The following is a 288,358-nucleotide window of genomic DNA, read 5'->3' on the forward strand; positions in this document are numbered from 1 at the left end:
TTTCTTATAGATAATCTGGTGGGTATTTTCCTGTCGGCCAACTGCATCATTTATGGATTGACAGTATGTTTCTGTTGCTTGCTACATTGATTGATACTGAGCCTTTTTTCAAAAAGTGATTTAAGCTATCAATCAACAATAAATTTCATCACATTTTTTCCTGAAATTTTTTTAGACAAAAATCCCAAGGAGTTTATGCAGAAGCCTAAACTGAAGGTAGTGAACAGCAGTGTAGAGGTCCTAAATGAATGGCCCAATGTACCTCTTGCCACGTACTACAATCCGCGCCTCTGGGAGAAGGGAGCGTTCTCCGTGGTCATAAGATGATGGCTACCCTGTCGTCAAGGAGATTTCAGTCCAAAGAGACAGCCTCAATCCCAGTCATGTCAAGACTAATGGCAACAGGAGGCCTAAGAGTCCAAAAAATTATTATTTTTCATTCCAATATAATTTTTAAAAAATAAAACGAATCAAATTAGAAAAAGGAAGAAGCTGACATGAAGTGTAAAATTAAGCACAAAAGTTACGACATTTGTAATAAAAATATTCTTTATGAACTAATCAGAGAATGACCAAGTGCAAGCTGAAAAAAAAAAATAAAGATTTACAAAACAATGCAGTTAACAAAACGGGGTATAACTATTAATGCACAGCTAATTACTATTCTAAAAGAAAAATCATTAAGACATCAAAAAAGATTACAAACCAGAGGCCAAAGCAATGAGGACAGGGACAGAGCAGGACTAGGGCCAAGGCAAGTGAGGCACCCGGCCAGGGCAAGGGCCTTATCATGAATCAATGTCTCCAAGGTCAGGCAGGCAAATACGGAACAGTGAGGAGAGCCAGGTGGGGACAGGGCCAAGCTGTCATTTTGTCAGGTCCAAGTCCACTGCAGAACCATCTCTCAGTTTCTCAAGAGAAGCAAAAAAAAAAAAAGAAAGAAAACGAAAAAAAAAAAGCCATTCTTTATTTGAAATGTTATGGTTTTTAAAGTATGACAAGTTTAATTCACATTTTTAAGAAACACTGAACAAAAAGACAAAACACTACAATGAACCATCTGCGGCCCAAGTCTGGCCCACAGCCCACCAATTGGCAGCTTCTGTTTTGGAACAAAAGCCAGGCTTTCCGCAGAGAAAGCCTCGCTAGCATCAGGCTCTGATTCACCTTCTAAGCCAGTGGTTCTCAACCTGTGGGTCGCGACCCCTTTGGGGGTTGAACGACCCTTTCACAGGGGTCGCCTAAGATCATTGGAAAAACACATATATAATTACATATTGTTGTTGTGATTCATCACTATGTTTTAATTATGTTCAATTTGTAACAATGAAAATACATCCTGCAAATCAGATATTTACATGACGATTCATAACAGTAGCAACATTACAGTTGTGAAGTAGCAACGAAAATAATTTTGTGGTTGGGGGTCACCACCACATGAGGAACTGTATTAAAGGGTCGCGGCATGAGGAAGGTTGAGAACCACTGCTCTAAGCAGTCGATCTTCCAGACCCTAGAGGTCATAAAGCCGTGGCCCTTGAGGGTCACGCGTGCCTGGAATAGCTTACAGCGTGTGCTCTAAGTGTGAGGTGCTCCGCCAGAAGCCAACCGCTGCTCCTGCAGTAGCGGTGAACTCGCTGTGAAGCTGAAGAAACTGCAGCTTGCAGGAGCCCTGAAGCTTGTTTTATATTTTATATTCTCTTTCTTAACGAGTCTCCCCCAAGCTGTAAGCTTGGGGCTCCCCAAAGGTGAATTTGCCCATGCCCTGTTGATACTGCTGGTTTTTTTAGGCCAAACTCACAGCAAAATCAGATGACCTAACTGCTGAGGAGTTTGGAATTAACAGAGATTTCTTTGTCAGACAACCATAGGGCCAGACAGGATGCCTGTGAAATCACCAGCGTGCTTTCCAAGTCTTAAAATAGTCAGGGTCCCACGTCTAATGGTAAGTTCTGCATTGTGTTTAGTTCATTTAAGGCACCAGATAAATGTGTGGAGATTATGATTATAACTAGCTGTAGTCATAATAGCTGTCGTTGTAAACATTTGGGTATAAACAAGGGAGCCACATCCTACAATTAAACCGGCCCCTGCTTGGGCATTTGTGGCATATCACCCAGGCAGCTCGGTGACCCGGGACCCCATGAAAGCCGGCGTCCGTCCCACCGCCATGACCAGGGGAGCTGGCCACCACAAAAGAGAGCCGTGTCTGTTTTGAAGAGTTTGATGAGATCTTTTCTGATGAAATTGTCTCTTACAGAGTGATTTCACCTGGAAGAAGCTGGGAATCTTTTGAGCAACAGAGTAACCTTGACTTTCTTTCTGAGGTGGCAGGCAAATTCTCTAAAACCCTAACAAGTTTGTGCAAAAGGAAATGAACCCCTCTCCCCCTCTGTGATTTTGTCCCAGGTCCGCTGCCTTCACGCTGAGAGACAGCCATTCCTATGGTACCCAGAGACTTTGTAGGGACCACGCAGACAGGGACAGCCCAACCGGAATCCATTTCTAGAACTATAACTTCCGTTTTTATGCATTTCAAACCTGGGGACTGCCAGTTTTCCATCCCCGCCTGCCCTATACAAGTACAGTACCCTGGACAATAGAGAAGAAAGACAGGCCTATCACCTGTCCTGCTTTTTACTCTGGTACATCACCTCAAGGTGGAGAAATCTTTAGGGCATTGAGCAAAGAGGCAATTAGAGAAGATAGCCATCCTGAGGGAGAATCGAGAGAGCAAAGTAGAGCGCACCAGTGAGAAGCATCTGAGTGGGCAATGCCTGCTTCCGTCCAGGAGCACCGGTAGGGGTCGTAGCTAAGAATTAGCGCCCACATTTATTTGAATTTTAAAATAAAGTAAGATTTTTTTCTGATTCAGTGTGTAATTTGGCTATTTGTCTAGCTATACCAACTTAGATAGTGTCTTTGCCAGTTCGATTATATGGCAGGTATCTAACAAATTAAATGAGTTAAATGTGCAACTACAAAGTTTAAATAATATATATAAATCATGCATACAAGAGAAAAGACATCCTTTGAAATACTTAAATCTGTGCTAAAAATTGGAAGATGTCAAGTTAGCAATGAAATCCAGAGTTTTATAAAATTATTGTAGGGGCTACCTGAGCTAAAAGGAGCACTCACTAGGATAAGCCTACTTAACTCCGCTTAATAAAAGTTTAAAGAGAGTGGTGAGTGTCTACTATATACAGCATTACAGGTGAACAGAGCACAGCCCCTATTCTCAAGTGGCCTATAAGCTAGTTAGGAGCCTGAGACAATTCACGCAAGAAAGAATGCAGAATGCGGAAAGTGTGGCAGAGGAATCGGGATGCTGTAGGAGTGGAAATGGTTGGATCCAGGCAGTTAGAAGTCATCCTGAAGAAGCGGCATCGTAGCTGGGGTTTGCAGGTTGGGCAGGATTTCGGAGGCAGCGGAGGGATAAGGAGAGAACAGCAGGGGTAAGGCCGGGGTTAGGGGACTTGAAGGGATGTCAGAGACACAGCACATTGTTTCTTTTGACCAAGACTGTATTGGGAGGCGGTGGATTAAACAACGGGTAGGTTCAAGCACATTACAAATGCCGTTAGCGAGCAGCGGAGAGTCATTAAAGGATTCTGAGCAGAGAAAAGATAAAACCAGCACTTGGCTGTGGGAGGAAGTCCTGGCGGTCCGGTCCAGAGGGAAGCGGCGGTGACGTGGCCGGTGCTCACATCAGTCGCGGTGAGAGGTAAGGAGACCTGAGCCCCTGGGATGGAGGGGAGAGAATGAGGGTTCTCGAGGAGGCCAAACAAACAGACCTCAGGCTGACGGGAGGCAGAGCCAGGGACCACCACGGCTTCAAGCCTGAGTGGAAAGGGAGAAATGGGAGGAGGACCAGCTCCGCAAGGACCAGGTCACTACGTTTTCTGACATGGAAAGTGTGAGGGGCTCTCAGGTCTCCCAGATGGAAATATTCATCCAGCCAATAATCATAGACTAAAGACGGAAGTGCTCCCGACAGAATGAAGCTCGGGTGAGAAACTGAGTCTATCCCTTGAGCCCTTCTGGGTCTCACTCCGGAGATTCTGATATCCTTGGTTGAGGTGGGGCCTTTTGGGAGGAGGAGGAACAGCACAGAAGAACAGCATTAGCATACAAAGGGTGCTTTGTTTCAGAAAGCAGGGATTCTGGAAAAATTTAACTTCTCTCTAAAGTCCAGGTGCCACCAGGAAAGACATGAGCCAATTTATTTTCCCAGTCCTTAACAAGAAATAAAGGTGAGCTGCCGTGGTTCAAACGCAATGGAACAGAGAAATTCACAGACAGACTACTTCAAAACAGACAATCATGTACACCATCCTCTTCAAATTTTAAAGATTAGCAGAGGTCATAAGATTTGCTGACACACCTTCCAATTATTTTTGTATTATCTGGTCATACTGGGAACACCTCGATTCTTGCTTCTTGATCTGGATTTCCAACTCCGAAAAGCACAACTTGCTTTGTACCTCAAAGCAAGCTAATGGGCTAATGGGAGCAAACGAGTAGCTATAGGATAAACACTAGGAATTATATATATGTACACACACACACACACACACACACACAGATTTGCACAGGAACACATAGATACACAGACATACCCAGAACTTCAATTTTATATTTTTTGTTGTGAAAAAATAACTTATATACTTAAAAAGTACATAAAGACATATGGATAGCTTACTCAATTTCAAAGCAGGCACATATACAATTATCATCTAGGCTGAAAACAGTGAGGAACTCATTTAAGTCTGGCACAGATTAAATGTCTGCTATATATGCATTTTAATTATTGTTGTTATTACTATTAATTGAGGGATATATAAACATTTTCAGTGGTGCTCTGGAATTCTCATTCAACAAATATTTATTAGGTGTTAGCCATTTGCCAGGCATGGTGCAAAGTGCTGAGACCATAACGGTGAACACCCCACAGAGAGCTTACAGTCTTCTAGCCATCAGGAAGCTAACTCCACAACTAGCCACACAGTTGCAGTGGTAATAAGAGCTACACGGGAGAAGTGAAGAAGCCCGAGGTGGGTCCAGCTGGGGCCGGATGGGGAGGGAGGCACAGATGGGAAAGCTTTGCCTAAGCACCTGGCTGCTGGGCTGAGAGCCGAACGAACGTGGGCAGGTGTCAGGTGGGGGAGTCTGGGCCTCAGGGAACAAGGTGACCAACCCACCCCAGTTTGCCACGGACTGGCCTTGTTTGAAAACTTGGAGTTGGTGTCCCAGCAAGCCCTCGGTCCTGAGCAAATCGGGCTGGCTTGGCCACCCTAGAGGGAAGGGCTGTGGACCAGGCTGGCAAATCTGAGGGCCGGGCAGATGCTGGTCGCCTGGAGGGCAGAGGCTGATGAGAACTTGCCAGCAGGAACCTGGTGATGCGGGGTCCAGACCTCCCAGGGCCTAATAGGGCCTCCATTTGAGAGGCAGCAGGGGCCACTGGCAGGTTTTCACTGGGCAGAACGACCTGAGGTGGTGTGGGATTCCTGCACACAACACTCCCGCCTGCAGGGGGGACCTTTATGCTCCCCACCCCCTGCCCCTCTCCCTGGACCTTTAGTCCCTCTCTCCCTTCCTCTCCATCCTCTGCAGGAGGTGGCAGCCCTCCCAGGCTCAGTTTTCCCCAAGTTCTGTCTCGGGCAGACGCCAGCCTCCCTGGGAGGACTCAGGAGGCCTTGCGGGTGAGTTGGCAACGATGCAAAAACGTTCCTGGGCAGGTGTCTGATCGGTTTGAGCCTCTTCCCAGAGCCGGGGGGGGGGGGGGGCGGGGGAGAGAGAAGGCAGGGGGGCTGAGTGGAGGCCTGAGCGGGGCTTGGCTCTGGCTCATATTTAGGGAAGGGAAGGGCAGGGTTGGAGCAATGGGGACAGAGCAGGCCTTCTGGTCCCAGCCTTCCTTGCTCAAACCCAGGAGAGACTCTCCACTGGTATCCATGGCTGAATTCTAGCTCTCTGGGTCCAGCTGGTCGGAGTTTCTTAGATTAACTTGGCATCCTCACCATAAATGTTTGCTGGAAGCATCCAAAGGCCTCTGTGGGTTTTGAACTTGGACTAGTCCAGACTCCCTCTGCCTCTCTGCTCTAATTGCGCGCGTGCACGTGCACACACACACACACACACACACACACACACGCACCACGCATCCCATTTGACCTCCTGCCCAGGCTCCTGTCAAGCAGTCATTAAGTGCCGTACTCTTGGCTGTGCTGCTCCAGTCAACCTCAGCCCCGCAGCCAGGGCCCTGACACCCAGCCCCTGGCCACTTGGATGAAGAGACTGAGCTCCCTGCAGTGGCCTCCGTGACCAAAGGCCCTCGTGGTCTGCTCTCCACCAACCTTCCCTCCAGATGAGGCAGGTCATGCACAACCAACCCAAAACGTGTTTTCGCTGTTTTTAACCTGAGTCAACAAATGCAAGCCAAGCATTTTTCTCTTTGCCATTGTCAAGGAGTTAATGGTATGAGGGCTTGGTGGGGTTTTAAGGTATAGTTGAGGATAGATCTCTTCAAACATGAGGAGTCATCTGGATGGAACACATTAAGGCTGGGCAGCCAGGGGTGATTTTGTCCTGATTACTCTGCCCGCACACGCTATTTTCTTTCTTTTTTTTATTGCAGAGAGGAAGGGAGAGGGAGAGAAATAGAAACATCAATGATGAGAGAGAATCATCATTGGCTGCCTCCTGCACGCCCCCTCCTGGGGATCAAGCCGCAACCTGTGCATGTGCCCTTGACCAGAATCGAACCCGGGACCCTTCAGTCCACAGGCCGGTGCTCTACCCACTGAGCCAAACCGGCTAGGGCTGCCAGCACACTTTCCAACAGAAGCAGTGACTTGTCGGAACCACTCCCAGAAGACTGGCTGCTGTAACAAGTAAGCCCTCCCTCAGCCCGCAGAAGGCTTACTTATCACTCAGCAGAGTTCAGCTGTTGCTGGTTGAAGACGAGCTTTTCTCTTTAGTGGTTCAGAGGCCCATGTTCTTTTCCTTCTGTGGCTCCCTCTAGCCTTGTTTCTGAAAGAGTGGTCTGGGTGCCACCCGCACTGGCACCTGAGGGAGCACGTTAGAAACGCAAGATCTCCGACCCCACCCTGGACCTCCTGACCAGCCCTGCATTGTAAGATCCCCAGGATACGGGTGACCCAGGTGCATAGAAGCTGAGGAGCTCTGCCCTAGACCCTCAGAACCCTCTGCATTCAGACAGCAAGACAGGCAAGAGGGGTGGAATGAGCACGGCCCTCTCTCTGCTTCATTAAGTCCCACCTACAAATGACAGGTCACTCCCAAGCCCTCTCCATTCGTGAGAACTAGTCCTGTGGCCACAACTGGACATAGCGGACACCGGACACGTTGTTCCTGACTGGGCAGCTGCCTGGCAGCTACCACTGGGTCCAGCTGGTATGCAACTGAGAGGACAGACTTCGGTGGACAAGCAGACATTTCCGACTCACAATAGTTTTTGTACTTTTTCCATGGGAAGAAAGATTTCCCCCCTCTCCCCTAGAAACCGCCTGGGGGTAAGATGACAGGGCAATCTTTCCAGTTTCCTTTGGAGTTTTTCTGTGGGTTCCCGCCCCCAGCGTTACTGGGGAATAATTGACAAATAAATTATGTATATTTACAGTGTACAATGTGATGATTTGATGTTCATATCCTTTGTGAAAGGATTCAGGCTAATGAACACATCTATCGCCTCACGTACTTAACTGTTCGTGTGCGTGGTGAGGACTGCTTCCAGCAAATTTCAAGGATACACAGGGTATTATGAACCACAGCCACCAGCAGCTCCCTTTGTGAAGCTGGCCCGCCTTCTCCACCTTCACAAAGGAGGCCGCAGGGTCACTGTAGTTAATAATACGGTATCGGATCCCTGAAGTTTGCTCGGAGAAGATCTGTGTCCTCACCACACACACCTCCTCAGAGAGCAAGCAGTTAAAGGGAGACACTGTTTTGACAGCAAACACCAGGCCCTATCCCAAGGCCAGCACCAGGCCCTGCACCACATGTGTGGGCAGAGGAGAAATAAGCAGGACTCTATTAACAGAAAACTTTTTAAAAAATACATTTTTATTGATTTCAGACAGGAAGGGAGAGGGAGAGATCGAGAGAAACATCAGTGATGAGAGAGAATCATTGATCTGCTGCCTCCTGCACGCCCCACACCGGGGATCGAGCCCACAACCCAGGCATGTGCCCTGACCGGGAATCGAACAGTGACCTCCTGGTTCACAGGTGGACGCGCAGCCACTGAGCCACGCCGGCTGGGCTAACAGGAAACTTTTGATGGTGAGACTCCCGAAGTCAAATATGCAGGCTCTGAACAAGTGCAGAAGTCGCACTGAAGGGATTGTAAGAGGAGAACATTTGGTCCCGGTCAGCAGCAGTAACAAATAGTGAGGAAATCAGCATTTGATTAGCATGAGCTGTGTGTCCAACACTTTCACATAGGCTGTCCAGTTTTACCCTCCAAAACACTGCTTTGGTTAAGGTCGCGCTATCTCATTCCAAGACGTATTGTAAAGCTACACAGAATGCCTCATCCTTGGCACAATTACCATTTTTGACTGGAGAATTCTTTGCTGTGGGAGACCGTCCTGCGCATGGTAGGATGCCACCTACCAATTATGACGATCAAAACCATCTCCAGACATTGGCAGATACCCCGCAGGGTGGGAGGAGACAACATTGTCTCCAGCTGAAAACCACTGAGCTGTGAGGTATTGGCAAATGACAGAGACATAGATCAATGGAACAGAATAGACAGCAACAATTCCATACATATACAGTCAATTCATTTTCAACAAAGGCTCAATGGCAATTCCAAGGAGACAGAATAGTCCTTTTAACAATTGGATAATCACATGCAAAAAAATAAAATAAAGTACCTTCATGCATACCTCACATTGTGCATGCATGCCTCAGAGATGTCGCAAGTTTGGTACCAGGCCACTGCCATAAAATGAATATTGCAATAAGGCAAGTCACATGAATTACTTGGTTTCCCGGTGCATATAAAAGTTATGTTTATACTATAATGTATTGTGTACAATAGCATTCCGTCTAATTAAAAATACTTTATTGCTAAAAAAAAATATTATCGATCATCTGAGCCTTCAGCAAGTCATCATCTTTTGCTGGTAGAGAGTCTTATCTTCCATTTGTGAAAAACACAATATCTGCAAAACACAACAAAGCAAAGCACAGTAGGAGGGGGTGTGCCTGATCCCGTTGTCAGATTCCACTGACTGATCGTGCTGATCCGTTCAACTCAGTTCAGCTCTGTCCTTCTGACTTCCTGCCTTCTGGACCTGGCCTGGCTTAAATCCACGACCACATTCCCTCCTTTGCACCTTGCCCCTCTCTGCTCTATGCATTCACTTCCCTAAACCACAACCCTGGTTCCATCCAGCTCTCTGCCTATGCCTCCCTGCCTCCACACGTGTTGACTCTGCTCAGAAAAGAACACCCAACCATGCCGACTGATCTCTTTGAATTCATGACCCCTGACCTCAGGTGGGCCTTGCATGTGCCCAGCAAACAGACAGGCATTTTCTGGTCCGTTCCCGGGGATCAATCCATTCCCATCCCATTCTCATGGGTGATTATTTCATGCCTTCTCATTACCCCTCTCATCACTAACACCTCCTCACTAGCCCCCACTCATCTTCGCTCCCAGCAGATGACTTCGCTTCTGCTTCCCTGACAGTGTGGGAATTCCCACCACCATAGTTTCCAAGGCCTTGACTCGCATTAAAAAATGCATCCCTGCCCGGCAGCATGGCTCGGCGGTTGAGCGTCGACCTGTGAACCAAGGTTTTCTCTCATCAGCTGATCAATGGATTTCTCTCCTCGTCATGTTTCTATCTCTCTCTTCCTCTCCCTACCTCTCTGAAACCAATAAAAATATCTTCAATGCATTCCGCATTATGTCTCAGCACACACACATGCACCCACATACATAATTTAAACAAAGGTTTCACAAAATAGCACGTATCCTTTAACATGCTCTGATGGTTTTCCGTTCTGCAGTATTCCATTTTCTAAGATGGGGATAAGACCCACGGATGAGTATAGCGATCCCCTGCCCCCACCCCTGACCCCGGGCAGTTCGCCTCGAAGACCAGTCCTCTCCACGGTCGGGCACCTTCCAGGCTTGGATTGCTGTGCGTTTGCCGTTGTTCTTCTAGGTGAGGCTGCTGAGGGCATCTTCCGTGCTGCCTGGAAAGAGAACCGTCCGCCTTAGCAGCTAGGAGAGCTGCGGCCCGGCTGGCGTGTTCTTGTGAAAGCGAAGTGGCTGGCGGTGAGTGTGCCTGACTGGGAGCCAGCGCCCGGCTCGCAGCTGAGCCACAGCCACACCATGGGGCTGATGTCACCGTTTTCCGCAGGAGGGTTCGTACGCCTCAAAGACTCTACAACAGCGGTTCCCAAACTTATTTGGCCTACCGCCCCCTTTCCAGAAAAAATATTACTCAGCGCCCCCTGGAAATTAATTTTTTTTACATTTTAATAGCAATTAAACAGAAAGATATATGTATTAATGTTTCTACCTTTTTCGTAAAATATAGTAAAGAAAGGTGTAAATTAGAAACATTGAAGTTTGAAATTATGAAACTATTTACTGAACTCAGAATAGAAAGGTAAATGCAAAAAAAGTTAAAACAAATGCACGCCTGGATCCGCCCCCCTGGATCGTGCAGCGCCCACCAGGGGGCGGTAGCGCCCACTTTGGGAATCACTGCTCTACAATAGCCCAACACCTGCTGCCGCTAATCTTTCATTATGGTCATCGCTCAGATGTCTAAATGGTCTCTGAGACGCTGGCATTCGGTGCTTGAATCTCTGATTGTAAAGTGTTTCCCAAAAAAATCACTAAAACATTAGCCAACTTACATGGTTCCAAATGGCATAATTCGTGAAGCTAATGAAAAATTACGGCAAAGCACTGTTCCTAGAGTGCAAACTAATCAGCGAAGCCCAGAAAAGCCGATGTTGATGAAGTGCCATTAGGTTTCGGCATGAAATGCCACCTGCGGGAAAATCTGGGTCTCATTTGCCACTTTGCAAGTAGTTTTCTATTTATTTGAACGTGAAATGAATCCAAAGGGTGGTAGAGGATAAAGATGCTGCCCCTTCAAAATTGATTTTATTTTAAATGTATTTGCCCTTTTTTAAATCATGTGGTTCAAGAGAAATCTTTTTTTTTCACCAATAAACCCTTCTTTTTAAAAAAACAACAACATTTTTTAAATGTATTTTTATTGATTTCAGAAAGGAAGGGAGAGAGAAGAGAGAGAGGGAGAGAGAGAGAGAGAGAGAGATCAATGATGAGAGAGAATCATTGATCAGCTGCCTCCTGGGGATCGAGCCCACAACCCAGGCATGTGCCCTTGACCAGAATCGAACCTGGGACCCTTCAGTCCACAGGCCAATGCTCTATCCACTGAGCCAAACCAGCTAGGGCTCAATAAACCCTTCTTAAGTTTTCTCTCAGAAATGCAACCTGAAGGGGGGAAATGCCCAGCAACCTTGCTGCCTCCACCCCACCACTCTGCCTGGGGTTTAAGGTGCCAGGAAAGGAAGGTGCTGGGAGACAAAGAACTCAGAGAGAGACCAAGAGTGACGAAGGGTTCCAGAGCTTTCTTTTTCTCTCTCCTCTCCTTTTTGGCCCCCATTCTCCTCACCTTCCCTGTGGGCTGTGCCCTCTTTATGTGATTTTTCCTAAGGTCAGGTGACCTCCTCTCTCTTCCCTTTTGTGTCCATTAAAACATTCCTGCCTTGGGTCTCCCTCTGGTAGGATAATAGGTAAGTTTAGTGGATTTCTCTATTCAGGTAACACTTTTTGTCACCACGAGGAAGCAACAGCCAAGTCCATCGTGTAGGAAATTCTACAGGACAAATGGCCGTTTTTTTTGCCACCACGTGAGTAGCATGGCTGTGGGGGGAGTAAAGGTGTGTTGGGGAGAGAGGAGGAGGAGCTTATAAAATAAGAGACAAAGGACACGTTCATCAGATACTTTCAAAGTAAAATGGATCTCCAATTACCCATCACCCAGCTTCAACATTTATCAATATTTTGTTCTTTGGCTTCAATTATCCACTCCACTGATGTTTGTTTGTTTGTTTGTTTTGTGAAGAATTTTGAAACAAATCCCAGCGTTCACATTATTTCATCTATAACTAGTTCAGTATGTATCTCTTACAGAAACATACTTTGGCAAGAAGACTTCACCTTCAGCGAGGGTCTCCACTGGGGTATCTCTGTGACTGAAGGAGGGTTTGCTCTAAGGACATTATTGACATTTATAAAAAGCATGTTGCTCCTCTATACAAACCCACAGGATAAATTCCTTCTGGGCTTGGCTTAGGAAAAACACAATCTCAACAAAATCCTGAAAATTCAGTGCATAATTATTATTTTTTTCATACAAGATGTGCTAGGAGCTCGGAGACAAACCCCAAGGCCAATCATGGCACATGTCTGCACACTACAATATGAAGGTTTGTATTAACGTCATTTCCAACCCTAATCTGTCCCTCTCCTTGTTCCTTTCTCTTTCTCATCTACTTTAAATCCGTGTTACCTTATTGTATTTGTGTATCCCTGTCAGCAGAGATGTGCTGGTGAATGATTCATAACTGGTTCTCTGAAAAAATGCATATACATAGATAGACAGATACATACATATAATTATTACAAATTTTGCTATTGTGAATGTTTAATGTACAATAAGCAAATATCAATAAAATACACAATGCTCGTTATTATAAATTTTATGCAGCCAATTAATTCTCATAGAATGTTTTTGTTGATTTTTGCCCAACTCTTTATCCATAGCTAACCTATGGTTGAAATCAACAATCAAGAATAGTTCAGCCCAGCCAGTGTGGCTCAGTGGTTGAACTTCAACCTATGAACCAGGAGGTAATGGTTCAATTCCCAGTCAGGGCACATACCTGGGTTGTGAGCTCGATCCCCAGCATGGGGCATACAGGGGGCAGTCATCAATGATTCTCTCTCATCACTGATGTTTCTAACTCTCCTTTCCTCTCTTAAATCAATAAAAATTTAAAAAAGAATAGATCAGACATGAATGTTGGTTATTTTTATTTACTTTAACAAGGAAGGTGAAAGTGAAACAACAAAGACCTATGTCATATGTTAGAACTTCACTCATTCCTCAGTGATGTGAGCACATTCTTTGCCAAATTGGTTAATTGTTTTCAAGTCCTGGAAGTATATTTCCTCATTCTTTGCGCTATTCAAAACATAACTGCTATATACATCACATATTTTTAAGTTTATTCTGCACTGTTAACGTTCTATTTATCATTTCATAAAGTCTAGAGACAATCGATAAAGCAATAAATACGGCCTTGATTTGTAGTGTTTGCATATTTGCATGATGTAAATATTCCCACTAGGGCCAATTTCAAGATACCAACATGAGGCTGCTCAAAGTGGGTTTAGGAAAATGTGCAGTAAGAATCATTCTGTAGCATTTTCCCACACAGATACAACAGGTATAAATGACCTCAACAGAAAAAATAATAGCGAAGCCCTGTCTGGCATGCTCAGTGGTTAGAGCGTCAGCCTGAGAACCTGAGAAGGTCTTGAGTTCGATTTGGTCAGGCGCAGGTACCTGAGTTGCAGGTTCCCTGCTCCAGTTGGGGCACGTGAGGGAGGCAACCAATTGATGTGTTTCTCTCGCATTGATGTTTTCCTCTCTCTTTCCTCTCTCCTCCTTCCCCCTCCGTTCCAATCTCTGTAAAATCAATAGAAGGGGGGAAATCCTCCAGTGAGGATTAACAAAAGATAATAATAATAGTAAAACATAATTAGGAAGTGATGAATATGAGTATTTATTACCTTTGTTTTTAATATACTTTATTTAATTGTAAGTTAATATAATTTAATTTTTAATAATGGCTGTATTTAACCAATGACTTACAAGATTCCTGGAAGTTTAACAATAAATGTCTTATAAAGCTGTACAAAATAACTCCAGCAAACCCCTGGAGCCCCCTAAAATAATTTCAGAATCCGTTGGGGTATGAAAACTGAATAGATCAACACACTTGTGGGGATTTCTCTTCTGCTAGGATTATGGATGGCTATTATGAAAATCCCTCCCTGAGAATACTAGATCCTGGATTCCTTATGACACATATACTTTTTAAAGTACAGCTGAATCATTTACAGTAGCCAAGACATGTAAATAACCCAAGTGTCCATCAATGGATGAATGGGTAAAGAAAATGTCACACACACACACACACACACACACACACACACACACACACACGGGAATATTACTCAGCTACATAAAAGAAGGAAATCCTGATGGAACTTGAAGGCATTATGCTAAGGGAAATAAGTCAGACAGGTAAAGACAAATACTGCATGATCCCATTTATATGTGGAATCTAACAATGACCAAACTCATAGAAACAGAGATGAGCTTGTGGTTGCCAGGGGCAGGGGAAAGGGGACTTGTACTCCAAGAAGACAGAGGAAACAACCAAGACGAGGGAGCTCTGCACCCACAGGACCTGCACAAAGGGAGGCTATGCTTCAGAAGACAAGACAGAGCGAGGAAGGACTGTGAGCAAAGACACTGGTAAACATGGAAGTAAATATAAACACTAACTGTACAAAATAACAACAGTTTCTAATTTTTAAGATTAAAAAAGGCTTTGAAACACTTAACAATGGCTTGGAAAGAAGGAGAGGGGGCTCTGAGTTAAAGAATCAAATGTCCTGCCCTAACCGGTTTGGCTCAGTGGATAGAGCGTCGGCCTGCGGACTCAAGGGTCCCAGGTTTGATTCTGGTCAAGGGCATGTACCTTGGTTGCGGGCACATCCCCAGTAGGAGGTGTGCAGGAGGCAACTGATCGATGTTTCTCTCTCATCGATGTTTCTAACTCTCTAGCCCTCTCCCTTCATCTCTGTAAAAAATCAATAAAATATATATTTTTTTAAAAAAGAATCAAATGTCCTTAATGTCTTATAAAAAAAGGAATTAAGATATGATTAGGGAGAAACCAAGATGGTGGCATAGGTAAACACCGGAGATTGCTGCCTCGCACAACCACTTCAAAAATACAGCTAAAAGACGGAACGGACATCACCCAGAACCACAGGAAGGCTGTCTGAGGGGAAATTCTACAACTAAAAGGAAAGAGAAAAGCATACCGAGACTCAGAGGAGGCGCGGTGCGGAAGTAAAATACAAAGGTGTGGAGGTGCATGCGGAGTGGGCTGGCGGCTGAGGGCGAGGTTGTCTATTTCAATCGGGAGGGAGTCTCAGGCTCTGAGCTCCAGTTCTGGGCGAGTCTCTGGGGACCCAGACTCAAACGGGAGAAGCGGGACTGTCTGGCAGCGGTCGGAACTTGAGGGAAGCTTTCTCTCCGAGGTACTTGCAGCGGTTACTGGGACACTGAGAGGCAGAGGCTCTGGAGACGGGACTGAGAGCAGCCATAACTGCTCACTCCGCCCGCCCTGTAGATCCCCTGGGACCCGCCTCGCCCAAGCCTTGCACAGAGGCATTTGCTGGATAGCCTCAGGCAAAGGCTAGATTAGCACCTCCCTAGAGATCAGGACAGAAGTTCTCCCACTGCAGACACAGCTGATTCTCAAAGCCAATTGGACTGGAGGTCAAATCCCCCCCAGTGTTACCTACAACAATCAAGGCTTAACTACAACAAGACTGCGCACAAAGACCACTAGGGGGTGCACCAAGAAAGCATAAAAAATGCGGAGACAAAGAAACAGGACACAAATGACAGAAATGGAGGAAAGCAAAATGCTGGATATAGAGTTCAAAACCACACTTTTAAGGTCTCTCAAGAACTGTCTAGAAGCCACTGATAAATTTAGTAAGGACCTCGAAAAGACTGGTGAGACCGCCAATAAATATAGTGAGATCCTAAAGAAATCTAATGAGACCCTCAATGTTGTGATAAAGAACCAACTAGAAATTAAGCATACACTGACTGAAATAAAGAATATTATACAGACTCCCAACAGCAGACCAGAGGGTCGCAAGAATCAAGTCAACGATTTGAAATACGAAGAAGCAAAAAACACCCAACCAGAAAGGCAAAATGAAAAAAGAATCCAAAAATCTGAAGATCGCCGAAACCGGTTTGGCTCAGTGGGTAGAGCGTCGGCCTGTGGACTGAAAGGTCCCAGGTTCGATTCCGGTCAAGGGCACGTACCTGGGTTGCGGGCACATCCCCAATAGGAGATGTGCAGGAGGCAGCTGATCGATGTTTCTCTCTCATGGATGTTTCTAACTCTATATCTCTCTCCCTTCCTCTCCGTAAAAAATCAATAAAAAAATATATTAACAAAAATCTGAAGATAGTGTAAGGAGCCTCTGGGACAGCTTCAAGCATACCAACATCCGAATTATAAGGGTGCCAGAAGATGAGAGAGAGCAAGATATTGAAAACCTATTTGAAGAAATAATGACAGAAAACTTCCCCTACCTGGTGAAAGAAATAGACTTACAAGTCCAGGAAGCACAGAGAACCCCAAACAAAAGGAATCCAAAGAGGACCACACCAAGACACATCATAATTAAAATGCCAAGAGCAAAAGACAAAGAGAGAACCTTAAAAGCAGCAAGAGAAAGAAACTCAGTTACCTACAAGGGAGTACCCATACGACTGTCAGCTGATTTCTCAACAGAAACTTTGCAGGCCAGAAGGGAGTGGCAAGAAAAATTCAAAGTGATGAATGCCAAGAACCTACAACCAAGATTACTTTATCCAGCAAAGCTATCATTCAGAATCAAAGGTCAGATAAAGAGCTTCACAGATAAGGAAAAGCTAAAGGAGTTCATCACCACCAAACCAGTATTATATGAAATGCTGAAAGGTATCCTTTAAGAAGAGGAAGAAGAAGAAAAAGGTAAAGATACAAATTATGAACAACAAATATGCATCTATCAACAAGTGAATCTAAGAATCAAGTGAATAAATAATCTGATGAACAGAATGAACTGGTGATTATAATAGAATCAGGAACATAGAAAGGGAATGGACTGACTATTCTTGGCGGGGAAACGGGTGTGGGAGATACAGGAAGAGACTGGACAAAAATCGTGCACCTATGGATGAGGACAGTGGGTGGGGAGTGAGGGCGGAGGGTGGGGTGGGAACTGGGAGAAGGGGAGCTATGGGGGGAAAAAGAGGAACAAATGTAATAATCTGAACAATAAAGATTTAATTTAAAAAGATATGATTAAATCTATACTTTGATAAGTTAAGTATACGTGTTAAAGTATCAAGACCAACACTAAAAAAATAGAAATAGAGGGTATAACCTCCCAACCAGGAAAGAGGGAGAAATGAAACAAATAAAGTAAGCAAGCCAGCAAAGAAAGGAAATCCACTCACAAGATGGGAAGGGAGATGAGGAAAAGTACCTGTGTGTTAAATGGTGAAACTGAGGACAGTCACCAGGAGGAAGAGACTGACTTGGGGTATCTGATACTCATGGACACCCATCCCTCTGCCCCCTTAAGGCAGGCTGTCTCCATGCTCTTTAGCCACCTGGTAGGTGGGGGGGCAGGTGGGAGCGAAGGGGGGCAGACAGAGGGCCTAAGCTCTCTAGACACTCTTCCTCTGAGAAGAGGGAGGCTCTGCCCTGTGAGTTCCAAATCCATAGACGTCCAGGATCTCCTGAGCAGCTGTGGCTCAGTCCGATGCGCCCTCTCCCAGCTGCCTCCCCGAAGTCTTTGTGGAGTCACAGCACAGTGACTGAAGTGTCTGTCCACAGCCCAGGCTCCTGGGGCGCCATAACGATGAAGTGGATGGGCTAGACAGAGTTGCGTGGCCCGAAGGCCAATCCCTGCCCACACCTTTATGCAAACTCAGGACACAGCTATCACCTCTGCATTGATTTTCCTCATCTGTGCGAACGAGGAGGTTGAACCAGACAATTGGCCCGGTCCTCTATATCTCTAATATCCCTTGATTATGCTCTTCATTAAATATGCATCAGATACATTCCATTGTAAGCTTTATTTGCTGGTAATAGTAAACTCTGTGCTTTGTGCGTAGCCCTTATAACCTGCTTGTAGAACATGTTCATACAGAACACGATAGCAATATTCTCTCTAATAGCCTTGAATTCAGTTATTGCCTGTCTTCATATCTCTCTTCCAGGACCTCAAGTGAGATCTTTAAAAAATAAAAAAATAAAAACCAAAGAGTGAAAAACCCACAGCGACTCTGCTTTACTTTGATCTGCCTCCTTGTGCCTTTCCTCATGTGTTCAGGTGCATCCGAACTGTTGAGTTGGCTCAAATCTCTTTTAAAAAATATGTTTTTATTGATTTGAGAGAGAGAGAGAGGAGGGGATAGGGAGAGAGGAATGTCTATGAGAGAGAAACATCAATTGGCTGCCTCCTGCAAGCCCCCTACTGGGGATTGAGCACAACCCAGGCATGTGCCCTGAGAATTGAACTGGTGACCTCTCAATGCATAGGACGATGCTCAACCAACTGAGCCACACTGACCAGGGCTGGTTGGCTCAAACCTTAAGTCCTCCTCTCCAGGGACTTAATGGACCTTTATCTGCCTGGATTTAGAAGCCAAGTCCTACTGACAATGCACTATTAAGAGTTCCAAAAATGACCTTTAAGTAGCTAAATTAAATGGTCGCTGTCCACCAGGATTCTCCTTGATTTAAGTGATGCTTTGGATGCGATCTATCACAGAAAATTGCTTCACTAACTGTCCTCATTAAACTTTCAAGGTTCTGCACTCTGGTCTCTGATGTGTTCATTCCTGTCCATACCTTTCCCTCAGACAGGTTTAGGGCCCATCATTCTCGTGCGGAGGGCACCCCAAAGCCTAATACTCCTAGTTATTCTCTTTCCTTAATACTTCTCAGGCCCAAATGTATCCACCGGCTTCATTAGAACAACAGTTGAGAAATGGAGCCTCCTCCTGAATGACCATCCACACCTCCACCCATCACCACCAGCCCCTTCCTTGTCTCCAACGTTGTGTTCAGGTGGATGGTCCAGATGCCACAACGTCAGAGTCCAAGACCAGGATGCCAACTTCTTGCCCCCACCATATTGGATTTATTCCCCAAATCTGCAAGAATATTCTCTCTCCTTTAAGGTCTTAGTGGTTCACAAAATTCTCACCTCAGTCTGACCACTGCCACCTTGTGTAATCTCAGTGAAACCACTCAGTGGTCAGGCCTATCATGGTACCCCTGGCCACTTCACATCACTATGCCAAGCCCATTTCATTCTTGTAATACTTCCAAGAGGGTCTATATTCAGCTGGTTAGCACCAGTAAGTTTTAATGAGCAAGTTACTATCTATATCAATTCTCCTTGATCTAGGCCTATACCACACCAGTTGTGAAATGTATTAAATATGGTCTGGAGGTAGCTGCCACTCACAATTTATAAATGAAGAGACTGAGGCTCTGAGTTACTTGGGAAGAGAGTAGGGCTCGAGGCATCCATTCTGCTGGTGCAGACCGTGGCAGAGGTGGGGTCCTAGAGCCAGAGGGGTGCAGCAGCTTCCTGGTCGTGGTCAAGACAGCAACTCTTTGGCAGCCCTGTTCTGTAATGTGGTCAGGAGGGTTGTTCCTGGAAGCCTGACCTAGAGTCTATTTCTTCAAAGCCTCCTAATTCTATAAAATCCCTTAATAAATGTCTTTGTGCATAAAGTAGTGCTGATGGATTCTGTTACCTGCAACTAGAAACCTGGACAGTATACCTAGTCACTATGTTTTGGGCGTCAGAACTGAATTACAACCTGGCATTAGAGGGCTAGCACAGAAGATGGCGAAAAGTAGGACTAGTAGCAGGATGAAGGGAAATTGGAGATAAGACTAAAGGGCACTGTGGGGTTTCTTCTATTAACCTCCCGATAATAAAATAAAATAACAGATCATGAAGTATTTTGTGGTCATTAAGGAGAACAGAAAGCCCATTCTTGATTACGTTGCCTATGTCAGGATTAATGACCTGTCCTTACTATAGTTGTTAGACAACCTCATACATAGGCTCCTTGTCTATTCAACTTGGCATCTGGAAACTTTATTTTGTCCTCCTTAGGATCCCCTGATCTCTAGAACTACAGTGGCTTTGTGGTGGGAACTTAATAAATATTTGTGGGTGAATGAATGATAGAATCCACCACAATGCCAGATGCAGAGCAGTTAATCAGTGTTATTGAAGATATGAATGATACTTATATTACCACCTCTAAATACTTAGAGAACCCTGTCAGAAAAACGTCTTCATCCTGGGGGGAAAAAAGATTAGAAAGAGAATCAGGAATAATGAAGCCCTGAATGAGGGCCAGAGTGGGCAGGAAGTTGATATAATAAGATCAGGAGACAGCAGGCAGGGAAGAGATGGTCAGATTAGGGAGGGATGCTTTCAAAATGTGGTCTTCAGCTATCCTGCACCACAATTAACTGGGAAGCTATTCAACATGCAGACTCCTATGCCCCCATCCAAGACACACATGATCACATTCCCTATTTAAGAGCCACCCCCCAAACCTTGTCCCTGTGATTCTTACCCATTCCAACTTGAGAACCTGAACATTATTTGCTGGAGGTGAAGATAATGGTTCGGCTATAGAGCTAACCGGAAGGGGTGAGAGGAGGGCCAAAACAATGTATTTTGAGTCTAGATATTGATCTTGTCTCTCCTGAGATGGAACTTTAGGGACTTAAGGGAGAACTGGAAACAGAGGTAGCAGGAGGTATGTCAGTGAGGTTGTTTTAGGCTTCAAATATCAGAAAGCCCACCCCAAACTGCCTTGTTCGATAGCAAACGCGTAGTCTTCCAAAACTAAAACCAAAGGAGGGTCAAGTTTCAGAACTGGCTCCAGATCCTTTCTGCTGCCGTTCTCTTTTAGGGCCCATTGCTGATTTGGGTCGTACTTTCTAAGCAAAGAGTCTTAGGAACCCTCCTGGCATCAGATGCTAGGGCTTCCCTGCCAAACACTTTCCCCATAACAAACTCTGTTCTCCATTCAAAGGTCTTCGCTGGTTGGCTCCAGACCACTCTTCTCATCTTACTCCAAGGGGTCCTCATCTGAAAGGAATATTGCTGGAATCTCCCAGATATCTATCATCCCCATTCTCCCCAAGTGCCACCGCCCTGCCCATTTCCACCTATCAAAATCCTTCTTACCCTTGGAAACCCAGTTCAAATCACTGCTCTCCATGAATTCATCCTTGATCACTCCAACAGGAAGCAGGAGTTCTCCTTTGAAATTCAAAGGGAGTCACTGGTAAACATCTTCTATCATCATCTGATGAAGAACACATATGACAAGGTACTCCTCTCTTAAACATTGACGGAGACTGAAGCTCTGAAGGGTAGAGCTCTGCTATTGTGTTACTATCCCCCTCAGTAACAAGCACAGAAAAAGGGGCTTCATAAATGAATAAATGAGTGAGTAAATGAACAAATGAATGAACAAATAAAAGAAAGGAATCTCTGAACGTTATGTCCCATCTTCTGACGTCAAGAAATTGTCAGCCCCTTAAAATGAAATAACTCTCCTCTTCATGATAATTTCAGCCATCTGCAGCTCAAACAATATGCTGATGGACCAGAGAAAAGGTCATCAAAAATGTGAAGCACTTTGTCATTGACACTAAGTATAAGTAACTTTATTATTTCTATTTCCCTTCCTTTTTAATGATGAAATAAATCCCCGTTCCAAAATGGAAAATCTCTATTCTTAAAGTGCACTTGGATTTTACTAATTTACTTTGCTTATACATAATTCCAAGGGAGATTTTATTTCAGTGCTTTATTGGTGCCTTTTAGTTGTTATTCCTTCTGGAAATGCCCTTCGCATAGGTTTCCGGGTGTCTCTGTGTGTTTTTAACTACATTCTCTCAAGCCTGGGAAGTGGAAGAATCCGTTTGGGTGATTGCTTCATGGTGATCTTCAGTTTCTAGGACAATATAAACCCTTATGAGGAGTGAGGGAAAGAAGAGGCATGAAATGTTGAAATATCAGAATATAGGCTTATGGTTTCTCGGAAAAGATCTGGTTTGAGCCAAAAGTCTCTAATTGCAGAGGAAATGGCCTTATTCTGAGTTTAATAGGCATGTCTCTGAAATGCCAGGAACTAGGTACCCCAGTGCCTGGATAAACATGATATTTTGAGGAAGGAAGAATGAAATCCATCTTACCCAGGCACTGTGATATAGGGAACTCTCTATACTGTGGGGAAACTACAATAAGAATTTCAGGGGCTTAAGAGAAAAGCATGAAACCCCCAAGAGAGACAGGCCAAGAAGAGAGCCGCCCCATGCATCCGGCTTCCCAGGCTGCCTCCTGCCAAGTTGGGTGAAATTATTGTGCTGTCAGTTTCCTGCACCTCTGTGGGAGCAGAGATAACCCATAAGAAGCTTACATAAAACTTGATTTTAAATATAGTATTTAATTGCATGCCCAGGGCATCAGAAAGGGTTTATGGACAGAGGGAGAAGGGATCAGAGAAAAGAGGCAGATGGTCAGACTAGGGGTGTGGACTATCTAGCAGACTCTTCGAGAGGAGCCTTCTAAGCCGGCAGAAGACCTGACAAGGCCGCTCCAGGTGTCCTCCCAGCTGCTTCACCCAGCAGTGCCCCCCAGACCCCTCTATGCTTGGGCCTTATCTCAGCTTTCCAGAGTTCAGTACAGATCTGCCCTTGACAGAGATCAGGAGTCAGACTTAGTGGCAGAGATTGGGAAGTCATGGAGACCAAGGAGAGCTTTTTTTTCTTTAAATATATTTTATTGATTTTTTACAGAGAGGAAGGGAGAGGGATAGAGCGTTAGAAACATCGATGAGAGAGAAACATCCATCAGCTGCCTCCTGCACACCTCCTACTGGAGATGTGCCCGCAACCAAGGTACACGCCCCCGGCCACGCCCCCGGCCGGAATCGAACCCGGGAGCCTTCGGTCCGCAGGCCGACGCTCTATCCACTGAACCGAACCGGCCAGGGCCCAAGGACAGCTAATGGGAGCCTGTGGACGGTGAGGAGGCTCCCCGAGGGGCAGGAGCAAAGGCAGGCCACGCAGTGAGAGCCTCCAGGCCGTCTGGCCGGAATGCTGCGTGGGGTGCCGATGAGGCTGCCTCAGAAAGCGCCACCTCGCCCGTGTCTCCATGTCTGTGCCTCTGCTTGGCTGAGCCCTGGCATGTGCCCACTCTCTGGCTAGCTGGTGCTCCACCTAATTTGGACTTGTCCATAGGAATGGTGTTTAGAGACCTGCAGCCAAAACAGCAGTCACGGGAACCACTTTGCAAGGCCCGGGAACCCAACGGGTGAGGTCCCCGTGCCAAGCGGACGCCAGGAGTCCTTGGCGCCCTGGCAGTTGCTCAGTCCTAACCTCCTTCCAGGGGAGCTGACCCAAGGCTGGCTCTGCCCTGGGTCATTCAGCAATGGCCTCTCGCTAGACCACAGCACTACCGACTGAAGGGGGCTGGGGGACCCTCAGTCTAACAGCCGGAGGCTTCCAGAGACCAAGCCCCTGCCTCCCACTCTCTGACTCCTGAAGGCAGAGCCCAAACTCCTCGCCTCTCAGTGGGAGGGTGCACCCTAAGGCTTTAACGTGCATGGTCATTGGCTATGAACTCGAATGCATTCAACTAGAATGGTTTTACTGCCCTCAACATAGAAACCCAATTTCTCTCCTGACATTTTCTATCTACCATTCTCCTTGCTGAGTTTTCCCTTAGCCTTCTGCCACATCTCTTGCTGAAACAATTCTGGCTGTTATACTCCTGAAGAATGTGCTACATGGTGTGAATTCATTAATATTAGCCTAACTCCAAAGCTCTTCTGCGACTGGTTTGGGGCGGCGGTGGGGAGATCTAGTATTATCCCAAAGCGTGGTTTGGAACAAATGCTCAAGAAGGTAAGAATAATACAAAATGACATTTCCATTTACAAATCCTTTGAACGCCGTAAGGCTCCGCCGGTACTCTTTGGTGTTGTCTGTCATGATCTGCTTAATGCGGAGCCCTTGTTTTATGTAATCAATTCAAAAAACATGAACTAACTTCATTTCATTAGTGTTTAAAATGCTATTAAGATTCAGGCATTGAGCGGTGAATGGTTGTGTTTGTGTTGTATAAAGTGAAACATCTATTTTAATTGTGATTAATGCTCTCAAACTAGTCAACTAATGTCTTTAAATATTAATGGGAGGGAGGAGACACAAAGGATGTGAAAATGAGCTCATCAAACACAGCAGGATACACCACCTTAGACTGACTTCAAGACTCGCTTTTTCCCATTGAACATCTTTCAATCGAGACAGTGCTTTTTCTCTCTCAGGAACATACAGAATAATTATATATTTTATAGTCGATGGCACCTTAGATTCCCTAAAACATTTTCTGACAAGCTACTTGTTCATATGTATGTATAATGTTGGGGGAAATAGAATGTAGCCACTTCCTTCAACTAACATTTGCATGTGGAAAATAAAATTGTCCATAACATGTCTATGATGTGATGAGCACTCTAAGGCTGTTTTCCTTTGCTCCATTCCACGATGGCCCACTTTACATTCAGTGTTCGGTAAGGCCAGCTGCCCGAGGGCTTCCATCTTCTCTAACATCTTTTATTCTATCAGAGAAACAAATTCAGTGACCACGAGTGTCAAAGATGGTTTAAAAAAACAACCAGAGAAAAGTGAAGTATAAAAGTTAACCTAGTTATAGTGGAATACACAAAAAATGGAGGCCCTAACTTCCGCTACAGGATTAGTGCTAGTAGACTCAGAAGGTTTTTTTCTTTTCTTTTCTTAAAAATACAAACAAAAAACACCACCACTCTGGTACTTTTATTTTTAATCCTCACCTGAGGATATTTTTTCCATTGATTTTTAGAGAGTGGAAGGCAGGGGTGGGGGTTGTGTGTGGGGGGGTGGGGGGCACACATTGATGTGAGACAAATTGATAGGTTGTTTGGTTTCCTCCCGCACACACACCCCCTTGATACATTTTAATTTCAATAATAGTGATGATGATCTGCCCTGTTAATGGCACTTGCTATGCGTAAACATGCTTAACCTCCCACGGTGATAAAAGTCATCTCTAGTATCCAAAAGATGGGTGGGTGCCAAATCGACTTTTTCTGCTGATATGTTGTAGCTGAAGCATGAAACAGACAAGTGACAGCTGGTTCAGACATGAGCAACAAACAGTTGTACTAACAGGTTCGATGGGAAATTTAAAGAACAGGATTTTGTGCTAGAATAAGGTTCTGAGTGCCAACATTTCATCCCCATTTTATTTCTGGTAACCTTTCTAAATAAACTATTCACTTATACACAAGAGGAAATGAAGTCTCGGGGTGGGGGGGTGGGGGGAGGGGGTGCTTCCCCCAGATCTCACCACCGCAGAGTGAAAGCCGGCCTCGCACCAGGCCTACCTCCAAGGCCACTGGCCCTTTTAACGTCATGCTGCAGTGGGTGGTGGCTGCTACTTGTGACTTTGTTCTTGAACAAGTGGACTGCAGTCACGGAGAGCAGGCCCACAGGCTGGGCCAGGGGAGATTTCAGGGCTGGCACACCGCACCGTCCTCAGGAGCCCTCTCCATTGACAGGGCTCTGGGTGCCGGGCAGACCCTATCCCATCCTGATACCTGAGCTACCGCCCTGGGAAGCGGTTGAGGAGGGGGGCGTCCTGCAGGGGGTGTGGTCCTGCTACCTAAATCAGTAGTTCTCAACCTTCCTAATGCCGCGACCGTTTAATACAGTTCCTCATGTTGTGGTGACCCCCAATTTCATTGTTACAAATTGAACATAATTAAAGCATAGCGATTAATCACAAAAACAATATGCAATATATATGTTTTCCGATGGTCTTAGGCGACCCTGTGAAAGGGTCGTTCGACCCCCAAAGGGGTCGCGACCCGCAGGTTGAGAACCGCTGACCTAAATGCTTGAGGAGAGAGTGTGGGAGTGAAGGGTCTGCTTTCCGGGCAGGTGCCTGTGGCTCTCCCTCCCCACTTACACAGAGACATGCTCCCCTCCCCCACCCCACCTCTCACTCGAGTTTGAAGGAAATTTTCTTCTTTTTGACACAGTCTGAAACCTTGGGAACTGGAGACCTGAACTCAAGCTCCAGCGTGCTCTCTTGATTTGTCCTAAGAGGCCTGACAGTGTTGTGGAGACAGGTCTCCTATAGCCCAATGGCACAGCCAAGGGTCCCGAGGTGGGTACATGTGCCAGACCCCCTTGGGGCCCTGCCTACAGAGTCAAGACAAAATCAGACGCCCAGAATGGGGTCAAGCCAAGGAGCTTTCTGGATGTCAGTCAGTTTCACTCAGTAGGTGTATTTTACTCAAACTTAATTTGGTGTACACCAAGCACTTTTACAATTCAGCATCGATGGCCTCTAGCTACACCGCAGGTAACTCTCACAGCACCCAGCTTGATTTTTTTAAAAGCTATTTTTTTTAAAAAATATTTTTTTATTGATTTCAGAGAGGAAGGGAGAGGGAGAGGGAGAGGGAGATAGAAACATTGATGATAAGAGAGAATCATTGATCGGCTGCCTCCTGCATGCCCCACACTGGGGATTGAGCCCACAACTGTGCCTGTGCCCTGACCGGGAATCGAATCATGACCTCCTCGTTCATAAGTCAATGCTCAACCACTGGGTCACGTTGGCCAGGCTTAAAATCTATTTTTATTATAAAAGTGGCATGTGCTCATTGCAGAAAATTTGGACAGCAGAGACAAGTAGAGAAAGAAAATTAACATCACACATATTTTCATCTCCAGGGACAACTTCTGCTAATTTTTGCAGTATTTCTCTCCATTTACAGGCACACAACAGCTGAACATCAGATTCTTGTCTCTCCCAGAACCGGGAGCTTTAGCAGGATCTATGAACGGTCAATGTCCTTATATTTAGCATCAAATGCAAATTCGTAGCTAGAATGTAACCACCTGGCATGTTGCTTTTCATTTTGATAGTACCAACCTAAATGTAACATGGTAAGCTACATTCTGAACCTATATCCAAAATGACACTACAGATCCTAGTTTTCCAAGTAAACAAATTCAGACTCTGTTTTCGCTCAGTTTTACTGGGTAAAAGGGAAAAACACAGGAACGAGACTCCAAAGCGAACTGGTGGAGCGAGGTTTCTACCGGAGGCTGGGAGGGAAAGCGCGCTTGTCTTGCACACCAAGCATCTCGGTGCAGTGAGTCCTTCGCCCACGTGCTCACTCTACTTCGCACCTCCAGAGAGGCCGCAGGTGATCGCTCACCTGAATTATTAATTATTAAATCCGACGAGGACGCCTTTTGTAGTCTTTTGATATCAACCCCGACTCTACCTCTGATAGTATCAGGTGAAAGAAAAGATTTCGTAGAAAGAAACTGGACTTGAAAGGAAACACGCGTGCGCCGCGGAATTGTTATCACTGACTGGGAGTGCTCAGGGCGGCGGACTCTATCCTTGACATAACAGAAGCTGGTAAAAGGCCTCAGAACAAAGACAAAATCAAGCCATGCAGATGAAATACCTGAACAGCACTCGGGAAAGGTGAAACTGTTCCTCAGAAGAGAACTGGGGGACTAAGAAGGAAAGGCCAGGCTCCCGACAATGCTGCAACAGGCACAGGGCTGCCTTTCTTTTTAAACCACAAACACATACCAGGCCGTTGGCTTCACGTCATGGCCCTTCCAGGGGGCAGCCTGCCCAACACCTCTCTGCCCGTCTCCTGCTGCGTGGCTCTGATGGGGCTGCCAATCCAATTTGTCTTCCACTTCCTGCCGAAGGAGGGCACATCGCCCAGCCGGCCAGTCGGTTCCCCAGGGCTCTGTGTAAAGTCAGTGGTTCCGGGGACGGGCGTGTGACCCAAGTGCAGCGGATGAAAACGTCTTCAAGGGGCTGGGCCTGTGGGTGCGGGAAGAGCGCATCTTTGTTTCTACCTCTGGGCTCATGAGCTCAAGATCCCTGTGCGCTCAGAGCTTCGGGGGCCTATTCTGTGGCTGAGTGGAGGACAAAGCAAACGGAAGTAGGCAGGAAGGGGAAGGGGGAGAAAATGGGAAGAAATCAAAGGAGGGCCCTGACCGGTTTGGCTCAGTGGATAGAGCATCAGCCTGCGGACTCAGGGTCCCAGGTTCGATTCCGGTCAAGGGCATGTACCTGGGTTGCGGGCACATCCCCAGTAGGGAGTGTGCAGGAGGCAGCTGATGGATGTTCCTCTCTCATCGATGTTTCTAACTCTCGATCCCTCTCCCTTCCTCTCTGTAAAAAATCAATAAAATATATCTTTAAAAAAAAAATCAAAGGAGGGAAGAGAAAATGGAGTGAAGCCATGAGACACTGTTTGAACGCCTGGTTTACATTATATGTCTACCTAACCTTCTAATTAAGATGCTTGAAGAGGATAGAAAAAGTAAGCTGTCAACAGAAGGTCTAACTACACAATGCAGTGAGAGCCAGTGCAGAGGTTGTCACTACCCGGCAAGGTGGCATTCAGAGTCTGGTACCCGGTGAGGAGTGGAGCACGGATGGAGGAATGACATGCAATCAGTCAACGCTTCCATCTCCCAATCCTGGGATTCGCCTGTTTGGAATGAGGCAAGCCTGGAGAAAATAAGAAAAAAGTTGCTATCAAAGTTTTAGATATCGGTGGCAGATCCACGGGAGAAAAAACTTCTGTCCCCATAGTTTTTAATAAGGGCACACTAATAAGATGTGGTCTGAGTAACTCCATGGTCAGATGGTAAAATGCCTGAATTAGGACATGATTTCAAGGGATTAGGAACACATGAAACTGAAGAGTGTCTTGCCTGAACACCAAGACTCTGTTTTATAGTGTGATTGCTGCCTGGCTGGTGTGTCTCAGTGGTTGAGCATCAACCCCTGAACCAGGAGGTCACAGTTTGATTCCTGGTCAGGGCACATGTCCGGGTTGCGGGCTTGGTCCCCAGGGTGGGGCAATCCCCAGGGTGGGAGGCAGCCGATCAATGGTTTCCTTTCACTATTAATGTTTCTATCTCTCCCTCTCCCTTCCTCTCTCTAAAATCAATTAAAGCATATTTTAAAAAATGAAAAGTGTAATTGTTTAATCCCAGCAACCTAAAACAAATGAAAGCTCACTTGGGAGTAGTGAAAAAGTCTAATTCACTAAAGAGATGGGCCATGGTAAGAGACAAAAGTGTCTTTTCTGTCCCAGGAAAAATAGATTTCCTCAAATTAGAACAATTGATTAAAATTAGAACAATTGATTAAAGTTAGAACAACTGATTAAAACAGACTTCTGTTAGAATAATAGAATAGCTAAAGTTCCCCACAGAAAACCTTTTAATTTCCTTTTAGAAACCAGATGCTTGTAAATTGAGTATTTATATTAGAAAATTACAACTGCAGTCTACTCTCTGAGCATAAAAGAAATCTTAATTCTGCTGCTCATTAACAGCAGAGAAAGGGGATGTGAAGAAAACAGTCTCCGAATGGTAAAGCTGAATGGGACTAGATCAGGTAAAGTCTAATTCCATCCCATCTGTGTTCAGATAGAGGGTCAAGGGCAGCTACAGGTCACCTAGGAAATTCGTCTAAAAGCCAAGATCAGACCTAGGTTCCTGATCCTCAGAGCAGACCTTCCTTTTGGCCACAGCTCATTGTGCATTCCATCGAGATGGAAGCCATGCCATTGTAGATGAGACGATACATCAGATCACCCACTAAGTGACAAAAGCACTTGTAGAATCATAATGCTGAGGAGGACCCAATGCATCAAATAGCCAGTCCTTGTCTCCAAGAAGGTGAACTCCACAGTTGCCTAAAGCATCTCTAGTGTGGGGACAGACACAACTTCTGTAACGTTCTGTGCGGAGAAAGTGCTTGGTACTTTGTGCGTGTGTCAAACCAGAAGTTCACAGAGCAATTCGTCTGTTGCTTCACTTCCTGGAGCTGATAGAGAACCGCGATCCGGGCCCTGGCTGAAAGCTGTCACGCCCTCGAAGACAAAAACGCAAGCCTTCTGTTTTCCTTTTCATTTCCGTAGAGTAATCCAGTGTTTGCCCCCAAAGCCTCGCTTTTCACCCCTTTACCGAGCCCATGCCCGTTACAGACCTCTAATTTCATACTCACAAGAAGCGCACAGGCTCCAGCATTCGCAGCGCTCAGCTTCATCTTACAGGTGAGGATCAGGCGGCTAAGTGACTTCCCGCGGCCGTGCTCATGCAGCAAAGAACCCCAGCGCTCCCTGATTCCAGAACCCCTGATTCTTAGCACAGTGCAGATGACTTGGGTTATTCGGTCATTTTTTTTTCTAAGAAAATGACTTAACTTTGCAAATAATTATAATTTAAGTCCACCACCCGAATGTGGAGAAACTTGAGCTCAATTTTATGTATATTGGGTACACATTTGTGCTACGTCAGCTTTTTATTAATTACACAAAAATTCTAGCTTAGAGTCCTTAACACGCACTAAAATTTTAAGTTAAAAAAATTAATTATCAGACTAGAGCTGTTCGTAAGTGCCCTAGTGAAGAACGTGACACTCAGTTTAATATTCACTGAGCAGCTCTGACATGCCGTTACTAGGCTGTCCTAATCTGTGAGGATAAAAGTGAAACGCCGCGGCTTCCCCAAGTCATTCCCCGGCATTATCTCCTATCCCTTGCCTGTACACGTCCCTTTGCCCAGCCTAACTGCTGGCATGGACACTGACACTGGCAACTCCATTACAGCTCGTACCCTCCACAAACTGTGATTTGTTTTCATTGCTGCATCCCCCTCTAGCCTCAAGTTGAATGAAAGGAGGGCTATATTTTAATTTCTATATCCCTAGTACCTAGCTCAGTGCCTAGCACATAATATTAAAAAACTATTCATGGAATGGATGATAGAAACACTGAATAAAATTGAAATCTTAAAAGTACTTGGTGTGTTTCTCATACTTCCTAGGCTAACCTCTCACCTACTGTCTTCCCCTGCACAGCCAAAACCATGTTATGAGAATCTTTCAGCATTGCTAATCTGACCTGACAATTTGGACAGAGAGTAAAAAGGGTACAAACAGAGAGCAGGACAACTTCCCACTCAGTCTGCATTTCCAGTCAAAAACAAGTAAATGCATTTGCAAACATTGGGTATATAAGCAAAGGAATGCAAATTGGCTATAGCCTTGGGCAACAAGACTATTTTGCCTTAATGCACATCTCTTATACTAAGGTTAGGAAAACCAGAAATTCCCATATATGAATAATTGATGAAAACCTGTAAGAGATTTGACTGAGACAATCCCAAATGCCTAAAAACCTCTTAAAATTATTAAACGACTACAGAAAAGGCAATGATTAAATTTAGCAGTAGGAGTTGAATTTAGCTTTGAAAGACAAAAAAAAAAGCTACTAATTTAAATTTCAGATCATTGTTGAGTACAAAGAATTGAATAACATGATAAAAAAAGGACAAGCAAAACTCTTAGCACTGAGATTGATAACTATTTTGTAGACATAGGAGCCTAAATATGTTGAAAGGGTACATGGCATGGATAGCTAAGTACTACACTTAATAGATACTAGTAGAAAGATATAGAGGGAGAGCCAGTGAGAGAAGAAAAAACAGGCATAAATGAAACAGCCAGACACATGTGTGAGGCTTGTTGAGGCTGAAAGTCATCCTTTGAGCAGGTTGTTTTCCTGAGCAGGATGCAAGGGTGATGTCTTTCCTGGATCCTTGTCCAGATGGATTCGAAGAATGAAGATGCGGACAAAAGGTGGCAAATGAAAGGGTGGAAATTTATTGGAAGCAAGTACAGAATCCCATGTAGGGAGAGGGTTTCAAGGGGGTAACCCACCAAGCTCCTTTTTTCTAAGGTTTATAAAGGCTGCGGTTCTTTCTCTCTTTTTAAAAATTTCTTTATTGATTAAGTTATTACATATGTGTACTTATCCCCACATTACCCCCCCATCCCCCCGCCCCCACTCATGCCCTCACCCCCCTGTTGTCTATGTCCATTGGTTAGGCCTATATGCTTGCCTAAGTCCTTTGGTTGATCTCTCCCCCTTACCCCCACCCTCCCCTACCTTCCCTCTGAGGTTTGATGGTCTGATTGATGCTTCTCTGTCTCTGGATCTGTTTTTGTTCATCAGTTTATGTTGTTCATTATATTCCACAAGTGAGTGAGATCATGTTGTATTTATCTTTCTCTGACTGGCTTATTTCACTTAGCATAATGCTCTCCAGTTCCATCCATACTGTTGCAAATGGTAAGAACTCCTTTTTTACCGCAGCATAGCATTCCACTGTGTAGATGTACCACAGGTTTTTAATCCACTCATCTACTGATGGGCACTTAGGCTGTTTCCAAATCTTAGCTATGGTGAATTGTGCTGCTATGAACATAGGGGTGCATATATCCTTTCTAATTGGTGTTTCTGGTTTCTTGGGATATATTCCTAGAAGTGGGATCACTGGGTCAAATGGGAGTTCCATTTTTAGTTTTACGAGGAAACTCCATACTGGTTTTCACAGTAGTTGTACCAGTCTGCATTCCCACCAGCAATGCACGAGGGTTCTTTTTTCTCCACATCCTCTCCAGCACTTTTCATTTGTTGATTTATTGATGATAGCCATTTTGACAGGTGTGAGATGATACCGCATTGTCGTTTTGATTTGCATCTCTTGGATGATTAGTGACTTGGAGCATGTTTTCATATGTCTCTTGGCCTTTCTTCTGCCTTCTTTTGAAAAGTATCTATTTAGGTCTGCTGCCCATTTTTTGATTGGGTTATCTTTCTTTTGTTAAGTTGTATGAGTTCCCTGTAAATGTTGGAGATTAAACCCTTATTGGTGATAACATTTGCAAATATGTTCTCCCATGCAGTGGGCTTTCTTATTGTTGATGGTTTCCTTTGCTATGCAAAAGCTTTTTATTTTGATATAGTCCCATTTATTCATTTTCTCTTTAGTTTCCATTGCCCTAGGAGCAGTATCAGTGAAGAAATTGCTTTGGGAATGTAGCAGGATACAAAATTAACACCAAGAAATCTATGGCGTTTCTATATACCAATAATGAACTTACAGGAAGAGAGACTAAAAAAGCAATCCCATTTACCATCGCACCAAAAAAATTAAGATACCTAGGAATAAACTTGACTAAGGAGGTAAAAGACCTGTACGTGGAAAACTACAGGACACTGAAAAAGGAGATAGAGGAAGACATAAACAGATGGAAGAACATACTGTGTTCATGGATTGGTAGAATCAACATCATCAAGATGTCCATACTACATAAAGCAATCTATAGATTCAATGCACTCCCCATTAAAATACCAACGGCGTATTTCACAGACCTAGAACGAACTTTCCAAAAATTCATCTGGAATAAAAAAAGACCCCGAATATCTGCAGCAATCCTGAGAAAGAAGAACAAAGTAGGTGGGATCTCAATACCAGATATCAAGCTGTATTACAAAGCCACTGTTCTCAAAACAGCCTCGTACTGGCACAAGAACAGACATATAGACCAATGGAATAGAATAGAGAACCCAGAAATCGACCCAAACCACTATGCTCAATTAATATTCGACAAAGGAGGCATGAACATACAATGGAGTCAAGACAGCTTCTTCAATAAATGGTGTTGGGAAATTTGGACAGATAGATGCAAAAAAATGAAACTAGACCACCAACTTACACCATACACAAAAATAAACTCAAAATGATAAAGGACTTAAACGTAAGACGGGAAACCATAAAAATACTAGAGGAATCCACAGGTTCTGTGTTTCTTGATAGTCCCTTCTCATGGGTCACTCTTTTGCAGAACATCAGCTTCAAAGTCTACACCCCATGTGGTCCCTCTTTCTCTCCCCCTTTAGTGGTAGAATTCTGTCTCCTGCGGAAATCTGTTTTCCTCTTTCTCCCATTTGTCCGCATTTCTCTATCCTCTGTGAAAGTTTGTTTCCTTTTTCTCCCCATACCCTGTGGCTTTTCCCTATTTTCTGTGAGTGGATTCTTCCTCTCCCTTTATCCTGTGGCACCTTTTTCCCCCCTCTCTGTGAATGTATGCCTTTTGGCAGCTCCAAGCCCTCACCTATGCCTTCCTCCCCTGTGGACCCTCTTTGTTCCTAAATCTCCTTAAAGCTGTCTATTTATCCCTAAAACTCCTTTCATTTTGGTTACTTCAGTTTATCACAAGGACATCTGGCCTCTCAATTCAGGACACAAGAGGAAGCTACCACAGTCTGAGACCAGCTCGAATGAACCAACAGCACACGGCCACGCTATCAACACTCCGCCTCTGCCAGCTTTGGGCAGTTTCTATTTGTTTCACCTCCCTTCTCCACCATTACTACCTCTTCGCTAGGACTTTTTTGCTTTGCTTAATGCGAAGGTTTCTTTGGGGGCCTCTGCTTTTTCTAGCAACTTTCCCTGCTTAACACTGTGTCCTGACTCAAACTTGCAATAACAGATTGAGTGTGTCCGCCGGTCACTGTCAAGGAGAGTGAATACCTCTATTGGGCAAAGCTATTGCCAGCAGGTTCACAGGTTAATCACAGGCCCATACAATGGCTGACCGCTGTAGGGCCAGGCACCAACCACTGACCCATTCAGCTGTGGCTGACAGATGGTGATACAATCCAATAAAATTTGAACACGGGCCCAGCCGGTGTGGCTCAGTGGTTGAGCATCAACCCTTGAACCAGGAGGTCACAGTTTGATTCCTGGTCAGGGCACATGCCTGAGTTGTGGGCTCAATCCCCAGGGGGGGGTGGGGGGGGGCGTTCAAAAGGCAGCCATCCAATAAATCTCTCTCATCATTGATGTTCCTATCTCTCCCTCTCCCTTCCTCTCTGAAACCAATACAAACATTTTTTTAAAATAAATTTTAAAAAAACACAACAAAACACAGATACAAAACTTGCACATGTTCAGACAAGGCCAGAGTACGGAAGCCTTTGCAGTGCCATCCAGGATACAATGTTTCCATCCAACCTACAAACCTTAAATAACGCTCATACCCTCAATCCAAGCACCTCTCATTGAAATCTAAGTGGCTGGTAACATAAAACCAGTAAAGGAAAAGATTAATGGTGGCGGGGGAAAACTGAGGAGGTGTCAAATAGCAGGACAGGGACCGAATCCTAAGCACTGGTGGGGAGCTGGCCTCAGAGAGCATCATCTATCTCTTCCCCCAGCTGAAGAAGAGAGCAGACAGAATTCATGGGTGATGATTTTTATCTTTTCAGTAAAGTGAGAGAAGAAAAATGCTGACAGCTATAGAATAAGAGGAATTAGGAGCTTGAGGATGATAAAGAAGGTTAGAACTGTTATAGGGAGCATATAAATGGACAAGAGATTGGTTTTAAAAACATCAAATAGCCCTAGATGGTTTGGCTCAATGGATAGAGCGTCAGCCTGTGGACTGAAGGGTCCCAGTTCGATTCCGGCCAAGGACACATGCCTGGGTTGCAGGCTCGATCCCCAGTAGGGGGCGTGCAGGAGGCAGCCGATCAATGATTCTCTCTCATCATTGATGTTTCTATCTCTTTCTCCCTTCCTCTCTAAAAACAATAAAATATATTAAAAAAACAAAACATCAAATATAGGACCAGAAGTTCCAGGGATATGTATTTTTTTAACGTTTTATTGATTTTTTACAGAGAGGAAGGGAGAGGGATAGAGAGTTACAAACATCGATGAGAGAGAAACATCGATCAGCTGCCTCCTGCACACTCCCTACTGGGCATGTGCCCGCAACTAAGGTACATGACCTTGACCAGAATCGAACCTGGGACCCTTGAGTCCTCAGGCCGACGCTCTATCCACTGAGCTAAACCAGTTAGGGTCCAGGGATATCTTGATAAGCATGATTTGTAGAAAGTCAACTCAGATGTTCTCCACCAACTCACAACAGACAACTTAAGTCTGATGGTTGACCAGGCAGAAGACAAGACGACTCTGGGGTATTTATTAGTGAGGAAATCCACATATAAATGGAGACAAAGATCTAATAATAAAGACATAAATGAAATGTGCACCTGAGAGTTTAGGGAAATTACTCATAATTGGATATTATATGTAGGCTTACAAAAGAGTAAGAAAACTTCCCTTCTACATTTTAGTGTGCTTGTTTATAAAGAAAATTAAGTGTCCACTCCTACCCTGGCCAGTTGATTTAAGTGTTGTCCATGCACTCAGGCCATTGGCTCCATTCCAGGTCAGGGGACATATCCTGGTTATAGGCTTGATCCCCAGTAAGGGATGTGCAGTAAGCAGCCAATCAATGTTACCCTCTCACATAGATATTTCTCTCTCCTTTCTCTAAAATCAGTAATAAAAACATTTTTAGCCCTAGCTGGTTTGGCTCAATACATAGAGCATCAGCCTGCAGACTGAAAGGTCCCAGGTTCAATTCTGGTCAAGGGCACATGCACGGGTCACAGGCTCAACCCCCCAGTGAGGGGCGTGTAGGAGGCAGCCGATCAATGATTCTCTCTCATCATTGATTTTTCTCTCTCTCCCTTCCTCTCTGAAATCAATAAAAATATTTATTATATATATGTATAGTTTGTATGAGGGGTGATTCTTAATTATGTCTCATATTTGGCAGGGATGCAGATGATATCTTATGTAATATGAATGGTTTTGCTTGGAAATTTTTGTGACTTGTTTTGGGTGATTACTTATTTGAAGGGGCAAGAGAACCAATATTCCTGTACATCAATACATGTCAGTTACTGTGATAGGTGCTTTACATGTTATCTCATTAATCCTCCTAATAGTCCTGTAAGATAGGTATTACTCTCAGTAATTTATAGTAGAGAAAACCAAAGCTCACAGAGATTAAGCAACTTACCCAAGATTGTAAAACAAGTCTGGCCCTAACCGGTTTGGCTCAGTGGATAGAGCGTCAGCCTGCGGACTGAAAGGTCCCAGGTTCGATTCGGGTCAAGGGCATGTACCTTGGTTGCGGGCACATCCCCAGTAGGGGGTGTGCAGGAGGCAGCTGATTGATGTTTCTCTCTCATTGATGCTTCTAACTCTCTATCCCTCTCCCTTCCTCTCCGTAAAAAATCAATAAAAAAACAAAAAACAAGTCTGACTCCAAAGCATGTAACTCGGGCCACACTGCAGAGTTAAATAGGGAGATAGCACATGAATTCTGACTTTTCCTATTGCCAAGGCTTCTTAGTTTATATATAACCACTACAAATACGGGCAGATAATTTATCAATATTTTTGTTCTCCCCAGAATTTGCCTCTGATTAAGTATTTTGATCAGTCAGGAGGTATTACACATGTACCATTACAGAATATACCTTCAAAGGGAATAAAGGAGAGTGTAGGCTCTATCATTAACTAACTAGTTGTGCAACCTAAGGCAAGCTTTTTAACTTTTTTGTGGCCTCAGATTTTTTATTTAGAGAAATTAGGCCTTTGGACTAGGTGGTGTTTAAGGTCCTAGGTGACTTCATCCATCCATCCATCCATCCGTCCGTCCGTCCGTCCATCCATCCACTCTTTCATTCAGTGGGATTTTTCTATGTAGCAGGCACTATATTATTGTCTGGGAATACAGCAGTGAATACAATTAAAACCTAATAAAATTTACATTCTATAAAATTCATGATCTTAAGAAAGTAATCCTCAATCATGTGGGAATACTCTTTTGAAAGTATACCTGTACCTCCTCGACCTGCAGTCTACTCCCCAGGAAGTAAGCACTGTGGGGAGTCAGTGCTGTTGATAAACACTGGTGGTATCCTTCATATAGGCTTGGCAGGAAAAATGATAATGTCATAACATCATTAATAAAAGGCCTGTGTATGTATTATGCTCTCATGTTCTGAGAATAACAAAATCTGAAATGTTAGTAAGTTTTAAAAAATTTATTTCCACTCCCTTCAAACCAAAAAGCTACAACTAAAGATTATGCTATAGTCAAACAAAATTACCATAGAAATGTATATGACTTGAAAATAAAAAAAAAACACCTCTAGTTTAACTGTCAGTCATACAATGTTTTATTAAACCTGCTGTTCAAACTTTCAAAAACAACTCACGTGGCAAAGAAATAGTTAACACAGAATATCTGCCACAATTCTATCTTTGAACTGCCTTTTTTGTATTATGTGATATTATAATTTCTTTTACTTTCTTACATTCATGGTATTCTAAAAGGCAGCAAAGTCAATTTTTCTTTTTTGAAAACAGTTCATTAATGTTCTGAAATTGCTTAAAATGACAACTCTTTCCCTTTAGTATTTTACTGTAGCCCACATTAATGAAATAACTCAACATATTATTAATAAGTTGTTGAGAGGTATATGGTACACAGTTAAGTCAACTCCCAACTCCAAGTTAAAATGAACTTCAATCCAAAACAAGTACTTCCCTAAATCAGTATAGTCAGCTACTTTTCTCAAAAATATTTCCATTCTGAAATAAGTTTTCTTGTGAGATATAATAGTTTCCTCTTTTATTCTGAACAGAACTCATGCTGTACTTTTTTTCTCAAAATATATTTGACATATTCTGTGCAAAATGTTAAGTTCTGAATAGCTTTGTACCTTATTTTGAAAAAGTTTATAAAATATAATTCCTAAAAACAACTTCAACATTAGACAATAGAGGAAGGAGAAACATATCAGACAAAGCCTAATTTTCCACATGAGAAAGTAAGTATGTTCTTAAAGCTCCAGTAATACATTCCTTGAAAAAACTCAGAATGCACTTTGGTCATTATTAAACATATTAGAACATAGGCAAATAAAACACAATTGCTTTTGTTGTTTTCTACAGAAAGAAAATATACTACAGAGGCTGAATTGAGGCTGATCAGAAGGAATGGTAAGAGCAAAGTGACATCACGACATGGCTCTGTTCTCTACACATTCCTGATCTTAAGGTGATGATTCAGGGGTTAAAACTGCACCAATCAAATAAACCACTTACAAGTATTTTAAATTCCCTAAAATGTTTAAAAATGTGAAGATATTCAACATGACACACCTTGCACCAAGAAAACAGATTGTTTCAAATAAACTGTTTTAAAAACTAGATGCCCAGTTTTAAAAAATTGCAAATACATTTCATGTTATAATTATTTCCTAAAATATTCTTGATTGTACAAATATAACAACTTAAAATCAAGGCCCAACAAGATACTATCATATTTGCCCTATTTACCTAAGGTGCCAATACAATAAGTTCTCATTTGGACACTTGGCAAATTATTTAGGGGGTGGGGTGGGCAGTGGGGTGGTGGGTTAACTTTCCAGGTTAAAAACATCTAAAATAGCCCTTATATAATTAATTGGGTGGTGATGAGGAAGGGGAGATGTACCAGATTAAGTTTAGAGGATAGAATTTGCAAGCTGAAGCTGTCTTTTCTGAAAATTTGGGTATACAGTACTTTTATAACTATCAATCAGAGGAGTATTTTATTGGTTCTTAAGTTGTTCATTTGAGTGTGGTATGAACAGCATACACTACAGTGTACCATGGGGAGAAAATTATTTTACTTGAGTAAACATAATGTACTTTAGTAATATCAATAGGCACTTCACCTGTGAGATGAGTATATACCTCACTCAAAAGGATACCATATCATGCCCTAGTACACTATAACATATCCCATATAAAGATATGCATTAAAAGTAACAATTTTAAAAAGTGCACATTTTGAGCATGCACAGAGCTGTGCAAACAGCCCAGTGTTTCAAATAAATACTATTACTACTAAATTTTTATCAAAATATCTTACAGTATGGTAACCATTTACAATTATTGCTCTATTAAGAGTTTTATCATCAAAAAGAGCACTTTGTTGACCTGTTACGTAATACTATATATATTAATACTGAAGGGTGCTTAACTGCAGCTTAATCAGTTTAGATCCTGGCATTGATCCAAAATAATTCAAGAGAAACCCTGACTGGATTTTGATTTACTGAAGAAAATGCTTTATGGGTTTAGCTGAGTCCACTGCAATATTTCAAAGTTAAAGAAGTTTTCCTCAAGTAAGGCAAGTTCATGGCATTGATGGAGAAACAGTGCTTAGCAATGGCTTCTATTCTCACGATTTGTTGTTTTGTCAATTATTTATGAGCAATTACCAGGATCTCAAGTATCTGGATATCAGTTTTATCACCCTTTTCATCAACAATTAAGTACACTCGATGCTAAAAATAAAATATAAAGACTGAAGTAAATGTAAAAAAACAGTGAACACGTAAAATAAATATAAGAATTGCACAAGACAGTGGGATGTAAACACTTCCGTTTCCCAGCTGAGACGCCTGCAGCAGAGTCAGGGCTGCTTCCAGGCCGCTCAGCTGGTTCTCTTATTCTGGAAAAGAGGCTACATCTTCTTTCCTCTGCATTGTCATGATTTGATCTTCCACAACTGGTGAAAAAATAATAGAAGCAGTGACCATTAGAGCCAGTTTTAATATCCTAATTTATTAAGTTACATCACACAACACTATTTTTATCTAAATTTCATTCGTAAGTATTCATTTTACTTTTTAAAGCTCCTTTATTTTCAAGAAGAATTCACCCTAAACAAGTAAAGTGAAAATCAGGTTTCTCTTGCTTTCTTTTACAGGGAAGTGTACACAATACACATATACAACTAGTTTAATATGAATAGTTTACACCTTATTCACTAACCGCTGAACATATGTTGAAGGGTGTGTGCACTGCTATCCTATAAAATAAAAGCCTAATATGCTAAGTGTCTGGTCATCCGTTCAACCAATCAAAGCATAAAATGCTAATGATATGCTAAGGCTGTTCAACCACTCGCTATGACGTGCACTGACCACCAGGGGGCAGATGCTCCAACTGGTAGGTTAGCTTGCTGCTGGGGTCCAGCCAATCGGGACTGAGCAACAGGCAAGACATGCCCTGGAGCCCTCCTGCAGTCCCTCCCCAGCTGGCTAACCTCCTGCATCCCTCCCCGGACCTGATGGTGCACCGGTAGGGTCCCTCAGCTTGGCCGGCACCCTCTTGTAATCCGGGACCCCTCAGGGGTTGTCGGAGAGCTGGTTTTGGCTTGAACCTGCAGGCCAGACCGAGGGACCCCACTGGTGCACGAATTCGTGCACCCGACCTCTAGTTATAGGTAAGTAATATAACTTTTGGCCCCCAAAAAGAAATCGGGCTCTTCTTTTTCTTTCTTATCACTTAAATTAGATTCAGATTATATGAGTAAAAATAAATACCTCCACTTACTCTACACCAAAGTTCTATTTGTAACTAATACTGTTCCAAACTAGGAGTTCCAACAATATTATAAACCAAGAATGTTTATCATTCTGTGAAATTATTTTTATTAATTGTATACAATATTATCAAAATGATTCCATTATTGTGCAGGTGAGATTTCAAAAGAGAGCTAGGGTAAAATAAATGCCACAAAAATGTAACAGTGCACTAAGTAATAAAAAAATACCTGTAAATTCTTACCTTTAAATTAAATCCAAGCAAGTCACTGATAACACCAGACACGGCTGACAGGATGACAACCTGGGTGATGTTATAAAGCAACGGATTCATTGTAAGCCCATATAACCTAAAGGGACTGTCCAATTCCTAGAAGAAAACAAAATCAAGAGCCAGATTAAGAATTGTCAGTTAAACTAATTCAGGGCAATATATAATGAGGATTAAAAAAAATAGTTACAAGTTATGAATAGTTTTAGAAAGAATAAACACTTGAAATAAGTAACTATACATTAAGGGTTTTTTTTATTGTTTTGTTCTTTAAAGAAGGTGACTTCCTTTCAAATAACTCTATAACTAATTGATGGGAAGGAAGTGGGAGATGAGTGAAAAATGAAGGGATTAAGAAGTAGAAATTGGCAGTTACAAATAGTCATAGGTTGTAAGGTATAGTATAGGGCAGGGGTCCTCAAACTTTTTAAACAGGGGGCCATTTCACTGTCTCTCAGACTGTTGGAGGGCCAGACTATAGTTTAAAAAAAAACTATGAACAAATTCGTATGCACACTGCACATATCTTATTTTGAAGTAAAAAAACAAAACGGGAACAAATACAATATTTGTATTTGCATGTGGCCCGCGGGCCGTAGTTTGAGGACCCCTGGTATAGGGTATATAGTCAATAATATTGTAATAACTATGTATGGTCTCAAGTAGGTACTAGATTTATCAAGGCATCACCTCATAAGTTATATAAATGTCTAATCATACACCTAAAACTAATATAAACTAATATAAACTAATGTCAAATGTAACTGGGGGAAAAAACACTATATAATAATCTAAATTTGAAACTCCAAGTTCTCTCCCAAATGAATGACTAGGAAAGTGTTGGCCTAATAGCTACCAAGTTTGAGAACATTTCTTAGTGTAAGAATATAAACTTAAACAATATCTTTTTGCAGAAGAATTAGAAATTTAGCCAATATTCTGCCAATACTAATACATATATTAAAATTCCTTTGAGAAAATTAATTTTTGGATGAATAAATGAATGAATTGGCTGATTCAAACATTTAAAGTCCCAGGCCCTGTGCTAGGCTCTGGGAAATTAAGATTCAGTTCTTGTGCTGAAGGACCTTACAGTCTAATAGACCCTACAAATAAATAATTTAATTATTACAGTTCCACAAAAGAAGTATGTATAAAAGGCAGTGGGGCTGAAACTTAGAGGGCAGGGAGAGTAGGAATGCCATCAAGACAACTGACAACATGGCGCCTGTGAACTGCTGGATGTTGCTCAGCACTGTTAGAGCCCAAGAACAAGGAAAGAATTACTTCAAATTTATAAAGCTGGCTATGTATGTGAGGGTCATTCTTTAGGCTGATTGTACTGACAGACTGGCACCAAAGAAATTTAATTAGGGGAGAAGCATATCAGCTGTGCATGTGGGAAAGCTCACCAGTCGGCAAGGTGGAAGATGGATGAGAGAGTAGTGAGACCAGAAGCAGGAATACCTTAAGAGTTCAGTGTATCTAAAGCTTAAGTGAAAGATGATGAGGGTCTCACTTAGGGCAGTATTGACAGGGAAGAGGGAATGAATTGAAAGATATATGAGAGGTTGAATCAATGTGCCAGAGAATTTCTTGGCTGTGCAATGAGAGAGAAGGAGCAATTTATATTAAGTCCCAGGTTTCCGACTAGAAGACTGTATGATAAAAAAACAATCATGCTGTTGTGCATTGTATTTTAGTTATTTTTATATTTCTCTCTACTCTGAGAAATGGCAGCTGCTCTTAAATCTCATCTTTATAGCTTCCTCCTGTCCAGCACAGTGCCTACACTCTGAAGATATTTAATATGTATGTATCAAAGCCACACTCCTCTTCTGAACCCTTTCCTTGCCTAGTATACTGTCAGGCACAGTCTATAGCAAATTAATGCTTTTTAGTTGAGTGAAGAATTAACCATAACACTGAGGCCCAACTAATTTCATACTGTATTCTGAACATTTATAAACAACTCTAAGAATATTTCATTTGCTATAGAAATTGAGAATTTAAAAAATATTTTCCTTTGAAGAAAAGCATCACTGCCGAAACCGGTTTGGCTCAGTGGATAGAGCGTCGGCCTGCGGACTAAAAGGTCCTGGGTTCGATTCCGGTCAAGGGCATGTACCTGGGTTGCGTGCACATCCCCAGCGGGAGATGTGCAGGAGGCAGCTGATTGATGTTTCTCTCTCATCGATGTTTCTAACTCTCTATTTCACTCCCTTCCTCTCTGTAAAAAATCAATAAAATATATTTTTTTAAAAAAAGAAAAGAAAAGCATCACTAACACTGCAATGCAGTGATAAAAATATTTTATTAAATTACTTCCAAAGAGGTATTATGAGATCAGATATACTGAAATTATATTCTTTTTTTTTTAAATATATTTTATTGATTTTTTACAAAGAGGAAGGGAGAGAGATAGAGAGTCAGAAACATCGATCAGCTGCCTCCTGCACATCTCCCACTGGGGATGTGCCCACAACCCAGGTACATGCCCTTGACTGGACTCGAACCTGGGACCCTTCAGTCCGCAGGCCAACGCTCTATCCACTGAGCCAAACCGGTTTCGGCTATATTCTTTTTTATCACCAAAAATGACTTAAAAATACGTTTATTGTTAATATATCCTATATAATAAAACCCTAATATGCAAATCAACCGAACGGTGGAACAACTGGTATATATTACCAATATATCCTATGACATGCACTGACCACCTGGGGGCAGACGCTCAATGCAGGAGCTCCCTCCTGGTGGTCAGTGCGCTTCCACAGGGGGAGCGCCACTCAGCCAGAAGCTGGGCTCACGACTGGTGAGTGCAGCAGTGGTGGGGGGAGCCTCTCCCGCCTCCGTGGCAGGTGGACATCCCTCGAGGGGTCCCAAATAGTGAGAGGGTGCAGGCCAGGCTGAGGGACCCCCTCCCCAGTGCATGAATGTCATGCACTGGGCCTCTAGTATTATAATGATTATGTATTACCACTTTTTAAGCTAACGCACGCAGGCCAAGCAGAAGACTGCTGTGAGAAATACAAAATAAAAAATATTTTCCAAATTGACATCAAATCTCCTTTTGTGAAATCTATTTTAAGCTATAGGAGGCAAAAATTTCCAAAGATGCCAATGCCTAAAAAATTCTAACCATTATTAAAAGTCTTAAAATTTCAAGTTATCAAAATTTCAAAATGAAATGATTTGGATTACTTTGGTTTTGCAATGAGAAAATATAAATAGTGTGAATATGCTTAAATATAACTTGGAAACAAGGTGGATAGTCATGAAAACCAAATACAAGGTAGGATCTACAAAGGACTCAAATATGTCAAGCAGCATATTCTACATTATACCCATTTTTAATTTTATTTTTACCTTTAGCAGTTTAGTAGCCAGTTTTAAAACATTATTCACTATTGTCAGTTCCTCTTTTTTGTTAGGTTTCTTCTCCATTTTCAAGTACAGGTTTATCTTTTATAAAAAAAAATGTAAACAATTAAAAATACTTAAAATTATAACAAATACTCATTTTTAAAAGATATTGACAGACATCACTAAAATATTAATGGTAGTTCTCTGGTTATTGAGATTATAGGTGATATTAATATTCTTCACACTTTACTGTATATTCCAAATTTCCTACAATAAACTTATAAGAAAATAATTTTTAAATATAATTAAAAGCTGCAACAAGGAAGGAAATCTAAATGTCTTTATTTAAAAGATGAAACACTTTAATCCCAGAGTCAAATCAACCTAAGAATATAACAACTAAAGTAAATCAATTGGATCCTCACCTGTTCAGTAAGTAATATTGAGGTATTGCTATATTTTTTACTTGTTTCTGATCCAAGGGTAACAAATCTTAGCAGAAAAAGTGTTAATGAGATACACCAGATCACCAGTTCCCAATTGTAGTGACAATCAAGGAAGATCTCATGCACATGAAGCAACTGAAAGTGTTTGAAAAAGACAACATGAAGAAGCGATGTCATTCACACAATTTCTTCTTAAGAAAAAACAACGTACTTTACTTCGTACAGATTGACCATGAATATAGTATTACATTTAAAAAAAACATTTCACATTTATTAACATTTCAAGCACCTAAAAATATAATGTAATCAAAACCAATGGGGCCTCTACTCATTTTTGTCAAATTTTAGTATTTTGCAATATTTCTTTCAGATTATTGAAAAGTAAGGTAAAAGATTCAATTGAAGCCCCTTTAAACTTTTCCTTAATCATTATTTCTTCTTCCCTATCCTTTCTGTAAGGATAATAAGTTTTGTGTTTATCTTTTCCATGCAGTTCATAGTTCAGCTACATAAATATTTCTAAACTATATTATTTTATATATTTTTTAGAATTTATAACAATGTTATCACATTGTCCACACCATTCTTTAATTTGGTTTTTTATTCCACTGAGCTTTGTTTTCAAGATTTATCCATGCTGATACATGAAGCTCAAATTCATTCATTCCAACTTCAATAAGGTGTTACAGTGAAAGAATCAAGCACAGTGTACTGGTCTCTTCTCTCCATTAACATTTATTTTGTTGTCAATTCTCCTTATTACACACAATGCTTACATTCTTTTATGCATCTCTTTGTGCACATACGTAGAGCATTCTTTAGGAGTTAATATATGGGAGTAAAATTGCCGGGTCCTTGGATATTATTCACATATCAACTTTATTAGGTATTACGAATTTGTTTCTGAACAGTTGTAACAATTTATACTCTCAGCAGTGTTATCAGTTTCCTTTGCCGATTTTTGCCCACACTTGGTATTATCCAACTTCTTAACACCTGCCAATCTGATGAGTGTAAATTGTTTTCTTATTGTTTTGGTTTTACTTTTCCTGATTCTTAGGGCAGATAAATATGTCTCATATGCTTATTAGTCATTGGATTTCCTCTTCTGTAAGTTAACTTTTTCTATTCCATATCCACTTCTATTTTTCTTACTGATTTTAAAAGTTATTTATATATTCTGAATAACAAAGCCATTTAAGTCACATATTTTGCCAATATCTTTCCTCAGGCTCCATTTTTTCAGTATGGTGTCTTTAGTAGTACTGAAAACTTTAAGGGAGGGGTGACGGAGAATATATGAAACTGCATGAGTCAGGCAAAATTCTAAAATATTTACTATCTGGCCCTTTGCAGAGGAAATTTGCTGCTCCCTGGCTTCTAGGACAAAAATTAATTTTTTTTTATGTTGATGTAACCATTTTTGATGTTCTTGATCATCTAAAAATGTATCATATTTTTAATAAATTGTCTATGGGGTCACTTGGATGTTCTATGTAGATAGTCATATAGCATGTGATTTTGGTTTTTCCTTTTCAATCTTTATACCATTTATTTCTTTTTCCTGTCTTCATTGGTTAATACCCTCTATCAAAATGCTCACTAGAAGTGGTAGAGAGGGTAAGCGTCTTATTTCTGTTTTTAAAATGCACATGAGGTAATAAATACTTATGTACAATGTTTATTCCAACTTTTGAAAGATATACTTTATCAGATTAAGGACAGTACTTTCCAGTCATTGCATTATAAATCTCCAATAAAATTTACCAATTTGTTTTCTGCATCTATTGAGATGATCAGATGTTTCTTGATCCTTTAATCAACTAAAGGAGCTCAAACTAGATTAGTGGATTTTCTAAAGTTGAAAATCCTTGCATTCCTGCTATCTTGGTCATGGCATGTTTATATTTATTAAACTCTGGTTTCATCTTCCTAGTATTTTGCATCTCAGTTATTAATAAGGGAAATAAACTCATGGTTTCCCACTTTCATACTGTCTTTCTGGTGTTGGTATCAAGGTCATATTAGCTGCAAAAAATGAATTGGGGAATATGCTGTTTTTCTATCCTATATAATAAAAGGGTAATATGCAAATTGTCCTATTGACCAGGAGTTCGACCAAAGTTCGACTAGGGGGCGGGAGGACCAGCCCACCAACCTCCTTGACCAGCCTGGCCTGATCACCCCCCCACCCCCACCCCGCTTCGGGGGCAAGGCAGGCCGGCCAACCTCCCATGTCCCCTCACCTGGTCGGCCTGGCCCAGTTGGCCCTGATTGGGGCAGGCTGGCCGACCACCGCCCCCCCCCCCGTGCACTAATTAGTGCACCAGGCCTCTAGTATTTGTATAAGATTAGGACTACCTGTCTATTTGAATATTTGGCAAAATTCACCACTAAAAACAGATGCATCTGGAGGTTTTTGTTGGTGGCAGATTTTTAAATTATTGAATCAATACTGCTTTATGGTTATAGACCTCCTCAGTTTTTCAATTAGTTTTGAGTCAGTTAAGTTTACTTTCTGTCAGTAAAGCTTTCAACTTTACTGGCAGAAAGTAACTTATACTAGTATTCTTTTTTAAAAAATCCTCAACTCTGCCAGTACTTCAGTTTAATACTTTGCCTTTTATTTTTAAACATTTGTTATTTATGTTTTAAATTTTCCAAATGTATGAGGTCTTTTGTTGCTGTCACTATTTTCTAACTGCATTACAGCTAGATCAAGTGGCCTGGATAGTATCAGTTGAAAATTACTTTGTGGCCTAGAAAATGGGAGTTTTATAACTGTCCTTAGGCCTGAAAAGAATATGTATTCTCCAATTTTAGAATAAAATTCTGACTATCTTGTTTAGATCCATATTTTCACTTCATTTTTTTGTCTGCTTAACCTAGCAATTACTAAAAGAAATATGTTGAAACCTCCCAATGTGGTATTTTACTACTGACTTTGGTTATATATAGATATATTTAAAGTTATACGATCACATGCATACAAATTGGTCTTCTTAATGAATTAATTTTTAAATTTTTCTCAGACTTCTTGGGTCATAGTCTATTTCTTTTGATATTAATGAAAATTGCCAGCTTTCTGTTGGCTAGTATTTGCCTACAGTATCTTTTTCTACTCTTCTACATTCAAAAACCTTCAATGTTATTATGTCTCACGTGTCTTTTGTTGCTAGCAATAAATAGGTTTTATGTGTTTTTGAAAGAAAGAAGAATTATAAGATGTACTTCAGGAATATGGAAATTAAACCCTGAAGAAAGGACTGAGGTGTAATTAGAAATTTTGAGTAGAAATTAGAAATCAAGTCATTTTCTTTTGGTTGCTCTTAAGAGTTTTCTCTTTGTTTTTGGTGTTCTGCAGTTTCTCCAAAATGTGTCTAAGTGTGGTAAAAATTAACGTCTTTCATCAATTCAGAAAAACCCCTAGCATTTTCTCTCCAAATATTGCTCTCCCTCTTCCTTCCATCTGCAATTCGTTAGATAGATGTATGTTGAATATCCTATCTGTCTCAATTGCTTTTTGTATATCAATCTGTTAGACACTCTCTTATATTCTGGGTAATTTTTTTCCCTTCTACCAATTCACTATCTTTACCTGTTTTCAATCTGCTATTTTTTTCTGTTTTTAATATCAATGCCATATTTTTTATTTCTCTTAAGTACTATTTTGTTCTTTTTTAAAGCTATCTCTTTTTTTGTAGTGTTAACCTATGTCTTTAATCATTTTAAGCAAGGTAACCTTATAGTTTCTATCTGATCAGTCTATTATCTGAAGTAGCTAGAGATCTATTCCTGCTGTTTATTGATCTGTTGATGCACTCATATTCTATTGTTTCTTCACGTGTTTTGAAATCTGAAGAGGCTTCATCTGTGAAAATCTTGTGAGTCCTAAGATGAAGTCACATAACCCAGAACAGTCTCGGCTTTGCTTCCACTGGGTATCTAAGAGCTTACGACCACTTTTTATATAATTTTTTGACAAAGGGGTTACAGGACAAGACCTGTAATGTACATTTGAACCCCGAACCTGTGATTAAGTGTAGACCTACAGTTCTTAGGGGAGACTTTTCCCCAACTCCTTGCCAGAGTCTAGGCAGAGTTAGAGACAAGATTCCTTATTGTCTTCCTGTGCTGCAGGGCAGACTGCTTTTCTTATTGCATCTTTTCATGGAGACTGCAGCCCTTTGAGGGTTCTGGCTTTTGTGTAAGCATGTGTAAGAATGTGTGCATGCAGGTCGAGGCCTCATCTTCTGTCCTCCTGTGGGCATAAAATCTCAAGTCTCTAGGATACTAAGAGTGCCAATGTGCCTCACTTTCTTATCCTAGGGCTGCCATGCATTAACACGTATACTGAACTGCTCTGTTGTTCAATGCTATCTTCACTTTGGTCCCTTACTGTTTTATAAACTCAGATATATAAAATGCTGGATTTTATTTTGCCAGCATTGTATGATGCTTTAAAGCAGAAGAATTTTCAGTAGGTAATATTACTTGAAATAGAAGTTTAAACTTTATAGCACAAAACATATCCTGAGATACTTCTGTTTCCTGACTAATCTTGGTCAACAAGAATTCTTTTACAGAGCATGAGGCAGTCAAGCTACAGTAACAAATCTACACTAATAAAAGAGAAAAATGGTAATTGGCGTACGACGATACCCTTTTCATTGGCTAATCAGGGCTATATGCAAATTAACTGCCAACTATGATTGGCAGTTAACTGCCAACTAAGATTGGCAGTTAACTGCCAACAAGATGGTCGTTAATTTGCATACGTAGGCACAATGCAGGGAGGCGAAAGGGAAAGCAGGAAGAAGCCCCCTGCCACTGACAGTGATCGGAAACCCAGGGGGGAGCTAAGAGCTGGGGGGCAGGGCAAAGGCGGCCCTGGGCCCTGGCCCCCCAGCCATGATCGGAGAATCAGGTGCCTTTTCCGCCCTGGCCAGTAATAGCAGGAAGTAGGGGGGGAGCCAGCGATGGGAGCTGGACATGGTCGAAGCTGGCAGTCCCGGGAGCTAGGGGTCCCTGGCCTGGGCCTAAAGCGGAGCCCACGATCGCGGGGCCGCTGCAGCTGCGGGTCCCCGCTGCCCGAGCCGACGCCTCAGCCAGAGGTGTTAGGCCTGGGCAGGGGCGGAGCCTGCAACCGCGGGGAGCTGGGGGTCCCCTGCCCAGGCCTGACACCTCTGCCGGAGGCCTCAGGCCTGGTCAAGGGGCCGATCCGGTGATTGGTGATCGGAGGGTGATGAGGGTCAACTCCTCTGGCCGAGGCATCAGGCCTGGGCGGGGGGCTGAGCCGGGGATTGTGGGGAGATGATGGTCCCCTTGCCCAGGCCTGAAGCCTGGGTCGGAAGCGTCAGGCTTGGGCGGGGGGTGGAGCAAGCGATCATAGGGAGATGGGGGTCCCCTGCCCAGGCATGATTCCTGGGCCAGAGGCCTCAGGCCTGGGCGGGGGCCAGAGCCAGTGATCGGGGGGAGATGGGGGTCCCCTGTCCAAGCCTGACACCTCTGGCGGAGGCGTCAGGCCTGGGCAAGGGGCCGATCAGGTGATCAGAGGGTGATGGGGGTCTACGCCTCTGGCTGAGGCATCAGGCCTGGGCAAGGGGCAGAGCCAGCAATCGGAGGGGTCTAAGGGTCCCCTGTCCAGGCCTGATGCCTGGGCCAGAGGCAACAGGCCTGGGCTGGGAGCAGAACGAGTGATGGGGGGTAATGAGGGTCCCCTGCCCAGGCCTGACACCTCTGTCAGAGGCGTCAGGCCTGGGCAAGGGGCCGATCCTGCGATTGGAGGGTGATGGGGTCAACGCCTGAGGGCTCCCAGTATGTGAGAGGGGGCAGGCTGGGCTGAGGGACCCCCCCCCACCCAGTGCACGAATTTCGTGCACCGGGCCCCTAGTAAGGTATAAAATAATAAATGCTAAATGTGAGTAAAGCAGGGATTCATGTAAAACAGTATGAAACATGCCCTAATTGGTTTGGCTCAGTGGATAGAGCGTTGGCCTGTGGACTGAAGGGTCCCAGGTTCGATTCTGGCCAAGGGCATGTACCTTGGTGCAGGCACATCCTCAGTAGGGGGTGTGCAGGAGGCAGCTGTTCAATGTTTCTCTCTCATCGATATTTCTAACTCTCTATCCCTCTCCCTTCCTCTCTGTAAAAAAATCAATAAACTATATGTTTAAACAACAACAACAACAAAAACCCAGTATGAAACAATTGATAACTATAGTCACTCATAAGTTTGTTTTGGGAAATAAATATAACCAGGTGAATTAATGGCAAAAACTAATTATCATATGTCCAATCAATACACATCTGAGAAAATGCCAGCCACTAGTGTGACACATAAATGAATAACTTCCAAATATTCCCTTTATTTATTCTATTGAAAAAATAATAAACTGCAAAAAGCCAATTTCAAAATTGTGTGACTAGGTTTACTTATATTATTGTTTTCATTATTTTTTATTAGAAAACGTTTGAAGCTGAATATTTGTAGGTCTGATTATCTAATTTCTACACAGAACAAGGTAACTCACCTGGGCACAACAGATAAATACAACTGAGATAGTCAACAAGAAAGCAGAGGAAACTATTACATCAACTGATCGCTGAGGACCTCGACGCTGGGGGAAAAAAGGGAAAACACTTTTAAATACATTTACTAATTAGCAGTCAATTTCATGCTTTCAATTAAGGTGCTTATCCATCCCTATAGGTTGATCATCCTATATAATAAAAGGCTAATATGCAAATGGTCCCCTACACCAAGAGTTTGACTGGGAGTTCGATCAGGGGGCAGGGCAGGCCGGCCAGCCAGCCAACCACCCACAGCCCTTCCCCCCACCAGCCTCAACCCCGATCAGCCAACCTCCACATCCCCTCGCCCAGGCCGGCTGGACTTCACCCGTGCACGAATTCATGCACCAGGCCTCTAGTAACTTATAATGTTGAAAATACACCTAATTTGTTAGATGAGTTTTTATTTAAGTGTTACTATTTCCTAAGGATTTGCAACACAGTGGAAATGGTGAATATATAGCCTACAATTCTTAGCATAACTTCCAAATATTTCACTTTACAAACACTATTCATTCAACAAATGTTTCTTAAGCACCTGCTCAGAATGAAATACTGTGCTAGGGGTAGAAACACAGCAGAGAACAAAACAGACACAGTCCCTACCTTCATTATTAGGGAGTCAGGCATCAATTTCAAAATCACAGATATATGTGTAAGTTGTGATAAGTGCTATGAAAGAAAAGTATAGGATGCGTTGAGAAAATTGGGAGTTTTATGTAAATATCACTTCCTTAGAGAGATCTTTCCAGGCCCACCCTTCTAACCCCCAAATACAAGATTGTGTGAGCCTGGGAAGATTTCCCTAAGAAAGTGATATTTATACCAAACTAAGATGGCACATGACAATGGTTTGGTGGAAGGAAGAGCACAGAACAGGAATGATCATAGTGCATTCAAAGAACTGAAGCAGTTTTGTGTGGCTGGAATGTAGGAAGAAAGAAAGACAGATTAATGGCAAGAGCTGGGTCATTAAGGGTATTATAAGCCCTGTCAGATTTTATTCTTTATCCTAAGGGCAATGGAGAATCTCCAAAAAATTTTAAGAAGTATATGGTCAAATCTACATTTTTAAAAAAGATCTCTGTTGACAGAATGAAGAAAGTATTGGAACGAGGAACTCTGAATGCTGGAAGGCCAGTTAAGAGGCAACTCCAGTAGCCCAAATTGTTTTCAATTAAGGTGATGGAAAAGGAAACAAATGTAAGTAAATAAACTCAAGTTATATTTTGGAAGCAAAATGGGTGGAAATTGGTGACAAATTGGATGTTGGAAATGCAAGAGAAGAAAGTAAATTTCAAAGATAATTCATAGGTCTGGGGTTAAATGTCACTGAAGTGCAAGCTCATGAGGGTAGAGAATTTCATCTCATGGGTAGTGGATGGCACATGGTTAACATTAAATAAATGTTTACTGAATAAAGTAATCAACGTAGAAAAGAATGTAATACCTACGTAGCGTTGATAAAGAAGGGAAATTTGGTGTGGCTTCTCACTAAGCCATGCAACAAAGACATATTCATCCCTCTTTACAACAGAAATGTCACAGTGACAAAAAATAATCTACGCCAATTTGTAACATTTTCCAATGGAGATTAAGTTAGTTGAATTTAATAAGTTAAATAAGCAGAATAATGAATATTTTAAATAGAAAGCTAGATAAACAGTGCAAAAAAATTTTCACTTCTTTCATTGTTGCTTCAAAATAAAAAGTGTTAGCTGCCTCAAACAGATTGTCGAGCTGCAGCGGGAAGGCCGGGGAGGGTTGGGGGGCAGGAGGTAGGGGGGTAAGAGATCAACTAAAGGACTTGTATGCATGCATATAAGCATAACCAATGGACATAAGACACTGGGTGATAGGGGAGGCTAGGGGACTGTCTAGGGCGGGGGGATAAAATGGATACATATGTAATACCCTTTGTAATACTTTAAGCAATAAAAAAAAAAAAGTGTTATGGGGGAAATAAGGGGACATATAATACTTTTAACAATAAAGATTTTTTTAAAAAGAACAAAATAAGCATTAAAGATCTAGGTATGTTAGAGGATATTTGGTCTTTAGGTAACTTCATATATAATGAAATTCATTGCTACTTAATGCAACAAATAAATAATCCTTAGTGTTTTCCTAAAATTTATTAAGATGTTTCCCAAATGCCGAAACCGGTTTGGCTCAGTGTATAGAGCGTCAGCCTGCGGACTGAAAGGTCCCAGGTTCGATTCCGGTCAAGGGCATGTACCTGGGTTGCAGGCACATCCCCAGTAGGAGATGTGCAGGAGGCGGCTGATCGATGTTTCTCTCTCATCGATGTTTCTAACTCTCTATCTCTCTCCTTTCCTCTCTGTAAAAAATCAATAAAATATTAAAAAAAAAAAAAAGATGTTTCCCAAACACATTGAGATGTGTTTTTTAAATCTACTTCTATAATTAGAAAGGTTATTTAACAAGATTAAAGAAAAGAACAGCATGAAAAGAATGGCTTAGAATTGTAAGCTAGTATTTTTAAATAGCAATAGGCCACTTCACTGAGGTGATTCTGATTACAGAGTTTTTAAAAACTCTTTTCTAAGCAGTGGGCTCCCTCTACTGGCTTTTGACAACCATTTTAGGTAGAAACCAAATCTTTAATCTAGCTTTTGAATGAGTAGAAGTTGGTGAGATTTATGAACAAAGATAAATTAAGGACAACTTGATCTTGAATTATCTACCTCAAATACATTTAAGCCTTTTAGACTTCAGGTGCTTTACTATAAAGAACCAGTTAAACATTTATCTTGGATTTCTGCATACGGAGCATAAAGAACACACAGCACTGTGTGAGGACTTATGTGAATACACATCTAGACATACCTACATATTGACAAAGAAAAGGAAACCTGAGAGGAAGCCAGCACATTTAAGAGTACTTTTGTCACTACCACTCTACCTTAAGATAGGACCGAAGTGATAGCCACATTTTTATATTTTGTACTTTCTTCAACCGGAAATGAGGAACCTCAGATTTTCGAGCCCTCCTTGCCGATGTTAAATGTCCAAAGAGCTTTGCAAAAAGTAAGCGCTAAAAAAGACAAAAGGCAAGCATTAATTTCAAGTATATTACCATGAAAAAACAAAAATCAACAAAATATGGACTGTTAGAATTTTATTTAGTTAAGTACTATTAAAAACAAAACGAGAAAAGAATTAGCAGCTCAGATTGATTTAATGAAATACTGAAATACTTCAAGAATACTTTGAACAAGGAAAAGGATAAGATGTTCTCTCTTCAGAAGTCTATATATACTCACCTGTTTATAAGTTCTTTCTGCTACACAGAGCAAAAAAAAGAAAATCCACACAAGAGACACACGAACCACAAAACTTATAATAACCATAGAAAGCACTATGGCATCTTCATTAGAACCGAATGCAATCGCGTAAAGTTCAGAAGCCGAATGTGTAGTGAGCTGTTCCAAGTCTGTAGCTTGGGAGAGTCGGAAAACAAACGGAGTTAAACCCAGGATAAGAGAGATTGCATTTCCAAAAATCTGGTATCCTATTCCTGGTATATGGCTATTCACCTTTATAGAGAGAAAAAAGAAAGAGAAAAAAAACTTACACAAATTTTACCTACAGTACAATGAATTTCTATTAAGCATGATTTTATTTATAGCAATATATAATCAGTTTGTTAAAATGTATTAGTTTTACTAAATGAATAATAAAAATTAAATTTACTCAAAGTTGAAGAGCCTATAATGTGTAAAAAGTAAATCATTATTTCTTCAGTGTTCAAAAATAGTTCATTATCAGATCTCTAATTCACTAAGTAGATGCAAAAAGGATTAACTATCTTGGTCTTACCCAGATCTTAAAAATAAATTATATGTATCTCATTATTTCAAAAGTTAGAAATATTCACAAATACTGCAATATTAAAAAGAATGAGATCTCACATCCACTTAAATTTAGTTCATTAAAGAAAAAAATCTAGAATTATATTTAATTATTCAATAAATTTGTGATTTGTATTTTCTTCAAAGAGCTCAATATACAAATGGATATCTCTCTCTTTAAATTCTAAAACCATTTAGAAGAGAGAAAATGTTAGAGCGGGTACAATTAAATAAGAAAAGGGGCCAAAACCGGTTTGGCTCAGTGGATAGAGCGTCGGCCTGCGGACTGAAAGGTCCCAGGTTCGATTCCGGTCAAGGGCATGTACCTGGGTTGCGGGCACATCCCCAGTGGGAGATGTGCAGGAGGCAGCTGATCAATGTTTCTCTCTCAGTGATGTTTCTAGCTCTCTATCTCTCTCCCTTCCTCTCTGTAAAAAATCAATAATATATATATATATATATATATATATATATATATATATATATATATATATATATATATATATATAAAAGAAAGAAAGAAAAGGGAAAAGATGGTAGGGTAATTATAAAAAAGGAAACTAAAATTTAAGTAATGGGAAAATATAAGAATGGTAGAACTGGGAGAAACCTTAAATATCACTTAGGTAACTTTTTATCATTCCATAATCTGCTAGCTCACAGACAGTTAAAATATAGAACACCAACTAGATATTCCTTGTTGATAGCATTTCATTGCTCACACTGAGACATGAAAGAGGAAGTAGATCAATTTCTATACCCAGTTATTTTAATTCCTGTCCCACATGAAGTGTGTACAAAGGTTCTAGCATAGCAATGCACAAGAAATTTAGAACTGCAAGTTAAATCATGACTAGACGTCCAGAGGAATCACGTAAAACTTTAAAAGTAGCAATGATCTGATTTTTTAAAAAAAGTAATAAAGACTAAAATTGAAATCCACAGTATTCTCATCTAACTCTACTTCCAACTACTCAAGATGTTTACCCCTAGCTGCATTACTTCTATACATTTAATTAGGCAAGGAAGTATCAACACAAATCTTCTGTTTGAATTGTTTAATGTTCTGGGTACTAATAAATAAATGAGCCAAGATGGGTGATAAAGAAAAATAAATATCATCAAAACTGTATATATCTAGCAGCTCCTCAATTTGATCCACGGAAAACAAAAGAAAGAATAACATAAAAGAAGAAAATTTTAGATTGTATCTATTCTTGGTTGCAAGAATGAAAACAATAAAAGGTGAGAGTGATATCACTGTTTAAATCAATGACAAAGAAAAATACAAATAACTTTTTTTCAGGTTGAAAAGTGAGGTGAGTAGGTTATAAACATAACATTGCAGTAATTATTTAATACTAGAGGCCCGGTGCACAGATTCATGCACCAGTGGGGTCCCTCGACCTGGCCTGTGCGCTCTTGCAATCTGGGGCCCCTCGGGGTGTGTCGGAGAGTCGGTTTCAGCCCGATCCCTTCAGGCCAGGCCAAGGGACCCCACCGGTGCACAATCAGGACCAGGGAGGGACCGAGGGAGGGCTCCAGGGCGTGTCTGGCCATCTTGCCCAGTCCCAATCAACCAGACCCCAGCAGCAAGCTAACCTACCGGTTGGAGTGTCTGTCCCCTGGTGGTCAGTATGCATCACAGCGACTGGTTGAACAGTCAAACAGTTGGACACTTAGCATATTAGGCTTTTATTATATAGGATATTAATAATCACTGTTTTATCCTTGAACTAAAAGAATAAAATTTGAAAACTTACTCTGTTCATAATCATTCCACTGATTTCAAGTACAGACATATCTGCTTTCTTACAGTCATTTCCTTCCCATACTATAGCACTTATTTTTTCTAATCCTGGGTGGGAACTGTGGAGCCAGGGCAAATGACTCTATAAAAAAATAAAAAGAAATTGGTAAATACAGTTATCTCATTTCATAAATAAAACAAACATATATACATACATATGCATATATATGTATACACACACACAAACTTTAACTACATTACAAGTAAAAAGTAGAAATAGGTGAATGCATTTATCTTTTATAAATAGAATGTACATTTATGTGCATAGCTATATCGGTATTTATACACACAGAATTTCAATGACACTAAAATTCTTAAAATTAGCATATACATTAAACAGAAGCCATAAGATATTACAGTTATAAAAATGCATAAGTTAAAAACTTTCTGTAACAGATATTAGGCAATATATTGTTCAAAAATACTCTAAAATATGTCAGCAAAAGCACTTAGTTGTCAACCTATCTATATAGCTAATAATATACATAGACAAACAGATATCACATTGTTCATATTACTAATTGTCCAACTTATGATCATTCAATAAAAAACAATGACAGCTGAGATTTGAACCTCTTTGATAGATTAAATAGTGATACAATCTCATGCTGAAAGAGGCCCTTCCTCACACACCTACCGTTAATACTTGACTTTTCTGATACTTTAATCTAGCATTTCTCCAAAGGATCAATTTAAGTTTCTGTTCCTCAGAGCAAATATTGCAAAGCACAAATAACTAGAAGTACTCTCCCAAGTATTTCTCAATGTTTCAAGAAATAAAAAAAGGTAAAAAGAAAAATTGAAAGCTTAATAAAAAGAATCACAGGCTTATGTTTGTTTGCTTTAGATCTATAATTAAAGAAATAAAATTTCAAAATAGGATAGTTGGGAGTTAAAGATAGCAACAAAATTGATGAAACAATAATTTTTGTAGTACCAGATATTGCTAGGAGAAATAACACTGAAAGATTAGACCCAGAATGGATTGGATGAATTTCTTTGTTGACATAATCCAGTGATGGTGAACCTATGACACGCGTGTCAGAGGTGACACGCAAACTCATTTTTTTGGTTGATTTTTCTTTGTTAAATGGCATTTAAATATATAAAATAAATATCAAAAATGTAAGTCTTTGTTTTACTATGGTTGCAAATATCAAAAAATTTCTATATGTGACACGGCACCAGAGTTAAGTTAGGGTTTTTCAAAATGCTGACACTCCAATCTCAAAAGGTTCGCCATCACTGACATAGTCTTTCTAACTTATTTTTATAACATATTTCATTAAAATAACTTCTAACAATGAACAGAATAATCTACTCTAGTTATATTTATTCTTTGGAGGACAAAATATGATTCAAATAGGATAAAGACATGTTTCTGTAAATGTAAGGAATATATTTTCCTCTAGGGCAGCGGTTCTCAACCTGTGGGTCGCAACCCCTTTGGGGGTCAAACGACCCTTTCACAGGGGTCGCCTAAGACCATCCTGCATATCAGATATTTACATTACGATTCATAACAGTAGCAACATTACAGTTAATGAAGTAGCAACGAAAATAATTTTATGCTAATGAAGTAGCAATGTGACCCTCACGTTGGGTCACAACGTGAAGAACTGTATTTAAAGGGCCAGAAGGTTGAGAACTACTGCTCTGGGGGGAGTAAAGTTGCATTGATTAATTTCAATTAAAGGTATAAAATAGTAAGTCAACAATATGTAAGAAAAGAGATAAGGAAATTATTCTACCTCATACACTAATTTTCTTTATGTCAAGCTATATATACCATGTTTACTATAAACAGCATAAAAACTGGTGAATAATTACAGGCAAACCATAATGCCAGTAGTCATGCTATTGACAAAGCTCTTTCCATGTAGTTATTTGACTATCAAGAGGTTGCCTCTAAATATTTATCTTTCCCAAATACATAGTATTTTAATATACATTAACCTTCATAGCATATATTTTACTACTGAAACATATAAGAGCTATGTTTCATCATAGCTCTTAAGTTATGAGATACTGGTAATTAACTATTTTCATCAGATGATGTTCCATAATTTATCTTCAAACAAAATATTCTAGTCTGGGATAGAAATAATTTGCATTGAAATATGTATCAAACTTTTCTTGGAAGTTTAATAATTATGAAACAATGAAACTAAAAAGCTAGGAACAACTGCAAGAAGCTGAATGGAAAGTGTTAAGCCTGAGAGGCAACAGATTTCAACCACTGACACACAGGCATTTTAACTTATTTCTTAACTCTCAGTCTGTAACAGTGAATTAAAGGTTTTCCGACTACATGAAGCAAGGCATTTCAATATGATGCAGGTCCAGAAACAGAAATCAAGCAGTTCTTCACTCTCCTTCCCAAAGTACTCATTTTGCCCAGCTACCTTCCCAGTTACTCTAAGTAGATTTATCACTGTCTTATTTCTAGAAAGGCAAAACAGAAGAGAAAAAGTTACTTAAAAAGCCCTATACCTGTGTATGTGTTTGTCAAATGTATGTATTCTGAAAAACATTCTTGTTGAAACATGTACTGCCTAAATGTATGGAGAGCAGCATTACATGAAACACTTTTTTAAAAAGGTTCAGCCCTAACCGGTTTGGCTCAGTGGATAGAGCATCAGCCTGCGGACTGAAGGGTCCCAGGTTTGATTCCGGTCAAGGGCATGTACCTTGGTTGTGGGCACATCCCCAGTAGGGAGTGTGTAGGAGGCAGCTGATCAATGTTTCTCTCTCATCGATGTTTCTAACTCTCTATCCCTCTCCCTTCCTCTCTGTAAAAATATCAATAAAATATATTTTAAAAAATAAAAATAAATTAAAAGGTTCAGGGAAAACATGGAAGTAAATAATTCCATTGTATAATGTTATCACATAGGTTCTTCTTTGTATGCTTTTCAAATTTAAATTTGGAACTCTTTTAGTGATTGTTTTTTATCCTCATTCTAATTCTTAACTGCTCCTTGTTCATTCAAAATTGCCTAAAATCATAAAAAATGGTGGCAGGTTTTGTTTCAAATAAATTCACCATGACAACTGCTTTACTGGAGTTTCCACCTGTGGGAACTGTATCTATTAAAATCTGGCTTTCCCTACTGAAAGATGAATTTCACTTGAATATGGCTTTATATTTTATTATACACTCAGCCATGACTAGAGGAAGAAAATTTTCTCCTATAGAAATGTTTGTTACTATTTACAAAGAAAATAAAACAAAAACAGATTTGGTCATCCCGACAAGAACATACTGATTCAAATGCTCAATGTTTCTTCATAAGAGATTTTTGAGTCTTAAGTAGGCAGAAAAGGGTCCTCCAAACCAAATACAGTAGGTCCTCGGGTTACGTCGGAGATCCGTTCCTAAGGTGCGACGTAACGCATCCGCAGTAAGTCAGAACCCACCTACATAAGCACCTACGTCACTCACATGGAGCACAGACACAGCAGTAATGAAGTAAAACAGTAAAAAAATTTAAAAGAAAGATAACAATTCCTGACCTTTACTTGTGGTAAATAAATTATAAAAAACATAATGCACATATGTACATATGTCGAAATGATGGAACTTTTTTTTAATAAATAATGGGAGATGGCGACATAAGCACGAAACGATGTACGTCGCGTCTGACATAGCCCAAGGACTGCCTGTACAAGAAAAAAACTGGTAGCTTTTCACTAAAGGGAGCCAATTTCAATTACATGGCTATTAGTAAAACTGAAAACTTGAGCTTATTTTTCAGAAATCTGAGAATAAGAAATGTATGTAAAATCAAGTTTTTCACCCAAAAGCAAAACCAATGGAAACCTAGAATACTATTAGACATGCAGAGTAGAAAATTTAAAAAATCTTCATCTTATCAAAAAAAGAGCAGAATGATGTGAAACATTTTGGGCAATTTTATTCTGTATAGCATTCATTAAAAATAATTTTTTAATCATTTAAGAAAGGCCTAATCAGCATGCTTTGAAAAATGTTTATTTCATTTAACTCATTCACTCAACTTATATTTATTAAACACCTACTATGTACCAGGCACTGTGTGACACAACAATGAGCAAAAGAACACATGGTCCCTGCTTCTATGCAGCTGGTATCTCTGGGGAAATAGTTCACAGCCATTTTCTTACAGGTCAATTCTAGTTATCATCTCGGTGACTTAGATGAATATGCAAATGACACATGGATCAACCCCATTCTCAAGGATTAACTGTTCATTGCTTTTTTCACTTAATCTTGGGGAACTATAGCTATTTCCCATGGCCACATCCTGGATCTTGTCACCACACAGAATTGCTCTACTTCTAATATGAGTCTTGAACCACACCTCTCATCTTGCCAGGACTCAAAAACCTTCAATTCTAAAACACTTGCCGAAACCAGTTTGGCTCAGTGGATAGAGCGTCGGCCTGCGGACTGAAAGGTCCCGGGTTCGATTCCGGTCAAGGGCATGTACCTGGGTTGCGGGCACATCCCCAGTAGGAGATGTGCAGGAGGCAGCTGATCGATGTTTCTCTCTCATCGATGTTTCCAACTCTCTATCTCTCTCCCTTCCTCTCTGTAAAAAATCAATAAAATATATTTAAAAATAAAAATAAAAATAAAACACTTGTTTCCTTGAACACACCTATCTTCTAATCTATCAGTCTCTTCTTGGTTTCATTTCCTTCTCAATCCAACATGGCTAGACTCTTACCACATCCATTCTTTCAATCAGTATACCATCCCCTCTCCTGTCTCTTGAATAGCAATTATTTAGTGAACACCTATGCTGTGTGACTTTGGGTATGTTATTTAATTCTGGGACTAAATTTTCTCAGCTATAAAATAAAAATAAACCCTACTGCTTATAGGTTGAGAGGATTACATGAGATAATACATCTAGATTACATTGCAGTGCCTAGCTTTTAGTAAATGCTTATTAAATGCTTGCTATTGTTATGATTATTACAACTATATTCCAGAGAATATCACACAACTGTCTGGAACGAGCAACTACAAATTCATGGTTTCAGATTCTAGCTGGATCCTCAACAATGTGACAGTTCGACTTTTTTAATTGGTTTGAATAGATGCATACATATACTCTCTCTCCACTACCCCCATTTCCTGCAAATGATAACTTCAAGCCTTCACCACCATCCACAAGTCCCCTATCCCATCATCTCACTTCTTATTGTTAACAGACTCCCTAACCTCCAGCACTCACAGAATAGAGATTATCAGGCAGCAACTCTCTCATCATCTTACTTGTTTCAGGCACTCTTCTTCCTCCTATTTCAACAAAAGATGTATTCTCTTCCTGTCAAGGAGGAATTTAAGCTTCCTAACTAGGCTTTTCCCACTAGAATTATAAGACACATTATTTAACTTTCTCCTGTACCTCTTTAATTCTTCCCTACTGGTTTTCTCCTATGCACATATGTGCTTAAACATTTCACATCTCTGGGAGAGGGGGTGGGGCCCAAAGCTCCACCCTCATGCCTAATTACCTCCCAGAGGCCCACCTCCAAATGCGATCTTATTTTGATGGGGACACATTCAGTCTATAGCATATACCTATACCATACTACCTTAACTACTATATTTTAAAAAATACATTTTTATATCCAATATGGAAAGTTCCCTGTAGTTCTTCAAAATTGCTTCTGCTATTGACATTTTGTTCTTTAATGTGAACTTTAAATCTGTCTAAGTCCAACTGAAAACAGAGACATACAAACATACTGTAGAATTTTAATAGAAAAAGCAGTGATGATGGGCATCTCTTGTTCCTGCTTTTAATAAAAATGCTCCTAAAATTTCAACATTAAATATATAGGTTTTTAGAAGGTTCTTTGATAGCTACCTTTTATCAGATTAAGGAAGTTCCCTTCTACCTCTAGTTTTCTAAGTTTACTTGTTGGTTTCATTGTTAGGATTTCATGAGGACTTGGGATAAGAGAGAGAAGAAAGTAAGAACAGTGAGGATTTTAAATGACTACCAGGTTTCTGGACAGTGAGCAGATGAATGAAGATGTAATTCACCAAGATTTTATATGCCATAAGAAAAATAAATTTATGAGGGAAGGTGGTGTATTTGGTTAAAGCTGAGGCAATGGTGAAACATTCAAATGAAGATGTCCCACAGACCTGTGTTGTCCGATATAGTACACCCTACTCACATGTGGCTACTGAGCACTTGAAATGTGACTAGTCCAAATCAGATGTGCTGTGATAGATTTTGAAGACATTTCGTATTAAAAATATATGTATTTCATTATTTTTCATATTAGTTATATGTTGAAGTGATATTTTGAATATAGGGTTAAATAAAAGATACTAAAATTAATTTCACCTTTTAAAACATTTTTAATGCAGCTACCAGAAATTTTTAAATTACATATGTGACTCTCATTATATTTCTATTCGACAGCACTACTATAGGCACTTGGAGATACAAATCTGATATTCATGAAATATATGTGAATTACAATCTTACAGTGGAGTTAAGACCACAGGTATAAATAAATCTGACCATGAAGTCTGTTGAATGAGAAAAAGACTATTGCATCTAAAACACAAATTGACTTATAAAACTCCATTTATCAACAACTTCTCAGAAACATGTTTGCAAGGTCAGAAACATAACCATAACATAAATGATGAGATTCTATGTTCCAATGAAGCCAGACCACAGCTCACATTAAAAATTTTTTTTTACCAGAATATTTTAATTGAGTGTAAGCTTTTTCTTCACCTCTGTAAAATTTGTACATTCAAAGGAGAAAAACCTGTAGAAACCACCAGTGGCTTAAATTTACTACTAGAAATTAAAATCATCCTAGAGACTTAAGGGACAAATTAGCCCATGACAACTGTAAACCGACCTGGTGAAAAGGATCATCTCTATATTCTTTTTTCACACATGGATTAACATGAGGATTTTCCACATCTGTCTCACTGGTACAAGATGATCGGCATTCTGCACAATGTAACAAGTCTTCCCATAATACATCTTCTGTTTCAGACTCTGGCCTTGTGCTCTCAGAATCCTGTCTGGAACTTGAACAGCGAGAGCTGCAACTAGTACCCGATTTAGGGGCATCCTGAAATCAAGATATTCTTTGACATTAATACAATTTATGTACCCTTTCCAATTCAAAGGATTCTATTAGAACCAAATATTGCTACTTTTTGCTAAAACAATAAACACACTGTCAAATAACAGTGAAATAGATAGTAAAACATTAAAAATACATATTAATTTTTAAGGAGTAACAAAATTTCCTCATATCAAAATTTGTTTCACATTTCAGCTCAAGTGTTACTTTGCATGCAAAGATTATGACTTTTTTTTTTACTTCTTTCTCTTTGTTTTTATTCACTCATTGTCTAAAGTTTTACATATGTTTCCTGCCCCCCCCCCCTCCCCCCCCCCCTTGGCCCTCCTCTCCCCCATCCGCCCCCCGCCAATGACTTCTTTCTCTTAAACTTTATACAAAGTTCAGAATTCAGGCAGGCAAAGACTAGTCTACATTCACATGGACTGCATAGTCACCCACTTTAATTGATGGTTTAATGGAGTTTTCTTAGTCTATTTTAGCAACAATAGATTCCATGTATCTATTGTCTTTGTTTCTCAAACAAGTTCAATAAATTGAAAAAATGAACAAATAATCATAGATTATCTCAAGCACATGAATAGCTACAAAGTGTCAATTTATGTGTTTGAGATAATCTATGATATGAAAGTAAAAGCTAAAAGAAAGAAGTTAAATAATTTCTAATAAATTTACTATTTTCCTAGTTTTTAATATACAAAATAAATAGCTTTGAGTAAAATGTTAATTTAAATGAATTCAAAATAACTTTTACTGAATAAAGAATAACAGCCATCCTTATAGCAAAGCATGCTGAAATTTTTAGATTTTATTTTAGCAATCCTGGCACTAAGATTTGTCAATTCTACCTTTAAAATGTTTTATATTTATCTCTTTTCTATGCTATCACCAGATATCATTCATTCTTTGTTTGCTATAAGAGCCTCCTAATTGACCCCTACCTAAAAGCCTCCCTCTTTACAGATTAATTTTCCCAAAGTACAACTGTTCTTTCACTCCTCTGACCAAAATCCTTCTGTGGCTTCCCACTGCTGCTCTCCTGGATAAAGTTCAAATTCCTTCACCTACCACCCTTCTCTTCAAATGGCTATTTTTTGGACCTTGTTTTCCACTTCTCAGTACCACAGCCTTCTTTTCCAGTGACAATGGGCTATTCCTTAACTCCTAAACACACCTTGTTCGTTGCCACTCCAGCCTCTCATTATATTCCTACCTCTCATTATAAATCCTTCTCTCCTTTAAAGCCTACTCAACAAAGTGTCAGGAAATTACCATCTCTACCCCTTTCTAGCTGGCTTACCTTAGAGACTTAAGGGAAAAATTAGCCCATGACAATGGGAAATAAAACTACCTACCTTAAAGAGATAATAAAAATTAAATGAGCACTATCGTTTTTAATACAAACCTGTACAAAGCAGAGGTCCAACAAATGTTAGTTTAAAATCTTCCATTTACAGTGAATACTTTGTCCCTGCAGCGAGTTATTATTATATTCATTTGACAATAAATTTTGTCTTGCTATCTAGCATCTACATTATATGTGTTAATTAAATGTTCATGTATTTCGTATATTCAAATAAAGCAAAACTCTCAAATACACTGTAAGTCTACCAAAGACAAAAATCATCTTTACCACAGGTAACACAATATCTTGAATGAGTTATATTATTGACAATTATCTTGTGTATATTAGAATGGGACACCATGTATATTTAGTGTGTGACAGAGCATTTGTGACAGGATTGTTTGAGAGAAAAGTAAAAAAAAAAAAAAAATTTTAAATTGAATAGAAAAACAAGTAGAAAAATAAAAGAGAAAAAAATTTACAAAAAAAGGGTAAAAATCAGTCTGCGTTTTTGTTTTGTTTTGTTTTTTTTACAAAAAGCACTCCAAAAATATTTCAGATTCACTGTCAAGCAGAATACTTGAAACATAAGTAGTTTTCATCATAACAATTTTCATTAGATAATAAGGACAGAAGTAATAAGCAATCAGTAATTGCCAATTTAAATTTTTTCACAAAGCTAGCTTATTATCTATAACTAATTCTGATGCAGACTTGCTGATCAGATACAGAAATAAGTATCAGATTAAATGGCCAATGTTTAACTGAAACTAATGCATGATTTCAAGAATAAGGAAATATCTATAATTCCTGATATAAGTATTTTGCCAAATACTGATTAATAAATAGGACATTTTACAAATGCATAATGTAAAAATTATTGCCTAGAATTGCTTACATTTCAAACACTATTTTATCTGCAATATTTAAGTGATTAATGGCCACTTTGAATTTCATTACAAATTGCTGATTACAGACTAAAAATAGGAAATTTTAGAACTGAGGAAAAACAGCTCAACTTAATAGCTCATTTAATTTGATTTGCTCTGCTTATTTCAAATCTTTAGATAGCTAAAACAGCATCTAGTCAAATGAAAAGGAGAGGATTACTTATTTAAAAAGAACAAGCATTTATAATATGAGTGCTTTGTGTCAGGCAATTATGCATGATCTTATTTAATCCTAACAATCTGATGGCGCTGTTCTCCTCCCCCCCCCCCCCCCCCCCGCCCATTACACAGGCAGAACCTGAGATTCAGAGAAGTTAAATAATTTTTCCAAAGTCATTTAAATAGTTTGATTGGAAGCCCATAGTTTCTGCATTGTGCTTTCCATCAAATACTATCTTTATTAGATGACAATCTTATCTACAATAGGAAAGAAAAATTGAAAGATAGTTGTAGAGTCAACAAAGCAGGACAGAGAAGAAAATAAGGCAAATGCTTAAACGAAGCTATCAATTAATTCCCCAGGATACCTTCTATGTCCCAGATAATCAAGTAATCCATCATCTTCCCAACAGGTGAATGAAAGAAGCCAACCAGGTATAGTATATCACAGAAAAAGGTAAGAAAGTGGGTTGGGGGTAAAAAGTGGAGGAGTATGGAAAGGGGGCTTAAAGTAAAAGTCTACACACTGAATGACACATCACCACTGCATTCCCAACCCCTTTGGTACCAAACACCATGACAGCCTAATATAGTATTGGCCCTCCAATGGACCAAAGACTGGGTAACTTTTCTTGAAAAACAAAATGCCCGTGAGGAGAATCAAGATGGTGACATAGGTAAACACGGGTACTTGTTGCCTTCCATACATCAAAATTACAACTAAAATTTAGAACAACCATCATTCAGAGCCACCTGAAATCTGGCTGAATGGAAGTCCTACAATTAGAGATGTAAAGAAAGTACACTGAGACTGACTGGTAGGAGGGGCGGAGGCGTAGGAGACATCTACTTGTGGTGTGTTTTTCAATTGAGAGGAATATCTCCACTGTGGAGGCTTCCTGTGAGAAGCAATTGATTCATTTGCCTTGAAGGGAGATAATAAAATGTTCTTAGTTCTTTAGAATAAACACTGAAAATACAGTTGAATGAAACTCTTTTACTATTTAATGAGCTTCAAGAGATGTGATAAATTAGAAAAGGGTTTAGAAAAAAACAAACGTTAATAAAGAAAAATAGAATCAAAGGAGAAAAAAGATTGAATTTAATAGTATGGGCAACTTAATAACTGGTGACAAGAACATAAAGTCACTTAGAATAATAACTTTGCAATAATCAGTTAGTCATAAAGCCATTCAAATTGTGGGAAAGACTAACACAGGAGTTCACAGATTGCCTCTCCAGGATGGGCTTCTTTAAAGGTAAACAACAAACTGAATGTATGAATCTTCAGAGAAAATCCTCAAAATGAGTACAAATGTATGGCTATTTATCATATATGCAACACATAAATCTAAAACTGCTACTCTATAAATCCAGATCATATAACAATCAGATATTGATACTGAGGGCAAATATGTTCTTTTCATAATTATTGTTAATTGTTAATTCAATTGTTAAAATAAGTTATAAATTAGTAACATATAAAAAAAGATATGGCCCTAGCTGGTTTGGCTCAGTGGATAGAGCGTCAGCCTGCAGACTGAAGGGTCCCAGGTTCAATTCTGGTCAAGGGCACATGCTTGGGTTGCGGGCTCAATCCCCAGTAGGGGGCATGCAGGAGGCAGCCGATCAATGATTCTCTCTCATCACTGATGTTTCTCTCTCTCCCTCTCCCTTCCCTTCTGAAATCAATAAAATATATATATATACTTTTAAAAAAGATGTGTATATATATATACATGTAAAGCCAAAGTATATACCTCATTAGGGTAATGTTTCTTATAATGGTGTGACTTTCTATTCCGAAGAATGCTCTCAGAAGTCCTGTCCACATTACGGCGTATTGGGTATCCTGTTTCAGGACCTTCCTCGCTGGAGACTTCATCAGAGACATTTGTTACCGTCCTTTGGGTATCCTAAAATGGGAGTACACAAAGAGGATTATGGTAATTTCTAACTTAACTTGCAGTTTTGAAAGTGCGAAACTTTCAATTATACACACATATGCACATATTGCTTTAAATACCTTCAAAACCCTCAAAGTGATTAGTGCTACTTAATTTTCTGAAAAAATACCTTACATCAGTGACTATAACTGGTATTTTAATGTTAATAGTAATTCCACAGGCATCTGTCAAATTGTTCTATAATGTTTCTGTTCCACAAAAAGATTTGAAATAGCTTACAAAATATAAAATAGGATAAAAGAAGCTGAGATACCTGAGATGAACTAATTATACTATTTTCACAAACTGAAAATGTGATCAATTATAAGACCACCACTGATTAAATAATGGCTTATGAGGCAGAAGGAGGTGACTAGTAGTTGAATGGGTGCATATATCAGACATTATCTACATATAAATTTGTAAGACACATCCAGATTTCAGAAATTCTGAAACTGAGAGACTCAAAACATGAGTTTTATTGACACTTTCATGATTCTTTCATATAGCCTTAGTAGGTAATACATACCAGAAAGTGTGTTTGAAAGTTGAATGATTGAGAACTTATTTGTTCAGTGTTGAAAGTAATGTGAGGTTCACATTATCCGAGAGCCAAATGTGTCAACAATCTAAAATCAAGTAATGTACTATATTTCATTGCAGTCCCAAACTATTTATTATACAGCTACTGGTCCTAAAAATACACATACTGTCAAGTAGTAACACATACTTCATTCAGAATTAGAGAGTCTTCTTTTCTTCTATTTATTTTCCTCAACACAAATGTTCAGGCTTATATTGCTAAATTTAACAGTTAACATCTTTTAATTTGACCATATTATTTTATTATACCAGCTTTTAAAGAATAAATTATTTGACTAAGAAAAATTCAGTGAAATAAAGAGACAGAAGATCTACATTACGCTTTGCTACAATAGCCCAGGGTAGCTTTATTATTTTGGAAAACTAAACAAAAAACTGTTAGTGAATATGTGCTCAATAAGAATTTTTTTATAGCTAACAACAAAACAAATGTGCTGACACCAAAGGTAATAAAGGTAGGAAAAACAAGGTAATATTTTCTTATGGAAAACATGAATGGAAAATCAGGTTTCTAGTTTTGTTTCTAGAATAATTTAATGTCCAATTTAAAAGAAATTCTTATACACATGGAAATGGGGCAAGAAAAGGTAAGGTTTAATAAGCACCAACTATGAAATTATTAAAGTGCTTTAACATTTTGAAAAAATTTGAGTCATTAATCAATTCAAGAAGGCACTAATTATATTGACAATAAAGTTTATTCATATTACTTTATTAGATTTTCAGCTTCATCAGTGTGATTTGTAAAGGTTCAGAGAATAAATTCGGAATAAAAAATATAGTTCAAGAAAAACCACTATGTCTAAGTTACTTCCCATTAGTTAATGTAAAACCACACAAACAAACTATTTTTTAAAAACCACACTTACACCAATGGACATGGACAACAGGGGGATGGGAGCATGAGTGTGCGGGGAGGGGCGGGGGGGAGGTTGGGGGTTAACGGGGGGGATGAGGACACATTTGTAATACCTTAACTAATAAAAACACACACACACACACACACACACACACACACACACACACACAAACAAACAAAAAAAAAAACCCCACACTTACTTTACTGGGAATGTTCCTCATTGTTCCTTTGTTCCAGGTTGTCTCTTCTGATTGAATAGTTTCACATTGAGGTTCATGGCTTTGTACTCCACCTTCACTGCTTTTAACAGTCTTTTTCCCATCAAGGGATACATAGCCATTGTCAGTCTCAGTTGATTTATCAATTGAATTCTTTGTTTTCTTTGATCTAAAAAAAAAAAAAATTAAGAAGCATGTTAAATGGACTTACCTTATTTTGGATGGGTTACTGATAGAGATTATGATCTGTTAATAATAAAATCCGGTAGTTACTTCTCAGAATTTTAATGGCCACCTCATTTTTTACAACAAATAATTTAGAAATATAGTATCCATCATATAAAATAAAAATGTAAATCAATGTCATAGTTCAGCTTATTTTATAGGTTCTGAGATCTTACAAATATAGCAATTCTAAGAGACATGTCTTAGCTTATCAAACAATTCTTGGTCAAAATTACTTGGTCTTTAAGCAAAATCTAGGATAAAAATTTTGCCCATTTTATTATGATTAATAATATGTTTTTAAAGTTTTATTTTTAAGAAATATATCAGTAATTATCAGGCTAAGTTGCAGTTAGTGGTTTAAATTAGTTTTAACATTCTCATTTACCAAAATACTTTACCATTAGTATATATACTTAAATATCTCAGATAAATTTATTTTAATATACAATGGAGACATAGAACCTTTGTTACATAAATATATATGAAAAAAGGAAAAACTTTATATAAGGTTCTAAATAATGGAAGAAGTAGAAATAAAGAACACAAAGAAAACAAAGTAACCTCTTTCACCAACTGAAATACTCTGAAAAAATATCAGTAATCGTGTAGCTACAATTGAGGTTCTTCATTTATAGGAATTAAATTTTTCTCAGTACATAAGATACGACATAGAAAATAATAAACAAGACATTTTTGATTAATAGGCAAATGCTTGAAGAGTCCTCTTCAGAGTCTCTAGCGGGTGAAATAATGGCTATCCAAAGGTAATGTTTAGTAGAAATATAATGTAAGTCCGACATAAAATTAGAATGTGCTCAGTGCAGATTAATCATAGAACATTATTAAAAGTAATTATATTTAATTATATTTAAATAAACCCCCTTGAATTTTCTCCAGAGTATCAATTTTGCAAGAAAGAAACTAGTATATTGCCTTCATGTGGGTCAACAACAAAAGTTTTTTTTAATGTACCAAAAAAGTTATTTTTAACACTATAGTTACTCAATTTTATTAGAACTCCCCTGTTTGAAATGGTAAATTTGGAAATAAGGAATCAGAAGTATAAAAAGGTCTAAATGATTTATTTAAGAGGCAAACATAGCACTAGATTATAGACCTTCTAATTATGAGGCTAATTTAATTCTCCATATTACCTCCAACTACACTCTTTGGGAAACTTCCTGTTAGGATTTCTTGTTAACACACTCATCAAAGCCTAGAAAGTTTCTGTCTTATACAAACAAGTCCCTTTCCTTCCTGATCTTCTCCTGCCAGATTACTAAAAGGGATAGACAGACCATACTTCTCACGTGCTCTACAGAGCTCCAAGGCTTTCTCCCCAACCTCCTTTTTAAAAAATTGCTTTTTAGAGAGAGGAAAGGAGAGGGAGAGGGACAGGGAGAGACAGAAACATCAATGTGTGAGATCCCCAACCGGGAACTGAATCTGCAACCTGAGTATGTGCCCTGACCATGAACTGAATCCACGACCTTTCAGTGTACTGGATGATGTTCCAACCATCTGAGGCACACCAGTCAGGGCACTCTGATGCTTTCTAGTCATTCAGAACACATCTCTACAGAGTTGCCAAGACTCATAAGTCCAGTCTTCTGACCGTTCTCTTTCTACATGATCCTGAGACATGAAAAGGCCAAGGGAATGAACCACAGGACAAAGACCATTTAAGAGTGGCAGAGGGAGGGAGAAAAATGGACTCTAGTGGAGAGGAAAGGGGCAAAAAGAGAAAATAAAAGGTGCAGTGTAAACTTGTGACCTTCCCTGACTGGGGAAGAAAGTGATAGAAACAGTTATCAATTGCTCCCTTTACCTCTCCTTTGAACATGGAGATGTGGAAAAAGACCAAGGGAGGTAAAGTTACTTGATATCTTGAAAATGTGAGAACTCAAAGAGAGAGAAGGAGTTTTCTGAAACGGTATTTATAAAAGTTCATGGAAATGACACTGGGCTGGAAAGGGAGAGGGAAAAGGTGGTAAAGGAAAACTGGAAAGTTGGTAGAACCATTAATCAGACAGGATATGCAAGAGGAGAAATTTAATTGGGAAGAAAGATGGAAATGGTAGACCTACAGTGCCCTCCTAAGATCAGTAGGCAGTTTAAAACATAGGTCTGGAGGCCAGTAGTCAAAGTAGAAAAAATGGTTGAAAATGTGCAGAGTGAACCAGAACTCGAGAGGGCAAAAGTTAAGAGCCCAGTGAAAAAACTTTGAAGGATGATTCCTTCCTTACCAGACAGGGTAAAGACTATATTATTCCTTCCTTACCAGGACAGGGTAAAAACTGTATTATGCCAAGGGAAAGAGTATCAATAGCATCCATGCCATATGACTGACACCTCTCAGCAATCTCCCACTTCCTCCTTTCCTTATCTCTGCATCCTCCTAATCTTCTCTGGGTTATTTCTCTCCCCACTATTTCCTCAAAGTCTGAGTAACACTATCAGAGACATGAACACTAAGTTACTAAACTATGGTAGCTACCTGAGGTTTCTCATGAACTAAATGCAGATAAGTTCCAAACCAAGCTGAAATGACAAAGAAAATAAAAAATGTAAATACTACAAAGGATTAGGAAAAAAAGCCTATGAACAACTCTATTCCAACAAACTGGACAACCTAGATGAAATGGACATATTCTTAGAAAAACACAAGCTTCCAAAACTCAATCAGGAAGAATTTAAAAAAAACTGAATAGGCCGCCGAAACCGGTTTGGCTCAGTGGATAGAGCGTCGGCCTGCAGACTGAAAGGTCCCAGGTTCGATTCCGGTCAAGGGCATGTACCTGGGTTGCGGGCACATCCCCAGTGGGAGATGTGCAGGAGGCAGCTGATCGATGTTTCTCTCTCATCGATGTTTCTAACTCTCTATCTCTCTCCCTTCCTCTCTGTAAAATATCAATAAAAATATATTTAAAAAAAAAAAACTGAATAGGCCAATAACTACCAAAGAAATTGAAGTAGTAATCAAAAATCTTCCAGCAAACAAAAGCCCTGGTCCAGACGACTTCACAGGGGAGTTCTACCAAGCATTCAATGAAGAGCTAAAACCTATCCTCCTCAGACTATTCCAAAAAATTCAAGAGGAAGGCACACTTCCAAGCTCTTTCTATGAAGCCAGCATTACCCTAATCCCAATACCAGATAAAGATACCACAAAGAAAGAGAACTACTGGCCAATATCCTTGATGAACATAGATGCTAAAATCCTCAACAAAATTCTAGCAAATTCGATCCAATACTGTATTAGAAAGATCATACACCATGACCAAGTGGGATTTATTCTGGGGATGCAAGGATGGTACAATATCTGCAAATCAATAAATGTGATACATCACATAAACAAACTGGGACAAAATCACATAATCATATCAATCGATGCAGAAAAAGCATTTGACAAAATCCAACACCCTTTCTTGATAAAAACTCTAAGCAAAATGGGAATAGAGGGATCATACCTCAACATAATAAAAGCCTTATATGACAAACCTGCAGCCAACATCATACTCAATGGGCAAAAACTAAAACCATTTCCCCTAAAAACAGGAACAAGACAGGGATGCCTACTGTCACCTCTCCTGTTTGATATAGTACTGGAAGTGCTAGCCATAGTGATCAGACAAGAAGAAATAAAAGGCATCCAAATTGGAAAAGAAGAAGTAAAACTGTCATTATTCACAGATGACATGATATTGTACATAGAAAACCCCAAAGACTCCATCACAAACTACTAGACTTAATAAATGAATTCAGCAATGTAGCAAGATACAAAATTAACACCCAGAAATCTATCGCTTTTTTATACACCAATAATGAACTCACAGAAAGAGAAACTAAAAAAACAATCCTATTTACCATTGCACCAAAAAAATTAAGATACCTAGGAATAAACTTAACTAACCAGGTAAAAGACCTTTACTCAGAAACCTACAGGACATAGAAAAAATAGATAGAGGAAGACATAAATAAATGGAAGAACATACCATGTTCATGGATTGGTAGAATCAACATCATTAAAATGTCCATAGTATCCAAAGCAATTTATAGATTCAATACAATATCCATTAAAATACTAACAGCATATTTCACAGACCTAGAACAAACTCTCCAAAAATTCATCTGGAATAAAAAAAAAAGACCCCTAATAGCCACAGCAATCCTGAGAAAGAAGAACAAAGTTGGAGGGATCACAATACCAGATATCAAGCTATATTACAAAGCCAGGTTCTCAAAACTGGCTCTTGTGGTACTGGCACAAGAACAGACATAGAAACCAGTGGCACAGAACAGAGAACCCAGAAATAGACCCAAGCCATTATGCTCAATTAATATTTGACAAAGGAGGTAAGAGCGTACACTGGAGTCTCTACAATACATGGTGCTGGGAAATGTGGTCAGATACATGCAAAAAAATGAAGCTAGATCACCAACTTACACCATACACAAAAACAAACTCAAAATGGTTAAAGGACTTAAATATAAGATGAGAAACCATAAATATCTTAGAAGACACATGTCGTAGCAATATCTTTACTGATAAAGCTCCTAGGGCAATGGAAACTAAGGAGAAAATAAACAAATGGGACTTCATCAAAATAAAAAGCTTATACACAGCAAAAGAAACAAACCAGCCGAAACCGGTTTGGCTCAGTGGATAGAGCGTCGGCCTGTGGACTGAGAGGTCCCGGGTTCGATTCCGGTCAAGGGCATGTACCTGGGTTGCGGGCACATCCCCAGTAGGAGGTGTGCAGGAGGCGGCTGATCGATGTTTCTCTCTCATCGATGTTTCTAACTCTCTATCTCTCTCCCTTCCTCTCTGTAAAAAATCAATAAAATATATTAAAAAAAAAAAAAAGAAAGAAAGAAACCATCAACAAAACAACAAGAAAGCCCACTGCATGGGAGAACATATTTGCCAATGCTATTTCAGATAAGGGTTTAATCTCCAGGGAACTCATACAACTTAATAAAAGGAAGATAAACAATCCAATCAAAAAATGGCAAAGGACTTAAATAGACACTTTTCGAAAAAGGACATACAGAAAGCCGAGAGACATATGAAAACATGCTCGATGTCACTAATCATCAAAGAGATGCAAATCAAAACAACAATGAGGTATCATCTCACACCTGTCAAAATGGCTATCATCAACAAATCAACAAATGAAAAGTGCTGGTGAGGATGCGGAGAAAAAGGAACCCTCGTGCACTGCTGGTGGGAATGCAGACTGGTGCAGTCACTGTGGAGAACAGTATGGAGTTTACTCAAAAAACTAAAAATGGAACTCCCATTTGACCCAGTGATCCCACTGCTAGGAATATATCCCAAGAAACTAGAAACACCAATCAGAAAGGATATATGCACCCCTATGTTCATAGCGGCACAATTTATCATAGCTAAGATTTGGAAACAGCCTAAGTGCTCATCAGATGAGTGGATTAAAAACCTGTGGTACATCTACACAATGGAATACTATGCTGTGGTAAAAAAGAAGGAATTCTTACCATTTGCAACAGCATGGATGGAACTGGAGAACATTATGGTAAGTGAAATAAGCCAGTCAGAGAAAAATAAATATCACATGATCTCACTCATTTATAGAACACAATGAACAACATAAACTGATGAACAAAAACAGATCCAGAGACAGAGACAAATTGATCAGACCATCAAACCTCAGAGGGGAGGTAGGGGAAAGTGGGGGTAAGGGGGAGAGGTCAGCCAAAGGACTTGTATGCATGCATATAAGCCTAGCCAATGGACAGAGACACCAGGGGGGTGAGGGCATGAGTGGGGGGTGGGGGGACAATGGGGTGATAAGGACACATATGTAATACCTTAATCAATAAAGAAAAAAATAAAATTACCCCCCAAAAAGCATAATTTCTTTTCACTGTCTGCTTGTAATAATATTGTGAATCTTAGACATGAAAGAAAACTTAGGATCTATCTGAATTCTGAAACAGGCATTATACTGAAGAGATTTATAACCTAGATGTAATTCTTTCTGTTCAGTATTTTGAGTAGAAATTATAATTATGCTAATTTAACACTATAGTACAGTGAAATTATAGTACTAAACCCTTAGAAAAAATGGTTGATTTCTACATCTTTTAAAATTGATACTTTCTTTAGCATTGTTTTCTTAGGTTCATAGAGTTCTTTTATAATAATTCCTAATTTTTTTATGAGAAATACTATGTATGTTTTGCTTTAAAAAGAATTGTTTTATCTTGAGAAGAAATGTACTCAGAGATGATAAGTAGGGCCTTTCCATCTTATAAATACAGGATGTAAGAATTGCAGATTTCATCCTAACATCTAGAAAACCAACAAGATGCCATACACAAAGTTTAAATCCTTGTGTGGTTATGCATTTATTTTCCCATCCATTATGTTAATTCAGACACCTTAATGGAAGTATCCAGTTTTTCAATTTTTTATCACCAGAAACAATTTTAAGTCCCAAGCTGATATTTCAGTTTAAAGCCTTTCTTATTAAAGACTGAAAGAACAAAACATCAAGATTTGAAAACTCAAGATTAGAACTTCTGAAATTAACATTTTTCTTAAGATCTTCTTGTACTTAATATTTAAAACAGTCTTATTCATAAGCTGGCAAACGAGTCCCAGAATGAGTTAGTTAAAAAACAGTGCATCTTTAAAAACATGTAGATTATAGTTGCCATGATTACAGAGAATAAACCCAAAGGGATTTAGTCATTATTTTACCAACTGGCAGTCAAGGTTATGCTACAATCCCAAAGGAAGGAAACTGAAGTCTGAATCTAATTTGAGAAACACAGAATTCCAAAGGCACCAACCTACTACATTAGGGGGATTCTGAATACTAAGTTATAAAATATCAGTTCTGGACAACCAAAACAACTAAATGATTCCCCAAAAGGAAAACATATCCATATGCTTTTTTATAATTGCTTATTAAAAGTTATTGAGAAATGTTTAAGAAACTGGCTTTGCAGTGATAAAACCATTACATCCTACTGTTAGAAAAGAGAGCTATTTATTTAAAAATAAATAAATAAAAACAGACTAAGAGAGATACAGATAGAATCCAATGTAAGTTAAAAACCAAACCGAACCTGTATCTTCTCTGTAGGAAGCAACTTTACGCAATGTTATTGCAAACTATTAAAATTTTGGAGAACTTTCCCCAAAATTACAATCAATGAAAATATGCCCAGGATATAATTCCTTTAGTATGTAATGCATGATAAACTTTATCATAAGAGCACAATCACATATTGATGAAACAGTATTAGTAGAGGAGTTAACAAAAGTGACCAAATTAGTTATTTGTAGTATCTCTTTTCTTGATTTATTTAGCAACTTTTATCAGTTATACTATTTTGATCATAGCTTTCAAATTTATTATGTGTATATGTGCACTAGTACTATAACCCTTAAGTGTTTTGAATTAATTATTCAAAATAATTATACAACATTGAATTAGTTTTAATTTACTTTTGAAATTTGCTATAATCACATTTCCTTATTTGGTAAACATTCATTGTGGTACAAACTATACAAAAACCCAATACACAAAAATAGAATTTCATCCTATAGTATATAACTTATTCTTTCAAATACAAATGCCTACATGGTTTTTTTTTGTTTGTTTTTTTTAAAATATATTTTATTGATTTTTTACAGAGAGGAAGGAAGAGAGATAGAGAGCTAGAAACATCAATGAGAGAGAAACATCGATCAGCTGCCTCCTGCACATCTCCCACTGGGGATATGCCCGCAACCCAGGCACATGCCCCCGACCGGAATCGAACCGGGGACCCTTCAGTCCGCAGGCCGACGCTCCATCCACTGAGCCAAACCGGTTTCGGCGCCTACATGTTTTATATCAGACAATTTTAGATAACCGAGGCAGGGATTAAATTTAAAATATCATGCAATTCTCATGACATACCAGTAAAGCCAATTTGACCTATAGTACTAATAAAAAGAACCAATTTAATAGAAGTAGGACCTGAGAAATCACAAAAGAAATTAAAATTTAGAAACCCAACTAAATATACTTTATGGTGTATAATCATTTAGAAATATTTACATATATCCCAAAACAAACTTTATGGTCTCCATTTTTCATTATCTATAGCATTATAATTGATCAAAACAAAATCTGTAATAGGTCTGTCATATGTAAAGTCATTAATATTCATTACCTGAGACTGAAGTGCCAGAAAAGGGACAGTGCTCTATGCCATATAAAATCTTGAATAAATACAAACCCTGATAAAAAGAAAGCAGCATGCCAAAGATCTCTGAAGACAGCGCCAACGCTGTATGAGGTGCTTGTACAGTGGCTCTGAACTGTTCCCTCCTGTGAATTATCTGTGGTACTAGAACCATCTCCTTCTCTGTGTACTTCCAAATGGGCTGCTTTTCTTAATTTCCTTCATTAGAAGAGATTAAGAACGGAAAGTAACTTTAAAATTTTAACAACCATTTTCTCGCTAGTATGTTCAAAATGTTTGTAAACACAAACACAAGAATTTTAATGCACAATAAAATTCAAATTTACTTGATGAAAGTTAACCCAAACATAAAGTACATGTTTAAGACCAATTTCTATAAATGGTAAGGTACTGTTCTTTGCTTAGACTGCCAGTCAGTGAATATTAGGTTGTAAGGTCACATTAGATAGGTATTTACAAAAATATTTCTTCCCATTTGAATGCCACTTATTTGCAGGTGAGGAAGAAAATTTGAATAAAAGAACTATAATCTAACTGACTAGCAGTGCTATTATCTATTTATCTTTTCAAAATGAAAAGGGCTTAAATTTTAACACCTCCAATCTGCATATATCATAATCTCTTAGCAACAATATTCAAAAGAGGAATTGTTCCAAAAGACCCTTCAAACAGAACTCCATTGCACAAAGTGGCCAGTGAGACTTGCTATGTTTACTTAACCTAGGGGCAATATTAAATAGTTTCAAATAGCACATATTCATTCATTCATTCATTATCCTCACCGAGGACATGTTTATTGATTTATTATTTTATTTTTTAGAGAAAGAGAGAGACATCAATTGGTTGCCTCCGGCACATGCCCTGACCAGGAATTGCAAACTTTATTACATAGGATGAAGCTCTAACCAACTGAGCTGCCCAGCCAGGGCTCAAATAGCATTTAATAAATAAAATTTAGCTGAAGTTTTTTCTTGGTTCTTGTTTTTGGCAAAGCCTCTTATAAGTACAAACTTTTTTTAAACAGGGGGAGTTATTAGCAACTCCAACTAACATATATTCCCTACATTGTTATTAGGTGCCTAGAAATTAGCGTTAAGAAAGAAAATAAAAACAAAGCAGGTGTGTGGTCTCAAAATGACCTTGAAGCAAATACAGAAAACAAAATTGTATTTGGTAGCTGATTCTGAAGCTCACTGCTTTATTTGAAAGAGTAACTTTACAAGACAGCATTTTATTGAAGCCAAGAATAATTATAGATTCAAATTATAGAAATCTACAAAAAAGATAATTTTTAAATAGGCAGTACCTTCTTCTTTTCCCCCCTGTACTCAGAGGCGGCTTGGGTGTTCTTGTGGAAACAATCTGGCAGTGCACAGTTCCCAGGAGCAGCATCAGCCATATCGGCCCAATCACTTCTGTCAGAGGTATGTTATGTGGACTGGAAGCGGAACAGAACAATACTATTGCGGCAACTACAAAAAGAGAAAGAAAACACGTTATAGATCTGATAGTCACTCTTTAAAATCTTTAAAAATTGTTTTAACATTGCTTCTTGCCAGATTATTTTTCTAAATTTAAATAAGTTGAAATGTTTCTCCAGACAAGCTCTTTCAGACTGACTAACCAAGCTTGCTGTTCAGTAATAAACTCTTGGAACAAGATAACACCCAACATGGTCTTTAAAATACACACTTTAAAACTACAGTGAAAACTAGATGCATATGAATCTCATGCCACTCCTGTTAAAATCCCAGAGAGGCAATAGAGCCATACTAACCTCAAGTGCACTTATTTCTTTGTTTAATAAACACAGAAGTCTATGATAAGGCATAAAGAGCTTCTTTTCAATAGAGGTCTATCTACTCAAAATTAGTAACATATATTTACTTGGACATATTTTTCAGGGAAACCACTGAACACCCATTATTGCTAATCATTTCCACATGAAGAAGAAATCTTGTTTTTGTTTGCTCAGCATCCCTTAAGCCTTCTAGACATAAACTCTTTACCTTTTGAGAATTTGCTTCCTTTATCTGTCAATCGAATGGTCTTATTTCTTCTACCTCAGGGATAGACCTGTAATCTAGGCTTTGTCACAATCTTAACTTTGGGCACAGTAATTAATAAAAAGATGGGCATGTGATTTAAGCAGGGCCAATCAGAATCTTTTACAGGGAGTAACAGAGGTGCTTGAAGGCCTTTCTCCTAGATAAAACCCTAAGGACTATGAAAGTAAGAAATTGCCAGGGGCACCTCAGCCATCACTCAAAAAAAGCCTTCCTAAGAATGAGACCAGTTTAAGACAAGTTTTGGGGACTGCATAAAAAGTGAAGACATCATCTAAGCCTCTAGATCCAGTAATACTTGAGTCAAGAGCCTAGGAATACCTAACTCTTTTTAGGGACAATTGGAGAATTTGAGTATTAGATTTCTCTTCATTTTGTTAGGTGTAATAATTATAATGTAATTGTGTAATATTTAGAAAAGATTCATACTAATGCATTCAGGGGTAAAATTCCATGATGTACATAATTTACTTTGATAAAATAGATTAAGTAAATATGCCAAAATGTTAATTATTTAATCAAAGAGATGGACATATGGGTGTTTAAAGTGACTATGTATCTTATCATCTAAATCAGGACTCTTTTGAGAGTGAGATGAGAGCTGTTAATAAAAGTGTAAGGAGGAGAACCAAGATGGCGGCGATATAGGCAGACGTGTCCCAGGTCGTGTCCCGGAGCAAATGGAAGCTGAAGCTAGTAACACTCACACCGAATTGGCGAAATTGCTCAGCTGGTGAGAGGGTTTGCAGCCGGGAAGAGCAGAACTCCCCTGGTAAGGTAAAAAAAAACCAGGGATTTGGGCAGGAAAGTTTGCCAGACCTCTGAGCCCAGAGAGTCGGAGGGAGACCGCGTGGCAGACAGCCGCGTGCCCTGGGACAGGCACAGCCCCTGACGGGGGAAAGGAGAACCGCGGGATTCCTGGCGCCGCCAGGGAAATTGAGAGCTGGGTTCTGTGATCACGGAGGACTGAGCCTAAAGGGGGCAGCCTGAAGAGCTGACCTGACCATGCAGTCCCGGTAAGAGAAGAAGCTTACAGAAACCAAGCCTTCCCCGTTTCCGCGGCCGGCATTTGTTTGTTTGTTTACACTGAATCCTGTTCATGGGACATTTCGGATACAGACACTCACCTGTGCTGAAGAGAGGGAGAGTGTGCTGAGGAGTGGAATCTGGGGAGAGACTGGGGAAAGAGGGGGAGCCGGGAGAGGTGGTAGTGAATTGAGTGCTGAGACACCCCTGAGGCCAGGACTGGGGCAGCCACCCGCTCCTGAGGGTGAGTCTCCTCCCCCCAGCCCCCAGGCAAGGAGCACAGCCACACCCAGATTCCACCCTGAACGAGATCAAGGATTAAGATAACCTGATCAGTCCCTGGGAGTTAACAGGGTCTGGCCTATAGGGGGATTTTCAATCCCAGCAACAACATAGCGCCGGTACCTAACTACTACGAAGTCAGCTCTGGGCAGTGAACTTCCACTCGACAGAGAGGCCCTATAGCCTCAGAGGCCAACCCCAGAACACTGCCACCCAGAGGCTGACCCACAAACTGACTCTTTGCTAAACACAAAATAAGGCAGTCTGGGAAATAAATGCGGCATGCTTTAAAATAAGGACTGTGGTTTACAACACAGAGGAACAGTATATCGCAGGGAATCTCAACACTCTCCTCAATACCTGGAAGGTCTAAGACGAGCCACACTGAAGAATAGAAGAAACGAAGGACATTCACTACTACAATTTTTTTTCTTTTTTCACTTTTTAACTAAGAAACCAATTTTTTTTTATTTTTTTTTTCTGTTCTTTTTTTTTTTTTCTTCTTTTTCCATCACCTGATTTTACCCTTTTAATTACTACCTTCTTATTTTTAACCAGTATTATTACTGCTACCATTTTACCATTTTTTAAAGGGCCATTTTATTTTTTCTTTATTTTATTTTGGGATTAGTGTTCACCATTCTATTTTCATCGTCATATTATTGGTTGTTTCTAGTTTGTATTCACATCCAGGGAGCTGTTGCTGGAATTTGTTGGGATTAATGGCTGTTCTATAGGAGTATTCTCCTCATATAAAAAGTCTCTTCCCCTCTTCCACTTCATTCTCTCTTTTCGCTCTTTTTCTTTTCTTTTCTTTTCTCGCTTTTATTTTCCCCCTTCCTTTTTCCCAATTTCATTTTTGCACTCCCTTTTTTTGGTCCCTACTTTTCTTTTCCTTTCTCTCTTTTATCTTTTTCTCTTCCTTCTTCCTTATCCCCTAATTCTCTTAATTCAGGTGGTCACCTTTATTTGGAGTTATTAATATCGTGAATATATTTGTGTATAGTGCCTGGTACGTGGTGCCTTGTTGTGTTGTATTTTGTGCCTTTAAATCAACGCAGCAGATCCAAGCAACAGCAACCTCCTGAGCACCACATCCTCTGCTGAGGAACAGCAGCTGTACGTGAAACCTCGCCCCACCAGCCAGAAGAGCCACCACAGCTGTGAACAGCACCCACCAGAGGAGCTGCTGACAACTGAAGAGCAGCTGCTACCGCAACCGCCCGAAGAGCAACCACAGACCAAGGAGTCACTGCCACCAAGGGAGCAACCACTGAACAACTCAACGTCTAGATATGTCATTGAGATCAAACATGGGTAGACAAAGAAACCCCCAAAGGAAAGAGAAGGAGGACTCTCCAGAAAAGCAGCTAAGTAATACAGAGGCATGCAACATGACAGATAAAGAATTCAGAATAAGGATCCTAGAGTGCATAAACCGGATGGAGGAAAAAATCGACAACCTCTTCAAGAAGCAAGAAGAAACAGATGAAAAAATCGATAACATATGGAAGAAGCTAGAAGAAACAGATGAAAAAATCGATAACATATGGAAGAAGCTAGAAGAAACAGATGAAAAAATCAACAACCTAAGTAAGACCCAAGAGGAAATGAAGAGTGATATAGCTGCAATGAAAAACTCCATTGAAAGTATCAACAGTAGACTAGGAGAAGCAGAGGACCGAATAAGTGAATTAGAAGACAAGGAAGCAAAACACACCCAAAATGTACTGCAATTGGAGAAAAAAATTAAAAGACAGGAGGAGAGCCTAAGGGAGCTTTGGGACAACTTGAAACGAAACAACATACGAATAATAGGAGTACCAGAACAACAGAAGGATGAACAAGGATTAGAAAACCTACTCGAAGAAATAATATCAGAAAACTTTCCTGAGATGGGGAAGAAAAAAGTCACACAAGCCCAGAGAGTCCCAAACAAGGTGAACCCGAAAAGACCCACACCAAGACACATCATAATCACCATGGCAAATGTTCAGGACAAAGAGAGAATCTTACAGGCTGCAAGAGAGAGACGGAAAGTTACATACAAGGGATCTCCCATTAGATTGTCAAATGACTTCTCAACAGAAACACATCAGGCAAGAAAAGAATGGACTGAAATTTACAAAGTTATGCAAAGCAAAGGACTGAATCCAAGAATACTCTATCCAGCAAGGCTATCATTCAAACTTGAAGGGGAAATAAGAAGCTTCACAGACAAAAAAAGGCTAAGGGAGTTTGTCACCACCAAGCCAGCATTGCAAGGAATGCTAAAGGGACTGATATAAAAATAAGAAATAAAAAGCTCAGAAAGAAAACAGCCACACAAAAAAAGAAATGGCTACAAACAAGTACCTTTCAATAATAACTTTAAACGTAAACGGACTAAATGCTCCAACCAAAAGACATCGAGTGGCTGAATGGATAAAAAAACATGACCCATACATCTGCTGTCTACAAGAAACCCACCTCATTAGAAGGGACTCACACAGACTGAAAGTGAAAGGATGGAAAAATATCTTTCAGGCAAATGGAAAGGAAAAGAAAGCTGGGGTAGCAATACTTATATCGGACAAAATAGACCTCAAAGTGAAGGCCTTAACAAGAGATAAGGAAGGCCACTTCATAATACTAAAGGGATCAATACAACAAGAAGATATAACCCTGGTAAACATATATGCACCCAATGTAGGAGCACCCAAATTCATAAAAAAACTCCTGGAAAATATCAAAGGAGAGATCGACAACAATACAATCATAGTAGGGGACTTTAATACACCATTGACAGCACTGGATAAGTCCTATAGACAAACAACCAGCAAAGATATAGCAATCCTAAATGATTCACTAGATCAGATGGACTTAATAGACATCTTCAGAACACTTCACCCCAAAGCCAGAGAATATACGTTCTTCTCAGGTGCTCATGGGACATATTCAAAAATAGACCACATACTGGGTCACAAGCAAAGTATCCCCAAATTCAAGAAGATTGAAATCATAAAAAGCGTCTTCGCAGACCACGATGGCATAATATTAGAAATAAACTACAATAAAAACAACCCAAAATACTCAAACACCTGGAAGCTGAATAGCATGCTATTAAATATTGATTGGGTTACCAATGAGATCAAAGAAGAAATTAAAAACATCCTGGAAACTAATGACAATGAAAACACAACAATCCAAAACCTATGGGACACATTGAAAGCAGTCCTGAGAGGGAAGTTTATAGCTCTACAGGCCTATCTCAAAAAACAAGAAAAAATGGTAGTAAATCATCTAACTCTACAACTCAAAGAATTAGAAAGAGAGCAACAAGAAAACCCCAGAGTGAGCAGAAGGAAGGAGATAATAAAGATTAGAGCAGAAATAAATGACATAGAGACCAAAAAAACAATACAGAAAATCAATGAAACCAAGAGCTGGTTCTTTGAAAGGATAAACAAGATTGATAAACCTCTAGCCAGACTCACCAAGAAGCAGAGAGAGAGGACCCAAATAAATAAAATCAGAAACGATAGAGGCGAAATAACAACAGACCCCACAGAAATACAAATGATTGTTAAAAAATACTATGGACAGCTTTACTCCAACAAATTAGATAACCTGGAGGAAATGGACAAATTCCTAGAAAAATACAGCATTCCAAAACTCAATCAGGAAGAATCTAAAAATCTCAACAGGCCAATAACTATGGAAGAAATTGAAGCAGTCATCAAAAAGCTTCCATCAAACAAAAGCCCAGGACCAGATGGCTTCACAGGGGAGTTTTACCAAACATTCAAGGAAGAACTAAAACCTATCCTCCTCAGACTACTACAAAAAATTCAAGAGGAAGGAACACTTCCAAGCTCATTCTATGAAGCCAGCATCACCCTAATACCAAAACCAGGTAAAGACAACACAATGAAAGAGAATTACAGGCCAATATCCCTCATGAACATAGATGCCAAAATCCTCAACAAAATCTTAGCAAATCGGATCCAGCAGTACATCAGAAAGATCATACACCATGACCAAGTAGGATTTATCCCAGGGATGCAAGGATGGTACAATATCCGCAAATCAATAAACGTGATACATCACATAAACAAATTGAAAGAAAAAAACCACATGGTCATATCAATTGATGCAGAAAAAGCATTTGACAAAATTCAACACCCATTTTTGATAAAAACTCTCAGCAAGGTGGGAGTAGAAGGATCATACCTCAACATAATAAAAGCCATATATGACAGGCCCACAGCCAACATCATACTCAATGGACAAAAACTAACACCATTTCCCCTAAGAACAGGAACAAGACAGGGATGCCCCCTCTCACCACTCCTGTTCAACATAGTACTGGAAGTGTTAGCCATTGCAATTCGGCAAGAAGAAGAAATAAAAGGCATCCAAATTGGAAAAGAGGAAGTAAAACTGTCCTTATTTGCAGACGACATGATATTATACATACAAAACCCTAGAGATTCCATCAAAAAGCTACTAGACTTAATACATGAATTTGGCAATGTAGCAGGATACAAAATTAACCCCAAGAAATCTGAGGCATTTCTATATACCAATAGTGAACTTTCAGAAAGAGAGATTATAAAAACAATCCCGTTTACCATTGCACCAAAAAAATTAAGCTACCTAGGAATAAACTTAACTAAAGAGGTAAAAGACCTCTACTCAGAAAACTACAGGACGTTGAAAAAAGACATAGAGGAAGACATAAACAGATGGAAGAACATACCGTGTTCATGGATTGGTAGAATCAACATCATTAAAATGTCCATACTACCCAAAGCAATCTATAAATTCAACGCACTTCCCATTAAAATACCAACAGCATACTTCAGAGATCTAGAACGAACTTTCCAAAAATTCATCTGGAATAAAAGAAGACCCCGAATAGCTGCAGCAATCCTGAAAAAGAACAAAGTAGGTGGGATCTCAATACCAGATATCAAGTTGTATTACAAAGCCACTGTTCTCAAAACTGCCTGGTACTGGCACAAGAATAGGCATATAGATCAATGGAATAGAATAGAGAGCCCAGAAATCGGCCCGAACCAATATGCTCAATTAATATTTGACAAAGGAGGCAAGAACATACAATGGAGCCAAGATAGTCTCTTCAATAAATGGTGTTGGGAAAATTGGACAGATATATGCAAGAAAATGAAACTAGACCACCAACTTACACCATACACAAAAATAAACTCAAAATGGATAAAGGACTTAAATGTACGACAGGATACCATAAAAATTCTAGAAGAATCCAAAGGCAAGAAAATCTCAGACATATGCCGAAGCAATTTCTTCACTGATACAGCTCCTAGGGCACTTGAAACTAAAGAAAAAATGAACAAATGGGACTACATCAAAATAAAAAGCTTCTGCACAGCAAAAGAAACCATCAACAAAACAACGAGAAAACCCACTGTGTGGGAAAACATATTTGCCAATGACATATCTGATAAGGGCCTAATCTCCAAAATTTATAGGGAACTCATACAACTTAACAAAAGAAAGATAAACAATCCAATCAAAAAATGGGCAAAGGACCTAAATAGACACCTTTCAAAAGAGGACATCCAGAAAGCCAAGAGACATATGAAAACATGCTCAAAGTCACTAATCATCCGAGAGATGCAAATCAAAACAGCAATGAGGTACCATCTCACACCTGTCAGACTGGCTATCATCAACAAATCAACAAACGACAAGTGCTGGAGAGGATGTGGAGAAAAAGGAACACTTGTGCACTGCTGGTGGGAATGCAGACTGGTGCAGCCACTATGGAAGACAGTATGGAGTTTCCTTAAAAAACTGAAAATGGAACTCCCATTTGACCCTGTGATCCCACTTCTAGGAATATATCCCAAGAAACCAGAAACACCAATCAGAAAGGATATATGCACCCCTATGTTCATAGCAGCACAATTCACCATAGCTAAGATCTGGAAACAGCCTAAGTGCCCATCAGTAGATGAATGGATTAGAAAACTGTGGTACATCTACACGATGGAATACTATGCTGCTGTAAAAAGGAAGGAACTCTTACCATTTGCAACGTCATGGATGGAACTGGAGAGCATTATGCTAAGTGAAATAAGCCAGTCAATAAAGGAAAAATACCACATGATCTCACTCATTCGTGGACAATAGAGACCATTCTAAACTTTTGAACAACTATAGATACAGAGGCAGAGCTGCCTCAAACAGATTGTCGAGCTGCAGCGGGAAGGCCGGGGAGGGTTGGGGGGCAGGAGGTAGGGGGGTAAGAGACCAACTAAAGGACTTGTATGCATGCATATAAGCATAACCAATGGACATAAGACACTGGGTGATAGGGGAGGCTAGGGGACTGTCTAGGGCGGGGGGATAAAATGGATACATATGTAATACCCTTTGTAATACTTTAAGCAATAAAAATTAAAAAAAAAAAAAAAAAAAAAAAAAAAAAAAAAAAAAAAAAAAAAAAAAAAAAAAAAAAAAAAAGTGTAAGGACAACACAAGTCAACTTTGATAGTTAGATAGTCCCAAGCAAATTGGAACATATGGTCACTCTGGGTTTTGCACAGGTCTATCTAGTTTCCTGGGTTTTTTTTCTGAAAACTTTTATGATAAACAGTAAAGACAAAAAACACGTTTTACAAAAGCTAGTTTGCATTTGGTTTCTGTCATCTGCAACTGAAAGAATCCTGGCCTAGCATACCAAGATTTAAGCTTAAAACACCACTTTATCGTTTAAGATGTTTAAGAAGTGTCATACAACAAAATTTCAGCTTTACATTCTCCTGAGTAGTAAAATTCTTTGAAAAGGAAAAAAACTTAAATTTTTAAAAATGTCAATCATCTTTATGAATTACCCTGGAATTTAACTGAAGTTCTCTAGTTGTTTTATAATAGAGTCTGGAATTTGGAAAAATATAGAGTTTTTGTTGTTTTTAATATGAACTCTAATGTGTCCTTTATCCAGTTTTAACATTTTTGAGCCTTGTTCATTCCTCTATACAAAAACAGTATATAGCTACATAGGTTTCAAATGAAGTAATATATGTAAAATACTTTGAAAAGTGTAACTACCATCGATAAGCAGTACTTTTATTAGCTATTATTAACTATCTTTAAAATGGGGGGGGGGGGTGTAAATACTCCTTAAAAGTATTTTAATTTCAGAATTTTAGGCACAAAGAATAACATCTTAAAGAACTTCAGATTTGATATAACTTCTTGGTTATTTATGTCTCAGTCCTATGACCATTTTCTGTAATGCCAGGGCTGGGAACCTAAAAACTGTATTTTCTATCTCAACAGGATCTTGTTATATACTGTTAAATCCTGCCAATAAAAAAAACATTAGAAAAGGAGAAGGGGGCCCTGGCTGGTATGGCTCAGTTGGTTGGGCATCGTATCATATACTGAAAGGTTGCTGATTCAATTACCAGTCAGGGCACATGCCTGGGTTGCAGGCTCGATCCCTGGTAGCGGGCGTGCAGGAGGCAGCCAATTGATGTTTCCCTCTCACACTGATGTTTCTCTCTCTCTCTCCCTTCCTCTTTCTCAAAGTAGTCATGTCCCTCCCATGGTCTCAGTTCCTGAGGCAGTGGCTCTGGTATCATCTCCTTCCTTTTGTTCCTCCTTCAGTTAAGGGTTTGAAGATAGAAGGAGAAAACATTCACTTCTCTGTTGTACTTTCTGATCATTTAATAAAGTACTATGAACCAGACCGTGCTGTTGAAGACTTCTAGAGATTTCTTCAAAAGATCGACTGAGACAAAATGTTCTTTATCGGGCACAAGTAGTTCCAAGGCAGGGGATCATCTACTGGCCAAGCAGAACTCCAGGGACAATCATCAGGAGTGTAAAATTCTAAGGTTCAGTTTTTAGGTCTGTCACTCCAGGATTTAGTGGCTAGTGTTAGACATTGAGAGTAGAAAGACAAGTAAAACACAGTCTATATTCCCTGTTCCTCCTCCGTTTAGAGGGGAAGAGGTGGGACATATAAAGAAACAATTAAAACACCTATAATGAACTGAATTTTGTACCCACCCTCATAATTCATATGTTGAAACCCTAACCTCTCAATGTGACTATATTTGCAGACAGGACCTATAAGCATAAAATAAAAGGTTGAATGAAGTCATAAGGTTGGGGCCTTAATCCAGTAGGACTGATATCCTTATAAGAGGAAGAGATACCAGAGATCTCTCTCCATTCACACACACAAGAAAGGCCCTCTGAGAAGGCAGCCATGTAAAAGTCAGGAAGAGAAACCTCACTAGACCCCAACCCTGATGGCGCCTAACCTTGGACTTCCAGCCTCCCGAACTGTGAGAAATAAAAATCTGTTGTTACCACCCAGTCTGTGGTATTTTTGTTATGGGAGCCCGAGCAAACTAATAGAATACCTATGATAAATTCTACAATATACATAGGAAAGAGATATAACTAAATTGGGAGGTTATGAAAGGATTCTGAAAGAAGGTCCTAATCTAACTTTGAGAGAACAAACAGGAGTTGAGTAGGTAAATAAAAAGAGCTACACAAGCAAAGAAGAGTTGCATGTCCAAGGTATATTGGCCGGGGGGGGAGGGGGGGGGAGCACAAAATATTTAAGAAACAACAAAAAGCTAATTTAGTTTGATTAAAGTTGTGGAGAGATACTACAAGAGATTGATTGAAAAACTTGTCTTATATCTTGAAGTCGATAATAACTAGGAAACAATTTAAACCTTAAGTGGCTAGTTTGGATTTGTAATTTAAAAGGTAAATGGACAGAAGGTAGAAGGGCTCGTGGCAGTAATCTGGGCAAGAAATTATATAAGCAAAAATTAGGAATGGAGCTGACAATATAAAGTTGAGATACTTAAAAGGCATGTAATTAAAGTAAAAATACTATATGTAGTTATATAAAACCAAATCTGATTGCACATGATTCTACCTTTGGGAAGATAAGGGTTAGACAAAGAATGAAGATGTAACTCAGAGTATTGCACCCTAATTTTATTTATTTTTATTTATTTATTTTGTTAATCCTTACCTGAGGATATTGTTTCCATTGATTTTTTTTTTTTTGAGAGAGAGAGAGTGAAAGGGAAGGAGGGAAGATGGGGAGAGAGGGAAAGAGAGAAAAAGAACCATCAATGTGAGAGAGACCCATCAATTGGTTGCTCCTGCAACCCAGGTATGTGCCTTTGACCAGAAATCGAACCAGTGACCCTTTAGTGCCCAGGCTGACACTCCAACCACTGAGCAACACCACCCAGGCTGCATCCTACTTTTATATGCATGGAAATGGAGGCACAGGGTTTTCTAAAGGTACCAGCAAACTGCTGAGGGTCATTAGGGTCATAGCAAGACTTTGTCACTGGCTGTGTGATTTGGATCAGGTTAAGTCACTTCTTTAAGCTATACTAAGAGAATGTTCAGTAATCATGATTTATGAACACATAATGTTAAACTTAAGTTCTGAACTAAAAAATATCTTTTTCATGCCTGATCTGACCTGTGTTTCCTATTTAGCTTAGAAAAGCCAGTGAGTAAATTTCAGACACAATATTTTGTGAAAAACTAGTTACACTGAAAACTAGAAACCAACGGTATTAAAAAAAGGATGATGCACAGTAATTACAATTAATGGTACTGATTTATTATTACTCTAATAAGTAATTGCACTTTCTGACTGCTTTAGAATAAAGCTTTCTCCTTTAGGTAAGCTAGAAAGCATTAGAAGATTACGCTCTCTTAAATCCTTTTGTGAGCAAAGCAAACACAAGAAAGTAACTCTATAAAAATTAAGATAAAAATACATTTAGAAGAACTGGCATATAGTGTAATGGTATTATACTTAGCAACAACAAAGGTCAACTTCTTGAAAGCAGTGACAAGCTATATGAAAATCCTATACTTAATTGCAGGCATTCTAGGAATTTGTCATAAAAAAATAATTCAAAGTATAAAAAAAACTTCACAAACTGTATGTTCACTTCAGCATAAATTATAATAACAAAAGACAGCAAAAAGCTTAAATGCCCAATATTGTAGGGTATTGCTAGGGTATTTTCTAATAATTTAAAATTATATTTATAAAGCCTCTGATACTTGTTATGACAAAAGGAGAAAATAAAAATACAATCATTTACACAGAATAATCTCAATTATATAAAAAACGTTGCAAAGTAAGCTTAAAGGCAAGATTATAGATGGCTTTTCTCTTCAGTTTTTCCTACATTTTCCAATTTTCTGTAATGAATATGTATAATTTCTTTAATCAGAAACACACACACAATCTTAACAATCAAAAAATCTTCAGAGTTCACTCTCTTTTATGTATATAAGATGTCTACCCTGTCTTAAGGAAACAGCTTTACCTAAGTAAAAATCTGTAGTTTTTATTATATTTTCATTTACTTAAAAAAATTTATCTTCTACTTAGAGTTTGTGAGTAAAAACATGTTTAAATAATCATTTTAGGATTAAAATCGTGCTTTTTAAAAAAGACATTAAAAAGACTGAAAGAGTACCAACCAAATTATAATCATTGCTTTGTTAGAGTGATGGAATGTGAGCGGTTTCTTTTTTAAGACTCCAAATGCTTTCGAGTGTTGTATAGTATGCATTGTATAGTATGCAGTCTATGAGTGCACATTAGAATGCTGCTGTGGTGAGAGGCAGTGCAACACAGTTGTTAAGCATGTGGCTCTAAGTCAGATAGTTTAAACTTGAAACCTGGGCTCTACCACAGTTGGATGATTGTGTGACTTTGGGTCCTCAGGTTCTTCAGAACCCCATGTCTATAATCTAGGCATAGTAATAGAACCTATACTTCACTGGGTGGTTGTGATAAATAAGAATTCGTGAAAAGCAATTACAATAATGCATGGTATGCACAATTTCAGTACAGAATGAGGACAGTTTCAGATTACTGGCTGAGGCAGGAAAAATGAACTTGTATAAAAAAAAAACAACAAACACGACCGTGTGGTATGTATATGTGGGAGGTGCATTTTGAAGAGACTTTCTAATTTTTAAAAATCTTCTCAACTTTTTTTTTTCTTTAGCCAACCACAGATTCAAATTTTCACAAAATTATATTGAAAAATAATTGCTTTGTTTTCTCAAGCATTTTAAATATAAACCAGTGTCTTATTAAGTGAAATATTACAATAAATATTTACCTTTATACTCAGTAGTACTGTATGTTTTTTTAAAAGCTTTTGGTAATCCTAAAAATATAATATCCTGAAAGTTAAAAGCAAAATGCATTTCTATCATTTAATTGTACCTTGAAGAAGATAAAGGACAAGAAGCCAGAAAAAGATGACTTTTGATGTTACTTGTAACCACCAACGGAAGAAAAAGGGAAAAAACACAACTCGAACAATCCCCTTTCTAGTCAGAGAAGTCCAAGGACTTTCAGGTTTTGCCTTAGCAAATGCAGACCCTGAGAAAAGTAAAATAAGACAACAGAGTATACTTATTAGTCTTTAATTTCCTTAGAGAAAAACTTCAACATTTGAAGAAAAACAAAATAAAATGCATTATTTTATTTTATACTATGCTAAGAAATGTCCAATTTTGGGTAACACAACTTTAAAAAACATTCTTCATGCTATCATATTAACTCAGGTACTTTGAAAACAAGTTTTAACTGAAATAACAGAATTTCTCCTACATATTTTATAAATATAAGACAATATTCAAATGTCAATTACACTTTAACCCCTAAACTAATATAGTATTTGTATGTCAACTATAATCCTATATAATAAAAGGCTAACATGCAAATTGTCCCCTGGACCAGGAGTTCAACCAGGGGGCGGGGCCAGCCAGCCAATTGCCTGCGGCCCCTCCCCTGGCCAGCCCCACCCACTCCAATCGGGGCGGGCCGGCCAGACCCCACCCATGCACAAATTCATGCACCAGGCCTCTAGTTTAAATAAAATTTTTTTAAATCTTACTACTTTAATTTTTATAACCAGGCCTTATAGCCTGCTAAGCAAACATGAGATGTTTTTCTTTTGTATGTACTTCTTGTATTGATCTTTAGCAGGAGGAAAAACTAGTCAATGGTATTTAAATGCTTCCATTTTCTGCTTTTTATGGATTTTCTGCCTTCATTTAAGCTCACATTACTTTTATTTCTACAAACATATATATCTAACCCATTTGAATTGTTTCTACAAGGTCAATTTCTAATTGTATTAAGCACTTATTTATCCAAGGCTCACCTCTTACAAGATCAACATCTATGAGGTCTGGTTTCACATGCGCTGTTTTCTTTGGTTTATTCCTTAGTCCCTATAATATATTAAAAGTAGTATTGGTGAGACTGTAGATCCTAAAAGTCCTCATCACAAGAAAAAAGTTTTGTAACTATGTATGGGGACAAATGTTAACTGGACTTATTGTGGTGATCATTTCATCAAATTACTATGTTGTACACCTAAAACTAAAATAACATTATGTCATTATGTTCTAATAAAAATAGTATTAGAATTCTATATGTGTATTTAAATCCAGAAAAGCAGAAAAAAATCATCTTTCCATGAAGATAAATTTAGAAAAAGTAAAAAAGATAAAGTAAAATTCTAAAACAAAGACGATTGCTACCAATCAATTTGGATGTACAGCCTGAGATAGCCTGCATTGGCCCAGATTTGCACAGGCGAGTATTGAAGCTGGCTGGGGGAGCAGTGGCTCTGAAGGACCTTCAAGGTGTGAAGCTGCAGGTGTTGCTGCAGAAAGCAGTGAACCACAGAGCTGAGGACAGGGAAGCAGACTTCTCAGCAGATGCCAGCATGTAGGAGTGGTATCAGCTAAGACCCAGAGAGAACAATGCATATCTCAGGGATGCCACTATGTTCACATGCATAACCAGACCACAATGCCACCTAATCAAATCAAAACTTAGAGGCCATGCCCAGTTGGTGGAAGAAGGGAAAGCAGGACTCACAAATTGAATTAGTTTTAAAACTTGAAATTACTAAACACTAAGATTAAGTTTTTGCCATCAGTGTACAGAAATGGAAGTAAGGTTGGAGATCAAAATTACTGGGCGGGGGGACTATGAAAAAATAAATTTATAACTTAAGTCTAGGATATTAAGATTGGAAGAGCTTAGGTTAAATTCCTCAGGAGCCAAGTGCTAATAGATGACATAGTGTTTAGACGATTTGTTGATTACTCATTCAATTAACCAAGTAATAACTATTCAGTGCTTTGTTTGGCCCTTCCTAATCCAAGTAATTAACAATGACCACTTAAAGTAAGAATTTGATTAAGTACTGTTTGCATCTAAAGTAGCGATTCTCAACCTGTGGGTCGCGACCCCTTTGGGGGTCGAACGACCATTTCACAGGGGTCGCCTAAGACCACCGGAAAACACATATATAATTACAAATTGTTTTTATGATTAATCACTATGCTTTAATTATGTTCAATTTGTAACAATGAAATTGGGGGTCACTACAACATGAGGAACTGTATTAAAGGGTCAAGGCATTAGGAAGGTTGAGAACCACTGATAAAGCAAAGAAGAAGACAGCATTTGAGCTCAAAATTAACTGAGATGTTTAAACAAAGTACCCTGAATTCAAGATGCAATTAACCTTTGAACTCCTGCAAATAGTCTGTTCATCTGAAATTACAAACAACCCAGAGATACAAAGATACAAAAACAAAAGAGAAAGGGTCAGGATTAAAGATATATTCATTATAATTTTACATACAGTTGACCTTCATATTCAGTTTCAAAATTTGCAGTGTGTGTACGTGCGCACGCACACGTGCTTTATATTGATAATTTTGTTTAAAATGGCCCCCAAGCATAGTACTGAAGTACCTGTCTAGTGCTTCTAAGTGCAAGAAGGCTGTGATGTGCCTCTGAGAAAATGTGTGTAAGATAAGCTCTGTTCAGGCATAGCTATAGTGTTGTTGGGCATGAGTTTAATGTTAATGAAATCAACAATACATATTAAATAAGGATTTTTTCAACAGAAAAATATATAAAACAAGATTATGTATTAGTTGATGAAAGGTTGTGACTAGAGGCTTGTAGAAACTTAACTCTATATTTTCCCTAGGAGCAATGATCAGTATTCGCTAATTCAGTGTTCATGGTGACTTTACAGAAAATAACTACTGTGAATAATGAGAATCGATTCATCGGTACTTCATTTCCCATTTTAATGTCATGAAAAAGTGGCTGACTGAAACTATGAAACATTACTGATATTTTATAAACTGGAAAGGAATTCTAATAATACATACACTTAACAAAATTTCATTTATATTTAGATTTGGTATGATGTTTATTATGAGACTTTACCTTTATTACTGCCAACAAATTTGAAAACAGTAACATTTAAATTTACTTGTTTTTATACATTCTTTTAAAAATACAGTAAAACCTCGATATAATGGACTAATTCGGGTGAGGGAATAGCCATTAAAGCCGAAAGCCTGTTCTATACTAACACAGATAATGTTGGGCCAAAAAGCTACAAAAGACTGTTTAAGTTTAGAAAATAATCCTGTTTAATGATTTAGACTCCCATGCATGGAACTATCATAACACTTAACATTCCATTAAAGAATGTAACCATCAGTTTCTCTTTCTGGATATCCTGCTTAGTTCCTTCCATGCCATTTTTCCTCTATAATGACGTTAAAATGAAATAGCCTAGTTCTTTCTGCTGAAACTTTAAAAATCTATTAAGTCTAAACCAAGGGGAAATGCCATATTCAATTTTAAATTTGGGTCAAGGTGATCAGGAAGTAAAAGCTTTCAGTTACATGTTCTAAATGTTTAAGAAAAAATAATTTGCAACTAACAAAAGACTTACCACTCTTGGCCTTTAATTTTAAAAAATAAACATTTCCAAGAAATATAATTTCATGGCTTTGATTTCTTTAGTTGTTGCTCACTGCTTTGATATATATGCAAATCAATAACAGTGTTCTCTACATCACAGGTACAATGTTTTGTTTTAAATCAAATATCAAGATTAATAGTAATACACTAGTTATACACTTGTCCAACTTTCTTAGAATAAATGCAACACTATATCTAACACTATAAACAATATGCCTCCACTAGAATGTTCAGCAAGAATGGTTTTACACCCTGGCTGGTGTGGCTCAGTTGGTTGGAGCATCATCTGGAACACCAAAAGGTCTCAGGTTGGATTCCCTGTTAGGAAAGATACCCAAGCCGTGGGTTAGATCCACAGGATGCATGCAGGAGGCAACCAATTGATGTTTCACTCTAACATAGATCTTTCTTTCTCTCTCACCCTCTCTCTCTAAAAATCAGTAAAAGCATATACTTTGGTGAGAATTAAAAAAAAAAAAAGTGGTTTTGGGCTTGTCAACACAGTGACCCTTTTAATTAAAAATAACAAGAGTAAATTTTAATACTATTTTAATTCTTCAATTACCATTTTAAAGTATTATCTTTAAAGGTAGACATATTTGAGAAACAAGTCACAGGTCTTAGCCTTCCCTAAATTCATCCTGTCAGCACACTAAGAAACAACTAATATAATCCTTCCTTATTTTAATCTCTATATATAGGCATTAAAACCGTTTCTTAAAAATGAGTAAATTAGAGAAACCAAGATGGCGGCATAGGTAAACACCTGAAATTGATACCTTGCACAACCACTTAAAAAATACAACTAAAAGACAAAACGGGCCCTAACCGGTTTGGCTCAGTGGATAGAGCATCGGCCTGCGGACTGAAAGGTCCCGGGTTCGATTCTGATCAAGGGCATGTACCTTGGTTGTGGGCACATCCCCAGTAATGGGTGTGCAGGAGGCAGCTGATCGATGTTTCTCTCTCATCGATGTTTCTAACTCTCTATCCCTCTCCCTTCCTCTCTGTAAAAAAAAAAAAATCAATAAAATATATTAAAAAAAAAAAAAAAAGACAAAATGGACATCATCCAGAACCACAGGAAGGCTGGCTAAGTGGAAATTCTACAACTAGAAGGAAAGAGAAAAGCGCACTGAGACTCAGAGGAGGTGCAGAAGTGCAGAGGTACAGAGGCACACACGGAAAGGGCTGGCAACTGAGGATGTGGTTGTTTTTTTTTCAATTGGGAGGGAGACACAAGCTCCCGACTGCTCTGAACTCCAATTCCGGGTGAGTCTCTGGGGACCCAGACTCATACTGGGAGAAGCTGGACTGTCTGGCATCGGGCAATCTCGAAAGCGGCTTTCTCTCAGAGGTGCTTGCAGCGATTAGCTCGGGACACGAGACCCCAGTGTCCTGGGGCCTGGGCAGGGCTGAGGATCAGCCAAAGCTGTTTGCTCCACACTGTTGATTCCCTGAAACCCTGCCCCACCCAAGCTGTGCACAGAGGCTTTTGCATATGAATGGCCTGGACCTTTGCAATCTAAAATTACCTAACAAACTGCTGCTGATCAGAGAGACCAAGAACATCCAAAAGGAGGCCCAAGGCCCCATAGCAGCTTGCATTGCTTCACAGCTGGGCTTCATCTGGGCATCTCCAAACCCCAAATAAAAAAGAGGAATCTTCAGATCTCTCCGTAGGTGCTGCTGGGTAGCCTCAGGCAGAGGCTAAATTAACACCTCCTTAGAGATCCAAGAGCCAGTGTACCCAGTGGTCAGAGTGCGACCATCCAGATTACAACTCCTCAGATCCATAAGGGACACACTCAGGGGGCAGACTCAGTGAGCACCAAAGCCCCACTGAAGCAAGTCTTGCCTCATAAGGGTGTCTCCAGCACAGTTCTCCCACCGTAGACACAGCTGATTCTCACAGCCAATTGACCTGGAGGTCAACTCCTCCCAGTGATACCAACAACAATCAAGGCTTAACTACAACAAGACTGTGCACAAAGCCCACAAAGAGGTGCACCAAGAGTGTCTTCCTCAGGTAAATGGGGAGGCTGAGCCACTGGGCCCTATGGGACACCTAGCACACAAAGCCACTCTATCAACACAGGGAAGCAGCCAAAATGCGGAGACAAAGAAACAGGAGACAAATGACAGAAATGGAGGAAAGCAAACTACTAGATATAGAGTTCAAAACCACGGTTATAAAGTTTTTCAAGAATTTTCTAGAAACCGCCGATAAATTTAGTGAGACCCTCAAGAAATCTAGTGAGACCCTTGAGGATATGAAAAAGGAACAACTAGAAATTAACCATACACTGACTGAAATAAAGAATATTATACAGAGATCCAACAGCAGACTAGAGGATCGCAAGAATCAAGTCAAAGATTTGAAATACGAAGAAGCAAAAAACACCCAACCGGAAAAACAAAATCAAAAAAGAATCAAAATGTATGAAGATAGTGTAAGGAGCCTCTGGGACAATGTCAGGCGTACCAACATCTGAATTATAGGGGTGCAAGAAGAAGAGAGAGAGCAAGATATTGAAAACCTATTTGAAGAAATAATGACAGAAAACTTCCCCCACCTGGTGAAGAAATAGACTTACAAGTCCAGGAAGCGCAGAGAACCCCAAACAAAAGGAATCCAAAGAGGACCACACCAAGACACATCATAATTAAAATGCCAAGAGCAAAAGACAAAGAGAGAATCTTAAAAGTGGCAAGAGAAAAAAAAGTCAGTTACCTACAAGGGAGTACCCATACGACTGTCAGCCGATTTCTCAACAGAAACTATGCAGGCCAGAAGGGAGTGGCAAGAAATATTCAAAGTGATGAATAGCAAGAACCTATAGCCAAGATTACTTTACCTAGCAAGGCTATCATTCAGAATTGAAGGTCAGATAAAAAGCTTCACAGATAAGAAAAAGCTAAAGGAGTTCATCACCACCAAACCAGTATTATATGAAATGCTGAAAGGTATCCTTTAAGAAGAGGAAGAAGAAGAAAAAGGTAAAGATACAAATTATGAACAACAAATACACATCAACAAGTGAATCTAAAAATCAAGTGAATAAATAATCTGATGAACAGAATACATCAGTGAATATAATAGAATCAGGGGCATAGAAAGGGAGTCGACTGACTATTCTCTGGGGGTGGGGGGTGGAGTGTGGGGGGTGCAGGAAGAGACTAGACAAAAATCATACACCTACGGATGAGGACAGTGGGGGGGGGGGTAAGGGCAGAGGGTGAGGTGGGAACCAGGTGGAGGGAAGCTATGGGGGAAAAAAGAGTAACAACTGTAATACTCTGAACAATAAAGATTTAATAAAATAAAAAAAAGTATTAAGCCTCAAGCTCAATAAAATTATGTACTGAAGCAATCTATAAGTCTGTACCTATTGATCTAATAAAACATAGGAAGTTCTATTTATCAAAATAAATAAATAAATAAAAATGAGGAAATTACATAACACGTAATTTGTGATGAGCAGCTTAAAACTAAAAAAATTTTTATAGACTTTTTTTCTTAGATTTTCAAATTTCATAAATCATCCAAATGTACCAACTGGTAACACAACTTCTCAAAATACTTAATATTCCCAGTCCAACAAGTTAAAGACTGTCAAAAGGATAAAAGATTTTAAGGAATCTTACTAGAACTCTCTACTGCTCTTTATTTGCTTGACTCTTCCAACTCCTGACTACTTCAATTTACCAGACTACAGACTACTGTATCATGGATATCTTACTTCTCTTCCTCCTTCTTTACATTTCTTCTTCCTTTACCCGCCCATTACATATTTCTTTCCCAATATTCCATTCATAGTTTTCTTCTTTCATCATTCAATGTAAATCCAGTCACTCCTATAGCTGTATTTATATAATGTGTAGAATATATAATTTACACACACACAGACACACACACGCACACACACACACATACACACACACACTTACTTTACATAGTGAGGACTCCCAAATCTTTCACCAATGTATCATCTGGATATTTCTAAAACAGAATTCTTTATCTGCTTCTCTTCTAGTATTTGCCATCACACTTAGCAAAGTTGTTAAAATATAAATTTAATCGAGGAAACTTTTCTACTTAAAATCCTTCAATGTTTTCCATAATTGTTTTCCAGATTTTTTCTAGACTCTTGTAAGGCAGTGTGATGTGACTTCCTTTGTGATGTGACTTCCATTTTCATTTCTAGTTTTACTTCTAACTACCCTAATCTTCCTCCTCCACCCAACCTATTACCAATCAAGCTCCTTCAAGAGTCATGCTCCTTCATTCCTTTATGTATATTTTCTTATGCTCTTCACCTTGTCTGGAATGATTTCCTCATTCTCCCTAAGATCTCTCAAACTTAGCTCATGAGTCACCACCTTTGTGAAATCTTTCCTAACCTTCACAGAGCTGCTTCCCCCTGAGCTCCCCAAAAGAGACCTACACATCTTTCTCTTAACTGGATTAGTATCATCTGTAATTATGCATTTTGTCTACAAAATTATAATCTATTTCATTATTTTGTTCCTATAATTTAACCCTATGTTTAACACATAGTAGGAACTTATTGAATTTTTGTTAACTATTAATTCCTCATGAAAATAGTTTAAAAATTAAAATTAACTAATGGTAAAGAATCTTGCACTTTATTACAAATGTGCAAATTGTCTAAACACAGATTGTTTGGATAGATTTTTAAGTTAATGAGAGACATTGGTTTTCAATCCCATGTAAGCCTTTATGTACAAAACAGAAAATGTCAAGCAACTCAAGTAACATTCTCTGGGCCCAGATTAAATTTAGCTCGTGCAGGACCACACTGATTAGTATTACCTATGCAAATGAAAAATATAAATCTTATCACAAAAAAGGAGTGACTGCTGAGAAACAATAAATTTAGTTAAACAATAGTTTTCATGCTAGCAAGGTAGCCTATGAGAATCTCATCAGCCTAAGTGATTACATGTCCAAGAAGGAACTACCTACTACAAAAACATTTTAATTAATGCTTTATTTTCCTCAATTCTTTTTTAAAATGACCAAATTTTCAGCAGCTCTGTTTGCGTCCAAGTCATTCTGTTAGTAGCACAAAAAAAGCAGTTCTCTATTAAAAAGAGCAGCATTTGCGCAGGATCACTCAGGTGGGAAAAGTCCTGAAACACTTACCAGTTTAATAAACTGTATAGAGCAATGACAGCATCAAAAGGGAAGAAAAGCAAACTAGAAGTATAAGGTGACAAGTGAAAGGGGAAAAGAGCTGACAAAAAAGTAATTATTAAAATTAAAATTTAAAAGAATAGAAATATGCTAAAAAGAAAAGAAAATCAGAGGTAAAGACAGAACTAAGCTATCATAAAAGAGTTTAGCATCTTCATTTAAAAGCTTGGATAGAATAATATTAATTTATACCTTAAAAGTATATGGAAAGATATTATATAAAGTATGGTTAATAATCAATCTAAAGAACTTTGTTTCAGAATATACAAAATGAAATAAACACATTACCTTGATTTCTCTTTGTTCAACAGATTTTTCCCATATTTGTTGATCATATGCTCCAATCTATGAAAATAAATAAAAAACAACACTACATTAAATGACCATTGTGGGTACCCATCCTATGGATATAACTCTGCTTGCATTACAAGCAACTCAGCAGTCATTCGGCACAGGTTAGCTTCAGTTCTGTCTCAGACTTCTGTGATCAATACTGTACTACCGTGGTTCTCAAAGTATGGTTTCTGGACCAGCAGTTTCAGCATCACCTGGGAACTTGTTAGAAATGCATACTCTCTTCCTAGAAACATACAATCTTCCAAAACTGAATCAAAAAGAATCAGAAAATCTAAACAGACCTAATACAATTAATGAAATTAAAGCAGTAATAAAAACACCCACAATAAACAAAAGTCCTGGGTCGGATAGCTTCACAGGTGAATTTTATCAAATATTCAAAGATGAACTAACATATCCTTCTCAAACTAGCTAAACAATCCAAGAGGAGGGAAGACTCCCAAGCTCATTGTACAAGGCCAGCATCATTCTAATTTAAAAACCAGAGAAACTCACTATAAAATAAGAAAATTATAGGCATAGACACAAAAATCCTCAACAAAATACTAGCAAACGAAATCCAGCATTACATTAAAAAGATGATACATCACGATTCCTGGGATGCCAGTTGTGCAAATCAACTAACTTGTTACACCACATTAACACAATAAAGGATAACAATCATATGATCATATCAACAGATAAGAAAAAGCGTTTGACAAAATCCAGCACCCATCTATGATGAAAACTGTCAGCAAAGTGGGAACATACCTCCACATAATAAAGGCCATATATGACAAACCCATTGCCAAGATCATACTTGATGGGCAGAAACTACAAGCATATCACTTAAGATCAGGAACAGGATAGGGATGCCCACTTTCACCACTCTTATTCAACTGGAAGTCCTAGTCACAGCACTCAGACAAGATGAAATAAAAGGCATCCGAATTGGAAAGGAAGAAGTAAAACTGTCATTATTTGCAGATGACATGATACTATGTACAGAGAACACTAAAGATTCCAGCAAATAACTACTAGAACTGACAAATGAATTCAGTACAGTAGCAGGATACAAAATTAACATTCAAAAATTGATTGCACTTTTATTCACCAATAGTGAACTAGAAAGGGAAACTAAGAAAACAATCTCATTTACAATTACATTTTTAAAAAATACCTAGGAATAAATTTAACCAAGGGTGTAAAATACCTATACTCAGGAAATTATGAGACTTGAAGAACAAATTAAATAAGATAATAGTCAATAGAACATATACTGTGCTCATAGAATTAACATCATTAAGATGTCAATACTACCCAAATAAATCTAGATTCAACACAATTCCTATCAAAATATCAATGGCGTATTTCACAGATCTGAAACAAATAATTCAAAAATGTGTATGGAAGCACAAAAGACCCCAAATAGCATCAGATAGCTTGAAAAAGAAGAACAAAATGGAATGTATCACACTACCTAATATTAAACTATACTTAAGGTCATAGTAATCAAAAGAACGTGGTACTGACATAAAGAAAAGACATATAGGTCAATAGGACAAAACAGAGCCCCAAATAAACCTAGGCCTCTAAGGTCAATTAAACTATTACAAAGAACAAAAACATACAATAGGGTCAAGACAGTCTATTCAATAAATGGTGTTGTGAAAACTAGACAGATACATGAAAAAAACAAAACAAAAAAACTAGACCACCTTCTTACACTACAGACAAGAATAAACTCAAAATGAATTAAAGACTTAAATATAAGCTATGAAACCATAAAACTTCTAGAAGAAAACATAGGCACTAAACTCTTTGACATCAATCTTAGAACAATATATATTTTGGAAATATCTTAAGCAAAGGCAACAAAAGCAAAAATAAACAAATGGGGTTATAGCAAATTGCAAAGCTTTTGCACAGCAAGGAGAACCATCATCAAAATGAAAAAGCAACCCACTAAATGGAAGAAGATATTTGAAAATAATAATCCAGTAATGGCTAATATTAAAAATACATTAAGAACTCATTAAAAAAAGCCCCAGAAATAATCCAATTAAAAAAGTGGGCAGAAGACCTGAATAGACACTTCTTCAAGGAAGACATACAAATGGTCAATAGACATATGAAAAGTTGCTTGATATCACTAATTATCAGAGATGCAAAACCACAATGAAATAGCATCTCACATCTGTCAGAATAGGCTATCATCAATAAATCAACAAATAACAAGTGTTGGCGAGGATATGGAGAAAAGGGAACCCTAGCATACTGTTTATGGAAGTACATACTGAAAAAACAGAGTGGAGTTTCCTAAAAAAAAATTTTAAATGAAATTGCCTTAAGACCCAGTGAACCCACTTCTGGGGATTATCCAAAGAAACCCAAAACACTAATTCAAAAGAATATATGCACCCCTATGCTCCTTGCAGCATTATTTACAACTAATGGCCTGGTGCACGAAATTCATGCACATTAAAAGGGAATTAATTAGAAGAAATATTTTAATATTGCTATTTGCCCTTTCTCTATAATAGAAGTGTCAGAGATGAAAGAAAATTAGTAAAATGTATATGAAAATCCCCCTCCTGCCAGAGTCTGGGGTGCACCGCGGGACCCAGAGTCAAGTCCCCGCCAACCCATGCGCACCTTGAAATCGCGTAAGACCCAGATCCAGCCGGCCCCACCCCGTCAAGCCCCCTGGGGCGCAGCCTCATGTCCCCTGGCTCAGCGCCGGGTGGGGGCACAGCCTCAGGTCCCCTGGCCTGGCACCAGGCGGGGGGGCAGCCTCAGGTCCTCGTTCAAGCCCTGCCGGGCGGGGAGGGGGGTGTGCAGCCTCAGGTCCCCCGTCAAGCCCTGCTGGGCAGGGGGCACAGCCTCAGGTCCCCCAGCCCAGCGTCAGGGCATAGGGCGCAGCTTCAGGTCCCCCGGCCCCAGTGTGAGGGTGCGAGGGCATGACAACTATTTGCATATTAGCTCTTTATTATATAGGACAGCTAAGATCTGGAAGCAATCCAAGTGCCCATCAATAGACAAGTGGATAAAAAAAAGCTGTGGTACATACATACAATGGAACACTCATTACTCACCCATAAAAAAGGAATGAAATTATACCATTTGAGACAGGATGGATAGTAAAATACTAGTAAGTCAGTCAGAAAAAGGCAAATGTCATATGATTTCACTTACATGTGGAATCTAAAGAGCAAAAAAAAATTGAAATAGACACAAAGAACAAGAGGGGAGAGGAGTTGGGTGACTACATAAAAGAGGTAAAGGGATTAAGAAGCACAAATTGGTGCTTCAAATTGAAATTGAACACACAATACAATATATAGATGATGTATTACAGAATTGTATATCTGAAGTCTAAATTTTATTAATTAATGTCACAGCCCAGCCGGTGTGGCTCAGTGGTTGCGGGTCAACCTATGAATCAGGAAGTTAAGGTTTGATTCCTATCAGGGCACATGCCCAGGTTTCGGGTTTGATCCCCCAGGAGGAGGCGTGCAGGAGGCAGCCCATCGATGAGTCTCTCTCATCATTGATATTTTTATTCCTTTCCTTCTGCCTTCCTCTCTGAAATCAATAAAAATACATACACTTTCTAAAAGCACAGCCATAGCCAGGCTGGCTCAGTGGATAAGTGTCCGCCTGGTGACTGAAGGGTCCCAGGTTCGATTCTGATCAAGGGCACATGCCCGGGTTGTGGGCTTGATCCCCAGTAGGGGGCGTGCAGGAGGCAGCCAATCAATGATTCTCATCATTGATGTTTCTATCTCTCTCTCCTTCTCCCTTCCTCTCTGAAATCAATAAAAAAATATATATTTTTTTAAAAAGCACAAATTGGTAGTTATAAAACAGTCACAGGGACGTAAATAAAGCACAGGGTATATAGTCAATACTATTGTGGTAAGTATGTATGGTATCAGTTGGGGTACTGGAAATATCAAAGGGAATACTATTTAAGAATATATGATTATCTAACCACTATGCTGAATATTTGAAACCAATACAAAATGAAATTGAAAGAAAAAAATAGGTCTCTTCTGCAGATACTAAATAATAATAGCTAAATCCATTTAAAATCTTCCCATATATTCTGTCAGGTTATGCATCAACTAAAACCACGCCCTTTCCTGCATTAACCCTAAGAATAGTGTATTACAAGGCCACATACATATAATCAAATCATGAATCATGACCAAGTTCCTATTGCTTAAGGAAAGCTAGTTAATGATATAGTAAAACACTGACTCAAGTTTAGAAAAAAGCCTTGAAGAATATTCTTTAATTCAACAGAGAGATGGTTATGATAGAATCTGCCTTTAAGAAGTTTCAAATCCAAAGAGAGTTAGTTATAATTCAAAGCAGAATAAAATAAGCATTATCTATATATATAAGAGCCAAGCGACCAATATGCCAGAACGACCGGTCGCTATGACATGCACTGTGGTGGCCAACTGGCCCAACTGGGGTCCCGATCAGCTCCCGACCCTGATTGGGGCGGGGCCAGCCCAGCCCTGATCGGCCCCCATCGGGGTAGGCTGGCCGGACCCTCCCGTGCATGAATTCATGCACCAGGCCTCTAGTTACACTATACATTAGTGAGAGATGGTCTGAAAAAGAACAGTACCTTACTAGATATGGGGGCATGGGAAAAAGATAAAAATGACAATTTTTGGCTTAAGTATCTGGGGCTGCACTAATATCATTAACTACAGCAGAGAATAAAAACAGGTTTAGAAAGGGTTGTTGGAACTACACAACAGCTAGAAATTATGGCTAGAATTCTAGAAAGTTAAGAAGGTACAAAATTTGGAACTTGGCGGCATAAACTAGGTACTTGGACGTTATGTGGACAACCTGATAATCTAGGGAAATAGAATAGCTTAATGAAATCAAGAACAAACTATTAAGAGAAATAAACATTTAACTGGAAAGAAGTATTAAAGTCGGGTAAGAAGACTTAGAAAAATTAGAGAGGTAGGAAAAAAACTGGAACAATATACTATAGTAATAGCTAAACAAGGAAAGCATTTCAAGAAAGAAGGTAAAGTTAGGAAAGCTAAAAATATTGAAATATTTTGAGGTGGTCAGGTAGTTAAACACAATTGTGTCAAATACTCTTGATCTTATTTAAATAGTAGGCAAAGCCATTAGCTGAGATATGGAAGCTAGAGAGTTTGGAGGATAGGGGACAACAGGGAAGGTAAGAAAAATGACTCAGGGACTCAGAATACAGAGCTAACTAGATTGCTAGATTAGGGACACCAGGAAGAACAGACATATCTGAATTGGTATTAGAAGCAGTCAGCTGAGTTATGTTTATATTTTTCCTTTTACCACCGTGTCTCTCAAAAGCCCAGGACAAGACAGGAAGACTTAAATACACACATACACACACACCCTGCCACTTAATACATGAATGCTATATGTAAGCAGAGGGTTTAATAAATTATGGCATTCCTATACAATAGAATATTATACTCATTAAAAATTTATGTTTTAAAGGGATGTTTAGTGATGTGAGAAAGTACTTTTGGTATGTTACACAAAAATAGGGCAATAAAAAAACTAAATACAATATGATCCTAATTTGGGGTGGAAAAATTCACAATGTTACCAATAGGGTAACAATGTGATTTGACTATCCTTACCTACATTTACTTTTCCTATGATAGACATGTATTACTTTTACATTATGATTTAAAAAAACATCATTTACAAAATTCAAGATAAAATGGAAGCTAATATTATCTGAGTAGCATCAAGTGTTAGGCACTGAGCTAAGTGCTTTTGAATACATTTTCTCATGGAGGGGGCAAGTTGTTAGGAAACCAACTGCCACTGCTCAAAATCAATTTAATTAAGTCCCATTATGAAAATAAATAAGGTTTTTCCTATGAGTTATAAAATAAAAATTTTCAGCTAAGAAGTTATATCTAAATAACAAAAGTGTGAGAAACTAGTCTTATAAAAGAGCAGATAGCTACCTACATCCTAGGATATTAAGGGGGGAAATGAGTTAAAGAACCAAAATGGTAAATACCAAGTGCTCAAGAAAAGAACAGCATTCTGTATGGGACTCTTGCATCAGATGGCAATGGAAGGAATTCAGTTGGTTAACACAGGAAAGGGAGGGAATGAAAGGAAAAGAGCCTGGCAAACAGCTTCGTGGTGGAACTGAGAGAACTTCAAGTTCTGGAAGAAGCCAATGAGAGAGGGCCATCACCAGCAACCATAAAAGAGAAAGCAGTAGCCATCACTGTCTCACTTGATTCCTCTCTTCTGTTCCCCTTTAATGAAGAGATTAAAAAGACCTGGCCAGTGTGGCTCAGTTGGTTGGAGCATTGTGCCATATGCTGAAGGGTGGCAGGTTCGATTTCTGGTCAGGGCACATATTCAGGTTCAGGGTTTGATCCCCAATCTAAGCATGTGCAGGAGGCAACTGATATTTCTCTCTCTCTCTCTCTCTCTCTCTCTCTCTCTCTCTCTCTCCCCCCCCCTTCCTCTCTCTCTTAAAAATCAATTTACATTTTTTTAAAAACAAGAGAGATTAAAAAGATTCTCAGAGCTAGTAAAACATTAGATATAGTGTGATTTCAGGGATCCCACAATAACCCCCCAAAATGCCCAAGGCCCTATCTTTAATCTTTAAGATTGAAAAGCAAGTATCTAGGTGATTCAATACCTATCTCTCATTTATACTTAAGTAAAATAATTAAACTACTAAGCATAAAGGCCCTGCTTTATTCTGAGGGGACTACCGAGGACCATGTCTCTACTATATTTGATCGTGAACATGTCCCTCCCTCTCACACTGATCCAAAGCTAGATAGCTGACTCAAGAGAGTCAATCAGATTCTCTCACCATTCTAAATGTTAGATAAATGAGAGAAACAGATGGCTAATAGTGGGGATTAAAATTAACAACAGACTCTATAGAGAAGTTTCTAGAAATTCTGCTGCCGAGAGGCCCAATACAGCCATGGTTTGTCTTTCTTTACCAGGTCTTGGCTGTGTGCTGTTGGCACAATTTATGTGTAGTGAAAAGGAGAAGCAGAATACACTGGTGTTTTTTCCTAAGTCCAAACTTTAATGAGAACATTGCTGTTGAGGCAAACCAATACTACTCTGCATAATTTACGAAGTTTGTTTATTTTCCAACTTGCAGGTACATGGCTGTATGTTCTCAGTACATTTATTAATAAAGGTACTGCCGATTAGGAGCCTTTCCCAAGAAGTCATCTTTTCTACTTAACCTAACCTTGTTTCATAAATTGTGAAGACCTTGCTAATGAGGAAAAAAAAAATCATTAGTTTCTTTTATTAATCATGTGAAATAATTCAAATTTGCCTTACTATTTCAATCGATCAGATGTTCAAAAAATTATCCACAGTATACAAAAGTTCTATTTAACAAACCTATAACATTAATTCCCACATGTTAACGCTCTTACAGCCAAACCCATAACATTTAACATTACTCAATAATTATTTGGAGTTTTCAATAACTGTTATTTCAACAATTAGAGTGGAAATCATTTTTTAAACAGTCAAAATAGGTATTAAACTATTTAAAATAGCTTTTAGAAAGTTATTTATTACTTAAATAATTTAGTTTTTTAAAAAATGAAGAGTTCACTATTTAAGCTTCTAAATAATTGAAACACAAAGCCTGGCCAGGTAGCTTAGAGCACCGTCCCTATATGCCAAAGTTGTGGGTTTGATCTCTGATCAGGGCACATACAAGAAGCAACCAATGAATGCATAAATAAGTGGAACAACAAATCAATGTTTCTCTCTCTTTCCCTCTCTCTCCCCTCTTCCCGTTCCCCCCTCTCTAAAATCAATAAATTATTTTTTAAAATAAATAATCAAAACAGTAAAAGACCAAATATAAACTTTACTTTAGCTTCATTTTACCACTAATAGTGCTGCTCACATTTTACATATCAAACTTAAGAAAAAAACCTCCAAAAGAGGAAAGGGGGGAGGGAGGGCGGAAAGAGATTAAATGCATATATGCATTACTTATGGACACAGACAACAGGGTGGTGAAGGCCTGGGGCCAAAGGGGGGAAAAAGAGGGGACATCTGTAATACTTTCAACAATAAATATTTAATATATAAATATTTACTTTATTATGCCTTTTATGGCCCAATCGAAAATGATGGAATAATGAAAGCTCTCAGATATTCCTTGCCAACTGGCATCTATTATTTAATAACTAGATGCCCGGGTGCACAAAATTTGTGCGGGGGGGGGGGGCGGTTCCCTCAGCCCAGCCTGCACCCTCTTCAATCGGACATCCCTCTCGCAATCTGGGACCACTGTCCTAACCACTTACCTTCCTGCCTGCCTAATCACCCCTAACTGCCTTTGCCTGCCTGCCTGATTGCCCTTAACCTCTCTGCCTGCCTGCCTGATCACCCCTAACTGCCTCTGCCTGCCTGATTGCCCTAACTGCCCTCTTCTGCCGTCTTGATCTCGCCCCCAACTGCCCTCCCCTGACAGCCTGATCCGCCCCCAACTGCCCTCTTCTGCCTGCCTAATCTTGCACCCAACTGCCCTCCCCTGCCAGCCTGGTTGCCCCCAACAGCCCTCCCCTGCAGGCCTGATCTTGCCCCCAATTGCCCTCCCCTGCTGGCCTGATCACCCCTAACTGCCTCTGCCTCAGCCCCCACCACCATGGCTTTGTCTGGAAAGAAGACAGACATCCGGAAGATGGCCTGTCGACCTGGTCTAATTAGCATATTGCCCTTTTATTAGTATAGATAGATTATATAGGATAGGATTGCTTAAATGGGGGGGGGGGCTTTTTCAGCAGGAGGGGATGCTCTTGGCAGACAAAAATACAGAATCCCTATATCTGGACTGATAGCCAGCCATATGCACTATACTGCCAAACCAGTCATTAAAAAATTAAACCGCTTTCTTACACCTTACACCAAACAGCTGTTGCCCTTAAAACCCCTCCTCAGCCCCCACCTTAGGTTCTGCCTTCGCAGTTCACCCAGATTTGGTTCTGACTGGTTGGTTTCTATGCCAGTCAGCGTCAAAAGCTCCTCTTCCTAGGCAGCCATTAGCTACTTGCAGTTCACCCAGATTTGGTTCTGATTGGTCCGTTTCTATGCAAGTCAGCATCAAAAGCTCCACCTCCTAAGCAGCCACTGGCTCCTCACAGTTCACCCAGATTTGGCTCTGATTGGTCAGTTTCTATGCCAGTCAGTGTCTCCAGCCCTGACCAGAGAGGTGGGGCTGATCAGCAGCTGCCCCAGACTGCTGGCAAGGAGGTTGAACTGCTGACCTCTTGGAGAGAGACAATGAGGTGCAGCTGCTGGCGAGGCCCAGAGAAAGAGGCAAAGGCTGATCAGCAGCTGCCACAGAGGCTGCGGATCAGACCCTGCTTCTCTCTCTGGGCCTCGTCAGCAGCCACGGCAGGGGCTGATCAGCTCCGCCCCTCTCTCTCTCTCTCTCTCTCTCTCTCTCTCTCTCTCTCTCTCTCTCTCCGAAAGGTCAGCAGTTCAACCCGATCGCCAGTCCATGCCCACCTGAGCCTGCTGCGTGCGCAGCCTGGAGTTCAGTCATCCCTTCAGTCATTTTGGATGTTATGGACCCTGGCTCTTTTTATATATATATAAACTAGAGGCCCGGTGCACAAAAATTTGTGCACTCGGGGGGGAAGGGGGGGTCCCTCTGCCTGGCCTGTGCTCTCTAGAAGTCTGGGACCCCTTGGGAGATAACGACCTGCTGGCTTAGGCCTGCTCCCGGGTGGCAGAGGGAAGGCCCAATCCCTAGGTGCAGCCCCTGGTCGGGCTCAGAGCAGGGCCGATTGGGGAGTTGGGGTACCACCCCCTGTCATGCACAGAGCAGGGCGGATTGGGAGGTTGCGATGCCACCCTCAGTCACGCTCAGGGTAGGGCCGATTGGGGGGTTGGGGCACCGCCCCGTCACACTCAAGGCAGGGTCGATAGGGAGGTTGCGGCGCCACCCCGTCATGCACAGAGCAGGGTCGATCAGGGGGTTGGGGAGCTCCCCCCTGTCACTCACAGAGTAGGGCCGATAGAGGAGTTGGGGCACTGCCCCCTGTCACACACAGAGCAGGGCGGATCAGGGGGTTGGGGCGCCGCCCTCTATCACCCACAGAACAGGGCCGATCAGGGGTTTGGGGCACTGGCACTCACACTCAGGGCAGGGCCGATGGGGAGGTTATGGCTCTACCCCATAACACACAGAGCAGGGCCCGGGGGGGGGGGGGGTGGGATTGGGGCACCGCCCTCTATCACCCACAGAGCAGGGTCGATCAGGAGGTTAGGGCGCCGCCACTCTCACACTCAGGGCAGGGCCGATGGGGAGGTTATGGCTCTACCCTGTCACACACAGAGCAGGGCCTGTGGGGGGGGAAGGGGGTTGGGGTGCCGCACCCTGTCACACACAGAGCAGGGCCGATCAAGGGGTTGGGGCACTGCAACCTGTCACACACAGAGCCACAGGGCAATCAGGGGGTTGGGGAGCTCCCCCGTATCAGGCACAGAGCAGGGCGGATAGGGAGGTTGTGGCCCTGCCCCCTGTCACACACAGAGCTGCAGGGCTATCAGGGGGTTTGGGCATTGCCCCCTGTCACGCTGATCCAGGTGCCGGGAGGCCTCTCGGCTCCGCTGATCCCGGTGCTGGGAGACCTCGTGGCTCCGCTGATCCTGGTGCTGGGAGGCATATTACCCTTTTACTATATAGGATAGAGGCCTGGTGCATGGGTGGGGCTGGCTGGTTTGCCCTGAAGGGTGTCCTGGATCAGGGTGGGGGTCCCCACTGGGGTGCCTGGCCAGTCTGGGTGAGGGGCTGAGGGCTGTTTTCAGGTTGGTGGGTGACTGAAGCTCCCAACTGCTCCTTTTTTTCTTTTTTTTTTATTCTGGGCCAGCTTTAGCTCTGGCCCCAGCTCTGAGGCCTCTTCTGCTGAAAGCAGGTATCTGGTTTGTTTGGGTTCTATAATCGAAACAATGTATAACTCCAGCTCTGAGATCCCAGGCCAGCTGAAAGCAGGTTTCTGGGGTTTTCTTTAGCTTCTATATTTGTTACAATGTTTCAAACTGCAAGCTCAGAGGCTGGCAAGTCAGGCGGGGAATGTTGGAGTCCTCCATCACTGAAGCAAGCAAGCCTCATGTTCGCTTCCAGCTGCCTGGCTGCTGGCCGCCATCTTGGCTGGCAGTTAATTTGCATATCTCCCTGATTAGCCAATGGAAAGGGTAGCAGTCGTACGCTAATTACCATGTTTCTCTTTTATTAGATAGGATATGGAGAGAGAGAGAGGGAGGGAGGGAGGGAGATTATTTTCTTGGCTATACCAGAAGGGGAAAGGGGAATTACATGATCAATTACTTCATCAATTATCATCACACTTTCAGGAGACTGGAATAATAATTAATTATAATAGATTAAGAACAAGACAAAAAAAAAAAAAAACCAACTGTGCCTGGCCATTGTGTCTCAGAGGTTGAGTGACTCGTGGACCAGGAGGTCACGGTTTGATTCCCAGCCATTGCAGGCTCAATCCCCAGTAGGGGGCGTGCAGGAGGCAGCCACTGGATGATTCTCTCTCATCATTGATGTTGCTTTCTCTCCCTCTCCCTTCCTCTCTCTGAAACCAATAAAATATATTAGAAAACAAACAAACCCGACAATGTAAGCTAAAGCAGGAAATGATCAGTAACATGTCAAATGACTAGGATTGATTATTGTTTTTGTGACAAGTAAATAATTTCTTTCCCTTTTGATTTTACCTGAAAAGACCTAAATGTTAAATCACAACAATTCAAAGACTTTCTCAGACCCCACAGGACAGAGTCAGAATCTCCTGGGAAATCAATACTTAGCATGGCAAAGAAATTCATGCCAGTTTAAGCCTTACACGATTTCAAAACTACAGTAAATTCAAACTAAAATTGTAATACTCAAAGTAAAAAACAACTAAAAGAAACAGTTATGCAAATTAAGCCACAAAAGGATACCACTTCATACACCCTAGAATGGCTATAATAAAAAAAGACAGACAATAACAAGTGTTGGCAAGGATATGGAGAAACTAAAATCCTCATACACTGCTCGTAGGAATGTAAAGTGAAGCAGCCACTTTGGAAAACAGTTTGGCAGTTATGACCTGGTAATTCCACTCCTAGTTATCTACCCAAAAGAAATGAAAACATATGTCCATACAAAGATGTGTACATGAATGTTTATACCTGCATTATTCATAATAGTCAAAAAGTAAAAACAATCCAAATGTCCATTAATTGTGAATAGATAAAATATAACTCTATAAAATAAGATTCTACTCAGCAATAAAAAGGAATGAAGCATTCACACATACTATAACATGAGTGAAAGTCAGAAACATGTTAAAGCAAAGAAGCCAGACACAAAAGGCCACATATTGTATGATTCCATTTATATGAAATGTATAGAAAAGGCAAAACTTACAGAAACAAAAGGTAGATTAGTGGCTGCCTAGTGGTGGGGATGGGAATAAGGAGTGACTACAAATGAGCAAGAAGTTTCTTTTGGGGATGATGGAAATATTCTGAATGAGATTTAGTAAGAATTATTAAATTGTATACTTAAACAAGTGAATTTTATGGCATGTAAGTTATACATCAATAAAACTTTTGTAAAAAATAGCTATATTTTTATATGATTTCTTTAAACAAAATATCATTACAAGCATTTATAGGAAATATATATATACATTATATTTATATAATATTTAGAAGGCCTTAGATCCTAGGAGTTTTGGAATGAAAAAAAAAAAAATTTCCACCAAGTTCTGAATCCAGAAGCCTGCTTCTATTTTTATTTTTTGTTGTATTTGCTAGATAATCATTAATTAATGTAAATATTGGCCTAACATTAACTTGCATATTTATAGACTCTACTTTCCAAAGAATTTTGAGATAGTTAAACATTATTAGTGCAAATTACAACTCACTGTAACCGAGAAAAGGAATGTTAATATAAAGAAATTATACATGCAGTATAAATAGTTGCTAAATTTGCATTATCTGCAATTTTAGGATTTATTTGAAAATAAACTTTTGAAATTATTAAATAGATAATTTTTGCTTTGCATAACCAGATAATTGCTATGACAGCAAATGGTGATGAGATTTTTTAATAAAAGGCAGGGCTTCATAGACAGAAGATCTGGGCAGATCAAGGTTCTGCCACTTAGTGACTGGAACACTTTAAACAAAACAAGACAAATAAAATAACCTCTAAGACTGTTTCCTCAGTGCCATTTTAAAAATTGGACAGTGGTTGTAAACCATTTAGCATAGCGCTTAGTATATAGTAGTCATTTACGTTTAGTTTTTATGTCTAGCATTACACAAAAATGTCATCATATACAATTAGAGAAAATCTGTATGACTTCACTTCATCAATATAATCTCTTTTGAATTTTTCAATCAACACTAAAAGAAAAGTATGATTTCTTGATTCCATGATACAATATTTTGAATACAATGGAAAGCTAAGTAAACTTCTGATTTTTAGATAAAATGAACTATGGCATGAACTTGTAAATAGAGATGACAAATAAATATTCAAAACAACAGTTTAAGCTTTGAAGAAATTTAAGCTCATAGTACATTACTTAGACAATAAGCAATTCATTTTTTTTTCACTTAGAGTTTACATTCAACACTATTTTTATTAGTTTCAGCTTTATAGCACACTGGCCAGACCATCACATACCTACAAAGTGATGCTCCCCTCCCCATACCTAGCACCACACACAGTCACCACAGTATCACGGACTGTATTATCCATGCTGTACTCCACATCTCTGTGACTATTAATTTGTACTTCTTAATCCCTTCACCCTTTCACCCAGCCCTCCAAGACCCCTCCCCTACAACAAGCAATTCTTAAATTGAAGTATTTACTGGAAAACCTAGCTCTTTTAGCCTTCAATTTTTGATATGTTCAACAAGTCAAAGCAGCCCTAGCCTGTGGACTGAAGGGTCCCAGGTTTGATTCTGGTCAAGGGCATGTGCATGGGTGGAGGGCTCCGGTCAAGGGCACATGCCTGGGTTGCAGGCTTGATCCCCAGTAAGGGATGTGCAGGAGACAACCAATCAATGATTCTCTCTCATCACTGAAGTTTCTATCTCTCTTTCCCTCTTCCTTCCTCTCTGAAATCAATAAAGATATGTTTTAAAACAAAAATAAGTCAAAGCATATCAGAGTATTTCTCTAAACATATGTCTCAAATAACCACCTAAACACTGTAACATGGATTGACTGGGATCCCAACGTGAATGGTGTTAGGTCTGATGAAATAATCGAATTGATATCCTCTCCCCTGGGAAACTGACCTATAAATCATTTCCCAACTGACTTTCCCTTTCACTTAGACCACATTCCGAACTTGCCCTTCCAGACTTGCCCAGGATCTGACCCACCCAGAGCATTCCCCGCCTAAAAGGATTTTAGAAGAACAGAGGGCAGGTTCTCTGAAATAACAGAATGAAAGAGAATTGGTTCAAAGCATTGTACACATCAAAATACATAATGTTTTGAGAATGGATATTTTTTGACCTTTTTTCTTGCCCTAGTTCTATAAGCTGTCTTGTTTCTTTTTTCCCCAACATTCTTTGGAATTTAAGTTGGTACAGTTTCTAGTGGGCAGTTTAGCAGCATAAACAACAAAAGGTTAGACGTTTTCATGTTATTTGATAATGAAATTCTACTTCAATGCTATGTCATCAACACTAATAAAAGAGAAAAATGGTAATTGGCGTACGAGCTACCTTTTTCATTGGCTAATCAGGGCTATATGCAAATTAACTGCCAACTAAGATTGGCAGTTAACTGCCAACAAGATGGTGGTTAATTTGCACATGTAGGCACAATGCAGGGAGGCGAAAGGGAAAGCAGGAAGAAGCCCCCTGCCACTGACAGTGATCGGAAACCCAGGGGGGAGCTAAGAGCTGGGGAGCAGGGCAAAGGCGGCCCCGGGGCCGCCTTTGCCCTGCCCCCCAGCCATGATCGGAGAATCAGGCGCCTTTGCTGCCCTGGCCAGTGATAGCAGGAAGTAGGGGTGGAGCCAGCGATGGGAGCTGGGCATGGTTGAAGCTGGCAGTCCCGGGAGCTAGGGGTCTCTTGCCTGGGCCTAAAGCGGAGCTCACGATCGCGGGGCCGCTGCAGCTGCGGGTCCCCGCTGCCCGGGCCGGACGCCTCAGCCAGAGGCTTTAGGCCTGGGCAGGGGCGGAGCCTGCAACCGCGGGGAGCTGGGGGTCCCCTGCCCAGGCCTGACACCTCTGCCGGAGGCCTCAGGCCTGGTCAAGGGGCCGATCCGGTGATTGGTGATCGGAGGGTGATGAGGGTCAACTCCTCTGGCCGAGGCATCAGGCCTGGGTGGGGGGCTGAGCCGGGGATTGTGGGGAGATGATGGTCCCCTTGCCCAGGCCTGAAGCCTGGGTCAGAGGCGTCAGGCTTGGGCGGGGGGTGGAGCAAGCGATCAGAGGGAGATGGGGGTCCCCTGCCCAGGCATGATTCCTGGGCCAGAGGCCTCAGGCCTGGGCGGGGGCCAGACCCAGTGATCGGGGGGAGATGGGGGTCCCCTGTCCAAGCCTGACACCTCTGGCGGAGGCGTCAGGCCTGGGCAAGGGGCCGATCAGGTGATCAGAGGGTGATGGGGGTCTACGCCTCTGGCTGAGGCATCAGGCCTGGGCAAGGGGCAGAGCCAGCAATCGGAGGGGTCTGGGGGTCCCCTGCCCAGGCCTGATGCCTGGGCCAGAGGCATCAGGCCTGGGCTGGGGGCAGAACCAGTGATGGGGGGGTAATGAGGGTCCCCTGCCCAGGCCTGACACCTCTGTCAGAGGCGTCAGGCCTGGGCAAGGGGCCGATCCTGCGATTGGAGGGTGATGGGGGTCAACGCCTGAGGGCTCCCAGTATGTGAGAGGGGGCAGGCTGGGCTGAGGGACACTCCCCCCCCCCACACACACACACCCAGTGCACGAATTTCGTGCACCAGGCCCCTAGTAAGGAACTAATTGTACATGTTTGTAAAGATATATTCAGGATAATAATCACTGTAAAATTATTCCACTAGTGAAAAATTGGCAACAACCCTAATGACAATTAACAAGTACTTGAGTAAAAATTGACAAACCCACATATTAAAATCCTATGTGTTATTGAGAATAAAAACTTAAATATATGTTAAAAAGGGATGGAATTGTATTCATGATAGAATATAATGACTTTTTCACAATAAAATGATAGTTATCTGAAAGCAGACTTTGTTCCAATTTCCAATTAACATATGCATATATTCTGTAGTTATGAATGTATAAGAAGTATGAAGGTTACAAAACAGTCACAGGGATGTAAGGTAAAGCATAGGGAATATAATCAACAATATTGTAATAACTATCTACAGTGACAGGTGGGCACTTGAATTATTGGAGAAATAACTTTGTAACCAATATAAATGTCTACCCGCTGTGCTGTAAACATGAAACTAAGACAAAATAGTATTGAAGGCAAACTGTAATAAAAAAATTAAAAAAAAAAAAACACAGCCAATAAGGAAGGAATATGCTAATTGACTGCCCTGCCCTCAAAGATGGAGGCGCCCACAGCCAATAAGGAGGGAATATGCTAATTGACTGACATACCCTCAAAGGTGGTGGCGCCAACAGCCAATAAGGAGGGAATATGCTAATTGACTGCCCCGCCCCTCTAAGATGGCAGCACCCACAGCCAATAAGGAGGGAATATGCTAATTGACTGTCACATCCTCAAGGATGGCAGTGCCCACAGCTACAAGATGGAGGCGCCCAGTCCCTTCAGCTCCACCAGGGTAGCAGGCGCGCAGCAAGGCCGGGCCCTGCCTCCAGAGTCCCCAAGTCCCCTTAGCCCCCCAGCCACTCAGGGCTGGCCCGAGGCACAGGCAAGCCATGGATGGCGGCTGCCCAGTAGTGGCAGCACCAGAGGTGTGATGGGGGCATCGCCTTCCTCTGATCGCCAGGTCACCTTCCACCCAAGGGCTCCCGGACTGCGAGAGGGGGCAGGCCGGGCTGAGGGATTTTCATGCACCGGGCCTCTAGTCTATAATAATCTATAATAATAAAAGGGTAATATGCTAATTAGAACAGATAGCCAAACGACCTTCCAGACATCATTCTGGATGAAGCCATGGCGACGGGGGGCGAGGCAGGGGAAGTTAGGGGCAATCAGGTAGGCAGGCAAGTGGTTAGGGGCAATCAGGCAGGCAGGTGAGTGGTTAGGGACAATAAGGCAGGCAAGTGGCTAGGGTAGATTAGGCAGGCAGGTGAGTGGTTAGGGGCGATCAGGCAGGCAGGCAAGTGGTTAGGGACGATCAGGCAGGCAAGTGGTTAGGGACGATCAGGCAGGCAGGCAGAGGCAGTTAGAGGCAATCAGGTAGGCAGGCAGGCAGGTAAGCGGTTAGGAGCCAGTGGTCCCGGATTGTGAGAGGGATGTCTGACTGCCGGTTGAGCCCCATTGGGCCTAAACCGGCAGTCAGACATCCCCGAGGGGTCCCAGATTGAAAGAGAGTGCAGCCAGGCTGAGGGACCGCCCCCCCCCCCGCCCTTGCATGATTTTCGTGCACCAGGCCTCTAGTAAATTCATAATTCTTTACCCCTTTCGGCTTCGTTCATACCTCCTTCGGCAACCCTAACTGATGGAAGGCCTCACCTGGTCTCTGGTTTCTACTCCCTTGTCAATTGAGGCAGTTAATGCTGCTAATAGTAATAACAGCAGCCGTAGCCAGTTTGGCTCAGTGGATAGAGCATCAGCCTGCAGACTGAAGAGTCTCTGGTTCAATTCCAGTCATGGGCACATGCCCAGGCTGCAGGCTCGGTCCCCAGCCAGGGGCATGGAGGAGGCAGCCGATCAATGATCCACTCTCATCATTGATGTTTCTATCTCTCTCCCTCTCCCTTACTCTCTGAAATCAATAAAAATATATATTTATAATAATAACAGCAAATAGCATTTACTATTTATCAAGTGTCAGACACACTTTTCAAGTATTAACTCATTTAATCTTCACAACTCTATGATGTAGATATTACTACTATCCCTAAAAACTTAAGTTGTATAAAGTTAAAGAGTAAGTAGTAGAGTACAGGAATTTAAATCCAGATACACTGGCTCCACAGTTGAGCCCTTACCAAACAGTAATTTCACTCACATCCTTACACAAAAACCACCCTTACACAAAAACCTTGGCTATGATCACTAAGAGAAAGGGTAACACTTAACTGCTAATCATTACCAGATACTTCTACTCTACTAACTCTCTATGGCTACCTTGCCAGGAGGGAAGCTATCAGGCCCTGTTAAGAAAGCAAGTAAGAACATACAAAAACTCATCATGAAGTTCAACGTAGCCCTAAAAATATGTAAACCAGTTAATAATATCAGTAATCATAGGGTAACTACAAGGATTAAATGTGTTAGTGAGCTAACAAGATGTGACAGACACATAAGAGCTCAATAAAGGTCATTTCAATTAATTACCTCATGCTTCCTTTTCCTTTGTATTGCAGCATAAGGAAGGAATATATATGCTTTATTTGCATTCTTTTAGTATTTATCACAGGATATACTCTGGTTTGTTATTCTAAGACACAATCCTGATTAAACCATGTGTACGTAATATGACTCAAGACTATACAGCACCTTCCTTGTTTACATATTTCTAACCATTTACTATAAATAGCATAAAAAGTTGTATTATATTTTTAAAGTAATTTAAATGCCAAAAGTATTAAAATATCTTGGTTATTTAAATGTCTTTGTATTTTAGGAAATACCTAACAGATTACTGCTGTTCATTCAATCATTTAAAATAAAAACTAAGACTATAGAACAGACCACAATTATTCAAAATCAAATGTGTTGCTTGATTTCCACTTATCTATACAGAGTAAAATTAAAATGGAAAAATAATTAAGATAAATTTCTCCTGGGTGTTTTGTCCAGATTCCCCAGAATTAGAATCTAAGGGACTTGGACCATTGCCATCACTGGTCAAGAAAAGGTTGGCTATAATTGCAAGAATCCAAATGGCAACAAAATTGCTACTAAGAATGCCTACTGAAGTTATAGCTTTAATCTTTGGTATAGGATCAGGAAAAGCTATGCAGAGGAAGAATTTGTTAAATGTAGAATGAACTATTTATCTGGATAAATAAGTCTGTGCTAAAATACTAATCTTTGTCAAGTGCTTCGTAAAGAATCTGCAATCTTATGCTGTACAGACCAGTATTAACTTCTTGTACTAATGAGACAACTGAGGCTTTAAGAGGTGTCAGGAGGTTCTACATCTAGTATTTGGGGGCAGAAACCCAAGTTATGTCTTCCAACTCCATGCCCTTTTCCCTCGCAACACATTTGCTTATATAACTTGGCCAGCATTTTCCTAAGTATGTTCCATGGATACTCACGGGAAAAAAAATTAAGGCCCTAACCGGTTTGGCTCAGTGGATAGAGTGTCGGCCTGCGGACTGAAGGGTCCCAGGTTTGATTCCAGTCAAGGACATGTACCTTGGTTGTGGGCACATCCCCAGTGGGGAGTGTGCAGGAAGCAGCTGATGAATGTTTCTCTCTTATCGATGTTTCTAACTCTCTCTCCCTCTCCCTCTCCCTTCCTCTCTGTAAAAAAAACAATAAAATATTTAAAAAAAATTTTAAGACAAATAAATTGAGAAATGAAGTATTCTCTGTTAGGCAACCAGTAACACTGTGTGTTATTCACACTATAAAATCCTGTGGGGCAACTGGTGGGGCGATCAGGGACCCCAATTGCACCCACCTTGGCCTGGTGCCACCTGCTCACCTACTGCACCATCCCACTATGGTCCTGTTCTCGTCGGGCCCATCGGGGCCAGCAGCGCCTCAATTGCCGCCTGCTGCCAGCACCACATCACCGACACCTGCCAAGCTCTGCGCTGCCTCCTGGTGGTCAGCGCACGTTTAACTCCCAGTGGGGCGAACTTCCACCCATGGGGATAATTTGCATATTAGCCTTTTACTATTTAGGAGAAGCCCTGAATACTGACTTAACCAAAATTTATAGCCACTGGGAGGATGGAAGAGCAGGAAATGAGGGGATCTCATAAAAAAGCTAAATCTTTATGATACAGTCAGAAATCAACAAAAATCTACAATAAGGTAATCAATTAAAGGCAAGGTAACCATGTTTAAAACATAAAAATACCATTAAAATACCCAAACAGTGTTATTTAACAGGTCACTAATGCATTTTGAACAGGGTAATTACTTCTTATATGGGGCTGACTTAGAGCACAGGTCAGCAAACCGAGGCCCAAAGGCCAAATCTAGCCCACTGCCTGTTGTTGTAAATTGTTTTATTGGAATGCCACCATGCCTGTTCATTTCATTCATTTATGTATTGTCTATGACTGTCTTGCATTATGACATTAATGAGCGGTTGCCACAGAGACCTTATGGCCCTCAAAGCCTAAAATATTTACAATCTAGCCCTCTACAGAAAAAGTTGGTCAATTCTTGTTTACTGATGTGCATATTAGAATTCCACCAAAAGTAATTATGAAAAGCAAAGCTTCACATCCCATATTTTCAACCCATCCTCCCCAACTCCCTACTAGTAATAGGAAGTAGAACTTTGGTTTGAGAACCACTGAGCTATAAAAAATTTAAAATGATTTTAAGAAAAATAAATTTTAAAGCAAAAAGAAAAATATAGAGGCATTAAATCTCGTTAATGATCCTGATGATTCTCTAACATAAAATGTGTGATTATACTTGCTAGATATAAATTGTGACATCAGTTACATTTACTCTGGAGAATATTTTGATTGCACACATCCAAAGCTGCTAAGTAAATGACCCTTAGATAAGAAAGATGTCGCTGTGCTAACTGAATGTGAATATAATATTTCAAACCCCTCAGGTCCCAAGAAAAGTCAGTCATGATAGTACATTCTACAAATGATCTTCGTTAAAGTTTGAAATGTTTAACGCCAAATAGATAAAATGTTTAATAAACATTCCCAACTCTCATAAGTAGAAATGAGGAGAAAAGCTTTCAAAGATCAATATAGCAAATTACAAAAATTTTAATTTGAGAGAAACCAAGATGGCGGCATAGGTAAACACCGGAGATTGCTGCCTCGCACAACCACTTCAAAAATACAACTAAAATACTGAATGGACATCATCCAGAACCACAGGAAGGCTGGCTGAGTGGAAATTCTACAACTAGAACAGCCGTGGGCAAACTATGGCCCGCGGGCCGTATCCGGCCCGTTTGAAATGAATAAAACTAAAAAAAAAAAAAAAAAAAGACCGTATCCTTTTATGTAATGATGTTTACTTTGAATTTATATTAGTTCACACAAACACTCCATCCATGCTTTTGTTCTGGCCCTCCGGTCCAGTTTAAGAACCCATTGTGGCCCTCGAGTAAAAAGTTTGCCCAACCCTGAACTAGAAGGAAAGAAAAAAGCATACAGAGACTCAGAGGAGGTGTGGTGCGGAAGTAAAATACAGAGATACAGAGGCGCATGCGGAGAGGGCTGGCGGCTGAGGACACGGTTGTCTTTTTCAATCAGGAGGGAGTCTCAAGCTCTGAGCTCCAGTTCCAGGCGAGTCTCTGGGGATCCAGACTCATACAGGAGAAACTGGACTGTCTGGCATCGGTTGGAACTCGAGGGCAGCTTTCTCTCGGGGGGTGCTTGCAGCGATTGCCAGGACACTGAGAAGCAGGGCCTCTGAGGGCAGGACTGAGAGCAGCCATAACTGCTCGCTCCACCCTGTTGATCCCATGGGACCCCACCCCCGCCCAAGCCTTGCATGGAGGCTTTTGCATATGAAAGGCCTGGCCCTTTGCAATCTGATAATTACCTAACAAACTGCAGCTGACCCAAGGCCCCAGGGCAACTTGCATTGCATCACAGCTGGCTCCTCCTGGATAGCCTCAGGCAGAGGCTAGATTAGCACCTCCTTAGAGATCCAGGATCCAGTGTGCCCAGTGGTCAGAGTGGTACCATCCAGATTACAGCTCCTCGGATCCATAGAGGACACACTCAGGGGGCAGACTCAGTGAGCACCAAAGCCCCATTGAAGCAAGTCTTGCCCTGGAAGGGTGTCTCCAGCACAGAAATTCCCCCACTGCAGACACAGCTGATTCTCACAGCCAATTGGCCTGGAGGTCAATCCTTCCCAGTGTTACCTACAACAATCAAGGCTTAACTACAACAAGACTGTGCACAAAGCCCACAAGGGGGAGCATCAAGAGTGTCCACCTCAGGTAACTGGGGAGGCTGAGCCACTGGGCCCTATAGGACACCTAGCACAGAAAGCCAATCTATCGACACAGGGAAGCATTAAAAAAATGCGGAGACAAAGAAACAGGACACAAAGGACAGAAATGGAGGAAAGCAAACTACTGGATATAGAGTTCAAAACCACACTTTTAAGGTTTTTCAAGAATTTTCTGGAAACCGCTGATAAACTTAATGAGACTCTCAAGAAATCTAGTGAGACCCTCGAGGTTGTGATAAAGGACCAACTAGAAATTAAGCATACACTAACTGAAATAAAGAATATTATACAGACTCCCAACAGCAGACTAGAGGATCGCAAGAATCAAGTCAAAGATTTGAAATACGAAGAAGCAAAAAACACCCAACTGGAAAAGCAAAATTAAAAAAGAATCCAAAAATACGAAGATAGTGTAAGAAGCCTTTGGGACAGCTTCAAGCGTACCAACATCCGAATTATAGGGGTGCCAGAAGATGAGAGAGAGCAAGATATTGAAAACCTAGTTGAAGAAATAATGACAGAAAACTTCCCCCACCTGGTGAAAGAAATAGACTTACAAGTCCAGGAAGCACAGAGAACCCCAAACAAAAGGAATCCAAAGAGGACCACACCAAGACACATCATAATTAAAATGCCAAGAGCAAAAGACAAAGAGAGAATCTTAAAAGCGGCAAGAGAAAGACAGCCAGTTACCTACAAGGGAGTGCCCATATGACTGTCAGCTGATTTCTCAACAGAAATCATGCAGGCCAGAAGAGAGTGGCAAGAAATATTCAAAGTGATGAATAGCAAGAACCTACAACCAAGATTACTTTACCCAGCAAAGCTATCATTCAGAATTGAAAGTCAGATAAAGAGCTTCACAGATAAGAAAAAGCTAAAGGAGTTCATCACCACCAAACCAGTATCATATGAAATGCTGAAAGGTATCCTTTAAGAAGAGGAGGAAGAAGAAAAAGGTAAAGATACAAATTATGAACAACAAATACACATCTATCAACAAGTGAATCTAAAAATCAAGTGAATAGCCCTAACCGGTTTGGCTCAGTGGATAGAGCGTCGGCCTGCGGACTGAAAGGTCCCAGGTTCGATTCTGGTCAAGGGCATGTACCTTGGTTGCGGGCACATCCCCAGTAGGAGGTGTGCAGGAGGCAGCTGATCGATGTTTCTCTCTCATCGATGTTTCTAACTCTCTATCCCTCTCCCTTCCTCTCTGTATAAAATCAATAAAATACATTTAAAAAAATAAAAATAAAAAAAAATAAAAATCAAGTGAATAAATAATCTGATGAACAGAATAAACTGGTGATTATAACAGAATAAGGGGCATAGAAAGAGAATGGACTGACTATTCTTGGGGGAGAAAGGGGTGTGGGGGATGCGGGAAGAGACTGAACAAAAACCGTGCACCTATGGATGAGGACAGTGGTGGGGGGTGAGGGCGGAGGGTCGGGTGAAAACCGGGTGGAGGGGAGCTATGAGGGGAAAAAGAGTAACAACTGTAATAATCTGAACAATAAAGATTTAATTTTTTTTTAAAAAAAAAAACAAAACAAAAATTAAAAAATTATTTAAAAATATTTTAATTTTCTTGAATTCAGTTTTCTCTTAAATTGATTGGAAGTTTAAAAATAAAATGACACTAAAATAAAACCATAAAATATTGAATTAACAGTATGATCAACACTTCCATTTAGTACTTTCAATTTAGTACCTCATATAAAAAAATGTGATAGTGTATATCTGTGGTATGTTCCACCCAGAAAAGAAATAAGACATCCAAAAAGTAGACAGTATCCTTAGGGTTGACTAATCTCTAAAGTTTTCTAATTACCACTTATTTCTAATTCAACTAAATTTTAAAACTGTCTGATCTTCCCACACATAGGAAAGCTTTAAATATATATTTTGTTAATAGGGACCTGAAGAATAAGAATCAAAAATGTTTTAAAATGTGAAAATAAACACAATTCACTACATACACTAAAAATATAAGATACTGCATGTAACCATATGCACTTTAGGAAGTGTAAACAACACTCTTTTGGCATAAACAATACTATTTTCAAAAAAAGGCATTTATTCTCTTGAACTTTATAAAAGAATACATCAGTAAAGTGTATTTTGAAATGTGTAGTACGATAACACAGCTAGTTAAGTAGTTATAATAATAATCCTAAAATACCAAAATAAACATTTTAATGTTTCAGTTTAGAAAATACTGAAGGTTTATTTTACTGAAAAGGTTCAGCTACTGAATTGTGAACGTATAAGAAAAGGATCAAAACTGCAGTTCCTCTTGATATAAAAGTTATAAAATTTTACAACAGCTCTGCTAACCTAGCTTTCTTTTAAAAGAAATACAAGAAAAAGTTTAATGATTTTATAAAATGCTAATTATATTCATAATCCTGGACATTATAACTGAAAATAATTAATCTAGCTATTTGGAAATTGTGGATTAAAAATGGAGAAAAAAATATTTTTAGGCATCATCCTTCTCATTTATTTAGAAGTAAAACTGGCACAGAAGTAAAATATTATTCCCCTTTCCATTCAAAATGTCCTGAAATCTATTTGTCATTACTTTAGGTAATATTTGACATAAATCCATAGCTCGCTCTCTCTCTTTCTCTCTCTCTCTCTCTCTCTCTCTCTCTCTCTCTCTCACACACACACACACACAAGCATTTTTAAAATAAAAGCATTTAAAAGATTAAAAGCTTTCATTACCAACTTACTTTTTTTTGATACCAGACTATAGCATCAGTGACTTTGGACGCCATTTATTCCACTGAAATCACACGTTCGTCATTTTAAGCTGTTCAAGAGAGAAAAACATACAAACGACTTTACTTCCACCTTCCAAAAGGAAACTGAGCAACATGCACATCTAGTACTCTGGTTACTTGTACAGCAAAGGGTGTATGACTACACTTATATTACACTCTTCCTCATTACTATTTTAGCAACGGGTTCTCTTAAGTAAACAAAATCAGTTGCCATAATAAAAGAAGGATCTTTCTATGTGATTATAACACTTGAATTTTCTTACAAAATAGTTATATTGTGGGGTTTTTAAAATCATTTTTTAAATAAATTTCAGAATTTCTAAGGTTATACTGGAGATTTTTCATTTATAAATTCACATATCATAGGAATTCACTCAGTAACAGATGATTTGGGGTATAGCTTCTATCTAGGAACTAATGTAAATTACTGTTGCTAAAGCATGGCTTGATAGAGACACCAAAATTTATAATCATATTTAATTTTCTCTAATACCCAGTAAACATAAAATTGAACTAAAATAAACCTAACATTTATATTAAATACTAAGCCAGTATTAGAATAAGTTACATAGGAATAATTAATATGAAGGCCTTCCAAGATATCACAGTTTGCTAATATTTAGAAATTTACCACAGACCATTTCATAAGCATCTTTTTTGGCTAAACAATTTTCAGAGAAGAACTAATTCCTAGAGAGAATTAATTCCAGGCTGATCCTAGTAATACTCCTCTAGTTTTAAGACCCGGCTGGACGGAGGGCACCTCTGGTATGGTGATAAGAATAAGCCTAAAAGGTTCAAACACAGATACTTGCCCCTGAACTCATTACAAACCAGGATCATTCAAGGCCACCAGATCGCAAGGAAATCCTGACGTAAAGCACCCAGCTGAGCTGATCCTAGCACATGCAGATCTGCAACTGGAGCCAGTTGCTAGCACTACACAATTTGCCCAGTCAACAAAATACCAGTTTATTTATCATTGCTAGGTGTATTAAAAGATTCAAATGTAGTAATCATTATCATAAAGTTCAAATGTTCAGATGATCAACCTCTAAAATTTAAGGCAGAATTTACTTAATGCCTACATTTTTTTACAGTACTATAGAGCAGATTATTTTATTACCTTTCCTAAGATACTGATTCCATCTTTTTTAAAAAAATGTTTTTACTGATTTCAGAGAAAGGAAGAGGAAGAGATAGAAACATCTCATCCATTGGCTGCTTCCTGCACACCCCCTGCTGGGAATTAAGCCTGCAACCCAGGCATGTGCCTTCAGCTGGAATAGAACTAGCAACTCTTTCCTGGTGCATGAGATGACGCTCAGCAAACTGAGTCACACCAGCCAGACCTGATTCCAACTTTAATTGATCCAATTTAAGCAAACTATGCTTTGAAATTCCTGACAGATGCTCTGGCATTTGTTATAGAAGGAGCAGAGTCAAAAGACCTGGATTCAGATATTGTCTTTCTCTACCTAATATGTAATACTAGAGGCCTGGTGCACGAAATTCGTGCACTGGGGGGGGGGGGGTCCCCCTCACAGTCTGGGAGCCCTCTCACAGTCCGGGAGCCCTTGGGGGATGTCTGACTGACAGGCCCATGGGGAACAGGCCTAAGCCAGCAGTCGGACATCCCTAGCGCTGCCGCGGAGGTGGGAGAGGCTCCTACCACTGCCACTGTGCTCACCAACCATGAGCCCAGCTTCTAGCTGAGCGGCACTCCCCCTGTGGGAGTGCACTGACCATCAGGGGGCAGCTCCTGTGTTGAGCGTCTGCCCTCTGGTGGTCAGTGGGCATCATTGCAACCAGTCGTTCTGCTGGTTGGTCGATTTGCATAGTAGACTTTTATTATACAGGATTGAAGGAGTCAATCTCTTGGAGGTCAGTTTCTTTCACTAGTACAGTAGGAATAACTGTAACCTATTCATCCCTTGACAAGAAAAAAAATCTGAGATGTTCTAAAAGAAACTTATAACTGCAGAACTGCCAGGGTTGACCAGCAGCCCCTGAACGACAGATGAACAGCTTACTCTGACACAGTTTCACTGTGGGGGAGAGTGCTAAAGGACAGTCTGGCCAAAGGAGCCAGGACACCTAGATTGCCTGGCTCATTAGCCTTTTATTGCAGTTTTTATCTTTAGATACAATCAGTAGGGTGAGTAATCTTGGGAGGACACATGTTTACATTGTCCTCTAGGCAAGGGCATCCAGAGATTAAGCATAAGGATTCCAGTAAACACCCCAGGGTCTGCATATGCACAGACTTGTTTGGAAAGGTCAAGGAATAATTCGGGGCGCCGCCTTCAACACTCCCCTAAGGTCGGAATTCCAATAAATGGGGCAGGCGGCCTTCCACACACTTTCCTTTTACCAGAACGTCCTCCTTATAAACTTTCCAACCAAGTCTCGTGTGCTCCCCAACACAGAACAATGAGAGAGAGTGACGGAAAAGTTAGCCTGTTAAGAGCTGTGGACCAGCTCTACAAAAGACTGCTCATTCCTGTTTATCAGTTGGGACTTAGGATTAATTTCCATGTGGCTATTTCCTCCATTATTCAAAAGGGAGAAGAGCCAGACACCACAGAACCCCAGGAGCCTCTGGTTTTTTATTTACACACGCACAAACTTTCCAATCTGCTGTTCACAGCTAATCCACAGGAGCGGGCAGGACACTTGCTTGCAGACTCTACTGCAACTCTCCAAGAACTAGCCCCACTTCTCTCATCCTCTTTGTCTATATATAGCTAAATCCTTTCAAACAGCTAACATCTTTCGTCCCCCTACTTGATGCCTAAAAACTCTTGCAAAGCTCCAGGATGCTGAACATGACTTATCTTTCCTACCTAGCCATTCTGGTGGTGGTTTAGACTCCGTGCCCAAACCGGTGTTCTTCCCTTTTTTTTCTTTTTGCGACCAATGGCCTAATAAACACTTTCTTTTAAAAAGAATTTCAGCCGTGGAAGTTAAAACTCTTTGTTTAACATCCTTACAGGGGTTTTGTGACTGATATGATAACATACAATAAATGCCTACCACATTTTTATAATATTTTTATTATTAATGATTTATTTTTTAAATCATGCAATCCAGGAACTGGCAAGTATTTATATTTCCTTTTTTAAACATGGCAAACAGTTTAGGGAAGGAATACATGCAATCATTTTTTGTTGACCTTTAAAATAAAAATAGCTACCTGATTATCATAAAATCATAATGTCAATTCTCAACTACATACACATGGATTATTTAGATTTCAAAGGTCACCTCCACTGAAGTTTCTCAGTCAGGTATGGCTACTTCCATTTCTCTCACCAAGGCTTTTTGGGGAAGCTTTTTCTTACTGACTTTAATCTCCCATTCTCGTTTTTCTGTCCTGAAGGCTTCTGGGGGTGTTTCATTTAGCTTTAGCCATATTTCATCCTATAGGTTCTCTCCACTGCTTCAGCACATATTACACCTCCATTATATAGGTGGGCAAAAGTAGGTTTACAGTTGTTCATATAGAAAATTCAAATTAATAAACAATAATACAAGAATAAAGTCTGTATTTCGTGTACTCCCAACTGTAAACCTACTTCTGCCCACCCGTCTTTGTTAAGGCTATCATGTATGTTTCCCAAACTGGTTATAACTCTCCCTCTCTTACCACTCCTGGCCACCAGGTCGCCAAAAGCAAACTACAAAAAGCCGTACAAAAAGTATGGGAATATCAACTTATCACTCTACACCCCCTTTCACTTTACCCAATTTTTAGGATTATTCCAGATTACATACCAAAATAAAGATCCTCTCTCCTAATACCTCAGAAGTGTAAATAACATGCATCTTATATGTAAAATGTGAAAGGACATTTTATTAACCCAATCTATTAAATGTACAAAATATTTTAATATATTCAGGGAATACTTAAATGGTGACATATAAATACTAACAATTTCTTAAAAGCTTCAATAAGAGTGTGGAAAACGTTGCCTGCTTCATTTAATAAATGACATGAAAGATAATTTATATACTTTAGTTTACAGTAAGCTACACTCAGAATAATTTTTTTAATTCAACTATAATAGTATACTGGATATACAAAATTTTGAAATGTTTCAATTATGTTTATTTGGATTTACAGAAATAAAAATTCAGTCAATTTTGTTTTTAAAAAAGAAAAACACCTTTCTTTAGTAATGGTAAAGTTTGCTCTGCAAACTCATTTGATAATTTTTGCATTGTGTCAACAAGACTTCTGTGACACCAAGTGGCTCATACCTATTTTTAAAACAGGTTTTACAGCATACTGGGATAGATTTCTGAATCAGACAAAGTATACTCAAAGACACAAATTTCAATGAGTATAAAAAAAAGTAATAAATTAAATAATTTTATGAATAAAGATTATTTCTAAAGTTTCTCCAACTTCTTTGATCCTGACAATCCAGGAATACCAGTTTAAAGTCTCAATTATGTTAGTTCATGTTATATAACTTTTAATGCTAAATTATGCCATTAAAGTTAATTTACAGAAAAAAAAACAGCATAGAAAGTTTACAGAGTATCTTGAAAAGAGAATCTTAATCTTTTTCAATCAACTAATCTGAGAGACGGCTGGATATTAAGATATAAAAATAACTCAATTATAAAACCACAGGGTTAACTGCAGATATAACATTTCAATCTTACTTTAGACAGTTACTCTAAGTTATTTCTCTCTCTCTCTGATTTTGTTTGAAAGTGATTATGATTATGTGGGGTTTTTTTCCTTTTATTTTATTAAATTTATTCAGGTGATATTGGTTAATAAAATTATATAGGTTTCAGCTGTACCATTCTATAATACATCATCTGTATATTGTATTGGGTGTTCACCACCCCAAGTCAAGTCTCCTTCCATCATCATTTATCCCACTATACTCTCTTCTACCTCCCATACCTCCCTTTCCCTCTGATAATCACCACACTGTTGTCTATGTCTGAGTTTTTTGTTTTTTATTTTATTTTTTTGCTTAATTCCTTCATCTTTTCCGCAACCATGCAACCCCTCTCCCTCTGGCAGCTGTCAGTCTGTTCTCTATGAGTCTGTTTCTATTTTGTTAGTTGATTTTGTTCATTAGATTCCACATAATGAGTCAAATCATATGGTACTTGTCTTTCTCTGATTGGCTTATTTCACTTAGAATAGTGCTCTCCAGATCCATCCATGCTGTCACAAAGGGTAAGATTTCCTTAGTTTTTACAGCTGAGTAGTATCCCATTATGTAAATAAATGTATCACTTTTTTATCCACTCATTTACTGATGAACACTTGGGCTGCTTCCAAATCTTGGCTAGGGTGCATACATTCTTTTGAATTAGTGTTTTGGGTTTCTTAAGATATATTACCAGAAGTGGAATCACTGGGTCATAAGACAGTCCCATTTTTAATTTGAGGTAACTCCATACTGCTTTCTACAGTGGCTGCACCAATCTGTATTCACACCAAAAGGGTATTCTAGCGTGCACTAGAATACCCTTTTTTTCCACATTCTTGTCAACACTTCTTGTTTGTTGATTTAAAGATGACGGCCATTCTGACAGGTGTGCGGTGCTATCTCATTGTGGTTTTAATTTGCATTTCTTTGATGATTAGTGACGTTGAGCATCTTTTCATATGTCTGTTGGCCATCTGTATGTCCTTTTTGGAGAAGTGTCTATTCAGGTCCATTGCCCGTTTTTTAATTGGAGTGTTTGATTTTTGGTGTTGAATTTTATAAATTTTTTATAAATTCTGGATATTAACCCCTTATCAGATGTATCACTGGCAAATGTTCTCCCATTCAATGGGTTTTTATTTTGTTGATAGTTTCCTTTGCTGTTCAGAAACGTTTTAGTTTGATGTAGTCCCATTTATTTTTAATTTTGTTTCCCTTGTCTGAAGAGATATATCAGAAAGTATATTGCTACGAGAAATATCCTAGATTTTACTGCCTATGTTTTCTTCTAGGATGTCTATGGTTTTGAATTTAACATTTAAGTCTTTAATCCATTTTGAGTTTATTCTTGTTTATGTATAAGGTGGTCTAGCTTCATTTTTTTTGCACATACCTGTCCAATTTTCCCAACACCATTTACCCTATTGTATATTTTTATCCCCTTGATCAAATATTAATTGACCATAAAGACATGGGTTTATTTCTAGGCTCTCTATTTTGTTCCATTGATCTATGTCTGTTTTTAATCCAGCACTACGCTGTTTTGATTACTATGGCCCTGTAGTATAGTTTGATATCAGGTAGTGTGATTCCTCCAACTTGGTTTTTTCTCAATATTGCTGTGGCTATTTGGGCTGTTTTGTGGTTCCATATAAATTTTTGGAATATCTGTTCTAGTTTTTTGAAATACGCTATTGGTATCTTGATAGCAACTGCATTAATTTATAGATAGCTTTGGGTAGTATGGACATTTTAATTATGTTAAGTCTTCCTATCTATGTACACAGCTATTTGTATCTTCTTCACTATCTTTCTCAGTATCTTATAATTTTCTGTGTACAGATCTTTACATCTTTGGTTAAATTTATGCCTAAGTTTTGGGGGTGGGGGGTTTGTGTGTGTTTTTTAAGCAATTGTGAATGGGATTGTTTTCTTAGTTTCCCTTTCTGATAGTTCATTATTGATGTATAAAACTGCAACTGAATTCTGGATACTTATTTTATATCCTGCTACTTTAGTCAATTCATTTATCACTTCTAGTACTTTTATGCTGGAATCTTTAGGGTTCTCTATATAAAGCATCATGTCATCTGCAAATAATGACAGTTCTACTTCTTCCTTTCCAATTTGGATGCCTTTTATTTCTTCTTCTTGTCTGAGTGCTGTGACTAAAACTTCCAGTACTATGTTGAATAAGAGTGGTGAAAGTGGACATCCCTATTTTGTTCCCGATATAAGTGTAATGGGAACACAGAACAGGATGAGAAGTCTTTACAGGGTCTAAAAACAGGTCTCAAGGGTAGAATATAAATATGATTCTAAGGATAGCAGGAAGTGCTATAACGCTTTTAGTTTTTGCCCATCGAGTATGACGTTGGTAGTGGGTTTGTCATATGTGGCCTTTATTCATCCAGTAGCTGATCACTTAATAAAAATATTTACGAAAAAAAATTTATTTATGAACACTTACTAATATCATATTGTTCTAGGCACCAAAGATACAACAATAAACAAGAAACAAAGTCCCTACCCTGATGAAACTTACATTGTAAGAAAGAATATAGAAAATGAATATCAAGTAAGATAATTTTCAGTACCATGAAGGAAATAAACAGAGAGATGTGATTGGGTGGGATAGGGACTTTTGGAAAGGATGGTCAAAGAAGTCCCTTATGAGACATAGCAAACAATCTTATCATAAAGATAGGAACTCACTAAATTGATTCCAGTAAAACAGTGATGATCTAATTTGCAAAAACCACTCTGACAGCTGTGCAGGGAACAGACTGGACCAAAGAGTTCAGAGTGGAAGTGGTAAGGCTAGTTAAGAAAGTCTTATGCCCGTTGAGCATACCTACTAAACATAAAAATAAAGAAGTCAAACAGGTATTTATATACATGTGTCTGAAGCTGAAAATAAAGATAAAGATGGTTATGTATGTATATGCATTTGTCACAACTGAATATTTATTTAAGATGTGTGACTTTCACAGATCATTTCAATAAAATGTGACTGACTTAAGAAGAGTATAATTAAAGAAAAAAAGGTCCAGCCCCAAGTCTACTACTTTTCAGAGGAAGTGGAGTAAGAAAGGCCAAGAACAGAAAAGAAGTAGAAAGAATGGTGATGTAATGTCACAGAATCCAAGAGAGAAGAATCTTTCACAAAAGATTAATTAAGCTGCTAAAAGATTATTGGATTTAACAAAATAAAGGTTTAGAAATTACTCTGGCAGGAATAATTTCAATGGAATAGAGAAGGAAGTCAGAGTGGAATGAGAAGAGGTTGATTGAGATGACATGTGTAAAAAAATTACCATAGATTGTTATTTGACTACCCTTATTCTATCGTCCTCTTCCTTTTGCAAAAATGTTTGCCCAAAAGAAAGATTTTTCCTATCCTTTCTTGCATCTAAGAGTGGCTGTGACTATATTCTGGTCCAGACACAAACAAGCATTAGATGGAACTTCTAGTTAGGCCCTTTTAGGAAATCTGATTCAGTTGGAGAAATCCCTTTTGTTCTTCCCAACCTTCCCATTTTCTGCTCCCTGGAATGCTATTTTAATGGTTGAAGCTCAGTAGCCACCATGGACAGTGACATTGAGACCAGAAGCCAGGTGAATTCACCATGCCAGTTCTGGCCTGCCTACCTCATTACTTCTCATATCAAAGACTATAAATCTTTCTACTTTTAGTCACTATTATTAACAGCCAAACCAAATCTAACGGAGACTGATGGGTATATGTAGGAGTTCAGAACGAGTGATCCCTCCAAAATGTGCCTCTATGGTATGCAGACTGTTTTGAGCTAAAGGCAACAATGACCCTGTAAGCTCAAGAGAAACACCTTTGCCTCTCAACTACCTAGAAGACTATGACCTATTTATATGGCAGGGCAAACCTTTAATTACTGAGCAACTGTTCTTCTCACCTTCCTGCAATGACCTTCTTCTCCTCTGAAGTCCCAAGGTGATCCTTAGCTCAGAATGTCATATATACCACATTTTTCCCTTTCTGTCTTTGAATCTCTCATGTATGTGGGGTCTCTGACTCCCTCATGTATCCCGGGTCCCCATACACATGCATGTAATTAAATTTGGTCATTTTCTCTTGTTAATCTGTCTCAGGTTTATTTATTAGCTCCTGAAAGAATCTTGAAGGTAGAGGAAAGTTCCTTCCTCCCTGTGAAAAGAGCTATGTAGTAAATCTGACAAGTTCAGGGGCTACATGTCAGGCCTGACAAGCTCAGTAACCCAAAAGTAAGCTCCAAGAATGATCTGATCATAAATTCCTAACTGGGCAGGTCACGGTGGGCAGTCATGTAGTAGGCCTATAATTTTCTTAGTGAAAGCTCAATCTTTGCCTTAAGCAAGTCCATTGTTCTTATGGATGTTATATAACACACCTTTGAAATGTAAGAGTAAGTTCTTTTCCCTACCCCTTTAGAGGTGAGTCATAACCACTCTCGTGGGAACACATGATCTTGTTGCCACCATCCCTATTTACTGTAAATGTTAAATATCTTGTAACCCCCAATGTAAAAGATGTATCTCTTCATTTTAGTTTTTATCCAGTCATAGAGACTTCCCTACCTTGCCTTCTCCTGCCTCTTTAATCTAACACCAAGGGATTTCATGTTACCTTCCTTAATCTCTCCTGATTCCAAATGCATAAATAGAACTACAAACTGCATTCTCTGGAGCATTTTCCAGTCCTTTGAGATCTTGCTTCCTGGCATGTCCTCAGTTTAGCTCAAATAATGTTTATAAATTTTTTATAGGTCTGGACATTCTTACACTAACATCCTCCACGCATAATACTTTTTTCCCATCAAAACTTTGTAAGCATTGTTCTACTATCTTCTGGAATGGACCACAATAAGAAGTTTGCAGCTGGCAAGATTACCACCCCTCTCTTTATCCCGCCAAAGGTCAGGTTCTCTTTTTGGCCAGGGTGCCAAAAGAATTCTCTCCTTAGTTTTTAAATTAGTAACTACTAGAATATAGTCCATTTTAATCATTTCACAGTTTTCCCTCCCTGGTATTTAGTGACTTTCAACCAGCAAATGTACCTTTTTATTTCAGAAACTTACTATATGTAAGTTTAGTACTGTCTGTACTATATTTCTGAATACTATTTCTGTTCCATTTGTTGGAGTCTCTATTCCAGGGGATAGTCTTTTCATGGTCACTTTGTCATTTTTTTTCCTGTAGCATATTTGTAAAAGTTGCCATGACTTTTTTTTTTTTTTTAAAGGTTTGATCAAGTTTAACATGAGAAGTGCTAAACTGAGCTCCTACTTACTCTGATATCCAAATGTTCTTCCTGACAACCTCAACACCCTTCTCACATTAGCTGGGGCCATTTTTATTTCTGTACATAAATGTGCACACACACTCACATACACACACACATGCATCAGTATGAGAACTGAATACTGATTTTAATCTTTTTCTATAACCTGGAAATGAGAGAAGGGAGAGCTTAATGTTTTTAGGTCTAATCTTTCCTTAATCTGGCTTCTGAGATGTGGGGCTAGAATGACAAGCCTTGTCATGTATACCCTGTATCTACTCATTCTTTCCTTGGCCTCCACTTTTTGAAGTATTTGGCATACAGTTTGTACATATTCCTTTTTTGTCCACTTCTATTCCATTTTTGCTCTCTCTTCTGCCACCTACTTTTCCTTCTTTCAGATGGTTTTAGTGAAGGAAAATTCTGTGATCCTACTTTATTTTCATTTATAAATCCCTACATTTATGTTTTTTGCCATTATTTTATAAGTAGCAAATGCATTCTTTTAAGTACCAAGAGTTGCACTTTTACTTATTATTTCTAACAGATGGGAGACAGCCAGTTTCAATTCTTTTCAAAAATTCAAGATACTAAACAGAATATACAGTGCCACAGATAAAGCTTTTCTGTGAAACTGTTATAAATATCTTCAAGAAAAAATAAAATTAGATTCATTTTCCCTCCTCAAAACTACTCTTTTACTAATTACTCAATTTGCTACTCAAGTTATGAATCCTAGAATCCATCTTATCTCTTTCCCTTTCCCGCCACCACCAATTCTACACCTGGCAAAGAGGAACCATTCGCAAATACAAAGGAATAAATTAATATAATCTATTTGTCATACTACCAAAAACCACCACCACAGATTTGGTACAAGACCATATCATCCATTACCAGGACTACTCTTAGTCTCTAATCATTTCTTTGCTTTCACCATTTACCTTCCTAAAATACTGACTTCGTCGTGTTTCTCTCCTCAAAAATCTCTTATTTCCCACTGCCTAAGAAAAGGGTTTAATCAGCACAGTATACAAAAACCCTTCTTTTACAAACTGACCATAGCTTACTTTTACAATCAGTAGTGCCCATCAGCTCTGCCTTCCACACATGACCTCATACTTACCCTCTCCAATCTGCCATTCACTTACATATCCAATAATCCTAAATATACCATATACTCTCATGCTTGCTCTCTAGTCCTGGTGATATTTCATCTACTGGAAATAACTTTCTCCCTGTCCTAACCTATTTGACAAGTTACTTTGGATTTGTCTAAGCCCATATTATTACAGGAAATTAAATTGTGAGAACATCCAAGCAATGGTGTTCAAATTATTTAATTACTTAAAGACTAATTTATGATTTAAATATTTCAAACTACCAGGAAAAAAAAAAGTTAGACTAAGACACAGTCATCTAACTTCACTCCTTTACAAAGTGCAATTGAAACTACAGCAAAGGCATACATAAAAACCCAAAAGGACAAGGTCTGGAGACTTTCTGCGTTGGGGCATGATTCCAAGATAGTAGCATGGAAGCTCCACCCTTCCCACATAGCTTGCCCTATGTATCTCTTCCCATCTGACAGTTCCTGAGTTGTATCCTTTTGTAATAAACTGGTAATCTAATAAGTAAAATGTTTCTCTGAGTTCTGTGAGCTGCTCTAGATTTTAATGGAACCAAAGGAGGGGGTTGTGGGAATCTCTAATCTACAGAATTGGCATTCGATGGGGGTAAGGGGCAATCTTATGGGACTAAGCCCTTAACCTGTGGGATGTGATATGTCAGAAGAGAGTTGAATTGTACAGGACACCCAGCTAGTGTTGGAGACTTGCTTGGTTTTGGTACCAATGGTTGGAATTGGTACCAGAATTGTACTCTTAAAACATGTATCTGTAGCCCTAGCTGGTTTGGCTCAGTGGATGGAGCATTGGCCTAGGGGCTGAAGGGTCCTGGGTTCGATTCCAGTCAAGGGCACATGCAGGGTTGCAAGCTCGATCCCCAATGGGGGGCATGCAGGTGGCAGCCAATCAATGATTCTCTCTCATCATTGATGTTTCTGTCTCTCCCTCTCCCTTCCTCTGAAATCAATAAAAATATATCTAAAAAAACCCAAATAACCATGTATCTGTAGAACTTTGCTAAAGATTACAATGTGAAACAAGTTTTAGCCTTCAATTTCCAAATAGTTATAGCTTCAGTAAAATGGAATCCTAATATTTATAAATATGATTCAATTATCTGAATATATTCCAAAATATTCATTTAACATATTGGACCTCTTACCTAAAAGAGTCCACTTTCATTATTTGCAGACTCTGTTATTGGTAAATTTGCTACTAGCAAATCTTTACTTGTAAGCTTGAAATAAATACTCACAGTACTTTCCTGATTATTTGCAGACATGCACAGAGTACCAAAAAATTCGAGTTGCCTAATGTGCATGTTTCCAGCTAAGGATCAACAAGGTGATGCACTGTCTTTTTAAAACAATTCTCAAACTGTAAACAAGTGTTCTTTTTGTGGTCTGCTTAGTGATGCTATTTTTGTTTTTGTTCACTTTCTGTTTAAAATACTGCCCAAGAATAGTGCTGAAGTGCTGTTTAGTGTTCCTAAGTGGATCACAGCAGTATTTTTAGTCACTGATGCAATATTTTCCCATGATAATAAAAAACGAATTATAACACTCTCGAGAAATAAACACTTCTCATTAATTTCCTCAAGTAATAATCTAGTCATATTTTTCAAACTCACTCTTTCTGTTGATGAAAGTCCTATATAATAAAAGCATAATATGCAAATCGACCAAACAGCAGAATGACCATTAGGCGGGAGGGCGGGGTTGGCAAGCAGGTGGCGGCACCAGGCCAGCCAAGGCGCATGCCAGCAGGCAGAGGAAAGGGACGGTGATGAGGTGGATGGGGGGAGGAGGGGGTGGCGACCAGTGGCGGGGCGATGAGAGCTGGTGCCATCCCCTGATCACCCGCCCGGTTGCCTCCTGCAGAGGGAGGCCACCGGCGACCACGGCGGGGCTATTCGGGGCAGGGCTGGCCGCTCGAAATCCCCTGATCAGCCTGCCAGGGTCACCTCCCGCAGAGGGAGGGCAGACTGCGGCTTAGGCCTGCTCCCTGCAGGAAGTGGGCCTAAGCCATCAGTTAGACATCCCCTGAGGACTCCCTCCTGTAAGAGGGTGCAGGCTGGGCTGAGGAGCCCTCCCCGCCCCCCCCGAGTGCACGAGTTTTGTGCACCGGGCTTCTAGTTTGTTTATGAAAGAAGAAAATGTGCCCTAGCCAGTTTGGCTTAATGGATAGAGCATTGGCCTGTGGACTTTAGTCCCAGGTTCGATTCTGGTCAAGGGCTCATGGCTGGGCTGCAGGTTCAATCCCCAGTGGGGGCATCCAGGAGGCAGCCAATCAATGATTCTCTCTCATCATTGATGTTTCTCTCTCTCTCTCTCCCTCTCCCTTTCTCTCTGAAATCAATAAAAAAAAAGAAGACAATGCAATTAGTTGCTTACCTTTTAACACCTCATACATTCCTACATTTGTTTCAAAGGAAACAGGAATGTCCAGGAAGACAAACAATCACATTCATCCAATCAAACTATACAGAATATTTTGGTTATGGCTATGCAATGGCATACATTCCTTTTTTTAAAAATATATTTTTATTGATTTCAGAGAGGAAGGGAGAGGGAGAGAGAGATTGAAACATCAATGAGAATCATTGATTGGCTGCTCCTGCATACTCCCTACTGGGGATCAAGCCTGCAACCAGGGAATGTGCCCTTGACTGGAATCAAACCTAGGACCCTTTAGTTTACAGGCCGATGCTCTATCCACTGAGCCAGCTAGGGCCAAAGGTATACATTCTAAAAGCTTGGTATTTGCCCAGATGGCATGGCTCAGTGGTTGAACGTCTACCTATGAACCAGGAGGTCACGGTTTAATTTCCAGTCAGGGAACATGTCCAGATTGCAGACTCAATCCCCAGGAGGCAGCTGATCAATGATTCTCTCTCATCATTGATGATTTTTTTTAAAGCTTGGTATTTAAAAATACATTAAAATACTACTTTATGTGTTTTCTATTTATCATTTTAAAACTTAATATACAAGATCTTCCACTACTAGCCATGATAAAGTATCAGGGACCCCTTTAATCCTCCCACCTTAGAAACAAAAATAATGGACAAAATCTGTGAAATGTTTTAAGACATCTGGCAACAGGCAATGCAAAGCAGTAATCTCTGAAAGAGGAAACAAAAAAAGTGTGCCCTGTGACTTCCCAAGAGTACTGCATGTACCGTTTCCATGATGCAGTGCTAGGACGGGAAAATCAGAGTCTGCTTGAGAAGCCCAAGCTGAGAAGACAAATTTGATTGTTCAGGGAAACTAAGGCAGCCAAAGTTCCTAGGGCAAAGTACCAGAGAAGAGAAAGTAGCATAAAGAGAGTCTGGAGCTCTGCAGAGGAACCCCTAAGTCTTCATCTGAGTATTGATCAGCATGCGTATGTAGGAAAACCCGCTCAGCCAGGAATAGAACCACCAGAAAAAAGCAGGTAGGACAATTAACCAAAGTTCACAGAGAAATGGTAAGAGTTCACAGCCAGAGTAGAGAAATCCTATAATAATGGGCAGTAGCTAAAATACTCTGAGTGGTACTGCCCCAGTAGTAAAACCAAATTAGCCTTATACTGATTTGTTAGGTCTCACCTAACAAAACTTCAAAAGCAAACTGGGGAGGGTTAAATTGTTTCTAAGTAACTCAACTATGTCCCAGAACAAAGCTCAAACATTTAAAAGAATACAAAGAAAAGCCAGCTCCAAACAACAAAATTCACAATGTCTGATATCCAAACAAAAATCAGTAGGCATGCAAAAAAAACACACCACAAACAAACAGGAAAATATGATTCATATGGAGAAAAATCAGTTATTTGAACTGAATTCAGAAATGACAAAGGTGTTAGGATTAGTAAGCAAGGACATAAAAACATCTGTTACATACAAAACATTACTGAAAGAAATTAAGGAGACAAAATAAATGAAAAGAAAGCTTATGTTCACGATTTTTATATTATATTATTACTACATTAATATTATTTAGTGTGCATAGTACCTAAAGAGATTCAATGCAATCCCCATTAAAATTCCAATGGCATTTTTTTTTTTTTTTTGCAGAAATAAAAAAACCTATCCTAAAACTTATATGGAATCTTAAGGGACCCCAAACAGCCAAAATAATTTTGAAAAAGAACAAAGTTGGAGGACTCACATTTTCTGATTTCAAAACATATTATAAAGCTATAGTAATCAAAATAGTGTACTACTAGCATAAAGGCAAATACATTGATAAAATAAAATAGAGACCAGAAATAAACCCTTACGGTCAAATGATCTTTGACAAGAATGCCAAAACCACTCAATTGGGAAAGGACAGTCTCATCAACTAGTGGTGCTGGGAAAATTGGATATCCACATGCAAAAGAATAATGGTGCATCCTTTTCTTTTATACCATATACAAATAACTCAAAATGGATTAAAGACCTGTCCAGCCAGTGTAGCTCAGAAGTTGAGCATTGGCCCATGAACCAGGATCTTCAAAATTTCTGTAGATATACTTTTCACATATTTATTTATTTGTTTATTTGTTTATTTATTATTGATTTCAGAGAGGAAGGGAGAGAGAGGGAGAGAGAGATAGAAACATCAATGATGAGAATCATTGATCGGCTGCCTCCTGCATGCCCTCCACTGGGGATCGAACTTGCAACATGAGAATGTGCCCTTGACCAGAATCAAACCCGGGACCCTTGAGCTCACAGGACAACGCTCTATCTATCCACTGAGCCAAACCAGCTAGGGCTGTAGATATACTTTTAACAGCTCCTTTCCTGTACTGTTTCTGAAACTGGAAAGCTGCATATAGTGCACTTTTCCCTTTTACTTCCTCTCATTAAATGTCAAAATTAATCATGTTGTGATTATTATCAGTTAGTGGTTCAGCCACAGCCATTTCCTGTCCCAGTTTCTGTTCACTATTCAAAATAAGGTCCAGTATATTTTCCTTCCTACTGCTCTAAAACTACCTGTTCTAGGAAGCAGTTGGTTTTTCTCATCTGAAAACTCACCTATATCTTTTGTGTCATTTTAGCAATTTGTATGAGACTAACAATTTGGACTAAAAATGCAGCTTTCCTAAATGTTATTTAACATTTTCAATTTAAGTCATGATTCTGGTCAACAAATGAATCACCTTTATAAATGTGAATGTATTTATGGTTCTGCGCTATCCTGAAGCATGAGACATTTTCTTGCATTTTCAAGGACAGTCCCAATTTAAAACACTGTCCTACTGTCACATCTCAAGTTTGGATTTGGAAAAGACAGTCAACATATATGCAAAGGGTACTTTGCAACACTGATTCTATGTGGCTACAGCCTAGGTAAAGGGTTTGTTAAAGGAAGGCAACAGTCATTTTAAGATTCTTCTTCTATTTAAAATAATCCCAAAATACATTCCACAAATTAAGTGCAAATGCCTCCAGTGGTATTAGTCTTCTTTAACAGCTTAGAATGAAATATCACAATAAGATAATGAAATAGTTGCTTAGATGGACAGGTTTGAAAATGAAGTTTTCCTTGCCCGGATAGCTCAGGTGGTTAGAGCATCGTCCTGATACACCAAGGCTGTGGGTTTGATCCCGAGTTAGGACACATACAAGAATCAACCAATGAATGCATAAATAAGTGGAACAAATTGATCTCCCTCTTTCTCTCAAATCAATAAATTAAGAAAAAAAGGAAATGGATGATTTAATTGACACTGGGGAAAAGAAATATTAAAGGTAAATATTAAATAAAAATATAACACTGCACAATCTGTTGAGGTTTTCCTATAATTTTAGTACCTATGTATGCAATTCCAATTAGCAAAATTGGGTAGTAAATGAAAGGCGCACCACCCGCCTCTCCGGGCGGTGCGGGGGGAGGAGTCTGGCCGCCCGGCTCTGGAATCCCTCCTCGCCCGCCGTAGGGCCTGGCCTCCCCGGAGCGGATCCGAGTGTCCGGACCGGCTGCGTGGTGGCTGGCGGCGGGCCGAGGGGTGAGGCCGGGCGGCGACCGACCACGGGGGAGGTCATAGGAGCGGAAGGCCTCACCGCCTCGCTCTTTCCTCCCTTCCCCCGTGGTCGGCTCCCCGCTTGCCCCCGCTGGGGGCCGGGGGTCCGTGCGGCCCTCGGGGCCCGGTCGGGGGGGCCGGGGCCTGCGTGGGCTGGCCGCCGGGCCCCATGGGGGGAGGGCATTGGCTCCCCGGCCCACGGCGGGAGCCCGGCACGGGCTGCCACCCGCCCGCTGCCCCCCGGACCGGGCCCAGTGCAGCAGCGGCGGCAGTGGAGTGGGGCGCGTGCCCTAGCCCGGGGAGGCCGCCATGCTGCAGTGCACCGGCCCGATGGGCCGGGCCTGCTCCGAGCGGATGCCGCTCCTCCAGAGCTGGGCCGCTCCACCGGCCACACCCCGTTTGCTGGGCCTGTGCCTCCCAGACGCGCTGGAGTCCCAGTCTGCCCGCAGGCCAGCTGCGGGTGCTGTGCGGGGGGGCCATCCTGCCTTGTGGCGAGTTTGAGCGGCAGCAGCAGGAGCCGGGCAGGGACTGCGCCCTCCATCTTGCCTTGGGTCCTCCATTTTGGGACGGTGCCATGTGCTTCCTCACGGGAAGAAGCCGCTGCTAGCCACACCCAGGATTTCTCTGGATTGACCAATGATGATCAAGGGAAGTGCACGCCATCACTGTGACCACATCCTGTACCAACTCGCGCCTGGCCAATCGGCGGGGCCCACAGTCCCCTCTCCTGCCCTCACTCCACCCCCCTTTAAAACCCCCTGTCCCATCAGGCCTCGCTCTCTCTCAGCCACTGGAGCTTACCGTTGCATCGGTGAGTGTGGCAGGGGAGCCAAACCTAGGTTTGAAATAAATGACTCTTTGCTTTTGCATCAGACTGACTGGCTCCCTGGGGGTCTTGGGAACTTAGAAATCTGGGCACAACAGTAATCACTTTTCCCAGCCACATTTATATACAATTACAATTTAAATTAGGCCTTCACAAATAGTTTTGTGTTTTTTTAATTCCTCACCTGAAGATATGGTTTTATTGATTTAAGAAAGAGGGGAGAATGCCAAAACCACTCAATTGGGAAGGGACAGTCTTATCAACTAGTGGTGCTGGGAAAACTGAATATCCAACTGACCAGGTGACTCAGTTGGTTGGAATGCACCAAAAGGTTGTGGGTTCAGTTCCTGGTCAGGGCACATCCCTAGGTTATAGGTTTGATCTCCAGTCGGGGCATGTATGGGAGGCAACTGATCGATGTTCCTCTCTCTCCCTTCCCCTCTCTCTAAAGAAATTCAATGAAAAAGCATATCCTCGGGTGCAAATGAAAAAATAAAAATTAGCCCTGGCCAGCGTGGCTCGGTTGGGCGATATTCCTGCACGGAAAGATTGCTGGTTTGATTTTCAGTCAGGGCACATGCCCGGGTTTCAGATTGGATCCCTGGTAAGGGGTGTGGCAGGAGGCAGCCAATGGATGTTTCACTTTCCTATTGATGTTCTCTCTCCCTAAAAATCCACTTTAATATATTTAAAAAATAAAAATTTGAGAGAAAAAAACAACAACATGGACATGAGAAACATCTATCGGTTGCCTCCCATATATGCCCCGACCCCTAGGATCAAACCCACAACTTTTTGGTGCACTGAACCACTGAGCAACCCAGCCAGGGCCACAGATAGTTTTTATACAAAGCCACAATTACTTGCCATTCTGTCAACAATCCATATTCCTGTTCAGTTCTATCTGTGTCAAATGCCCTCCTTCCCCAGCAGTGGAAACTACCACGCACCCTTTAAGGCTCCAGTGACAGCCCCTGCTAAACCTCAACACCTCTTCTACTCGGTCTCTTAAAATTATTTGTTCATTGTTCTTTATTCAGGGCTTACTAATGTGCCAGTACCTTACATATTTTGTTTAATGCTTAATACTCCCCTCTGAAATATTATCATCTTCACTTAACAGATAAGGAAACTGAAGCTAAAAAAGGTCTGGTATCATGTTTAGCGTCACAAAGCCAAATAGGAATTCAACTGCTGAACTGTCTCAACTTTAACTGCATTCTCTTTCCACGAAACCAGGCTTGACAGCACTCTTACAGTGTATATCGTCGTTTTTTGTTCAAATACCTATCTCTCCCACTACACAAAGTTCCTCAAAGACAGGGAAGGTGACTCCATCATTATAGCCCCAGCAACACCCAACAGTGCCTATCCTACAACGATCTTAAAGTATTAATGAGTATCTACCATACTCTTATTCAGTGTATGGTCTGCAGCATTATCCACCACTGGTCTCCTTCCACCACGTCTCTAAGAAGCCACTTTACTGCGGTGAGAAAGCCTCACCACCACCGAGGCTTGGTAAGCAGACTGCTGGGAGTGACTCACCGCCACCAACGTGTTAGCTGAGAAGTCTTGAACAAGTAAGTTAATCTAAGTTTTGGTCCAATTCATTTGTAAAAGGGGAGTGATACAGAACTTACAACATAGGATTATAAGGATTAAATGACATAACATATAAGCAATCCAACTATTTTTTGATCCTCATTTTTTTGGCATGCCACCCTGAATTTTATTAGCCTCAGTCTAGTAAAGTTTTTATCCCAACTTCTTTGCACTTTTGCATGAAATGGATTAGCCAAAAAGGTTCATGGTTTTAAAACTGCTTAGGCCATCTACTTGATTTTTAGGACTCTGTCCAGTGTGTTTGGACTCTAGCTTGCTCGTGGAGGCTTGACTGGGCAGGAGTGCTGCCATTGTACACGATAGTTCGTTTGCTTACCACATTTCTAAGCCCTCGCAGAAAGTGGTGACAATGAGAACACAGAGACCTCCTACCTTACGAACACCTATCTTAATACTCTCCGAGGCATGCTGACAACTAACCTGTTTGGGAGGCAGGCTATTTCCCCGGCAAGAAATTTCCCTGTAAGCAGCTTGTGTTTGGCCTCAGGCATGGCTCATTCTCCCCAAAACTCACATTCCTTCCGAATCTAGAGTCTAGAGTAGACACTGAGCCACTACAACTAACAGTGGATACCCATTTCCTTCTCTTAGCAACCCTTACTCCAAAAAGTTAGCGTTTCAAACGGTTATGCTATTTTAAGGCTCTCTAGGCTAAAGTACATAGTTTCCAAATTCTCAGAATTCCCCCTTCCAACTTAAAAAATGTTATGAGAAAGTCCAGTTTGAAAGAAAACAAATTTTTTAAAAATACATAATCCCTAACAGCAAGAGTAAATACTAAGGCTATAGTTAAAGTATCGGGGGGGGGGGGGGGAATCTTAAGATGTCTAGTGGGCTAAAGCTAAGCAAAAACTATAAAATCAAAGTATCACAAGTACCCCCCCCCCCAAAGTAAGCAGGATATACCACCATTAACAAAAGGATCAAGTGTAAATTACAAAATATTTAATACATTCACAATGAATTTAAAAATTACTTCTTGCTACGCAGACACTTAGATTAATAAATTGTTCCACATTCTGTACTTCCCTACTCAGTATATGTTGATATAAAGCAGTTCCTTTTTTTTTTTTTCTTGCCAGGCTAAAAATAAAATGGGTGATAGGTCAGTGGCAGAATGAACCCCGAAATTACACAGGCGGTTCTGGGTGGGAAAAGCCACGACCTGACCAGACAATAGCAGAACACTGCCTGCCAGCATCAGGCAGATGAGAAGGAGACGAACGGACCGCGGAACCGTTTCCAGGCAGGAAACATGCCTTCAGGGCGAAGGACTTCAGCACCCGCTCGGTCGTGAGCGCCGGAGCCAGAAAAGCAAACTGCTGCCTGCTCAGCGGGTGCCGGGCAGCGACCCTCCCGCAGCCCGCTCCCCGCGCGCGCAGAGGCGCCCCCTCCTCCCGAGCCCGCTCTCCGGCCGCTCCCGGCCCGCCCGGGCTCCGCCACCCGGTGCCCCTGCACGCCCTCCAGGACCCGACGCAGCCCCAGCGCCGCGCAAGTGGAAGGAATCACAGGAGAGAGGCCGCGGGAGGGAGGGAGGGAGGGAGGGAAGGCGGCGCGGGGCTTCGGCCCCATCGAGGATCAAAGACGGCGATGGCTCGGGAGGAGGGCGGCTGCGCCTCCACCACTCGCCAAAAGATGGCACGAGGCCGCAGCGGACCCCGGCGCGCAGGTGCCGGCGGCCGCTGGGGAAGTCACCGGCGGGAGAGGGCGATGCGTTGACCCGGGAGCCCCCACCTCCATCCCGCCCGCGGCTCGCCTCGCCGCTTCTGCTCCATCCTCGGGATTCTGTCAGCACCCAACGACCTACACACGGTGCCAGCCCAAACGCGAAGGTGATGCCGGATCTCACCTTAGGAGCGGGCGCCACGCCGCTAGGAGGCAGCTGGGGTGCTGGGAGACTCCGAGGCGAGCACCGCCACCGCCGCGAGAGACCTGGGACTCACAGCGAGGCTGCCGGCGGGCGCGCTGCCTCCACAGCCGTCGCCCCACCCCCTTTCCCCGCAGGATTTTGCGCCGGAGCCTGCAGTCTCCGCGCGCAGGCAGGGAGGGCGCCGGGAGGGGCGGAGCGCCCCGCGGGGGCGTATCCGAGCGCTTGTTAGTTTGATTGGCATCTACCTGTCCAATGGGACTACGAACACTCCAAGCTGCACTTTGACTGACTTATCTTCCAGCCAGTAGTAATAGAGAGGCGGGGCAAGTGAGTGTGCTTTTTAATTGCCGCCCTTCTGGCAAACCGGAACACAAGGAAAGGTCGGTGGTTTGCACTGGCGGCCAAATGGTCCAATTACCGCCGGCAAAGGGGCCTCTGCACGCAGATTGGCGTCCTCTCTACCTATAGGGAGCCCCAGGGGCGGTGAGAACCGGCCCCGGATGTGGGCGCGGCCCCGAGTTAATAGTGAGGGATCCTCTACCGCGGCCGTTTGGCGAGCGGAACTGGGATCTTTTTCGTGATTATCATGTGACGGGTTCTGGATTTAATGGGGGGAAAAGGGTGGACTAGGCCAAGGATCCAAACTGGCGAATTCCCTGATCTTCCCGTCCCTCTTCGGTCTCCGGCTAGCGGCGCAGCCAGGTGAGTCTGGGGCTCCGACGCGCTGGCGTCCGGCACGGGCCTCCAGATGCCTGGGTGGGCTGTGCCTCCGTCCCCTTCCCCCACCGTCACCCCCTCCCACTCCCAACCCCCAACACAGAAACTTGCTTGGCACCAGGCTCCTGTCTTGCAAGAACCGCATTCAACTCTGTAATGTACTTGGGCCACCGCGCAAAATGGTGGGTGGAGGGGGAGAGTCTGGATGGGGCCCCACGGGCTGTGACACCCCCCCGCCCTTGGAAGACGGAGGACAAGGGTAATTTAGGGGCGTCCTGCAGTTCTAGGGACAGGAGGCGCGAAGAGCAGATGAGTTGGCCAGCAGAGCGCTGCTCCTCTGAAGGATGGTTAAGCTGGCCAAGGCTGCAGCAGCAAGGCCTTCCGAAAGCGACTCGTTCTTTGAAGAGTTCTGTGCTGTGGGCTCGTTGAGCGCAGCTGCCTTTGGCAGGAGGCAGCGTCACCTGGAAGAGCCATGGCAGTGGCGAGAGCAGGGAAACGGGGGTGGTGTGGGAAGCGCCATGGACAACACATGAGACCGCACACAACTGACCCCGAGACACGGGAGCTGTGGGCAGGGCCCTTTATTTTTCCATGGGGGGGGGGGCAACACAAAGTTTTAACCATAGATAAGGAAGCATATGAACGAATACTTACCTCTCCTCAGCGTACCAGAAATCACTGCCTCAAATGGTAAATATTTAAGTTGAGCAAATTTTTGTTTTGGAATACGCAAACCCCTCCCTTTGAGGAGAAAGAAGAGTAACAGGAAACAAATACGACTGCCTAAATCAATGATTTTTTAATAAATTAGTAATAAGATTGGGGTCGTATGTAATCATTGTAGCTCAGCAAACATTTAAGTATCAGCAGAGTGCTTCCCGGCCGAGGGCATTTTAGTACAAGTACGTACAGAACTTTGTTGCCTCCCACATTGTAAAACTTGCAGCCACAAGACTTTGCATCCTTTCCACCTTCCGTCCTAAAGTACCTGTATTGAGTGCCGGTTCCCTTCTTATGACTAGTTGCCTCTCAGTCCTATATGGGGGGAAAAAAAAAAATGAAGCTTGACTCATCCAATGGCGGAAAGACGAGTTACATATAAGCAACTGTATTATGGACTTTTGAAGGTTCACAAAAGGGCCAGATAGACTCGAGATCGGGATTGAGCAAATTTAATACACCCCATCCATAGTTATCAATCAATACATAGCCCTCCACCTTTTCATCCAAGCTCCGCCCCACGTCCCACTGTGACATCCTTTGGCCAGGAAAGGAGACCAGCACAGAAGAGAAAAAGCATCTGCTTTTCATACTGCAGAATGAAGCACCTGCCAGCTACATAAACAAGTTGAGTGCAAGCAGATGGGTATGGGGGGGAAGGGGAATTAGGTGACTCATGGTACTATTGAGGTAAAACAGGCACTGTTGAAAGTAGTAGAGATATAACTGAAAACATCCAAGTTCTAAAATATAATTTACTAAACACACTAGTCTAGGGCATTTGATTCATCTTCTAGCCAGTTTCTTCACCTTTTCCTTGTTTGTTTTTCTGCATTTTTACTCTTACCACCCATGCTGTTGTTACCATCACAACCACCATCTGATCTTTTCCTCTTTCCATCAGGTATCTATCCTCTCTCATCTATCACTCCCCTGTGGGTTATATCCCTGAGTTCATACTCATACTTAGTTTTCTCCTTTACTGAAAATTTCTTCTTGAATCTCAGTCTCATTATATGTCTTACCTTTCATCTTCTCCAAATGTTTCAAGGGGAACTAAATGTTGTCAGCTAGTATTATCTTCTGTTGACTCCTCATCCACTGCATGTAATCTGTCTTCTGACTTCCCATTCTACTTACCTTTTTTCCAAATGGTCACAAGACTGATATAAAAAACTCAAATAGTATAGCGCATACTGTAAACCAATGGTTCTCAACCTGTGGGTAGTGACCCTTTCACAGGGGTCGCATAAGACCATCGGAAAACACATATATAATTACATATTGTTTTTGTGATTAATCACTATGTTTTAATTATGTTCAATTTGTAACAATGAAATTGGGGGTCACCACAACATGAGGAACTGTATTAAAGGGTCGCGGCATTAGGAAGGTTGAGAACCACTGCATGTGAATATTAAATAAATACTTAGATCTAAGTATTATAGATTAATGGCCTCCCAATCAAAATTCCAAGCTTTTAAGAATTAGTGAAGCCGAAACCGGTTTGGCTCAGTGGATAGAGCGTCGGCCTGCGGACTGAAAGGTCCCAGGTTCGATTCCGGTCAAGGGCATGTACCTGGGTTGCGGGCATATCTCCAGTAGGAGATGTGCAGGAGGCAGCTGATCGATGTTTCTCTCTCATCGATGTTTCTAACTCTCTATCTCTCTCCCTTCCTCTCTGTAAAAAATCAATAAAATATATTTAAAAAAAAAAAAAGAATTAGCGAAAAAATGAAAGGACTAAAAATGGTAGAAAATATTCTGGAAAAGAAAACAGTGAGTAGGTACTAGGCCTTCCAGATATTAGAATGTATCCTAGAACATATCCACTAACAGTCATAGTACTAGTGCAAAACAAATATAGAACAGTAAGACAGAATAGGGATGTAAGAAACAGCCCCATCTGTTGAATAATTTAGCATCTAATAATTACAAAATGTCAAATTTTAAGTGATTGAAAAGTAATGAAAAAAGTATCTATATCCCAAAGCAAAAAAAAAAGAATTATAAGAAAGAAGTAGACTAAAATAGGTATTTATAAGAATTTAAATGAGAACGTTTAACTTAAAAATATAAGACCTATCGATTAGACTGTGAAAATAGTTTTATCTATGTGTTCTATATTATTTAGTCCAATGACCTATTTATAATCTTATACTTAATGTCTTAATTTTTATTAACCATTCCCTCCTTAGTCCTCTCTTAGCTTAATATCATCTCCTTTTTTTTCACTGCTTTGATTTTGGATGCTTTTTCTTAGTACTCCTTGAAATTGAATGAAAATCTGTAGGTGTGCCAACGTTAAGGACAAGTTAAGAACATCCCTAAGGTATAGGAATCATGTCATGAGTGCCTGGACTTGAGTGATAGCAATGAAAAGCAACAGACTGTTCTTGAGACATTGAATAGCTTATATGCAGGGGGTATACTAAATATTTTATTGTATTTTCTCATGGGGTAAAAGGAATAATGGATGTAATGCTGTCAAAGATAGCTACAAATTTTATAGATTTTGAAAGGAAGAATGATAGAATGTTTTCAAAATTAGGAAATCTGAGTGGGAAAGATCCAGCTTTGTTCACCAGAAAGAAGTGATTTTTTTTTTTTTTCTGGTATCAAAACCATCTTGACTTTCTTCCCTTCTCTTAGGGTATATTTCCCATTTTTCGACGCTGCAACCGCCTCTTTAAAGTGTTTAAATGAGAATGTCCTTGGCCCAGAGAGTACTGCTCACCTGGCTTTTCACATTACTCTTCTTGATCATGTTGGTGTTGAAACTGGATGAGAAGGCACCTTGGAACTGGTTCCTCATATTTATTCCAGTCTGGATATTTGATACTATTCTTCTGGTTATGCTTATTGTGAAAATGGCTGGACGATGTAAGTCGGGCTTTGACCCTCGACACGGATCACACAATATTAAAAAAAAAACCTGGTACCTCATTGCAATGTTACTTAAATTAGCCTTCTGCCTTGCACTCTGTGCTAAACTGGAACAGTTCACTACCATGAACCTCTCCTATGTCTTCATTCCTCTGTGGACCTTACTGGCTGGGGCTTTAATAGAGCTTGGCTATAACGTCTTTTTTGTGAGAGACTGACTTCTGAGGACATTGTCTTACTGCTGTTCAACAAGCTGTCATTAAAGTGTTCTGAATCTTTGCAAGCTTGAAGAATACCAGAAAACTGAAGAAAATACCAAATGTAGTTTTATACTGCTTCCATAAAATAGTCTTGGTGAATCATGGACTTCCAGTCAATCCAAAGCTTAATTATTCAATATTTGAGTTGTTAATATCTTTATTATCCCTATTTAAATAAAGTTTGTTTTGGACCTTATATTTCTACTTGACGTTTAAATCTGTTGCAGGGATGGATCAATATTCAAAGTAAGTAAATACATGCCTTCTAACCTACATATTTGGGGAGAAGTTTAATATATCATGGCCCCATTACAATCAATGTAATGGTCATTTGTGCCTCTAAAAAATAATGAAGGGAAAAAAATTAGTTACTGATATAATTAGAGGGTGCTACTTCATGTTTACATTAGAAAGAATCTGAGAGTTTGACTGATTTTTGTCTAGGCAAAGTACTTTGTTACTTCTACCTTCTGTTTAGGACAGAAGCAGAAACTTGCCAGACAGGAGGATTTTGTAGTTCAGTAAAAACTATGCATGCATGTATTATCTAAATGTAATCTCTCACAGGGCAAAGGAAAGAAGGGACAGCCCACATGCAAACAGTCCAATTTTTCTGTAAAGGGTTATATATTAAATACTTGTAAGCTTTCCGTTGCAACTACTCAATTTAGGTTTTATGTCAAGAAAGCAACCATAAACCATGGCTAAAAATTTCATATAATTTCTTGCCGGAACCGGTTTGGCTCAGTGGATGGAGCGTCGGCCTGCGGACTGAAAGGCCCTGGGTTCGATTCCGGTCAAGGGCATGTACCTGGGTTGCGGGCACATCCCCAGTGGGAGATGTGCAGGAGGCAGCTGATCGATGTTTCTCTCTCATCGATGTTTCTAACTCTATCTCTCTCCCTTCCTCTCTGTAAAAAATCAATAAAATATATTTTTAAAAAAATTTCATATAATTTCCACATTTGACAAATTATTCTTTTGATTTTTGTCTCAACCATTTAAAACTCACAGTCCATAGAAAAGAAAAAGATGGCCCATGGGCATTATTTGCTGACCTCTGAACTAGGTCATAAAACAAGAGTAGAAGATCTATATAAGATAGCTGAAAGGAAAGGTATAACAGATCTCTGAGGAAGTTGGTGTAAAAGCAACATCATAAGTGTTTTCTTTAATTTGGTACACTGCCACATTAAATACACAACTTGAAGCAGTGTGTGCCTTTCCAGTTCTGACACCAATTCAAATCTGTGTTTCCCCCCCACACACACCACCAAGGAACTAATTCTGACACTACCTGGAGATGGCATCACATTTACAGATTAAGGGTTCAGTCCCAGAAGACTAATTCCTCAAACTTAAGAGGCCAGCCCTGGCCCATGTGGCTCAGTTGGTTGGAGCATTCTGTCCTACACCAAAAGGGTGGATTCCCAGTCAGCGCACATACCCAGGTTGTGGGTTCAATCCCTAGTCAGGATGCATGCAGGAGACAATGTTTCTATCTCTTGATGTTTCTCTCCCTCTCCCCGACCGCCCCCCCCACCCCCCCACACACTCTAGAATCAGTAGAACAAAACCAAAAATAACCAGAAGCCAATCCAACATCCTGGTTGCGCTTCTGACAGGCTATGCTAGTAATTGGAGGTGCCCATGACCCCTTCCTCAAGTTAAATTAATTTGCTTATGCAGTTCACAAAACTAAGAGGAACATTTTATTAACTAGATTACCAGTTTATTATAAAAGGTTATAGCTCAGGAACAGCCACATGGAAGAGATGCATGGGGCAAAGTATAGGGAAGGGGCACAGAGCTTGCCTGCTATCTAGGTGACCACTCTTCATCTGTTCACCAACTTGAAAGCTCTCTAAACCTGGTCCTTTTGGGATTTTATAGAGGCTTGATAACATAGTCATTAGTTAAATCATTGGCCATTGGTTACTGAACCCAATCTCCAACCCCTCTACCCTGGAGGTGAAGGGAGTACTGAAAAGTTACAACCCTTTAATCACAGGGTTGGTTCCCCTGGCAACCAGCCCCCATCCTTAGGTTACCTAGGAGTTATCCAAGTCACCTCATTTACTCCAAAGACATTTTTATCACACTTATCACTCAGGAAATTCCAAGTGCATTAAATTCCTGTGCCAGGAATGGAAATGAAGACCAGATATATTTTTTAAATGTTTTTTATTGATTTTTTAGAGAGAGAGGAAGGGAGAGGGATAGAAGCATTGATGAGAAACACCATCAATTGACTGCATCTTGCACGCCCCCTACTGGGGATTCAGCCCTGACGAGGAATCGAACCTTGATGTCTTGATTCCTGGATGGACGACACTCAGCCACTGACTGAGCCACACTGGCTGGACCAGCTATATTTCTTATTAGAGATCACAGGTTCACAGCCTTAGTAATTAAGTACTGAAAAACAAAAAAGATAGAAATTGCCCGACCGGTGTTGCTCAGTGGTTGAGTATCAACCCAGGAGGTCACAGTTGGATACCTGGTCAGGGCACATGTCCAGTTTTCTGGCTCAGTCCCAGTGGGGAGTGAGCAGGAGGCAGCCGATCAATGGATTCTCTCATCACTGATGTTTCTCATTCTCCCTCTCCTTTCGTCTCTGAAATCAATAACAATATATATATATATATATATATATATATATATATATATACACATACATACATACATATATTTTAAATTATGCTCACAGATGGAAAAAGCAAAACCAATGAAATAATACATAAAAACAATTAGTATTGCAGAAAAATTCCTTCATACATTTGTTTTTAGTTATAGCATACCTCCTATATAACAGATGTTTATTAACAGTGCTTATAAAAATAACATTCTGCCCTAGCTGGTTTGGCTCAGCAGATTGAGTGTTGGCCTGCAGACTGAAGGGTCCCAGGTTCGATTTCGGTCAAGGGCATGTACCTGGGTTGCGGGCACATCCCCAGTAGGGGGCGTGCAAGAGGCAGCTGAATCGATGTTTCTCTCATGGATGTTTCTAACTCTCTATCCCTCTCCCTCTCCCTTCCTCTCTGTAAAAAATCAATAAAATATATTTTTTAAAAAAATAACATTCTGCCTTAAGAAACTTGAAAAATGAAAGGTTCTTAGTGAAGCCATTATTTAGCAGGTCAGCATGGACCAGAAATAATTTAATCTGTTTGGGCAAAAAAATTGTCCAAAATTCTAAGTAAAAGCAACTTGTAAACAAATAACTTGTTATAAGTCTTGAAACTATGAAAACTAGAAAACATCAAATGGAGAGATAAACAGGTATTTAGTAAATAGAGATCTAAAGCTTCCTATAGTTTTAAGTTATTAATCTTACAAATCAAGGTCATTTCAGTATCATATTACAAAACAAGACACAAATTACCAAAGGAGTTTCCTGCCTTGGCTGGTGTGGCTCATTAGTTGGTTGGTCGTCCCATACACCAAAAGATAGCAGGTTCAGTTCCTGGTCAGGGAACATACCCAGGTTGCAGTCGGGGTGCGTGCAGAAGGCAACAGATCAATGTTTCTCTCTCCCTCCCTTCCTCTCTCTAAAGAACAAAAAACAAAAAAAAGAAAACACTCTTCTTCAAAGTATTACTGTTATTTCTGTAATTCATGACATAGACAGTAAAGGTACACAGCAATTACAGAATATTAGAACCAAGAAGAAAAAAACTCATTATAATTATGAAAAAACTAAAGGTAAATGAAATCAGCCCATGGTCCTTGATAAAGGGAGACATTTAACTCCAAATGCTGTTTCCACAAATAGGTTTCAAATGCTAAAGACAACACTTGATTGAAAACTTTTATGAAAGGTACCTACCTACTAGTAACCCAGTTTTACTCTCATTTTGCTTGTTCTGTATTCAAATCAGCTAAATCATACTGGTCATCTTATACCACAAAGCAAATTATCACTATCATCCACTACAAACAAATTTGTAATTCACTTATACCAGGAAAAGGCAGTCTGTGACAAGGCATGATTTTGTATTTCCAGCTCAGGGCAAATAATGAAGTAGGAAGAAGTTTGTTTTTGATGTATACCTACCTCCACCATACCCTTGATGAAACTTTCTCTTCCCAGATGCCCAAAATTTGAGAGAACAAATTTGTTATTTCCAGGATCATTTGTAGTGTTTATGTTATGCCGAGCAATGGGCTAAGTAAGCATTTGGCATGTTCTGTCATTGAATTTTCACCACCTATTAACAGAATAAGTATTACCCCCACTTTACATGCAGACTAAGTGAAGTAATTCCTCAACAGTATACAAGTGTATCATTGCCCTTAAATGACCCACAGCTGTACTGCTACAAATGTCCTCAGCATAATATCCCAGTAAAACGGTTTTACAGAAGGTTGCTTGTGAAAATGTGCCACCTTTATGTCCTTGTCCCACTCCTGCAACAGGATACTGTAAACTAAAACAACTACTGCATGTTATCTTGCTTCAATATTTTCAACTTCTGTTCACTTATATCAGTATGATGAACCACAAAAGCTTATTCAGAATACCTGTTAACCAGATAGCCAGATTTTATTTTGCCAAGTAAAACTCAGGAATAGTTAAATTCTGCTTCAGGTTATGAAATATTAAGGTGCTTCTTACATATTTCCCATTTAATCACTTTAGATATAATTAAATTTAAACCTTAATTTGTAATAATTTTCTGTGTTATCTCTGGTTGAAGGAAATAAGAGTTGGGTAAATTTTATTCGTTTAATTATCAATACAATTATTTACTATCTCCACACTGCCCAACAGGACTAGATAGCAAGTAGCTATCTTCTTAAACTTTTCCTATAAGTACGCAGTAAGTACAAAATAGAAATTTAGTTTCTTTTAGTATCTGCTGATCTAATTTTCTCCACTTTTCCTTCTGTTGCAATTCTAGAACTACATTATGAATTAATGTCAGAGGTAGACTTTTTAAATTATAGAAACCTACATAATTTGTTTTTCTCACGCCCAATAAAATTAGGGTTTAACTTCTGTTTCTTGAAATATTTATTAAACATCAAGTGTACTTACTATATATTATGTGTTGGAAATACAAAGGGATGTAAAGAAAATTCGTAAATCTAGCTCATGGTTTAGCTAGAGCCCAACATGTACATAACTAATACATATATTAAATGATGTGAATAGAGGCACAAGAAGCAGAGGAAAGAATCAGTTCAATACCAGTTGTGGGGTAGGGTCAGTTGAAGATGAGGTCAGTAAAAAACACACAGATATCTAACTGGAATTTTTTAAAAAAGAGATTTCCCTATGTTGTATTTCAGGCAGAGATTTCCCCCAGCAAAGACAAGTAATTTCAAAAGTACACAAAGGGAAGTACTGCCATCTGTTAAAGCTGAAAATTAGGCACATTAAGTGTAAGAGATTGTAGTAGATGAGGCTGGAAAGGAAGGGCCATATCATGAAGGCTCCTCAGTGCTATGCTGCGCATCTGGCCTTTATTCTTCAGGGAAGGACCTACCGCGTATTTCTAAGCAGAAGTGTAATAATCGTATCTTAGGAAGTTTAATCTAGTGGTAACATAAAGAATGGATTGAGGCTGTCACCGGTTTGGCTCAGTGGATAGCGCGTTAGCCTGCAGACTGAAGGGTCCCATGCTCAATTCCGGTCAAGGGCATATGCCTTGGTTGTGGGCACATCTCCAATAGGGGGTGTGCAGGAGGCAGCTGATCGATGTTTCTCTCTCATCGATGTTTCTAACTCTCCCTCTCCCTTCCTCTCTGTAAAAAAATCAATAAAAATTTTTTTTTAAAAAAATGGATTGAGGTTACAGATGGTTACTAGACCAGTTTGTAAAGTATAGAAATGATAAATCAATGTTTTACATCCGAAATTAATATATATCAACTATAATTTTGTTTAATATATATCAACTATAATTTTGTTGGGGATAGGGGCTGAAGACTGCAAGCAGCATTTTAGGCGACCTTAAAAGTCCAGGTGAGATGAACATCTACAATTATTCTGAATATCTATAATAAGAATAGACCAATTATAAACATTCCTGGAGTCAACTCAAGAAAATCTCATAATGCATTGTACAGAGGAAATGCTAGAGAAATCAGATTACTATGAGATGACTGTGTTCTCCATATTAGGAGAAAAAAAGAACAGCTAATGCTTGGGGGCAAGAGAGGCGTTTGGATTTGATTACAAGGTATATTAGAACTTAAGTGAGAACCAATGCTAAGTAAAGTCATGAAGACGGTTCAAGGACCCAGTGTATAGACCTAAGAGAAATAATCATGGAGACTAGGTTAAATATTGGAGAGGCTAAAGAAGCCATCCAAAGAAACAGAACAAAACAAAACAGACGGGTCATACAGAGTTTTAAGGAGTAAATGACTAATAAGTGCCACAGGATTAAACAGAATTTAGAAATTCAGCCACTACCCTAGCTGACAAGCTCAGTGGTTAGAGCATCGGCCTGCATACTGGATGGTCTCAGGTTCGATTCCCAGTCAAGGGCACCTACCTGGGTTGCAAGTTTGATAACCACTCTGGATCAGGCTGCGTGTGGGAGGCAACCAATCAATGTTTCTCACATCCATGTTTCTCTCTTTTTATCCCCATTCACTATTTATTCCCCCTCCCTTCCACTCTCTAAATCAATGGGAAAAATATCTTCACTCTCCTCAGGTGAGGATTAAAAAAGAAAAATGCAGCTACTGCATTTGGCAAATGATGTCCTTTGAGAGAACCATTTCAGCTGAGTGATTAAATTTGAGGATTACAATTGTAGTGATATGAGAAAGAAGTAAAGGCAGACATATTTTTAAAAACTATCAATCAGGAATAGAGATGGAACAGGAGCATAAACAGAAGCCAAATACAAGAGGTGTTTTTTTATTGATTTTAGAGAGAGAGAGAAACATCAATGTAAGAAACATCCATCAGCATGACACCCCCAACTGGAGGTCAAGCCTGCAATCAGGGCATGTGCTCTGATCCAGAATGGAACCAGCAACCTCTTGGTGCATGGGATTACACTCAACCAACTGTGCCACACCTGTCAGGGTGAGAAGTTGTTTTTTTAAAGATGACAGACCTGAGACTTTTCATATAAAAATTTCAAATAAAAACTTGAGGGGCAGCCCTAACCCATTTGGCTCAATGGATAGAGCACTGACCTATGGACCGAAGGGTCCTGGGTTCAATTCCTGTCAAGGGCCCATACCTCCCTCAGTTACAGGTTCTTCCCTGGCCTTGGCCTTGGCCCTGGTCAGGGCGCATGCAGGAGGCAACCAATCAATGTGTTTCTTTCATATCGGTATTTCTGTCTTTCCCTCTCTCTCCCACTCTTTCTGAAAAATCAATGGAAAAATATACTTGGGTGAGGATTAAAAAATTAAATAAACAAACAAACAAACAAACAAACAAACAAATAAATAAAAGCAAGCTTGAGGGGCAGATAAAACTACCCAAATAAAATTATAAATATTGTATTACTCAAAATATTTGCAACTATACTGATTTGACTGGAGTCTGCATACTTAGTAGTCTTCAATAGTATAACAACAGTGAACTTGATAGAAAAGTGTAAAGACATTTTAAAAACATGGATGCATAAATCCTAAATTCAAAAAAGTATTGAATGTCTCATTTTAGTGCAGTTCTTGGAAAGCAAGATAATAGCAGTAAAATATACAACTAATACATTTTATGTATTTACTTATTTTAATCCTCACCCGAGGATATTTTTTCCATTGATTTTTTAGAGAGTGAAAGGGTGTGAGTAAAGGGAGAGAGAAATATCGGAATGTGAGAGATACATCAATTAGTTGCCTCCCACACCAGCCCCAACCAGGGCCAGGGAATGAACCCACAGCTAAGCATATGTCCTTGCCCAGTAATCAAACCTTCAACCCTTGAGTCAGTGGGCCAACACTCTAACCACTGAGCAACTGGCCCGGGGCTAGTACATTTTATTTTTAATTTCTAGTTAACATAAATTCTGTTTCCCCACATTTTGTTCTCAGCTCATTCACATTCCCTGATTGGCTCTGAAGTCCTGGAAAGGAAGATTAACTGAAATGCAAAATGTTTTCCTCTCCTTACCCTGCCCTCCCAATATATTGTATATGATATATAATGTCTATAAACTTAGAAAGGAAAGGTATCTCTGCTTTTCAGCTCCTTGTACTTGACATTCTAAAACGGGTGGAGAACCTTTTTTCTGCCAAGGGCCATTTGGGTATTTATATCATTCTCGGGCCATACAAAATAACTTAAAAAATTAGCTGCTATATTTGGTCAAACATTTAATTAACTCCTAATGCCTTACGAGGGCCAGACCAAATGATTTCGAGGGCCTTATACAGCCCAAGGGCTGGATGTTCCCCACCCCTGTTCTAAAAAGTGATCATTTCCATCTGTAGTAGGCAGGTTAGAGGAAGAACTGAACAGAACAGAGATGAAGGAATTTATACCTCTCCTGAGTTGTCCTCTTAACTATCTATATCAGAGTTATACTGTCTCTGCAAAATACATCAAATATAACTCTTCCATGAAACAGACAACACATTCTAAAACCAGTAAAATTTTGTTTATATATCAAAGCAGTTATATCAGGTGGAAGAAAGATTAAGAACTGTTCTACCACTTTGAAGACATAAAATTCTTCATGTCACTTATCAGCTTAAAAGTATTTAGAAAACAATTCGACTTTTGTCCTCCCCTCCTGAGATTGAAATGGTCATGTCTAAAGGGAAAGGAGGCAATTTACCATGCCATCCCAGCACCCATACCTAAGTAGTTTAGAGAATTTGTTTAAGTTAATCTTCAATATTTTCTTTTGGCATAAATTAATTTATGGTAACCAGTTAAGAGGGGAAAAAAAACTTTCATATTGGAATCACTTTCTAGACCTTATGGCTTCTGTTGAAGAAAGAGAAACAAGAACTTTTAGACGACGAGATGAAAATAAAAATCGAATGTAAAAAAAAATAATTACAAAAACAAAGGTAAAAAGATTATGGTTATCAATTTTAATATTTATTGAAAGGTGGAAGACAAGGAAAATCCTCTCAAACTCCAAAAACAAATCTTGCACCTTTGCTAAGTGTAAAATGAATGTTGAGATACTTGCTTTACATGACAATGAACTTGTCAAAAAAAAACGCCAAAAAAACCCAAACTGAATGCAATTTAGCAAAATAGTGCTAACCTGTTATTTACAAAAGTGATCTCACCTGCCATGTGTGTTTGAGAAAAAAAACTGTTACACTCGGGAACACTAATGAAATACTTTGAAGACTTAACCCAATAAATCTTTCCTACCTTCCAAGACCCACCACCCAAAGTTATAGAGTGTACTGAAAATGAATATATGTGGAAGCAAACATAAGTATTTCCAATAATCTTACACACATGCACACACACACATAGATGTGCGACATTAACCTAAGCTTTATTGAAGGTCAACAGCCTTAGTGACAAGAAAGATAATGAATATGGCTTTTGTAAAGTTTTCAACTAATTATCATAAATGCTTAATTCTTTTGCTAGCTAGCCAGCTAACCTGAGTATTGAATATGTATTACTTAGATAGTTAAAAGGGTATAAACAAAAGTAATTTTTAAAAAAGTACTGTCATAGATACCACTGAGGTACTTTAGTTTTTTTCTAACGGTCTATGTATCAATTTAATAATTTACATAACTATTCTATATAGTATAAGATCATATAGAAGCTGTATCTTAAATGTGTTATTGTGCTGGTCCAAGACATTTGAAATAACAGCAAAAAACCTGTGTTCTGATAAAGAACTGGAATGTACTGACTAGGAGACCATCGATACGCTGCAATATTGAAATAGAAATTGTGTGTAACAATAGTAGTCAAAAAATTCTCAGATTGCATCTGAAGAGGATTTTAAAACCATAATCCATACAAGGAACTTTAAGCATTATTCAATGTAACAAGGCTATATCTTGAAATCTGAATTTGAAATTGATTTATATTTCACGTCCACAGAGATGTATGTATTTTACAAAACAAATTTTCAAAAGATAGAGAAGTTTGACTTTAGGCTATATAGGAAACAAAAGGAAACCACTGTTTTGTTAGATACATCTTTAAATTTAAATTAAAAGTTTCATTTCATTCCGGCCAGTGTGGGTCAGTGGTTGAGTGTTGACCTATGAACCAGGAGGTCTTGGTTCGATTCCCAGGCAGGGTACATGCCCAGGTTGTTGGCTAGATCCCCAATAGGAGGCATGTAGGAGTCAGCCAATCAGTAATTCTCTCTCATCATTGATATTTCTATCTGCCTAACCCTTCATCTCTGAAAGCAATAAAAGTATATTTTAAAAAAATAAATGTTTAATTAAGGCTCGTATATTTTGGAGAGATACCCAAGATATTTTATTACAGTATGATCTTATCTATCTATGTGTATGCTACTGGAAAATTGGAACTAAAATCCTGTTAAATATATTACCCTTCAATTAAAACCAGAAAACCAGAAAAATATCCCCTATTTCTTAATACTGGTTTGTTACGAACTTTTCTCTCCTGAAATGGTAGGTGCAAATACATAAATTTAGCTTTAAGAGGAGATTAAAGTGAGGGATAGGATAAGACAGTATATATAAAAGAAAGTCCTTATTTACATTATCATGATTTATATCTTCTTTATTCCATGAAGATTCCTATGTTGTAAATATATTGATTTCCCACAAACCATTGAGATTTTCAACAATACTTGCCTACTCTTTTCAACTAGGGGCCAGAAATGATATAATTGCTATAGTTTATATTTTTCTGATGAAATGCCTCTTTCTAAATGGCTTCTTCCTAACCAGAAAAATAAGCAGTTTTATGGGTATCACAAATGAAGCGGGGGCGGAAAACACTGAAATGAGAATAGCAACTCTAGCCCAATGGCAGCACAAAGAACCCCAGTTGAAAGTCAACAACCAAAGTATAAGCCCAGAAAAATAACAAAGACAAAATAGATTTGTAATAAGCAGAGTTGCTGAAATCCATCACTGAAGACAATTATTTTAATAATCTTTAGCTAGGCACTGGCAATCCTGTTTCCTACCCCAATTTTGCTTTCTAGAGCTTCTTTTGAAAAACAAATTCAGTTGACCCTTGAACAAGAGTTTGAACTGCGTGGATCCACTTAAACACAGAATTTTTTCAATTGACCTGTGCAATTCCAACCTATGTTATTCAAGAGTCAGCTATACTCTGTTATTTACCTTGCTAGGGTAGGCAGAGGGATCCTTAGAAAGAAGAGAGAACACTTTTTGTTAGCTACATCTCTGTATGAATCGTGTCCTTATTTTAAGATTTTATATTTGCCATATTTTCTACCTGCTTTGCAAGAAAAATGTAAAAGGATTTTAACTGCCACAATTAAACTTTCTGTAAATATGTTTTACTCAACTACTGTGAGGTATAGCAAAGGTGCCTATTAATAAGAAAGTCATCTCAACTTATCATTCCATACACTACAAATAAAATTTATGTTAGGGCTATGTAATCTGGCCACAAAACTTCATTAATTAGAAGGGTTAGATATCACTAACAGACTTGTTTTGCCCAACTTTACAAAATTATTTCTGTTACCTAAACTGCTTTCTTAATGTTGAATATAAATATTTTAAAATGAATTCCTGGGAGTAGGGCTACAAAGTTTCACACATTCATCTTATTCAGCAATTTAAGAAGTTATGTAAAATGATATATATATATTCCCATACATACACACACATAAATATGCTTTCATAACTGAATCTTGGTTTTAAAAATGCTTACACAATGTGGGGAATTTAAATATTCACTAGATTTGAATATGTACATTTGCTCTCCTTTACCATTCTAAATGGATACACCGACACATGATAGATTAAATAAATGATTTAACTGAATTATCAGTTTGTCTTTTGCACACCCGACAGAAAACATATTTATTATGAACCTTTATTAAGTGGCTCACATTTCAATATAAATCACACTAAAAAAAAATTTAAAGCTATTTACACTACAGTGCTGACACATTTAAAATGAAAAAAAAAAAATTGGTATAAATAAGCTCTATGGAAAAGCCTTAAATTGTTGAAAAAGAATTCTGGCTCATATTACTATATATATATATCTATATATATATATACACACACATATATATAGATATATATATATATATATGTCAGCTCTATTCTAAAATCTACAACTCCAACACAAATGACTTTTTAAAGACTCCATTTGTTTAAACCTGCAATGTTTACAGTGCATCTGGCCCTAAGTGCTTTGATACTTCACAGTTATGGACAGGCACTGAGGAATGTTACAAAGCTACATAAACTATATTTCGTAACAGACTTGAGAGCAAGTCCTTGGCTTGCTTTCATAATTCATGAATCTTTATTACATTATTAAGTTGTTTTTTTAAAAAAGATTTTAAATGGTATGTACATATTTAGCACAAAATGTCATCATCTTTTCTATTTTGATGTGAATGTACTGAACTATGTTGCCTTGTATGAACTAGACTTAAGAGACTTTCAGGGCACAATTCCTCCTTTAAGTCTTTGTTGCTATTTTCAAATGTGGAGTCCACTTCAATCTTAAATTCTGTAAATTGAACATGATCCAATTTTGCTTTAACATTCTTGCCATCCATATTATTCGGTGTTCTAGTCTCTTCAGAAACATAAACATTCACAGATTCTTCATTGATTCTTACAGATGCAACAGGTTCCTGTTTAATCTGCTGTACTTCATATTTAGAATGAAGTGTATCTGAAAAAATAGACTCCAAAGAGGTTTTGCTTACAGCACAAATCCTATTGTCACTGTGAGGTCCAAGAACTGATGATATAGAATCTGGTGATGTGCCCATTTCATGAGTATCTGTATTCTGAGCAGTGTCCTCCTCTGAGTGATATAATTTGAGCCGAACGTGCCATGCTAAACTACACACAGCTGAAACTGTCTTGAACTGATGAACAACATTCCTTGGAATAAAATAAATGTCATTATCATACAGTTGAATCCTGGCATATCGAATGCCTTCTCTCCTCAGTTGATTAAGTTTTGCATCATCAACCCACTGGACACACTAAAAAAAGAAACAAGGAATAGCAGTAAGTCTTTTTCACAATAAAAATTCAACTGAAGACAATAATGGTTTTAAATATACCTGGGACAGTGGAGGTTCATGTAAATCTAACTGCATTCGTTGAACTACTTCTAAGAAATCTTCAGCATGAAAACAAATGACATCTTTGGTTATTCGGGGTTGATCAAGCCTAAGAAAGAATATGAGATAAGGAAGAATGTGCCATTAATGTTTCATTCTGTTAAGACCTTATTAAATTCAAATTAAAAATCGTTTACAGTAAAAACCAAAGTACTGTTTTAGAAATAAAGTTAAATTATAATTAACAGACCACTTTACATATTTAAACAAAGGGATAATACCATGGATTTCAACCTAAATAGATAAAAAAACAACAACTAACTTCAATTTATTATAGCTATGTGTAACCACAGTTTGAAAAATTAAAACTATCTGAACTGGTTAATTATGTAAATAAAAAACTAAGTATTTTGTATTAAGTTAAGGTCAATATTTCAACAAATTAAGTGAGAGAGTTGAAAATAATATATAAAAATTAGAGTTAAATATGGGGGAAGGGAATATTTTCTTTCAATAAAGACATATATAACTATAATGATACTTAAAACCCCTAAATAACTCTTAATGAAAGGACTAATAAACTGTTACCACTCTATTTTCTTTTAATATCTATCTATCTATCTATCTATCTATCTATCTATCTATCTATCTACCTACCTACCTACTTACCCTATCTATCTATCGTTCATCTCACCTAAGGATATTTTTACATTGATTTTTAAAGAGAGTGGAAGGGAGAGACAAAGAGAGAGAAACATCAATGTGAGAGAGACAGTGTTTGGTTGCTTCTGCATACACCTCAACCAGGACTGGGGATTGAGCCTGCAACTGAGGTATGTGCTCCTGATCAGAACTGAACCTGGGACCCTTCAGTCCGAGGGTGACACTCTATCCACTGAGCCAAACCAGTTAGGGCTATCTGCTTGTCTTTAAATATAACCTTAGAAAAATTCCCAAATTCTTTAATTAATTAGGATTATACAAATACATCTTCACAAAAAATGCAGAGGGGAAATTTTTTTTTTTAATGAAATTACAAGCAACTAAATACAAAAACAAAAAATTATACCAAGCAAATTATAAACAATTTTTTCAAAATAGTGATAAGGAGAAAATCTAAAACTCATACATCACATTAATATATTGGGAAAGAAGGATGAGGATGATTGCAGGCTTCTCATGAAAGACAATGCACACCAGAAGACAACAGATTATCTTTTAAATATTGAAAGAAAAAGTCAATCTAGAATTCTATAGCTACAAAAAATATCTTTCAAAATGTGAAATAAAAACATTTTCAGACAAACAAAAGCTGAAAGAATCTGTCACCAGAAGACCAGCACAACAGAAAATGTTAAAGGAATTTCTTCAGACTGAAGGAAAATGATACTTAGATGAAAATATGAAATCTATTCAAAGGAATGCAGAGCACAAGTAATAGTAAATATAAAAGGTATTGTAATCTCATTTTTAAAATCTCTTTGGGAACACTTCCTTATAGCTAAAGTAGCATATTGGGCATTTACAGCATATGTAAAATACAAATGTATAACAATAATTAGCAAAAAGTCCAGAAATTGGGGGAGGGGAGTTAATAAGTGGCAGTATGGTATATATTTGAAGCTAGATTCTCATAATTTAGAGCAGTGATGGCGAACCTTTTGAGCTCGGCGTGTCAGCATTTTCAAAAACCCTAACTTAACTCTGGTGCCGTGTCACATAGAGAAATTTTTTGATATTTGCAACCATAGTAAAACAAAGACTTATATTTTTGATATTTATTTTATATATTTAAATGCCATTTAACAAGGAAAAATCAACCAAAAAAATGAGTTCGCGTGTCACCTCTGACATGCGTGTCATAGGTTCGCCATCACTGATTTAGAGCAACCACTAATAAGCAAATAGTGAAGGTATAAGGAATGCTAATAAATACAAGAAAAGGGGGAAAGGGAATAAACAAGAGTCAAATGGGAAAAAGATGATAAATTTAAGTCTACATTTACTGATACATTATAAGTAAATGGTCTAAATCAGAGGTTCTCAACTTATGGGTTGCGACCCCTTTGGGGGTCGATCAACCCTTTCACAGGGGTCGCCTAAGACCATTGGAAAACATATATATAATTACATATTGTTTTTGTGATTAATCACTATGCTTTAATTATGTTCAATTTGTAACAATGAAATTGGGGGTCACCACAACATGAGGAACTGTATTAAAGGGTCGCAGCATTAGGAAGGTTGAGAACCACTGGTCTAAATACTCCAACTAAAAGACAGTTTATCACTGAATTTTTAAAAAAGCAAAATAGCCGAGACCAGTTTGGCTCAGTGGATAGAGCGTCGGCCTGAGGACTGAAAGGTCCCAGGTTCGATTCCGGTCAAGGGCATGTACCTGGGTTGCGGGCACGTCCCCAGTGGGGGATGTGCAGGAGGCGGTTGATCGATGTTTCTCTATCATCGATGTTTCTGGCTCTCTATCTCTCTCCCTTCCTCTCTGTAAAAAATAAATAAAATATATTTAAAAAAAATAAAAAAGCAAAATATACGGTATCTACATGAAACAATATAGGCACACAAATGAAAAAATAAAGAATGGACAAAGACTAATCATGAGAAAGCTGGACTGGATGTATTAACATCAAAGTAGATTTCAAGACAAGGAATATTACCAAGGATAAAAAGGACAGTTTATAATGATAAAGAGGTCAATTTGAAAAGAAATAATAATTCTAAATGTGTAGTCACCTATTACCAGAGCTTCAAAAACTATAAACCTTGAAAACATGCTTAATTAAAGAAGCTAATCACAAAAGACGACATATTATGTCACTGCATTTATATGAAACTAGAGGCCCGGTACACAACATTTGTGCACTAGGAAGGGGGGTTGCTCAGCCCGGCCTGCACCCTTTTGCAGTCTAGGAGCCCTCGAGGGATGTCCAACTGATGAACATCCTTAGCGCTGCCGTGGAGGCGGGTCACTGCACTCGCCATCCGTGAGCCTGGCTTCTGGCTGAGCAGCGCTCCCCCTGTAGGAGCGCACTGACCACCAGGGGCAGCTCCTGCATTTAGCATCTGCCCCCTGGTGGTCAGTGCGCATCATAGCGACCAGTCCTTCCTCCATTTGGTTGATTTGCATATTACCCTTTTATTATATAGGAGGATATCTAGAATAGACAACTACAGAGAGAAGAAAGCAGACTAATGGTTGCCTAGAGCTGAAGAGGATGTAATAGCTAAAAAGTCCAATCCATAAACAAGTGATATCTCTTTTTGAGTTAATAAAAATATTCTATAATTGTAGTAATAGCTGCACAACTCTGGGTACACTAAAAACCACTGAATTATATATACTTTAAATGGGTGAACTGTATGTCAATAAAGCTGATGTCAAAGAAAAATACCTACAAGGGAAAAAACCCTATCAAAGCTAAAAGGAGAAATAATCAAGTTAAATGTTACAGTTGGAGATTAATAACACAAAAGTGAGTAAGAATACAGAAAACTTGTACCACACTATCAACAAAGTTAACTTAGTTGTGCTTAATAAAGCATTATACCCCCAATAACAGCAGAATATACATTCTTGTAGGTGCACATAGAACATTCATCAAGGTAGTCCATAAAACAAACCCCAGTAAATTAAGGACAAATTATACAGAGTATGTTCTCTGACCACAAGGGACTTAAGTTAGAAATCAAAACACCCCCAAAAAAATCTAGAAAAATATTCTCAAATATTGAAAAGGAAGCAACAGTTTTCTAAATAATTCATGATTTTTTTAAAAAAAAGACATCAAACAGAAAACTTAAAAAATTCTGAACTGTCTATATATATAAAAAGCCAGCGACTGAAACACCATAACGACCGGATGCCATGATGCCCACTGCAGCCATCGAACAGGCCCTATCTGGGGGCGGGGCCGGCTGCAACCTCCCTCAGCCCCTCCCCTCAGCCGGCCCCACCCCTGATCCGCCTCTCCCACCCCGATGGAGGGTGGGGCGGCCAGCCAAAGCCCCCACAGCCCTTCCCCCCGGCTGCCCCACCCCATGGGCCCGCACCACCCTGATCGGCCTGCAGCCCCTCCCCACCGATCAGCCCCCACGACTCCAATCAGTCTGTGCACCCTCCCCCCAGCCTGCTCCCCAGACCAATCAGGGGTGGCGCTGGCCAGCCAACCTCCCCTGGCACCGTTCAGGGGCAGGGCTGGCTGGCCCACTGCCCCTCCCTATGGCTGGCCCTGCACCCAATCACCCCCCCACCCCAATCAGGAGTGGGGCCCACCGGCCAATCACCCGTGGCCCCTCCCCCCAGGCGGCCCCCCACCATCTCCTCCTCCTGACTGGCCCGGCCCTGAACCGCTGACTGGGGCCAGGCCAGCCGGACCCCACCATGCACGAATTCATGCACTGGGCCTCTAGTATAATAATTAAAACACAACATCAGTATATGTGGAATATAGCTAACATAGTGTTTAGAAATTTTTAAATACTTATATTAAAAAAGAACAAGTTCTTTCCTTAAAAAATAAATAAATAAAGAGCATTTGTGTATCTTTTGTAAAATGCCAGTTCAAATATTTGTCCAATTTTATTTTATTTTATTTATTTATTTTTTTAATATATTTTATTGATTTTTTACAGAGAGGAAGGGAGAGAGATAGAGAGTTAGAAACATCGATGAGAGAGAAACATCGATCAGCTGCCTCCTGCACACTTCCCACTGGGGATGTGCCCGCAACCCAGGTACATGCCCTTGACCGGAATCGAACCTGGGACCCCTCAGTCCGCAGGCCGACGCTCTATCCGCTGAGCCAAACCGGTTTTGGCTATTTGTCCAATTTTAATTGAATTGTGTTATTTTTGAATTGTAAGAATTCTTTATATATTTGGATACATGTCATTCACACATATGCACACACACACACACACTTCAAATATTTTCCGCTAGTCTGTAGCCCACTTTTCATAATCTTAATGATATCGTTTTCTCTTATGTTTCATGAAATTTTTGCCTAGTGCAAAATTTTCTCCAATGTTTTATTCTACAAGTTTTATAGTTTTAATGGTTACATTTATTTCTATGATCCATTTTAATATTTTTGTATTGTGTGAGATAAAAGTCAAGGCTCATTATTTTTTAATATTTGTTTTTGTGTATGGATACCCTGTTGTTCCAGCATCATTTCTTGAAAAGACTCTTTTTCCCCAGTGAATTATTTTGGCCTCTTCACTAAAAATGAATGAACACTGGACACTATTCTGTTCCATTAATCTTAAAGTTTATCTTTATACCAATACCACCCTCTCTTATTTACTGTTGCTTCAAAGTAAGCTTTACTAGTAAAATGACAGGCAGTGTAGTGTAAATCCTCCAACATTATTCTCCCTCCATCTCTCCAAGACTGTTTTGCCAAGGTTCTTTCTATTTAAATAAGAAAACCGTATTAGCCCTAGCTGGTTGGGCTCAGTGGATAGAGCTTTGGCCTACCGACTCAAAAGTCCCAGGTTCGATTCCTGTCAAGGGCGCATGACCAGGTTTCGAGCTTGATCCCCAGTAGGGGGCCTGCAGGAGGCAGCCAATCAATGATTCTGTCTAATCACTGATGTTTCTATCTCTCTCCCTCTCCCTTTCTCTATGAAATCAATAAAAAAAAATATTTTTTTAAATAATTTTATTGATTTTTTACAGAGAGAAAGGGAGAGGGATAGAGAGTTAGAAACATCGATGAGAGAGAAGCATCGATCAGCTGCCTCCTGCACACCCCCTATTGGGGATGTGCCTGCAACCAAGGTACATGCCCTTGACCGGAATCGAACCTGGGACCCTTCAGTCCCCAGGCCGATGCTCTATCCAGTGAGCCAAACCAGCTAGGGCTAAAAAAATATCTTCTAAAAAAACGTGTTAGATTTTATTAGGAATAAGTTGATCTATAGATCATTTGGGAAGGAACTGACACAATATAGAGTCTTCCAATCTATAAAGAAGGTATATCACTACATATATGTAAGTCCTTAATTTTTCTCATTAGTGTCTTATAGTTTTTAGCATCTATCTTATATTTTTAAAATTTATCTCTATTTCAGGTTTTTATACTATTATTGTGTGGTATTATTTTTCTATTACATTTTCCAAATGTTTATTGCTGATATATAGAAATGCAATTGACTTTCAATATTGTCTTATCCCAAGACTGATACATTTGCTTATTAATTCTAGTACTTCTTTTGTAGACTTGAGGAATGAACTACTAATACATGTAACAACTTAGCTGAACCTCAAAAACATTATGCTAAGTGAAAGAAATCAGGCATCATGTATGATTCTATTTACGGAGGCAATACTAACCTTTGAAGACCAAAACAAACAAACAAACAAACAAAAAGATTAAAGAATGTCTGGCCCTAACTGGTTTGGCTCGGTGGATAGAGCGTCGGCCTGCGGACTGAAGGGTCCCAGGTTCGATTCCGGTCAAGGGCATATACCTTGGTTGCAGGCACATCCTTTCTGGGGAGTGTGCGGGAGGTAGCTGAATTGATGTTTCTCTCTCATCAATTTTTCTGACTCTCTATCCCTCTCCCTTTCTCTCTGTATAAAATCAATAAAATATATTAAAAAAAAAAAAAAAAAAGAATGTCTGGAGCTGAGGTAAGGACGGGGGAGATTAACTGCCAAGGGATATGAAGGAAACAAAATGTTCTATTATCTTAGTCGTGGTAGTGGTAACATGCCTATATACATTTCTCAAATGTACATCAAACTCTGTATTTATAATGAATGTGTGTATATGTTATTCAATGTAAATTATACTTCAAGTAGAGGCCCGATGCACGAAAATTTGTGCAATAGTAGGCCTTCCTTCCCCCAGCTGCTGGCACTGGCTTCCCTCCAGCTGTCGGCAAGGCACCCGGGACCCAGGGGGCTTCCCTCCAGCCCCGGCTTTGTCCAGAAAGATGTCCGGTCTAATTAGCATATTACCCTTTTATTATTATAGATAGATGCTTGGATTTTTAAAAAATTGGATTTCAAAGAAGCAACCTCAAATATATAAATCTACCAGGTGGCCAGGTGGTGTGGCTCAGAGCATCGACCTATGAACCAGGTCATCACAGTTGGATTCCAGGTCAGGGCATAAGCCCAGGTTGAGGGCTCAATCCCGAGTGTGGGGTGTGCAGGAGGCAGGCAATCAGTGATTCTCTCTCATCATTGATGTTTCTATATCTCTCTCCCTCTCTTTCCTCTCTGAAATCAATAAAAATATATTTTTTAAAAATAAATCTACAGGGTAGAGCAAATGTAATTTTACAGTTATAAGTACACAAAACAGAGTTTATTCTGTATTACCATTTTTTATTAATTATGGAATTACTTTCCATACAAACCGTAAACCTACTTTTGCTTCACCCTGTATATGAATCCTTCATAATACCTAGAGTGGTATAATTTGATCAATACTTCATAAGCCTATCTAGCTGATGATTTCTATAAAGTCTAAATCAATACTGGTCTTTTATTTCAAATTGGTATTAAGCCTGGCTGTAAGATAAAGTCAAGAATCTAAGACTCTAATACCTCATGTCTTCTTGAGAAACATCAATCAGCTGCCTCCTGTACACACCCTACTGGGGATATGCCCACAACCAAGGTACATGTCCCTAACCGGAATCAAACCTGGGACCCTTTAGTCCGCAGGCCGATGCTCTATCCACTATGCCAAACCGGTTAGGGCAAGCCATGCTTGCATCAGAGCCAAGAAGCCCTCTTATAGCACCAACAAAATTATTTTCTTGCCATCTTTAATATAGGAAGCAAACTGTATTTTACAATAGTGGGAAAACTCAAAGCTAGTAATATCTCATTCCAAAATCTGTCTCAAGCATATTCTTAAATCTGGCCACCTAACTTATTAGTCAAGTTTGGCAATAGTCTCTATACTATGAAATTGCTAGCCACAAAAGTGTTTTTTATTCAATAGATATTTATTGGGAACTATGATGGGCCCATGAAGGATAGAACACAATCTCTAACCTCAAATCAAATACATAGTGAAGGAGAGCACATATACCAACAATAACTTAAAGAAGCTTAAAAGAGATTTTACCAAAGTGCTAAGGCCATGAAACAGGAATATTTATCTTTGAAAGAAAGTGTAAATATGTAGCTAACTTTACTGAACACTAGATTTCACTCTAAATAATTCTTGATGCCATTCTTAAATCCTTTTTCCCAAACATTCAAGAGAAATTTCATTAATTTGAAATAGGAGTTTGTTAGGATTTCCAGATTACAGGAAGAGCATAGAAGCTATATGGAAATAACCACAAATATTTGAAAATTAACATTTAAGTTAAACACAATTCAATTATTATTGAATTATTAACTATTAATACTGTTTTCTTAAGGATCTCTTAGGGTTAATTCAGTACTAGCTACTTTGTTGAGAAAATAACATATTCCAACTTAGGTTTCATACTTAAAAAGTACTCAGTTTGAAAACAAAAACTTAAGAGAGCAAACATATCTTACAATATCAAGAGCTTTGCTCTATGTTTTTTATCAATAAATGGAAATTTTCTTAATTATGGGATGATACCTTAAGTATATTAAAGAGACTTATCCATTTTCTTAATCTATAAAAAGATTCAAAGTGAAATTTGTAAAAATTATTATGCTAAATCTTAGCAGGGAGCAGCAAGGTAGAATAGTATAAAGAGAAAACATAAGAGTTTGGCTGGAGTCAGATCTGAAATCAGTCTCAGCTCTACCATTTATTAACTCTATAACTATGATAATGTTATTTCACAGCCTTGAGCCTCAGTTTCCTTGTGTGATAAATATGGGCCTAGAAGTAGGTAATAAAAATCAAATCAACATTTGTAAATAGGCATATAGTAAGCACTAAGTGAATCTTAATTTTTCCTTTTACCTTAGATAGGATCATTGTTTTCACCTATAGTTACTTGGAAAATAAAATTACTTCAGTCAAACCCAAAAGACTAAATAAAACTAGGTTCTAGTCATTGAAAATCTTTCTCAGTGCAGTTAAAATATCCAACTTTAGGGAAAATAAAATTTTCCCCCCCAAAGAAAGGAGAATGATCGAGAAACTTCCCAAGAAAAAATTTAGAAGCCAAGAAAACATTTCATTAAAATAGCAGTAGTTAATATATACCACTCTCCACAGTGCACAGCCTTCAACACTCCAACTGCAGCTGTAGTCTGTCGTTCAAAACCTTGTCCTATATGATCTGCATGAGCTCTTGTCCTGTCTTCAAAGAGCATCTCACGGGGCTCACTAGTTCGAGGTAGGTACTGCAGGTTTTTTATTTCATTGGTAGTTCTGTTTAAAAAAAAAAAATTACACTTATATTTTATATAGATGGGGGTAGGCTTATGTGTTAAGGATTAATTGCCCTCAAATATCTGTATTGATGTACTAAGGCTTAACTGCCAACAAGCATTGAGTAATCACATAATTCAGAGAAAGGAAATTTCATCTGCTCCAAAATTAAGTTTTATTTTTCAAATGAACACATATAAACAAGAACACATATATAATCCACTCCTTTTCTTAACACATCCTTCATAACTGGAAGTTCTTTTTGTTTTTATTCCTCACCAAAGGATATGTTTTTACTGATTTTGAGAGAGAGAGAGGTAGGGAGAGGAAGGGAAAGAGAGAGAGGGAAACAGTGATGTGAGAAACATCAATCAGTTGCCTCCTGTACACGCTCCTACTGGAGATCAAACCAAAAACCTAGGTATGTGCCCTGACTGGCAATCGAACTCACAACCTTTTGGTGTACCAGACAATGCTCCAACCAACTGAATCCTTCGGCCAGGGCCATAAGTGGAAGTTTTAAGGCAACACACACTAAGAAACCAAATTACGGGTGGTGTGGTTTACCCAGGTTTCCCTATGCAGAATCTTTACCTGAAGTTTGGGTCTAACCTGGGGAAGCATGTTCCCAATCAGGGCACATGGCAAACATAATGTATATATCTGGAACAAACAAGTAACTTTAAAGATGCATTAATATTTATAGAACACCTACGATATGTCAGGTATTATTTAGGCACTGAAGCTAGTGAACAAGACAATAGTGAATAAAATAAATTCCCTACTCTGGTGGAAGTTTATATTCTGGTGAAAGGAAGACCAAAAAAAAAATAAATACCAAGAAAACAACAAGCATATAAGTACTTCCACAAAACACGCATGGTTTATTGGGGATAGAAAGGAATACCTTAGCTCCCTCTTACATTGGCCCTCTTCTCTACTGCTCACACCTAGAATCCACATGCACAAAGAAGCTGCTGACTACTTGGCCTCACTCACTGCAGAAACCCTCTCCGATTTTGCTGTAGAAGAGGAAAAGACTGAAAAGAATTTCTTTGATTGGGAACCATTGTCTTATTTATCTTTCTGTATGCTTTTTCTGTTACTTCCAAAAACAAATCCAGATTGTCCCATAATTTTCTCCTCTCATCCTAGCCCAGTGATGGCGAACCTATGACATGCGTGTCAGAGGTGACACGCGAACTCATTTTTTTGGTTGATTTTTCTTTGTTAAATGGCATTTGAATATATAAAATAAATATCAAAAATACTAGGGGCCCGGTGCACGAAATTCGTGCACTTGGTGTGGGGCGGGGGGGAGTGTCCCTCAGCCCAGCCTGCCCCCTCTCACATACTGGGAGCCCTCAGGCGTTGACCCCCATCACCCTCCAATCGCAGGATCGGCCCCTTGCCCAGGCCTGACGCCTCTGGCTGAGGCGTCCGGCCCGGGCAGTGGGGACCCGCAGCTGCAGCGGCCCCACGATCGTGGGCTTCGCTTTAGGCCCAGGCAAGGGACCCCTAGCTCCTGGGACTGCCAGCTTCGACCATGCCCAGCTCCCATCGCTGGCTCCACCCCTACTTCCTGCTATCACTGGCCAGGGCGGCAAAGGCACCTGATTCTCTGATCATGGCTGGGGGGCAGGGCAAAGGCGGCCCCAGGGCCGCCTTTGCCCTGCCCCCCAGCTCTTAGCTCCCCCCTGGGTTTCTTTTTTTTTTTTTAATTAAATCTTTATTGTTCAGATTATTACATTTGTTCCTCTTTTTCCCCCCCATAACTCCCCTCCTCCCAGTTCCCGCCCCACCCTCCGCCCTCACTCCCCACCCACTGTCCTCATCCATAGGTGCACGATTTTTGTCCAGTCTCTTCCCACATCTCCCACACCCCTTTCCCCCCCAAGAATAGTCAGTCCATTCCCTTTCTATGTCCCTGATTCTATTATAATCAACAGTTCATTCTGTTCATCAGATTATTTATTCACTTGATTCTTAGATTCACTTGTTGATAGATGCATATTTGTTGTTCATAATTTGTATCTTTACCTTTTTCTTCCTCTTCCTCTTCTTAAAGCCCCCTGGGTTTCTGATCACTGTCAGTGGCAGGGGGCTTCTTCCTGCTTTCCCTTTTGCCTCCCTGCATTGTGCCTACATATGCAAATTAACCGCCATCTTGTTGGCAGTTAACTGCCAATCTTGTTGGCAGTTAACTGCCAATCATAGTTGGCAGTTAACTGCCAATCATAGTTGGCAGTTAATTTGCATATAGCCCTGATTAGCCAATGAAAAGGGTATCGTCGTACGCCAATTACCATTTTTCTCTTTTATTAGTGTAGATAAGTCTTTGTTTTACTATGGTTGCAAATATCAAAAACTTTCTATATGTGACACGGCACCAGAGTTAAGTTAGGGTTTTTGAAAATGCTGACACGCTGAGCTCAAAAGGTTCACCATCACTGTCCTAGCCTATCCCTTAGGGCAATGACGGCGAACCTTTTGAGCTCAGCGTGTCAGCATTTTCAAAAACCCTAACTTAACTCTGGTGCCGTGTCACATATAGAAAGTTTTTGATATTTGCAACCATAGTAAAACAAAGACTTATATTTTTGATATTTATTTTATATATTCAAATGCCATTTAACAAAGAAAAATCAACCAAAAAAATGAGTTCGCGTGTCACCTCTGACACGCGTGTCATAGGTTCGCCATCACTGCCTTAGGGTCTCTTCCTTACTAGTTCTCTAATTTACCATCAATCTCTACTCCTTAACGACTCTTTTTTATTATTATTATTATTATTAGTTAAGGTATTACAAATGTGTCCTCATCCCCCCCATTAATCCCCAACCTCCCCCCCACACACAAACTCATGCTCCCATCCCCCTGTTGTCCATGTCCATTGGTTTCTTAACTACTCTGTGTAATCCTGCATTAGTCTTTTTACAAACTTACACACAAATACCGATGATGCTATTACATACTTTTTTGCTCTTTAAGGTTAATGTTATATAGGTATCAGAAAGCTAATTACATAATAATGTTGCTTACTGTGGGAAGTTAACAGGCTTTCAAGCCCACAAGTTTGGGGGTAGGCTTATGTGTTAAGGATTAATTGCCCTCAAATATTTGTATTGATGTACTAAGGCTTAACTGCCAACAAGCATTGAGTAATCACATAATTCAGAGAAAGGAAATCTTAAGTCATCTGCTCCAAAATTTCTCACTACTATTGCCATTATAAGTTTTTATCTTGCTGAAAAAGGTTTCTTCTAGGCTTCAAACTTTTATTCTATCCACTGAGCCAAACCGGTTAGGGCCCAAACTTTTATTCTATTATTTTATTTTTTACCTTATGTTTAAATATCAAACTTCTTAATGAGGTAGGAGCTATGGCTTTTCCTTTCAGGTGGACTGCCAATTATGTCATCATTACACATGAATAAATATTTCCTATCCCAATATACAGTGGGGCCTTGACTTACAAGTGTCCCAACTAACGAGTTTTTTTTGAGATACCAGCTGTCTCTCGGCCGATTTTTTGCAATGAGTTGACAGAGTAATTTGAGTTAACGAGCTCCTTAACGAGCTCGGTCTCGGAACGAATTAAACTCGTAAGTCAAGGCCCCACTGTACTTTTATCTATTTGTGTGCTCTATCCTATTCTAATGATCTTTTTGAACTTTATAGTAATTTTTATTATCTAGTAACACAAGGACCCCTCACTTATCTTCTCTTTCTCAATTGTCTTGGCTATTTGCTGGCTTTATTTATTCTTCTTTATAAAGTTTTAAATCATTTATCCAATGCTAGAAATATCAGTCCAATTGAAATACTAAGTTTCAAAGAAATAATTTTTATCCAATCCAAAATACAGTACTGTTTTCCATTTGTTTAGATCTTATTTTATATCCTCTATAAGATGTTTTAGTTTTTTTTAATATGGGTTCTAAATATTTATTAAATTTATTCCAAATAGTTTATGTCTCTACTGTGAATGATATTTTTCCCATTTCTAATTACAAATTATTGTCATCTGCCTTCATTTCTCATGTTTTATTTATATTTGGTACATTTTTAAAAATTATATCAGCATATATAGCCATTCTTAAATTTACATTCCAGTTATGTCCTAAACCTTCCCCTCCTTCTCCCTCCAATTTTCAACACATACACACACCCAAACATATCAACACCCATCCTCAGCAATACAAATTTGTATATCCAACATACCTTTTCCTTTTGAAAGGTGACTTTGGCATATCAGCCACAGGGATCATTTGTTCTCCTGGGCGTACCCACATGATAGGACCATCATCACTATCTTTTCGACTCTCTAATTTTAGACTAGACAGCGTCCCCCATGGCAGTGTACACTAGAGGCAAATAATTACATAAAAATGAATTATTTTCAAAATATATCTTTAACTATGCATTAAAGAATACTGCCCCCTTTAAAACTTTCATATATACTTTTATACTTATGCCCTTTGAAAGATATACCTATATTGAATATATTCCTACATATGCATAATTTTCCATCAAAAATTCTATCCCAAACACACAAAGAGAATAATTATTTTAGTGTGATTTCCTCCCCCAACCCTGTCATGAACATGATTCACTATACTCATCATTTGTTATTCTTCCTTCTACCAAATATGTTAATAAGTTGCCAAAATATGCAAGTATTGTCCATGAGAATCTATGAAAATAAACAGATACCTCTTTGATTAGTTATAATCAAAGTCTAGTACAAAGAGGAAAACCAAAACACAATCAAAATTTATTTGTTTGGTAGTTGCTTGAAAAAATTATTGGATTAAAAAGCAGAGATTAAAATCTTTGAGAAAAAAAGAGAAATGACAAAGAGTCCATGGAATGGTGACAATGGCATTAAAAAAAAAAAATCATCCCATACCCCTTTTCAAAAAGGGGAGAACTGTCAAATTAAATTTCTCCAGAAAGAATGCATTTGTTTTTAATTTTAAAATCTCAAAAAAATATTTAAATAATAGTATTTTTAAAATACCATTCAATACAAATGCAACCAAATTCCATGATATCACTAGTTGGGAGAAATAGAAAAGAAATATAAAGTTCAAAAGAATAAAAAAGGAACTGAAAGGGAAATAAAATGTGGTGAAAAAATATATATATATACACACACACATACATATAGACTAAAAAATTGAGCAAGCACAAGTAAAAAAAGAAGCGATGTTCAACAGATTAAGAGGCAGCAGTAGTGATAAACTGATACTTTTTTTAAAAATCTTTATTGCTAAAAGTATTACGTATGTCCCCTTTTCCCCCCTTTGATCCCTTCTAGCCCATTCCTGCTCCCATCTCTGCACCCCTGCCCCAGGCCTTCACCACCCTATTGTCTGTGATAAACTAATCTTGTCACATTTTAACCTTTGAGTTACTAATTAAATAATCTAGCTCAGAGATTCTCTAGCTAGAAATCATTTAAAGACTTTAAAGGGACCTTAAGCTACATATTTTATTATTTATTTATTTATTTATTATTTATTTATTTATTATATCTTTATTGATTTCAGAGAGGAAAGGAGTAGGAAAGAGAGATAGAAACATCAATGATGAGAGAGAATCATTGATCAGCTGCCTCCTGCATGTTCCCCACTGGGGATCAAGCCTGCAATGCAGACATGTGCCCTTGATAGAAATCGAACCTGGGACCCTTCAGTCCACAGGCTTGACGCTTTATCCACTGAGCCAAACTGTTTAGGGCTAAGCTACATATTTTAAATGCCTATTTTATGGATGAGGAAAATGAAGTCCAAAAATGGCTTGCCCAACTCAGTTAGGTATAGCCAAAAATGAAATGCAGCCTGGCCGGTGTGGCTCAATGGTTGAGCATCGACCCAGGAACCAGAGGTCACCAGTTCGATTCCTGGTCAGGGCACATGCCCCAGTTGTGGTCTTGGTCCCCAGTAGGGGGCGTGCAGGAGGCAGCCAATCAGTGATTCTCTCTCATCACTGATGTTTCTCTCTCTCTCTCTCTCCCCTTTCCTCTCCCTCTCAAATCAATAAACGCCTATTTAAAAAAAAAAAAAAAATGAAATGCAGATGTACAATTTCCCAGGCCAGTTTTTCCACAATGCCAAATGGCCATTCCCTTTTCCTAAGCACTTATACATCCTTCCTGTACTTCTTAAATCCCCTAATATTCTGTCTATAGCTAATAAACAGATGAAACTTAATTTCCTAAAGTGGCAGTAACAGGTAAGTGTTATTTTCTGGTCCCCCACTTAGCTCTGCCATTACAATTAGTACCAGAGAAGTCATAAACATACACTACACTAGAATTTAATTTCTCATCTCTTCCTTTCCTTCCCTCCAATTCAAATAAAATAAAAAATGTTAGAATTCTGAAACAACCATCTGTATCACCTGTAGCATAAAAGTAACAACCACAATTTAGATTGCTTGATATATTTTTTTTCTCTTACCTTTAAAAACGGTGAATCTTCCAACATATCAAGGAACTCAGGGAAATAATCTCCCACTTCTTCATCAACTGCTCCTACCAAACTGATTTGTCGCATTGGGCCAGCTCTGTAAGTACCGTGAGAATATGTTCTTTTTACCTGAAGGATATGGAATTAATTAAAAGTTATACATAAGATAATATTTGCTCTCACTGTGTAACACTAAATTATATTGTCCAAAAATATCTGAACATAATGTGAGGCAAGCAAAACAAAACAAAAAACCTTTACAAACAGTAAAAAAATAAATAACTAAAAAAAATAAACATCTGCACTAAATCAAGCTATTTTACCTTTCTTTACTAATGCCTATGCATAGCTTACAAAAACAGCTGAGATAAACAGCATATTTTATTTTTTAAAAAATATATTTTATTGATTTTTTACAGAGAGGAAGTGGGAGGGATAGAAACATCAATGAGAGAGAAACATCGATCAGCTGCCTCCTGCACACTCCCCACCAGGGATGTGCCCGCAACCAAGGTACATGCCCTTGACCGGAACTGAACATGGGACCCTTGAGTCCGCAGGCCGACGCTCTATCCACTAAACCAAACCTGTCAGGGCTAAACAGCATACTTTTAGACAACTGAGCATAACTTCTTATAATACATGAGTTCATTATTTGCTCAATGATGCCACTGTAATTATATTCAAAAGTTTATATATCTAAATTTTTCTAAATGGCTCATATTGTTTTTATCAGAATTTTCAAAAGTACATACTGTGAAAACACTACATTTAACCATCACCAGTGTTGATTTGTCTAAAAGGCCACAGGGAATGATCTTTCCTCCTAGATCTTATCATATTAATTAGGATCTAATTTATAATTCTAACTCTGATGAAAAACTACTAGAGATTAAGAACCCGGAGTTCTAGGTCCCAAATCTACCTTTGCTATCTACCAGCAATATGACCTTCAGAAATCACTTAAATTCCCCGAGTTTTAGTTTCACTAAATGGAACCGTTTACTTTATATAATTATTAAGGAGACTTAATAATTATATAAAGGTACCTGCAGAGTGTTAGCAAATGGGTATTACTCAATATCAACCAAACTAAAACAGCCTACAGCTCAAGAATCATTGGTAAATGAATTTTCACAAGTACATTTAAGTCCTGAAAAGAGACCTATGCCTTTTCATATGCTAACACTAGTAACAAGTCTTTTTTTTTTTAATATATATTTTTATTGATTTCAGAGAGCAAGGGAGAGGGAGAGAGAGAAACATCAATGATGAGAGAGAATCACTGATCAGCTGCCTCCTGCACGCCCCCCACTGGGAATCAAGCCCGCAACCTGGGCATATGCCCTGACCAGGAATCAAACCAGTGACCTCTTGGTTCCTGGGTCGATGCTCAACCGCTGAGCTACACCCGGCTGGGCACAAGTCTTTTTTAAGTAAAACAAAATCCGTACATAAACAAACATTAACACATTGTATGTGGGAAACGTATTTATACATTTTACGTATTTATACGTTCTACCAGTGTAGTAGAGTGCGGGACATGTATTAATACGTTTTCTATAGACTAGCGGTAGAATGCCGATAACGTATAAATACATAAACTAAAGTTATCGTAATTTTACTGAACATTGCCATTTGCGCAAAAAATTAGCAAAAATGGCCCGCGCCACCTGTTAGCGCGATAAAAACTACCCGCAAACTATGTGTTAAGCTAAATCCCAAGTATCTTTTACTCTGGATTAGCCTTTGTGGCCACATATTTAGGGAGATAAAATTGTCTTCTTTTGCCTGGGTCTATCCCAGTTTAAAAAATAAAACAAAAACCTTACTATAATATTATTAAACTACTAGAAGCCCAGTGCGCAAAATTTGTGCATGGGTAGGGTCCCTAGGTCTGGCTGGAGATCAGGGCCGATCTGTGGGGCAATCAGGGGGCCCTTACTGGCACCTGCCTTGGCCGGCCTGGGGCCTGCAGGCAGCTCCTGCATTGAACATCTGCCCCCTGGTGGTCAGTGCGTGTCATAGCGACTGGTCGTTCTGACATTCGGCCAATTTACATATTAGACTTTTATTATATAGGATAGAGAAGGGATAAATACAATAAATAATCAAAAAACAAGAACTGATTACTACCAAATTTAACATTCAGCTCTGTTAGTTTTCTGTGTTAAAACCTTAAGTAAAAACCTGTATCATTTAGTAACCTACAAGTGGGTTAAGCTTCTTGAGTAGCAATATTAAAGACAAATTGCACGTTTTATCTTATACCTTAAGTACTTCACTATCTTGGATTTAACCAGATGTTGTTATCTTGTAATCATTTTGTTGACTGAAGCCTGGTCACTTCATTCAATTTACACCTTTACATTAATTTCCAAGTTTACAAATGTTCTTTGTTTAAAAATAAAATGAAGCCGAAACCGGTTTGGCTCAGTGGATAGAGTGTCGGCCTGCGGACTGAAAGGTCCCAGGTTTGATTCCGGTCAGGGGCATGTACCTTGGTTGCGGGCACATCCCCAGTGGAGGGTGTGCAGGAGGCAGCTGATCGATGTTTCTCTCTCATCAATGTTTCTGGCTCTCTGTCTCTCTCCCTTCCTCTCTGTGGAAAATCAATAAAAAAAAAATATATATATATAAAAAATAAAATGAAACACATGTCTAGTACAGACCTGTATATAAAAAACTTTATCATAAAATAAAGTAGGACAAACTTGATCTCCCCTCTGCCCATGTCTATTTTGGGGTTACCCAAGAAGAGGCTATGCCTTTTGAAGATTTTTTAAAAGTATGATCCTATTAAAATTCATAAATATTTCAAATGATATTTTAAAAAGTAAAATAACATAGACTCTACTTTGATTATAATCTTGTATATTGTATTTGAATGGTTATAGTTAATTCTTGTCACCTCATGGCAAAATACATATATATTTAAAATTCATTTACATACATAATTTGCTCAATGAAAGTACAGATCCCTCTCCTTTCTTCACCAAACTGTGCTAAAATTATAAAGTACATTCTGTTTGTCTACGAGTGAAACCACAGGTAAATTCCACTAGAACCGTGGACAGCAAACTGCAGCTCGCGAGCCACATGCGGCTCTTTGGCCCCTTAAGTGTGGCTCTTCCTAAGCCTTAGGAGTACCCTAATTAAGTTAATAACAATGTACCTACTGATATAGTTTAAATTTAAAAAATTTGGCTCTCAAAAGAAATTTCAATCGTTGTACTGTTGATAGTTGGCTCAGTTGACTAATGAGTTTGCCGACCACTGCATTAGAAAGTATGATCTTTTCAAAAACTATTAATACTTAGCTATCATGTTTAAAACAAAATAGCAATTATCTTCTAAAACATTTATTCTCTAAACATTCAATGTACTACTCTAATAACCTAATAGGATGTCTACAGCCATACCACCCAGAATGGGCTCAATCTCATCTGATTTTGTAAGCTAAGCAGGGTCTGGCCTGGTTAGTACTTGATAACCTAATAGAATTTATATATTTAAATTTAAAGCTAAATTTTGCAAATTAAATTAAAGTCATCAAAATGTTAGTTTGTGAAACTAATTTAAATATTAAAATACATTGTAATATAACTTTTAATTATATACCATTCAAAACTTTCTAGCTTAATAACCCAATACTTCAAACATATACTAAATCAATTGGAACCAATTATTTAATATTTTAAGCATGGAAAATTACATATAACAATGTATTCAAATTCAAAAAGTATATACCTCTTAATAAAATATATAAATGGCACTTAAGCTGCTAAAACAAAATATAAAAATATAATCCCTTGATTTACATGGCAAAACTATATATTTGCTATATATATATATATATATAGCAAATAACAGTTTCCCCTATTACATGGAATAAAAGTAAATCTATAATATCATAAGAAATTTTTAAAAAAGCTCAATTCTCCATAACTCATCCATCCAACAATTAAAACTAAAGAGAAGTGGGGTGGAGGAGGAAACAGGTAAGGTCTGAAAGACTTTCTAAAGAGCCAAAATATATACCAACAAACACCATGACTCTTAAAAGGGTATTCTTATTACATATATATGTTTCTACATTTAGCATTTTTCTAACTAATCTTTAAAATAATAAAAATTAAAAAACACAAATTTACAAAGGGGAGGGGGGCAAGAGGCAAGCACAGCTACAGCTCTCGCAAGACATCATGACAAACCAAGACAGAAAATAATTAAATTTAGCTGCATATGCTCAATAAACAGGCTATCTTCATTGAAATCTTAGTACTTAAAATTATATGCTGTATTGTCTAAAAAATCATCTGAAAACCTCACACCCTGATGACACTGGACATGAGCTCACTATATTTCTATTCACTTAGGTAAAAATTAATCTACCCATGAGCTTTCTGATAGTTAAAAAAATTAACCTGAAAACTTGAAAACATGTCATTGCTTTAAAACGTATTGTATATGCTTCCTAAAAGAGAAATGTAGTTATAGAATATACATACATACTCCCAATTTAGGTATAGCATTCTCAAAAGATAACAATAAAAGGTAGTAATGATATTTATATAGTATTTGCAAGCACTTAATTTAAATAGTAAGTTTATATTTAATTAGTGTTTTTGAACAGATGTTTTATCTAAATCTCTCTACAGTCCCTGTACCCCCCAAAAAACCTACCACCATTATAAAACTGCTTTTTAGCGTTCCCCCTCATATTTATTCTACAAATGTTATAAAGGGAAAAGAAAAAAGCAGAAAATGGGAGACTTCTTATGCCCAATGCCAGTGTGTCCATAAAAAAAATCTCAGAAGTTTTAGTTAACGGGAAATGAACTATTTAATTAAATTATGTTTAAACTAAAATCTTATTTATTATTTCTCATATAAAATAATCTTAAAAAACAATCTATGATTCTGAGGTTGGCTTGTTACAAGAAGAAAAAAGGAGCTTTACCAAAAGGAAATATATTGAGAAATATAAATCTCTAATCTTTAATATTGCTTTCTCTTATTTAACTTATAAAAATTGCTGCAAAAAGGGAATAAACAAATATGGTAATACATAATTAAAAAGCCATGAAGAATGACTCATTGAAACAATGTATTGTTTCCCTAAATGTGTTCCCTAATGTGTCAGTCTCTGAAGAGGATTCTATAGTCAAATAAGTTTGGAAAACTCTTCCTGTCTAGGAAGTTCACCACCCACATTGGCTATTAAAGTTTCTGAGAAGTCACAGTAAATAAACATAACTTATTTGGCCCAGCATTACACAATTTATTTTGACTTTAAATTCTGTTTTTCTTAAAGTTGCTTTAGTACACTTAGCTGTACCCAAGATATTAAAAGTTACAAAGAATAATTTAATAGTGATCCACAAGTCACTCAATATTGATAACTCCCTTTCTTCCCCCAGAAGTTATAGATGTTTCTAGCTAGTATAAGCACCAATGTGAAAAAAATACAAAAGTAGGATAGTTATTAGAGCCAAAAATTTAAGGGGGTGAGGGAAGAAGAGGCTGTTGGTTCAATTTCTTCTGGTTGGTTTCATAGTGGTGGTGAGGGTGAGATGGGGAAAGGAAGATGAGAGAGCAGAGTCTAAAAAACAAGGTCAGCTCATAACACTCTTTGGAGGCAATCCAAACATCTAACATAAATGAATGTGCCACAAGGGGGAGACATTCCCCTTAACACCTGGCATAGCTTTTCAAAAAAAAATAGGTAATAACATTGAATCAACACTTTATTTTTAAAATATCCACACAACTTCAACTAAAATAACAATGAAAATGTTATTACTCATTTTAAAATTCATACAATAAAGGAAAAAGAAAAAGGCTCTCTTTCTCAATTAGATTATCCAGTACCTGCCATAATATTCAAAAATGTGACAGGCACAATTGGTCAAAAAAAAATTTAGTACAAAAGCAGGCAATGGTTCAAAGACAGCATAGCAAATCATCTTTATTGGCCTAGCACAGCATGAATTCAACAAATATTCCTTCTCTCTCACAGATCAGATTAGGTCTAATAATTGTTTCACTATTAGAAAATTGACCATTTAATCATGAATTAACACCCTGACTTAAGTTATTTGGTACAAACAACTTAGAACCAGGATAAAATATAAAACAAGATTTTAAAGAGTTTGGGGCAGGGGGAATGGAAAATTAGAATTAAATTGCTTCAGTTTTCACAGGGTTCAGGACTGTGTGCTGATTAAATACTGAAATTTCAATATTTAGATAGAAATGTCATATATTCCTTAACAGATAAAATTCCTGATTTACTTGCCTTTTTGCTTTCCTACCATCAAAGAAACAGAACAATAAGTGTCCAAATGAATATTTGAACAAAATAAAGATGTTCAAAATATTAGGATGGATGTGGCAAAATTATTGGCCAAAAATTTTTTCCAAGTATATATATATGCTCACTTCTGAATAATATGACTATGCCATTTCTATCATTAAGAAATGACTCTAGTTTTGGCCATGTGACTCTAGCCAATGAGACATTAGCAAACACAACACAAGCAAAAGCTTGAGCACCAGGGATTACCCTCTTTTCTGCTTTATGGAACCCTGCAACTACTACCATGTGTATGAGCCCAGGCTAGTCTGCTAGATGATGAGAAAAACCTGATCATCACCCCAGCTGACACTGCACCAACCACCAGGCATGTAAAAATGAGATCTTCTGCCCAGCCCACATGGGTCAGTAGTTGATCATCGACCTATGAACCAGGAGGTCAAGGTTCAATTCTGGTTCAATTCCCAGTCAGGGAACATCCCAGGGTTGCAGTCTTGATCCCCAGTGGGGGGTATGCAGAAGGCAGCCAATCAATGATTTTCTCTCATCATTGGTACTTCTTTTTTTTTTTTTAAATATATTTTATTGATTTTTTTACAGAGAGGAAGGGAGAGAGAGAGTTAGAAACATCGATGAGAGAGAAACATCGATCAGCTGCCTCCCGCACATCTCCCACTGGGGATATGCCCGCAACCCAGGTACATGCCCCTGACCGGAATCGAACCCGGGACCTTTCAGTCCGCAGGCTGACGCTCTATCCACTGAGCCAAACCGGTTTCGGCTGATATTTCTATTTCTCTCTCTCTCCCTTCCTCTCTGAAATATACATACATACATATATATATACATATATATGTATATATATATATATATATATATTTTTTAAAGTGAGGTCTCCTAAGACAAATTGATCTGCCAACCACGAGACATCTGAATTAAGCCATCAAGACCCAGCAGAGCTGACAAAGGTAAGAACTTGAAAAATAATTTTAAACCATTAAGCTTTGAGGGCTTTTCTTTTCTGCAGCAAAAGAAGTGATATAGATAGTTTACAAACTTTCAGCAAAAATCTGTATGTGTTTCTATTCTCAAATAGATTTTTATTATAGTTGATTGATATTACACCACTCACCTCAAAGCCGCATTAGAGAAATAACATGAATTATTAACACAACTAGTGGCCTGGCGCATGAAATTCGTGCACATTAAAAGGGAATTAATTAGAGGAAATATTTTAATATTGCTATTTACCCTTTCTCTATAATAGAAGTGTCAGAGATGAAAAAAAACTAGTAAAATGTATATGAAAATCTCCCTCCTGTCAGCGTCTGGGGTGTGCCACAGGACCCAGAGTCAAGTCCCCGCCCACCTTCACATGCCTCGAAATTGCACGAGACCCAGACCCTGCTGGCCTCACCCCTGTCAAGCTCCACAGGGCAGGGGGCGCGGCCTCAGGTCCTGCAGACCGGCCTCAGGTTCCCCCGCCCTGGCATGAGGGCGTGATGGCCATTTGCATATTAGCTCTTTATTATATAGGATATATAATTACACATGTTCTTCAAACTTTTCAAGCAACTTGTAAGAATATAGGTGAAGATGGAAAACCAAAGAACAGGATGACTTGATCCTTAGTCAGTGCCGTGTGTGTGTGTGTGTGTGTGTGTGTGTGTGTGTACACATATATAAATATACACAAAAACCTCAAATTAATTTTAGGTGTCTCAAGGATAAAGGCTGAACAGATACAAATGAATGTTTCTGAAAACTGCATACAGAGTATAGTACAGAGATAAATACCATCACTATAAAGATCATAGAAATTACTCATAAACTGTCATCTTTTTGTTTCCACAGAATTTATGGCAAATTAGTTTGATTGCTCTGATTTTACTATTTAAAATAAAGGGAGGGGGGGACCAGTCTCTTCAGGATACAAACCCAGTATGAATATTTTTGGTTTAGGTTCCACAAGCTACTGGCAGTCAGGACCATCAGATTACACAATCTGGGGAATGATATTCACATTACTGTGAATGGTTGCAGTGACAATTTATGCCATCATACAGTACAGTGGCCATGCTGGTAGTATTTATTCTTTTGGTCTGATCTAAACCCAGAACTGAAATGATGGAAACCTGTCTGAAAATTCAAACTAATGGGTTTCTATTTTTTTAATATATTTTTATTGATTTCAGAGAGGAAGGGAGAAGGAAAAATAGACACATCAATGATGAGAGAGAATCATTGATTGGCTGCCTCCATGCTCCCTACTGGGGACTGAGCCGCAACCCAGGCATATGCCCTGACCAGGAATCGAACCATGACCTCCTAGTTTATAGGTCGATGCTCAACCACCGAGACACCCCAACCGGGCATTAATGCGTTTTTATTTACAGTCCAAGCTCCACCATTTGCACAGGTTACAATATTAAAATACAAAAAATAGAAAATACATATTTTAACATTATATGCAATCTATTTGATCTATTAAAAATAATGTTAATTACATATACTCATTACCATTATAATGAAATTTCTGTCTTTGACACTGCTAATGTATTTTCCAAAGTAAGATTAAATGAAAAGAATAAAGGTCAGATTCCCAATCTTCTCTATCAACTCACTCTTTTCTCTCTTCTCATACATTAATGAGAAAAGATTCTACTGAACCTAAACTATTGAACTTAGTTAATGAAAAGTCATCAATGACCAAACCATCAAGCTTTATTTCTGAGCAACCACTGGAACATGAATTGGCTTTATTACCCACAACTTATCTTTGTTATGACTGATATTAAGTGAAACTCAATAGCTAATATTGATAACTCCCTTCCCCTAAAATACTAATACACATTAACTCGATTAATATTATCATTTCAACTAATTCTTTTGAAGACAAGTTTTCATGTCAGTATGTAGGCTAATTCACATGACCTCATCAAAATATATAGCTTCACTATGTGATTCTACTAAAAAGCAGGCATGATAATGCCATAGATAAGAAAGGGGATACTGGAAGAGAAATGAAATACAAGATACATTTTTAATTTCTGAAGATGAGTGTTAACATCACACTCTAAAAGGCGCTCAGAACTTCCAGAAAGAGTGATTAATAAAATGAAGTCCATAAACACCTAGGAGTAGGTCTAACAAAGATGTGCAAGATTTGTAGGCTGAAAACCAAAATATATTGAGAAAAAAAATGAAGGGAAATACCATCATCACAAACCGGAAGATTCAATATTATGAAGACATCAATTCTACCGTTTCACTGTAATCACAATCAATATCCAGCAGATTTCTCTGTGGAATCTGATATGCTAACTTTAAAGTTTATGGAAATATAAAGAATCAAGAAAATCTTGAAGAACAGCAAAATTGATACTTATTCTACTAGATATCAAGAAAGTAATATAAAGTAACACCAATTCAGACAAACAAAATAATGAAATTAAAGTGAGCCCAGAAACCCACACCTATGTGATCAATTAATTTTTAACTAAGGTAACAATGCACTTTAATGGAGAGTAATGACTTTTTAGAAAATGGTTGAGGCCACCGAATACCTTATGGAAATATATGAACCTTGGTCTTTATCTCATATCATATACAAAAATTAATCCCAAAAGAACTATATAGATTTAAACATGAAAGGTAAAACAATAATAGCTTCCAGAAAAAAACTAAGGAGAATATATTAAGCAAAGATTTTTTAATAGGATACAAAAAGCACTAATCATAAGTGGGGTGAAAAACCTTATAAATTTTAGTTTACATTAAAAAAACTTCTAATAATTGAAAGACATTCTTAAGAGTGAAAAAATAAGCTACCAAGAGAAAGGAAGTATTTGCAACACATGTAGCTGATACAATTCTAATCAACACTAATAAAAGAGAAAAATGGTAATTGGCGTACGAGCTACCCTTTTCATTGGCTAATCAGGGCTATATGCAAATTAACTGCCAACTAAGATTGGCAGTTAACTGCCAACAAGATGGCAGTTAATTTGCATATGTAGGCACAATGCAGGGAGGCGAAAGGGAAAGCAGGAAGAAGCCTCCTGCCACTGACAGTGATCGGAAACCCAGGGGGGAGCTAAGAGCTGGGGGGCAGGGCAAAGGCGGCCCTGGGGCCACCTTTGCCCTGCCCCCCAGCCATGATTGGAGAATCAGGCGCCTTTGCCGCCCTGGCCAGTGATAGCAGGAAGTAGGGGTGGAGCCAGCGATGGGAGCTGGGCATGGTCGAAGCTGGCAGTCCCAGGAGCTAGGGGTCCCTTGCCTGGGCCTAAAGCGAAGCCCACGATCGCGGGGCCGCTGCAGCTGCGGGTCCCCGCTGCCCGGGCCTGACGCCTAGGCCAGAGGCGTCAGGCCTGGGCAAGGGGCCAATCCTGCGATTGGAGAGTGATGGGGGTCAACGCCTGAGGGCTCCCAGTATATGAGAGGGGGCAGGCTGGGCTGAGGGACACTCCCCCCCCCCACACACACACCCAGTGCACGAATTTCGTGCACCGGGCCCCTAGTCCATAATAATATATAAAAACTCCAACAAATCAATTAGAGAAAAAAAAAAGCCAATCGGAAAATGGGCCAAAGAGTAGACCAAGTACTTTTATAAAAAGAAGATAGCCAACTGAACTACCTATATATATAAAACCCTAATATGCAAACAGACCGAACGGCGGGACAACCAAACAACTGGCTGCTATGATGTGTACTGACCACCGGGGGGTGTGAGCGGAACATGGCAGGCGTTGGCAGCAGGTGACAGAGCGTGGAACATGGTGGGCATTGGTCACGGTGGGATGGTGAAGCAGGTGAGCGGGGGCACCAGACCAAGGCAGGGGGGCGCTGGTTGCTGTCATCAGGGCGTGCCTCTGGTGAAAATTCTTTGCTCCCGTGCACTGCGATCCCACCCAGGGATCGCACCTGCTACCGGCACCGGCCCCGTCAGCTGGTGTGAGTGCTGGCTGCTGGCCCTAATCACCCCTCAGGGCTTCTCCACCTCCCCCTGCTCCTGAGGGGCAAATGGGGCTGGCAACTGCCACTCGCACTCGCTGCCAAGGACGGCCCCACTCGCACCCGCTGCCAGGGCAGTATAACAGGTGCTGTATAACAGCACCAGTCCCAATCACTCCAAGCCGTCAATGGGTGCAAGCAATGGCTGATGGCCCAGATCGCTCTTGAGGGCTTCTCCACCTCCCCCTGCCCCTGAGGGGCGATGGGGCAGCAGCTGCCGCTCCTACCCACTGACAGCGCTGGCCCCACTCGCACCCACTGCTGGTGCTGGCGGACCCCAATCGCTCCGTGCCATCAGTGGGTGTGAGTGGGGCCGGCGCTGTCAGCATGTGGGAGAGGCAGGAGTGGGGCTGCCAGCAGAGAAGGGACTGGGGGCCGTGGCAGGAGGGGTCGTGAGGGGCTGGGCGGGAGCGGGGAGGATAGGCCGAGATCCACCCCTGTGCCCACAGCAGCCTCACGGCCCACAGTTCCTTTTAAGGTGCATGAATTTGTGCACCAGGACCCTAGTCATTTTATAAAAAGGTGCTTGACTGCCTTAGTCCTCAGGGAAATGTAAATTAAATCCACAATAAGATACTATTACACAGCCACCAGAAAGCTAAAATGAAAAAGATAGGTACTACTAAGTGTAACCAAGAATGTGGAACACTGCTGATAGGAATGTTAATTACTACAGTAACACTAGAAAACCTGCACTATCTGGTAAAGCTCAACATCTGCATACCTTTTGACCCTGAAATTCCAACATTACATTTATATCCAACAGAAACAAATACATATGTTCACCAAAACACATGTACAAAAATATTCATAGCTGCTACAATTATAACAGCCCCAACTGGGAAGAACTCAAATAGCCACCCATAATAAACAAGGATAAATAAAACATGGCATCTTCATACAATGGAATACCTTACAGCAATGGGAAAACAAACTGTTGCTACACACAAGATGAATGAATCTCACAAATATAATGCTGAAGGTAAGAAGCCACACATGACAATGTACATATTATTTGATTCTATTATATCAAAGTTCAGAAAAGGCACAATTTATTTTTGGTGTTCAAAGTTAGAAGAGCGATAACCCGGGTGTTTATGTATGTGGTGGTAGGGGGCAGGGGTGGGGCAGAATGGTGATAAAGAGGGGTTGGGGAGGGCTCTGGATACTAATGATACTCTTCTTTTAAAAATCATGAATGTGTTCACTTTGTAAAGATTCATCAAGTTATACATTTGTGTGCATTCTGTGTACATATTATACTTCAATAAAAAGGTTATTTTTAAAAATCGGTTTTTAAAATCTTTAAAATGTTATTTTAGTTTAAATGAAAAATAGAACTACCATATGATCCTGCAATTCCACTTCTGGGTATTTATCCAAAGAAAACAAAGTCACTGCCTTGAAAAGATATATGCAACTGCCATGTAGACTGAAGCATTATTTACAATAGCCAAGACATAGAAACAGAAACAACCCAATCATCAGCTGATGAATGAATGGAGAAAACACACACACACACACACATACATACACACACAGAAAGGGAGGGAGGGCAATATTATTTAGCCATAAATAATAAGTTCTTTTTGCAAGAACATGGATGGACCTCAAGGGCATTACACTAAGTTGAAAAAGTCAGAGAGCCCTAGCCAGTTTGGCTCAATGGATAAAGCATAGGCCTTTGGACTGAAAGGTCCCAGGTTCGATTCCGGTCAAGGGCACATGCCTGGGTTGTGGGCTTGATCCCCAATAGGGGGTGTGCAGGAGGCAGTCAATCCATGATTCTCTATCATCACTCATGTTTCTATCTCTCTCTCCCTCTCCCTTCCTCTCTGAAAACAATAATAAATATACTTTCTTTAAAAAGTCAGAGAAAGAGAAATACTACATGACCTCACTTATATGTAGAATCTTCAAAAAAAAAAAACTGAACTCACAGATCCAGAGAACTGATGTTTGTCAGAAGGGGGAGTGAAAAGGGTAAAGGCAGTCAAGGGTACAAACTTCTTTTTATATATATATATATATATATATATATTTTATTGATTTTTTACAGAGAGGAAGGGAGAGAGATAGAGAGTTAGAAACATCGATGAGAGAGGAACATTGATCAGCTGCCTCCTGCACACTCCCCACTGGGGATGTGCCCGCAACCCAGGTACATGCCCTTGACCGGAATCGAACCTGGGACCCTTCAGTCGCAGGCCGACGCTCTGTCCACTGAGCCAAACCAGTTTCGGCACAAACTTCTTATTAGATAAATAAGTCACAGGGATATCTTGTTCAACATGGTGACTACTAACAACACTGTATTGTATCTAAGAAAGTTGCTAAGAGATCAGAGATTAAAATTTCTCATCACAAGAAAAAAAGTTTGTAACTATGTGTGGTGATATGTATTAACTAAACTTTGTGGTAATCATTTTACAACATATACATGTATCAAATCATTATGTTGCAACTTAAAATTAATATAATGTTATATCAACCATCTCAATTAAAAAAACCCCACAAAACTCACACCCATTAAGCAGTTACTCCCCTTTCCCCCCTTCCCAATCACCAATTTACTTTCTGGTTCTAATTTACCTATTGTGGACGTTTCATATAAATGGAATCATACAACATGTGACATTCTGTGACTGGTTTCTTTCACATAATGTTTCAAGGTTCATCCACACAGCAGCAGTAGCAGTATTGTAATCCTTTTTATGGATGGATATTTCATTGTGTGTACATACCACAATTTAATCAACTTTGTATCTGCATATGAAGTATTTTATGGTAATTTTTTATCATGAGTACCTGTTGAACTCCCTACCGTCAATTAACATACTCTTAAAGAGTCTTCGGTCAGAAACTAGTCATCACCTATTCAACAAAATGGTAAGCTGCTGTAATATTGCACTAAGTCAATATAACAACTCTTTGTAAAAACCTGCTTTATTCTATAGAACATTTCTAACCACAACTCTTTCAATTGAGTAATATCATCATTAGCACTATTTTATAGGTGAGGAAACTGAGACGTAAGGACTTTAAGTAGCTATTCAAAGTCATGGGTGATAAACAGCGTAACCAGGACTATACTCCTTCCATTTCCATCCACATCATAACAGAGTTCATTCAGCTACCCACACTAATCCAGACACAACTCACTACACTGACTATAAAATAATTCTATAAATTATATTTGGAAGCCAGGTTCTCAAATTCAGGACAAGAAAGTCCTCAAGTTATAAACTGGTTTAGCTCTAAATATATGGCTGTACGTTAGTCCTGTAATTCATAAAGCAATTTCCCAAATAGAAAATTGTATAAATGGTTTTCAAAAATCATTTCCTGGAGGGATAACACAAAAATAGGTTAAGAGATAGAGCTTTTAGTGAAAGAGTCAAAGAAATTTTAAATAAAACTACACCAAAAATAAATAAAGAATTTAAAAGATAACAAAAAAATAAAATAAATAAAACTATACCACAATAAGTATGGCTCATTTTGTTCTACTGCTCTCTTCTGGATCCCATTCAGTTTCATAAAGCCAGTGCATATGAACAAACCCAAAGCTACCTCCCAGTCTACAGAAAACACTTCCATGGTCTCCTAATTTTAAAAACAACAAACAAACAAACAAAAAAAAAACAAGCAAACTAAGAATCCAGTATGGAGGAAATATCAAATGAGCAGTTCAGGGTAGCTTTTCACTAGATATTCTCCCTTATACCATAGAAATGACTGGATCTGGAGGGTCTTATAATGAAGGCACATGGACCTTGTACAGGTATCTTCCTAACACTGTCTAAAGCTAAAGAGGTAAAAGCAGTCCTTGCAGCTGACAGATCACATAGATATGGGCCACAGCTGGTAATGAAGATGTATCTGCCTAGAGTTTCCTCTGTGTAATATGTATTAGCCACACACCCTGAAGAGGTGATGGCACCAGGGTAGGCAGCTCTTTAAAGGACTCGAGACCTACAACCATGTATTGGCACGATTAACGAGTCTTACTATGTCCTTTCATTCAACAGCAAAGGCACAGTTTTTGCCCTGGCCTGTGTTTTCAATGGTTAGAACGTCAGCCTACTCACCAATGGGTCTCGGATCCAATTCCCAGTCAAGAGCACATACCTGGGTTGCAGGTTCAATCCACGGCCTCAGGCACGTGCAGGAGGCAACCAATCAATGTGTCTCTCTGACATCAATGTCTGTCTGTCTGTCTATCTCTATCTCTATCTGTATCTCTTTTTCTCCCTCCTCCCTCTCCCGCCCTCGTTCCCTTCCACTCTCTCTAAAAATCAATGGAAAAAATAACCTCAGGTAAGAATTAACAAAACAAAACAAAAAAGGAAAAAAATCAGTTTTTATACTGTACTTACTACATAGTTAAGATGAATATTCTTATCATTTAATGAAAATATAATAATTCCTAACCTTGAAAGAGAATTTGGGAAGCAAATCTAAGAATTATGACATTTAGCCTGGCCGGTGTGCCTCAGTGGTTGGGTGTTTACCTATGAACCAGGAGGTCATGGTTCAATTCCTGGTCAGGGCACATGCCCGGGTTGCGGGCTCAATTCTAAGTGTGGCATGTGCCAATCAATGATTCTCTCTCACCACTGATGTTTCTCTCTCTCTCCCTTCCTCTTTGAAATCAATAAAATATATTTTTACAAATAATAATCATGACATTTAAAAGATGACTAAAATAAACTTGCATAGTATGACAGAAAGTTTGTAATATGGTGGAAACAAATGGGACTGGAAGTCAAAAGGCCTCGTATAAAAGCTGACAAAACCCTAACAGACATATAATAAATGAGAGAGTACTGAAGGACTTTGGACAAGTTATTTCTTCTCTCAGTGTATCTGTCTCCTATTGCTAAAATTAGATTGTAATCAAGATTGAGTAAATTATTATACATGAAGTGCTACAGCAGTTCTTGACACAGTCAATACTCCAGAAATAGTAGATGCTATTACTAGATGCCAGTCTGGTTTTACCAATAAACTTTAATATAATCTCAGACAAGTTACTAGTTGTTCTGGAATTCTATAAAATTATAGGGCTCTAAAAATATATATAAACTCTCATTCTCAAACATATTATATTAGTAATTCCCATACATTAAAACTTTAAATATTACCATATTTTCCAGAATATACACCAAATATACTGTGGGAGCAGGAGGTTTGGTAGGTGTGAAGTGGACATCTGGACTATCACAGACTATCCAGGCTATCACAGGTGGAGACTATAACATGAACACATATCAAATATATATTTATACTCAGAATAAGGAAAAGAGTCCTGGATGAAGACTAAGGAGGTTTTTATCTATTCCTGGCACTGCTGCCAACCTTGAGAGTAAGTTACGCCTATCTATGTTTGTTTCTTCATGTAAGTTGAGAAAGGTTGGGATAGATGATCACTGAGATCCTGTTGAAATTTTTTTTATTTTTCCTCCTTCCAAACTAGAATGATGTCAATTATTACTTAGAAAATCAGACATTTTAGCACCAATAAATGTGAAAAATGGCTGATTTCCTTGACCTAAGCAGTCCCTGATCTGAGTGAGAGAATACAGCACCGGCCTTCTTTTTAAAATTATTTTATTGATTTAAGAGAGAGAGGAAGGGAGAGGAAGAAAGAGAGAGAGAGAAACATTGATGAGAGCGAGCAAAATTGGGAGATCGAGCCTGGAACACGTGCACGTGCTCTGACTGGGGATCGAACTGGCTACCTCTCGGCTCACGTTACAATGCTCAACCAACTGAGCCACAATGGCCAGGGCAGCACTGGCCTTTTAAATGGGCCCACATTCTCTTTCAAAAGCCAGCAAACTTCATTCTGCCTCTGCTTTCTAAAATAATATATAGGCCCTCGCTGGTTGGCTCAATGGATAGAGCGTCAGCCTGCGGACTGAAGAGTCCCAGGTTCGATTCTGGCCAAGGGCACATGCCTGGGTTGCGGGTTTGATCGCGAGGGGGCGTGCAGGAGGCATCCAATCAATGATTCTCTCTCATCATTGATGTTTCTCTCTCTCTCTCCCCCTCCCTTCCTCTCTAAAATCAATAAAATATATATTTTTTTAAAAAATAAATAAAATAATATATAGGGTATCCCCCAAAAAAGTATACACAGACTTCGAATATTATAAAGGTAGTGTTTATTAAAATACATTTCATTTTCAGTGTCTATGAAAATTTCATTTCATTTCAACAGCTATCAGCTAAAGTCTGTATATATTTTGGGGGGAACAGCCTGTATAATCACCTTAGAGAAGGGTAGGAAATGAAAATTAGCTCAATATATACAAATATTCTCACATAATCACACAATTAACTAATGATCCTCTTGTTCCACAATATATTTAATAGTCAAAATTTATTCAGTATCTACTATGTGATGGATCCAATACTAAGTACTTTTAAGGCATTGTCACATAAACCAAGAAGATAATTTTAGGTGATTTTCAGATAAGAAAACTGTTTGTTGTAAGGAATGGAAAATACATGGCTGAATTCATTTCATTTCCAAGGTAAATCCTTGCAAAAGAAAACAACAGAATCTTAATTATTTCGTAAATTACCTTAAGAAAAAAAAAATAAGTAGAAACCAATTTAAATTCTGATGTTCACATTTGAGAACACATTTTATTCTTAACATTCCCAAGAGGTTCCATTTCAGATATAGTCTTACCTTTTTATTTCAAACCTATAGCGAAATGAGAAACAAAGAACAGAAACTTGCCTAAAACATAATTAAAAGTTTCTTTTTTAAAAAAAACAACTAAAAACCTCTTACCTGAGCATGAAAATTGGACATAGTTGTTGTCTCTATATCCTTCTTTCCCAAAATCTCCATTTTCACTGGCGAATTGGGAAAATTAAATGAAAAGTAGTCTAAAAAGTCAGGTAAATAAGCAGCTGCCCCATGAACAATACCCATTACATAGAAAGCTGCAGAGTTTTCATTTTCACTGAATACTAGATCCACAAACTCTTCTGCAAACCTCGCCATCTCCACAGGAGACAGGTGCGTGAGTTCATTACTGTAGGCATGGATAACTGATGCACCTCCATTGGGCTGGTGCTCAATATGAATGAGCTGTTTGAACTCCAAAGTGTCCAACCTTCTAAGATTATTCTGAACCCGTGGCTCCTTTAATGAGACAAATGGAAACTCACTGTTCTCTGGAAGTTTGGAACCATAATTCTTGGTATCCAAATTCTTTCCACCATAATCCTTTATGTTATCATTTAGGATACCTTTGGCTTCTTGATCTTCATCAGATAGCAATCCTGAGCAGATGGTTTGAATAGATTTGCTATACATTTTTGGATGCTTCCGTTTTTCATTCTCTTTGTGTTTCTTTTTCTTTTTCTTCTTTACCTTTTTAATTTGTAAGTCTTCTACATTTGTTTTTGGTTTCTCCTTCCCACCTGTTGGGAAAAATTTTTTTTTGAAACTCCATATTTTAGTTTCTTAAAAAACCATGCTTTCGGAACTGTTTTAAAAATAATAAGCAAAGTTTACTCAAAATTATCTTTGGGACACATTTTACACAGTATTCATACTCATAATTTATCAGTGTCTTTGCTTCTCTCTCTTTCTCTCTCTCTACACACGGGTGTGCGCGCGCACACACACACACATACACACATGCACGCACTAAGGCTTAAGACAAAGTTACACCTTCTGACATGAAACAGATACTCAATCAGTGTTTTTACTGAAGTAATGAAATAAATGAATGTTTTAGAAAGCATAATCTTCAAATTTTAAATGTAGAAAATCAGAAATGAAAAGTTGAATGAAGGTCAATATAAACAATGCCCTCCAGACATTTCCCAATAATATATATAAAAATATATGATGATATATACAGGGCATTCCAAAAAATATATACACACTTTAACTGCTGATAGCTCATTTTTGAAAATGAAATGTATTTTAATAAACACTGCCTTTATAATTATTCAAAGTGTGTATGATGAATTATACAGATATATAGGTCATCATATTTACTTTATCTAAGTTCTTAAAACTGCATATAGGTATCAAGATTTATGAATCATGCCCAGCCAGGTGTAGCTCAGCGATTGAGCGTCAATCCAGAAACCAAGAGGTTGCCGGTTCGATTCCTGGTCAGGGCATATGCCCAGGTTGCGGGCTTGATATCCAGTGGGGGGCATGCAGGAGGCAGCCAATCAATGATTCTCATCATTGATGTTTCTATCTCTCTTTCCCTCTCCCTTCCTCTCTAACATTAATAAAAATATATTTTAAAAAAAGGTTTATGAATCATAAAAGGAGAAAAATACTTGCTTAGTATAAAAGCAACATAATTTCTTAGCTTTTTAGCATATTTCCTCCTTAAAAAACTACTCTTGCAGCTAAAACGGGCTGTTTAAGGTCCACCAGAGTTTACAAAGTTCCCAGTGAAGACCCCAGAAGATACAATAGAGGAGATGACAAAACAAGAATAATTTCTCATGTCTTAACACAAATGATACCCATGTACCAAATAAAGAGCCAGTGGGGGAGGGGGGGCATGACAGAGGCAGCCGATGGATGATGTTTCTCTCTCATTGATGTTTCTATCTCTCTATACCTCCCCCTTCCAGGTCAATTCTGGTCAAGGGCACATAACCTGGGGTGTGGGCTCGATCCCCAGTAGAGGGTGCACAGAAGGCAGCCAATCAATGATTCTCTCTCATCATTGATGTTTCTATTTCTCTTACCCTCTCCCTTCTTCTCTGAAATCAATAAATTTTTTAAAAAAGAAGAAAAACAGTCTATGCCCAGCGCATTCTCTTTTTTACCTACCATTCTTATCCCTTAAATTATGGGTTTGCTTCCAGTCTATTCAAATTTTCTTTCCCAGAATATTCAAATATCAATGATATTCTCTCAAAGTATTCTTTCTGATCTCTCCACGGTTTGAAAGAATTACCAAGTTCATCCTTGATTATTTTTTACTTCCTTGATACTTTGCCTTAATTTTTGTTCTAATTGCCTCATGGCTGTCTCTCATCCTAATCATATTCATCTCTTGGCTTACCTGTTTTCAAGGGTTCTCAATGCCTATCAAATAAAACATAACCTGTCAAGTCTAGAAGACAATGCCCTCAAGTACCTCTTACTCTGGTCAATCTGTACTACTTAAAATTTTTTATAAGACATACCTAGTTCTACCTTATCTTTCTACTAATGACAAAGGCATTTCCTCTCCCTAAAATACGCTTGTCCTGCCCAATACTTACCACTGAACTCCTTATTCACTCTTAAAAACTGTCACTTCCTTCATTTTGCTTTCCTTCATCTCTCCAATTGGAATTGAAATTACTTCACTCCAAATTTATATTGTTATTCTATATTCCACATATATGAATATATGTGATACAGTCATATACAATTATTATTTTTTCTATTTACAGGATACCTGTATATAATATGTCCTTAAGGACATTCTATGAGTGAAACAAATAACTTTTATACAAATTCAGAGTGAAATGATACTTTTGTCCCCATTATGTGTCCCTCATGGCATCTAGAACACTGCTACAAATAAACATTTAATGAATCTATGAATGAAAAGATTTCTCTTACCAACAGACTACCTGAGGTTTATAGGTTTTTCCCTTGCATCCTTTTCAAAGTTTTCCACCATATGAATACCACTTAATCCTAACCCTGAAAACAAAAACTCTCTCAATTTAATAGCAATTCTAAAAAGGGAAAGTTTAATGTTAATAATAAACTATCACTTCTAAAATTTCGTAAGTATGCAATGAAGACCAAATTGGTATCATCATGAAAAGCAAAAATAAAAAGGTATCAACATTACTGATTACATAGGTTTGTAAAGCCATAAAATGCAAAGTCTTAATTCTCTAATAAATCTATATGCTACTACTTAAGAAATATATTAACAAATTCATACTTGCTTTCTTGGTATAAACTAAACATCAGATTCAGATTATTATCTTCAGAGAAAATTAATAATGAAAAAGGAAAACAGGGAGTTAATCAAAATGAAAGATAAAAAAGGTTCATATATGTAAGCCAAATCTAAGTGAGTCAAGGAAAAAAGAGTGGTCAATTAAAAAACAGAACTTAAAAAATGTTTAAAGGCCTTAGATATAATTAATAACTAAACTGAAAAAAAAAACATGTAAAATTGAACAAATTAAATGGCTTGTCAAAATAAGCAGAATTTCATTTAAATGAAATTTAAATGTTTCATATAATTACATATATGCCTAACACATTTTATTAAAGTTAAAATAGAAAATATCCAATCATTAGCATACATGTTACTCTGAAATAAAATAGACACAAGAGTCTATTTCCTAGTTATGAGAATGGATGAAAAAATAGTATCAAAGTCAGAAACTAAAAAATGCAAACCGCCCTAACTGGTTTGGCTCAGTGGATAGAGCACTGGCCTGCAGACTGAAAGGTCCCAGGTTCAATTCCGGTCAAGGGCATGTACTATGATTGCAGGCACAACCCCAGTAGGAGGTGTGCAGGAGGCAATTGATTGATGTTTCTCTCTCATCTATGTTTCTAACTCTCTATCCCTCTCCCTTCCTCTCTGTAAAAAATCAATAAAACATTTTTTTTTAAATGCAAACCAATAAGAAATCAGTCAAGAGATTCTTATATTGAACATCCAGGAATTAAATTCCCATGACAAACTACTCTGCAAATAGATACTAAAGTGAGCACAGTGTGCAGAAAAGAGTTCATATGGCATGCTTGCAAGGTTGGCCATTAGCTGGAATCTGAGAACTTGTATTTTGGGAAGGGTCTTCCCATCATTCCCTGATAAGAGTGGCTCCCTGTGCCTAAACTGTTTGTGCAACAATGCAGTTTATTTTGAATACCTCTTTCCCTCTGGGAGTCTGGAATTCTGATAGTACAAGCTATAGAGAGGGTAACTATGTGACCAGCCCCCAACAAAAACCCTGGACATTTAGTCTCTAATGAACTTCACATGTGTTGTCACAATTCACTGCTAGAATAATAAAGTGCATCCTGGGTGACTCCACTAGCAGAGGACTCTTGGAAACTTGCACCTGGTTTCCTCCAGACATCACCTCATGTGCCTTTCTCTTTACTGATTTTACTTTGCACCCTCCACTAAACTAAATCATAGCCATGAATCAACTATATGCTAGTCCTGTGTGTCCTAAATTTTTAAAGTTTTATATAGTCTCTCGTTTATTTCCTGTCCTGGAATGACATACAAAATGCAATAGATGTACATGAAGGAAATATTTAAACACTTTAAAACAAGACCATTTTGAATATCAATGTTCTTCTCTTATTTTAAAACTAGAGGCCCGGTGCACGAAATTTGTGCGAGGGGGGAGGGGGCAGGGTGTCCCCTCAGCCCAGCCTGCACCCTCTTCAATCCAGGATCCCTCGGGGGGGTCCCGGGGATGGGGCCTAAACCGGCAGTCGGACATCCCTCTCACAATCCTGGACCATTGAATCCTAACTGCTCACCTGCCTGCTTGCCCCTAACTGCCCCCCCCCCCCGCCAGCCTGATCACCCCTAACTGCCTCTGCCAGCCTGACTGCCCCTCACTGCCCCCCTGCCAGCCAGGTCACCCCACGCTGCCTGCTGCTCAGTCATTTGGTCACCCCTCACTAACCCCCCTGCCAGCCTGGTCACCCCACGCAGCATGTTTGGTCATGCTGTTCGGTTGCGGTTGCGATGGTCACTTCGGCTTTTATATAGATAGAATTACTGCCTATGTAACTGGGACCCTCAAAATGTATAACAGTAGCCCTAACGGGTTTGGCTCAGTGGATAGAGCATCAGCCCATGGACTAAAGGGTTCCAGGCTAATCCCTGGCCCTGGTTGGGGCATGTGTGGAAGGCAGACAACCTGTATGCATTACAATAATATATATTTATAAATTATTAATATATATATATTTTTTAAAAAACAACCTTTAAGAACACAAATTAACTGGCATTAATTACTGCCATTAACCTTAGTATACTATAGTGTTAATTAAAAAAAAAGATTAAATCTGATTTCATATCTAATATAGGAATCTATATATAACTATGATCATACATAAGAAAGTAGTAGTAATTAGCTTAACTATTTTCAACCTTTGGTCCTTGGAAAATGACTGCTTTTTTCACCTGTTAATATTTTCACTCTTCCTGACATAATTTACCTACCTGTGACCTTTAGTACACGACCAATAACCTTGGACATTGGCTTCTTTAACCCCTATTTCACCTACTCTTCAGCAAGCTTCTTTGATATGCTATAATAAAATATATTATAATTACAACATCTATGTTCTTACCAATATAAAAAAACAAAAGAATATCAATAACAAAAGAAAAGGCTGGAACACATAAGTATGCTCAGAAAAAATAGTTGGTAGACATTAATATAAAAGACTGAGCAAATTTAAAGGTTATAATTCGAATCTATTTGTTCCTTTGAACTATTTTAATAATGTTTTCAACATTTACAAGATTTCTGGATTAATAAAATTTTTTAGCATATATATATATGCTAAATATATATTAATATAAAACTGTGTCTACATCTCTAGTCATAAGCCCCCCCCCCGCCAAAAAAAAAAAAAAAAAAGGCACACAGTTATACATAAGAGTATACTGTCCCCACCAAATCGATGCTGCTCCAGAACACCAGTAACAAAGGATACCTTTCCCTGATGAAGGCTCTCTTGGGAAATGGCCACACACACAGGGCAAATTGTTTTTGCTATATAATAACAATAGCTAACACTTGGTGCTTACCATGGGACAGGTACTGTTTCCCAAAATGAATCAAGTTCTTATTCATTTAATTGTCTACATACTAGCAAATGAAGAGAAAGAGTTTTGTTGTTTTTTAATCACAAGAGTTAACCTTTCATACATGTTTACAAAATTCTCATCCATTTATTAATATTAAATATCTGTGGGCCAGACACTGTCGTTGGCACTTATAACCATGTAAGGCAGTAATTACAGTATTACTTACTTCCACTTTACAGTAAATGCATTTTCCCCTTGTCACCCCAAAGGTCACCAATTCATTTCCAAATATACATCATTTTTTTCCCTTATCATCACTAAGTTTCAGTTTAACTCAGTTAAAAATATCTCCTAAATTCTTCATCTACTTTAAACTCAAGGTTACTATCTCATATTACTGGGGGGAAAAACACTTTCATTTTTAAGGTTATTTTAAATTTTGTTTATGTAATCTCTAGATTCACATATTTAACATTAATTGTATGTCAGGGATCTAACATTTTACTGTATGGCAGGAATTTACATCCCTGTACATTAAAATCGATAAGAAAAAATAACTGCTATTTGAATAAATCAATAGGGTAAAGTTAACATTTCCAGCCATTAATCATTAGCCGCTGTACAGACAGCATTGGTGTGGTAGATTTGATTCCTGCCTCAAAGGCTTACAATCTAATTAGACAACATAGATAAAATACATGGCAAAAGAGATAGAACAAAAGGACAATGAGCATTAACTAAGTAGCCATCAAGTTAACCTCTGACATGTTTCTTCAAGGTCAACATAATTTTACAGAAAATAAAGTTCTTACAAGTAGAAAACAGAGATCAAATAAAGTGCCATCAAAGAACATCTGGAAACATGACAAAGAATGAAATGAAAATACAGAATCTAATGGTTTATCCGAAATAATATAAATTAACCAGTTATTTCATTGCACATGCAGAGCTATGGTCTTTTCTCCTTTATGTAGATATAAAGGCTTATCAACACATAAATTCAACATAAAAAAATTAATCAAAGTGAAAATGGTTTGCTCTGCATATTGTCAACTTGATAGGGAAGCTAAAGAATTTGTTAGCTGTCTAGCAACCAAATGTCAATGATTCTTCTTCTTACCTTGCTGAGTGGATTTAACACTGTCCTTACTTGTATGCTACCACAAATTCTCTTGAAATAGTTCAGATTTATTCTAAATTAGCTCAGAGTAAATTGTTCCCTCCAAATCCCTATGATCTGATTACATCAAATATTTGTAAGATCAGTTATTTTACCATCCCTATCAAGCTAAAAATAGCTTTAGCCTTTTATTTTAGATAATCTAAATATGAATGAGACTAGTAATGCAAACACAAAATTAGATAACCTATTTTTTAAAAATATATATATTTTATTGATTTTTTACAGAGAGGAAGGGAGAGAGATAGAGTTAGAAACATCGATCAGCTGCCTCCTGCACACCTCCCACTGGGGATGTGCCCTTGACCGGAATCGAACCTGGGACCCTTCAGTCTGCAGGCCAACGCTCCATCCACTAAGCCAAACTGGTTTCGGCCCTATTTTTAAATAATTTAAGGAACCTAACAGTTTAATGAACCTTAACCCTTTAATACTTTTAATGATTCACTAAATAAATAAACTAAATACATATTTACTATACAGATTCAAACTCCCTACTATTACATTAAAGTTTCATTTTCTGACCAGTTTATTCTTTTTTTTTTAAAGTATATTTTATTGATTTTTTACAGAGAGGAAGGGAGAGGGATAGAGAGTCAGAAACATCAATGAGAGAGAAGCATCGATCAGCTGCCTCCTGCACACCCCCTATTGGGGATGTGCCTGCAACCAACGTACATGCCCTTGACCAGAATCGAACCCGGGACTCTTCAGTCCCCAGGCCGACGCTATATCCAGTGAGCCAAACCAGCCAGGCCGTGACCAGTTTATTCTTAGAAAAATTCAGCAACAAATAACATTCCTTATTCTATACACTAAGCCAGTAAGTAGACTGAACAATACAACACAGTACAACTAAAATCACTGAATAGAAACTTACTTTTCAGCAACATCTTTACTTCGCCATTTTCTTTCTTGATCTCATTCATTACTTTATGCTTCTTTTTTTCTCTCTCTTTTTCCTTATCTCTCTCTTTAATTTTTTCTTTGATTTTATCTGAAACACAAAAAAGGAAATGTTTTCAACTACTTTAGAATTTTTCCAATGAATTATGGTGCAATTTCTAAAATTCCCTTTCCTATACTTAACATGGACTACATAATACACATAAGAAACTAACAGAATTTAGTATACATTTTATTCTTAAGATTATTTTTCACTTACTTCATGTCAACCACAATATTAGACTAACTTTAAATCACTTAAAATAACTAACTTTAATCAATACAGTAAACCACAATGGAAAAAGTACAAGCTTTGAAGTTGGGCATACCTAGGTTAGTAACCTAACAATGGAAAAATTACTCAATCTCAGTTTCCTAATCTGTAAAATGGTAGTTGACACCTTTCTCATAGGTTACTATAACGACTAACTGAATAAAGATATAAAATGGCTACCTAGAGCCTATTATATACTACCAGATGTTAGTTCCCTTAACCTTGCACCTTTTAAAAAGGGTATGACTGATCTGGCTGGCTGGTGATATTATAGTAAAATCTATCTATATATATAAAACCCTAATATGCAAATAGATCAAACAGCAAAACAACCAAACAACCAAACAACTGGTCACTATGATGTGCGCTGACCACCAGGGGGCGTTGGAGCAGGTGAGCGGGGGCATCAGACCAAGGTCGGTCGCTGTCATTGGGGCGAGCCTCTGGTGTTTACTGAAAATTCTTTGCTCCTGCGTGCCATGGTTCCTGCCCGGTGCTCACATCTGCTGCACCTGCTTGCACCTGCTGCCGGCACCTGGCGCTGGCCCTCCACCCAATTGCTCAGCACTGTCAGTGGGTGTGAGTGGCGGCAGCCGGCCCCAACTCCCGCCCAGGGCTTCTCCACCTCACCCTGCTCCTAAGGTGATTGGGGCTGGCAGCCGCCTCTCATGCCCGCTGCTGGTGATGGTCCCGCTTGCACCCGTTGCCGGCGCTGGAACTGCTGCTCGCACCCACTGCCAGCGCTGGCCTACTTGCACCTGCTGCTGGCACCCAGTGCCACTCCCCGCCCCAATCACTCAGCACCGTCAGTGGGTGTGAGTGGCGGCTGCCGGCCCCGATCACCCTTAAGGGCTTCTCCACTTCCCCCAGCTCCTGAGGGGTGATCAGGGCCAGCAGCCGCCACTCACACCTGCTGACGGCACCGGCCCCGCTTGTACCCACTGCTGGCGGCAGCCCCAATTGCTTTGCGCCATCAGCGGGTGCAAGTGGTGCCAGTGCTGTCAGCAGCAGCAGGAGCAGGGCTGCTGGCAGACAGGGGACTGGGGGCCCTAGGGGGAGGTGCCAGGCATGGGCACAGAGGATGGGCCGAGACCCGCCTCTGTGCCCAGCACAGCCTCATGGCACACAGTTCTTTCAAGGTGCACAAATTCGTGCACTGGGCCCCTAGTAACAGGTATAAAAACTCTACAAATTATTGTCTATAATCTAGTAATTCATACTTTGAGTCTATACAATTGCTAGAGGCCCGGTGCATGAATTTGTGCGCAGGTGGGGTCCCCTGGCCTGGCCGGAGATTGGGGCCAATCAGGGCTGTCTTGCCCAGTCCTGACTGGGGCCCATCAGGGCCGACTAGGGCCAGCCAGCCAGGGGGACGGACCATGGGAGGTTGGCCAACCATGGGAGGTTGACTGTGGTAGGGCAGTGACCACCAGGGGACAGTTCTTGCATTGAGCGCCTGCCCCCAGTGGTCCGTGTGCGTCCTAGCTACCAGCAGGTTGTCCGGTTGTCTGGTCATAACAGTCACTTAGGCTTTTATATAGAGAGACTTGATGTCCTATTAATTCATATTTATTCAAGCACCTATGTACCCAGCAAAAGAGTAGAGGAGAATGTAAAAATAGTGACATAGTCCTTGTCATCAAAAAGCATATGATTGATTACAAAGCCACAATGTAAGCACAAAAAAAACCAGAAGATATCCTTCAATGTAGCAGAAATTACATAGTTACTAGAGGCCCGGTGCACAAATTTGTGCACATCAAAGGAAATTAATTAGAAGAAATATTTTAATATCGCTATTTGTACTTTCTCTATAATAGAAATGTCAACCAAATTCACGATTAACAATGACAGATTGAGACATACGTGTGCGACTGGCGCCAGCGAGAGCTTTATATGTATTGCGCGTGAGCAAGTCAACTTACCCTTTTATAGATATAGAATAAACTTGCTTAATTAGACCTGCTTTCTGATGTAGCTAAACTTTTTCCAGCCCAGTGAAGCACCCCAATTTCTCTTTCAGGTAATTGTCAGCAACATAGCAATAATTATATCAACATGAAGCACATTATTATTGTAGGTCACACAGGGAGAACAAAAGGTAAAATATTTAACTGCAGCAGTGTTTGACTATATTCTGCACAGTGAGAAAACCTGAAGTCATTTTCAAGGTCCACCACTTCTTTTCAGTCAGGTCAAGTTTTAAGCTTTCTAAATCTCTGTTTTCCAGCTAATGAAAAGAAAATAGGAATCCACCAAGTCTCCTATCTACCTACTCCAGGACTTCTGCAAGGATCAAATCAGATGAGGCACAAGAAAACACTTCACAGGCATTTGGTTAAAGTATGAAATGTTTGCACCTGGCTAAAAAGCAAGTCATGTTCCTGGGCTGAAGAAACTGCAAGGAGGCTAGTCGTCCCTAGGGAGAAGTAGCCGGGTGCTGCTACATGACATCATTACCCAGCACCCACAGCCACCGTTTCTGGGCTATGGCCACATTTTGCACCATGGGGTCTCTGCAGCGCAGCTGCAATGTGGTGGGGTGTCGCTCCAGGGTGGTGGTGGGCCTGTGTCCCACTTGGGGGAAGCCAAGTGTTGCTTTGTGGGCGCCAGGTCCACGGTGCCATTTCTCTGTGTGCATCATGGCAGCTCCTGCATTAAGCATCTGCCCCCTGGTGGTCAGTGCGCATCATAATGACCTGCCAGACCGTTGACACTTAGCATATTAGCCTTTTATATATATATAGATTATATATATATATAGATATAGATATGCATACTGAATGCTTTCTTACTTAATCCCTCCTTACTTTCCTTTCTACACTCATTCAGGCCCAAATCACCTAATGATCAAATGACTGAATCAATATTGTCCAATAGAAATATAATGTTTACAACACATGTAAATTTACAAGGGTGAAATTAATTTTAATAATATGTTTTATTTAACCAACATATCTAAAACATTCCAAAATAAGACCAATACTAAAAAATTAATATTGTGTTAGTTTGCATTCTTTTTTCATAATAAAATTTCAAAGTTCAGTGTATATTTTATACTTATAGCACATTTTAAATCAAACTAGCACCATGTTAAGTGTTCAATACCCACATACAAGTGGCTACCAAAATCAATAACTCAAGTGTAGACTTAAATAGGCAATTCTCAAAAAATTAAATCCAAGTATTTAATAGGCTTCTTAAAAGATACAGTCATTAATAATAACAAAAAATTCAAATTAAGATATTTTCATTTTATAAAACTAACAATGTGCTTTTCTTTTTCTTTTAAATATTTTTTATTGATTTTTTACAGAAAGGAAGGGAGAGAGATAGAGAGTTAGAAATATCGATGAGAGAGAAACATCGATTAGCTGCCTCCTGCATGTCTCCCACTGGGGATGTGCCTGCAACCCAGGTACATGCCCTTGACCGGAATCGAACCCGGGACCTTTCAGTCCGCAGGCCGACGCTCTATCCACTGAGCCAAACCGGTTTCGGCAACAATGTGCTTTTCTTAAAGTGATAATACTGAAAGCAGATGAGGGGACAGCGATTCACTGACTTAACAAATATGCACTGCTGAGTATAAGAAAAGAGTTAGGTTACAGAGGTGAACATCTGTTCACATATAACTTAAATTATAGAATACGCTGTTTTCACATTTCACATTACTTTGCTACTCTTACTTTTTGATATTTAAAGTCCTTAAAATCCTGATATACATCCACATAATGTTATTACAAAGAGCTGGAGCTTAGACACATATATAAGTTATTATTTTCTAAATACACATTTTTAAAAACAAACTATTTACATGTTTAAAATCACAAATGAGTAAGTCATCTGAAATTTCATCATTTCATTTTCCAGTTACCTCTATTAATCTTATTACCCTAAAGTTCTATCAGTAACTATTAAACTTTAAAGTTTACTAACGTATAATATACATACAGAAAGAGCCTGAATATACAGCTACATTTTCACACAAAAATGAACAAACACCTCAGGACCACTCTGCACTCCCTTCTAGTCTTTTATTTTTTTTTAAATCCTTACCCAATGATATGTTTTTCATTAATTCTAGAGAAAGAGGAAAGGAGAGGGAGAGCAAGAAACATCAGATGATCCATGTGAGAAATATTGATAGGTTGCCTCCGACATGCACACCAAGCACGGAGTGAACCTGCAACCCAGGTATGTGCCCAACCAGAAATTGAACTTGTGACTCCCTGGTGTACGAGACAATGCTCAACCACCTCAGCCATACCTGCCAGGACTCTCTTCTAGTCTTAATGCAACTCCCTGAATGTTAACCACAATCTTGACTTCTAACCACACATATTTAAAACAACTATAAAATTTTAATGGCATGTATAAAGAATATGACATATTATAAATCTACTATAATCGCAAAACACAAATATTTTACAAAATGATATTATATTAGCTTCTCAGGAAACAAAACTATAATATGGCATAACCTAACAGTTTTTATAGAACTTATTTATAAGTATACTTACTTGTAGACTTTTCTAAGAGCAGTTTTAGGTTCATATAAAAATTGAAGAGAAGGTACAGAGATTTCCCACATATACCTCCTGCCTTTATACCTCCCACATTTAAAAAATATTGATAACTAATATACACATTCAGAAAACAGAGTGAAAGACAATAGTTCAAATTATTAAAAGCCATTATTTTACGTGACAAAAGTTTCTAAGTTGCTGCAATAGGATCATATTAGTTTCATAACACAGGAAAATGGGTCTTGGAGGAATATGCCTTCAAGTTCAAATAAAGTTAAACAGTTCAATGAAAACTAAGTTGAAGGTGTGTAGTCATTATATCAAAAACATCAATAGAGGTTCTGGTCAATATGGCAGTCCAGGTGAATGCGGTACTCAGAACCTCCCGCAACCACATCAAAATTACAACGAAATCACAGAACAACCATCATTCAGAATGCCTGAAATCTAACTGAACACAAGTCCTATAACTAAGGTTATAAAAGAAGACACAATGAGACTGGGAACAGGTTAGTCCCATACCCACATGTGGCAGTTAAACATCAGGAGGAATACTGCTGGAAGAGAAGTACCCATAACTTCTGACTGTGAAAACCAGTGGGGATTATGGCTGTGTGAGACCAAAGCTCCTTGAGACCCAGACATTACTCTTAAAGGGCCTGAGCATGGACTTATTTGAACTCACTTGCTCTGAGCTCTAGCACTGGGACAGCAGCTGGAAATGTGCCAGGGACATATGCGAAGGAACTAAATTGTCTGGCTTCAGGGCAAGGACAGAAGCCACTGTTCCTTTTCTGAGCCCTCCCCTCAGAGAGCCAGCAGGGAGATGCCATATCTGAGTCTCCATTAACCTTGCTAACACTGGTGATTCTCAGAGACCAGGCCCCATCCCAACTTGCTGGCCCTCACAAGCCATTTCCATTGGCTTTTCCATACAAACAGTCTCTCTTGGCTCATACTTCTTTGCTATAATCTCTCAAATAAGCAGCATCCTGCCCTTGTATCCCTCATATCTCTTACTAAGTGGCACCAGGCCTAGGCACTAGAGGAGGCCAACCTCAGTTTGCAGCTTGGCCTCTTCCAGGGAACCTCTAAGCCCAGTGCAAGTGGCAGTCATCTGGAGATCAGCTCATGTCAGGTGGCCCCAGGCAGGGCAGAGGGGGTGACTGACCTTGCACCTCCCAGGAGGTCCCAGAGCCAGTGCACCCAGTGGACAGCTTCAGACCACACTGAATTACAACCCAGCCACATCTACAAGTGAGACATTCAAGAGGTGGACTCAGTGGGTACCAGAGCCTCAATGAAGCAAGTCCTACTCCATGGATTCAGACCCTGCATAGCAGCTCTTGCACTGTAATCACAGCTGGTCCTTGCGGCTGATGGGTTGCCATTCCTCCCAGTGACATGCCAACAATAATCAAGGCTCAACTACAATATTATAGTACACACAAGCCACACGAAATGCAGCTGGAGCACCCAGCTCAGGTAACCAGGGAGGCTGCATTGGGCCCTACAGGACAACTAATAAACAAGGCCACTCTACCAAGTACAGGAGACATATCAGCTATACTTAATACATAGAAACCAACACAGGGAAGCAGCCAAAATGAAGAGACAAAGAAGCAGGCTCCAAATGAAAGAACAAAAAAAATCTCCAGAAAAAGTACTAAATGAAATCAAGACAAGCAAACTACCAGATACAGAGTTCAAAGCAATGATTATAAGGATGCTTAAGGAATTGAGTGAGAACTTCAACAGCATAGGAAAAGACATGGAAATCATAACAAACATCCAGTCAGAAATGAAGGCTATACTAACTGAAATGAATAAATTACAGAAAATTAACAATAGAGAAAGCAGAGGATCAAGTCAGCAATTTGAAAGCTAAGGAAGCAGGAAAAAAAAACCATAACAGTAAAAAAAAAAAAAAAAAGGATAATTTAAGGAGCTTTTACAAAAACTTCAACCATACCAACATTTGCTTCATGGGGGTGCTGGAAGGAGAAGACAGCAAGAAACTGAAAGACTATTTGAAAAAAACAATCACAGAAAATTTCCCTAACCTGGTGAAGGAAATAAACATACAAGTCCAGGACGTGCAGAGTCCCAAACAAGATGAACCCAAAGAGGCCCACACCGAGACACATCAAAATTAAAATGCTAAAGGTTAAAGACAAAGAGAGAATCTTAAAAGCAGCAAGAGAAAAGCAGTTAGTTACCTAAAAAAGAACGCCTATATGGGATTGGCACAAAATACTCAAAGTGATGAAAGCAAGGACCTACAACCAAAATTACTTTATGCAGCAAAGCTATCATTTAGAATCAAAAGACAAAGAGCTTCCCAGACCAAAAAAAAAAAAAAATTGCTAAAGGAGTTAGTTCGTGATCACCAAACCAGTATTAAATATTAAAGGGTCTTCTTTAAGAAAAAGATAAAAAATATGAATGATAAAATGGCATTAAATACATATTTGTCAACAATTACTTTAAATGCAGATGGATTAAATGCTTCAATCAAAAGACATAAGGTGGCCGAAACCGGTTTGGCTCAGTGGATAGAGCGTCGGCCTGCGGACTGAAAGGTCCCAGGTTCGATTCCGGTCAAGGGCATGTACCTGGGTTGCGGGCACATCCCCGGTGGGAGATGTGCAGGAGGCGGCTGATCGATGTTTCTCTCTCATCGATGTTTCTGACTCTCTATCTCTCTCCCTTCCTCTCTGTAAAAAATCAATAAAAATATATTTAAAAAAAAAAAAAAAAAAAAGACATAAGGTGGGGGTGCCCTGGCTAGGGTGGTTCAGTTGGTTGGGCGTCTTCCTGTGCACCATAGGGCTGCCGGTTAGATTCCCGGTCAGGGCACATGCCCAGATTGCGGGCTCAATCCCCACTTGGTGGGCAAACAGGAGGCAGCAGATTGATGTTTCACTCTCACATTAATGTTTCTCTCTCTCTCTCCCCCCTCCCTTCCTATATCTATCTAAAAATCAATAAATTATTCTTTAAAAAATAAGACATCAGGTGAGGGAAAACGGGAGATATCTGTAATAGTGTCAACAATAGGAAAAAAAGATATAGGGTAATTGAATTGATAAGACCCTTATATATGCAATTTACAAGAGACTCACCTCAGAGCAAAAGATACAAATAAACTGAAACTAAAGGGATAGAAAACATATTTCATGTAAATGGGAACAAAACAAAATAAAGCTGGGGTAGCAATACTTATATTAGATAAAAATAGACTTTAAAACAAAGAGTATAAGAAGAGGCAAAGAAGGACCCAGCAACTCCACTTGTGGGTATTTATCCGAAGAAACCCAAAACACTAAATCGGAAAGATGTTTACTGGAACACTATAAGCCCTGTGCACGAAATTCGTGCATGGGAGGGGGGTCCATCAGCCTGGCCTGCACCTCTCACAATCCGGGACCGCTGGCTCCTAACTGCTCGCCTGCCTGCCTGCTTGATTGCCCCTAATCACTCGCCTGCCTGCCTGCCTGCCTGCTTGATCGCCCCTAATCGCCTCTGCCTGATCACCCCTAACTGCTCGCCTGTCTGCCTGATCGCCCCTAACTGCTTCTGCCTCAGCCCCCGCACCCAGGACCTAGGCTTCCCTCCTCCGGCTGGCCACAGGCAACCGGGACCCGGGCTTCCCTCCCTCTGGCCAGCCGCAGGCACCCGGGACCAGAACTTCCCTCCCTCTGGCTGGACGCAGGCACCCAGGACCCTGGGCGGCTTTGCCAGGGCAGGCTCCTGGGACCATGGGTGGCGCTGCCCGGGCCGGCCACAGGCACCCGAGCGATGCCGCCCAGGCCCTGACTTTGTCAGGAAGGACATCCAGAATGACATCCGGAAGACATCCAGTCTAATTAGGATATTACCCTTTTATTAGTATAGGTTGTTTACAATAGCCAAGGTATGGAAGCAACCCTAAGTGTCCATCAACAGATAAATGGATAAAGAAGACATGGTGCACATATACAATAGAATATGATTCAGCCATAAAAAAGAAAAAAATCTGCAACAAATGAATGGACCTAGAGCTATCTTCAACCAGTGTGCAGTGGGACATTGGTGTGCAGGGAAAGAAAGAATATTTAAAACATGCAAAACCTGACTATTTAGTCAGGGCACAGGCCTCTTTTCCCTTAGACTGCCAAATTAAAAAATGATGACAGCCAATACAACAATACCAGTCCTGTGTAAATGAATCAATATTATACCTATTTTTTGTCATATCGGCAAAAAATATATTTTTTGATGTGCCGCAGAATTTTAGTAATTAGTTTGTGTGTGCCATAAGATGAAAAAGATTGAAAATTGCTGACCTAGAGAGAATCATGCTAAGTGAAATAAATCAGAGAAAGATAAATGCCAGATGATTTCACTTATATGTGGAATCTAAAAAACAAAATAAACAAAGAAGCAGAACAGAAACAAACTCACACATACAGAGAACATTTTGATGGTGGCCAGATGGGAGAGGGGTTGGGGAGATGGGTGAAAAAGGTGAAGGAATTAGAAATACAAATTGGTAGTTATCAAACAGTCACGGGAATATAAAGTCCAGCATGGGGAATATAGTCAATAATATTGTAATAACTATATATGGTATCAGATGGCCACTGCATTTATCAGAATTACCATTTAAGTTATATAAATGTCTAACCATGGGGTTGTACACCTGAAACCAATATAATCGTGTACACTAAATGTAATTTAAAAATTAAATTTAGAAAAAGAAGCTGCAGAGCCTGGCCCATGTGGTTCAGTGGCTGAGCATCAACCCGTGAACCAGGAGGTCACGAGTTCAATTCCGACCAAGGGCACATGCCTGGGTTGCGGACTCGATCCCCAATGGGGGGCGTGCAGGAGGCAGCTGATCGATGATTCTCTCTCATCATTGATGTTTCTCTCTCCCCCTCTCTGAAATCAATAAAGAAATGTATTTTATAAATAAAATAAAATGAAGGAATAAACCAAAAGGAAGGCATGGGATCAAGAAAAAAAGGACTCAACTAAAGTGAAAGAAATTCCCAGAATGTCAGCTAAGAGAAGTCCCAAGATGACAACTCTGCAGCAGGCCTAAAAAGAAACAATCCAGACCAAAGCTGGAAGGACAGCTATAAAAGGATGGATAACTACAGGAACAAATGTAACTGGTACGTATATCTGACAGACCTGACCATGTGGAAAATTGCACTGAGAAACATTTTATGAAGCTGCTGGAGGGTACAGAAAGACTTTTCTAGACAAAACTAAGCAAATGGAAAAATTAGGCATTAAAAACAAAAGGTTACACAAGAAAATAAAATTATAATAAACTATCTCAGGAGTAACAAATATTTATTTGGTCATAATGATAAAAACTCTGAATATGAATTTACCCTAAAATTGTGGAATAACAATATTAGAAAGATGGGGAATAATCTAGTTTTTAAAAACCTTTGAACATCTATGCTAAACTTTAAAATCACTGGCATTGACATACCTCCAATTATTCCATTCTAAGAAAAGCCTCTATTTTCATTACAGTCAAATTCTATAACTACACTTTCAAGTAAAAAATTCAGTTAAGATGTTCTTGTTCTGCCTTGGGATATATCACATGGTCATTCTAAGAAAAAAAAAAAGCTAATAAATGCAAAGCAAAAGCTAACAAAAATTAGATGATCTATGTAAGCCCCCCCCCCACCCCCCCAAAATAATTGGAATGTTTCCCGAATTTGCTTATCATCCTTGTGCAGGGGCCATGCTAATCTGCTCTGTGTTGTTTCAATTTTAGTATATGTGCTGCCGAAGCGAGCGCTGATCTATACAAGTTTTATTGGTTACTGGAATCAGATAAGGCATTTGTTATCTAATATGTTTGTTCTGTTGTTTGTTATACTATAACTCTGAATGTTGGATACGTTTAGTACGTGTCCCACTTTTACTTCCATATTTACTGATTCACTAAGTTAGTCTTACATGGGCTGTGAACTCTTCAGCAGGTTACCTCTGTAAGCACCAAAGCCTGGTTATTTTGTTTTAAAAATCTAAAATGTTCTGCACATTTTTTATAACAAACTTAACTTTTACTTGATAACTCAGGCTATCATGCAAGATAGCTGCAGTACTATGACAGAGGCTTTGGGTGTGTAAAGCATCAATCCATATGCTAAGTGGGCCTAGACTGGTATGCTTTTATAATTCTCTTGTTTATCAGTCTTAACTCTCAAATCTACTGTCAATGATCCTTTCTGTATCTGAATTCATCCATCTTTTAATTTGTTATGAGGTTAACAAAAACAAATTATCATGCTTCTGACTCAAATAACTTGTTAGAATGATAGCCAATGTAAAAAACTAGCAGTTCCTACTAAAGACTTGCAAAAAACAACAACTCTAATACAAATAAAGGAGCTTAATTGCTTAACGAAATTGAGAGGCTAAATCTTTTGGATTTCTGTTTTTGAAAGATCTATTCCTTGTTTCAGTGTCTTAATACCTAACTTATGGTTCCGATTCAGATTGTTCAATCAGTGAGCTATGGGATAACTGAGAGGGCTCACTAAACTATCCTATGTGCTATCCAGGTGAACTATCCAAGTTAGAATAACACTAAAAATAGGAATATATATACCTAAAACAAAACACCTGGTTACCTATTCACTAAGATTTTTACAAAAAGCCCAGAGAAAAAAGAACTGTATTACATATTAGAACTTTTATATTTGCAATTATAACTATACTAGAGGTCCAGTGCACGACATTCGTGAACTGGAGGGTGGAGGGCCTCAGCCCCGCCTGCACCCTCTCGCAGTGTAGGAGCAGGCCTAAGCAGGCAAGCAGACACCCCCCAAGGGGTCGTTAGTGCTGCTACCCCAGCCACTGCGCTCACCAGCCATGAACCCAGCTTCTGGCTGAGCAGCGCTTCCCCTGTAGGAGCTCACTGACCACCAGGGGGCAGCTTCTGTGTTGAGTGTCTGCCCCCTGGTAGTCAGTGCGCATCATAGCGACCGGTCGTTTCACTGTTCGGTCAATTTGAATATTAGGGTTTTATTATATAGGATTGAATGCATGTGTATAATCTTGCCATTTCAATAATACTGTTGCTTAACAATCTTCTTAATTGATTAAAACAAAACCTTAATTCAGTATATCAGAGTTTTAGAAGGATATAAGCACTTCCCAAATTAAGAGGGAAATATTTTCACCATTAAATTTACCATCAAGACACTGAAAAGCTATCCTCTTTGATTTTTTAGGTTTTTTTTTTTTTCCAAAAAAATAGCATTTCTTTAAAAAAAAGAGAAGGAAGGAAGGAAGGAAGGAAGGAAGGAAGGAAGGAAGGAAGGAAGGAAGGAAGGGAAGAGAGAGAGAGAGAGAGAGGGAGGGAGGGAGGGAGGGAGGGAGGGAGGGAGGGAGGGAGGGAGGGAGGGAGGGAGGAAGGAAGGAAGGAAGGAAGGAAGGAAGGAAGGAAGGAAGGAAGGAAGAAAGAAAGAAAGAAAGAAAGAAAGAAAGAAAGAAAGAAAGAAAGAAAGAAAGAAAGAAAGAAAGAAAGAAAGAAAGAAAGAAAGAAAGAAAGAAAAAGAAAGAAAGAAAATCTGCCTGGTTGAGCATCACAGTTCAATTCTGGGTCAAGACACATGCCTGGGTTGTGGGTTCAATCCCCAGCGTGGGGCGTGCAAGAAGCAGCTGATCATTGATGTTTCTCTCTCTCTCTCCTTCTCCCTTCCTCTCTAAAATCAATAAAAATATATTTCTTAAAAAATGAAAATCTTACAAGTGTTAATATGTATGTAGTCACTAATCAAAAAAACCTAAATAGGTCATGGAAAAACATCTTCCCCACATCTTAATGTAAAGGTATCATTGCTTATATTCAGACTTAATTAGATAAGCTGTAGCCTTCAAATGGAGGATTTTAAGTGTAATTTAAAAGGCTAGAAAATTTTTTCTTTTAACAGCCATTTCACTTTAAGGGCCATTTTAAAGTCAGAATTGTTGAAGAATGCTTATTTTCAGCCATTCCAATACACTGACAACGGTATACTCAGATTCACTTCCTCATTCAAAGAACTTTAGAAAAGCAAACAGTTTCTACATCGCAATGCACAGACTTCCAGGCACTTAAAACTTTTAAATGTAACCAATAAAAAAAACAAAATAACTTTAAAATACTAACCAACTAAAATTCCAGACGAAAACTAGTATAAGAAACACTTTCTGAGAAGCAACATTCTCCAAAGCTGAGAGATCTTTACCTTGTGCAGGAGTACCAGATGGCTATGCTTAGATGTCAAAGCTTTATTACAGGCAAAAACACCAAGAAAGAAGTAACTGTTGCTACATACTCATTCACAGCATTTTTAAAATCCGTGAAAGTAGCCATTCCAATTCAAACATACGGAGGATTTTTCATGATGTTAAGCTACCATTAGATCAGCAGCGCTAAGACTGTTTTTGACATTTCATTTCTTTCCTTTCAAAACAAACAAACGTACTTTGACATTATTCTGTATTGACGTATATTTATATTAAAAGACCCTTATGTGCTTGAAGCTTCTGATCACATCAAGATCTCGTTTTCAACCGGTCTCCATGCTGTAGCCCTGTCAGCTCCTTGTGTACCACTAGCTGAGTAAGTAGAACCATCTATTTTGAAGAAATGCTTTCTGAAAAGTACACGGCCAGCTACATTTTAAGACTGTCCGAGAAGGACGGCTACAAGAATCGGCCTTTTTCTGATGCGAAAACACTTTGCCGCCACTTGCTCCGGCCCCCAACACCTTCACACGCCTGCTCGCATCCTCTGCTGCAGAAAGGACAAGAAAAATGGCTGTGAACGCTTTCTGCAGGACGGTGTTTCAAACAGCAACACTCACAGCGCTCAGGCCTGTGGGGCGGGAAGAAGCGGGGGGGAGGAGGGTCCCTTACGAAACAGCAGCACGCTCCGGGCCCGCACGCTACCTCATTTCCCTAATAGGGATGAAAAGCTCAGGCCTCTGGTGGCTCCCAGCTGACGCCGCGGCTCTCCACACCCCCCTTTTTTTGACAGGATTTTCTGGTCACAAACATGAATTCCAGGATCCAGCCTAGACGGTCTAAGAACCAACCGAGCGCGCTTTTTTTGCAGGAACAGACCCTGGAGGATCCCGCTCCCTCCCCTCTCCGTCCGGAGCCCCACGCTCCGAGGCGGGTCTCCTAGACCCGATGGTGCAAACCCTCAGCGCATTCGCGGAGAGGCAGCCCGCGACAGAGAAAACACGAGTTTCGGCCAGGCCCCTCGCTGGGACCGAAATTACAGGCTCCATTTCCTGTCCCCACGAGGGCTGCAACCTCGCCCGCCGCGCGCCTCCCGCCCCCTCCCGGCTGGCGCACGCGGCCCCCCGCGCGCCTGCAGCCCGGACGCGGCGAGCGCCACGGGGTGGCGGGGCCCGGGGAGCAGCCCTCCCAGGTCCGCGGCCGGCGCCGGCACCCACCTCGCGGCTGCAGCTTCACCTCCCCGTTCTCCTCCCGGGCGGACCCGCGGGCCTCGCCCGCCCCGCCGAGGCCGTGCCTCCTCCTCTCCTTCTCCCGCTTCTCCTTGGTCCGGCGCGGCTTGGCGTTGGCCGCGGGGGCGGCGGCCGGCGGGAGAGGCTGAGGCTGGGGCTGGGGCTGAGCGTGCAGCAACGTAGGAGGGACCAGCAGTTTGCGCGACAGCGGCGGAGACGAGGAAGCCCAGGCTGCGGACGGGACGGCCGTGCCGGCGGAGAAAGAGAAACTGTTCCGAGCAGAGGACGGGGAGGGGGCGGCAGACAGCGCGGCGAAGCTCCAAGACGCGGGGCTGCCGTAGCTCGGAGGCGAAGGAGCCACCGGCGGCGGCAGCTGCCTGCTGTTCCCGCCGCTGCCCCCTTCTCCGTTCAGTCTCCGCGGCGCCTTCTTCTCCTCGGTGCGGACCTTCTTGGCGGACAGAGGACCCGGTGGGTCCCGGGAGGCGGTCTGCAGCTTGCCAAACGGTTCTTTCCCCGAGACGGGGGCGGCGGCGGCGGCGGCGGCAGCGCCGTGCGCTGAGCTCGGCGGTTCCGCCATTTTGCGCTCCTGTTGTATTTACTCTCCTCGGCTCCGGGCGCGGGGCAGGGGCGGGGCGGCCCTCCGCGAGGGGCGGGGGGGCGGAGCCTCCGGCCACCGGCCTGGCCCGCCATTGGGCGAGCCTCCCTGAGGGATCCCTCTGACAGCCTGTGAAAGGCGCGAATCTCGACCCGAGGAGGCGGGATCGCCAAGGGGACCCGCTCTGGAGGTCACCGCTCCGCGGGACGCGTCTAGAGGCCCCGGGACCTGCGCTGGGGCTTCCTACCCTGTGGCCGGCGCGAGCTCCGGGGCTCAGCGAGTGTCCGGGAAGAGCCGCCGCTCCGGAGCCCACAGCGTGCCCGGCCCTGGTCGCGCCGGTCTCCACCTCGACGACTCGGTCACAGCACTTTCTCTTCCTATTTCCCTCGGGTCCTCGGGGTCCCTCCCCGCCTCTTCGCGCCCAGAAAGCTGGATTTCGCAGATGCCCCGCTCAAAGGAGAGCATTTTTTTCCGGGGATGAAGTCGCTCCTCCGTGTTGGCCGTAGTCGATTGATGGGAGGGGCTAAAAGTCACTGGGTGTCTTGAAAAGGTTTGTTACTGTCGTTAAAATCGTCCGCCCTTCCGAGTTTGAGGGAAATCGCTTCCTGCGAGCCTGGAACTTGCGGATTGCTGCTGAGCTGGAAGGTAAGAGGCTCCGTGGAAAAACGTTCCTCTCACTTTTGTGATTGCACCCTTGAAGATTTTAATTTTAGCATCATTATTTTAACATAGACTCGCCAAGAAAAACCCGTTAGCAGTATTTAGAGATGTTTGGGAAGCAAGGTTTTTTTTCCGTTGTATTTTAGCGTTTAGTCGGCACCCTGGGTGTCCCAAGTGTGTGCTTTGGCTTCTGGCTGAGAAGGTAAGGAGTTGGGGGGATGGGTTTGCAGCAATACCGTTGCAACCAAAACCAGGAGCACGATTTTCGTTGAGCGCCACGGTCTCGACACATGAGACCAGAAGTCAAAGGAATAGACTGTAAAAAATAAAATAGTCAAATCAGGAAATGACCAGGCGAAGGCTATGTTTAGTCCTAAGAAGGGAGACCTACATTGCCTACAGATTTCTGGAAAAGTTAAAAGTCACTGTCCAGGATTGCCAGTACTTACTTGTGACTTAATGAAGTTGTTTTTTGAGCCCCCCACCTTTTTTTTCTTTTTCTTTTTCTTTTTTCTTTTTTTTCTTTTTAGAATATTTTGGAGTCAAAATTTAATACTGGTTTATAGAATTTATTTTTTTAGGTGCCTCCAAATTTTGAAATGAAAGGATTTACTTGCATTAATACATAACAGTGAAAGCTGTAGCTGGGATTGCCTGGCAGCAGATGTCTGCATGGAAAGTAGCACCGGTGGAAGCGTGGGCAGAGGGCAGAGCTGGAAACCACCTACCGCTCACTAGCTTTGTGCCTGCAGTCAGGCTGCTTCATCGGCCGGAACCCCTGTTTTATAAAAAGTGAATAAATGTGATTGCATGATCACTAAGGTCCCTTTGAACTTGATGCTTCTGCCTTCCGTATTCAAGAAACTTTTTAAAATCACAGTGAAACCATTACAATTAAAATAGCTTCCTAATGTTGACCCTCCAGATGTAGAAGAGTGTCTCTTATACCCATTAATATAGTGCCTGTAGACTTGTACCATTTATTCCCTCATCTCCCTCACAGACGTCTGGAAATCTGACTATATAAGGTTTCAGTTAAAGTGAACTCTTCATCTGTGTGAATGTGTTACTCCTTGCTCGATACTGTTTTAAATTTGCAGAGCCTGGGCAGGAATGGCTATGGCGGCTCACATCCCATATGTCCAAATATTTAAGTTATAAATCAAGCTGAGAAGCTATTTTTATAAAATATACTAGAGGCCCGGTGCACAAAAATTTGTGCACTGGCGGGCGGGGGAAGGGGGGTGTCCCTCAGCCCCACTTGTGCCCTCTCACAGTCTGGGACCCCTCGGGAGATAACCACCTGCTGGCTTAGGCCCGCTCCCCGGGTGGCAGATGGTACACCCAATCCCTCGGTGCCTGCCCCGCCACCCTGGGTCGCGCACACGGCAGGGCCGATCCGGGGGGTTGGAGCACTGCCCCAGGTCGGGTCGCACACAGGATGCCCGATGGAGGCCGGGCGGGCTGGCCGATCGCTGCTGCACCGCCCGGCCGCCCCAGGTCAGGGCGCACACAGACACCCGCCACTCTGGGTCACAGATAGCAGGCCCAGATGCCGGTGATGGCACTGTCCCACCCTGCCTGCAGTATGCAAATTAGCCGCCATCTTTGTTGGCAGTTAATTTGCATATTGCACTGATTAGCCAATGGGAGGCATAGCGAAGGTACGATCAATTACCATGTTTGTCTATTATTAGATAGGATTCTACTTTGCTACCTTGACAAATCTGCTTAAATAATAATCCTGAAGGTCAAATTTTCAGACTTGGAGAGATGGACTGACCCTATTCTCTTCCCATTCCTAGCTTCTTCACCTGCCACACCAAAAGGGGCCATAAATTAATGCAATCAACATGTCCAAGCTTACGTCCACACTCCTCAACCCCTGCAAATAGTGATGTGTAATCAAGAACTAGGTCTGCCCTCAGATCTAGCCAGTCTAAAAGAGGAGTGCAGGTTCCCCAGCTGGTTTGGCTCAGTGTCGGCCTGTGGACTAAAGGGTCCTGGATTCAATTCCGGTCAAGGGCACATGCCACATGCCCGGGATGTGGGCTTGATCCCCAGTAGGGGGTGTGCAGGAGGCAACCAGCTGATCAGTGATTCTCATCATTTATGTTTCTATCTCTCTCTCGCTCTTCCTTCTTCTCTGAAATCAATGAAGATATATTATACAAAAGAGGAGTGCAGGCTTCCGGCTAGCATGACCTCTTGATTTCATAGACACCTTGCCCTTTGCAGTAGAAAGAGGGTCCTTACCCAGGTCTAACAGCAGCACTATTATAAAACATACCCAGTTATCTCTTCTCTCCCATGTATTCAGCCATTCCCTTTCAACTAGATCAGTGATGGCGAAACTGTGTCACGCGAACTCATTTTTTTGGTTGATTTTTCTTTGTTAAATGGCATTTAAATATATAAAATAAATATCAAAAATATAAGTCTTTGTTTTACTATGGTTGCAAATATCAAAAAATTTCCATATGTGGCACCAGAGTTAAGTTAGGGTTTTTCAAAATGCTGACACACGGAGCTCAAAAGGTTTGCCATCACTGAACTAGATCATTACTGACAACATTGAACTAGGAGATAATTCCCACCATCACCAATTCCTACTGGCTTCATCTCTGCTAGCACTAAAACCACCTACTTTTCTTCATGTCTACTGTTGCCACCCAATTCCAAGTACTACCTCCTCTCACCTGAAAGACTATACTAGCCTTTTCTGGTCTCATTATAGGTATTCTAATTTTCTCAAATCTGTTCTCTATTCTACCCAGAATGCTCTTTTTTTTAACATTTTTATTGATTTCAGAGAGAGAGAGAGAGAGAGAGAGAGAGAGAGAGAGAGAGAAACATCCACGATGGGAGAGAATCATTGATCAGCTGCCTACTGCACACCACCTATTGGGGATCAAGTCCGCAACCCGGGCATGTGCCCTTGACTGGCATTGAACCTGGGACCCTTCAGTCCATAAGCCGAAGCTCTATCCATTGAGCCAAACCAGCTAGGGCCAGAATGCCCTTTTCAAAACCTAAATCTGTTCATATCACTTTTCCCTGCTTCAAACCTGTCAATGGCCAAAACCGGTTTGGCTCAGTGGATAGAGCGTCGGCCTGCAGACTGAAAGGTCCCAGGTTCGATTCCGGTCAAGGGCATGTACCTGGGTTGCAGGCATATCCCCAGTAGGAGATGTGCAGGAGGCAGCTGATCGATGTTTCTCTCTCATCGATTTTTCTAACTCTCTATCTCTCTCCCTTCCTCTCTGTAAAAAATCAATAAAATATATTTTAAAAAAAACAACAAAAACAAAAAAACCTGTCAATGGTTTTCATTGCTCTTAGGTTAAAGGACAAAATTCTTAATATGACTATAAGACCCATCATGATCTAGCCCCTTCCTCTTCCATGTCAAAAGAAAGGGTCTATAGCCCTAGCTGGTTTGGCTCAGTGAGTAGAGTGTCGGCCTGCGGACTGAAGGGTCCTGGGTTCAATTCTGGCCAAGAGCACATGCCTGGGTTGAGGGCTCGATCCCCAGTGTGGGGTTGCAGGAGGCAGCCAATCAATGATTCTCTCTCATCACTGATGTTGCTATCTCTCTCTCCCTCTCCCTTCCTCTCTGAAATCAATAAAGATATATATTAAAAAAAAATGGGGGGTCTTTAAAATGAAAAAATAAAAAATAAAAATGATAATAAAAGAATGAAAAAAGAGAAAGAAAAATTAGAGGAAACAAAGAGAGGGGAAAGGTCTTTAATTAGCAGATTGCACCATGCTATCTTTCTTTTTTAATATATTTTTATTGATTTTTTTTACAGAGAGGAAGGGAGAGGGATAGAGAGTTAGAAACATCAATGAGAGAGAAAGATTGATCAGCTGCATCCTGCACACCCCCTACTGGGGATGTGCCCACAACCAAGGTACATGCCCTTGACCAGAATCGAACCCGGGACTCCTCAGTCTGTAGGCCGACGCTTTATCCACTGAGCCAAACCGGTCAGGGCCATGCTATCTTTCAACATAGAACTATTGTATATATTGTTCCCTCTGCCTGGAATGCTTTTTTCTTTACCTACTGCTTTTATGATGGTTTGGATAACAAGCAATTATGTAATGGCCATAACAGAAGCAGAGATCATGAATAACTCCTATATTTCTAACTTGCATGACTTGATGGACAGTTATACCATTTACTGAGCAAGGAAACACAGGAAGAATGACAAGTTTGGGATACTCTTTGACATGTCCTGATGAACATGAGGTGCTTGTGAGACCTCACATCCTTTGGATATCGGTGCAAGCCAAGGCTCACTTCCTTAGAGAAGCCTACCATCTCTTCCCTATCAAGACTAGATTCCTCCAGGCCGGCTGGTGTGACTCAGTTGATTGAACATCAACCCATGAACTAAGAAGTCGCTAGCTTGATTCCCAGTCAGGGCACATACTCAGGTTGCAGGCTTGATCCCTAGTGGGGGGCATGCAGGAGGGAGCTGATCAATGTTTCTCATTGATATTCTCTCTCCCCCCGCCCCCCCCCCGTCTTTCTCTCTCTCTAAAATCAATTAAAAATATTTTTAAAATAATGAAATATTAAAAGACTAGATTCCTTTCTTTGATAGTTGGCTTATGTTTATCTCATCTACCCTCCAGCCATCATTTTAACTGACGTCAGTTAAATGGTAATGCCCATCCAATATTTTGGCCTCAGTGTTCTTGGACCTGCATTTCCATTCAGTTTCATCCACAAACTCCAATGGATCCTTCTTGATCTTTTTCACTACCCTTCCATCTCTGAAATCCTAAAATACAGTGTTTGAATATTCAGCTTTCTCACTCCTGGACACCATGTCCTTGCCCTTTGACCTCAAGATAGCTCCCAGACTCCAGGTCTTTTTCCCCCACCTAATTATGGTTGCCAGATAAGATACAGGACACCCAGTTAAGTTTGAATTTCAGATTAACAATGAAAAAAAATTTTGTGTGAACATGAGCCATATAACATTTGGGCCATATTTATACTGAAAAGGAAGGTATTCTTTATCTGAAATTCCAATTTAACTGAATGTTCCTTTTTTTCCTGATAACTCTGGCAACCCTACACTGATTCATCCTTCTATACTTTCTTCCCTATCCAACCTGGAACCTGTGGTACATAATTTATACTAAACATTTGCCAGCACCTCAGTTCCTCACATTCTAATTCTCTTCATCTCTGTGCTGCTAAACCCCACCCTCAGGTCATTACCTCTGCCTGCTCCAGGCTGATAAGCATCTCTCCATTTAACTATTGGGGATTCTTAGGGCTATGTCACTGCTCTTTTTTGTACTCTGCATACTTATGTGTGACATTATACATCACAGCGTCTTCTGATATATAAATGCTGGCAGTTCCCGTCTTTCTCTCCTGCCTTGACCTTCTGCCCGATTCCTGACTCTTGTCCAGTTGCCAAGTGGACGTCATCACCTGTATAGCTACAGACACCTCAGACTTTATAGCACCATTCCCATCCTCCCATGTATCACTTTCCTGCATTGCGTATCCACATTATCAATTCAAGCAACAAATCTGGGACTCTCTTAACTTCTCTTTTTCCTTCACCTCCACATTTAGTCACTCACTATTTCTAGTCAGTTTCTCTTCTCCATTACCACTGCAGCTTGCCTTCAGGCCTCAGGTCAACTTGGATTATGTCAATGATTTCCTTCCTAATTGGGTCTGTCTGCCTCCAGTCTTCCATCTTCTACTTGCTAAATATCTAGATTTTTTTAATGTGAAGTTTCTTATAAGTACCGCGCGCTAACCGATTGCGCCACTGGAGCTCCTAATGTGAAGTTTCTTAAGAAACTGTGCAAGTCAAACAAACCTGTAGTCTGATAAACCAATCTGTCTCTCCTCCCTTCCACTCTCTAAAAAAAAAAAATCAATGGAAAAGTATCCTCGAGTGAGGATTAACAAAACAAAAATTAAACTAATGTTTATTCTTATAGAAGGCTTGCCCCTCTCAAACCTCTGGCACTATCCTGAGGGGATAGCTTCTTTTCATGGAGACTGCCTGTAGTTATGGGCAGTGACCAGCAGAGTTGATGAAATCAGGGACTGGCAGAGAAGTGTTTGGGAAGCTGAAGAGTGATTGCTCGGTAGATAATTCATGGAACATTAAGACAACACTTTTTTCCAACATAGACTAAAACTAGACTTGTGTGCCTCTGCAAGGCTGACAGATTTATAACATTGATTAGCATATCAGTTCTCAATGAATGGTGATTTGCTACCTCACAGAGTAGCCTGTTCCACTTTTGTATTGCCCTAGTTCAGGGGTGGGCAATCTTTTTGTGAGTGCGTGCAAAAACCAGCAAAATCTCTGGCTCAAAATTCTGTGTGCCAACCCTAATTTTTTGAGAAGATGTTACGCCTACTTGATATAAGGTGTACGTATGTGAAGAACCTTGAAGAAATAATTAAATTCATTCGAGCGACAAAAACACAGTATATGATGATGAAAAATACATTTACTTTTTAATGTATACATGTACACTGATAGTCCGACAGAAAACTTTATGACTCCGTTTGATATTATCAGTGGGACTTTTGCTGCTGCATCACTGATGACAGAGATTTTACATCAGGTTTATATTTCGTGACCTTCAGAGATATGCATGAGCTACTACTTCATCCGTCAGGCTACTCCTATTACGAGACTTAACAAAATTCATCACTGAGAACAAAGATTCACAAGCGTATGTGGATGAAAACATGGAGAGTAACACTGTTGCAAAGTTTTTTAAACAGAAAAAATTTTCTGGAATGCTCATTCGTTCGTTTTCGACACATCTCTCTGGTACTCCTGCCTCTAATCGCTTTTTTTCGATGTTTTTCAAGTTAACTCTAAGGTCAATAAATTTCTGCTTCCAAATTGAGCTACTCTGAAATTCCATCAACTGCATTTCAAAGTCAGCCATGTCTATGGTCTTTAAGATAACTTGTTATGTAAAATTATTTATTTATCTAAGATGCACCTACACTGAATTTATCTGAAAAATTAAAAAATCGACATTAAGAAAAAAATTGTAAATGGAAGATTATAAGAGAGGGTTTCGCGTGCCAGCAAAAGTTACTGGCGTGCCATGTTTGGCACGTGTGCCAGGGGTTGCCCAGCCCTGCCCTAGTTGTTAGGAAGTTATTTCTTTCACTTAACCTAACATTTTCCCCTTCTGATTCCCGATCATTGTAAACCATTTTACTAGAACCTCAGCAAATAAGACCAATCTTTTTGTTGGAATTTTAAGATTTAATTTAATTTGGAATGGCTAGCCTGGCTACTTTTTAAAAATATTTATATATTTTTTAATTGATATCAGATTGGAAAGGAAGAGGAAAGAGAGATAGAAACATCAATAATGAGAGAGAATCATTGATCAGTTGCCTCCTGCATGCCCCCGACTGGGATTGGAGCCCAGAACCCTGGCATGTGCTTTGACCAGAATTGAACCGTGACCTCTTGGTTCTTAGGTCGATGCTCAACCACTGAGCCATGACAGCCAGGCTGCCTGGGCTACTTTTTATCTGTTTCAAGAGAAAGTGAAGCAGCAATGTGCCCCAAGTGAAGGCAAGGTTTTGTTTTAAGATTTGCCAGTAACTGTATCCTTTTTAATGAGGCAACTCAGTCTGCGCCCGCATAACTGCCACAATTATTCTCCTAGATCTTAAAGGAATCCCAGCTTCCATATGGGCAGGCCTGTGCTGGAATAATAATAATAATAACCAAATAATTAAAAGTCAGATGACACTCCTATTCCCTCCTCCACCCTCATTCCTAAACCATTTACATAACTGGTAAAATATTGTCAAGATTTTTCCCTTGAATTCTAGGATACCCATCCTCTCAATACCTTGCTCTTGGTATGACCTGGTGTTTCCCATTCCTGAGGTATTCCCAGGTTCTACAGAAAGCGGTGGCTGTCCCTTTGGCCTTATGCTCCTTCTCAGCATATTCTGTACTGCACTGTCCCCTGTCCTCTTTGTTCAGTACCTATTCCAGCACCAGTTCTGTAATCCAGAAGTATAATCTCTCAGCCATGGACTGCTCTCTGCCATTCTCTTCATGTTTGAGTTTTATACCTTTTTGAAAATAAATTCCTTTATCATCATAATGAGCTCCTTGGAGAAGAAGAGATAAATATGCACTGTTGGTCAGCCAACTTGAACTGGAAACAGGGATATAACACCTAGAGTCAGTTGTACAAACATATTAAAGAAATTTGGAAAACAGAAAAGTAAAAATCTATAATTGTACCACAATAACACAAATCCATTTATCTATTTGCACATTTATTTAATATTCATTCAATAAATAAAGTGTAGTAAGGAAATTGTAGCAAGGTAGAAATAATCACTAATAATATTTTGGTATATTTTCATTGAATCCTAATGTTATAGTTTTTTTAAATACATTGCAATTACACTGTCTATTCAGTCTTCTCTCCTTTATTTTATTTTTTAACTTATAGCACAATGGGTGTGACAAAAGGAGGCAAAGCCACCTGTCTCCTCAGAAAAAGTAAAGGCTTCAGTGACGGTGAACCTCTTGAGCTCAGCGTGTCAGCATTTTGAAAAACCCTAACTTAACTCTGGTGCCGTGTCACATATAGAAATTTTTTGATATTTGCAACCATAGTAAAACAAAGACTTATATTTTTGATATTTATTTTATATATTTAAATGCCATTTAACAAAAATCAACCAAAAAAATGAGTTCATGTGTCACCTGTGACACGCGTGTCATAGGTTCACCATCACTGGGCTAGTTCATTTGATCCCTTCTTGTGTCTTACAAATTTTATAGCCTCAGGCTTCCATTCGAGGTCTACAATTTTAGCCTTGCCTGGTTTATGCTCTCTTTGTAGCTACAATCATATTTTAAATATAACTGAATCATACTCCAGTAATGTTTTCAGTTATTTTTTTTTTACATATGTTTTTATTGGTTTCAGAGAGAGGAAAGGAAAGGGAGGAGAGATAGAAGCATCGATGAAAGAGAAACATCAATCTGCGGCCTCCTGCACACCTCCTACTGGGGATCGAGCCACAATCTGGCATGTGCTCTGATGAGGAATCAAACCATGACCTCCTGATTCATGGGACAATGCTCTCAATCAACTGAGCCACACCAGCCAGGCTCAGTAATTTTTTTTTTTTTAATAATGCAGTGGTTTTTAGTATATTTATGAAGTTGCGCAACATCACCACAATCTAATTTTAAGAACATTTTCATCACCCCAGAAAGAAACCACATATCCATTAGCAGTCTCTATTTCCCCTTGTCTTCTGCCAGCCCAGGTCAATCATTAATCTACTTTCTGTTTCCATAGGTTTGTCTTTATCACTGTTTGTAGAGGGACAGGTACAGCTGGGGAGAAAAGTGAGCTCTCATCTGGAAATGAGCTGCTACTTCTGATCTCTGCTTGTCTTCTGTCTCCAAAATTTGAAGTTAAAATTTGTCACTTTGAAATTTTCTTCCAAAAATTCCCATGTGATCCCCAAAAGATACTGAGATATGATATCTATAAACATATATATATATATACCTAAATTTTATCTTATTTCATATCTTTAATCCTATTTCTTGTGAATGAGTAACCCTAGTACACATACACACATACTAGTACATGCCCACCTTGCCCTGAGTTATATTTCAAAGCCTTCTTGTCTGAACTTACAATAAGGGCACCATGCCTCAAACACTTTCCCCTAATTCTCTAATTCCTAGGATTTTCAGATCAGGCTGCCATACCTGTATCTTGCTGATGTTAGATAAGATAGCCATAATATTAGGTAACAGTGAATGGTAGGAGGTAAGATTGAACTATGGGGAATGGCTTGGAGCAAACACCCCTCTCTGCCATGTGCATAATTAGAATTGATCATGGGGAGAGGAAGAAGGGTGGAAAGTCAGTATGGGAAGGCTCTTTAGTGGGTACTTTTTTCCAATCAGAGCATCTGGGCCTCCCTAGCATCCCCTACCCCCTCAGGAGTGATCCTTTGTGATGTCTGAGCTCCCCATAGCCACCATTGGCTGTGGGAAGTGCCCTGGTGACAAAACAAAGCTGAAGGGGTGTGACTCCTCATTGCCCTGGGGAGGGGTATATATACAGACGACTGGACCCTTGGGGTAAACAATTGAGAGCTTAAAGATGGCAAAAGTGACCAAGAAATCATGGGAGCAAAAATCCACAAGCACCAAGCGGTGGAAGAAGAAGAAGACCCGCTCTCAACCTAAATCAAGACGTAATAACAAGGTCAGATGACCCTACCCAATTTCCTCTTTTTTCCCCCATTTATATCCTCTACCTGCCACCCTTCCCAGATAATCCTGCCTCTGCCTGGCACAAACCTCCTCCTTAGTTCCCCCTCCCTGCCTTCCCCCTTTTCTTTTCCCAAACCAAACCCCTCTAGGCTGACCTTGTTGCCTTACCAGGTTCTGAAGATATACAAGAAGATAAAAAGACCATTTCACATGACCTCAAGAAAAAAATACCCTCCTAAAGTTAAAACTACTTCAAGAAGGCGGAAGAGAGGGAGAAGGGCCAACAAATTTCAGCCATTACGGTAGACTGAGCCATAAGCAGCCAGGCCAAGCCCAGCGTACCCTATAAAAAGACACCACTTGAAGATAAGATCCCTGCAAACAGTATCTGCATAGCAAGCTTCAGAGACCTCAGACAATCTGCTGCATCTAAGTCCTGGCTGCTGAGATATGGCCAACTACATAGGGACTTACTCAGACACTAATGTGGAATGGTGGTGATTAAAATCAACAAGGTGTAAGAAACCCCTCCAAAAATAAAAATAGGCTCTCTGCCAGAAATTGTGTTGCATTAGTGTTTGAGATTGTCTCTCAAAATGAGAGAGTGAAATAACAGAAGCTCAGAATCTTTGCTGCAAAGCTAATCCCGGGTTCCCCCACATCCATCTCAGGAGAAAATGTATGTGCAGCTTCCAAGGGTGGGAAGATATCCTTCCACCAGATTCCCCAGCTGTAGAGGAACAATTTCACAATTTCTTTACTTAGTACTCAACACTCAATTTAAATGTGAGTGAAAGCAGCAGAACGTAGCACTGCCCATGGACACTCTAATAAGCTTAAAGGCAGTGGAGAGGGAAAAGGGAGAGAGTAAAGATGTCCCCAGGAGGTTCTGTCTTTCTCAGTCATGATGCAGAACTGAGCTGCTCTAGTCATGTGGGTGTGATTCAGTTGGAAATTGAAGGCCGTGGAGCTTCATAAATTCCCTCATCCTCTGTTGACCTTGAGGTGTGTTGTAATAAAGGACAGAGCAGCACCAGGCCTAGCCACCAGGAGAGGAGAATCATGTGGCTACATCACAAGCAGAGATACTCATCTCTGGTCTGATTCTGCCCAGCCTCCCCGGTCTCCCCTTCCCCAGCAATGATCCCTTCCATTTGAAGCAGGGGTGGGGGACGTCTTTTCTGCCAAGAGCCGTTTGGATATTTATAACATCATCTGTGGGTCATACAAAATTATCAACTTAAAAATTAGCCTGCTTAAAAAAAATTAGCCTGGTATATTTGGTCAGCCATTTACTTACCTTACCCCTAATGTCTTGGCAAGGCCAGACCAAATGATTCTGAGAACCTCATATGGCCCCTTGGCTGGACGTTCCCCACACCTGCTTTAAGGGCTCAAAGTCCCCAGCAGAGGCAGAAATGGTTAGAATTACAGTATTCATAGGTTAGAACAGTGATCCTCAAAAAATTTGTGTCTCGCCCAGCTGGTGTGGCTCAGTGGTTGAGCGTCGACCTATGAACCAGAAGGTCATGGTTCGATTCCTGGTTGGGGCACATGGCAGGGTTGCGGGCTCGATCCCCACTGTGGGGCATATAGGAAGCAGCCGATGGATGGTTCTCTCTCATCATTGATGTTTCTCTCTCCCTCCTCTCCCTTCCTCTCTGAAATCAATAAAAAGATATATTTTTTAAAAATTTGTGTCTCTCCAAGAGAATTTGAAACACTATGCACCTTCCTAATTTTAAATTGGCATCCTAAATGTTTTATCATGAATTTAAATATCTACTGCGAATGTAATTTCTCCTTGTAAATATTGATATTTAAAATAAAACATTCATCTTTTTTTTAAATTTACAGTTCAGTAATATTTTTAATCAGATAAATTCCATTCCACTTTGCTATGAAATTAGACGAGAAGTGCCACAAGACCGGGTTATTATTTGGCCTTGCATTTTTCTCAGAAACTTTGAATCTGCTCAAGCAGTTGAACAAGCACATGGTTGAGCCTCAATTCTTTGCTATGCCATATGAATGAGATGATTTTTTTCTGTATATTTTTAAAGGCTGCTGTTATCTGATATTGGCTTGAACTATAGGACAAGTGACAGCCTGACCTCTGTGCACTGTGTGTGCCTGCAGGATACATTAGCCTCAAACTGCACCCAGCAGAGGAGCGAATAGAACCAAATGTATGTGATTGTTTATAGGGTTCACTTCCAAATCAGGTGTTGTGTAACATCTTTTGTGAACACGAATGCCCTGACCATTTGTTTGCTAGTGGAAAATATAACACAGGTGTGTTTATATAGATTTGCTGAAATTTAAAATGTTCATGTCATGACATTGAAAACAGTGTCTCCTATATCCATCTTTGGCTCTTTCCATATCTTTTTAGTAAATTTAAAACAAGTTTGTCTGTAGAACAGTGGTTCTCAACCTTGGCTGCACATTAGAATCACCTGGGAATCTTTAAAATCTTGATTTCTGGCCCTGACCGGTTTGGCTCAGTGGCTAGAGCATCGGCCTGCAGACTGAAGGAGCCCAGGTTCAATTCTGGTCAAAGGCATGTACCTGGGTTGCGGGCACATCCCCAGTGGGAGGTGTGCAGGAGGCAGCTGATCGATGTTTCTCTCTCATCAATGTTTCTAACTCTCTATCCCTCTCCCTTCTTCTCTGTAAAAAAATCAATAAAATATATTTTTTAAAAAATAAAAAAATCCTGATTTCTGGGCCTCATCTTCCAGAAATTCTGTTTCTTTGTTACTAATGTTGTGGCCCCATCCCATAACAAAGAAACAGAATCTCCAGAGGATGAGGCCCAGAAATCAGGATTTTAAAGAGATTCCCAGGTGATTCTAATGTGCAGCCAAGGCTGAGAACCACTGCTCTAGAAAGATGGATCCACAGGAAATTGATAGCATTAGTTGCCTCTGAGAAGGGGAACTGAGTGCCTGGGACAATGTAGAGGGAAACTTGATTGTATATAGCCTCTTGTATCGATTGACTTTAAGCCATCTGAATGCATTGCATATTCAATTTTTTAAAATAACAAAGTTAACTAATTATGTAATAACTTTTAAAAAGCCTGTGGTTGCCAGAATTGTAATAATATGTAGTTATTTTGGTTTTCAATCATTAAAACATTTCTCTAGCTCTTAAAGATTTAGCCAACAAGCGTGCACAATAATAGCATACTGACAACAAGAAAATTACTGGTGGGAAGACATCAAAACAGTATAATGAAGCCAGATAAGCAAAAAGGAGCCAAAACTAGAAACTCAGATTCAGTGTATCCCAACTTTTTATTTTAAGAAATCTAAAGATTAGTACAGTGAGCATCCAGATTAACACTCTTCACCTAGATTTCACCAGTTAAATATATTGCAAATATGATGTCATATTTGCTTTATTACTAATATGTATTGGTCTTCAGTAGGGGCCCAACAGACCCTAATGCTGTCATGTACTTATTTTATCTTCATCAGAATGTCCTACCAGCCCTATGTAACCCTATTGCATATTAGCTATCACCAGAGCTGCTGGTATGGTATCCTCAAAGATACCGAAGACCTGAGGGTGCAACCCGCTTTTACAATTTGGATCCAGGCCCTTTTATGGTGAATGAAAATCAGAGAACTCAGCATTTGCTGAATTGCTCATTAACTTTTGTCAGCTGTGTTGTAGGGAGGTGCTGTGGAACTGGCATAAGAAAAGCAAAGAATTAGTGCTCCTTGGAGGAATTATATCCATTTATAATAAACCAATAATCTAGTAAGCATACTGTTTCTCTGAGTTCTCTGAGCCACTCTAGTAAATTAATCAAACCCAAGGAGTGGGTTGTGGGAACCTCTAATTTATAGCCAGTTGCTCAGAAGTACAGGTAACAACTGGGACTGGTGATTGGATCTGAGGTTGGGGGAAGTTTTATAGGACTGAACCCTTTAACTTCTGGGATCTGATGCTGTCTCCAAGTACATAGTGTCAGAATTAAGCTGAATTGTAGGACACCCAGCTGTTGTCTGAGCATTGCTTGGTGTAGGGAAAACACCCACATATTGTAATTGGTATCAGAATCATAGTAAACAAATGGATGCAGAGTTTAGGTGCTAAACAGAGAGGAAACAAGAACACTTAAATTTGTTAGAATATCTGCATCTAAGTTAAAAATAAATTATCAGGCTAATAGAAAAGCTTTAAAGTAAAAGAAAGTGGTCAAACTCTATGATTTCATCTTTCTCCCTCTGCATTTTAGCAGTAAAGAGTATAAACTAGAGCACTGGTCGGCAGTTCAGTGGTTAGAGCGTTGACTGGAGTACCAAAGGCTTGTAGGTTCAAGTCCCAGTCAAGAGCACATACTTGGGTTGCAGGTTTGATCCCCAGCGTGCAAATGCGTCTCTCACATCGATGTTTCTCTCCCTCCCTTCCACTCTAAAAAAAAAAATCAATGGAGCCCTAACTGGTTTGGCTCAGTGGATAGAGCGTCCGCCTGGGGACTGAAGGGTTCCAGGTTCGATTCTGGTCAAGGGCATGTACCTTGGTTGCAGGCACATCCCCAGTAGGGGGCGTGCAGGAGGCAGCTGATGATGTTTCTAACTATCTCTCTCCCTTCCTCTCTGTAAAAAAAATAAATAAAATATATTTTTTTAAAAATCAATGGAAAAATATCCTCAGGTGAGGATTAACAACAAAAAAGTGCAAACTAGAGAATAAATGTTTGTCTACTTTGCCCAAAGAATATACTTCAGAGAGGTAATTATGTTCATTGGAAAAGGGGGATGTAATACTTAATAGTTTAGGACAGTTCTGGAAAGAATCTTATATCTCATGGTAGGGATTCCTGATGAATCCCAAGAGGCCAGAAAAGCTGCTCACCATGCTGCCTCCCCTCTCACACACACAGGAATTGCCCATATTCAGGAGACAGAGACAGTATCAGAGCTCCTTTCTGTTCTCACTAACCTGGGTCCCAAAGAAGGCCCACAAATACATACTTTTTTCTTTAAAACATTCTTCATACTTGATCTGATGATTTTCACTTTTTAAATGCAATCCATCAAATGCTTTTTCTATTTCCTAAGTTATTTCTATTTAAGTACAAAACTGAATTTATTTTAATAATCATATGCAGAATTCCAGGTATAGACCGCTCCATTTGTCAATTTGTTAAAAGCCTTTTAGTTTGTTTTCACAATACTTAGTTTCTACTTCCGTTGCTCTGAGTTTTTTTGTTTTGTTTTGTGCTCTTAATCTCCCATGATTTAACTTTCTATTTAATTTAAACCTCAGACTTGGGAACCATCTCTTCACATACTTGTAGTTAATTGTTCATCTACCTGAATGTCTTGCATTTGACTGAACATGCCCAGTTCTTGTAACAGTGTCTCATAGGACTAATTTCATAGGCCTTTAATCAGTTGCTCTTCTCTGAACATTCTCCAAGTTATTTCTCTTTATATAGGATGGCATGTAAAATTAAATATCGTTTGTTCCAACTGAAGCCTGACCAATGCCAAAAAAAGTAATAATAATTGCTTCTCTCCTTTTTTTTCACACATATGCCTTACTACAATCCTGTAAAATATTTATCTCTTATTTCAACACAGAGACTCATCCAACTTAGCATCAACCATAATTATTGGATCTCACTTGGCTTTGTTTCAGCTATGGCTGTCTTAGCTAGTATTTCCACGTTTGTTGCAATTCAGTAGCCTATTAAAAATTAAATGTTAAGTCCATAAAAAATTTCCTTCATATATTTTTCCTTCAAAGATTGTTCTAAGAACAATTAGTATAAATAAGAACTTAGTGCTTGGGGTCTCCAGAACTAAAGCTTGAATGATTCTTAGTACTTTTGTGATATGAGCTGAAAAGGATTCAAATGGTTAGATACCAGGAAAGACTGCAAAAACTGTGAAGTAAGCAGGCTGCCTTTATTTCATCTTGTCAGAGTTGACTTGTAAGCAATTTCCGCTAACTTAAACAAAGGGGAGTTTATTGTAAAGATGTCATATGATTTTAAGGTTGGATAACCATTCTTGGACATCAGCAAACACCAAGAATGCTCCAAAAAGCAGAATCTTAGCAGTGCTCTACAGAGGAAGAGCATTAGCACCCACTTGTTGGAACTGCACCCTAGTCATTCAGAATTTAAACCTTAGGCACTGGGGAAATGAGGGACCCTAAAAGCGATAAGGCACAACCCATGCCCTTCAGAATATTGTAGTCTAGGAAGGAAAGAAAAGAGATACACAAATAATGAAATATAAAACCAAGTGTTGATCATGCTATAAGAAGAAATATTCCAAAAGCTGACTTCCGGGTTGTCTCCTAGTTACAGAGAAAATAGACGTTTCCATTAACTCTCAGTGTACATATGGTTATTGGTAAAGTGCTTTAAACCTATCTTTAACAACCTCTTATTCAACTTCTTCTCCACTCAGATTCTATATTTCCAGTCTGGTAAATGACAAAATGAAAAGCAGCAATACTTAAAGGTACAACACATGGCTTTACAAACAGGGTGGGCTTTATAAAGGCCCCCTTAGTGCTTATGTCTTAACCTTGCTCTAGGAAGGTCTCACTTTCAAATAACTCTTATACATCATTTTTTTGGATGTTCTCTCATGCAGCACTTGCAAATCCAGTGAAATAATCATTGGTGTGTCACATTTTGATATGAGATGATCACAAGTAATTATTCAGAGTGTATTATTAAAAGGGAACTAAAAAACACAATTCAATGTGGTGACAAACATAGAACTCCCTGCATGCCAGTTATAATTTTACCCCTTTCTCAGGAAATCATATTGGAATGCTAAATAGGTGTTTGTATAGGTACATGTACATACACAAATAATTCAAAAGGAAGTATGAATACTCAGAAGTCATAGTCGCCTGTGCCACATTGAGTGTTCTTTCATTATTATGGTAAAATCTCCATAACAAAATTTACCATTTTAACCATTTTTAAGTGTACAGTTTAGCAACACCAAGTACATTCACATTTTTGTGCTGCCATCACTACCATTCACCCCCCAAACTTTTTCATCACCCGAAACTGAAACTTTATATTTTATCAATTTATTATACATTCCTTGAGAGAACTTGAGATGCTTTGGGAGGCTGAAAACGGGAGAATTCCGGTTCTCTACCTATCAATAGTTTTCCACGTGTTCAGTTTCATGTCCAGTACCTATATAGGAAGAATGACTTTGTAGACATGTTATTTTATTTTTTTGCATTATAGAATTTTTTAGAAATATATTTTTGATTTGAGAGAGGGAGGAGAGAAACAATGAGAATCATTGATCACTTGCCTCCTGCAGGCTCCCTACTGGGGATTGAGCCCGCAACCCAGGCATGTACACGGACCAGGAATCAACCATGACCTCTTAGTTCATATAGGTCAACACTCAACCACGGAGCCATGCCAGCCAGGCTTCATTATGGAATCAATTTGGGAGAGAGTTTCCAAAACAATTTTGGCAACCAACATGGAGTTTTTTACTTTCATTTTTGCTAAGGTAAGTACAATAAAAAACACACAAAAAAAACAAAAAAAACCCCATTCATCACCACTGTTCACAAAAAAGACATCTAAATAAATATGAAAGTCATAAAGACATATAAAAAGGAAACTTGCCTTTATGAAAATGTTGCTCACTGAATGTTTATTTTTCTGAGTACCAGTGATTGGTGGAAACCATGACATAGAGAAACAGCGTTCTGAGAAAGAGCAAATGAATTATTTTGTCTCAGTTAACCACCTTCCACCAATATTCAATGCCTCTGATGCTCATTTGGGAGGGTGTATTTTTCTCTAGGTCACACTTTCACAGCAGTCATCACTGGCCTGTTTGAAAGTCTTGTATGAGCCTATATAGCATCCATTTATTTAGTGAGACAGCAGCACCAACTGTAGCAGAAGATTGCTTGCAAAGCCAACCTTTTATAGCTTATGTCATAAAATTTCTCCACATATCCATTGTAAGTATAAAATACAAGGTGATTTTATGGTTTTTAAATCTCTCTAGTCTCCCTATCCCTGGATTTTCACCTAGGTAAGCTTCCATTGTGATTTCTAACAGGAAAACTGATAGATTTGAAATTATTATTTATGTTACTCTTCTATATAGGCACAATTGAAAAATAATTTTTCTCTCATTCTCCTGTAGAGACAATATGTATTTTTTAAATCTCATAATAGCCCTTAAGATCTGTGCTAGCTTGATGAACTTCTGCTGAATATGGAAATGCCCTTACACGCCAAGGAAGTATCAAAGAAAATTATCACCTTAAAAAGGTAATTTTAGCCCTAGCCGGTTTGGCTCAATGGATAGAGTGTCAACCTGCAGACTAAAGGGTCCCAGGTTCGATTCTGTTAAAGGGCACATGCCTGGGTTGAGGGCTCAGTCACCAGTGGGGAGCCTGCAGGAGGCAGCCAATCAATGATCTTATCATTGATGTTAAATTTTTTTTTTTTAAGAAGAAGGCATTCTTTTTATTTATTTACTCTTGGTGCCCGTGACCGGAATCGAACCTGGGACCCTCGAGTCCACAGGCCAACACTCTATCCACTGAGCCAAACCAGTCAGGGCTTATCATTGATGTTTCTACCTCTCTCTCCCTCTTCCTTCCTCTCTGAAATTAATAAAAATAAATATATATTTTTTAAAAAGGTAATTTTAAAACTGCAATGTACTTTAATTTCCTGATGTATCAGAGTGAAGGTACAAAAGTGAGTAGCATTAATAGTGATAACTCTTGCCCCTACTGATTCATAGAAGACATCAGCTCCATTTCAAAACTTCATTTGTCTGGGAAGCCGAGGTGTTTGAAAAGTGCCCCAAAAATTCTAGGAACCTTTTCTCTGTCCCTGACAGCAGACAAGGCTGCTTCTGCCTAGCCACAGGCTTCTGCAGTTCCTGCCCCAACAGCTGCTTGCCAGCGGAGGAAGCAATGTAGACTTCTGCTGAATTCCTGCTGCATGCTCTTATTTTTATGTGAAGGCTTATTTTTGTTAAACAACAACAAAAACTTTCTGAAATTAGTAATGGCATCAAATGTGATTATATTGAACCAAACACCTGAACTCACTCATTCCCTCAGTGTTCTACATGCTGGGTATAAGTGGTAAAACAAAAGAAACAAACTAAAAAAAAAACTAAAAGAAAACCTCTTAAGCCCCTGCCCTCATGGAGTAACAGGTAACCAATTAATACTGAGTTTATGGTGCCATCTAATTTCCACAAATACATCTTGATTTTCATCAAGTTTTCTGATCTAAAGAAGTGGTATCTTTAATAGCACAAATCATTTGAGAAGAAGGGGGAGGGGGGGTCAGAAAAATTTTTTTTGTAATTAAAGCAGCTAGATTTTAAATTGAGTCTCTCCCTGTAATTGATGCCATTTATACTCTATGCAACCCTTCCCTAGACCTTTACCAGTACACGATACTAATGCATTTTATGGCATTTGGAAGCCCTCCAGTGGCCAAATGCTATACCTGAAAAAAATCTATTATGCTGAAGTGTCCCTGACTGGGAATAGAACCTGAGACCTTTTGGTGAGTGGGCCTACACTCTAACCACTGAGTGACGTCGACCTTTTAAAAATATTTTTATTGATTTGAGAGAGGGAGAAACATTGATGTGAGAGGACACATCCATCAGTTGCACCTGCTCAACCACCTGAGCCACACCAGCCAGGGCTTGAGGCATCCTTCTAGACAGGGTGCTTTATAGTGAAGGGGGCGGGGGTGGCTTCCCCATTCAGGAGTGACTTCATGATCATGGCAGCAGTCCAGTTCCATAGCATGAATTTGTGAGTCATTCCTGAAGCTCAGTTTACAGGCTGTTTCTTCAACCTTGCCAATCATTTGCAATATGCCATGTAATAAATCCATTTTGGCTTAAATTAAAGGTGGCTTTTGACCTCTGCATTAAACCCTGATCAAGACATCTCCTTTAAGAAAAATTGTCAAACAACAACCTCTCTGATTTTAAAAAAACGAAGTGAATCTAGTGAACTTAACAAGTTATGAGTATGTAAATTAGATATTCTAGAAAGATAAACCCTTTTTTAAACAAAGAAATCATTTAGGTATTTCACATTCTTGTATAAATTTTCTAAATAGAAACATAAGTGCTTTTTAAACATTTAAAAGTTAATCCATGTTCAGAAAAATTCATGTCCATTAATGAAGACAATTTTATTGAAAGGTAGTTTAAATGCTGTCTAAACAGAATTTTAATTCAATAGTGTGGATTATAAGGTATGAATCTTCAAAGTCAAGCAGAGATTACTATTTTGTATTTAATTATATAAATGTTCAGAGGTGAAAAATGATATAGTAACCCATATTCCTATCACCTGAATTCTACAATTTATATTTGCTTTGTCACATATGTAACCATCTATGCATCCCTCCATACATTAATCCATTTATGTTGATATATTTCAAAGTATATTGCAAACAGGAGGCAGCTGATCAATGATTTTATCTCATCATTGATATTTCTTTCTCTCTCCCTTCCTCTCTGAAATCAATAAAAATACATTTATTTTTTAAAATATTATGTACTTACTTTAAATACAATGAAAAATGCTAAATTCTTAAATTTTATATTTAATACAGTAAATTCTTTAAATGCTTTTTCACATTTTAGTTTTAGAAGGTATTGGAAATATTCTAATAGATTACATGTAAGTAAATAAAGTGAAAATTTATGAGGCATAATAGTTTGAAATATCCCAGATGTATAGATCAGCTGTACATTTGTGTACTCATTTAACATGATCCCACTGAAGAATTTTTAATGAGAAAAACATAATATTGGGGGTGGGGCTAGCAAAATAGATGAAAAGGGTCAAAAAGTACAAACTTCCAGTTGTAAAATAGATGTCATGCGGATATAATGTACAGTATAATGAATATAGGCAATAATACTGGATTGCATATTTGAAAGTTGCTGAGAGTGGATCTCTAAAGTTGTCAACGCAAAACAAAATTGTAACTATGAAAAAAATTAAAAATTACTGATAAAAAATTACTGATTTAAAGGAGTAATATAGAATTTTAATATTTGGCTATTTCAGAATAAATCTGTAATAGCTACAGAATATGTTCTTGCTGAAACACTGGCAAGAGAATTCTCGTCACAAATGCTATTATATTAGATCATAGTAACAGTACATGTGCCATGTTCTCTCTCAGAAATGTAAAATGACTGGAATCTTTGGAATTCCCTCCCCCCACTAATTCAACAAAGCCCAGATTTGTTATAATTTAGGACAGACATGTCTCTTAGAATTAGCCAAGCATAGCCGCTTTCCACTGTTTAAATTGTTTACCATCTAAGTATTGGTCATCTACCTCTTGTAAGACTTGTGCAACTTAAAGATAAATAGCAGAGGAAACATTACTGCAAATCTGTTGAGAGTACAGTTTATATTCAAAACTAGATCTACTTTGCACTTTTATTTTTTAATCCTCACCCAAGGATATTTTTCCATTAATTTTTTTGGAGAGAGTGGAAGAGAGAGGGCAAGACAGACAGAAATATCAATGTGGAGAACATATCAATTTGTTGCCTCTTGCACATGCCCTGACCATGGCCCCGGACGGGGAGGAGCTTGCAACCAAGGTACATTCCCTTGACCAGAATCAACACGGGACCCTTCAGTCCGCAGACCGACACTCTTAGCCAAACCGGCTAATGTGATCTACTTTGCACTTTTAACATAATATGCAGGGCTGCTTAATGAGTTGATATGTGCCAAAATCTAGGTTAATGCTTTTGCAGTTCTCTGTCTGCCAGAATGAAAATATGGGTTTCTGACCTTTTAAGAACTGTATAACAAAGACCCCAAATGGGAGAATATTTAAAAACAAATTGATTCATATCTCATTATTTAGAAAGCTATTAATAATCTGAATTTTTGATATCTAAAATAACATCACTAAAAGCAAGTAATTAGGAAATGTCTGTGTAAGGAAACAAAAACATCAAAGTTGTTCCCCAAATTGGCCCTGGCCAGGTAAGCTCAGTTGATTAGAGTTTCACCCCATGTGGGTTCGATCCCTGGTCAGGGCATATACAAGAATCAACCAATGAGCACTGGTCAGTGTGGATCAGTAGGTTGGAGTGTCATCCTTAACTCTGAAAGGTGGACAGATCAAGTCCCAGTCAGGGCACACTGATGTTTCTCTCTCTCCACCTTCCCTCTCTCCTTTCCACTCTCTAAAAATCAATGGAGCCCTAACTAGTTTGGCTCAGTGGATAGAGCGTCGGCCTACGGACTGAAAGGTCCCAGGTTCGATTCCAGTCAAGGGCATGTACCTGGGTTGCGTGCACGTCCCCAGTGGGGGGTGTGCAGGAGGCAGCTGGTCGATGTTTCTCTCTCATCGATGTTTCTAACTATCCCTCTCCCTTCCTCTCTGTAAAAAATCAATAAAATATATTAAAAAAAAAATCAATGGAAAAAAATATTCTAGGGTGAGGATTAACAAAACAAATAAATGGAAATATTTTGGCATGAAATTATATTATTTTCTTCTCTACAACAATCATCTTTCTACTCACATAAGGTTACTCTATCTCACTTTAATCTCTTAATTTCTTCCCCCTTTGGTATGCAGAGGGAAAATACAGATACCCACTTTAAAACAAAAAAAAAATCCTCACCTGAGGATATGTTACTATTCATTTGAGAGAGACAGGAACATTGATCAGTTGCTTCCTGTACATGCCCCAATCGGGGTCAAACCGGTAACTGGGTATGTGCCTTGACTCACAAACCTTCTGGTGTATGGGATGATGTTCCAGCCAACTGCGCCATCCAGCCAAGACTGATGTCTACTAATTTTAATGCATGATGTCACAATTCAAATTTGGTACTCATGAACGAGAACTGTGCTCTAGTAAGGCAACAGAAAAAAACCAAACAAAAGTTTCCTTTTCCTAACCTCACATCTGGTTTGGTGTTTTACTAGGATCTTAGTAAGCAGTAACGCCTAGGGCTGACTCAAGGATAAGTATTAAATTATAAGTATTACAATTGCAAAGCCATGTGTTTGCAGAAGATGCTCCCTCTTGTTTTTAATTAAAAGATTAAAAGGTAAGATTGAACCAGGAGACAGGAAGTCTAATTTCCTCGGAATGAGGAATGAAAAACCAAGACAAGCAAGCACTGTAAAATTGTTTTTTTAATGGCAGGTCAAATATCCTGAAACATACATATAGTTTGATAGTCTCCTAATCCCAGTTGAGTTCAAATATTAAAGTAACACACATAAGCTAAGAGAATTCAATATTGTTCCAAGGCACTTACTGAATCTCCATGACTAGATGAAAACAAGAACAATTAGGATAGACAAACAGTATATAATATAAAAATAACTTTTTGCTTACAATTTACAAAATGTATTATTATTACAATCTTTGATTTCTGATAACCTGCAATGCTGGCTGCATGAATCCAGCAATTTTAAAATTCAGAAACTATTTTCTAAAACTTCAGGGCATATAATTTACAAATAAAGTACACAGAGATTTAGACCATGCAGAAATTTTACATCTTCTGTTAATAATATTTTATGACTACAACTTTGTCAAATTATATACCTACTTGCCCTGTACATATACAAAATAATGCATACATGATAAAACATTAGCAAAAGAGTAGTCCTTAAACTCAATTTATAATAAAAGTATTACTATATTAACATGTCTACAAGCAGCGTGTAACAGGGTTAAGAGACATTAAGGCAATAATACTTGAAGTTAACAAAAAAAACACACACACAAGAAAAAAAAAACACCATATGTAATACTTTTTCCTAAGTGTATGTAGTAAAGCAGGTAGATAGTCCCGGCAAAAAATGCAAAGGTAACAATCTACACTGCGGTTAGTCCCACATTTTAAAGAAGGAATACTATAAATCTGGCTTTCAGTGGCACTTGAATTTTCCAGTATAATTTAAAGTGGTTTTTGGCTCCCTGAATCATGTCCATTCTGAAGGTGGACCTCTTGGTCCTTTGGGTTTTCCACAGCGATTACCAAAACCTATAATCAAGACACCACAATAATTGGTCAGTGTTCAGAAATATTTTTATGCTATATAGACGATGTCAAACAACCTTATCTTCTTGAACAAATAAATTTCCACATGGGAATTTAGAATTTAAACTAAGCAAAACTCTAAACACAAAATTAACTTTCAACTTTTGGAAGGACACATATGTAATATCTTAATCAATAAAAAAAATATTTTTTAAAAAAGAAACTGAATAAATCATAGCACAACGTTTGATAAACTTTGCCTTCAGGAAATCCTGGAATGATGGCAAATGATTTTTTCTCATTCTTGCCAGTATTAATGACATAGTTCAAGTTTTAAAATTACCAATATCGGTGGCTTTTGTTGGACTTTGTGGTATTGGATCTTTCTTGTTACTGGAAGTGGGTGGACATTCTGTACAAGTCTCCGGGTGAATACCTCCTGCTGGATGATATAAAATGCAAAATAGAGCTACTGTTAATCACCATTATTTGTAGCATCCTAAGTATAATCTTCTAATTGTTTTAATTTGGAAAGTAAAAAATAAGTTTTCTCTTGGGGACATCATGATTTTAGAGACCCAAATAAATATAAATGATGAGGTAGAGAGCACAGGAAATCATACTAAGTGTTCTTCCTGGCACCTAGAAATCTGCAGTGAGTACTCCTGCAATGTGAAGATTATCCTTATGCTCTGACTTTATTTAATAAATCTGGATCTTGGCGTATTTTATTTCCTTACATTAGTTATACTGTGTGCTAATAACTGCAACTGAAATGCTTTTTATATGGAAACCAATGAACTTACTATTTGCTCCTATAAATAAGTTTTACATTACTTAAGTTTAATCACTTAATTATTAATATGTAAGATTAGTTAACAAAAGAAATTAACAGCTATGATTCATCCATTCTTTCACAATCTTTATCACATCTCTACACCTCTGTAAGAAAAACTTTTCTGGAAACTTGGAGTATAAGTCAAATGACCTCTTAATATATGTTAACTCCTTTTCCGTTTCCCTCCCTTCCCTATCCAATCTAGATAACCATCCTGCATCATTCCAGTCACACTTGCAATGATCCTCAACTTTGTGATCCTTGTCCTTAGGTGCTTAAGGTCCAAATAGAGGGTCAGCAAACTTTTTCTGTAAAAAGCTAGAGAATAAGTATTTTAGGCTTTGCAAGCCAATACAATCCTGCCACATATTCTCCACTGATTTTTGTTTTTAAGCAACTCTTTCAAAATGTAAAAATCACTAGTTTAGATCAAGGGCAGAACAAGAATAGAAGCCAATGGCAGGATTATGCCTGTGTGGTAGTTTGCCGTTCCTGGTCGATTAGGAAAGGCAGAAAAGTACATTAATTATTATAGTAGTGTGATAAATTTTACAATAAAATTATAAAAGGGTGCAATGGGGGCAGAGAAGAGAGGTATGTAGGTGGAACTAGTAGTGGTGAGGTATTCAGTGCTGGCTTCTAGGAGGAAATGATGATCTAGTCTGAAGACCTCAATTTTCTCAGCAAAGTAAAGGTCATCTGCTAAGAGTTATTGGGATGGATGATATTAGGAGAGGTAAAGATTTGGACAATTCAGGTAAAAACTAGAGCATTTAAGATAACCAAGCAAAGCTGAGGGTCCAACTGTGGAGAAGACCAGAATTGTAGGCTAATTTACAGTATTCAGTAAGCCCAAGGGATAAAATAAAATGGTATGAGAATTAGGAACAAGAAAATTGAAGATGATTTTCAGTGTGACTAGAGTGATGGAGGATAGTAACTAGATTGGTTAGAGAAGGAAGAGGAGCCAGAAAGGAGTTAACATATATTAAGAAAATAAAATATTCAGGGATCCGCCGAAACCGGTTTGGCTCAGTGGATAGAGCGTCGGCCTGCGGACTGAAAGGTCCCGGGTTCGATTCCGGTCAGGGGCATGTGCTTGGGTTGCGGGCACATCCCCAGTAGGAGATGTGCAGGAGGCAGCTGATCGATGTTTCTCTCTCATCGATGTTTCTGACTCTCTGTCTCTCTCCCTTCCTCTCTGTAAAAAATCAATAAAATATATTTAAAAAAAATAAATAAATAAAATAAAATATTCAGGGATCCAGCCATAACAGTAATAGTAATGTAAAAAAGATAGTCGCCGAAACCGGTTTGGCTCAGTGGATGGAGCGTCGGCCTGCGGACTGAGGGGTCCCGGGTTCGATTCCGGTCAGGGGCATGTACCTGGGTTGCGGGCACATCCCCAGTGGGAGATGTGCAGGAGGCAGCTGATCAATGTTTCTCTCATCATCGATGTTTCTAACTCTCTCTCTCTTCCTCTCTGTAACAAATCAATAAAATATATTAAAAAAAAAAAAAAAAAGATAGTCATAACAGCATTGCTGCCATGTGAGTGCCTATCATGTGCCAGGCAGTGTTTGATACTCTATGTATGTGATTCAACAATCCTCTAGAATAAGTAGGTACTATTTATCTCCATTTCACAGAGAAGAAAACTAAGGCTCAGAAACATTAGGCAACTTGGGCAAAGCCACATGGTAAGTAAAATGGTAAAAATGAGATTCCAGTCCAGGTGGCCTTGATTCTAAAACGTTTGCTCTTTTACATATAATATGTTGCCTCAGAAAAGTAGATAGAGAGTAATAGCTGATATGGAGCCCCATTAGGCAAACATCCGGAGAGAGAAGCTGAAGCAGAATGGAGGATAAAGGCAGAAAATGATAGATGAGTTGAGGAAATTACATAGGCTAGGATGTTTGATGAGCTGCTTACATGGTCACTGATTTACAGGAATTAACAATAACTTGACCTATTTTAGCATGACAGTAAAAGTAATGTGGTAGGAAAAAAATTTAACTTATAACACTCGGTTGAGCTACATAATCCTTGGTCTTCATAAATGTATTAAGTCCTAAAACATTTCCAAAACAATCTATTGGGACCTAATTCAATCACATAGATTAATTACGGGGCATTTATTTAAATCATTGCCAGATCTAGATTCTAAGTGGTTTTATAACCAACAGAAAATAATACACTGGGAAATACATTAAAATAATTTCTTTCCTATCAGCCTATAACTATTAATAATAAATGCTCTTATTTTCCAGATCAATAATAATCTCTGGAATAGTAATTAATTTGGAAGAATTATACTACATAATTCTGGTTTTAGGTGTCCTACATATTTTCACGTACAAAAATAAACAAATAAATAGCATATACCATAAGACATGCTATTTTATGAAAATTAATCTATGTAATCTATAGCAAAAAGGAACAAAATCTAACTTACCACATTTTTCACTCCCAGAGGTTATCAAGCCCTGTAAGGATGACATTTAATAACTTTATAAACAAATAGGAAAAAAATTTGTTATGAGTATCTATCCCAAGAAATTGAGCTTTATTAAGATACTCAGTGTCGCCCTAACCGGTTTGGCTCAGTGGATAGAGCGTCGGCCTGCGGACTGAAGGGTCCCGGGTTCGATTCCGGTCAAGGGCATGTACCTTGGCTGCGGGCACATCTCCAGTAGGGGGTGTGCAAGAGGCAGCTGATCGATGTTTCTCTCTCATCGATGTTTCTAACTCTCTATCCTTCTCCCTTCCTCTCTGTAAAAAATCAATAAAATATATTTAAAAAAAAAAAAAAAAAAGATACTCAGTGTCAAGGGAAAAGAAAACAATGATGTTTTCAATTAGGCTTAAAAAAATGTCCTCCCCAATAAACTAATTTTATTTATTTTAAAAAATATAATAACGTTACATGCAATAGACATTAGTATTTCAAGACAAATAATCTTAAATATAATGTTACATGCAATAAACATTAATATCTCAAGAAAAACGATTTTAGCCCTGGCCGGTTTTGCTCAGTGGATAGAGCATTGCCGGCCTGCGGACCGAAGTATCCTAGGTTCGATTCCATCAAGGGTGCATGCCTGGGTCGCAGGCTCGATCCTGACTAGGGGGCATGCAGGAGGCAGCTGATCCATGGTTCTCTCTCCCTCTCCCTTCCTCTCTGAAATTAATAAAAAAAATACTTAAAAAAACATGACTTTAAATATGCTACATGCAATAAACACAATTATTCAAGAAAAACAATCTTAAATATAATAATACATGCAATAAACATTAATATTTCAAGAAAAAAAGGATTTTAAGTATAATATTACCAAAACTGTACTACCATAGTATGATATCACAAAAGTTGTAGGAAATATTAAAAATCTGCAAATAGCCGAAACCGGTTTGGCTCAGTGGATAGAGCGTCGGCCTGCGGACCGAAGGGTCCCGGGTTCGATTCCGGTCAAGGGCATGTACCTGGGTTGCGGGCACATCCCCAGTGGGAGATGTGCAGGAGGCAGTTGATCGATGTCTCTCTCATCGATGTTTCTAACTATCTATTTCTCTCCCTTCCTCTCTGTGGAATATCAATAAAATATAAAAAAAAAAAAAAAATCTGCAAATAACAGGATTACCTCTATTATATTCTAAAATATTTTTTTCCCTCTGGATCTATTTTTGTTCATCAGTTTATGTTGTTCATAAGTTTAAAACTTTTAAATGTATGGTACTTTATATTGGGAGTAAAAGGATAAGGAAATTCCTTTTTCCTTCTGGATGAAAACTGAAAATGCAGGAGCTGTTACACAAAGGAATATACACACTACTGCATTTTGCCAGCCTTTTACCATATTTATCAAATTATTATACCATGGATTGTAAGACATACCATCATTCTTACAGGTTACCACTATTTTATGTGAAAAAGTGTATCAATGGTTTTTAATCAATTGTAAGATGTACCCCAATTTCAGTGATATTAAAATATGGGAGAGCCGAAACCGGTTTGGCTCAGTGGATAGAGCGTCGGCCTGTGGACTGAAGGGTCCTAGGTTCAATTCCGGTCAAGGGCATGTACCTGGGTTGCGGGCACATCCCCAGTGGGAGATGTGCAGGAGGCAGCTGATCGATGTTTCTCTCTCATCGATGTTTCTAACTCTCTATCTCTCTCCCTTCCTCTCTGTTAAAAAAATCAATAAAATATATTTAAAATAAAATAAAATAAAATAAAATAAAATAAAATAAAATAAAATAAAATAAATAAAATAAAATATGGGAGAAATAGGAAAAACATTAATGTTGGCAAAAAAAACACATTTTTCCACAGCTAAAATATTTAGTTACCAATACATTTCCTGAATGTGAAAGGAAACCTCATACCTAGTGTTATAATGGAAGGAAAAAAGTCTAGGAAAGTACTAGGACCCTGAAAATAGTAAGTCCAGTTCCACTCATACCTCCAGAATGATTTGGAACATGGCACAATTTATGAATTTCAAAAGCAGCTTGGGAAAATAACTCTCTCAAGTGTTGGGACAGTTATATATAGACCATGTTGCCCTTGTAAAAACTCCAGATCTCACATTTCATCTGTAATCTTTGCATAAGAAATGGTGTTAAAAGTTTTATTTAATAGTCTTAAGCTACGGTTATTATAAACTAACAATATGGAGGCATGGAACAGACTGACATATCTTGATGTGGGGATGAGAAGAGATAAACCAAAGAATTTATAAACTAATATGCGTAGTCCATGGACACGGGAAATAGGGTAGTGAAGACCTGGGGGGGAAGAGGGAGGGTAGGAACTGGGAGGAGGGGGATAAAGGGGGGTAATACTATCAACAATAAAAAAATATTTAAAAAGAAAGTAATTTAAAAAAGCATATACTAAAAAAAATAAACAAAACAGCAAAAATATTGAACTCTTGCTGTTTTAATACCAAAAGGACTCACTTCAGATTTTTTTTCAGATTCTTCCTGACTTTGAAGTTCACTCCATTCAGATCTTACAGGTGTATCTGAGAAAAATGAAATCTTACAATTAAAATTAACATCTTTACTTCTTGAAATTTCTTGCACTAGGTAATATAAAAACATCCTATAGATTTTTAGAAATTATCACACTTTCATAAAAAATTTTGTTTCTATCAATCTAAGAATATTCCTTTAAGTTTCCCTCCTTAAAATATAATTAAAATAATTTACTCATCAGAGTTTATTATAAGCTCACTATAATCTATAGATTTGACCGACTTAGATTTAATATTATTGAAGTATATGGCTTCACTGGTCTTAACATTCTTAAAATCAGTTAAACAGATAAAGAGTAGTGAGCACCTCTGTGAATATATTAATAAAGCTGTTTCTGTACTCTTTCTGGAGGGGAGGAAGAAAAATACAGTATCAATGCTCTGAAATATGACCACTTTTCCCAGTTCTCACCAGTAACTCTTGTGGCCTGAAGTGTCTCTCAATTAACACAACTGAGTGATACTAACCTACAACCCAATTTAATGTTTACTTACCTGAACTGGCACTAAGTGAACCAATCAATGTCTTTCCATAATGAATGAAAAGATACCAAATTGAAAATACATTTATAATTACGTTTGACTAGATTATAGTATCTAACATAAATGCAGCCCATTTTAGCGATGTTAGCAAGGAAAAATAGCATTTCTAAAAAGTATTTTTCATACAAGGAATTAAAAACAGCTGTCAATATCAACTCAACCCTGTTTTCGAATTTAATTATGTAGTTCAATAGCAAATAGATTAAAATCAGCCACGTTTCCCAGAGTTTAGAGTATGAATATTTTTGTAAAATTAGAAGAGATACTCACTATGTTCACTTGCTAATACAAAAGATTCAGGAGTTCTTTCAGGGAGAGGAGGAGGTAAATCTTCACTAACATCAACATCTATATTAAATACATAACATTTAGAAAAATTATGAACTTGGTTAAAATGTTGACTCATTAAAAATAAACTTATCTAAACAAAGACCTTTCTTAAAATTCTAAAACTCACTAACACAAGTATATAAGAGAACTAGTTTTTTAAATGTGAAAAGTAAACAAATCTTTACCACTTTACTTGTTGTCAAGAATTATGACAGTCTTCATTCTTAAAGCCTTTTTTTTTTTTTTTTATATAACTGTGGCCCTTTCTTCTCAACTACATGTTCCTCCCTGGATCTCTGGATTGTATTTTCTTTTCTTTTTTTAAAAATATATTTTATTGATTTTTTTACAGAGAAGAAGGGAGAGAGACAGAGAGTTAGAAACATCGATGAGAGAAAAACATCGATCAGCTGCCTCCTGCACATCTCCTACTGGGGATGTGCCCGCAACCCGGGTACATGCCCTTGACCGGAATCGAACCTGGGACCTTTCAGTCCGCAGGCCGACGCTCTATCCACCGAGCCAAACCGGTTCCGGCTGGATTGTATTTTCTACGTTATAGAGGTTATTCAACCAAATAGAGCATATTTTACATAGGCTTTTTCAAATCATATACCGTGTGGGAGCCTAGTGTAGCCAAGTTTGAGAAATCTTTCAGGACACCTGAGTCAGTTTTAAAATCAAAATTCATAAACAGGAATTTTTGTCAGGCAGTAACTTATGCCAAAGGTTGTTTTAGGTATCAAAACAAAATTATTCTCTTTAATTCCCTAACAAGTTCTAAAACAAACAATCAAATGAAAATCTACTTCTTGAGCCAATGGTTCAACTACAAGGTAAATTAACAACATTAAAAACAGGACTGCCCTGGCCAGTGTGGCTCAGTTGGTTCAGCATTGTCCTGTGCATCAGGATGTTGCTGGTTCAATTCCCAGTCAAGGGCACATGCCTGGGTTGTGGGTTCAATCTCTGGCAGGGGGCGGGAGCGGTGGGGGGGGGGGGGGGGAGGGGCATTCAGGAGGCAGCCAGTAGATGTTTCGCTTTCACATCCATGTTTTTTCTCTCACCTTCTCCCTTCCTCTCTCTAAAACTCAATCAACTATGAAGAAGAAGAAAAAGGTCTGCTTATAGTTATGTTGCAGCACAGGATGCTTACACAGGAAAATCTTCAGTTAATACCAAACTAATGTAGCATAGTCAGGGAAGGGTGAAAAGAAACCTGAAATCACATTTACAGCTATCTTTGCTTTGAAATACAAACAAAATAAAGCAGAAGTGAGCTGCTATACAATAGAGTGCTTTCAACTATCCCTGTTCAGTATTTTAAAGGAACTCCTGTTATCACCAAAAGACTGGACATGTGGCAGAAAATTTAACAAGCATATCACATCATGCATCCTTCCTGTCCTCACCAAATTCTATTTCTAATAGTCATTTAAAAAAAAAATTTCCTAGACCCAAGACACATGCCTGATATCCCCCCCCAAAAGCGCCCCAAATCCCCAAATGAAAATTTCTTATCTACACATTTTTTTAAGTAGTTTCAACTTGGTAGTTATATTTCTTTTTCTTTTTTAAAAAAAATATTTTTATTTCAGAGAGGAAGGGAGAGGAAGAGAGCGATAGAAACATCAATGATGAGAAAGAATCATTGACTGGCTGCCTCCTGCACATTGGACCGAGCCCGCAACCCTTGACTAGAATCGAACCTGGGACCCTTGGATTCACAGGCCGACACTCTATCCACTAAGCCAAACCAGCTAGAGCAAGGTAATTAAATGTCAAACTCTGAAGTTGAGGGAGAAAAATGTATCAACAAATTTAAATTATGGCCAACTGGTAAAGTAATATTTATTGTGGTAACCATTATCTTCTGAAGATCCTTCAAATAAAACACAGAAGAATCAAGAATATAGAAAATCCTAAAGTTTAGGAAACTAGCTTAGAGTCTCATCTACTCTACCAGATACATTCTCAAGATAAAAAAATATAGTATGTCTGAGTTGGAGAAAATAAAGGTACAACAAAGGTGGTACTTACTGGGTCAGAGATAGAAAAGGAAAATCATCTTTCAGGTTCACAGTACCTTTTATGCCAGTACATTATAAATAAGTCTGTACATGTCAATTATAAAAGTTCACTGACAAGTAAATGACCACTGATAATCTATCAGTAAATAGCTTTCATGTTTATACATTTGCTCTCAACTTTTTGGTCTGTTTAAGAAAGCAGCCATGATTACTTTCAGCAGATCAAATTGTTTCAAGAACCAATAATACATATTGGGAACTGACCACATGCATTATGTTGAAATACTAAGACTGCTTAATTAAATAAGAGCAGTGATGACTAAATACGGATACATCCCACTCACTACTGAATGGATTAAAATTCAGTCTGCTGAGTAGTTGCAATATTGCTTCTTACATTAAACTAAGGATTGAAAGCAGCTTCTTTTTCAAGAACTTAGGAAGTTTTAAAAAAAATTTTGTAGTTAAAAGAGCATAAAAAGATAATAATTATTTATTATAGACATGAGTGGAAATGGCCAATCAAGCCATTCTACAATATTTGTGCCACTGTTACTTCAAGCAATTATCTTTCTTAAATTATTTCTATTATACAGATTTTTGACCCATGTAAAATACTAAAAGCTATAATACAGAAAAAAAGATAAAATTTCTCAGTTACAACAATTGAAACATTTTGAAAACACAAAATCCAGCAATGCAATGTGATCATATTAAGATGATAAAAGCTTACTTAAAAAAATTTGTCTAAAATAATGAAATTTTGCTGTAGGTTTTAGAGTCAAGTGTGGAATAAAACATAATGTATAAGTAATACAGTTGAAGTGCTTAGCACAGTGACTGGCACATAGTAGACATACTTAAGTGTTAAATACGATCATTACCTTTTTCAGCACCTGAATGTATTGTTCCTGCTATACCATGCCTAGCAATGGACATTGGCAATACTTTCCTTGTAGATATGCTTTCAGTACTAGTGGAAGCAGAAACTGTGGCACTTGCTGTTGAAATATTAGTTTTATTCTTGGACACAGCACTGTCACAGTTCCTTTCATCTGAGTCTGAGTCATCCGAGTGAAGAGGATTAGTAAAACTGAGGGGTGCTCCGAATAGAGGTGAACTGCTATGATGATCCACAAGATCATGGGTTTCGACTTGCTTTGTGGGGCTTGGTGTTAAACTCACAGTTTTCACTGTTTGACAGTGGGTATCTGAGGATGTCGCTTCAGATGAATCAGGCAGGGGTAAGGTATTTTCGGGTCCATGAAATGACCACGTTACATGTCCTTCTTCATCAAGAGGCAAGCAGTCTGGCCTTGGAGGTGTGTCTGAATTCTTCTGTGATTCTTCTGGTAGATTAACTGGAGCTTTATTTGACAGTGTTCCACTGTAGTCCACACAAGAATTCTGAGAAATATCAACTTTCAGATCCCCTGAACCCAATTCCTGTGACTTAGAGATTTTATCAATTATACAAGGTGAAGCTGATTTAATTTTAATTGCATGTCCCCTATTCAAGAGTGTGTTCCCATCAAAACTTTTTGGTCCCTCTTGGAGAGGGACCTTCTTAATTTCAAAACTTAAATTTCGCTCCAATTTTTTATCTATATGTTCAATTGATTCATTTTTCCCTGGAAGTTCTGCTGATTTATTATAATTTCTGTTGAGGTCTGTTGAATGTTGTTCTGATGAAACCACATGCAACACGGGCTTCGGATGGTATCTGTCATTGTCCTGCCACACAGTAGTGACTGTTGGAAAAGCTGAAGGGGGAGAAGGTGTCAAAATGGGTGGCACTGGGTGAGGCTCTGGTGGCTGCAGTATTTCTTCCTTAGCATCCCCTTCTACGAGGCAACTGAAAAAAAGCATGAATAAAAGGCTGTTGTAAGAATGTTCATCCTTTGTAAAATAAGTTGATAGGTAACTAGTATGTAGTTAAATCTATAATATTAAGTCAGTAGAGTCTATAATTTGTATGAACAAAAAAGTATAATTTGTCAAACTAAGAAAATTTAATGTTTAACAAGGTAATACATGTACACAATTATACCATGATTTTGTATCTCTTCTTATACACATTCTTGTGTTCCCCTGCTAAATGATTTGGGTTTCTGATGGATTGGTTTTCTATGTATCATCAGTAATTCAGCCTTCTAACTTTCCTTCAGATTTGTACACCTCTCTCACCTAGTCAAGCACATAGGCATCCCTCTTAGAAACTTTGGGCCTCCTGCTTTAGTGTGGGCTACTGCCTCTCTAGGCTACCAGAGCTGAGTTTCTCTCCTGTTTCCCAGGTCCCATCCTCCTTATTCTGGGTATACTCCCTTATTTTGGCGGGTTACATCCTCCTCTAGTTGCTTAAGAACTATATTTAGGAGGCAAATTTCTTGAGGCCTTGCATATTTAAGTATTATATTTTCAAGGTTATTGATTCTTTTGAAAAGGTATAGAATTCTAGATTAGAAATAATTTTCCCTCAGAATTTTGTAACTCTGATTCCTCCTATTCCTTTAAATGTGAACTTTTTTTGACAGAATCCTGGTTTGATTCTCTAATTTCTTCTCTCTCCGATTAAAAAAAAAATGTTTTTGTTGATTTTTAGAGAGAGAGGAAGAGAGAGGGATAGAGAGACTGCAAGATCGATGAGAGAAGCATCATCAATCGGCTGCCTCCTGCACGCCCCCTACTGGAGATTGCTACTCAATTGCTACTCAATCTGGGGATTGAGCCCGCAAATCGAACCAGTGACCTCTTAGTTCCTGGGTTAATGAGCCACAACGGCCTGGCTGATTTTCTATCTCTTTGTATTTGTTCATATTCATGGAAAATTTCCTTATTCTCTCCCAACCTTCTGTTTAATTTAAAATTTTTTGCATTATTTCCAATAGCTTATTTTTTACCATCCAGTTCTTATTTCATGGTATCAGTATTTTCTAATGAATGAAAAAAATGTACAAATATTTATCTCCCCCCGCCTCCCCGCAATCTTTATTCTATTATGTATTGTCTTCCCTTTTTCCTGCTTATTTGGGGCTGTCTTTCATAGTAGGGGACTTGTCAAAGGTCTGATTTTTCCTGCTTTGGTTCACTCTGTAAAGTGCATAATTGTCTAACCACTATACAACTGAGGCTAATGCAGAATGGTGTTGAATATAAACTAATTGGGGGGAAAAAAGTATACATAAAAAATTAATCTATTAAATTCCACCTGAAAAAGAGAATGAAATATGAAAAATGACTAGAAGATCTGTATGTATAATGTAAGAGGGGAGGGCTCGAGGCTTAGTGATCGTCTCAGTGCATGGGAACTGAACATAGCTCTTGCAATATCAATGGTAGGCCACAACCATCAATGATACCTTTCTTCTCTTGGGATGGTAGTTTTTCAAGAGAGAGATACTGTCAACACCAGAAGTAGCTACCAATATTCTGGGAGCCAAATAAAGGGTAAGAGCAAGGGAGCTGGAGAATCTCATTATTCAGCATGCAGATTCCTGTTTTCAGTAAGCACACAACCCCATCATCAATTGGACCTGATGTCCTTGAATCCAGAGCAGCGGTTCTCAATCTGGGGGTCGCGACCCCTTTGGGGGTTGAACGACCCTTTCACAGGGGTCACCTAAGACCATCAGAAAACACATATATAATTACATATTTTTTTTGTGATTAATCACTATGCTTTAATTATGTTCAATTTTTAACAATGAAATTAGGGGTCACCACAACATGAGGAACTGTATTAAAGGGTCGCGGCATTAGGAAGATTGAGAACCACTGTTCTAGAGATTCCCTGGTTCAGCCAATCCAGAGTAAATCCCCCATACTGTGTGTGCCCAGGATGTGAGAAGCAGTCATCTGTCTCTTCAATTTGATGAAAGGAATCTGGGGTTGTAAACACTCTTATAGTGACATTCAAGTACTCTTCTTGTTTTCAGTACCATCTTACACAAGAGCCTTAAGTAGGATCTCCAATTTCTGAGCCTTTCTGGGGATTTTTTGAAGAGAATCATCCTGCTTCTTATTGCTTTGCCCACCTACATGGCAGCAAGTTTTAACTTTCTTTGTTCTGTTAGGTCCCTTTTCATTGGTCAATGTGCTCCTCACTTCCCTATATTTTGTCAACACCTCATATAATGACATATCTGCTCCAATTTTTTAAAAAAAATCTTTACATATTTTTATATTTCTTCACCATAATTTTAGGAGGTTTAGAAAGGGACCAGAGGTAAGTATTCAAACTGCCTTATTTAACCAATAATCTTAGAAATGCTTTTAGAAGAAGTAGTCTATGCATGATGTTGATACGTACATAGTAATATATTCTTGGCTACTCACATTTTAAAAGGTAGCTTTATTAAGGTATAGCTTGTAAACGAAAAACATATTTAATGTATATAATATGAGGAATTTGAACATGTGCATATACCCATGATACTACTACTGCAATCAAGGTAATAAACATATCCATCACCTCTAAAAGTTTCCTTGTATACTTTGTGGTATTTGTGGCTACTCAAATTTGATTGATAATTACAATGACAAACTTTTTTCTTATCCTCCCTTATTTTTTTTTAAAATATATTTTATTGATTTTCCACAGGGAGGAAGGGAGAAGAATAGAGAGTTAGAAACATCGATGAGAGAGAAACATCGATCAGCTGCCTCCTGCACACTCCCTACTGGGTATGTGCCCGCAACCAAGGTACATGCCCTTGACCGGAATCGAACCTGGGACCCTTGAGTCCACAGACCGACACTCTATCCACTGAGCCAAACTGGTCAAGGCCCTCCCTTATTTTAAGGTAGGTTGAAACAAGGCTTAGAACACTTTACAGTATTTTCATATGCACAAAAAATGATAAGCCCAGTCACAAAAAACATGCTATATTCTGATTTATCACTATAGTAACTAATATTCATATTTTCACTACTCTAAAGTAAAAAAAATTCCAGTGCAGAAATACAGTATGATTTGCATCATTCTTTTTATAAATACTGTTCTTCATTTCACCTGTTCTGAAGAAGGCATTTTCCACTCCTCAAAAATAAAACAAAATATTCAGAATCTACTACGTGCTAAGCTAAGCATTATGCCAGTTCCAGAAGAAGATAAAACAATGAATATAACAGTTTGGGTCCTTATGGAGTACAGAGAAATACTGAAAAATAAGGTTAAAAAGATAGAATGAAGCTACCCCATGAAGGCCCAAAATTTCACAGTAAGAAGTTCGTACTTTATAATAAAGAAAATTTACATTTGTTTGACCACGTTTTAAAATGAGTAACACTATAACTTGTTTCCAATTTGTATTTTATAGGAACTTATAAAATTACTTTTCTTATAATAATTTAGGTATTAGGCATGTATAAAGCATAATCACATGACAGATTAAGTCTAACACAACAAACATGTAGTCTAAATAACAAGTTTACTTACTGCAGCCATACTGAAAATCAAAGTATACCATTTTTACTTTTTATTCATCTTATGCTCTTGTAATTTTATTTTCAGTTAACAATTCTATATAATAAAAGCCTAATATTTTTGAGGAGTGAAAAATGCCTTCCTCAGAAGAGGTGAAATCAGGAACAATATTTATAAAAAGAATGATGCAAATCATACTGTATTTCTTCACTGGAATTTTTTTACTTTAGAATTATCAAGGGAATCACTTAGAAAATAATATAATTTCCTAACCACTATGTATACATCTGAAACTAAGAAAATCTACAGAGTAATAAACTCATCTTTCCTATAATGTTATAAAACATCTTCACATAATAAATTTTTCAATTTGCATATAATTTTTGGAAATCATATTACCTGTATAGTATGAAGAGAAATTGTAATCTTTAGAATATTTAAAATTTTACTTGTACCACATACCAAAACATGGTTATGCTCACTGTTCTTATATATTACTAGTAGCCCAGTGCACCAAATTCGTGCACATTAAAAGGGAATTAATTGCCCTAACTGGTTTGGCTCAGTGGATAGAGCATCAGCCTGTGGACTCAAGAGTCCCAGGTTCAATTCCGGTCAAGGGCATGTACCTTGGTTGCGGGGCACATCCCAGTGGGGAGTGTGCAGGAGGCAGCTGATCGATGTTTTTCTCTCATTGATGTTTCTAACTCTCTATCCCTCTCCCTTCCTCTCTGTAAAAAATCAATAAAATATATTTTTTTAAAAAGGGAATTAATTAGCAGAGATATTTTAATATTGCTATTTGCCCTTTCTCTGTAATAGAAGTGTGAGATGAAAAGAAATTAGTAAAATGTATGTGAAAATAATATATAAATTTATTCATGAATAAACAGTAACAAAAAGATATAAAAACAACAAAACCATGATACAAAAACAACATTGATGCAAACAATGGCTCATAAAGTGATTAAACTTATTCTAATATCTCCCTGTACACCACATTAGGAGTGAAAACACTTTCAGAGTGCTTAACTAATTTCCCTTGTGATGAAGTACTTAGAACTTTAACTGTAACATCACATGCTCTTCAAACTCGAGAGAAAGCAATGTATAACTGACCATGTGTGAAAACGGGTTCAGATAGGAATATGCCTACTTTGTCTAGAGTTTGTCCTTGTGATTTATCAATAGTCATCACAAATGCTGGCATCCCCGGAAAGTGTTGTCGAATCAACTTAAAAGGGAGGCCAGTGTCAGATGGGAACAAATTAATTCTTGGAATCAGAACAACCTCTCCCTCTGCAGATCCTGTTAATACTTCAGCTTCGATAATGTTAGGTCGTAATCTTTTGATAATAAATCTGGTACCATTACAAAGACCCCATTTACTATTGAGATTTCTCAATAGCATGGTGATTGCACCCACTTTCAATTTTAATTTATGACACGGCATTCCCGAAGGAGTAATACTATTAAGAAATTCGATGGGACAATTTTCCTTTTCAGCATCATCTGTGGAATCAATGGAATCATCACTCAAATATGTGTGAAAATCTCCATTGAGTATATCCAAATTTTCTTCATTTAATTTTTGAACATGCTCATTTTTTGGACAAAGAACTGCACGTTTAGATATATTTTTAATATTATCTATAGCAGTGGTTCTCAACCTTGGCTGCACATTAGAATCACCTGGGAATCTTTTAAAAATCCTGATTCCTAGGCCCCATCCTCCGGAAATTGTTTCTTTGTTATGGGGTGGGGCCACAACATTGGTAACAAAGAAACAGAATTAAAACTTTATTGTGGGGAGTCGCTACAGTGTTTTGGACAGGTTCAAGCCTTGGACTGATGAGAGGGCACAGTCCTCTCTTTGACATGTCCAAGTCCCAGCTTGGAGTGCAAGTCCCTCCTGGCACAATTACAGCCAACAGCTGTAGTTGTAAGCTTGAACCTATGGTCCAAACATGTAGCCCCATGTGCCTGGGTGATGTAGGCTTGATAGAGTTCAGGTGCATGTAGGTGAGTAGGATTGAAACCCAGGAGAATGTTGTAAACATCTTGGTCCCATGCTTACTTTGCCTTGTAGCATCTGCTATAAAATAAAGGCATGGCTGTGGGCATGGTCGCTGTCTCTCAGAGAAGCAGCGTCCCACCGAGACCCGGCTTTCATTCTCTTGTTCTGTCTTTTCTAAGCCTTTCATCCGCCCCCACTCAGGTTTACCCCTTGCCGTGCTGGCGGGGCACACTTTAGAAAGATATGCCTCCATACTCCCAGGACAGGTTCCTGCCTCAAACCCCACCCTTACAGGAAACAGCTCGGGGTGGGCGCAGCCGTTGCCAAGACAACCCCTGCAGGACTGACTTCCTCCCGCTTGGTGGTGGTGGTTATGGTAGTGATGAGCACCACCCATGGTTTTTATATAAGTAGATACTACTGAAATCTTATCAAGTGAAACAAAATTTATGTAGTACAGTTATAAATTAATTGCTATACATATGCTACATCCTAAACAGAAGACTAATAAAAGTTATAAAGAAAACTTAGAAATTAGTCAGCATTTGTTATTTTAAAAAACAGTGAGTAAAATAAAAGTGTCCTTTCAAAGAAAATGCGACATACAATACCTGCGAGTCCTTGGTGGTTTTGGAGGAGGAGAATCTTGTTTGTCAGAATCTATGGAGCTGACCATATTTTCAGTGTTAATTTCATTCTGCCAAGAGAGGAAAATGCTTCATATTTCAAATAAATTGTTTCTGGGCTTTTGAAATTTTCAAATATTACCAGTTTTTCCAAGTAACAAAATGGGCCTTAAATATTCCATATTATAGCCTGAGGGGCTATCAAACCCGGTCCATCTCCAGTTACTGAAAAATCAATTGTGTACAGCAGTATTTCAACATACTTCAAGTGCTACTATAAAAAGAAAACAGATTTTCCCAGGTTTCAGCACCAAAAAAAAAAAAACACACCCCAAAACCCAAAATAACAGATTTCCTATGGAAATAAAGATCAAAGATATCTTATTTAACACATCACTACGCTAGAAACTTAACATGCAGCGGGAAAAAGCCAACAATAAAATAAGGCTTATACCCTTCACCCTCCCAACCTATTGTGGACCTCTATTGCTACCTAGTACATTTATTAAACAGGTCCCAGAACTCATTTTAATCATTCCTTGTCCTACTCTGCCTCTGTCACTACATATAGTGTCCATTACTGTAGAGAGCCCTATATCACTGCAGATCAATGTTTATCTCTCTCCCTAAAATCAGTAAACATATCCCTGCGTGAAGATTAAGTAAGTCATGGGATGTAATGTACACATAACTACAATTAACGATCTGTATTGTATATCTGAAAGTCCCTAAGAGAGTAAAGTTTAAAAGTCCTTATCACGAGAAAACTTTTTTTAACTATGTGTGGTAATGGATGTTAACTAGACTTATTTTTGTGATCATTTCACAATATATACAAATATCAATCATTATGCTGTATACCTGAAACTAATAGTCTTATATGTAAATTATAGCACAATAAAAAATAATTTGAAAAAAATTTCCTATATGATTAAAAATGTTAATGGTTGGGGACAAGGGGAGGTGCAAAAGGGTATGGGGAGGTAAATGATGGTGGAAACTTGATCTGGGGTGGTAAACACAGAATACAGAGTACAGATCATGTGTTGTGGAATTGTGGATTTGAAACTTGTATAATTTTATTGACCAGTGTCACCCCAATAAATTCAATGAAAAGGAAAAAGTAATGGTTAGAATATTTTTCATTTCTATATACTAAGGACATGAGAGTTTAAAACATCTGTATTTCTGTAGTATAAAAACGTTAAACTTTGAAATTAATATTGTATTTATGGGGGAAAAATTGGTATATTTTTTAATAAAGTTTAAAGAAAAATGCACACCTATTTAGCTTTTTGAAATATTAAATGAATCCCAAATTAGGTAAGATTATATGCAATAATATGTTAGCATTCTATTCTATAATATAAACTATTTGGCTACATTTAGCACAGATTATAACAGGCTTTAGTTAAACTAAAGGGAAAAAATGATGACAACGTATGAGGCCTAGTTGTACAATCATTCCTCTGTTAATGAAGGAAATAAGAATGAGGTCACATAAATGAATTTTTACAAATCTGAAATTTTCACTTGGCTTATAAAGGAAGAATACAGTTCTTACAACTCATGGATTAATGTTAGATTATATTAACACGCTGAGATCAGCATTTGATAACAAATCTCTCATTTAGAAAACCAAGAAATTTCAAACAAATAGTCTGGGAAATTGCCAAAACCATGGAAAGAAGAAAACGAAGGTTACAAATTTTGCAACTCATTTCCTCATTTTACTTCAATTATTAGAGCTAAGCTGGTTTATCATGTGATAGTTGTCTTAGGGTTAAATGATTAAAATGTAAACAATTTTTACTAAAAAAATAGCCCCCATATCTTTAAGGACAAGGTGATTATATAGGGAGGAAAGAAGAGAGCTAGTTTGAAAAACAGGCAGAAAGGAGAATATAAGAATATATATTTTTATCAGGTCAAAAGTTTGGATATCTGCCTGGTATGTGCTCGATGGCTGAGTATATACCTATGAACCAGCAGGGCACGGGTTCAATTCTTGGTCAGGGCACATGCCCAGGTTTAGGGCTTGATCCCTAGTAGGGGGCATGTAGGAGGCAGCCGATCAATGATTTCTCTCATCCTTGATATTTCTATCTCTCTCTCCCCCTCTCCCTTCCTCTCTGAAATAACTAAAATATATATGAAAAACAAGAAAGTTTCAATATCCAATAAACTCTTTTTTATTTGTTTTCACTTTTTAATTTTCACCTGAGGAGGATATGTTGATGTTTTATAAAATTGATTTTTAGCCCTAGCCAGTTTGGCTCAGTGGATGGAACATCGGCCTGTGGACTGAAGGGTCCCAGGTTCGATTCCGGTCAAGGGCATGTACCTTGGTTGCGGGCCCATCCCCAGTGGGGAGTGTGCAGGAGGCAGCTGATCGATGTTTCTCTCTCATCAATGTTTCTGACTCTCTGTCCCTCTCCCTTCCTCTCTGTAAAAAAATCAATAAAATATATTTTTAAAAAATTGATTTTTAGAGAGAAGGGGAGGGAGGAATGAAGGAAAGAGAAGAAGAGAAAGAAACATCAATGTGAGACACATAGATTAGTTACTTCATATATGCACCCAGACCCAAGATCAAACTCACAGCCTACGTATGTGCCCTAACTGGGAATCAAACCTGCAACATTTCGGTGTATGGGACAAAGCTCCAGGTAACTGAGCCATCCAGCCAGGGCTAAATCTTTTTTCTTACTTTTAGGTCAGGGCTAAAATTTAACTTTAAATGATAGTTGACACATATTGGTTTCAAGTATACAACATAGTATTAGATATTTATATACCTTACAAAGTGATCACAATATTTCTAGTAACCATCTGGCATCATACAGGTATTACAATATTACTGACTATATTCCCTATGCTGTAAATTTCATCCTAGTGACTTATATCTATAACTGACAGTCTGTATTTCTTTTTATATATATACTAGAAGCCCAGTGCACAAATTTTTGTGGGGGGGGTTTGGGGGTGGTCTCTCAGCCCAACCTGTGCCCTCTCACAGTCTGGGACCCCTTGGGAGATGTCCACCTGCTGGCTTAGGCCTATTCCCCTGGTGGCAGATGGCACGCCCGATCCCGCGGTGCCTGCCCTGTCTCCCCTGGTCGCACACCGCAGGTCAGGAACCCGCGCTGGGGTGGGCAGTGGTTGGGGATCGCGCTGCTGCCACCCGCCCCCTGCCCCAGGCCGCACGTGGCAGGCCCGGATCCCAAGCTGGGGCGGCAGCGGCGGCTGGGGATTGTGTTGCCGCCCGCACAGGGTGGCGCAACAGGATATGCCTGCAGTATGCAAATTTAAACGGCCATCTTTGTTGGGTTAATTTTCATACTCTTCTGATTGGCTGAGGAGCGTAGCGAAGGTATGGTCAATTAGCACCTTTGTCTTTTATTAGTGTAGATTTTTTTTATTGATTTCAGAGAGTAAGGGAGAGGAAGAGATAGAAACATCGACGATGAGAATCATTGATTGGCTGCCTCCTGCAAGCCCCCTACTGGGGACCAAACCCACAACCCGGGCATGTGCCCTTGACGGGAATCAAACCGGGGATGCTTCAGTCCACAGGCCAATGCTCTATCCATTGAGTCAAATTGGCTACAGCTACAGTCTGTATTTCTTTTTTTATATATGTATTTTATTGATTTTGTACAGAGAGGAAGGGAGAGGGATAGAGTTAGAAATATTGATGAGAGAGAAACACCTATAAGCTGCCTCCTGCACACCTTCTACTGGGGATGTGCCCGCAACCAAGGTACATGCCCTTGACCGGAATTGAACCTGGGACCTTTCAGTACGCAGGCTGACGCTCTATCCACTGAGCCAAACTGGTTAGGGCCAGTGTGTATTTCTTAATCCCTTCACCTTTTCCACTGACCACTCAACCCCCCTCTGCCATATTAATCTTGCCCTTTCTCCAGTATGATCTTTTAAGACTAAAATAACATTGAATTAAGTCATGCCAAAAAGGGACTCAATTGTGGCCCTAAAATTCTACTTTTAAAAAAATCATGTACATTCCTATGTAATAAAGAACTAATATGCAAATGGTCATCACGCCCTCTAGCCCTTGCACTGGGGAACCTGAGGCCATGCCCCCCGCCTGGTGGGGCTTGACGGGGGACCTGAGGCAGCGCCCCCCCCCCCCCCGCGGGGGCTTGATGGGGGTGATTTTGCTAATTTTCTTTCATCTCTGACACTTCTATTATAAAGGGCAAATAGCAATATTAAAATATTTCCTCTAAATCCCTTTTAATGTGCATGAATTTTGTGCACCGGGCCACTAGTATAATATTATCATTAACAAAAACAAAATAAAATCCATGTAGAACCAACTTACAATTAGGTGGGGATGGCAGCAAGAAGAGAGACCCCTGAAGGAAAAGGAGGCTGGCTACCTGGCAGGCCTAACAAGCTCAGTAACTGAAGGTAATAGCACAGGATGGTTTTTTTGTTTTTTAATATATTTTATTGATTTTTTACAGAGAGGAAGGGAGAGAGATAGAGAGTTAGAAACATCGATGGCAGAGAAACATTGATCAGCCACCTCCTGCACATTTCCCACTGGGGATGTGCCTGCAACCAAGGTACATGCCCTTGACCGGAATCGAACCTGGGACCTTTCAGTCCGCAGGCCGATGCTCTATCCACTGAGCAAAACCGGCCACAGGATGTTTTGATCATAAAAATTTCTAACTCAACAGGTTGTAATGGGAAGTCAGGTCCTAGGTCTATGAGATAGATTAATCTTTACCTTGAGGAGGTCCTATATATTGTTTTTGTATATCTAAGGTAATATACTTAAAATGTCGCAATATCTTCTCCCGGCCTCGAGAGATAAACACTGGTACTGGGGCAAGACACCGTACCATTCCTCATTGTTACTTCTTATCTGCATATCTTTGTAAACTATGTATATTAAATGTTAAAACTATCTTGCACCCACCAATGTAAAAGAAATATGTACCTTTCCATTTTGCTTTTTATCCAATCCTAGGGATTTCCTGCTTTACTGTCTCCTGCCTCCTCCTACTACCAATGGATTTACTGTCAACTTCTTTACATCTGCTTTGATTCTACTGTATAAAATAAACTCCAAAATGGTCATTTTCCAGAGTATTTTCTCAATGCATTGAAATTTTGCTTCCAAGTCTGGCCCTCAGCCTTGGCTCAAATAACCTCTTTAAGCCTTTCTTTATGTTTGGAACTCTTTTGTTTATGCAACAACGCAGCTAATTTTTTAAAAACTAATTTACACTTGAAACAATAAAAAAATATGAATTTTGACATAAGAACTACTTTCCCAATGTATTGTTTAGAATATTATGTAACTTGTAATTGGAGTTATTAAATATGCATCATAGTTGAATGTTTCAAACAGGAAGGAAAGGAGTTAAAATCAAGGTTAAATAAAAATAGTAACTGTCATAGATATTCTCATGTTAGATAAGACACAAGATGACAATTAAAATGCTAAATATTACAACTTGGTAAAAGGATTTCTAAAATTAATAGGCCAACAATACCTACCACTCCATCAGCAATTTTTTGGACTCCATGAATCTCATACAGTTGTAGCTGTTTTTCAAACAATTGGGCAATAGCTCTATGAACAAGCTCATACTGCTCCTATTAGAGAGATGAAATGATAAACAAAGGAAAAACATGAAAAAACCCCAAAAGGCAAATCTAAAAATATAATTTATAAAGTGAATTAAAAAAACTATACCTTAGTTTGTACTGCAGAATGCCTCTGTGTTCTCATTTCTTGTATTAAATTAAATACATTAAACTCCTCTGGTATTTTCTAAAACAAAGAATGTAATACATGAACTCTAAATAACTCTTCAGAAAAACACTAGAATAGTCTTCAATTTTTCATATAGACCTTATACACGTGCTGGCTAACTGAAAACATCCTGAATACCACATACCTTGTATCAGAAACTGCTTGGCATTGTAAACTTAAGCTCACCTTGACTCTCAACAGTCAAGCTAGTGAGCCAGATACATGAACAAAAAAAAGAAAAAGTCCGGCCAAGCCATGACTGCAGTGCAATGGGAATAAAAATGCTGTGACTAACTCTGATTGGTGTATGGAATGAAAAGTGAAGGAAATATAATCTATCTGGAGAGTTGAGAAGCTTGATGTGGATAAAGCCTAAGACTGAAAGAAGGAGAGGTATTCAAGAGAGGAGAGAAGATAGGCTATTTGGTTGAGATCATACTATCCTATATAATAAAAGCCCAGCCACCGAACGGCTGAATGACCAAAATGAACGATTGACCACCCTGGTGGTCAGTGCACTCGCATAGTGGGAGCGCTATCTGCGGACAGGGATGAGCAGCGCTCCCACAGCGGGCCGATCCCTGCAGGCCATGCCCTCCAACCAGTGCATGAATCCGTGCACCGGGTCTCTAATATAAACGTTAATAGTTTAAACTCATTCCACAGCCCAATGTTTCCTGGGCTAGCTATATAAGGACCGGCTAAGAGAGCTAGGAAAAATCAGATCTCTCAACTACATCCCGGGAGACTGTTTATCCTAGACAATTCTTTTGTACATTTGTATTTAGAACTACTGAAGTATGCAACCCTGGCATGAAAAACTTTATATTCAAGCAACTTTTGTAGAAAAGAAGATGGCATTCTGATAAGTAGAGAAACTTGGTAGAGGTGTAGCAATATTTTAAAATAGATAGAAAGGTAGAAACAGATTGCAGGCACATTTCTGAGGCAAAACTATTAGAAATTGGGAATCAATAAGAACATTTTGGAGTGATAAAGAAGACAGAAGAGTTAAGAACAATTCCCATTATTTACTGCCTGGGAGTCTTTGCATATATTAAAATATTTCTTTTTAATTTGTAAAAACTTATTTATGATGGGAGAGAGATAGATTTGTTGTTCCACTTATTTACGCATTCATTGGTTGAATGATGCATGTGCCCTGACCGGATATCAAATCTGAAACCTTGGCATATCAGGTAGACTCTAACCAACTGAGCCACCTGGCCAGGGCCCATCAAAAGATTTTTACATCAAGTCCTAACCTATGGCCCAAGACTATATTTATGTAAAGTCAAACTGAATCAAATGGGGACTATGTTAAAAAAATACAACTTTTGAAAAGATCAGGAGTTTATTTTGTTTGCTGCTATTCATCTAATTGCCTCTTCCAATCCCAATTTTAACTTCTGACTTTTATGTTAAAAGTGTGATAGAATCCTATCTAAATTGTATTCACTTACAATTTTTCAATTGAGCATTAGTTTTGAGGAATACAAAAATAAAACTTAATCCCAGAGGGTCTTATCAGAAACTGTCTAAAATTTAAATATACCCTAGCAAAAATGAAAACTGACAAAAAGATAAGGGAAAGAAAAAGAATGGAAGGGGAAAAGGAAAGAAATAAAATATTATTAATCCTATTTTTTTAAATTGATTTCAGAGAGAAAGGGAGAGGGATAGAGAGATAGAAATATCAGTGATGAGATAGAATCATTGATCGGCTGCCTCCTACACCCAACTGTGGATTGAGCCCACAAACTGGGCATGTGCCCTTGCCTGGAATCGAACCCGGGACCCTTCAGTCCATAGGCCAACGCTCTATTCACTGAGCCAAACCAGCCAGGGCTATTAATCCTATTTTATACAAGACATAGATTGACATATTCAGGGAAATCATAAAGCTATGAGGAATTAAAAGCTTTTCCCTAATGCATAGAAACCAAGCATATTATAGAATCAACAAATGAACCAAATCTATGTATAATAAGGAGATTGTGTTTTTCAAATCCATAATGAGAGCTGTGTCTTATTTATCTCTATATCCTCCATATACACAATTTTTTGAAAACAGCAGTGGTAATAATAGCAGCAATAGTAATAAAAACAAACACTAAGCTGAGCATTTGCTATGTGCCACACATATAAAGAACTTTAAAATAGTTAACTTAATTCTTATGAATTATTAATATTATGATTTCCATTTTTAGATCAACAAATTGAGGCACAGTGAGATTAAGCAATTTGACCAAAATTCCACAGCTGGTCAATGACAGAACCAGAATATTAATCTGGGCAGTTTGGCCAAAGAGGATTCTGTATTTTGAAAAGTCAATGCAGATTTTACATCCCTAATGTAGGTATTAATTCACAGAGAACAAATGGGTGACATGTTTACCTTGCGCCCAGTGTATTATCTCAAGTAAAATGCATCATTTATACCTTTTTGCTAACCTGTATTTCATACATACCAAAGCTACTTCTAAAAAAGTAACAAAGCATATGCTGTAATTTACTGCAATTAGTCATTATATTTGAAAATCATAATAGATCAATTGGATATAATGTTACATAAAAATATTCTTACCCCAGCTTTTAACAAATTCCACGTATAATCTATGGCACAAATGGCACCTGTTCTTCCACAGCCTGCACTATGAATACAAAGTTTGAAAACACAATTTAATTTTTGTAATAAAAACTGTAAAATAAAAAGCATGTTAATATATTTAGAAGCAAAACATTTTTTAAGAAATTTGACAAAATTCTTCTTAGGGTACTTAAGTACTATGTGCACCTTAACATTAGTATTTAGATCTTGTTTTTATTAAGTTTAAAGAACTTTCAAGAGTGACTCACAGAATACCTAGGAGCCTTTACTGTGGAAGTCTAATTCTACCTCAGAAAACCTTAGTTAACAAAATATCTTGCAGAGATAAATTCATTCCAAAAATATAAGTAGTTTGTTAAACACATAATCCAGAAAGTTCTGATAAAGTACATTATAAGCAACTTAGTATGATTTTTAAAAAGCTCTTAATAATGAATAGAATATTCATTTTAAATTGATACATTTGTCAATTCCACACATTTCTAAAACATTTCTAGAATTTTAGAGTCAAGAATTACAAGGGCTAAGTAATATATATTTAAAACTTGATGGTTAAAAGTGTAAAAAATACAGAGACATAGACAACTAGATAAATGAAACACAACAGAAACTTCAGAAACAGATGTGAGCATATGTAAGTATTTATTACATAATGGATTCTTCAATCAAAGGCGAAAGACTAGACCACTCAATAAATGATACAGAAAAAGTAAGCTAACAATGGAGAGCAAAAAGTGAATTCTTACCTCCGACCTTATTCACACAAAAATTACAGATGAATTAAAAATAAAATGTTAAAAAAATGTCTGTGAAGTGCTAAAAAATATAGGCAAAACTTTAAGTGCTATTGTGTTAGGGAAGGACTTTCTAAGCATATCTCAATAGACATAAATCATAAATGAAGAGAGTCACAACTCTGACTACATAATTTAAAATTTATACATGGCAAATCAGGCAGAATAAAAACCATGAAAAACCACGATCAAAAGTTAACATCCTCCAATATATAAAGAATTTGTAGTGTATAATTATTAAGAGATAAATTACTACTACTATAAAATATCTGGCAATGTACACAAGCAAGCAATTCACAAAAGAACATAAAAGACATAAAATAAAAAAGGGAAAGCTTGCTCTATCACAGCCATTAAAACAAAGTATTTGAGGCAACTCTGGGGAAATAGGCACTCACACAAACTGGCAGTGGTAGGAATATTTCTAATTAACATCAGCTTTATGGATAACAAATTTAACAATATGTGTTAAAATAATTAAAAATTTTACATCCTTTGACTTAGATATCCCCCTTTTAGATCTATTTCCTGCCCTGGCCAGTATGGCTCAGTTGGTTGAGCATCGGTGCACTGAAAGTTCGCTGGTTCGGTTCCTGGTCACTGGTTGGAATGCATACTGGAGACAACTGATTGATGTTTCTCACTCCCTTCTACCTTCCTCTCTCTCTCAAATCAATAAAAACATATCTTTTATATCCTTATGAAATAATTACAGATGTGCCCACAGATTTTGCCACTAGATGTTTAAACTGTTTATAATTTCAACTAATTTGTAAAGAACTCAAAGAATTTGCTTTATCTTTTAATTTTACAATTAAGTAGGTCTTTTTTCTTTTTAACCAGTCAACTACTTGATTAAAAGGTCAACCAACCACTCAATTAACTACAGAAAAATTTTTTTTTTTAAATTTTCACCAAGGATACACTTTTATCGATTTTTAGAGAGAAGAAGTGGGAGGTGGGGGAGATATGTGAGAGAAAAACAGTGATCGGTACCCTCTTGTACAAGCCTTGGGGATCAAAACTACAAGTATGTGCTCTGATTGAGAATCGAACTGGGAGTTTTTTGGTGTATAGAACAATACACTAAACTGAGCCACCGGCCAGGGTCATAATAATATTTTTTAATTAATCAATTGTTAATTGACTGTCACATCTCCATCAACAAGTCACCTTTTCCGGCCCCAAAATAAAAAAGCAGCCCTTCTACTAATGTAGGCTTTACAATCAGATCAGTTAGATAAGAAAATAACTTTAGTATTCCATTTAACTACTGAATTAATTAACCAGTAAATATCCAAGTCACTTAAAGAGATAAATTGATAGCAGTTTTATGACGTAAGTACTATGGAAGTCTCCTAAAATAAGCTAATGTAAATTAGAGATTAAGGGAAGAAAAATTGCCTCAGGATTCAGATAGCTTTTATGATTTGGGAATCCGTATAATGACCTAATGCAAATTCAAAAATTAGGCTCCAAAATACAATATATCACCCATATTATAAGGCCACTTATATTCCAAAGTATTTAAATATTTGGAAAATTCTTTTGTACCTGCAATGGATACAAATAGGCACATCTTCATGTTCTTGGTATTTCCTCATTAAGCTTATCATATCCAGAATAGAATCAAATGATGAAGGAACATCATGGTCTGGCCAGTTCACATAATGAAACTGATATAGCCTCCGAGATTCCTTCAAGAATAACAAAAATTCAATAATTATGAAAATACATTTGCAAATTTTAAAACATATAGAAAAGCTGCATATCTCACTTTACTGTCATTTCAAGATAGTTGTATGGTATTCAGTATCACATTAAAAAAACAAAGTAGGTTCAGGGTTTAATCCCCAGTTGGAGAGTGTACTGGAGGCAACCAATCAATCTCTCTCTCTCTCTCTCCCCCTCCTTCCCCTCTCTCTAAAAACAAAGCAATAAAAACATTTAAAGAAAAATTTAAAAAATTAGTGATAGTCTACATTTATTGACTATTTACCATCTACCTAGTACTTAATTGCCATATAATGTCATAAGAAAGGTACTGTTAATACTATTCTCATTTTATAGGTAAGAAAATTGAGATAACCTGTTTAAAATTTCATAGCAATAGAAATAAAAAATGAAAAATTAAAAAAAAAATGCTGAAACTGGTTTGACTCAGTGGATAGAGCGTTGGCCTGAGGACTGAAAGGTCCCAGGTTCGATTCCAGTCAAGGGCATGGACCTTGACTGCGGGCACATCCCTAGTGGGAGATGTGCAGGAGGCAGCTGATCAATGTTTCTCTCTCATCGATGTTCCTAACTCTCTATCTCTCTCCCTTCCTCTCTGTAAAAAATCAATAAAATATATTTTTAAAAAAAAATTTCATAGCAAGTGACCAATGTGGGATCCGAACTCAGGCAGTCTTACCTCCAGAGCATGCTCTTTAAACATTACACTGTATATACTATTTAATTAATCCAGAGCATTAGGTGGATGAACAATATATCATAAGCACTGTGTTAGAATCTACTGCAACTAGAAGACTAATAGAATATTTAAACCAAAAAAGAAAATTAGAAATGGACCTGTTTAACCCCAAACCCACTTGTCTTCTTTCCGATGAGTCAGTATATATGGGGGAACTCCCAACCCCTGACACTTTCAGAGGATCTGTGAGTTTTAAAATATTTTCATAGTAGTACTAATGTATTTTCTATTTGCCTTTTCACTCTCATTCTCTCATGTGTGTACAGCAGGGTGTTCCCAAGACTACTTGACTTATGATGATGTGATCACTTTGACAGCTAACAGAATATATGCTTGTGTATTCATGCTTTTAAGTTTTCTTCTGTTTAAATTTCCAATATAGTAAATATTGAAAGATATAACCCACATAAACAAAAGATCTTTGAATCTTCAATAATTTTTAAGAATGTAAGAGTTCTGCTATGAAAAACCTTGAGAATGGTTATTCTAAGTGTTTAACTGAAAGAACACCTGCTCTGAATCCAGATTAAAACTGTATTAAAATTCAATTTCTGCCATTTACTGAGTAACTTTAGGGAAGCTAGTTAACATGTTAAAGACTCTGTATCTTCATTAATGTGCAGTGGAGATAACCACTATTTGAAATGCCTGATACATTACTGAAATTTAATAATGTACCTATCATTATCACCATAAAATTAAAAGTAGCAACCAAAGTATAATAAATAACTCAACTAAAGGAACATGATTAGTCAAGTCAGAATGGGGAATAAGAGTACCAGTACCATGTTTTCTTATAAACAGCAAAGTAGGAGTTGTAAGTATGTTTACAGATGCATTAGTTGGGAAAGAATGATGAACTTCACGTCAAGCTAAATTATATACTATGGTTTCAAAATTAAGCTAATAAAAATAGAGAAATTGAGGAACAAGTTGACAAGCATTCTCTAATGTCCATCAGATTTTTTCTTTGATTTCTCCCTAGACAATTATCATTCCATATGGCTCTGAAACACTGAAGTCAAGGGCCCTTGAGTGAAAACAATATGTATCTAAATGATTACTTGGCTTTGATGGTAGTTTGTCTCTTTCTAAAATACTATAGACTGTAAAAGTGGGTCATAATTACCGAAGCAATGCTATACTATGCTATTGCAATGAATACATTTGTAGCAAAGAAACTAACTATTCCAAATACAGTAAATTTAATTTAGGGAGAGCTATTCTAAGTTAGTTAAAATTTATCTTATTTTATTTATTTTACTAGAGGCCCAGTGCATGAAAATTCATGCACTGGAGGGGAGGGGGGTGTCCTTTCACCCGTCCTGCCCCCTCTCACAGTCCGGAAGCCCTCAGGGGCGGGAGGTGACCTGGCGATCAGGGGAAGGCAACGCTCTCATCACATCTCTGCTGTTGCCACTGCCAGCAGTGCAAGCCTCGGCCAGCCCTGGTTACCTGAGCCTTGGGCAGCCCTGGGCAGCAGCCATATGAGGCTTGTGTGCACCTCAGGCCGGCCCTGAGGGGTTGGGGGGCTGAGGGGACTGGGGGACTTGTGAGCACTTGGTATATGCCACACATATAAAGAACTTTACAATGGTTAACTTAACTCTTATGAATTATTAATAGTACGATTTTCATTTTTAGATCAACAAATTGAGGCACAATAAGATTAAGCAATTTGACCAAAATTCCACAGCCGTCGAGGCTGAGGGGACTGGGCACTGCGCACTGCAATCTTTGAGGGTATGGCAGTGCATTAGCATATTCCCTCCTTACTGGCTATAGGTGCCACCATCTTTGCAATGGTGTGAGGGTCAATTAGCATATTCCCTCTTTATTAGATAGGATAATTATTTATATTACATTACTATCTAACTTTATAAGCATAAACCTCAAGATACTAAATAAAACATTACTCTGATTTTCATTATTGTACATAACTAAAAGGTTTTTTAAGTCTCCTTAACTATGTAAGATAGTATGTATTATTTATGCCTTCTCTTTAAAAATTATCTTTAGAGTCCTGGCTGGTGTGGCTCAGTTGGTTAGGTGTCATCCCATGCACTGAAAGACTGCTGGTTTGATTCCCAGTCAGGGCACATGCCCAGGTTGCTGGCTAGATACCCGGTAGGGGACGTGCAGGAGACAGATTGATGTTTCACTCTCACATCGATGTTTCTCTCTCCCTTTTCCTCTCTCTCTAAAAAGCAATATAATAAATCTTTTAAAAAGTTATCCTTAGAAATTCTCTCTAAATGAAAAATACTTACATTCTGGAATTCAAGTAAGAGTGTCCTAATGAAGTAGTCTGGTCTTGCTTGTTCAGCTTCCTAAATAAAGGGGGAAACACTTGTGAGTCAGTAACATTAAAACATATACAGTACTCACCAAAACAAATAAGAAACTCGTAAAGTCTACACTCTAAAATTAACCATTACTTGGTGTACCTAGTAATTACAAAAATAATCATTCTAAAAGCCATGAACTTAAGCTTTATATATATATATTTTTCCCATTCAACAAAAGGGAAACTTTATTGAGGCCTCAGGGCCATGGGATTGAGGCAGAAGGCCACTATGTGGGCTGAAGAGGTGGCAGAGGGGCCTCATTGAACCTTCTTGGGGCACAAGTTGTTGGTGTGGCTGCACTTCTTCTGGCAGTTGACAGTGCAGGGGTGCAGGCAGGTGTAACAAGTCACAATTGTACTTCTGAGTGAGCTAGCATAGAGACAACTCAATGCTGCCACCCTGCAGACAAAGCACCAAGCCAGGGTGGACTCTTTCTGGATACTGAAGTTTGAGGAAGTGCAGCCATCCTCCAGCTATTTGCCGGCAAAAAATCAGACACTGCTGGTCAGGCGGGGTGCCCTCCTTGTCTTGGATTTTACTTTGGTATTCTCAAAGGTGTCACTAGGCTCAACCTCAAAGGTGATGGTCTTGCCACTCAGGGTTTTCACAAAGATCTGCAACTCTGCGTCTGCCTAGGACACTATTCCACCACATAGTTGAAGAGAAAGAGGGTGGTGTATATATACTTTTAAACAGAAGTATCTGTTAACTAATTCCTTAGCTAAAACTCTATCTTCCAGTAAAAGTAACGAACATCACCAGAATCATGTAATAGAAATAATACAAACAAAATGTCACTTCTTAGTACCTACTACCACCTACAACCATTACATCTTTCCATAAAGATTTCCTTTCCCTACTTAACACTCACCTCTGTTAACTGGATCCAACTATAGAAGGAAGGATATGCTCAGAAACTGCCAAATTGTTATTCTGATTAAGGATAACATTACCACTTTATTTTTATTTTTTTTTAATATATTTTATTGATTTTTTACAGAAAGGAAGGGAGAGAGAGATAGAGCTAGAAATATCGATGAGAGAGAAACATCCATCAGCTGCCTCCCACACACCTCCTCCTGGGGATGTGCCCACAACCCAGGTACATGCCCTTGACCGGAATCGAACCTGGGACCTTTCAGTCCACAGGCCGACGCTCTATCCACTGAGCCAAACCGGTTTCGGCAACATTACCACTTTAAAAGTCTTTTAGTACCATTTGTCAAAGTATTAGAGTAAAACCTCTATGTCAGTTTGTCCCGAAGCAAACAATGCTTTATTTCAGTAGTTAAAACCATAGGCAATGACTTCAAGAGCAACATATTGTTTTATTGATAAAAAACAATACAATATTATTCTGCTTTAATTTTTAAAGTCATCCTAATTTACTTTGAACTTTTCAAATAACATTAAGGGAGAAGTATTTTTGTTTATTTTCATCTAAAATAAGTACGAATAAAAACACTGGCCCAAGACTTAATTTTTTTCTTGCCTATAAAGCTAGTAAATATTTTGGCTTTGCAGGCCATAAAATCTCTGCCTACTCAACTTTGCTACTGTGATAGGCAAATATGTACATTAATGGGCCTGGTTGTACTCCAACAAAACTTTGTTTACTAATCAGGTAGTGGTTAGATTTACCCATGGACAGTGTGCTAACATCTGGTCTAACTGGATTACATACAGCAACTATGATCCGTGACTGAGCTCCTGCTAGCCACTCTTCTCACTTCCACCGACTCTTTACCCTCCTCATTCCCAAACCAAGAGAGCTCCTGATACTGTCCTTCCTTAGTCTCAAACTCTAACGGTCAAATAATCAAGTCACTTACACTGGTTACTTTCATCAACTTGTTTCTAAATTTTATTTTTGTTTACATCAGGGATAACAAATCCTAAGTTGTCTGAAACAATCATAAGACAAATTACCTTCCTTTAAAAAAAATTTTTTTTAATTTATTTCAGAAAGAGAAAGGGAGAGGGAGAGAGTGATACGAACATCAATGATGAGAATCACTGATTGGCTGCCTCCTGCACAACCCACACTTGGGACTGAGCTCGCAACCCAGGCACCTGCTTTGATTAGGAATCAAACTGTGACTGCCTGGTCAATAGGTTGATGCTCAACCACTGACCCACACCAGCCAGGCCAAATTATCTTGCATCTTACATAAAAAATTTGTTTCTTAAACAAGAATCAATTCCAATGCTGACAAATCAAACCAGCTGTTACTAACCAAATCAAACCTCATTAAGGACTTTGTAATTATTTTTAGTTCAATTGAAAATTACCCAAAAATACATCTTTTTTTCAAATTATAAACTATGTTGAAAATTTTAAAGTTGTTTTGCTGTTGACTGTTAAGCACTATGTATTTCACCTGAATTTTAACACTGAGTATAGTTATTACATTAAAATTTGCAAATGTTGAACGCAACCACACTGCACAGTACTCGACTGTCAGGGAGTTAATATTGTAGAATACTTCCTGGGCTGGCGAGGGGGGATGTGTTCCCTCATAGAAGTAGAGAATATTTTATGTATTGATTTTTATTAATTTCAAATAATATGAAATGCAGTATGATTTTTAAAAATGCTTATATTTAACACAACAAACAGTTCATTCTAACCAGGACTTTAGAGTATTGACTTCATATTAATTCCAGACAGTTAACTCTGAGTTATAGTTAACATTACAAAACCACATTGTATTTATAAAGGAGACTGTATAACATAAGTTGAGTCCTTTCTATATCAATGTAGGAAGCACTAAGCTTTGGGTATGCATCAGAGGAATTCACAAGTTATAAGTAAGTACAAATAAATCATAAAACTATGGACTTCTTGAACTCACCAATTATAGATAAAATCATAGAAATTATTTATCATTGAACCATGAAAAACAAAGTAAAAAGCAAGCAATTCTGAAATGGGGAATGTGATAGTTAATTTTATGTGTCAACTTAACTGGATCATTGAGTGATTAATATCAAATGTTTGATATTTGATCAAAATTATTCTTGGTGTTTCTGTGAGGGTATTTTTGGGTGAGATTAATAGCCTGGGTCTCCAGCACCCTCACCCACCACCCTGCAGATTTTGGACCTGCCAGCCTCCATAATAATGTGAGCCAATTCCAAATAATAAATCTCTTTCCCTTTATAGCAGTGATGGCGAACCTTTTGAGCTCGGCGTGTCAGCATTTTGAAAAGCCCTAACTTAACTCTGGTGCCGTGTCACATAGAGAAATTTCTTTGTATTTGCAACCATAGTAAAACAAAGATGTGTGTGTGTGTGTGTGTGTGTGTGTGTGTGTATCTGTATCTATATCTATATATCTATTTTATGTGCCTCAGGCATGAAACAGCTCTGGCCACCGACACAGGCATCAAGCTAGGATGAACTAAGGACTGTACATCTGCTTTGCCCCTGACTGATATAAGAGCAACACCACCAATCAGGTGTCTCCTTGCCCATTGCCAGGGGGTAAAGGATGTATATTTTTGATATTTATTTTATATATTTAAATGCCATTTAACAAAGAAAAATCAACGAAAAAAATGAGTTCATGTGTCAGAGGTGTCATAGGTTCATAGGTTCGCCATCACTGTTTTATACATACACATGATATTGGTTCTCTTTCTCCAGAAAACTCTGACTAATATAGGTAAGTTACTGAATTTCCGTGTTTGCTCAATCCTGGATCTTTTGAATTGAGTAAATAAGAAAATACACTTCCTTTAGGTCATTAAAAAAGGTGCCATCATGTGTAACCCAAAGCAAATTATTGTTACTATTTTAAAGCTTGCTTATATTTTACTATTTTTTCCTTCATGTTTTGTTTTTAAATTCATTTTCTCAGATTTCTGTTATGTTATTTTTAGGACTTCAATTTAATTCATTTCCAGAGCTCATTAAATAGTTAGATATTTCAAGTTTCTTATCAAATTGTCTGCCACAAAGATCAAACTTTACGTCTCGCATGGCAATTCTTAAACCTATCTTTGTATATAATTAGAACATTGTGGAGGGAGTAACAGATATGAAAAATTAATATGATAAACTACATGCCAGTCATCAAGGGTTTCAAATAGATCACCCAGGTGACAGTTATTACATTTACTCATATATAAACACTTACTAACAACTTTGATATTCAAAGACTAACAGAGAATTCACATAAGGTACAAGTGATTTATATATTTATGAAGTCATTCCAAAAACTTCTAAATTTTAAAGCAATATAAAAATGATATTAATATTTGTTTAGTATAATTAAATGTAGATTTACAATGGAAACACTGAGCGTAATTTATATAAAACTGGGTTTGTACCATATTATAATTTAATTATTCATCAGTCTAGCATGCCAATTTTCTGATTAAAGTAACATACATATAAACAGGTACTTACACAAGAAATTTTAAATGGTGCAAATGTTATAGGGTCTTCTTCATACAAAGGCCAATAGCGCTCACACTTTTTCTGTTGTCAAAACAAAAACAAAAACAAAAGTTAGTTAAGTAATCCATGACATAGTTTTTCTTGAACTTTTATTAATATTTTGTGTTCAGGTGTTTAGCTTGTCGTTCCTTCCCAGAAAACAGAAAAATTGCCAGCAGTAGGCAAGGAGCTGAGACAATGCATACTTGTCCAATTGTTCTTTTTTATTATTATCATTAAATATACTTTTTAATGATTTCAGAGAGAGAGAGAGAGAGAGAGAGAGAGAGAGAGAGAGAGAACGAAACATAGAAACATCAATGATGAAAATCATTGATTGGATGCCTCCCGCACGCCCTACACTGGGGTCAAGCCCGCAACCGGGGCATGTGCTCCCGATCACAATTGAACCCGGGACCCCTCATTCCACAGGCCGATGCTCCATCTACTGAGCCAAACCAGCCAGGGCCCTATTATTCTTAAAAATGAGTGACTGTGGGAGAAACCAAGATGGTGGCATAGGTAAACACCGGAAATTGCTGCCTCGCACAACCACTTCAAAAATACAACTAAAAGACAAAACAAACATCATCCAGAACCACAGGAAGGCTGGCTGAGTGGAAATTCTACAACTAGAAGGAAAGAGAAAAGCACACTGAGACTCAGAGGAGCTGCGGAAGTAAAGTGCAGAGATACGGAGGCGCACGTGGAAAGGGCTGGCAACTGAGGACGCGGTTGTCTTTTTCAATGGGGAGGGAATCTCAAGCTCCCGACTGCACTCAACTCCAGTTCCAGGAAGTCTCTGGGGACCCAGACTCATACAGGGAGAAACTGGACTGTCTGGCATTGGTCGGAACTCGAGGGCGGCTTTCTCTCAGAGGTGCTTGCAGCGATTACCTGGACACTGAGACTTGGGGCCTCTTAGGGTAGGACTGAGGATCAGCCATAGCTGTTTGCTCCACCCTGTTGATTCCCTGAGACCCCGCCCCACCCAAACTGTGTGCAGAGGCTTTTGCATATGAAAGGCCTGGCCCTTTGCAATGTGAAAATTACCTAACAAACTGCAGCTGGGTCAGAGAGACCCAGAACTTCCAAAAGAAGGCCCAAGGCCCCACAGCAGCTTGCATTGCTTCACAGCTGGGTCTCATCTGGGCACCTCCAAAACCCAAACAAAGAAGAGAAATCTGCAGATCTCTCAGTAGGTGCTGCTGGGTAGCCTCAGGCAGAGGCTAAATTAGCACCTCGTTAGAGATCCAAGAGCCAGTGTACCCAGTGGTCAGAGTGGGACCATCCAGATTACAACTCCTCAGATCCATAAGGGACACACTCAGGGGGCAGACTCAGTGAGCACCAAAGCCCCACTGAAGCAAGTCTTGCCCCAGAAGGGTGTCTCCAGCACAGAAGTTCTCCCACTGTAGACACAGCTGATTCTCACAGCCAATTGACCTGGAGGTCAACTCCTCCCACTGATACCTACAACAATCAAGGCTTAACTACAACAAGACTGTGCACAAAGCCCACAAAGGGGTGCACCAAGAGTGTCCACCTCAGGTAATTGGGGAGGCTGAGCCACTGGGCACTATAGGACACCTAGCACAGGAAGCCACTCTATCAACACAGGGAAGCAGCCAAAATGAAGAGACAAAGAAACAGGTCACAAATGACAGAAATTGAGGAAAGCAAACTACTGGATATAGAGGTCAAAACCACGGTTATAAGGTTTTTCAAGAATTTTCTAGAAGCAGCCGGTAAATTTAGTGAGACCTTCAAGAAATCTAGTGAGACCCTCGAGGATATGAACAAGGACCAACTAGAAATTAAGCATACACTGACTAAAATAAAGAATATTATACAGAGTTCCAACAGCACACTAGAGAATTGCAAGAATCAAGTCAACGATTTGAAATACGAAGAAGCAAAAAACACCCAACCGGGAAAACAAAAAGAAAAAAGAATCCAAAAATATGAAGATAGTGTAAGGAGCCTCTGGGACAACTTCAAGCATACCAATATCCGAATTATGGGGGTGCCAGAAGAAGAGAGAGAGCAAGATATTGAAAACCTATTTGAAGAAAAAATGACAGAAAACTTCCCCTACCTGGTGAAAGAAAGTCTTACAAGTCCAGGAAGCACAGAGAACCCCAAACAAAAGGAATCCAAAGAGGACCACACCAAGACACATCATAATTTAAATGCCAAGAGCAAAAGACAAAGAGAGAACCTTAAAAGCAGCAAGAGAAAGAAACTCAGTTACCTACAAGGGAGTACCCATATGACTGCCAGCTGATTTCTCAACAGAAACTTTGCAGGCCAGAAGAGAGTGGCAAGAAATATTCAAATTGATGAATAGCAAGAACCTACAACCAAGATTACTTGACCCAGCAATGCTATCATTCAGAATTGAAGGTCAGATAAAGAGCTTCACAGATAAGAAAAAGCTAAAGGAGTTCATCACTACCAAACCAGTATTATATGGAATGCTGAAAGTATCCTTTAAGAGGAAGAAGAAAATAAAGGTAAAGATTCAAATTATGAACAACAAATACACATCTATCAACAAGTGAATCCAAAAATCAAGTGAAAAAATAATCTGATGAACACAATAAACTGGTGAATATACTAGAATCAGGGGCATAGAAAGGGAGTGGACTATTCTCGGGGGGGGTGGGGGTGGGGGGGGGTACTGGGGGTGCAGGAAGAGACTGGAGAAAAATCGTACACCTATGGATGAGGACAGTGGGGGGCAGGGAGGTAAGAGCAGAGGGTGGGGTGGGAACCGTGTGGAGGGGAGCTATGGGGGGAAAAAAGAGGAGCAACTGTAATAATCTGAACAATAAAGATTTAATTTAAAAAAGAAAAGAGTTACTGTGTTATCTCCCCAAGGTTAATCATAAGAACATTATGAACATCCTCCTCTAGGGAAAAAAAAATAAAACCTACTTTTTAAAAAGTGCCTGGCACAAGATCCATTTCGAATGAAGAGTTGTCAGGCAAGTTTTAAAGCCTATAAAATAGCATCCCCTTAATATCTGGCTGAATTCCCATTAAATGTAAAATCTGTGGCATAATAGAAAGAGCATTCTACTTGGTATCAGAAGAATTTTACAAGTACTAATTTTCCTCTTTAATTGATCTTTAGTTTCTTTACCTGTAAAAATGGGAATGATCCTAATCTTATACGATTATTGTGAGTACTAAATAACAATACATTTCAAATGTTCTATTGATGGCAAAAACTCATTAATTAAAGTTTAAATTATCCACTTTTATTTGAAACTAGAGGCCCAGTGCACAAAATTCCTCATGACATTCATGCACTGAGGGTGGGGTCCATCAGTCGGGCCTGCGCCCTCTCACAGTCTGAGAGCCCTCGGGGGATGTCCGACTGACGTCTTAGGCCCGCTCCCAGCAGGAAGCAAGCCTAAGCCATCATTAGGACATCCTTAGTGCTATTGCGGAGGCAGGCGAGACTCTTGCCACTGCTGCTATGCTTGCCAGCTGTGAGCCCAGCTTCTGGCTGAGCGATGCTCCCCCCGTGGGAGCTCACTGACCACCAGGTGGCAGCTCCTGCATTGAGCGTCTGCACCCCTGGTGGTCAGTGCGTGTCACAGCAACCAGTCGCTATTCGGTCAATCTGCATATGAGCCTTTTATTATATAAGACTAGAGG

The 288,358-nt window shown here is 39.2% G+C and overlaps 4 protein-coding genes, 1 non-coding gene and 1 pseudogene across 32 annotated transcripts in view; 1 reads left to right on the top strand and 5 right to left on the bottom strand.

The window, feature by feature from the left end:
* Positions 1-37,880: 37,880 nt before the first annotated feature.
* PHTF2 (putative homeodomain transcription factor 2) lies at positions 37,881-149,735 on the bottom strand. 6 transcript variants are annotated; one of them, XM_059712742.1, is made up of 18 exons: positions 149,596-149,735; positions 128,142-128,221; positions 103,002-103,058; positions 94,848-94,917; positions 93,902-94,060; positions 80,553-80,718; positions 79,280-79,444; positions 70,757-70,943; positions 68,909-69,064; positions 64,461-64,679; positions 57,529-57,657; positions 55,178-55,450; positions 54,817-54,948; positions 51,851-51,937; positions 45,297-45,452; positions 44,875-44,970; positions 41,479-41,604; positions 37,881-40,414 (listed from the first exon to the last, which is right to left on the bottom strand). In XM_059712742.1, the coding sequence occupies exons 2-18, from the start codon at positions 128,184-128,186 to the stop codon at positions 40,394-40,396; spliced, it is 2,244 nt and encodes a 747-aa protein (XP_059568725.1). In that variant the 5' UTR covers positions 128,187-128,221; positions 149,596-149,735; the 3' UTR covers positions 37,881-40,393. The 6 variants fall into 6 exon arrangements, with proteins under 6 accessions (XP_059568725.1, XP_059568726.1, XP_059568727.1 ...); XM_059712743.1 differs by lacking the exon at positions 79,280-79,444; XM_059712744.1 differs by lacking the exon at positions 64,461-64,679.
* Positions 149,736-150,154: 419 nt separating this feature from the next.
* Positions 150,155-154,395, top strand: TMEM60 (transmembrane protein 60). Its single transcript, XM_059712748.1, has 2 exons — positions 150,155-150,318; positions 153,706-154,395. Exon 2 carries the CDS (start codon positions 153,756-153,758, stop codon positions 154,155-154,157), a length of 402 nt encoding a protein of 133 aa, XP_059568731.1. The 5' UTR covers positions 150,155-150,318; positions 153,706-153,755; the 3' UTR covers positions 154,158-154,395.
* An 8,807-nt stretch (positions 154,396-163,202) lies between these two features.
* On the bottom strand, positions 163,203-225,422 carry RSBN1L (round spermatid basic protein 1 like). Of its 2 annotated transcripts, XM_059712722.1 has the most exons (9): positions 223,740-225,422; positions 209,405-209,521; positions 201,347-201,984; positions 199,686-199,793; positions 183,195-183,332; positions 180,952-181,094; positions 176,560-176,727; positions 167,381-167,489; positions 163,203-167,299 (listed from the first exon to the last, which is right to left on the bottom strand). In XM_059712722.1, exons 1-9 carry the CDS (start codon positions 224,326-224,328, stop codon positions 166,658-166,660), a joined length of 2,652 nt encoding a protein of 883 aa, XP_059568705.1. In that variant the 5' UTR covers positions 224,329-225,422; the 3' UTR covers positions 163,203-166,657. The 2 variants fall into 2 exon arrangements, with proteins under 2 accessions (XP_059568705.1, XP_059568706.1); XM_059712723.1 differs by lacking the exon at positions 199,686-199,793 and having other exon boundaries at positions 223,740-225,420.
* Positions 219,975-220,081, bottom strand: LOC132211669 (U6 spliceosomal RNA). Its single transcript, XR_009447554.1, has one exon. It is a non-coding gene; the product is annotated as a U6 spliceosomal RNA (small nuclear RNA).
* Positions 225,423-248,496: 23,074 nt separating the features above from the next.
* The window catches only part of PTPN12 (protein tyrosine phosphatase non-receptor type 12), a 104,868-nt gene continuing 65,006 nt past the window's right edge, over positions 248,497-288,358 (bottom strand). For 5 of the 22 annotated variants that reach the window (XM_059712733.1, XM_059712724.1, XM_059712740.1 and 2 more), the window contains 13 exons: positions 284,660-284,731; positions 280,168-280,227; positions 276,979-277,121; positions 274,607-274,673; positions 271,960-272,037; positions 271,761-271,859; positions 266,208-266,293; positions 259,039-260,009; positions 256,065-256,142; positions 255,175-255,239; positions 252,668-252,698; positions 249,715-249,813; positions 248,497-249,374 (listed from right to left, as the gene is read on the bottom strand). In XM_059712733.1, the coding sequence (XP_059568716.1) occupies positions 249,313-249,374; positions 249,715-249,813; positions 252,668-252,698; positions 255,175-255,239; positions 256,065-256,142; positions 259,039-260,009; positions 266,208-266,293; positions 271,761-271,859; positions 271,960-272,037; positions 274,607-274,673; positions 276,979-277,121; positions 280,168-280,227; positions 284,660-284,731 (1,911 nt within the window). In that variant the 3' untranslated portion in view covers positions 248,497-249,312. Of the gene's footprint in view, positions 249,375-249,714; positions 249,814-251,977; positions 252,060-252,667; positions 252,721-255,174; positions 255,256-256,064; positions 256,143-259,038; positions 260,010-266,207; positions 266,294-271,760; positions 271,860-271,959; positions 272,038-274,606; positions 274,674-276,978; positions 277,122-280,167; positions 280,228-284,659; positions 284,732-288,358 lie in introns of those variants that run through there. The other 17 variants (XM_059712735.1, XM_059712732.1, XM_059712741.1 and 14 more) reach the window with 15 other exon arrangements.
* Positions 283,590-283,734, bottom strand: LOC132211620 (small nucleolar RNA SNORA48; annotated as a pseudogene).

The sequence above is a fragment of the Myotis daubentonii genome, chromosome 10 (genome assembly GCF_963259705.1).
Source record: "Myotis daubentonii chromosome 10, mMyoDau2.1, whole genome shotgun sequence".
Classification (NCBI taxonomy): Eukaryota; Metazoa; Chordata; class Mammalia; order Chiroptera; family Vespertilionidae; genus Myotis; species Myotis daubentonii.

Coding starts and splice junctions, on each gene's coding strand:
- PHTF2 (XM_059712742.1), bottom strand. CDS start 128,186: ATGGCGTCCAAAGTCACTGATGCTATAGTCTGGTATCAAAAAAAA. Junction 69,065..70,756: donor TGAGGAACATTCCCAGTAAA/GTAAGTGTGGGG, acceptor CTCCCATTTTAG/GATACCCAAAGGACGGTAAC. Junction 44,971..45,296: donor CAATATTACTTACTGAACAG/GTGAGGATCCAA, acceptor TTTTTATAAAAG/ATAAACCTGTACTTGAAAAT.
- TMEM60 (XM_059712748.1), top strand. CDS start 153,756: ATGAGAATGTCCTTGGCCCAGAGAGTACTGCTCACCTGGCTTTTCACA.
- RSBN1L (XM_059712722.1), bottom strand. CDS start 224,328: ATGGCGGAACCGCCGAGCTCAGCGCACGGCGCTGCCGCCGCCGCCGCC. Junction 199,794..201,346: donor TGTCCAATTTTCATGCTCAG/GTAAGAGGTTTT, acceptor TTCATGTTATAG/TCTCCACCTGTGATAGCCTG. Junction 183,333..199,685: donor TGTATATTCTGGAAAATATG/GTAATATTTAAA, acceptor CATATCCTTCAG/GTAAAAAGAACATATTCTCA.